Source organism: Schistocerca serialis, chromosome 12 (assembly GCF_023864345.2).
Source record: "Schistocerca serialis cubense isolate TAMUIC-IGC-003099 chromosome 12, iqSchSeri2.2, whole genome shotgun sequence".
NCBI lineage: Eukaryota > Metazoa > Arthropoda > Insecta > Orthoptera > Acrididae > Schistocerca > Schistocerca serialis.
The window spans coordinates 165286789-165575146 of record NC_064649.1 but is presented as its reverse complement, the minus strand read 5'-3'; the positions used below and the strand labels follow the sequence as shown (position 1 = coordinate 165575146).

At 43.0% G+C, this 288358-nt stretch overlaps 3 protein-coding genes and 1 long non-coding RNA gene across 10 annotated transcripts in view; 2 read left to right on the top strand and 2 right to left on the bottom strand.

The window, feature by feature from the left end:
- The window catches only part of LOC126428021 (uncharacterized), a 121018-nt gene extending 24445 nt beyond the window's left edge, over positions 1 to 96573 (top strand). Inside the window, exons 3-5 of the mRNA XM_050089901.1 lie at positions 51364 to 51663; positions 80143 to 81227; positions 96531 to 96573. Coding sequence (XP_049945858.1) covers positions 51364 to 51663; positions 80143 to 81227; positions 96531 to 96573 — 1428 coding nt within the window. The remainder of the gene's footprint in view (positions 1 to 51363; positions 51664 to 80142; positions 81228 to 96530) is intronic.
- A 545-nt stretch (positions 96574 to 97118) lies between these two features.
- Positions 97119 to 97748, bottom strand: LOC126428020 (uncharacterized). Its single transcript, XM_050089900.1, has one exon. It carries the CDS (start codon positions 97746 to 97748, stop codon positions 97119 to 97121), a length of 630 nt encoding a protein of 209 aa, XP_049945857.1.
- Positions 97749 to 145711: 47963 nt separating this feature from the next.
- LOC126428065 (uncharacterized) lies at positions 145712 to 164773 on the bottom strand. 2 transcript variants are annotated; one of them, XR_007576764.1, is made up of 3 exons: positions 164618 to 164773; positions 157767 to 158060; positions 145712 to 146665 (listed from the first exon to the last, which is right to left on the bottom strand). It is a non-coding gene; the product is annotated as an uncharacterized LOC126428065 (long non-coding RNA). The 2 variants fall into 2 exon arrangements; XR_007576765.1 differs by lacking the exon at positions 164618 to 164773 and adding an exon at positions 158141 to 159713.
- Positions 164355 to 286533, top strand: LOC126428063 (F-box/LRR-repeat protein fbxl-1-like). 6 transcript variants are annotated; one of them, XM_050089941.1, is made up of 8 exons: positions 164355 to 164492; positions 179001 to 179391; positions 211597 to 211822; positions 241228 to 241535; positions 254523 to 254708; positions 273677 to 273856; positions 281401 to 281631; positions 286193 to 286533. In XM_050089941.1, exons 2-8 carry the CDS (start codon positions 179207 to 179209, stop codon positions 286365 to 286367), a joined length of 1491 nt encoding a protein of 496 aa, XP_049945898.1. In that variant the 5' UTR covers positions 164355 to 164492; positions 179001 to 179206; the 3' UTR covers positions 286368 to 286533. The 6 variants fall into 6 exon arrangements, with proteins under 6 accessions (XP_049945898.1, XP_049945897.1, XP_049945899.1 ...); XM_050089940.1 differs by having other exon boundaries at positions 178998 to 179391; XM_050089942.1 differs by lacking the exon at positions 164355 to 164492 and adding an exon at positions 164686 to 164819 and having other exon boundaries at positions 178998 to 179391.
- The last annotated feature ends 1825 nt before the right edge of the window (positions 286534 to 288358 follow it).

Below are 288358 nucleotides of genomic sequence, written 5' to 3'. Positions count from 1 at the left end.
GGTCTGTTAGATTATATATGCACACAGTCTGCGACCGTTTGCTGACGATGCTGTTGAAAATCTGGAAGAATCGTTTAGTGACTGCGGAAGGACATGGGATGACTTTCCTGCAAGTTCCATTTGATGTGATGCATGGCGGTTTGTTCTAAATGTGTGTTACTGCAAATGAGCAGAAAAAAATTGTGGTAATACTCGGATACATTATTAGTGGTATGCTGCTCGAATTTGCACATCAGTGAAGAATAGCAGCAATTAGGAAGCAGGGGTAGATTACTGTGTTGTGCGTACTGTAAGACTTTCGGTACACACACCATCAGATTATTTCACTTGTCGCTCTAACGAAGTAGGCGAGTGTCAGTAATATGTCTCGTGGTCTTATCGTGGCGTGTTTATCTTCTGCCGTTAGGTCAGACGACAGAAATGCCACTTGCACGCTTAGAGTAGCAGATTGACGGTGACGGTGACTAATTTTCAGACACATTTATGAAAGTTGATCAAGTTCTGTTCAAAGTAATAAAAAGCATAGACATTACTTAACTTGATTCTGGATGCTATCTACAATTGACAATCTGAAGTTCCTTTGGTCTTGGTACCTTAATCTTATTCTCACATATCTCTGATACTTGACAAAGTGTCTATTCATTTATCTTCATGGCTATGTACAGGAATAGGATAGTCTATACCAGTCTATAGTCAAGTTTGTCTGCGCCTAATAAGATTAGTCAGTCTGCATTAATCGGAGGTCTGTACACTCGCGCATTCAGGTATCACTGCGAGGAGAAAAGGTTCTACGTCAGCAGCAATCTCATTGGCTGTGTTACACATTAATACGCGGATCGGCGGAAGCAGAATTTGGTCCGTCTCTAAGGAAGCGCCATCTCGTAGTGCGGAGACGGACGAGTGCTGCGCCTGCGCTGCTGTGCTTAGCGGGGCGCGCTCTAGTGGGAAAGTTGTGTACGCGCTGACTACGCGGAACTATGTACACAATTACAAAGCCTTTTCTGAAGATTTGACAGGAGTAAGATTAGAATAAACTTTTTAGTTTACAAGAAAAGATACGTAGAGTTGGCTCCAGTTGTTTGTGTCTACGGGTCTAATTCCTGAAGCTGAAATTCTCGCATGCCAGATTCTCACGGTTCAACTGATCTAAATAACAAGTTTGTTTGTGTGGCCATCCTCTACAGCAAGCATATAAATACTTGTTTTGCAAATCGAACTGCCTTTTCCTGCTGCTATTTATTTTATTGAATCCATATGCGTTTCGTCTCTTACTGTTTTAAGCCATCATCAGTGGGATGATTTGATGATTTGATGATCTGCGTTTCCTCACATCTGGTCTGGAGGTCGCACTACCGCTTTTAACGCTGTTCTATATTCACTGTGTTTTCGCCATCCACACACTGTTCGGCATGTTTCTCACTCTTTTTTTGAGGTGGACTATCGTCCTTTTGTCACTCGATACAACTATTTCGTCGTACACTTCTTTTCACGGCGTAAATATTGCGACTCCATCCCGTGTTTCATTGTCTTAGGTAAACATACCAATCTAAATAATTTTGCAGATTAGCGGTGACGTTTCCGCATACCACACGTGAGGCCCGGGTTCTATTCCCGGCAGGGGACTGGGTGTTGTGCGTCCACCGTCACGCCGATGTGGCGGGCGTCACCTAAGGTGGACTCGCAATGCGGCGGCCCAACTCCACCGAATGTGGCCTGCAGGCCAACACTGCCATACGATCATTTCCATTTCCATTTGAAGATTAGCGTAAAAACAAATTCTGCAGTGACAATTTATTTTGTCACATTTTATACATCACAAATTCTTCTGCATTTTCGCATTAATAACGCCGAAATTACATTGTTCTCCCAAAATACAAAACTACTTCCGATCACATCAGAGCCATGCTTACTAATCCTTCACTCTGCGGTAATAGCAATTGTACACCCTTTCCAATATTGTTATTATTAAGGGTGTCAAATACTTCGTTGTTTTAAATGTGTAAAAAAAAGTGTTTCAACTGTACTTATACAATCTCATTGTAATACTACTGTCTTCAAATTTCAAAGCTATTGACTTACCTTCTTTCTCTAAAGTAATTCCTTTTCATAAATTTTAGCTTGAAATTATATTGGGAGTAGACTTTTTGAATGAATTCAAAGCAATCTTAAACTTTCACGATGCTGTTGAGGGGAAAGTAATGTCACGTCAAACAAATGTTGGAACACGTGAGGCAATACTGACCATACGATTTATCTTAGAAGAAAGATAAAGGAATGGTAAGTCTACGTTTCTAGCATTTGTAGACTTAGAGAAAGCTTTTGACAATGTTGACTGGAATACTCTCTTTCAAATTCTGAATGTGGCAGGGGTAAAATACAGGGAGCGAAAGGCTATTTACAATTTGTTCAAGAACCAGATGGCAGTTATAAGAATCTAGAGGCATGAAAGGGAAGCAGAGGTTGGGAAGGGAGTGAGACAGGGTTGTAGCCTATCCCCGATGTTATTCAATCTGTATATTGAGCAAGCAATAAAGGAAACAAAGGAAAAATTTGGAGTAGGAATTAAAATCCACGGAGAAGAAATAAAAACTTCGAGGTTTGCCGATGACATTGTAATTGTGTCAAGCAGTAAAGGACCTGGAAGAGCAGCTGAACGGAATGGACAGTGTCTTGGAAGGAGGATATAAGATGATCAACAAAAGCAAAACGACGATAACGGAATGCAGTCGAATAAAATCAGGTGATGCTAAGGGAATTAGATTAGGAAATGAAACTAAGTAGTAGATGAGTTCCGGTATTTGGGGAGCAAAATAACTGATGATTGTCGAAGTAGAGAGGATATAAAATGTAGACTAGCAATGGCAAGAAAAACGTGTCTGAAGAAGAAAAATTTGTTGACATCGAGTATAGATTTACGTGTCAGGAAGTGTTTTCTAAAAGTATTTGTATGGAGTGTACAGTGTAGCCATGTATGGATGTGAAACAAGAAGAGAATAAAAGGTTTCGAAATGTGATGCTACAGAAGGATACTGAAGATTAGATGGGTAGATCACGTAACTAAATCAGGTACTGAATAGAATCCAGGAGAAGAATTTGTGGCACAACTTGACTAGAAGGAGGGATCGGTTAGGACACGTTTTGCGGCATCAGGGGATCACCTATTTAGTATTGGAGGGAAGCGTGGAGGGTAAAAATCAGAGGGAGACCAAGAGATGGATAGACTAAGCAGATTCAGGAGGATGTAGATTGCAGTAGGTACTCTCAGCTGAAGCTTGCACAGGATAGAATAGCATGGAGAGCTGCATCAAGCCAGTGTCTGAACCGAAGACCACAACAACACAACCCCTTGGGACCCTACATCCTATTCCAATCACATCTCCAGTCTTCCGAAAAGGGTATATATGTAATTATTAATGTAAACAAATTTAAAATGTAGTTTTGACATTATTTACAAGGTGTCCCATCAGTAAAAGGAATGAAGGAAACTTGTTGGATTGAAGAAACTAATGTTCCATCGTAATTTACACACAATACAATCTTCAGGCATGTGGTAGGAATGATTTCCTTATTGTGATCACGGAGTAATTTACGACAAAGTTCCGATATTTCGAACTCAGCGACAGCTATTTTTGTTTTGAAGCCAGAAATTGTTTGAATCCATAATAAAAGTATGACACGACTTTTCAGTTTGAATCAGACTCATGTTTTAATTGTTAATAGTAGTTAGACCTGTAATTACGGCCAAATTTTACTCTTACAAAAATTAGTTATTTGCATCTATGCCTTTCATTCGATAGAACTTATCACCCTTTACACCTGAAAATGTTAGCATGATTTTTCTTTGAATCTATTTACTATATGCAAATTAACGAAATATATTGTTGCAATGACAAAACAGTTTATAGTCTTTGTACGGAATTATTGATTTATTCTTTGTAAATTTCTATGTAACCTGGCAAGGTGTACGTAAAAACTAACTTTTCTTACGTAACATTAAGTATGTAACAGTGATTGTATTTGTTTGAAGCCATATAAATAAAGGCAGTTTGTACGCCGCCATACTTCAGTCTCAGGCAGAATTTTGTATCAATAGTATGTAGTCAGACTTGTCACGGTGTGGACTGTTTTGTAACTGGAACATGTAAATTCTACGAATTAAAACACGCTCGCCGTCGAACAATTAGCGTGCGAAATAAAAACCTTTGTAAACGAGAAAACATTTTACTAAAACTTATTTCGAGCATTTCATAATACCCATGTGGCGATGCAGTAACATCAAAATGAACCTACGGCATCAAGAAGCCGCACCCCGGATTACAGATGCACGCAATTGCTTGCAAAACATACCAGGTTAACTGAACTTTAATTTTCGATGTTTTGCACCTAAATCGGTAAAAAACCAATGCAACTCGTGGTAATGGTAATTAAAACGTGGTATGAAATAATTAGATAGCGACGGAACATTGTTTCTCGTGTGTTGATCTACGACACACATCACAAACATTAGTAAATACGATTCCTCAGGAAACTTTAAAGGCGATTTTCTCCGGAAACTTGTGAAAAACGTTAAGGACGGCTTGTTTTTGCCACTTTTCGACGGTGCTGCACTCGCCTGTTTGGCTACCGATCTGGAAGCGGCGTGAAGAGCTCAACAGTACACAGACTGCTATCGTACATTTTTGAAATAAAAACTACGTCGCTGAAATACGGTTAAGAAAAACCCTGAAGCCTGTCATTCATTAGAATACCTTCAAGTTTCATTTACTGTAACATAGTAATAATACGTAAACAGTGTAAGTACACACAATACCTAAGCACGGCCCACAATACCTAAGCACGGCCCACAATACCTAAGCACGGCCCACAACCAGTGTACATGTTCTACAGCCAAGGACGCAGCCAGGATTTTGTCAAAGGGGAGGTCCGATTTGTTAAAAACGACATCGAAAAGGCTCATGTTTTTCACTTACTCTGAAAATGCATTTGGCTATTTTGTGTGCACGATTTGTTTTTGAGTGACAGCATTTGGTATACAAGAAGGAAATTCTCAAACGCACAAATATTTCTTTATTTGGCATTATGATAACTTCACTGTCAATGAATTAAAATTCTAATATAATGTAGTGCCTCTTTGCACAACACAGCGTCTTCTGGAAGTAGGTTCAGTATCGCACAGCAGAAAATTTTAACGTTGGGATGAGTAACTTCAATGGACACCTCTTTTGAAAATAGCTGTCTTTCTCCTACTACAATCTTGCATTTAAATTTATTATCTGAAACCAAGTCAATTTCTTCAGCACATCTGAGCCAACTAAGTTCCTCAGTTCTGTCTCGGATTTTACTAGAGTATCTTCCATTTCGTTAAAATTCTCAAGTTTCCTTAAGTGATCAAGAACTTTCTAAATGACTATTTCAACAGTCAGCTTGAAACTGTGGAAATCAAATTTGTTTGTAAAGGAAAAGGAGACCCACGACCAGGACCTGGAGAACACGCGATAGTCGACAAGTCGCCGTGTCATCCCCAGTCCCACCGAGGAAAAATCTCTGGCAGCACCAGAAATCTAACCTGGGTCCTCCACATGAGTGTCGCACTGACCAATCGCCTACGGCGGCGGACGATGTACTTTATAAAGCGAAAGTGGGTACACAGTACAACGAGCTACAGTTTTGGAATCTTAGCACCGATTCAAGCCTTGACTGCAACTAGACTTCTGTGCGACCTCCAATGGATTAGTGTTTATCCAGAGTAATACGAGGTTTGTTCCAAAAATTCCTGAACACGCCTGCGTTTAATGCGAAAACTGCCGGGAGTTTCATTGTTTTATGTTATTGATCATTGCTTTAGTCAGGACAACGTTGTGTTACGTGTGTTCGCGAATTTCGAGATGCCATAGTTAGAGGAGCAACGCGTCTGCATTAAGTTTCGCGTGAAACTCGAGAAAACCTTTACAGACCCCAAACGATGCAGGAACCCTACGGTGGCGAGTGCTTAAGCCGTACTTTGTGTTACGAATGGTTCACACGGTTTAAAAATGTCGGGACGAAAGCTAAAGACGACCCTCGTTCAGGACGGCCTTCCACGTCCACCGACGACGCTCGTTAGAGTAACGTCAACGAAACTGTGCCTGCCGGTTTAAGAGTAACTGTCAGAGATTACAGACGTCTAACATTTCTGTTTGGTCATGTCATGAAATCCTCTCACATCTTGGAATTATGGCTTTGGCCTCACGATATCTGCATCCACACTCCGCAATCCACCATACGGTGCATGGCGGAGTGCACCTCGTACCACAACTAGCATCTTCTCTCCCTGTTCCACTTCCAAACAGAACGAGGGAAAAACGACTGCCTATATCCCTCTGTACGAGCCCCAATCTCTTTGTGGTCTTTCCGCGAAATGTAAGTTGGCGGCAGTAAAATTGTACTGCAGTCAGCCTCAAATGCTGGTTCTCTAGATTTCCTCAGTATCGATTCACGAAAAGAACGCCTCCTTTCCTCTAGAGACTCCCACCCGCGTTCCTGAAGCATTTCCGTAACACTCGCGTTATGATCAAACCTACCAGTAACGAATCTAGCAGCCCGCCTCTGAATTGCTTACATGACCTCCCTCAATCCGACCTGATACGGATCCCAAAAGCCCGAGCAGTACTCGTGAATAGGTCGTATTAGTGATTTATAAGCGGGCTCCTTTACAGATGAACCACATCTTCCCAAAATTCTACCAATGAACCGAAGACGACTATCCGCCTTGACCACAACTGCCATTACATGCTTGTCCCACTTCATATCGCTCTGCAAGTTACGCCCAAATATTTAATGGACGTGGCTGTGTCAAGCGCTACGCTACTAATGGAGTATTCAAACATTACGGGATTCTTTTTCCTATTCATCTGCATTAATTTACATTTATCTGCCATTCTATACAGCAATCGCAAATCCTGTCCAAGTCATCTTGTATCCTCCTCCAGTCACTCAACGACGACACCTTCCCATACACCACAACATCATCAGCAAACAGCGGCACATTGTTATCCACCCTATCCAAAAGATCTTTTATGTAGATAGAAAACATAACGCACCCGCACATTTATGCCTGTTGGTGCGTGGCTACTGCACGAACAATAGCGCACTGCTGCCTCCTCCGTACTCTCCAGACGTGGCCCCTGCGAACTTATTTCCAAAATTGAAATCCCTTTGCAACGCTGAAGATTTGGAACGACAGGCGAGTTTAATTCGCAGCCGGCGCTTCGCGCGAGCCTGCAAGATGTCTACCGAGACGGCGTCCGTAAGCGAGAACGGTGTATCAATTGTGGAGGAGAGTATTACGAAGGAGACCGTGCACAATAAGTCACAGCTAAGCGTAGAGAGGTTTTGTGGAAAAGTTCGAGTTTTTGAACAGATCTCGTGCAGTCTTTGATAAACGACGTTGTAGAGACCACAGTACAACCGTACAGTAGAAATATCTCTGGAATAAGGGACTGTTGTAAAATGGAATCTCTTGAAAGAATGTGGGACCCAGAAAAGCCTATAACTGCACTATTTGTAGCGAATTAAGATTTAAAATACCTCCACAGGTCTAAATAAAAAAATAACATTTGACTAGTTTGATCCAAACGCCCGTTCTTTACGTTCGTAAACAGCCACACTATCCACTGTCGCTGAAACAGAGGTGAAACGCTCACGGAATGTAATTATACCGGCGTGGAGTTCTTACATATAAACCGTTTCTACGTGCTCTAATAATGATTTTCAAAGGAAATGTGCGATATGTTAGCCTGCAATGAATCACCTCGTGTACTGTATATTATATTGCTTGAGGAATGAAGGGAAAAGTCACTTTCAGGACAAAAATATCAAACTGGAAAAAGTGGACACATGGGACAACATTCTCGTAGAATGAAAAAAGTGGTGGCCCAAAGGAAACTCCTGTTGAAAAAAACACAAAGCTTGTACATCGTACCCTCTATGTCTTATTTTAAACTTAAAATACCAAAACTGCTGGACAACTTTGAAATTTGAAGTACGTTCACATTTTCCACAGTTCATGCAAATTCCTCGAAATACGAGGGTGGCCCGTAAGTGCCCGGCCTGACCGGGAGATGGCAGTTTTGTTGAGAAGTACCTCTGGATTAGAAAGTATAAGATCTATGATGCACATGTTTCAAGTTTCAAGACGCCACATTGTTTAGTATTTGTTTGGTAGCCATCAATAGAGAACGTTGTGATTCAATTTGTGAAAATGGAGAAAATTGGTCATCGTTATGTGATAATTTTTTTTAAGGCCTCAGCGCAACCAATATCGAAGCCGAGCTATATTCTAATTTGGGAGAGTCTGCGCCTTCCTTGACAACAGTAAGAGTTTAAAAAAAGCCGTACGAGCTGCCAAGACAAGGATCACAGTAGTCGACCAAATGAGGTGACGACTCCAGAAATGGCGAAAACATCCACAAAGCGGTACTGGATGATCGTCGACGAAGTGCGAGAGCTGGCAGACATAGGACGCATTTCAAGAACTGCGGTACGCCGCATATTACCTGAAAACTTGGACATGAGATAACTGTGTGCAAGATTTGTGCCGCGTTTGCTCACACTCGAGCAGAAACAACGTCGTGAAGATGTTTCAATTGAGTGTTTAGTAAAGTTTCGCAGCAACAAAGGTTTTTGCGCCGTTTCGTAACCGTTGATGAAACAGTGGTCCACCTCTTCACTCCCGAGACGAAAAAAAATCAAAACGATGGTCACAAATTGGAGAACGGACTCAAAGAAGGCGGAGACCGTTTCACCTGCAGACAAGGTCATGGCGTCAGTTTTTTGGGATGCGCGTGGAATCATTTTCATTGACTACCTTGTAAAAGGAAAAACTATCAACGGCGAGTATTGAGCGATCTTATTGCACCGTTTGGGCGAAGAAATCGAGCAGGAACGGCCGCATTTGGCCAAGAACAAAATGTTGTTCCTTCAGGACAATGCACCAGCTCCCAAGTCCATTATTACAATACCGAAAATGAATTAAAGTTTGAATTGCTACCTCATGCACCCTATTCGCCACATTTAGCCACCTCGGATTAGTTCCAGTTCCCAAACTTGAAAAAATGGCTCGGTGGTCGAAGATTTTCAACAAATGAACACGTGATGTCGGCAGTTAATGGCTATTAAGAGGTTGTGATATTCGCTATTTTTGGCTTCATTAAAACTGCAAATAGTTAATACTTTCAGCCAGAAGGCAAATACTTGTTTATAAAGAATGATTAATGTATAATGAGGCGTCGCGTAGCGACGGTGGAATTTCCTAATTAATGTAATGCGTCGTCTTTGGGCGGCAATATAAACAGAAAAATACGGAGAGATATGCGATCCTTCACGATTTTGTTCGCTGGAGAACAAATGAAGCCTTGAGCGCTAAAAAAAAAGACTTACTGTTTTCGTAAGACGGACGGAGATTTGTGGCGGCCTGATCTAATTTTTTACTAAATAAATTAAAACGTGTGCCGTCTGAGTGAAGTGTAAAAAAGAACTGTTATAACATCTTGACTACGCACGAGCGACTCAAGAGGACAATGGCTATCTATATAAAAGAGCGCTCAATGGACATGAAACGGACATAAAAATCTACCGTCATTGTAGTACTAAGCTTAAGGTACGATATGTTTTAGTTATAATAAATATTAGTTCTGGGAATACTGAACCATTTAGCAGTGCTCATTCCTATAATCTCAGTATTATTTTCATTTTAATTATGCATTTTGCTAAGATTACAGACACCAAGATCAGCAGTCCAATGTGCGTGTTACATTGATAAAAATAAAACTGTTTGATCGTCTTCTTGCATAAGGCTTAAATATTGAATTTCCCTTTTGTGTGATGTTACAGTTGCTTTTGCGCCCTGAAGAACTTTCTGGTCCCTTAGGAAATTGTTTTGTCATAACAATAACTTCACAACCGGGTATGATCGTATCTACGATCATGAAGTAATTAGAATGACGATAACGCAATTTCTTAATAGCACGCTAGTTGTGACTGCTTCAAGCCACGCGAAACTGCAATTAAAGACTATTCACATTTCATAATGCAATATTTTATGACAATGGTCAATCCACGATTCTTACGCCAATTGTGATTGATAAAACAGTAAGCGAAATCTCAAATTCCAACTTTTCCATTGAATAACATCTCACTTATTTTGTTACATCACAAGGTGTTACAGTTCTCATTATAAAATAAAGTATCAATCTTATTGAACATCGCTGGGAAAAGTGTATACAGCTGAAAAGAGATTATATTGGAAACTACATTTCCCCTAAAATTTGTGTGTTTTCTTTGTTGGGTCGGGTACATATGGGACCAGCCTCGTATGATAATCGCTCACGACAGGAAACCTCAACAGTGAGACAGGCAGTGACATGGGGTCTCAGTGAGCCACCTCGCGGTCTGAGCTAACTGAACAAGCGACCAGTGACGTCACGTTAGCACAACTTTAAGGCTAATCTAAAGAGTTTTACTGAGCGCTGTCGTGCCAGCCTCCAGCTCCAGACGCAAGTGTGTGTCGCCACTGCGCGCTGGATTAAATGCTGTTCTAATAGAATGACGGGGCAGAGTTTCTGGAGATGTTTGTGGGGCACGTCGCGCGAGAAGTATAGCGATACTGACAAGAAATGAGGCACTTTTTCATTTTCTTAACAAATGCATAATGGTTTCGTGAGGCACACAGAAAAACTCCGCCGATCCTCAGTATTTCCTTTGTGTGTTTTATTTCCGATACTTATCGTAAATGAAATCTAAAAACCGAAACCAGAACCATGCTTGCTTCATTGTTTAAGCTTCAGAAAGTCCAGCCTATAAGCATGGCCTGTGGTACAAGTAGCAAATTGTGGGACTTTCTTTTTACATTCAGACAATTTTTAAACGCAACTTTTCTGATTCATGTGTGCCACCTCCACATTTTTTCCTCCTTCGAATTTGAAATGAGTTTAACAGATCTATGCTACATGCATAAATAAATTACTTACGTTCACATGAATGTTTTATTCACTTTCCTCAGTCAGCTATAAATCACATTGCCGGTTTCAGGATACGAGTTAACAATCGTGGCGAATTTGAGGTCCTCTCAACCTCTGCCAGTGACTACGGATCGTCATGTGGTTAAACAGCTTCCCTCCCAGCTTACAGCCTGTCTCTCGTGACTATCCTTTTTGTTAAGAACTGACATGCTCCGAAATCCAGGATTCATCCAGTCTTTGATAATTAAGAAAATCAAACTCCCCAGCTTCTTAAGAATGGACGCAGGTGCAGATAAAATTCTTACAATACCGTCTTTGTACATACTCAAAAGTCTCCTTTATACAAGTACACACTTTAATAGTTTACGTATGAATTCGGACTCATAACTGCAATACAAGTGTAAGTAATAATCTGCATGGAGAAAGACGTAGAAAAAAGTCAAACATTTGAACCATTAAGCAATAAAGCTGTATAATGCTCCGCTAATTTGCATCAAAGGAAATGGAGATGAGAAAATTTACGCCAAAATTTGAAAAATTACCCGTTAAATGTTTCTATAAAATTCTGAATGCATGTACCTCTAAACTTATATTCTTCATTGTCATTCGAACATGCTGATATAAAATCACACCCAGCTACAGTACGATGTCCGTTCGCAACACTTCGGAAATACACACAGCACTGAACACTCACTGTAAACACTGCACTAAAATGTTGGCACAAAGAGGACACACCGTAGCCTACCTCAGATGTGGGGGTGGACCTGGACAGATGAGGGGGAAAACAAGGAAGGAGGGAGAGGACTCATAAGGGGGGGGAGGGGCAGGACAGATGCAAGAGGGAATGGGAAAAGGCAGAGGAGGCAAATGCAAAAGGACTTAGGGGAGAGAAGGGAGCAGAGAGAGGGTAGGTGGGGAAAAAAAGAGGATGGAAGGGGGGGAGAGGGAGCCCGGGAGAAGGACAGAGGAAAAGAGGGGGAGTGAGGATAAGAGTTGATAGGAGGGATAAATGGAGGGAGAGAGGGCATCACCCAGGAGGGGGAGTTGATGGAAGCCACCGTGGGAAAGGAGATGAAGGGTGTAGAGAGGGAGGGTAGGGGGGACACAACAGTGAAGGCGTGGCAGGCGGAGGGGATGCGAGAGGAGAGGAGAGGAGCAACCAGGGGGGGAGGGGAATCAAGGCGGCGGGAGGTGCAGAGTGTGCGGATATGTTCGAGGAAGAGGAGCAGGTGGGGGAAAGGGATCAGGTCGTAGAGGATCCGCGTGGGGGACGCAAGGCGGATACGGAAGGTGAGGCAAAGTGCATGACGCTCGAGGGTCTGCAGATGAGGGATCCAGGTGAGGTGACGGTCAATGGTGAGGGACAGTCGGTCTCCTGTATTTCTGTTTTTAGGTTTTATTTCCGATACTAATCGAAATGAAATCTAAAAACCGAAATATCGACATTCCAGGGACAATAATTCATAAAATCTACTTCCTTCGTTGCTGTAAGTGTTAAAAAGTCCAGGCTATATCCAAGCTCTCTGCTATGAAGAGCAAAGTGTTTTTTTCTTTTTTTCTTTTTGTTGCCTTTCTTCTTCGAATATGAAATGAGTCTCTTAAATTTACCGGGCACCTTTTATGCTACTGCCATAAATAAATTAATAATATTACCACCATTCATAAATTAATAACATTGTCACGAATGCCTTTTGTTTTATTTATTTTGAACTTTCAGTATTGCAGCCCGCCAGAAATCGTAAGTATCGAAATAGTTATGAAAACTCCGCCTCGATTGCACAAACTACCTGGTGTTTACCTAGGTTTCAGCGTGGGTAACCACGCCTTCTTCAGAACAAATATAAAACAGCTTCCCCTAATGGGCATAGTCAAAGGCTAAAATCAACCCCTACAGCGGCAAGACCCCTTTAATTTTTTCTTTTTTTTTACAAATACAAAAAAAAAATTGTTCAAATGGCTCTGAGCACTATGGCACTTAACATCTTAGGTCATCAGTCCCCTAGAACTTAGAACTACTTAAACCTAAGTAACCTAAGGACATCACACACATCCATGCCCGAGGCAGGATTTGAACCTGCGACTGTAGCAGTCACGCGGTTCTAGACTGAAGCGCCTAGAACCGCTCGGCCACGGCGGCAGGCTTAATTTCTGCAAGTGGCTGGAAATCGCAACTGACAGCGTCTGCCATGACTGCATTATTTTTCTCTTAGAATGGTTTGATGACTGTCAGCAGCTCCGAAATGCACGGTTCACCCATTGTGAAGTAATTACGAAAATCATCGGCTCCCACCTGCTTACGTAACAGAATGTGGGCGAATTTCTTTCCTTAGATTAGCCACTTCTTTGCCCACAGTTTTCTCTCGGACTTGCTTGGCCTGGTTACCTCCAAAACAGCCAAGGCGGACCCCCGTTTTTGTATCTGTGTAAGATCAAGTGGAATCTCGTAGAACATAATTCAATGAACTTACGAGAAACAAATCAAAACAACGGGGCGGCTCTGTAATCGCTGAGTGCGGTCGGTCGGGACATGCACAGGCTGACACGAAATCGGTCGGTCGGCCGATAAATTGTGCGTGTCCAGAGAGGGGCCTTAGACGTCGTTTTCCGAATACCGCGGATTTATTATACGTACGTCACCGTTGGTACTATTTCTCATGATTAAATGTGTGCGCGTGGGTGTGATTTCCGAAGGAAGAAACTGCTCAGGTGGTCGGTCCATATGTGATTAAATGTTAATGACTGATAACGCACTGGAGATAAAAGCCTTCCGGACGCTGGGGTGAATAATAATAATGCTGCAGACTACATGTAATTAACCATGGATCATGGTTCGCGTGCTGCTGGAAGCCACTATATCTTTTTTTCTTCATCTTTGCCTTTGTAATAGATTCTCGGACCACCAAAGACATTTGCTTTCGTCCTTGTGCAAAACTAACATGCCGTATATGGTTGTTTTCGTACTTATACCTGAGTTTTACGAAAATACGCAGTTTTAGTGATACACAGCGTTAAACATTTCTTCAAAATCGTGTCATTTTTTACATCGCCTTGTTCTGCAAGTGCCGGGAAATGTACGTAAACGTGAAACGTGCGAAAGTGAATGTTAACACTGAATTGAAGTTCCAGGTTGGCGTTGCACGTACGTTTGTTTGTAGGTTGACAGTTTTTGCTGGCTTCTCGTTACAACTGAGGACGAAACCTGAAAGCAGTGCAATAATCAACAGCGACCAACGTAACGCGGAGGTGGACCCTGGTTAGCAGCAGTGGGAAACATTTACATCAGCGACCGTTTCCCATTTCAGTAGGTGACACGTCTGAACTGTGGCCTCAGTGTAAAGATCTAGACATCCTAATTCGAATATCTTTACGCCACTTTCGAGAAGTTTCAATTTAGATAATGATGTAGCAACTTCAGAGCTGATATACGTGTTTTTTAACGGATTAAAGTGTCTGGGATTTTTAAAGTCAACTTCACTGTCTCCTACTTTAACGACGAGTTCACGTGTCAGACGACAGTCTCCAATTGTTTTGCGCTTACACGTACCTTTTTTTTCTAATTAACATATTCTGGGCTTTCCACTCTGCATTTGCTTATTTAATTTGTTAAATGTTGGAAAAATCGAGAAATAGTAAGTACATATGGTTCATTTCCGGAGCTCAGTTGTCTGCGCATGTGTGACAAAGTTTCAAGGTCTTGTACCGTTACGCAACGCGAGCAAGCTCTCCAGCGGGACGCAGACATCCACACGTCGTCAACTGTTGCCAGGCCGCTGACACGGCGCCTCACGTACCGGTGTGTGCTTCAAGTCGGCAGCGAAACAGGTGCACAAGTGAAGAACGACAGGGCGTGGGGCGCGAACCGATCCCAGCGCTACTATCCGCCCCTGGTAACTGAGTGCTCAGCGCGACGGAACGTCGTACCTAAAGGCGCGGGTTCGATTCCCGGTTGGGTCGGAGATTTTCTCCGCTCAGGGACTGGTGTTGTCCTTATCACCATCATCATCATCATCTCATCCGCATCGACACGCAAGTCGCTGAAGTGACGTCAACTCGAAAGACTTGCACCAGGCGACGGGAGGCTCTCGGCATTTACACTTATAACTAAATCTGAGGGGGGTGCGATGGGGAGGTTCCCTTGTAAGTCGGCACAGTGGATAGGCCTTGAAAAACTGAACGCAGACCAATCGAGAAAACAGGAAGAAGTTGTGTGGAACTGTGAAAAAAATAAGCAAAATATACAAACTGAGTAGTCCATGCGCAACATAGGCAACATCAAGGATAGTGTAAGATCAGGAGCGCCGTAGTCCCGCGGTTAGCGTGAGCAGCTGCGGAACAGTAGGTCCTTGGTTCAAGTCTTCTCTCGAGTGAAAAGTTCAATTTTTTATATAATCAACTTCGCTCTCCAAAATTCCAGGACATGCTCAAATTTGCTTGGGCATGTGCAGGATTTGACGGTCTACACACGGAAAAATTTGAAAACGTTAAAAACTTATGTTTTGACAGACCACAGGGAAAACTGTGCGACTGTGAAACTGTTGCATTCATTTGTTGCAGTTTATGTGACAAACTTTTATGTTTTCATCAGTTTTTTGGGAGTGATTATCACATCCACAAGAAAACCTAAATCGGGCAAGGTAGAAGAATCCTTTTACCCATTCGCCAAGTGTACAAGTTAGGTGGTGAGTCGACAACATATTCCTGTCATGTGACGCACATGCCGTCACCAGTGTCGTATAGAATATATCAGACGTGTTTTCCTGTGGAGGAATCGGTTGACCTATGACCTTGCGATCAAATGTTTTCGGTTCCCATTGGAGAGGCACGTCCTTTCGTCTACTAATCGCACGGTTTTGCGGTGCAGTTGCAAAACACAGACACTAAACTTATTACAGTGAACAGAGACGTCAATGAACGAACGGACAGATCATAACTGTGCGAAAATAAAGAATGTAAACTTTTCACTTGAGGGAAGACTTGAACCGAGGACTTCTCGTTCCGCAGCTGCTCACGCTAACCACGAGACCACGGCGCTCCTTGGTTCACATTATCCTTGGTGTTGCCTATCTTGCACATGGACTTCTCAGTTTGTATATTTTTTCATAGTTCCACACAACTTCTTGCCGTTTTCTCGATTGATCTGTGTTTAGTTTTTCAAGGCCTATCCACTGTGTCAACTTAAAACTAAATCGGAGGGGGGTGCGATGGGGAGGTGCCCTTGTTAGCGCGCTGGTCATGACGTCAAAACACGTGCGCTGCGGCTTCGTTTGCTGTGAACATAAACAACGTGCGCTGCGTGTGTCGTGCTGCGCTGTGTATTGTGACGCTGTAGTGCAGAAAATTCTGATACTCAAAAACAAAACTTGGTTTCCTTTGCTTGAAGACTTGCCGGTAGTGAGCGAGGGAGGCACCGAAGTTACTGCAGAGAACTGTGGAGCCCTACGAGCAGGAGAAAGACCAGCCGAGTACTGAGTGACAGCCAGCAGTTCCTGCCGATAAGGCTGTGGGACGAACGCCAAGAGGCCTCGGAATCAGTGCAGGAAGAGTGGTAAGCGAGTGAGTGCTACTGCAAAAGCTGGAAGGTGTAGACCTGAGCCCCAACAATTCGGAGCCGTCTGGACCAGCTACTGTATTTTCAGCGGCTCTCCGAAAGAAGGAAAAGGAGCCTCACCCGGTCACCGACTCGGATTCTCTCGAGGCTGGGCCAACTCGCAGGCGTATTTATCCTGTCTACAGCAGCAAAAGAGTATTCTACGACGAAGAGTACGGAGCGCTAGATGAACGCAAAGTATTGTTAGAAACGGTGCATTTTTTGCGGCTCGTGATTTGAGTTTGTGATGACAATCGTGAAGTTGGTTTTCGTGCTTGATTCCGGCTACAGTAACCGTGGAAGATGGATGGAATTGCGCCATTGTCGCCGTGAAGTGGTGAGTGGAAAGCTATGAATATCGGTTATTTATTGCATTATCTTCGTTACAAGTCGTAGAGCGAGAAGTTAAAATTTCGGTTATTACTTATTTTGTAAACTGTGTACCGTATTGTTTGCAAGACATCGGCCTTCATCAAATGCTTATTTTCTGTATCTTTTTTTTTTTTCTGTTCCGTTGTCTGAAGCGTGTGCTTCCTTATGCTTGCATACAGGGTGATTCACAAAGGTATGCAAATAGTTTAGTATGTTATTCTACAAGTAAATCTAAAGAAAAACATATAAACATAGGTTCGCAAATGTTTAGTTATGGAGTTACGGCTAACAAAAGATTATGAACCCATCGCAGAACTACAAGAATTTAAAGTAAAGCACGATATCCATTTATTTTGTTGTTATTGACCTGGAGAATCTAATAAAACATGTCCCAGACATATACCTGCAGTAGTTTTCCAGAGAAACAAAGTAATTTCGTAAAATTTTTAATTTATTAACTACTTGGCCCACTTCCTTTTTTTTTTTTTTAATTCCAGACAATTACATAAAGTTTCCAACAGAAGTTGTAGAGATATTAATTTTGGCAAAAAGGACGGTAATAACGTTAACTGAAACAGTATGAATGTGTCAGATAATCCGCTTTTATTAGTACCGTAGCACACGTGAATTCACGTAAAACCAGAAAAAAACAAAGCTCAGTGTTAAGGAAGTTGTACAGTGTACATACAATTTCACAATGCATTCACAATAAATGTTCAAAATTGTCTCCACCGAGTTCAGTGCATGTAGATGCATGTGTACGAACAGATTTTGTTGCTCGTTTCAGTTTAACAAGGTTGTTCTAATAATCTTTGCTTCTCTGGACGTTCTGGAAAACTACTCCATATACACGTCTGGGACGTGTTTTATTAGATTCACAGACCAATAACAACAATATAAATCGATATCGTTCTTTACTTTAACCTCGTACAGTTTTGCGATGTATTCATATAAGCGAAGTTGCTAAATTTCAGGCTAAATCTTTTACTAGGCGTAGCTCCGTAACTAAACGTTTGCGGATATACATATTAACTTTTTTTCTTTTGTTTTACATGTAGAACAACACATTAAAATATTTGCATGTCTTCGTGATCACCTTGTGTACATTACCATGCGGTTGTTTATTTGCCGTTACTGTGGTGGCAAGCCGGAAACGAATGCTTGCACGTACTGTTATTGCCCACTAGCTTACATTTACGAGATGGAACAGAAAACGCTGCCGTGTGCTATGTGGGCAGGCGCTGCTGTAGCCAGCTTAACTTGGCCCAATGCGAGCTGTCAAGTGCCATCTACATCTACATCCATACTCCGCATGCCACCTGACGGTGTGTGGCGGAGGGTACCTTGAGCACCTATCGGTTCTCCCTTCTATTCCAGGCTCGTATTGATCGTGGAAAGGATGATTGTCGGTATGGCTGTGTGGGCTCTAATCTCTCTGATTTTACCCTCACGGTCTCTTCGCCAGATATACGTAGGAGGGAGCAATATACTGCTTGACTCTTCGGTGAAGGTATGTTCTCGAAACTTCAACAAAAGCCCGTACCGAGCTACTGAGCGTCTCTCCTGCAGAGTCTTCCACTCGAGTTTATCATCTATCACCGTAACGCTTTCGCGATTACTAAATGATCCTGTAACGAAGCGCGCTGCTCTTCCTTGGATCTTCTCTATCTCTTCTATAAACCCTATCTGGTACGGATCCCACACTGCTGAGCAGTATTCAAGCAGTTGGCGAACAAGCGTACTGTAACCTACTTCCTTAGGATTCTTCCAATGAATCTCAGTCTGGCATCTGCTTTACCGACGATCAACTTTATATGATCATTCCATTTCAAATCACCCCTAATGCGTACTCCCAGATAATTTATGGAATTAACTGCTTCCAGTTGCTGACCTGCTATTTTGTAGCTAAATGATAGGGGATCTTTCTTTCCATCATCATGTTGCGCCGGCGCGGCTGCAAGTAAATGTGTACAGCCCGCAGTCGCACACTCGTTACGTATATCCCTGCACAGGGGAGGCATTTTCATTGTAAGGCACTCGCCCGGTGTTGGTGAGTGAATACTATATTGCAGCGCCTGTGTTGTTCAGAATTACGGTGTATGTGTGCATGCGCTTCCAAAGGAACACTGCATCGCAATTTTGAGCAACACAGTAAGTAGAATATCGTACAACATACTTCGCATATTCGGGCATTTAATTCTCGATTAATTTTCTTCCTTATTTCAGTAGAATGTTGCCATCTTTTTTCAAACAAACTTGTAAATTTATCACCTGCTATTATGATGGTTCTTATGCGAAGACTGGAATGCTGTTTTGCGACCCACTTAGTAAATTACTAGTCTTCCATAAACAAATGGAATATTGTACTCGGTCCAGTGTGGTAATTTTTTCGGAGGTCAGCATTTTCGCTTTTGCCTGTTACCTTTATTTAAAAGTCATACTTAGCGATTGTTGTTTTGTTGTTTTGTTGTTCTTGTTGTCGTCTTCAGTCCATAGACTAGTTTGATGCAACTCTCCATGCTACTCTATCCTGTGCAAGCTTCTTCATCTCCCAGTACCTACTGCAGCCTACATCCGTCTGAATCTGCTTGGTGTATTCATCTCTTGGTCTCCCTCTACGATTTTTACCCTCCACACTGCCCTTGATGCCTCAGAACATGTCCTACCATACGATCCCTTCTTCCTGTCAAGTTGTGCCACAAACTTCTCTTCTCCCCAATCCTATTCAATACCTCCTCATTAGTTATGTGATCTACCCATCTAATCTTCAGGATTCTTCTGTAGCACCACATTTCGAAAGCTTCTATTCTCTTCTTGTCCCAACTATTTATCGTCCACGTTTCACTTCCATACATGGCTAAACTCCATACAAATACTTTCAGAAACGACTTCCTCACACTTAAATCTATACTCGATGTTAACAAATTTCTCTTCTTCAGAAACGCTTTCCTTGCCATTGCCAGTCTCCACTTTATATCCTCTCTACTTCGACCATCATCAGTTATTTTGCTCCTCAAATAGCAAAACTTCTTTACTACTTTAAATGTCTCATTTCCTCATCTAATTCCCTCAGCATCACCCGACTTAATTCGACTACATTCCATTATCCTCGTTTTGCTTTTGTTGATGTTCATCTTATATCCTCCTTTCAAGGCACTGTCCATTCCGTTCACCTGCTCTTCCAAGTGCTTTGCTGTCTCTGACAGAATTACAATGTCATCAGCGAACCTCAAACTTTTTATTTCTTCTCCATGGATTTTAATACCTACTACGAATTTTTCTTTTGTTTCCTTTACTGCTTGCTCAATATACAGATTGAATAACATCGGGGAGAGACTACAACCCTGTCTCACTCCCTTCCCAACTACTGCTTCCCTTTCATGTCCCTCGACTCTTATAACTGCCATTTGCTTTCTGTAGAAATTGTAAATAGCCTTTCGCTCCCTGTATTTTACCCCTGCCACCTTCACAATTTGAATGACTATATCAGTCAACATTGACAAAAGCTTTCTCTAAGTCTACAAATGCTAGAAACGTAGGTTTGCCTTTCCTTAGAAGAAAGATTAAGATAAGTCGTAGGGTCAGTATTGCCTCACGTGTTCCAATTTTTCTACGAAATCCAAACTGATCTTCCCCGAGGTCGGCTTCTAGTAGTTTTTCCATTCATCTGTAAAGAATTCGCGTTAGTATTTTGCAGCCGTGACTTATTAAACTGATTGTTCGGTAATTTTCATATCTGTCAACACATACTTTCTTTGGGATTGGAATTATTACATTCTTCTTGAAGTCTGAGGGTATTTCGCCTGTCTCGTACATCTTGCTCACCAGATGGTAGAGTTTTGTCAGGACTGGCTCTCCCAGGGCTGTCAGCACTTCTAATGGGATGTTGTCTACTCCCGGGGCCTTGTTTCGACTTAGGTCTTTCAGCGCTCTGTCAAACTCTTGACGCAGTATAGTATCTCCCATTTCATCTTCATCTACATCCTCTTCCATCTCCATAATACTGTCATTAAGTACATCGCCCTTGTAGAGACCCTCTATATACTCCTTCCACCTTTCTGATTTCCCTTCTTTGCTTAGAACTGGGTTTCCATCTGAGCTCTTGATATTCATACAAGAGGCTCTCTTTTCTCCAAAGGTCTCTTTAATTTTCCTGTAGGCAGGTACGAATGTTTATTTCGTGTGACATAATTACGAATTAACAATTTCGGATTTTCCCCTTTTGTAGTGTTCTGAGACCTTGCATCTTGGCGAATTTCATGATAATAGGCCAGCGAGAAGTACACTGTAGATTTTGATAACTGAAACTTTCTGGCAGCTTAAAACTGTGTGGCAGAGCGAGACTCGAACTCTGGACCTTTGTCTTTCGTGGGCAAGGGCTGTCCATCTGGACTACTCACAGCTTCACTCCGACCTTCCACTTCACTCCGACCTTCCACTTCACAGAAGCTCTCCTGCAAAGCTCGTAGAACCGGCACACCTGCAAGAAAGGACATTGCTCAGACATGGGTTAGCCATTGCCTGGGGGATGTTTCCGGAATGAAATTTTCACTCTGCAGCGGCGTGTGCGCTGATATGAACTTCCTGGCGGATTAAAAGCGTGTGCCGGACCGAGGCTCGAACTCGTGACCTATGCCTTTCTCTGACATGTTCCCTACCATTTTTTTTCGGGTCTCCTTCACTCCCCCCCCCCCCTCTCCCCTTCAACCCGTCCTTTATGCTCCCCAGTTTTTGCCTTCGCGGCCCGTCTTTTGCGGCTTTAAAGAGAGAATGTAACCTGATGCAACAACGCTTCTTCTGAATGGGAAACTAACAATGCCCCTTCTGTTGCCTTTTGTTTGCAACGTGGCTTGAATAAAAAAATATATATAAGTTTTAGTTGAGAAGGCATTTACATAATTTTTATGTAAATGTAACTGCATCTAAAAATTTCTTTCTCAGTGCGTGACAAAACAGAAGTAAGAAAACTCATTATTGTTAAGAGGTAAAATTTTCTTCTTCGGTAAGGTGATAAAGTAGAACAGGCTTCTGCTGGTGATTTTCAACATAAAATATGTCTTCTCGTGAAAAGAAATAAAGGAATAACTGAATAAAAGTTGTTTGCCAGTTCGGTCACTGTGTTGTATGCTTTCGTCAAAACAAAACAATACACACATATGGGCTCAAGTGGTCTAAACTGATAATAATCTCTGTTTACTTGCAGTTTCAAAAGGACCTCCTGTTGCGTGAAGTAGAGACTTTAACCAAAAACCATTCGTCTAGTCTACGACATCTTTGAATGTGTAATGTAAATTATTATCTTCTATTGTTTACATTATCTATTAGTTAAAAAATTTGCATAATTTTGTCTGTATTTTTAGTACGCATCGGCGTGTGGTGTCCAGTTGTAATATGTAGCCAGAAGTCCTCCCTATTGCTCGATTCTTTAGTTAGGATGTAGTGCACAGTTTGGCCTTTCAACCAGTTAATTGCGAGTCGTTTTGTTTTGGGGTAAGGAATACCGCCAGGGTTTAAAAATCCAGCTGCCGTAATGGCGTTGGGTGTGATTCTGCTGATGCTGGCTATCTTGTGTCTTATGTAGAGCCATGTCACACAACTTTGTTCTTCGGTATCTGGTATGTTACATAATGTACACACAGGTGACTCTTCCAATCGAATAGAGTGAAGTTTAGAGTTCGGCGTAATTTTCCTGCTGCCATCAAAGTTGCTGTTGGATATAATCGCTGATGTGAGGCAAATTCGGTGTTTTTCGGACACTTGCAAAAGTACTAGCGTACTGTCAAGTCGTTTTGCAAGACTATTACTGCAAATATGTACGTCAGGCTGTGTAATACTATAAAGTGTCGTACCATACCGAAAACTACCAAAACTCGACTGCATCTGAACTGTGACACCTATCGCAAAGAAGCAGAATGCAGTATCACTTGCCCTTAAAAGTTACGTAGCTGGTCTATTCCCGGTATCAAATCGATACTGTTAAAATGTCTGCGCGACATACATAAATAATCCACGACACGTACGAAAAGAATCCGTCTGTACTGGGGATGTAGTGACATTCGAAATATACAGGGCGCTATATGGACAAACACACGACGTCCCGACAACACGTGATCGGGCCGGCAATGTATGTTGACAACACAAAATCTGTTCTGCGCGTGTGAATGCTCACTCCAGAGATATTTACTCTATGAGAGTACCACTTGGTTCTTTCCATTGTTTGTACGTGGTTGAAAGGTATAAGATTTGCGCTTTTTTGCTGACGTCAATCTGCTATTCACAACGAAGTGTCTGGCAGAGGCTTCAACGAACCACCTTCTAGTATGATAAAAGAAAAACGCAAATAAAATATATTTCAATTCTTTCAATTATAATCTGAGATATATATATATATAGTGTTTCATACTAGAATGCCGTGTTCCCAGTCTGGCACAGCTTTGCCACAGGAAACACGAAAGCGGTCCAAGACGTCCGCCTTCTGCTCGGCTCCTGATCGTTGTCAGAAGGAGGCTAGTTTTTGATTACGCACAGACTTCTGTTATTTGGAAAAGAACAACCCGGATTTCTTTACGTAATCAGTATGAATTTTATAATTACCTAAGGGACCTTTAACAACGAATAGTAAAAACATACTGCATTTGCAAATGAAATCATTAATAAATGGGGCAGCTGTGAGCTGTATAGAAGACACGGAGCGGCTTTGTGTCTACGACCATGATGCCGCAGTATTCTCTGCTGTAGTAAGGGCTGTTTGACATTTACTAAAATAATATGACATGGAGGTAAAAAAAATAAAGGAAAAGAATAGAATAGGAAATCCGGTAAACACTAAATATATTCAAACAATTCTCACTAGCAAATTATGGTTTATTTATAAAACAGTATAACTTATATAAGTAATTTTCTAACTGTATAGTGCGCTCAGATTTCAGACTGTTCTCTACTAGCTTCTTGGTTCACGTTTTTGTCACAGATTAGTCATTACTTTTCTCCTTCCTTCAAGACAATTCTTGCAGCCTTCAACACCTTCATAACAATAACTTGCCGGTTTACAGTATCGAACATAAATTACTGGAATTTTATTAATTAATAATGTTGTCTGCTCGCTGGCAAGACCGCTCACTTTTATGGCTTAAAGACGACCTTCTTTACGCTTTCACATTACAAGCAGAAGTACGATAAAATCTGAAGATCTACAAAAGTTTTGACTTTCATCTTTTATTTAGATCGAAGCGGAACGTTCAGTTCAGCTCCTGTTACAATGTTTCTTTGACTGCGCAATTGATGTATTAGTGTCCGTGCTAGAAGCGCATCTTCACAGTTACGTAAATTATGTAAAACAAATGTCTTTCAAAGACTAGGCCTCACCTCACAAGTTGATCCTTTAATATACAGGTAGGTGAATGCCTTTCCAAGGGTACTCGCAGCTTTCATACGACGGAAATCCCAATAATATTACAACCTTCCAACTGTCTCTCTACCGTTTCACTCTCGAACGGTGCGCGACACAAACGAGCACTTAAATTTTTCTGTGCGAGCCCTGATTTCTCATATTTTATCGTGATGATCATTTCTCCCTATGTAGGTGGGTGCCAACAGAATGTTTTCGCAATCGGAGGAGAAAACTGGTGGCTGAAATTTCATAAGAAAATAACGTCGCAACGAAAAAGGCCTTTGTTTTAATTACTGCCACTCCAATTCACGAACCATGTCTGCGATACTATCTCACCTATTTCGTGATAATACAAAACGAGCTGCTCTTCTCTGCACTTTTCCGATGTCATCCGTCAGTCCCACCTGATGCGGATCCCACGCCGCACCGCAGTACTCCAGAATAGGGCGGACAAGCGTGGCGTAAGCACTCTCTTTAGTAGGCCTGTTGCACCTTCTAAGTGTTCTGCCAATGAATCGCAGTCTTTGGTTTTCTCTACCCACAACACTATCTATGCGATCGTTCCAATTTAGGTTATTTGTAATTCTAATCTCTGAGTATTTAGTTGAATTTACAGCCTTCAGATTTGTGTGACTTGTCGCGTAATCGAAATTTAGCGGATTTCTTTTACTACTAATGAGAATAACTTCATACTTTTATTTATTCAGGGTCAATTGCCACTTTTCGCATCATACACATATCTTACGTAAAGCATTTCGCTATTCGTTTCGGTCAGCTGATGACTTTACAAGACGGTAAATGACAGCATCATCTGCAAAAAATGTAAGAGGGCTGGTCAGATTGTCTCCTATATCGTTAATAAATAGCAGGAACAATAGAGGGCCTATAACACTTCCTTGGGGAACGCCGGATATTACTTCTGTTTTACGCGATGACTTTCCGTCTATTACTACAAACTGTGGCCTTTCTGACGGGAAATCACGAATCCAGCCGCACAACTGAGGCGATACTCTGTAGGCACGCAGTTTGGTTAGAAGACGCTTGTTTGGAACAGTGTCGGCCTTCAGTAAATCTAAAAATATGGAGTCAATTTGAGATCCCCTGTCGATAGCACAGAATACTTTATGAATATAAAGAGCTAGTTTATCACAAGAACGATATTTTCTGAAACCGTGCTGACTGTGTGTCAATAAATCGTTTTCTTTGAGGTAATTCATAATGTTCGAACACAGTATATGTTCTCAAACCCTACTGCAAATCGATATCAGTGATGTTGTTGTGGTGGTCTTCAGTCCTGAGACTGGTTTGATGCAGCTCTCCATGCTACTCTATCCTGTGCAAGCTTCTTCATCTCCCAGTACCTACTGCAACCTACATCCGTCTGAATCTGCTTGGTGTATTCATCTCTTGGTCTCCCTCTACGACTTTTACCCTCCACGCTGCCCTCCAATACCAGATTGGTGATCCCTTGATGCCTCAGAACATGTCCTACCAACCGATCTCTTCTTCAAGTTTTGCCACAAACTTCTCTTCTCCCCAATCCTATTCAGTACCTCATTAGTTATGTGATCTACCCATCTAATCTTCAGCATTCTTCTGTAGCACCACATTTCGAAAGCTTCTATTCTGTTCTTGTCTAAGCTATTTATCGTCCATGTTTCACATCCATACATGGCTACACTCCATACATATACTTTCAGAAACGACTTCCTGACACTTAAATCTATACTCGATGTTAACAAATTTCCCTTCTTCACAAACGCTTTCCTTGCCATTGCCAGTCTACATTTTATATCCTCCTTACTTCGACCATCATCAATTATTTTGCTCCCCAAATAGCAAAACTCCTTTACTACTTTAAGTGTCTCATTTCTTAATCTAATTCCCTCAGCATCACCCGAATTAATTCGACTACATTCCATTATCCTCGTTTTGCTTTTGTTGATGTTCATCTTATACCCTCCTTTCAAGACACTGTCCATTCCGTTCAGCTGCTCTTCCAAGTCCTTTGCTGTCTCTGACAGAATTACAATGTCATCAGCGAACCTCAAAGTTTTTATATCTTCTCCATGGATTTTAATACCTACTGTGAACTTTTCTTTTGTTTCCTTTACTGCTTGCTCAATATACAGATTGAATAACATCGGGGAGAGGCTACAACCCTGTCTCACTCCCTTCCCAACCACTGCTTCCCTTTCAAGCCCCTCGACTCTTATAACTGCCATCTGGTTCCTGTACAAATTGTAAATAGCCTTTCGCTCCCTGTATTTTACCCCTGCCACCTTCAGAATTTGAAAGAGAGTATTCCAGTCAACATTGTCAAAAGCTTTCTCTAAGTCTACAAATGCTAGACACGTAGGTTTGCCTTTCGTTAATCTAGCTTCTAAGATAAGTCGTAGGGTCAGTATTGCCTCACGTGTTCCAACATTTCTACGGAATCCAAACTGATCTTCCCCTAGGTCGGGTTCTAATAGTTTTTCCATTGTCCTCAACAACATCGGCCTTGTATAGATCCTCTATATACTCCTTCTACCTTACTGCTTTCCCCTCTTTGCTTAGAATTGGGTTTCCATCTGAGCTCGTGATATTGATACAAGTGGTTCTCTTTTCTCGAAACGTCTCTTTAATTTTCCTGTAGGCAGTATCTATCTTACCGCTAGTGAGATAAGCCTCTACATCCTTACATTTGACAGGAAGTGCAAAATGGCTAAGCAGGGATGGCTAGAGGACAATCTCATTTTTGAGACGTTTGTATTCCTTTTTGTTTGCTTCATTTACTGCATTTTTATATTTTCTCCTTTCATCAATATTTCTTGTTACCCAAGGATTTTTACTAGCCCTCGTCTATTTACCTACTTGATCCTCTGCTGCCTTCACTACTTCATCCCTCAAAGCTACCCATTCTTCTTCTACTGTATTTCTTTCCACCATTCCTGTCAATTGTGCCCCTACGCTCTCCCTGAAACTCTGTACAACCTCTGGTTCTTTCAGTTTATCCAGGTCCCATCTCCTTAAATTCGCACCTTTTTGCAGTTTCTTCGGTTTTAATCTACAGTTCATAACCAATAGATTGTGGTCAGAGTCCACATCTGCCCCTGGAAATGTCTTACAATTTAAAACTCGGTTTCTAAATCTCTGTCTTACCATTATATAATGTATCTGAAACCTGTCAGTATCTCCCGGCTTCTTCAATGTATACAACCTTCTTTCATGATTCTTGAACCAAGTGATAGCTATGATTAAGTTATGCTCTGTGCAAAATTCTACCAGGCGGCTTCCTGTTTCATTTCTTACCCCCAATCCATATTCACCTACTACGTTTCCTTCTCTCCTTTTTCCTACTACCGATTTCCAGTCACCCATGACTACTAAGTGACTTTAACAATTTTCCAGTATTTAGGAAGGAATCTCTCTGTGAGTGACCCGTTGTATATAATTGCTAAATGTGGAGCTATTGTATCAGGGTAGTCTGAAAGGGACCTGACTGGTATACAATCTGCACCGGACGCCTTGCCTTTAGTAAGTGATTTAAGCCCTATGCCGAGACATTTCACGCTTACAAGCTCGCGTAACAGACCTTGTGTTTGCGTACCAAGTCCACGACCGATGTTGAAAATACCCGACTTTGTTGTATTAAGTTTTGCGCCACACGCCTATTCATATTGTGTTACTGTTTGAAGTGCGCTCTCCACTTCAGTACCATTCACGACTAGAAAACCAACATCATCAGCGATCTTTTCTCTCTTTATTTGTAGTCCTTGTAGAAGTTCCATAAGGGGCGCAAGCAGGAGTTCGGTGGCGATGGCGAAGAATGCCATTGACACTGGACACCCTCGCCTAATGGTGTGATGACTTCAGTCGGGCGGCTAATGTGTCCATTCATGACAAATCTGGCTGAGTTGTTCGTTAATGTATTGCGTACTACTGCAATGAATCTGCGTGGGAAGCTCACTGCGCCCGTGGTCCGGAGTAGGAAAAGACGATTAGCCCTGTCGAAGGCTTTATCAGTGTCTAGAGAGATGAGTGCAGATTTTATTTTGCAGACGTCGGCCGTTGAAATTAGCTCCCTGTAATGACAGAGGGTCTGCAGAATTTTCCTGCCTTTGCCCACACTCGTCTGGTAAAAAGCGCAGGTGATGCCTGTATATAAGAAGGGCAGAAGGACGTATCCTCAAAATTACATACCAATATCCTTAACATCGGTTTGTTGCAGTATTCTCGGGCATACTCTCGGTTCGAATGTAATGAATGTCCTTGAGACAGAGAAGTTGCTGTCCACGCATCAGCACGGTTGTAGAAAGCATCGCTCCTGCGAAACGCAACTCGCCCTTTTTTCAGTTGATATCTTGCGAACCGTGGATGAAGGGTATCAGACGGATGCCATATTCCTTGACTTCCAGAAAGCGTTTGACTCGGTGCTCCACTGCAGACTCCTAACTAAGGTACGAGCATATGGGATTGGTTCCCAAGTATGTGAGTGGCTCGAAGACTTCTTAAGTAATAGAACCCAGTAAGTTGACCTCGATGGTGAGTGTTCATCGGAGGTGAGGGTATCATCTGGAGTGCCCCAGGGAAGTGTGGTAGGTCCGCTGTTGTTTTCTATCTACATAACTGATCTTTTGGATACGGTGGATAGCAATGCTGTGGTGTATGGGAAGGTGTCGTCGTTGAGTGACTGGAGGAGGATACAAGATGACTTGGACAGGATTTGCGATTGCTGTATAGAATGGCAGATAAATGTAAATTAATGCAGATGAATAGGAAAAAGAACCCCATAATGTTTGAATACTCCATTAGTAGTGTAGCGCTTGACAGTCACGTCGACTAAATATTTGGGCGTAACATTGCAGAACGATATGAAGTGGGACAAGCATGTAGTGGCAGTTGTGGGGAAGGCGGATAGTCGTCTTCGGTTCGTTGGTAGAATTTTGGGAATATGTGGTTCATCTGTAGAGGAGACCGCTTATAAAATGCTAATACGACCTATTCTCGAGTACTGCTCGAGCGTTTGGGATCCGTATCAGGTCGGATTGAGAGAGGACATGGAAGCAATTCAGAGGCAGGCTGCTAGATTTGTTACTGGTAGGTTTGATCACGCGAGTGTTACGAAAATGCTTCAGGAACTCGGGTGGGAGTCTCCAGAGCAAAGGAGGCGTTCTTTCGTGAATCGCTACTGAGGAAATTTAGAGAACCAGCATTTGAGGCTGACTGCAGTACAATTTTACTGCCGCCAACTTACATTTCGCGGAAAGACCACAAAGATAAGAGAGATTAGGGCTCGTACAGAGGCATATAGGCAGTCATTTTTCCCCCGTTCTGTTTGGGAGTGGAACAGGGAGAGAAGATGCTCGTTGTGGTACCAGGTACTCTCCGCCACACACCGTACGGTGGATTGCGGAGTATGTATGTAGATGAAATTTGTCAACTGTCCAAGATACATTGCCATTTATCAACAGCTTCTCCTTATTATCTCTAGTTCTTCACGTTTATTCCCAAAACATAGTTCACATCGTATATAACAGACTGTGGTGCAAAATTCTGGCTCAGTTAAGTGTAATTTTAACGCGTGACGTAAAAAGTCACCGTGTGCACCATATTCTCCCCTTTCGTATTTGCAGCTCTTAACAAGTGAATTTTATATTTTCATCGTTCGCAGTTAAAACTAAGCTGCTTTTCCAGCGTCTCGCCTGCTCTACATACGCCGACGAGCCAAACCGCTGACGCGACCGGTTTAATAGCGTATCGATCACGTTTAAAGTGCGCGTCATTTATGATGGCGGCCGAGTTTGTGTTTTGCGGCGTCAGATGCGCAGAACGAACCTAGTCAGCCAATGAACAGAGAACGACGTTGCCAGAGCTCGACAGCAGTGCAGAGCACGGACGAGTGTCTTCAGTTTTAGAAACGTTCAGTCATAAATAAAGTAATTGCTTTTGTTCAATGTCTTGAATGCTTTTTCTACACTTTCTATAAAAGAAAGTCTGCTTTCTTTATACTAATTGGTTCAATTAATTAATAGAATATGAAGCAAACAAGCAATAAGCCTCCGGAAACGTGTTTGTATCATTTTCACTAACCGCATTTTCGCAATAAAGAACAGCGGTAGTTGTTTATTTCCTATTGTACTTCGACGAAACGTGAGTAATTTGTAGTCATACCAACAGTGTTTGTCGGTATTTTGCGCGACAGTTTAAAGTCCTCCGGGAGAATAATTGAGCGACGAGCTGTATTAGCAGCCATACACTTTGAACTCAGAACCTTTCACTCAGCGTAATGGTTAATCCTTAGTCGGTGGTTAATACTTTATTTAAATAGAATATCGCATTGTCTTACATTCAAACGAATCAAATTAATGAAATAATTTTTTGAAATTTCTAGTGGCAACTAAAATCGACCATACGGAAAGTATACGCTGTGGACTTTTACCGCTGCGAAATCTTCAAAATTTCGTGCAACGGTTTACTACATCAAATGCTGCACAATAACTGCGTTAAACATCTAAACAAAGTTAAGTCATTTATGGTGGGACGTTTCAGTCAAGAAGATGTGTAAAAATCAAATTTTTGGGCCAAAAAGGTTTTGTGAAATCGAATGATAAGTGTGTCAAAGTAGTCGAAACACCGTGTGTCTGCACAGGCGAGCAATACAGTGATGACAAAATCGCGCACATCGCGGAATTCGGGGAGCACGTGTCTGTAGCAGCGAAACGGTTAATGCGGCCGTGGTGGATTTACTTCATAAACTGCGCGCTCCCCCCTAAACGTAAGTCTGCGAACTATACTATACTATGGCGCTGCTTCTCTTTGCTGCGTTGCCAGTTGTACGCGCCATCTCCCGCGTGTGGGCGGGCATGCGCGAGCCGCCAAGATAAAAGAATTGAACTATAGGAACGCCGTACAGCGGCTGTTTCGTGTGACGTGGGTCTGACAAGTACGCGGAGTCGCAGCAGCACGTGGGAAGCCGCCATCGGCTCGAGATCCAGTCTCTGTTAGCCCGTGTCCACGGAGCAACTCGGCGGGCTAAGCGGGACCTGCTGGAAGCGAGGAGCGCCGCGTTGTGAGCTCCAGCTGTTCCCACGACGCCAGCACGCCAGCAGCCGCCTCGCTCGGCAGTTGGCGCGAAACCCGGTCCCGGTCCCAGGCGCTGGGCCCCGACAGCCTACCGCTGCTCCCAGTGGATGTACAGAATGTCGGCACGTGCCGCTAGTGTAATGGCTCCCCATTCGCCTCTCTAAGCTCGACATTTCCACAGAACAGCAATTCACACAGCATTCTATCCAAAACAAATCGGCCTGATGCAGAAGCCACGCCTAAATATACTGTTGTCCCGTACGTACGCGAACTTTTGTACCACACTGAAAACTTCATAAAAATATTTTTATAAAGCTTCTCTACTAATAAATTGCAGCAATAAGGCTCGTTTCACACTGGGACACACGTGACGGACACTGACAGAGATACATTCGTTTGAATTGGAGCATTCACACCGGGACACTGCACCGAGTCATTATTTGTATGTTTACTAAAAACCCTGTTCCAAACCGGGGACATTGTTTCATTGCCCTCGGTCCTTGTTTCCCAATATAAATTCTGTATCCTTGTGATTCGAATGGTTCCTCTGTGGTGTTTCTCATTTCTTGGATCCCTGTTATTAAAATTTTTTGTTTACTTCAGACCGGAAAACTTAAGGATCTCACAGATAGTGAGTTTATGTTGTGTGTTGCTATATAATTTATTTGCTCATGTTTAATCTTTTTGTGTTTTAGTGTGCATTTGGATGGCTGCAAACGCTCCGATTCGTTGCTGTCTTCTAGTTGACTACCCACCGAATCCGATGTAGCCTTTTCCTGCCTTTTTGAGCAGGACGGTGGAATTTTTTCCTAAAAGACCTTTCCATTTTTGACTGTCGAAGGTTGTCAACCTTAGTTGGAGCAAGCTCCGATTTACAACTCCGGTTGTTAACCGCAGAGGGTGTGTCTGCTCTGCGAGAGCTATTTTATTTCACTCAAGTCCGCCGGTAAACCGGTGAGGACTTCCCTATCCGCCACCTGGGACGCGCCACGTAGGACTATCACCTCTCCTCCTACTATGACAGCATTTATTAAAATTATAGTTGCCGGGTGTCTCAGTTGGTTATCTATGTCTACAAAATTATGCAGGTTACACACAAGCATACACACGCACGCACACGTAGTTTTGCTCCAAATGCTTTATTTTTTTTTTACAGGTACTTGGGGGCCGGATCATCCATGATGGACTTACATTTTCAGTGCAGAATTGGAGTATCAACTATCTCGTATATTATACGAGACGTTTGCTCTGCCATATCGCGTAAAATGAAGTCAAAATGTTTTCCCGATCTCTCGAAAGATCCATGGCTTGCCTCAGCTGAAGGATTCCATAAGAGGGCGAACTTTCCTCATTGTGTGGGTGCAGTGGACGGGAAGCACATCATAATTATAGTAGAGTGAACCACTGGAAGTGAGTTATACAAATCCAAGAACTATTTTTCCATTCTGTTGTTAACTGTTTGTGATTCAACGTACAAATTCTTATTTGTAGACGTTGGAGCATATGGGAAATCGTCCGACTCAACTGTGTTTCGTAATACAGTGTTAAATAATAAACTACAAGATGGTACGCCAGATTTACCTGCACCAAAACAACTGTCATTGTCGTTTGAAAGACGTATGCCATTCATGTTAGTAGGAGATGAAGGTTTCCGATTGCCGAAATTTATTTTGCGCCCTTATGGTGGAAAGTATGTAGACATTGAAAAAACGTGTGTTCAACTATAGACTGCAAGAATTCCAAAAGTACACTCGATGTACCTTCTAGCTCTGCACAAACAAGTGGCGCATTTTCTATCGACCACTGGATGTTAAATTGGATTTGGCAGAGTATTGTGAAGACATGTTGCCTCCTCCATACCTTTGTGCGTGATCGTGATGGAATACGATACTACGTTGAGGATACGTTAACTATTCAGGGATTGCAGGACATGTCACCTTCCTTGGTCCGTGGAGGAAATATTGCGAACGGTATCAGAGAAGATTTCGCAAATTACTTCATCAGCCCTGAAGGCGAAGTGCCATGGCAGCTGCAAAAAATCTAAGTGCTAGAAATGTTATGTGAACATTAATGTCGTTAGGCCTTAATGTTCATTGGAGTTGCACATTTCAAATACAGTGTTCAATTATTACCATGTTAACTGAAACAAACCATACTGTTGCGCTCACTGAACTGATTAAAACTTGCAATTACAATTATAATGCAGTTTCTAGCGTTAAAAGGTTTTAGTCTTTTCACATTTAACCAAATATAACATTGATGATGATAATTCATGGCAATGTTTGCCGACAAGATAAAGAATGCAACTTTTTAACACTAGATTGCGTACTCACGGCAGTTCTCCTTGGCCGTTTTTTGGTACGACTTGGAAAGAGAAAAATTAATGAATGATCGCTGATGCGTCGGTTCTCGATTGTGTTCAGGAGACGTACAGATTGATTGCGCGAAAATAGTTTCTCAAATGACCTCTTAACCCGGATTGTTTTCACGCAATCAGATTCTTCAATGAATTTACCTTAGGGACCTATTTTAATAACGAAAAAATGCAAAACAGTGAAATTTTGTAAAAAGTTGTCAGATCGGAAACTAAACACATTAATGGTCTTCCAAATACAATCGAGACACCGCGATAAAGAGCGGACCTGTAACAAAGTTCATTTAAACAAACATTATTTGTGGTTAATTTAAAGAAAAGAATAAGCATAGATTTTGTGTACAGTGAAGCATCAATATTTTCTCAAAGAACAAAGGCGTTAAACTATAAACATTAACAAATTTACAATGAATACAAAACTTACACTCTCATGTTCTTCTCATACGTGGAACAGTCCAACAATCGCTGCTTTTGCATGTGTGATATTTTGTAAAAATTAAATGTCCTCGGCGTGCGCGTAAGTATTTTTTATCGTCACAAAGTTTACAAAAGCGTTTTGTTTTTCTTGGTGATAACGTGGTTTTTCACACTAAAATAAATATAACTTGTAGCGGTGCTACACAACAAGTCGGCGACCAAACATCAAAGGTAATGAAGTACTTGTTAACATATCGGCGACCAGAAGTACAACTAACTATAAAGACTCTAGAATTTTCCTAACAAATGATAAATTGTTCTTTCTTCTGTTTCGCAGCTTCTTACTATCCAGCGCTGCGGCAATGATTTTAAATATCTGCGCCCAGCGAGTCAGTGTACCTTTTAAACGCTGGCCGCGCGTCTTGGTATGGGCGCACGTTATAAACAGATTTCATTTCTTTACTCTCGCGTTGTCATGCTTAGTATCATTACAAACTACAGCTCGGTGGCTATCCTCTCATATGCAAAATGTCTGAAATCCAATAATATCACAAGTTGACTGTATTACAGTTCTGTGTACCTAATTGAACAGAACCCAAGCACGAGCGCTGTTCTCATTCGGGTGTCAAAAACTTGTAAGTCAATAGTATTATGGTAAATAAATAAAATTCATGATTATAGTAACAACTTATGCTTAAAATATTATTCAGAACAATAATAATTTAACTGTATTTTTCGGACCATAAGGCGGAGCGCCTTATTAGACTACGAAAAGACGTACCCTTAGTTTTATTTCAACATTTTCATAACAAAATTATTTATTTTACTTTCATTCGCCCTGTAGGGGTGAGTACATAGTTTCTGCGCGCATCCATTTTGTCCATTCTTCTCGCATTGAGACTGCGTAACAGTACACTTACTATTGGTAATGCAAAAGAAAAGGGGTGAGGGATAGCATTCTCCTTGTAGGATATTAGCCTCATACAGGGGTAGAAAATATATTTCGCTATTCTTGTGGTCCGAAAAATACGGTATTAAAGTGAAAAAAGAATATAGAACTTGCCAATTTTGTTTCTTTCATCTATGCTCTCTTCATCGAAATCAGGCACAAACTAAGTAATAACTTGCTGCCACGCTTTCATTCTCATGACTTTGTTACAGTAGTCACCGCTTTTCATATCCCAAATAACGGGGCGACTTTCCACTTGACTTATAAAATCTTCTGTGTTGATGAACTCTGAACTCAGGGCTGCACTGTGTGGAGAACCACTGGGCTCAGCGACGGCTGCCTGCCTGTTGGCAGCCCTGCCCTGCTCTGCACTGCTGTGCTGCGCCTGCGCCTGTGGTCGGTGTCCCGGCGTGAACACCCCAGTACCAGAGCTGATGCGTGTCCGGCGGTGACCGCAGCCAACACACTGCACTGAGTCACATGTGACGGACACCGACAGTGTCCCGGTGTGAACGCTCCAATTCAAACGAATGTATCTCTATCAGTGTCCGTCACTTGTGTCCCAGTGTGAAACGAGCCTAAGGGATCCACGATGTAAATCTTTCCGAGACCCCCTACATCACATCAGGAATGTACGAGCTCTGATTCGAGATTACTCGCAAAGTTGTGCCTTTCTGACGGATGTAGGGATTTTCGCCACGAAACACCACCACCATGCCTCAAGGCTTGCAAACGTGAACAAGTCTAAATTTGCAGCCCACATTGCAGAAGAAGATCATTAGGTCAGTAACATTGAGTGTAACATCACCATATTACGTTCGGCAGAAAGAGGGCCAATTATGAATCGGTCTGCTGATTAAGGATAACATCAGGGTCTCACCGACTTGCCTGACACTCTTTTCTGTTAGTCGTTTAGGAAAGTACTTCGAGGTGTCAGGTCAGAGGGGTTCCCTGAACACAATTTCTACACAAGGCAGCTCAATAGGCTGTGGAGTGCAGGGGTAGGCTAGCAATACAAATTACAGAGTAAAGGAAAAGAATATTAAGTCACTCAACTGATTGCTATTTGCCTGTTTAAATGTTTAACAGAAAGCCTTTTAAGAAAGCAAGACTAGAAAATGTGACTGATGACTTAAAATAATGTTTAAATAGGCTCTGACCGAGCACATATTTTAAAACGAAATACTTCCTTTAAGGAACCAGCGATCAAAATTACACAATCCTCAACAACCATATTACATTCAAGACGTTTAAGATTAAACAGTAATATATATCAGAGAGCTGCAGTCCCAAGTTTTAAGCAGCACGTTTCAGATTCAGTGCACTGCAACAGTACAATACAAGTCCCTCAGAGGATCTCCCCACACAGGAAGTTATTGCCGCAATCGACAAAATATCATTCCATGTACAGACCTAAACCAAACTAAAAGCTCTCTTAAGTTTGGTACAGTTAATTCCCTTTCAACATATATCACAAGTCTATCCCTAGCACCGACACCCCGCAATGTAGCACGCGAAAAACTACAGCGATGCACCCATCACGTATCCTTACAAAATCCAAGAACAGAGAGCCGGCTCCCCAATAGCGGAACATTTAACCACGTGCAGCGTGCGGGATGCTGATCTCGCCCTTAACCTCAACACCAGTTCAAATACTCGTCAGCCTACAATCTTGAACCACCATACACATTCCTTCAGTTACTGCATAGAAAGCCAATGTGATAGGCAAACGGACGAGCATATGATAGAAGCTTAAGCGATTTGCTTACTAGACAACCCTTATGAATAGTAGCCGTAATTTTTTTTTAAACGTGAGCACAGCCACAATCGAAAGACAAACAACGCCAATCATAAGGACAGTAGCACATAAGCAAGTAGTAATGGTAACTTCTCCTTAGACTGGCTACAAATCAGCGCGTGATTTAACACACCAGACAACAGTCTTTACAACATAACCATCAATACAATAGCAAATTACTCACACGTGTACTCCCCCACGATTTCGATTCGCAAAGCCATAGACGAAACGTGGAGAACGTATCACTTAGACCAACATGATGGTGCTTAGTTGCACAGCAGAGAACCAGACCTAATGAAACAGCCACAATTTTCGCCTCTAAATTGCCACAGTGCAACTGAGACTCAATCACAAATGTAATTTCACATCACCAGTTCCCGTATAGCCAATACAAGCGCCTGATTTTCACCCGTTTATAACGGCAGGCAGCAACACCGTACGAAAAAGAGCGTAGACACGAGCTCTTACCAATTCTCTTCTCCGTAAGCAGCCAACGGAACTCTCGGGAACCACTGGGACATCCAGTGCAAAAATCGTTACTCCTTCACACACATTACAGGACGCCCACTTCCCACCGCTTGCTTGCTACGGTGCCTTCCGTTCAGAGCCAAGTCGTAGACCTCCGTGCGATAGGTCCGGTCCCACACTCGCTGCGTCAACCCGACAGCCGTCTTCCACCACGTCCCGAAGTGGCTGAGTAACTCTCAGTGCTGCCTCCCCTTAGTTTGTCTGCGAGGAGGACAAGTGGAGCACGTCACAGCGCGACGAAGCCAAGTGTTTCCCCGGCAGTGGGGGCAGCACTGACTGCCTGTCTACTCAGAATGGCGTCCGTTTTTTTTTGTGGTTTTAGGGCACACAACTTCAACGGTCATTAGCGCCCAGACTACGTTAGCAATGCACCGCGATGCACAAGTTTAAAACAGCAACTAAAAGGGAAAACACGATAAAAGACACTGACAGGCATAGGATTAAAAAAACAGCATCATCAAATGTCCTTAGAGAGGTTTGTCAAGTTGATAAAACGAAGAACGCGAGCAGCTGCTCGTGGGTCATCCGCTAAAACGGCATCGAGAGTACATGGCAGGCCAAGATCAAGACGCAGTGTGTTAAAACCCGGACAGGACGTTAAAATGTGGCGGACCGTCAGCAATTGCCCACATGGGCAGAACGGCGCCGGCGCAGCCGTCAGCAGATGGCGATGGCTGAACCGGCAGTGTCCAATTCGTAACCTGGCCAAAACGACCGCCTCCCGCCGATGGTTGGTTTGGTTTGAGGTTAAAGGGACCAAACAGCAAGGTCATCAGTCCCTTGTTTCAAATAGACTCCATTCTGCTAACGGGACATCTCAGTATAGTCAGAAAAATAAAACGGAAAAAGGGGAAACGTAAAAGGGCAGTCACGTTGTCATTAGTAAAAACAAATGAGGGAAGTTGGCAAGAGAACGGACCCAACACTATGCTGAAGCAGCATAGGCAAGACCACCCGTGACTTAAAAGGTACAACTGCTATAATGCAGAAAGTACGGATGGGAATAGAAAAACTAACCAAGCCTTAAAAAGAAGGGGTAAAAACAGAGTAAAAGGGAAAGAAAAGAGGATTCCGGTCAGGGAGGTGAATCGGGAATCTCTGAACACTGCCTACAGTGGGAGACACCCAAACACTCACCGCCCTGCCCCAACACCAGAGGGAGATTAAAAACTTTAAAACTGAGAATAAAAACCACTCTGCCGGAGGAAACCTAGAACCAGAGAGACCATCCGGGAATCGTCAGCCAACATCAAAGGTAAAGTGTGGGGGAGTCTGTACTTAGCACGCAGAGCCAAAAGAAGGGGGCATTCAACCAAAATGTGGGCCACTGACTGGAAGGCTCCACAACCACATAGCGGGGGTGGCTCATCACGCAAAAGGAAACCATGGGTCAGCCTGGTATGGCCAATGCGGAGACGACACAGTGTGGTCGAGTCCTTGCGGGAGAGGCTAAAGGAAGAACGCCATGGTCCTGGATTCACCTTAATGGCACGAAGTTTATTAGACAGTGGAGTAGCCTCCCAAGAATTGGCCCATGACTGTGCAAAGTGGGATTTGATGTGAAGCCGTAAATCCGCTGCAGGAGGGGTTACAGAAAACGGGGGGTAAGTAACTGCTCCCCCAGCCAAACGATCAGCGAGCTCATTACCCGGGATACCCACATGGCCCGGGACCCATAGGAAATCAATGGAACAAGCAGCACGGTGAAGATCAGCGAGATGGTCATGGATGGCAGAGACCAAGGGATGGCGCGAAAAACACCGGTCAATAGCAAGAAGGCCACTCAATGAGTCCGTACATAACAAAACGCGGTTGTGTTGAGATTGTTTAATAAAGGTAAGGGCCCGGGAAATTGCCATCAATTCCGCAGTAAACACCCCACATGAGGGAGGCAGTAGATGATTTTCCGTTCCAACAAAGGACGTGAAGGCATACCCAACATGATCAGCAGATTTAGAGCCATCAGTGTAAAAAACAACAGCATCCCGAAACTCCCATAAAATTTGGCGGAAAAAGGAACGGAACACCACCGGGGGGATGGAATCTTTCGGACCGCGGCGGAGATCCATCCGAATTCGAGGCCGAGGAACTAACCAAGGAGGGGTAGAGGGGAGGGAGCGAGGAAGACAGGACAAAGAAGGAAGCCGAAAATCACGGTTAAGAGACGCAAGGCGCAGCCCAACCAGTAAACCCGCCCGAGGGCGGGAGTCAGGTGGGCGACGTCCATGGTCTGGGAATAGGATAGAATAGGAAGGATGAGCGGGAGAAGAACGGATAGTAAGGGCATAAGACACCAGAAGCTGGGACCGCCGAACAGAAAGGGGGGGGATCCCAGCTTCAACCAGGAGACTATCAACAGGGCTAGTAGGGAATGCACCGGTGGCCAAACGGATACCACGATGGTGGACTGGATCCAGAACGTGCAGCGTGGAAGGAGCAGCTGAACCATAAACTTGACAACCATAGTCCAAACGTGACAGAACTAGAGCACGATAAAGACGGAGGAGGAGGGAACGGTCCGCACCCCAAGAGGAGTGGGCAAGGAAGCGAAGGACATTGAGTTTACGGAAACATCCTACCTTCAGGAGTCTGATATGGGGCAGCCAAGTGAGCTTGTTGTCGAAAAGAAGACCTAGGAAACGAAACTGTGGAACCACAGGCAATCTTTGTGCAGCGAGATAGAGCTCTGGATCAGGGTGGACCGTAGTACGGCGACAGAAGTGGACCACCCGCGATTTTAAAGGAGAGATTTGAAACCCGTGTGAGAGGGTCCATGCAGAGGCACGCCGTATAGCCACCTGGAGCTGCCGTTCTGCAGATGGCATCGAGGAGGAAGTAACCCAAATGCAGAAATCATCCACATACAGGGCAGGGGCGACCAAGGGACCGACAGAGGCCACAAGTCCATCGATAGCAATGAGGAAAAGGACACTCAAGACAGAACCCTGTGGGATGCCCGTCTCCTGGGTCCGTGGAGAACTAAAAGCAGTACCAACTCGAACTCTGAATGACCGATGGATCAGGAACTGGCGGATAAAAATCGGGAGTGGGCCCCGAAGACCCCACTGATGAAGGGTTAGTAAGATGTGATGGCGCCAGGCTGTGTCATAGGCCTTGCGAAGGTCAAAAAACACTGCAACCAAATGGCGGCGCTGGGAAAAAGCCTGCCGAACTGCGGATTCCAAGCGAAGCAAATGATCGATTGGAGATCGTCCCTCTCGAAAGCCACACTGGTAAGGGGACAATAGATCCCGAGATTCGAGGACCCAAGTGAGCCGACGGGCTACCAGCCGTTCAAGTAACTTACAACCAACATTGGTCAAACTAATTGGCCGATAGCTGTCAACAGATAGGGGGTTCTGACCAGGCTTAAGGACAGGAACCACAATGCTATCCCTCCACTGAGAAGGGAAGTCACCCTGGAGCCAGATACGGTTAAACACCCAAAGAAGATGGTGCCGTTGTGGAGCACTGAGATGTTGAAGCAGCTGGTTATGAATGGAATCTGGGCCAGGGGCCGTATCATGAGAAGAAGATAGAGCAGAAAGAAATTCCCATTCAGTGAAAGGTTCGTTGTAAGATTCTGACTCACAAGTGGTGAAACATAAGGTGACAGCTTCAGCCTGCTGTTTTTGATGAAGGAAAGCAGCTGGATAGGAGGCCGACGCTGATGCCACTGCAAAATGGGTCGCAAGATGTTCTGCGAGAACTAATGGGTCCGTACAAATGCCATCTGGGAGGTGAAGGCCTGGGAGGGTGGACTGCCGATGGCAACCTTGGAGAGAGCGAAGCATAGCCCATACCCGTGACAGAGGGACAGTGGAACCAAGGGAAGAAACGAATCGTTCCCAACATATCCGCTTACCCTGTTTGATTAAATAACGGGCTTTAGCACAGAGGCGTTTAAAGGTAGTAAGGCTGGCTACGGATGGGTGCCTCTTAAAGTGTTGCAAAGCTCGACGGCGGTCACGGATGGCAATGGCAATGGCCGTACTCCACCACGGGACTTGCCGACGACGAAATTGTCCAGATGAGCGCGGGACAGCAAGGTTAGCAGCGCGAACAATCGCGGTAGACACGTCACGTAGGACGTCATCAATACAACCCGACAAAGAGGGAGAAAACTCGACCTGTGCAGTATATAGAGGCCAATCGGCGCGGTGGAAAGACCAACGAGGTAACCTGTCCATCAGGGAGCGTGAAGGGAGCGTGATAATCAACGGGAAATGGTCACTATCACAAAGGTCGTCGTGTGGCGACCAGTGTAATGAAGGGAGGAGAGAGGGAGAAGAAAGAGAAAGATCAATGGCAGAAAAGGTACCATGACCAGCACTGAAATGAGTAGGGGAGCCATCATTAAGAAGGCACAGGTCGTGGTCTGCAATAAATTGGTCTATAAGAAGACCTCGTCTAGATGGAAAGGCACTGCCCCACAAAGGATGATGAGCATTAAAATCCCCAAGGAGGAGGAAGGGAGGAGGAAGTTGCTGAAGAAGGGTGGTTAAGGCAGCAGGTGTAAGAGTCCTGTCAGGAGGGAGATAAAGATTGCATACTGTGACTGCAGAGTCTAAGTGGACCCTAACAGCAACCGCTTCCAATGTAGTGTGGAGAGGAATCCACGTGCTAGCAATGTCTGTACGGACCAATGTACAAACGCCACCAGAAGCCCGCAAGGGTCCGACCCGATTTCGACAGAAAACACGGAACCCACGGAGGGTCGGTGAGTGAGCATCAGTAAAATGAGATTCCTGGAGAATCACACAAGCTGCTGAGTAGGACGAAAGAAGGGATTTCAATTCCGGAAGGTGACGATAGTAGCCATTACAGTTCCATTGGAGAACCACAGAACGATGGTTTAAATGAGGGCTGAACACGCTAAATCCAGTCATACCGCCGGGTCCCCACCCGTCACCGACAAGGAGGGGGCGACATCCATAAACGACAGGTCAGAATCCGGTTGTGAAGCCGGGGAAGGGACCTCCGGTGACACCAGAGGCTCTTTGTCCCGGGACTTATGTTTCTTCTTCTTTTCAGGCTGAGATCGAGGAGGGCTGTGTGGCATAATGGAGACAGCTGCAGCAAGATCAGGAACAGAAAGAGACCGGGGGGCCGATAGACCGCGGCTCTCGCGGTCGCCGCGCTGCAGCAGACCTTTGACCTGGAAGGTGCCGGGAAGGTGCATCCCGGGAGAGGCGCCCTTGACCGGCAGACGCCGAAGAAGTGGGACACTTCTCCGGCTGGTGAGGGGGAGCAGCGCCCAGAGGAGAAGGTGTGGGAGCCGCAGGGGAGGGGGGAAGGAGAGGGGTCCGGGATGAGGGTAAGGAAGGGGGAGGAAGGGATGAAGATGTAACCAAGGCGTAACTAGATGTCATGGACACAGGGTGCAATCGTGGGTATTTCTTACGGGCCTCTGTGTAGCTTAAACGATCAAGAGACTTATACTCCTGTATCTTTTTTCTTTCTTATAGACTGGGCAATCTGCTGAACGAGGAGAATGACTACCATGACAATTTACACATACAGGAGGGGGAACACAGGGACTCCCCTCATGGAGTGGACGTCCACAGTCACCACAGAGAGGGTCCTGGGTACAGCGAGAAGACATGTGGCCAAAACGCAAGCACTTAAAACACCGCATAGGAGGTGGGATGTACGGCTTCACATCACAGCGATAGACCATAATCTTAACTTTCTCAGGAAGGGTATCCCCTTCAAAGGCCAGGATAAAGGCACCAGTATCAATACGATTATCTTTAGGACCCTTCTGAACACGCCGAACAAAGTGAACACCCCGCCGTCCGAGATTGTCCCGAAGTTCCTCATCAGTTTGAAGGAGGAGGTCTCTGTGAAAAATCACTCCTTGTACCATATTTAGAGACTGGTGAGGGGTAATGGACACGGGAATTGTGCCAAGATGGGTACAGGCACGAAGGGCCGCAGATTGGGCAGCCGAAGCAGTTTTTATCAGTAACGAACCCGACCGCATCTTGCTCAGGGAGTCCACTTCGCCGAACTTGTCTTCAATGTGTTCCACAAAGAATAAAGGTTTGACACTGGTGAAAGTATCTCCATCAGTCCTGGTGCAAACTAGATAACGGGGGAAAGGTTTTGCCCCTAGACGACGCGCCTGACCCTCCTCCCAGGGGGTAGCCACGGAAGGGAAGGCCGAAGGGGCAAGAGAAGCAGCACTTGAGGAATCAGTACCACGCAGAGAGACGGCCGCAGAAGAGCGGCCAGAGTTTTGAACCCGTATGCGTTTCATCTGCATAGCGTCTGCCCTGATACCACCCACTCCGATCAGGGGCTCTCCTCACGGGCGCCACCCAGCCACAGCAAGGGCCGTCTGGCACGGCGGCCATTGCCGGGAGTTCCGATGCTCCAGGATGACGAGCAACCACTCCAAGGCATGCATGAGGAGGTCACAGCTCAGGTATCAGAAGTGTGATCCCTGTGTGTTCAGGGGGCTCAACCAAAAGGGTACATAGCGACCCCACCACACGGGCTGGCTACCGTGCTGGCTATGCACCCTAGCATCAGACAACGACGTAAAAGAAAAGGTGGTTTGGAATGGAGGTCAAACCCCAGAGGGGGACCAAGGAATGCCAAAAGGAGGAAATGATTACGCAACAAAGCCGGAGTGTAAAACCAACAGAACCAGGAGGATAGCGGGGGCCAACATAAGCAAGGACACCAATAGAGAGAGAGGAGAGGGCGAGGGGAAAGGGGTATGGAGGGGAAAGGAGGGGAAGGGAAAGGAAATGCAGCCCGGGAGAGAAAGAAGGCTGCAATGGCTCGGGGCCCCGTGCTCGCCACGCACGTATCCACGAAAGAGTTGTGGACCCCCTGGGGGGGCCTCCCGCCGAGAAGGATGTGAAGAGGTCGTCCGAGCCATGGGGAGAGGTTTCGAGGCCCGAAGCTTGTTGTCCGTAAGTGGAGCCCAATCGGCATGCCACAGCGATAAAATGTGCCGACAAATGACCCTGCTACAATCAGATGAAGGCACACAACAAGAAGCTGTCCGAGGCTGGAGGACCGCAGCCTTGGCCGTGGCATCTGCAGCTTCGATCCCAAGGATACCGACACGGCCAGGAACCCACATAAAAGTAACTTTTTTTTTGTGGTTTTAGGGCGCACAACTTCAATGGTCATTAGCGCCCTGACTACTCTAAGAATACACCGCGAGGCACAAGTTGACCACAACAACTAAAAGGGAAAACACGCTAAAAGACAGACTGACAGGCATAGGATTAAAAAACAGCATCATCAAATGTCCTTAGCTAGGTTTGTCAAATTGATAAAACGAAGAACACGAGCAGCTGCTCGTGGGTCATCCGCTAAAATGGCATCGAAAGTATTTGGCAGGTTAAGATCGAGGCGCAGTGTGTTAAGATCTGGACAGGACATTAAAATGTGTCTAACCGTCAGCAAGTGCCCACATTGGCAGAACGGCGCCGGCGCAGCCGTCAGCAGATGGCGATGGCTGAACCGGCAGTGTCCAATTCTTAACCGGGCTAAAACGACCTCCTCCCGCCGAGAAGGGCGTGAGGAGGACGTCCAAGCCACGGGAAGAGGTTTTAAGGCCCGAAGCTTGTTGTCGGTAAGTGCAGCCCAATCGGCATGCCACAGAGATAAGATGCGCCGACAAATCACCCTGCTAAAATCGGACGAAGGGACGCAACAAAAAGCTGTCCGAGGCTGGAGGACCGCAGCCTTGGCCACGGCATCTGCAGCTTCGTTCCCAGGGATACCGACATGGCCAGGAACCCGCATAAAAGTAACTGGAGAACTGGAGAACCGTCGTCCGCCAGCAGCTGAAGAGAGCGTTGGATCCGGTGCACGAAAGGGTGAACCGGATATGGATCACTGAGGCTCTGGATGGCGCTCAGGGAATCGGAGCAGATGACGTAAGCAGAATGTCGGTCGTGGCAGATTTAAAGAACAGCCTGGTAGAGGGCAAAGAGCTCAGCTGTGAAGACCGAACAATGGCCACGGAGCCGGTATTTGAAACTTTGTGCCCCGACAATAAAAGAACACCTGACGCCGTCATTGGTCTTAGAACCATCTGTATAAATGAAGGTCATATTAATCAACTTCGAACGAAGTTCGACAAAACGGGAGTGGTATACCGAACGGGGGGTAATCTCCTTTGGGAGCGAGCTGAGGTCAAGGTGAACGCGAACCTGAGCCTGGAGCCAAGGTGGCGTGTGGCTCTCGCCCACTCGAAAGGTTGCAGGGAGTGAAAAATTAAGGTGTTGAAGGAGGCGACGAAAGCGAACTCCAGGGGGTAGCAGGGCAGAGACATACAACTCGTATTGACGGTCGAGAGAGTCGTCAAAAAGGGAACGATAAGACGGGTGGTCGGGCATTGACAGTAGCCGACAGGCATACCGACACAGCAGTATATCGCACCGGTAGGTGAGTGGCAATTCACCGGCTTCAGCAGGAAGACTCTCGACGGGACTAGTATAAAATGCTCCGGTCGCAAGACGTAAACCCCGATGTTGTATGGAGTTCAGGCGGCGTAAGATGGACGGCCGTGCAGAGGAGTATACAAAGCTCCCATAATCCAGCTTTGAGCGGACGATCGACCAATATAGGCGAAGTAGGATGGTTCGATCCGCTCCCCACGACGTACCCGTTCTCTAAATGTCCTCCGTGTTCTCAGTGGCACAACGGGCAGCCAAATATGACATGTGGAGACCAGCTAAGTTTCCTGTCAAATGTAAGACCTAAAAATTTTGTTGTCTCCACGAATGGGAGAGCAAAGGGACCGAGTCGTAAGGACGGTGGGAGAAACTCTTTGTAGCGCCAGAAGTTAATACAGACCGTCTTCTCGGCAGAAAAACGGAAGCCATAGGTGACACTCCAGGAGTAAAGACGGTCAAGAGAACGCTGAAGACAGCACTCCAGGAAACACGTACGCTGCGCGCTGCAATAGATGGTAAAATCGTCCACGAAAAGGGAGCCTGATACATCAGCTGGGAGGCAATCCATTATTGGATTGATCGCGATGGCGAAGAGAGCGACGCTCAAGACTGAGCCCTGTGGCACCCCATTCTCCTGGCGAAAGGTGTCGGACAGGACAGAACCCACACGTACCCTGAACTGTCGATCCATTAAAAAGGAACGAATAAAAAGAGGAAGGCGACCGCGAAGGCCCCATGTATGCATGGTGCGGAGAATGCCCGCCCTCCAACAGGTGTCGTAAGCCTTCTCCAAATCAAAGAACAAAGCCGCGGTCGGGCGCTTCCGCAAGAAGTTATTCATAATGAAGGTCGACAAGGTAACCAGATGGCCAACAGAGGGGCGGCTACGAAATCTACATTGTACATTGGTAAGTAGGCGTCGAGATACGAGCAGCCAAACCAAACGAGAGTTAACCATCACCCTACAGACACAGCTGGTAAGCGAGATGGGTCAATAACTGGAAGGCAAGTGCTTGTCCTTCCCCGGCTTAGGAATCGGTACAACAATAGACTCGCGCCAGCATGCGGGAACATGTCCCTCAATCCAGAAGCGATTATAAGTACGAAGAAGGAAACCTTTACCCGCAGGAGAAAGGTTCTTCAGCATCTGAATATGAATAGAATCAGGCCGTGGAGCGGAGGACCGTGACCAGGCAAGTGCATTTTCGAGTTCCCGCATGGTGAATGGGGCATTATAACTTTCACGATTCGAGGAGCGGAAGTTAGGTGGCCTAGCCTCCTCTGCCTGTTTGCGGGGGAGGAAGACAGGGTGGTAATGAGCGGAGCTCGAAACCTCGGCGAAAAAGCGGCCGAAGGCATTGGAGACATCCTCAGGGGCCACAAGGACGTCATTCGCGACCGTCAAGCCAGAAACTGGTGAGTGGACCTTAGTACCAGATAGCTGGCGCAGGATACCCCAGACAACAGAAGGAGTAAAACTGTTGAAGGTGCTTGTGAAAGCAGCCCAGCTGGCTTTCTTGCTTTCTTTAATAATACGATGACACTGCGCACGTAATCGTTTATAATTGATACAATTTGCCACTGTAGGGTGGCGTTTAAAGGTGCGTAAAGCACGTCGACGAGCACGCGAAGCGTCTCTACATGCTGCAGTCCACCAGGGGACCGGTACGCGACGTGGAGAAGAAGTAGGGTGAGGGATGGAATATTCAGCAGCAGTGAGAATGACTTCCGTGAGGTGTGCGACCTGACGATCGCAGCTTGTATAGGTTTGATCCTGAAAGGTCGCCCTGGAAGAGAAGAGCCCCCAGTCTGCTTTGGAGATGGTCCAACTAGATGAGCACGGAGAGGGGGTATGCTGCAGGAGATGGATAACACACGGGAAGTGGTCGCTCGAATATGTATCAGAAAGTGCATACCACTCAAACCGGCTTGCAAGTTGGGTAGTACATATAGAGAGGTCTAAATGGGAATAGGTGTGAGATGTGTCCGAAAGAAAAGTAGGGGCGCCAGTATTGAGGCAGAGAAGATCGAGCTGGTTGAAAAGGTCTGCTAACAAGGAGCCCCTCGGGCAGGATGCTGGAGAGCCCCAAAGGGGATGGTGGGCATTGAAGTCTCCAGTTAACAAAAGTGGTGCAGGTAGCTGAGCAACAAGTTGCATCATGTCTGCCCTGGTAACGGCAGACGATGGAGTGTAAACGGTACAAATGAAAAATATAAAAGTGGGGAGAGTAATTCGAATGGCAACTGCCTACAGGCCGGTGTGCAATGTGATGGGATCATAGTAAATATCATTCCGGACCAGCAACATAACCCCTCCATGAGCCGGAATACCTGCCACAGGGGGTAGGTCAAAACGCACAGAGGTGTAGTGTGCCGAGGCAATTTGATCGCATGGGCATAGCTTCGTTTCCTGGAGGGCTACGACGAACGGAGCAGCAACTTCAAGTCCTCTCGGTTGGAGCGAATGCTGCGAATATCCCAGTGAATAAGTTCCATCGTAAGAAGAAAACTAAGATGAAAGAAGGGGTCACCTCTAAGGCCGCTGAGGGCCTGGCTTCGAGCGAGCACTGCCGCCGCTATCAGTAGGCGGACAGTCATCGTCCATTGCTTCTATAGGTGCATCGGCCATCTTGGTAAGATGGCCGGGAGGGGGAGCTTCCTCCGCCGGTGAACGGCCACATGGTCGGCTACCAGCGGTGCGGCCAGGCGAAACGGATGACGGCCTGGGGCGGCAACCGCTGGGTGGCGCAGGAGAAGAAATGCGCCGTGGCGGGGAAGGAGAACTGTGCTTCCTATGAGCCTTCTTGGAAGGTCGTTTGGTGGAAGTACTGGTAGACGGCTGGGAGTTCGAGGTACGTAGGAAGTCTGCACGGGACGGTTCCTTCTTGAAGGCCTGACTTCTGGGTCTTCGTCTTGGCAGAAGCTGATGAAGGTGCTTGTGTCTGAGGGGTGATGGGAGGAAGAGGAGACGTCGACCGCGCGATCTTAGCACTGGCCGAACGGACGACCGTGGTGCTGAAGGTCAGATCGCATGTCTGGGTTGCCACCTCCCTGGTAGTCCGAGGAGAGGCGAGGACACTACTGTATTTCCTCGCTGGGAGCAGCGTGGGCTTCCTACTAGCCAATAGCTTGCGAGCAGCCGAGGTGGACACTTTCTCTTTGACCCGAATTCCCTGTATACAGCGTTCTTCCTTGTAGATGGGGCAGTCGCGGGAGGACGCTGCATGGTCACCCTGACAGTTCACACAACGAGGAGACGGAGGTGGACAGTCACCCTCATGGGCATCCCTGCCACGAGTGACACATTTAGACGCATTGGAACAAGACTGGCGAGTGTGATTAAAACAATGACACTGGTAGCAGCGCATCGGTGTCGGGACATAGGGGTGAACAGAAATAACCTCTTAGCCCGTTTTGATGCGCGACGGGGACTGTATACTATCAAAGGTCAAGAAAAGTGTCCGGGTCAGTACAAGGTCATTGGTGACCTTTTTCATGACCCTATGGACAGCCGTCGCGCCCTGCTCAGCGAGAAAAGACTGAATCTCCTCGTCAGTCAATCCGTCGAGTGATCTAGTGTATACCACACCACGAGACGAATTCAAAGTGCGGTGAGCCTCCACCCGGACAGGGAACGTGTACAGGAGTGTGGCCCGAAGCAGTTTTTGTGCCTGAAAGGCGCTCTCAGTTTCTATTAACAAGGTACCATTACGCAACCTGGTACAAGACTTGACAAATCCGGGTATGGCATCTACGCCCTTCTGGATAACGAAAGGGTTGACAGAGGAAAAATCCTTTCTGTCCTCAGATCGAGAAACTGTGAGGAACGGTGGGGCAGGCGGTAGTACTTTTGTCACTGGTGGCTGGTCAAGTTTCCGTTTGTGGGCGGACGTCGAGAGAGGAGAAGAAATCCACTGCGGAGGAATCCCCCACGATTGCCAGCGTCTCCGATAGCGCGCTCCTTCCTTGTGGGGACCCTATCAGAGGGCGCTCCCGCCTTAGGTGAATGTTTACACCTCAGGTCACACCTCCCGAGAAACAGACGGAGGGACCAATCGGCATGGTCAGAAGGTATCAGCTCAGGCAATCACCCCTCCCTGGGCCTGGCCTTTACCAGGGGGTACGTGCGTGCCTTACATGTCTACCCAGGGCGGGGAATTACGTGTTACCCCGTCACCGGCTACACATGGAAGTGCGTGGGTCGGCCTTCAGGTAAGCACAGGGAGGAAGGAAGAAGAGGAAAAAGAAGAGAGAGAGGGAGAGAGAGAGAGGACAGACTGTCTCAAACGCCGAGGCGGAGACCAGAGAAGGCAAGGAGGAGGCAAGGAGAAGGAGGCAAGTAAGACAGTGAGATGGAGAAGAACAAAGAAAGGAACCAACCAAAGGAAGGAAGAAACCAGAAGTGAAAAACCAAATTGTCCGCAAATATAGGTCATGGAACCGTCCGTCTCCGGACGCAGGCGCTAACTACCCCTTGAGGGGGAGGGACTCCTTTTAGTCGCCTCTAACGACAGGCAGGAATACCTCGGGCCTATTCTAACCCCCGGACCCGCAGGGGGGGGATAGAGCGGCAAGTCAAATAATCTGATGGGGTCTGTACCGAAGGTCTTACAGTACGCACACCACATCCATACAATTGGCGTCGTCAATGTGTTGCATAATTATATTTTGCTTTTATGTATTCAAGTATTTATGTGAAGGGACCGGTTGGTAGGACATGTTCTGAGGCATCAAGGGATCACCAATTTAGTATTGGAGGGCAGCGTGGAGGGTAAAAATCGTACAGGGAGACCAAGAAATGAATACACTAAGCAGATTCAGAAGGATGTAGGCTGCAGTAAGTACTGGGAGATGAAGCTTGCACAGGATAGAGTAGCGTGCAGAGCTGCATCAAACCAGTGTCAAGACTGAAGACAACAACAACAACATAATGGTAATAAAATAATAATTACAGTGATAATACTCAGGATTTCGTAGTTTTGTACATGCACTGAATGCCGCTTATGAAATACCGAGTAGAAGGACTGTAACAAACGTGATGTTGCCAGCAGCACATGCATCTTTTTTTGTACTTTCTCATTTGCTTCTGCAAGGCATAAAGACAATCTGTCTCATTAGAAGCTGACATCCAGAAATCTGTCAAGTCACAGCCGAGTAACTTTAACAACACTTCATAAATGAACAATTCAGATTATAGTCTGAGCTGGTATCGGCACCACTGAAATGACTGCATTCCAGCAGTACAAATTTGTACACAGCTTTAAAATTACAAATTTAATCAGTCTTGGTGACAAAATTTTAATGGTGGTCACAGCATTTTTCATATTTGGTGCATTGTCTGTTTGCACCATTCTCAAATGGAAACATTTTGGTTGTTATGCTCGTACTCTTAATTTAGTTGTGCAGGATGCACTTACAAATGTTCAGAAAGTCACAACAGTTTTTTTTTTTTTAAAGGAGGAGCAGCAGTGCAACAGCATGGCTCTTAACATGCCGACAGAACAGTGGCAAAGTAAACATCAAGAAACTGATCCAGGACTTGCCCACAAGGTGGAATTCAACCCTGTTATGTTGGAACGTATTGTTGAATTGTCAGAGGCAGTGAAAAATACAGTTGCCCTTAGTGACGGAAGTTCTGTGGGCCTGTTACAGTCAAATGATGAGTGGGAAATCTGCTCCGCACTCTGTTCGATTTTGAAACCGTTTGAGCAGGTTTCGAGGCAGCTCAGTGCAGAGGAGTACCCAACTGGCAGCTTGGTAAGTGAATAATTTACTTTATTTGGCTCCTGTACGTTCAATGTCATTTTATTGTGTACTTTTCTTATGTGTTGTGTAGTTAGCATATTTGTCTAAATTTTCAGGTTATAGTCCTGACACGTGGCCTTCTGGCAGTGTGTGACGAAATAGCCGAAATGCAGTTGCATGAAGTTTCAATGAAAGATGTTGATGCACTGAAAGAGGGGCTTACAAACCGGTTTTCGAATCTTGAGCAGAGCAAATCCATTACCCTTGCTACCCTGGTTCTGAAATGCCAGCAATTTGAAACGTGGATCCAGCAGACAACACGAAGAAACAGTTAATATTGTTGCCCAGAAACTGGAAAAATGTAGGCCAGTAGGTATTCAGCGTTCACAATCTGTTGAGCCAAATAATTTGGCAACTGAGTCCTTCTCTGTGTGGGGCATATTTGATAAGTTAGTGAAACATGCACAGTCATGTGCTATTGTAGAGGTTCAAAGGCATGTTGACAGCTCAGTTATCAGTAGAAATGAAGATCCTTGAGCATATTTACTGATTTTGTTACCACCACGCCAAACCATTGCAAAAGTAGTCCAAGAGAGATTTAATGTTGTAGCAACTTCAGTTTTTGCGAAGACCCTCTCACAAGGCACAGGACATTTAATAAAAGACAGAAGAACCCACCTCAAGCCATCGAATACAGAAAAACTAATATTTCTGAATGCCAATGGTACCTGTGATTAGACACTGTTGCTGGTAAGTGATACATCATTAGAACGCAGTACATTGTTAAACTGCTCATAATCAGAATAGTTGTACATGAACAAGAATAATTATCCTCTTCAATATGTTTCTTACATGCGTACACTCTGTTGCAGAAAATTCTGGACCTGTGTGAGGTTTGGTTGTGTTGAAAGTTTTTTTTTTTTGTTTGTGGTTTTAGGGCGCAAAACTTCTATGGTCATTAGCGCCCAGCCCGTGACGTAGAAAACAGGAAAAAAACGAAATTTAAAATCAGCAGCAATGGAAACAAAGTCAGAAAATTTGAGAAACTAAAGGCAGAAGGAATGCTTAAAAGTCCACTATAGAAAGGGGTTGGTTGTCCCCCCAAAAAAAAGCTTCAAATGACTGACGTCATTTCACTGTCTCTAATAAACTGTAGAACGCGGTCAGCTGAGCGCGTGTCATCTGCTAAAATCGACGATAGATCAGGCGATAGCTGTAGACGGGAGCGTAACGGATTAAAATAGGGGCATTCAATTAAAAGGTGTCTGACCGTCCACAGCTGAGAGCAGTGGGGACAGAGTGGGGGAGGATCACCGCTTAAAAGATGTCGATGACTAAAAAGACAGTGCCCTATCCGGAGTCGGGCTAAAATTACCTCCTCCCGACGACGCGTTCGGGAGGAAGAGGTCCAAGCGCAAGGAACGGCTTTCACTTCCCGCAATTTATTGTGGGGAAGTGTTGACCAATGCGCATGCCATAAATGAGTAACTTGGCGACATAAACCGCTCCGTAGATCGGTAAACGGAAGAGACTGAAGAGCTGGCCGAGGAAGAGAGACTGCAGCCTTGGCTGCTATATCGGCCGCCTCATTTCCACAGATACCAGCGTGTCCCGGGAGCCAGAGGAACGCCACTGAGACGCCCCCCAGGTGGAGCAAGCGCAGACAGTCCTGAATCCGGTGGACCAGAGGGTGCACAGGGTAAAGAGCTTGGAGACTGAGGAGAGAGCTGAGAGAATCTGAGCAGATTACGTACTGTATCCGCTGATGGCGGCGGGTGTAGTGGACAGCCTGGAGAACAGCGTAAAGCTCCGCAGTATAAACCGAACACTGGTCGGGAAGCCGAAAGTGATTTGGGGTGTCGCCAACAATATAGGCACTCCCTACACCTAACGATGTTTTCGAGCCATCGGTGTAAATAAATGTGGCTTCCGTCATTTGTGCACATAGAGCAGCAAATGCCCGACGGTAAACAAGTGTAGGGGTACCATCCTTGGGAAATTGACATAGGTCTCTGAGCAAGTCGATCCGGGGACGGTGCCAAGGCGGTGCTGTACCCCAAGTTGTCAAGAAGGTTTTAGGAAAGCGGAAGGAAAGAGAATGGAGCAGTTGACGGAAGCGGACTCCCGGGGGTAGTAGGGAGGAGGAGCGGCCTGCATACCCGACATCAAAGGACTCGTCGAAAAAAAGGTTATACGCTGGATTAGCAGGCATGGAAGACAGATGGCTAGCATAACGACTCAGAAGGACTGCCCGCCGATTGGACAGCGGAGGTTCAGCAGTCTCAGCATAAAGGCTTTCCACAGGGCTGGTGTAAAAAGCTCCAGACACTAAACGTAATCCACGGTGGTGGATAGAGTCGAGACGCCGAAGAATAGACGGCCGAGCAGAGGAGTAGACTATGCTTCCATAATCCAATTTCGAGCGCACTAAGGCGCGATAGAGGCGGAGAAGGACCACCCGGTCCGCTCCCCAAGAGGTACCATTCAGGACACGAAGGGTGTTAAGGGAACGCAGACAGCGAGCCGAAAGATAGGAAACGTGGGAGGACCAGCACAGTTTTCTGTCAAACATAAGACCCAAGAATTTAGCGACGTCGGAAAACGGAAGGTTGACAGGACCTAGATGTAAGGAGGGCGGAAGAAACTCCTTACGTCGCCAAAAATTAACACAAACGGTCTTACTGGGTGAGAAACGGAAGCCGGTTTCGATGCTCCACGAGTGGAGGCGATCGAGACATCCTTGAAGACGTCTTTCAAGAAGGCTGGTCCGTTGAGAGCTGTAGTAGATCGCAAAATCGTCCACAAAGAGGGAGCCCGAGACATCAGGAAGGAGACAATCCATAATTGGATTAATGGCGATGGCAAACAGTACAACACTCAGCACGGAGCCCTGGGGTACCCAGTTTTCTTGGGAGAAAGTACGGGAGAGAGTAGTGTTCACCCGCACCCTAAATGTGCGCTCTGCCATAAATTCGCGAAGAAAAAGGGGCAGCCGGCCTCTAAAGCCCCAAGAGAACAGTGTGCGGAGGATGCCTGTCCTCCAACAGGTATCGTACGCTCTCTCCAGATCAAAAAATATTGCTACCGTTTGGCGTTTCCGGAGAAAATTGTTCATGATATAAGTGGAGAGAGCAACAAGATGGTCAACAGCAGAACGATGCTTTCGGAATCCGCATTGGGCTGGTGTTAAAAGACTGCGGGACTCCAGCCACCAAGCTAAACGGTAATTCACCATACGCTCCAAAACCTTACAGACACTACTCGTGAGAGAAATGGGGCGATAGCTAGAGGGGAGATGTTTGTCCTTTCCAGGTTTCGGAACGGGAACGACAATAGCTTCCCGCCATCGCCTGGGAAAGGTACTGTCGGTCCAAATTCGATTATAAAGGCGAAGGAGGTAACACAGGCTATGGGTTGATAAATGCAGCAACATTTGGACATGGATACCATCCGGTCCTGGGGCGGAGGAGCGAGAAGAAGAGAGTGCATGTTGGAGTTCGCGCATGGAGAAAACAGTATTGTAGCTTTCGCGATTTTGAGAGGAGAAAGCAAGATGTCGCACTTCCGCTGCACGTTTCTTCGGGAGAAACGCTGGCGGGTAATTTGAAGAGCTCGAAATCTCAGCAAAGTGCTGACCCAATGAGTTAGAAATTGCGACGGGGTCCACTAAGGTATCATGCGCGACAGTGAGCCCAGAGACCGGGGAGAAACTAGGCGCGCCTGAGAACCGTCGAAGCCGACTCCAAACTTCCGAGGAGGGAGTGAAGTTGTTAAATGAGCTAGTAAAGAATTTCCAGCTTGCCTTCTTGCTATCGCGGATGACGCGACGGCATCGCGCACGGAGCTGCTTATATCGGATACAGTTGGACAAAGTTGGATGGTGACGGAAAATGCGAAGAGCACGTCGCCGCTCACGTATTGCGTCACGGCATGCCTCGTTCCACCAAGGAACTGGAGGGCGCCGGGGCAATTCGGAGGTGCGTGGTATTGAACGTTCCGCAGCTGTGAGAATAACGTCGGTAAAATGTGTGACCTCATCGTCGACGCTGGGAAAGCGACGGTCATCGAATGTCGCTAGAGACGAAAAAAGTGTCCAATCGGCTTGGGCAAACTTCCAGCGTCGTGAGCGCATATATGGCAGTTGAGGCTGCAGTCGAAGAACACATGGAAAGTGGTCACTCGAGTGTGTATCATCAAGGGCGAACCATTCGAAGCGCCGAGCTAGCGGAACAGTACCGACCGCAAGGTCCAAATGGGATAAATTTGCCGTGGAGGCAGACAAAAATGTGGTTACCCCAGTGTTGAGGCAGACTAGATCCGCTTGGTGGAAGACGTCTAGCAATAGTGAGCCACGTGGACAAGGATGTGGAGATCCCCAAAGCGGGTGGTGGGCATTGAAGTCCCCAACCAGCAAATAGGGGGGTGGAAGCTGATCAAGAAGATGAAGGAGATCAGCTCGTGCCATTGGTGTAGACGATGGAATGTATACCGTACAATGAGAGAACGTGTATCCAGAAAGGGAAAGACGGACGGCGACAGCTTGGAAAGGAATGTTTAAGGGGATTGGGTGATAATGGAGAGTATCATGGAGCAGAATCATGAGTCCTCCATGGGCTGGAGTGCCTTCAACAGAGGGGAGGTCATATCGGACGGACTGAAAATGAGGGAGAACAAAGCGGTCATGGGGACGCAGCTTTGTTTCCTGAAGACAGAAGATGACCGGCGAGTAGGATCGTAAGAGGATCGACAATTCCTCAGGATTGGCGCGAATGCCGCGGATATTCCAGTGGATAATGGACATAGGGTGAACAGAAATGGAGGAACGTCACCAAGGGTGCTGTCAACTCAACGACTGCTCAGAGCTTGCGACCGACAGGATGGAATGGCATTCAGTCGAAGGCAGAAGATCCTGATCCATAGGTTGGTCAGGAGCAGCTCCTGCCACCAACGATCGGCCAGTTGACCGGCCACCAACAGTGCGCCTCGGCGACACAGAAGATGGCCGAGGGCGATTTCCGCCAGGTGGTGCTGTAGATGGGGCACGCCTTGGCGGAGAAGGAGAGGAACTGTGTTTCTTCGTAGCCTTCTTGGAGGTATGTTTAGATGAAGGAGGAACCGATGGTTGTGAAGTTGCAGTACGTAAAAACTCTTCACGAGAATGCTCTTTTTTGGAAGACTTGGCGTCTGACTTTTGGGCTCGAGATTTAGCAGAACCCGACGAAGGGTGAGCCATAGAGTGGGCAGGCGAAAGAGGTGAGGTTGAACGGGCGATCTTTGCGCTGGCCGATCTGACGACCGTGGTACTAAATGTGAGATCGCAAGTCTGCGTGGCCGCCTCCTTTGTTGGCCGAGGAGAAGCAAGGACAGCGCTGTATTTTCCTTTCTGAGGCACGGTGGGCTGTCGACTGGCGAGTAACTTTCAAGCAGCAAAGGTCGACACCTTTTCCTTCACTCTTATTTCCTGGATCAGCTTTTCGTCCTTAAAAACAGGGCAATCTCGAGAGGAAGCAGCGTGGTCACCCATACAGTTGATGCAGCGAGGGGATGGAGGTGGACAAGCACCCTCATGGGCATCCCTGCCACACGTAACACATTTGGCCGGATTGGAACAGGACTGGCTGGTGTGATTGAACCGCTGACATCGATAGCAACGCGTAGGGTTCGGGACATAAGGGCGAACGGAAATTATCTCATAGCCTGCTTTGATTTTTGATGGGAGTTGAACTTTGTCAAATGTCAAGAAGACAGTGCGGGTTGGAATGATGTTCGAGTCAACCCTTTTCATAACCCGATGAACAGCGGTGACGCCCTGGTCGGACAGGTAGTGCTGAATTTCTTCGTCAGACAATCCATCGAGGGAGCGTGTATAAACGACTCCACGCGAGGAATTTAAGGTACGGTGCGGTTCCACCCGGACAGGGAAGGTGTGGAGCAGAGAAGTACGCAGCAATTTTTGAGCCTGGAGGGCACTGTGTGTTTCCAACAACAGGGTGCCATTCCGTAATCTGGAACAAGACTGTACAGGACCCGCAATTGCGTCGACACCTTTCTGAATAATGAAAGGGTTGACCGTGGAAAAGTTGTGACCTTCGTCAGACCGAGAAACAACAAGGAACTGTGGCAACGATGGAAGAACCGTCTGTGGCTGAGACTCAGTGAACTTACGTTTGTGAGCAGACATAGTGGAAGGTGAGGAAACCATTGCGGAAGAATCCCCCATGATTACCGGCGTCTCCGATGGCGCGCTCCTCCCTTGTGGGGGCCCTCACCGAGGGCACACCCGCCTTAGGTGATTGTTCACACCTCAGGTCACACCTCCCGACAAACGGACGGCGGGACCAATCGGCACTTTCGGAAGGTATCAGCTCGGGTAATCACCCCTCCCTGGGCCTGGCCTTTACCAGGGGGTACGTACGTGTCCTACCTGTCTACCCGGGGCGGGGAATTACGCGTTACCCCGTCACCGGCTACGCATGGAAGTGCGTGGGTCGGCCTTCAGACACGCACAGGGAGGAAGAAAGAGAAAGGGAAAGGAAAGAAGAGGGGGTCTCAAACGCCGCAGCGGAGAAAAGGGTAAAGAGAAGAGGTAAGGAAAGGAGAAGGACAAAGGAAGGAAGAAGACATACAAGCAAGGAAGAAGAAGAATGCGGTACATTTACAAGCGTCCGTCTCCGGATGTAGGCGCAACCATACTCCCAGAGGGGGAGAAAGTGAAGGAAACAGCCAGAGGTGAGGGGGGGGGGGGGGGGGGGGGGGGTGAAGACAGGGGATGGTGAAGGATGCGGAAAGGGAAGGTATGCAGCCCGGAAAGGAAGGAAGGCCACATTAGCTCGGGGCCCCGTGCTCGCTACGCACGTATCCACAAAAGAGTTGTGGATCCCCTGGGGGGTGTGTTGAAAGTGCCTAGTTACCTCTATGAAAGCAAACAAGACCACGTAACTTTATGATGATTATGAAACACCAAAATGCTCACATATTTTACATTTTGCTAAATTCATGCTAAGAATAATTTTGCCAGAATAAGTTATTTAGGACGTATGGGATATGACTAGGAACATGAATCGGAGCCCAAACATTTTATTTCATTCACTTTGTAACTGTGCAAAGTTAAGTGTTATAGTATATGTTGATCTGTCAAAACAATATTGAAGAATGATATGTTAGTGCAATACATTATAACAGAGCATAATCCTTACTAAAATTTACTTTTTTTGTGAGCCTTTATAGTGTAAGCCCACAGTGTATGACAAACAAGTCATTTATCTTTTGTTGCAGATACTTTTCACTTACTGCAAGTATTTCACTGTGTTTTCTTTGTCAATCTTTTGATGCTAGAGATGTAACTCACATTTATGCCAGTCTTGGAAGTGATATCAATGGTCTTTGTTATCATGTTAGTTTCTGTTTGTTGGAAACACAGATTTAGTTTTGTTGATACATGCACAGTAATTAACAATTTAATGCTTCAGAGACCACATTTTTAACCAGAATTTCATCATCACCCACTACTACATTTAAATCTTATAGATCGTCAACTATTTGTTCATTCATTTGTCTACAGAAAGGTGACAGAGGAACAGGTCATACTGGTAGCAATATGTCTGTGACTTGGATGGAGCACAGTTACTGATTTGATACCATTAAGGCACAAAGCTTTGTAATGATTAAAATGGTGTGTGAATGTAAGTTATTTCTGAAACATAGCATTTCTTTATACTAAAACCTACTTTAAATACTGGAAGTATTATCTTTATCACCTCGACTTGGATTATCATTGACTGACTGTCCTCACTTGAAAAATAACAGGCATACTATCTAGAATATTACATGAGCTTAGGCTGAAGGAAAAAAAATTCTATGTATGTAATAACAGTTGATTATGTGTGATGATGTAGACATACTATAATCTGTTGTGTGATATCTTTTACATAATAAACTTTGTGAAAACATGTTGATCAAAACTGGAATGAGCAAAGAATACCAACCAAATTTAAGACCAAAAAACCAGAAAGAGCCATGACCAGCGGTGGAACCCATGCAAGTTTGGTAGTTTGAAAAATTTGTTCCAAATGCAGTGATTATTTTCGTTTTTTGTTGTTGATTGTAGATATATGTACATGTACGTTCCTGTCTCCTGCTAAAAATGAACCATCCCAACTAGCAAATTTTGCTCTGTTATTTAGAACTTTTAATTAATGCAATTAAAAGAGCCACCTGCACTTTGAGAGGACTAAAACTGTTGAGATTTTATTACTCATCCAATAGTATGTGGGGCATGTGAAATGTTGTACAAGTATGAGCAAAACAAACATGTACAAATGTTTCATGTAACCTGACGAGGCGAACCCAAGATTCAAGGAGGAGGGGAAGGATCCCTCAAGACTGCAACATAAAATATTTAACATGTAGCAAAACAACTGCACACAGTTTTGAGGAGCTGGTTTTCGTTCAGACCGTGGGCCAATGCCAGAACGCAAGAGAAGTTTCCAGCTCAGCAAATGCTCATTTTTATGAATTTGTCAGTAAAATATTGTAGATAAATACCAAAAGGAAAATGCTTCCTATAACACAGATCTTTTATTAAAAATGTGTCGTAATAATGCAAGTTGTAACTTTTTTAAATATTTGCAGTCTGTGTAACTTTAAACACTGAATTAAGTATGTGGAAGAAACAGCTTGTCTACATAACAATGTAACTGTATTTACACCAACATTATATGATTTAATATTTACTGGCAATGCCACATGTAAAACCATAGATAAATCTATTTGAATTTCAACAGAATACAGTAGCTTCCACCACATATTTGCACACTTATAATTTACTGAATTCAGAAGGATGTAGGCTTTAGTAGGTACTGGGAGATGAAGCAGCTTGCACAGGATAGAGTAGCATGGAGAGCTGCATCAAACCAGTCTCAGGACTGAAGACCACAACAACAATTTCCTGAACAGCTTCAGGAAATGCCATCTGACTGTGACCATGAGCACACATCCCCTGCAATAGCCGCTCACTGCTCACTGTACGCACTAGCATTTCCCGAGACCACTTGCTAATGCACTGCTAAGGCTCTTACAAAGCTAAAACTGAAGAATTTAATGAAGTTTGTTCCTGCAGTTGCAGGTAAGTTCACAGGGTGAGAATGTACCTTTCCAACACCCAGTGTCTTTCTTTGAACCAAATTAAGAGCAAGGGCTGCAGACAAGTTTATTAGAAAGATTAAATTTGGAGATGAAGTTTAACATTTCAACTTGGGTAAAGACTCCTATTTCAATGTGAAAAAATTTAATATCTGTTTTATGCATATGTTATTCCCTAAATGTAGCTGTATTTTGAAGGAGGTGGTGACACAAAACCGCTGTGAATTGTTCAACTTGCTTGCTCCAATCCAGTCACTTGTTACATAGGGCCTATACATTTTAAACTTAGTTGCAATTCCTTTTCCAGTGCCTGAGACTTCATACTGGCCTCACGATCTAGGTGTTCGCCCTTAAACTTTATCTCGGCAGGATTACTGAAGTATTAGTTGGTCTTTATGTTAACTACACTATATTTAAAACCAACTCCAATAACCTCACACTCAAAGTTATTAGCAACTTACTTTACGTATTAAAAAATAAATCTGCCTGAGTGGTTTTAACACTTGTAATATGCCTCAGCTTCGGACTTTTTTTTGGTGGTTTTAGGGCGCAAAACTATGGTCATTAGCGCCCAGCCCGTGCCTTAGGAAACAGGAAAAAACCGAAATTTAAAACCTGCAGCAATGGGAACAGTCATAAAATTTGAGAAACTAAAAGCAGAAGGAATGCTTAAAAATCCACTACAGAAAGGGGTTGGTTGTCCCCAAAAAAAAGCTTCAAATGACTGACGTCATTTCACTGTCACTAATAAACTGGAGAACGCGGTCGGCTGAGCGCGTGTCATCTGCTAAAATCGACGATGGATCAGGCGATAGCTGTAGACGGGAGCGTAACGGATTAAAATAGGGGCATTCAATTAAAAGGTGTCTGACCGTCCACAGCTGAGAGCAGTGGGCTCAGAGTGGGGTAGGATCGCCGCTTAAAAGATGTCGATGGCTAAAAAGACAGTGCCCTATCCGGAGTCTAGCTAAAATTACCTCCTCCCGACGACGCGTTCGGGAGGAAGAGGTCCAAGCGCAAGGAAGGGCTTTCACTTCCCGCACTTTATTATGGGGAAGTGTTGACCAATGCGCATGCCATAAATGAGCAACTTGGCGACATAAACCGCTCCGTAGGTCGGTGAAGGGAAGCGACTGAGTAGCTGGCCGAGGAAGAGAGACTGCAGCCTTGGCCGCTATATCGGCCGCCTCATTCCCACAGATACCAGCGTGTCCCGGGAGCCAGAGGAACGCCACCGAACCGCGCGACCACTACGGATGCAGGTTCGACTCCTGCCTCGGGCATGGATGTGTGTGATGTCTTTAGGTTAGAACTAGTTAAATCTAAGTTCTAGGGGACTGATGACCTCAGAAGTTAAGTACCATAGTGCTCAGAGACCTTTGAACCATTTTTGAACTTAATGCTTTATTAAGATGGACTACCGTCGTGATGTTTCTGTAGTAAGCTGAATTTAATTTGTATTGGAAAATGCAAATAAAATATTCACTTTACTATTAGTTTAATTTCTCTTTGACGATTACTGTTGCGTTTAGTAATCAGCAGCTGAATTTTCTTTCACGATATCTACAACAATCTGACAATGCAACAGTTGTTCACAAATTCTACGCCAGTAGAAACCTACTTGTTTTAACGATGTCATTAAACCATAGTAGTTGCAAGGAATTGTCGTCTAGAAATGAATTGCCTTGACGGTTGATCGATCAAGAGCGGGAAAGGTAATATTTTACGAATGTATGACGAGAGTGACAAGTGCTTGAGAGAGGACTTCCGTATCAATACAAGTGTCTGATAGCAAAGTAGTCTCTCGATCTCCTGGATAGTTTTGTTTCTCAAGTCAACAGAATGAGTTATCATGCAGTAGCACAGGTGATGTAGTTTTGTTGCTCGACTTTCTTACACTGCGACCAAAAGGTGTCTCAGTTGTTGACAAATTCCAGCTGTGTTGCGCACACCCCTTGGGGCAGAATTCGTAGTCCATAACACTTATGGAGCTCTGAAATGTAAAATATTATGTTCACAATACTCTTTGCTCTAGTCTACGTCTTTTGGTGGGGCTCAGCCTTTCATTTCTTCGTAGGAAGTCAGCGATAAAGGCATCATAACGCGTCACCAGTAACAGTACTGCGTAGGAATGCTCAATGAGCGACCTGATGACGTTCAATAATAGGCACTACGTTGATTTTTGTTGTTTCGAATTAGAGCATGCAGTACTCCTACACCAGACTTCTGAACTTTGCCTGTTGAATGCAAATGTCGCATGATGGTAAATTGGTAATCTGTCACATACATCAGTAGTCGAGACTTCCTTAATGTGGAAAATCATTCATGCCAGAACGATCTTTGGGAAAAATACGCCAGAAAAAGATATTCTTGTTTCAACAAAGGCACTCGCTCCACGCACAGTTCACATCTTTCTAGCTGCCTCCTCTACATTCACCCCTCTGTTACACCAAAAGTAAGCATTGTAAAATTGAGTTGCAAGTGGAAAAAGGAGTAACATCTGCAACACAACGTTTAACTGTAGTTCATGATTTTCAGGTATGCAAAATCCTATGCTTAACTGCAAGATGATAACTAGAACTTCAAATTCGAAAATGACAGTTGATATATACACTGAGAGCGTGGCGCCGCGTTCACCTGGGCGGCGCCGAATTTCGGGCGGCGGGTGGCGTCTGGCCGGTGGCCGCTGCAGCGCCAGGAAACGCCCGAGCGTAAGCTGTTGTGATCGCGACGCAGCCACGAGCTGTACTGCGGAATTGTTTCTGGAATACTTGTTACTGCGGGTGGTAGAATCTTAAGCGAATTGTCTTCGATGTTCAATCACTCATAACTTTAGACCGAAATGTGATTAAAAAAAATCAGTTGGACGCGAACATGCGACCCTGAAGTTTACAATGCACGACGGTTAGCGCAAGACCACGGGCTTACTCCAGCCGTATCGACTCGGAAGTAGACAACACTTCCTCCCAACTCTTCCCCATCTTACAGTGTTGCCAGATTGTGCAGATGGCCGGACTTGGTTGTCAGCGGCGGTCAGTTTTATTGGCCACCTTAACTGAACGACTCGGACTTAGTCTCTGTGGCGGGCGGCTGGCGGTCAGTTTTTATGTCAGACTGTACATAGAACTTAATGAATCCATTTCCTAATACCAGTTGGAAGAACGCAGTAGCGCGCGAATACCAGAAGACTGTATTCCGTGCAGAGCGAAGAAGACTTCGTTCAATGCTGGAAGGTTTGTGTTATCAGCAAAGATCGAGGCATCCCACTCTTATCATAGCCAGGACTCTCACGGACACTGAATTCAATCCCGTCGATTAATAGGAACACTGTTGGCAACGAAACTGTCCTCCACAATACTTGAAACTTCCCTACACCCAGAGCAAATCCCGTGGATATGGTCACCCTCAGGCAATTTGGATTACCCTCTGTTGTGGCTTACCAACAGAAGTACAAGGATAGCGTACCAATAGCGACAAGAAAGGAGGATTCTTATTTCTGTTTTTGGCGCCCTTCATGCCTCCATTTATTGCACCATTACACACGCACATCATGATATATGAGACATTATAATTGCCATATTGAAATTGTTATGACAATATGTATCACAAAGGGCACACACAATGGAGTTTAAGAAATTACAATGGCACATCAACTCCGCTATGACAAACGGTGTGCACAATGAAGGCCGCATAATGCTACCAATGTAAGAAATTAATATACTAGCATAAAATTAACTAAAAAGCCTAGAAGGAAATGTTTATGAGAAGAACACAATGGGGCCGCAAGGGAGGAGGCAACACAATACTTAACTCAGGTGCACCAAAACAAACAACGGACACCAGGCCGCGCCAGCAACGGACACGTAACGCACGCAACTACTCTCTCCGGTGCGGTTCCGCGTGTTCCACCCAAGTAACAGCTACCTGAAACATTTTAATACTTTGAACACTACACCAGTGACCGGCAAATTAAAAAACAATAACATGACAAAAATACAGTAATTTAAGAAAATCACATATGACAACGAGCTTAAGGTCTTTCGGTAATTAACAGACTACGAAACAGGTAAAGGGGAATGTGCTACTATTAAATCTTCCGTAATTACACTACTAAATTTGTCAGTACCCAAGTTGCAATTAACGCAACAAGAATTAAATCATTTAAGTGATAATGGTACTTCAAAATAATAAAATCATTGCATGATACAGAGGACCTAGAATGGCCCGATTAGTGCTCCCCAGTGAAGCAGTTCACACAAACGGTGCTCCACGGCTCCGAGCACGCAGCCCCTTACAGAATGCAACACAACCACAGCGACCCGGAGTACTACCAGAACCACCAGGCAGTAAACCAAAATCGTACTAAGCCAAAACAAGGACAGACTTTTAAAATAACGAGACCTAGCCCGGGCCGGACAACAGACCAAATGCCGGGAAATCGATAAGAAACCTCAGCCAACTTAATACCAAAAGAACAATTTATGAACAATATGCAAAACACGAGACCTCTCAGTCCAAAGGCTTCCCTTTAGTCGCGAAGGTGGCTCCGACCCGCCTGCTGAGGTGCCAAGCGTCGTACGGAGTGCCGAAACGAGCTTAACCTTCGTTAACGGAAAGCGGAAGCACCGCAAGACAAAATAAACCCCAATGTAACTGAACAAGGCAAACTAAGGAGTGCCACTTTAAGAGTATGCATTTGAAGATCAAACATTAAGCACCCAGACTAACGTGCCACTGAACGACGCACTTCCATCACCGGCGTCTCGTAGAGTACGGAGAGCAGCGTAGCCCATCGATATACATCCGTGGGACGGTCAACGAGGATAGCAATCCCAGCGACGGAGAGAGAGGAGGACGAAATGACATCCCGCCGCACATAGAAGGTATTTCAAACTCAGGCTCGACAAAGTACAACAGGCGAGATTTTGCTCCCCTTGCGAATCAAGTTAAACGGCTCACCACGCTGCTGTCCACACTGTTAACCGCAAAATCACGGTCCGGCCTTCCCACTCTGCGTCCAGACGCAAACAACCCCAGCCGAGCCGAACTGTCTCCACGCCAAGGCAGCCACCTCTTCCCTCCTCACACGCCTCCAGCTAAGATCCGACCACAAAACACACCCAGGGAGATGTGTCCAGAAACGTATATATATATATGTATGTATATATATATATATATGGGATATCACCCTCAACAGCATCGCAACAGGCCGAGGAAGAAGTGGTGTCTGCTCAAGTGGGGCAAATCTGTGACTGGTGCGGAAACACAGACAGGCATATGTGGCACCTGTTGATACGACGTGTGCAAGTATCAGCGTCCCTTCGAAACACAACAGTTACCAAATACACTCTGGAGAGATGACGTAGATGGCAATACATATACGAAGGTTACAAAACTACTACACATCTACACACGTAAGTGCCTGGCAGAGGGGTCATCGAAGCACCTCCACAATAATTCGTGTTTTCGGTGCTCTGTTCGAGATTGCAGTAGTAAAGAACACCTATATCTTGCCGTGCGAGCTCTGATTTCCCTTATTTCATTCTAACGACCTTTTTCTCGCAATGCTGACGTAGTGGCTGCGAGGTTAGAGGCGCCATGACACGAATCGCGTGGCCCTTTCCGCCGGAGGTTCGGGTGTTTGTTGTCCATACTGATCCGAGCACGGGGTTCACAACCCGAACCACACGCCACTGTTAAGCACTAATGAAGGACTGGGTCCCTTACTTCGACTGCACGTAATTCATTAAGGTCAATCCAACACATTTATGTCAAACAACATAAATGAAGTTACATCTGAATCTGTCTTTTTTTAATCTGTTTGATATCAATTTCAATATCAGCTGATTTAGTGCGTGAAGCGCGAGTTAAGCCAGTAACCAGATAAACTAAACAATTCTCCATAATTCAAAAGAAACAAACAAAATGAATCAATACACCCCACTGACAAATATCCAAAAAACCTTACAATACTACTAAAAAGAATATACACTGAAGTGGGGAGCAGTCTTCACCTGACAGAACTCTTCAAAATGAGTTCAATAACATGCGTGCCCCAGAAAACAGCGAGACATTAAATAAACTTCATTTCATGAATAACAAATACTCATTAACATTACGCCACTCCTGTTTGAACTGCAGTGTCCCAAAGAAACAGGTGCTAATTCTGAAAGAATATATAAAAAAGAAATTGTTTAAATTACAGCATTAAGGAATTCCAAAAGATGTCCAATCGAACACAGCCCCCTTTACAGTTGAGCTACAAATCTTCCCCCTTTCTAGGCTGAGCCAGAAACACAGACTGCCACAGAAATCTTACAGGACACCCGGAAGCAGTAACAGACAAGGGGGTCGGCACCCACAAATAACACAGGCTGAGAGTCAGGCTGGGAGCACATCCTACGAGAACTCGTCCACACTACGCTCACCACAAACTGCAGACATTCCGGCCGAACATCCGCTCGCGGTGGCTGCCAGAAGGAAGAAGCAACCTACCTTACGCCCGAGCCACTACTCCGCCAGTCTCACCGGCCGCCCCAAACCGACTGCCTCTCGCCGACTGCCTCTCGCCGTCCCGCGCGCCCCAGCCGAAAAACCAAAGATGCTCATGCCCGGGGACGCGCCAAAGATAAGCCGATCGCTGATCGACCAGCCATCAGGCTCACGTACACAAAATTACGCTAACTAGTGTGTAAGACTAGCGACCCATGACCTCAGCAGTTTGTGTGTGAATTCCTAAGGGACGACATTGATCAATATAGGGATGTTCAACAGTCAACACAACATCCCAGTGGAACTCTGAAATTGACACTAACACATTTTCAATCAGCAGATGACTACATTTGGTTACAGAGTATTATCCAACTCGTTCTCCCCCCAGACATTCGCCTTACTGGTGTGACACTTCCTATTACAACAGATAAAAGTATTTGTGCATTATGTGTTTGTATCATGACTGTCATCCAATTTCACTGACATCCCTCAGTTATGAAATTATACGATGCACTCTGCCATAGGTCTTGAGCTGGACCGACTACATCATTGTATGCATACTCTATGCTAGGCAACCAACGATTCAAACTCCCTGCGTGTGCACTGTGTACTCATTGACGATTTAAAGCAACACCTTTGTTGGCACATGGCCGCTAAACCTAACGAGAACTAGATCAAGATGAAATGCTTGTGTGAAAAACCAGCGTACTGTGAGTCGCCTATTGGCTTGAGGGAGATACGCACTGAATTTGTTGCATGTCAAAAAGCTTTATTTGGTAAATACTGTACACGTAATTAGAAGAAGGGAATCCTTTTGCTTATTCAGGGGGAGGGATATCACATACACGACATTCAGTGAAAGCGGTAGCACCGTCTTCATATTTGACGATGTTACCGTGGAAAACAAAGACCAGATTCGAAAATATTTCTGTTTCGGTCGTCATATGGGTGCTGATTTATTTTCTCTAAGTCATATTCCAGAATCACCAAACAGCTTTTTAGGGATAACACAAACCTCATTATAGCCTTCAAATAAGACAACTTCAATTTAAAACACATTTACCTAGCACATGTCGGAACGAACGTGTCGTTCAATGACTTTGTAAAGATATGCTCAGATTACTGGAACCATTTACAGTATGGGTGTCTCACTGATAAAACAAGAAAACCTGAGTGACAGTAGAACAGGTGAAACTTTCAAAAGAACAGGGAATCAGCGATCATAAATCGGTTACTGCATCGATGATTTCAGCCGTAAATAGAAATATTAAGAAAGGTAGGAAGATTTTTCCGTTTAGCAAAATTGACAAAAAGCAGATTTCAGAGTACGTGATGTCTCAACACAAAAGTTTTGTCTCAAGTACAGATAGTGTTGAGGATCTGTGGACAAAGTTCAAAACCATCGTACAATATGCATTAGATGAGTATGTACCAAGCAAGATCGTAATAGATGGAAAAGAGCCACCGTGGTACAATAACCGAGTTAGAAAACTGGAACTTCACACCAAACAAACATAGCCAAAGCCTTGCAGACAAACGAAAATTACGCGAAACGAAATTTAGTGTGAGCAGGGCTATGCGAGAGGCGTTCAATGAATTCGAAAGTTCTATGTGCTGACTTGGCAGAAAATCCTAAGAAATTTTGGTCTTCTATCAAAGCGGTAGGTGGATCAAAACAAAATGTCCAGACACCGTGACCAAAATGCTACTGAATCAGAGGATGACAGACTAAAGGCCGAAATACTAAATGTCTTTTTCCAAAGCTGTTTCACAGAGGAAGATTGCACTGTAGTTCCTTCTCTAGATTGTCGCACACATGACAAAATGGTAGATATCGAAATACACGACAGAGGGATAGAGAAACAAACTCGCTCAAAACAGGAAAGGCCGCTGGACCTGATGGGATACCAGTTCGATTTTACACAGAGTACGCGAAGCAACTTGCCCCCCTTCTTGCAGCGGTGTACCGTGGGTCTCTAGAAGAGCGTAGCGTTCCAGAGGATTGGAAAAGGGCATAGGTCATCCCCGTTTTCAAGAAGGGACGTCGAACAGATGTGCAGAACTGTAGACCTATATCTCTAACGTCGATCTGTTGTAGAATTTTGGAACACGTATTATGTTCGAGTATAATGACTTTTCTGGAGATTAGAAATCTACTCTGTAGGAATCAGCATGGGTTTCGAAAAAGACGATCGTGTGAAACCCAGCTCGCACTATTCGTCCACGAGACTCAGAGGGCCATATAAACAGGTTCACAGGTAGATGCCGTTTTTCTTGACTTCCGCAAGGTGTTCGATAGTTCCCCACAGTCGTTTAATGAACAAAATAAGAGCTTATGGGCTATTAGACCAATACTGTGATTGGAGTGAAGAGTTCCTAGACAACAGAACGCAGCATGTCATTCTTACTTCGGAAGATTTCTCTCAATTGAGAGTGATTTTAGGTGTGCCACAGGGGAGTGTCGTAGGACCGTTGCTATTCACAATATACATAAATGACCTTGTGGATAACATCGGAAGTTCACTGAGGCTTTTGCGGATGATACTGTAATATATTGAGAGGCTGTAACAATGGAAAATTGTACTGAAATGCAGGAGGATCTGCAGCGAATTGACGCACGGTGCAGGGAATGGCAATTGAATCTCAATGTAAACAAGTGTAATGTGCTGCAAATAGATAGAAAGATAGATCCCTTATCATTTAGCTACGAAATAGTAGACCAGCAACTGGAAGCAGTTAATTCCATAAATTATCTGGGCGTAGGCATTAGGAGTGCTTTAAAATGCAATGACCATATAAAATTAATCGATGGTAAAGACGAAAACAAAGGAAGTGGGTTACAGTACACTTGTTCGCCCTCTACTTGAATACTGTTCAGCAGTGTGGGATCCGTACCAGATAGGGTTGATAGAGGGGGGGAGGGAGAGAGGGAGAGGGAGGGAGGGAGGGGGAGGGAGGGGGAGAGAGAGAGAGAGAGAGAGAGAGAGAGAGAGAGAGAGAGAGAGAGAGAGAGAGAGAGAGAGAGAGAGAGAGATCCAACAGAGAGCAGCGCGCATCGTTACAGGATCATTTGGTAATCGCGAAAGTGTTACGGAGATGATGGATAAACTCCAGTGGAAGACTCTGCAGGAGAGACGCTTAGTTGCTCGGTACGGGCTTCTGTTGACTCTTCAGTGAAGGTATGTTCTCGAAACTTTAAGCAGTATATTGTTCCCCCCTACGTAGGTCTCGTGAAGAGACCGTGAGGATAAAATCCAGGGATTAGAGCCCACACAGAGGCATACCAACAATCTTTCCTTCCACAAACAATAGGAGACTGGAATAGAAGGGAGGACCGATAGAGGTACTCAAGGTACCCTCCCCCACACACCGTCAGGTGGCTTGCAGAGTATGGATGCAGATAACCGTTGCCCGACTCCAGATGTCCAGGGTGACTTGCCTCCCCACGTATGCCAGGGAATAGATGCATCAGCAGAGTGATCCCTGTGTGGTCAGCGGACCACAACTAAGAGGGTACTTGTGGCCCCACCACAACGGACTGGCTACCTTGCTCGATATCAGGTGCAAGCAAGCAAACAGGTCGATTATCAGAATAGAAAGTGATACCGCACAGGTGATGGAAATGTACACACCCAGGAGGGTGACTGCAAAACAGTTGGAGAACGAGCAGAAGTGCAGATCCACATTGACAAAGCTCATGATTGGTCTCAGTGCATGATGGACACAATGCACCTTGAAAGGTCCCCTTCCCCAGTTGGCTCGCTCTTCAGGAAAAATGTTGAAAAATGGAGGTGAGACCATCACACAGACCATCACACAGACCATCACACAGACCATCACACAGACCATCACACAGACCATCACACAGACCATCACACAGACCATCACACAGACCATCACACAGACCATCACACAGACCATCACACAGACCATCACACAGACCATCACACAGACCATCACACAGACCATCACACAGACCATCACACAGACCATCACACAGACCATCACACAGACCATCACACAGACCATCACACAGACCATCACACAGACCATCACACAGACCATCACACAGACCATCACACAGACCATCACACAGACCATCACACAGACCATCACACAGACCATCACACAGACCATCACACAGACCATCACACAGACCATCACACAGACCATCACACAGACCATCACACAGACCATCACACAGACCATCACACAGACCATCACACAGACCATCACACAGACCATCACACAGACCATCACACAGACCATCACACAGACCATCACACAGACCATCACACAGACCATCACACAGACCATCACACAGACCATCACACAGACCATCACACAGACCATCACACAGACCATCACACAGACCATCACACAGACCATCACACAGACCATCACACAGACCATCACACAGACCATCACACAGACCATCACACAGACCATCACACAGACCATCACACAGACCATCACACAGACCATCACACAGACCATCACACAGACCATCACACAGACCATCACACAGACCATCACACAGACCATCACACAGACCATCACACAGACCATCACACAGACCATCACACAGACCATCACACAGACCATCACACAGACCATCACACAGACCATCACACAGACCATCACACAGACCATCACACAGACCATCACACAGACCATCACACAGACCATCACACAGACCATCACACAGACCATCACACAGACCATCACACAGACCATCACACAGACCATCACACAGACCATCACACAGACCATCACACAGACCATCACACAGACCATCACACAGACCATCACACAGACCATCACACAGACCATCACACAGACCATCACACAGACCATCACACAGACCATCACACAGACCATCACACAGACCATCACACAGACCATCACACAGACCATCACACAGACCATCACACAGACCATCACACAGACCATCACACAGACCATCACACAGACCATCACACAGACCATCACACAGACCATCACACAGACCATCACACAGACCATCACACAGACCATCACACAGACCATCACACAGACCATCACACAGACCATCACACAGACCATCACACAGACCATCACACAGACCATCACACAGACCATCACACAGACCATCACACAGACCATCACACAGACCATCACACAGACCATCACACAGACCATCACACAGACCATCACACAGACCATCACACAGACCATCACACAGACCATCACACAGACCATCACACAGACCATCACACAGACCATCACACAGACCATCACACAGACCATCACACAGACCATCACACAGACCAAAATGGGTGAGGCTCCTTTCAGTCGCATCTTAAGACAGGCAGGTATAGCTCAGGCCTATTTTAATCCCTGGACCCACAGGGGGTGCAGTCCATGTTAAACAGCAAGGGGTAGCCATGTGCCAGGATGGAGGAAGGCTGTGGGTATTCCCAGTGTGACAGTCACCAAGAACTGCAGGGACACACCAAGTACTTTGTCACTGTAAGCTCTGTGTCTGGCTCTTGCACTGGGGTACGAGAAAGTTTCTTATCTATTTTAGTGGGCTCTGTGACTTTATTCTTGTAGTGAAAGGGGCCACATTATTACACTAAGTAATGAAATGTGTTTAAATCGACTCTGTTTACAGAATTTAGAGAATGTTAGAGGTGTATTGCGATTTCAGAAATAACTTTCTTAATACAATTGTTTAAACAATGCCGGCCGGGTGTGGCCGAGCGGTTCTAGGCGCTACAGTCTGGAGCCGCGTGACCGCTACGGTCGCAAGTTCGAATCCTGCGTCGGGCATGGATGTGTGTGATGTCCTTAGAACTACTTAAACCTAACTAACCTAAGTTCTAGGGGACTGATGACCACAGATGTTAAGTCCCATAGTGCTCAGAGCCATTTGAACTATTTTTTGTTTAAACAATGTGTGACATACGCTATATTAGCCTACCATTGTGAGACACTCCCACTCCATCAGCTCGACAGACTGAGCGAATTTCGCACCAATTTCAAGATTCGGGAAGGCAGGGGCTGGATGAGGTCGTGGTGGTGTGAACTAGGTTAGTTCGTCTCTGGATCTCAACGTGAGCACGCGAAATCCGATATTTCCACCAATAAATTTGAATTTTCCTCAGTTTTCACGGTTGGGGGACGGTTGGAGTTAAATCTATTGAGCTAACGCTGTTAACCTATTTTCCCACCATGACGTCGGTGTCACATTGCCACTTCTATGGCCTCAATCTTGAATAAATTTGGCAACAACGCAGAAAGGGTGAAGCTGGCATCACAATGTCTGCCACGTTGTCAATTTATTATAAACTTTGTTTCGTTTTTTCGAAAAATGACTTTGTGAAACACAAGAATAATTGTTTTTAAAAGTAATCAAATAGGGTTTTGTATTATTTATAGTATCCATTAATCTCACCAGTACTCTAATTATGAATAGTAATTTCTCTGCTTTTGTATCCAGAATACCTTGGAAGAATACTCAATTGAAAACTCGGGATATATCTGAACTTGGTGGCAGATAAACCTGTGCAAGTACCCTAGTCTGTCACTAAGCCATGTGTCCACAACATCCCTTTTTTTTGGGATTTGCGATGTAACAAAATAAAAATGATGTTATTCAATGCAAAAGTTGGAATTTGAGATTTCGCTTACTGTTTCATCAATCACAATGGTCAATCTATGATTCCTATGACAATTGGCGTAAGATATTGGATTATGAAATTTGAATAGTCTTTACTTGCAGTTTCGCGTGGCTTGAAGCAGTCACAGCTAGCGTGCTGTTGATTAGCAAATTGCATTATCGTCTTTTTAATTACTTCATGATCGTAGACACGATCATACCCGGTCGTGAAGTTATTGCTATGACAAAAAATTTCCTAAGGGATCAGAAAGTTCTTGAGGGCGCAAAAACAACTAACATGACAAAAAAGGGAAATTCAATATTAAAGCTGATGCAAGAAGACGATAAAACAGTTTTTTTTTTCAATCTAACACGCACGTTGGACTGCTGATCTTGGTGTCTGTAATCTTAGTATTATTTACATTTTAATTATGCGTTTTGCTGAGGAGATAATAGGAATAAGCACTGCTAACTGATTCAATATTTCCAGAACATTTATTATAACTAAAACGTATCGTACATTGTGTTTTGACATAAAAATCTACCGTCATTGTAGTACAGTTTCATGTCCATTGAGCGCTCTTATGTAGCCATTGTCCTCTTGAGTCACCCGTGAGTCGTCACGATAAGTTGTAACAGTTATTTTTACACTTCACTCAGACGGAACACGTTTTTATACATTTAGTAAAAAATTAGATCAGACCGCCATAAATCTGCGTCCGTCTTACGTAAGAGAAACAGTACAAGTGTTTAGCGCTCAAGGCTTCATTTGTTCCCCAGCCAACAAGGTGCTAATGAGAAATGAGAGACATAGCGTGATGAAATAGGTTTAATAATGAATAAAAAAATAGGAGTGCGGGTTGGCCACAATAATGCGTTCACTATGCTGTTTGTAGTAGCTAAGATAGGCACAAAGCCCATGCCTACTACAGTAGTATAAGTTTATATGGCAACTAGCTCTGCAGATGAAGAAATTGATTAAATGTATGACGAGATAAAGGAAATTATTCAGGTAGTGAAGGGAGACGAAACTTTAATAGTCATGGGTGACGAATTCGTCAGTAGGAAAAGGAAGAGAAGGAAACGTAGTAGGTGAATATGGATTGGCGGAAAGAAATGAAAGAGGAAGCCATCTGGTACAATTTTGCACAGAGCATAACTTAATCATAGCTAACACTTGGTTCAGGAATCATAAAAGAAGGTTGTATACATGGAAGAATCCTGGAGATACTAAAAGGTGTCAGATAGATTATACAATGGTAAGACAGATTTAGGAACCAGGTTTTAAATCTTAAGACATTTCCAGGGGCAGATGTGGATTCTGACCACAATATATTGGTTATGAACTGCAGATTGAAACTGAAGAAACTGCAAAAAGGCGGGAATTTAAGGAGATGGGACCTGGATAAACTGAAAGAACCAGAGGTTGTACAGAGTTTCAGGGAAAGCATAAGGGAACAATTGACAGGAATGGGGGAAAGAAATACAGTAGAAGAAGAATGGGTAGCTCTGAGGGATGAAGTAGTGAAGGCAGCAGACGATCAAGTAGGTAAAAAGGCGAGGGCTAATAGAAATCCTTGGCTAACAGAAATATTGAATTTAATTGATGAAAGAAAATATAAAAATGCAGTAAATGAAGCAGGCAAAAATGAATACAAACGTCTCAAAAATGACATCGACAGGAAGTGCAAAATGGCTAAGCAGGGATGGCTAGAGGACAAATGTAAGGATGTAGAGGCTTGTCTCACTAGGGGTAAGATAGATACTGCCTACAGGAAAATTAAAGAGATCTTTGGAGAGAAGAGAACCACTTGTATGAATATCAAGAGCTCAGATGGCAACCCAGTTCTAAGTAAAGAAGGGAAGGCAGAAAGGTGGAAGGAGTATATAGAGGGTTTATACAAGGGCGATGTACTTGATGACATTATTATGGAAATGGAAGAGGATTTAGATGAAGATGAAATGGGAGATATTATAATGCGTGAAGAGTTTGACAGCACTGAAAGACCTGAGTCGAAACAAGGCCCCGGGAGTAGACAACATTCCATTAGAACTACTGATGGCCTTGGGAGAGCCAGTCATGACAAAACTACCATCTGGTGAGCAAAATGTACGAGACAGGCGAAATACCCACAGACTTCAAGAAGAATATAATAATTCCAATCCCAAAGAAAGCAGGAGTTGACAGATGTGAAAATTACCGAACTATCAGTTTAATAAGTCACAGCTGCAAAATACTAACGCGAATTCTTTACAGACGAATGGAAAAACTGGTAGAAGCGGACATCGGGGAAGATCAGTTTGCATTCCGTAGAAATGTTGGAACACGTGAGGCAATACTAACTTTACGACTTATCTCAGAAGAAAGATTAAGTCTACAAATGCTAGAAACGTAGGTCTGCCTTTTCTTAGTCTTCCAGTTAACGTTGTCAAAAGCTTTCTCTCTCTTTCAAATTTTGAAGATGGCAGGGGTAAAATACAGGGAGCGAAAGGCTATTTACAATTTGTACAGAAACCAGATGGCAGTTGTAAGAGTCGAGGGCCATGAAAGGGAATCAGTGGTTGGGAAAGGAGTGAGACAGGGTTGTAGCCTCTCCCCGATGTTATTCAATCTGTATATTGAGCAAGCAGTAAAGGAAACAAAAGAAAAATTCGGAGTAGGTATTAAAATTCATGGAGAATAAATAAAAACCTCGAGGTTCGCCGATGACATTGTAATTCTGTCAGAGACAGCGAAGGACTTGGAAGAGCAGTTGAACTGAATGGATAGTGTCTTGAAAGGAGGGTATTAGATGAACATCAACAAAAGCAAAACGAGGATAATGGAATGTAGTCGAATTAAGTCAGGTGATGCTGAGGGACTTAGATTAGGAAATGAGACACTTAAAGTAGTAATGCAGTTTTGCTATTTAGGGAGCAAAATAACTGATGACGGTCGCAGTAGAGAGGATAGAAAGTCTAAACTGGCAATGGCAAGGAAAGCGTTTCTGAAGCACAGAAATTTGTTAACATCGAGTATAGATTTAAGTGTCAGGAAGTCTTTTCTGAAAGTATTTGTATGGAGTGTAGCCATGTATGGAAGTGAAACATGGACGATAACCAGTTTGGACAAGAAGAGAATAGAAGCTTTCGTAATGTGGTGCTACAGAAGAATGCTGAAGATAAGGTGGGTAGATCACGTAACTAATGAGGTATTGAATAGGATTGGGGAGAAGAGAAGTTTGTGGCACAACTTGACTAGAAGAAGGGATCAGTTGGTAGGACATGTTTTGAGGCATCTAGGGATCACAAATTTAGCATTGGAGGGCAGCGTGGAGGGTAAAAATCTTAGAGGGAGACCAAGAGATGAATACACTAAGCAGATTCAGAAGGATGTAGGCTGCAGTAGGTACTGGGAGATGAAGCTTGCACAGGATAGAGTAGCATGGAGAGCTGCATCAAACCAGTCTCAGGACTGAAGACCACAACAACAGCATGATGAGCTATGTTTATGCAACCTGTCGATAACAAACATTACCGAAGCTATCCCAGTGAAATGAGGGTAATTCCATTTATGCGAAAAATAGACACATGTTACCCCATTTTTTTTTATACAGAGAACGATTGCAGAGTACATGAAGCGAAGAGGGAGACCTATTCTTATCCAGTCCGCCCTCAAATATAAAAATTTTGGCAGGCACCAACGAGAGGCACCAACGAGAGGCACCAACGAGAGGCACCAACGAGAGGCACCAACGAGAGGCACCAACGAGAGGCACCAACGAGAGGCACCAACGACAGGCACCAACGAGAGGCACCAACGAGAGGCACCAACGACAGGCACCAACGACAGGCACCAACGACAGGCACCAACGACAGGCACCAACGACAGGCACCAACGACAGGCACCAACGACAGGCACCAACGACAGGCACCAACGACAGGCACCAACGACAGGCACCAACGACAGGCACCAACGACAGGCACCAACGACAGGCACCAACGACAGGCACCAACGACAGGCACCAACGACAGGCACCAACGACAGGCACCAACGACAGGCACCAACGACAGGCACCAACGACAGGCACCAACGACAGGCACCAACGACAGGCACCAACGACAGGCACCAACGACAGGCACCAACGACAGGCACCAACGACAGGCACCAACGACAGGCACCAACGACAGGCACCAACGACAGGCACCAACGACAGGCACCAACGACAGGCACCAACGACAGGCACCAACGACAGGCACCAACGACAGGCACCAACGAAAAGATTCAGCATTACCTGCGTACTCGTTAAGTAGTAGGATATGCTACGTGGTAGCAGAAAATGATCATGCAGTAAGCAATGAATGCAACGAGTGCTGCGAAATCTGTAGTTTTCCTAATGAGGAGAAAGTTTGAAAGAATATGTATCTTTATTTTTAGGTTCACTAGTGAAAGTAGAGTCAATTCATAAAGCAGTTGAGTCCCATAAGATTTCACACACATTTTTGCACACTACTGCTAAGGTCATCAGTCCCTAAGCTTACACACTCTTCTCTTCAGTAGCTCTACAGCCCTTGGTGAGCCTTGGCTTCTTCAACAATCTTCCTCCACACTTCTCGGTTATTTGCTGCTCTTTTCCACCCCCGGACTCCCATATTGCTGATATCCATTATTACCTCATCGATCCATCTTCTTCTAGGTCTCCCTTTTCGCCTAACTGAATGGATCATACCTTTCATCATTTTCTTTGGCATTCTATCCTCTGCCATTCTCTCCAAGTGTCCTAGCCATCGTATTCGCTGTGATTTAACAAATTTTACTATGTCCCTGCCTTGTAATAAATCCTGTAATTCAGCATTGTAGCGTATTCTCCAGCCTTCTTCCTCCCTTATTGGCCCATAGATTTTGCGTAGTATTTTCCGCTCAGCGCTTCTTAGAGCATTTTTATCGTGTTCTGTCAATGTCCATACCTCTGAGCCGTATGTGATAACTGGGCGGACTAGGGAATTATATATTAGCAATTTAGTTTTTCTTGTAACAAGGCTACTTTTGAAAAGCTGCATATTTGCAAAGTAAGCTCTGTTTCCTGCTTGTATTCTTTCCCTTATAGCCTTTCCAATACTGTTATCATTTGTTATTAGGGCTCCCAAATAGTTGAAAGAGGACACTCCATTGAAGCATTTCCCATTGATGTTTAGGTTTTTAGGGGTTCTTCTGGCCTCAGATTGTGACATTACCATATATTTTGTTTTGTTTACATTTACTATGAGGCCAATTTTTAAGGCTTCTGTTTCCATTGCCCGGTATGTTTCTAGGAGTATTGGTATTTCTTCCTACTATAGCAATGTCATCAGCGTATGCACATATCTGGCTAGTTTTCATAAATATGGTGCCTCTTTTGTTGATTTTATTTACTGCACTATGCAGGGCAATGTTGAATAGGACAGTGGAGAGGCTATCCCCTTGCTTCACACCTTTATTAAAGTCAAAGCTCTCACTTGTTCTGCTAAGGACCTTTACTTTTGCTCTTGTCTCTGTCATTGTCATTCTGATTAGTCTTATTAATTTAGCACATATACCAACTTCTTTCAGTACTCTGTATAGTTCTTGCCGAATTATGCTGTCAAAGGCTTGTTTGAAATCGATGAATAAGAAATGCAGATCTATATCATATTCATAGAACTTTTCCATCATTTGCCTTATCACAAATATTTGATCAGTTGTTCCTCTGCCCGGTCGAAAGCCACACTGATATTCCCCTAGTATGCCTTCTGCACACTTCCGTATCCTTTCGTTTAATATACTTGTGAAGATCTTATAAGCTGTACTTAGGAGTGTTACACCTCTATAGTTTTCACATGCTGTTCTGTCCCCTTTCTTATAAATGGGGATTATTATTCCAATTTTCCAATTATCTGGCATAGTTTCTGTTTCCCATATATCTGATATTAATGTGTGCAGTTCCTTTATTACAGCCTCACCACCAGTTTTTATTAATTCAGCAATTATGCTGTCTTCCCCAGGGGCTCGATTGTTTTTTGACTTGTGCACAGCCTGGGAGACCTCTTGTAGTGTTGGTTTTCTTGCCTCATTGGTTTCATTGTCTACTTCCAGCTCCACTCTTCCCTCCTGTGCAGCTGTCTCTTCATCTTCTAGGCTGGTGCTTAGTGTATCTTTGAAATATTCTGCCCATCTTCCCACTATCTGTTCTTCCTCCCTTATCATTATCACCAACGAGAGGCACCAACGAGAGGCACCAACGAGAGGCACCAACGAGAGGCACCAACGAGAGGCACCAACGAGAGGCACCAACGAGAGGCACCAACGAGAGGCACCAACGAGAGGCACCAACGAGAGGCACCAACGAGAGGCACCAACGAGAGGCACCAACGAGAGGCACCAACGAGAGGCACCAACGAGAGGCACCAACGAGAGGCACCAACGAGAGGCACCAACGAGAGGCACCAACGAGAGGCACCAACGAGAGGCACCAACGAGAGGCACCAACGAGAGGCACCAACGAGAGGCACCAACGAGAGGCACCAACGAGAGGCACCAACGAGAGGCACCAACGAGAGGCACCAACGAGAGGCACCAACGAGAGGCACCAACGAGAGGCACCAACGAGAGGCACCAACGAGAGGCACCAACGAGAGGCACCAACGAGAGGCACCAACGAGAGGCACCAACGAGAGGCACCAACGAGAGGCACCAACGAGAGGCACCAACGAGAGGCACCAACGAGAGGCACCAACGAGAGGCACCAACGAGAGGCACCAACGAGAGGCACCAACGAGAGGCACCAACGAGAGGCACCAACGAGAGGCACCAACGAGAGGCACCAACGAGAGGCACCAACGAGAGGCACCAACGAGAGGCACCAACGAGAGGCACCAACGAGAGGCACCAACGAGAGGCACCAACGAGAGGCACCAACGAGAGGCACCAACGAGAGGCACCAACGAGAGGCACCAACGAGAGGCACCAACGAGAGGCACCAACGAGAGGCACCAACGAGAGGCACCAACGAGAGGCACCAACGAGAGGCACCAACGAGAGGCACCAACGAGAGGCACCAACGAGAGGCACCAACGAGAGGCACCAACGAGAGGCACCAACGAGAGGCACCAACGAGAGGCACCAACGAGAGGCACCAACGAGAGGCACCAACGAGAGGCACCAACGAGAGGCACCAACGAGAGGCACCAACGAGAGGCACCAACGAGAGGCACCAACGAGAGGCACCAACGAGAGGCACCAACGAGAGGCACCAACGAGAGGCACCAACGAGAGGCACCAACGAAAAGATTCAGCATTACCTGCGTACTCGTTTAGTAGGATATGCTACGTGGTAGCAGAAAATGATCATGCAGTAAGCAATGAATGCAACGAGTGCTGCGAAATCTGTAGTTTTCCTAATGAGGAGAAAGTTTGAAAGAATATGTATCTTTATTTTTAGGTTCACTAGTGAAAGTAGAGTCAATTCATAAAGCAGTTGAGTCCCATAAGATTTCACACACATTTTTGCACACTACTGCTAAGGTCATCAGTCCCTAAGCTTACACACTACCTAACCTAAATTATCCTAAGGACGAACACACACACACACACCCATGCCCGAGGGAGGACTCTACTGCAGTTATGGACTGTGCGGCTGGTCCCGGCGGAGGTTAAAGCAGTTCACTGGACTTGACCAAAGGAGTGACCATTAATTGTAAATATTAGCTCGTAAGTGATCAACTATTTACAAAAGAATACAAAACAGTCAAATTTGCAGGTTTCCTGCAGAAAGACTTGTAAATGAACGCTATCAACGAAGGAACTGAGCACGAATGCTGTGTGAAGATGCACACTAAAGTGCGACGTGCATTATAAGAATATCACTAATACACACTGAACAGTTAGTGTTACACTGCACGTGTAAAAACACGTCAAGGCTACGACAATAGGTGCAACGCAAAGTTCAGTGTTGTTCTAAATGCAGCGACAGCTAAAACATTCGTCGTCACTTACCTGTGAGCCTCACGGGAGGCAGTTGACAGGGAAGTATGGAGGCAGCTCCAGGGGCCGGCTCCTCCGTTGGAAAACGCGTGCGAGGCGTGTGTACCGGTGCACTCGCGTGATACGAAGTTCACAAGGGAAAAACAAAAAAAAAAAAAAGAAACCGAGCGAGGTGGCGCAGTGGTTAGACACTGGACTCTCATTCGGGAGGACGACGGTTCAATCCCGCGTCCGGCCATCCCGATTTAGGGTTTCCGTGATTTCCCTAAATCACTCTGGGCAAATGCCGGGATGGTTCCCTTCAAAGGGCACGGCCGACTTCCTTCCCCGTCCTTCCCTAATCCGATGAGACCGATGACCTCGCTGTCTGGTCTCCTTTCCGAAACAAACCAACCAACCGGAAAAAAAGGGGGCAATGTACGACCGGCAGCTCTGTTACAGGCTGAGCGCGGACGGATACTGAGTACTGGAGCTCACGCAACACTGTCCAGCCGCTGCGAGTGGCTGACGCGTGGGTGACGAAACAGTCCTAACTTTAAACTGCTAACCGCCATGACTTCCATCGTACATACTGGAGGAAAGACATTTGCACACTTGTGTGACTACATTTTCATACGTAAATTAAGCAAATTTCTTGAGTCGAAGTTAAGATGAGTGAGAAATAGATTGTCAGATTACTCAGACCTTAAATCCATTAATACCGGCACTCGTGAACACTGCTAAAATTAATTATAATCCTGTCTCTCGATGGACAAAGAAAATGGAGTTGTCTTCCATAGTGCACATTCAGACAAGTTCTGATCCTTAATCAATGTATCCAATAGGTTGTAAGTTATACTAATAATTTCCCACTTCTGTTTCAATTGTAAATAAAAACCCGGGAAGGCACTTTAATCCCTGGCACCACAGTGGAAAGGACGATGTACTGCTTGATGAACGCCGCAGACAGCTAACACAGAAAGTGAAAGCATCACGAAGTGTAGTGCTACGTTATTAAACTGTAATTGAACCACAATGAGTCAACAGAGGCTCTAACATTGTCCGCTTCAGTTAAGTTAAAATAAACACTCACTGTACTCATGTATTAGTTGTTAGAATTTACATTCTCTTGAGTATGAGTTCTATCCCCCGTAGTGAGAAATGAACGTTCTCTTATTGTTATAAGCAAATATGTACCAAACTTAACTATGCACATAAATGTGAATCTTGCTATTAAGAAATGAAGTAACTGATGAACAAAGAGTGAAAAACTATTTTGAAAAATGATATCACATATATGTTTATGTAATTTCAATTTATGTACTTCGTACGCCAGTAACATTGTGTCATGTCATGATCCTCATACCAAAAATCGCGAATAGATCGAGTTAATCCTTCGACATTCCCTCTCTCCTCATGGAAGGCGGTGTGATCGCTATTTTTGACTTCATTAATACAACAAATAGATAACACTTTCAGCCAGAAGGCAGATACTTGTTTATAAAAAATGATTAATGTATAGTAGGATGTCGCATAACGACGGTGGAATATCCTAAATAATGGTATTCGTTGTCTTTGGGCGGCAATATAAACAGAAGAATACGGATCGATATGCGATCCTTCACTATTTTTGAAATGGGTTTTCGCGGTTTGTTAATACCACCCAAGGGTGAATGACGGAAGGTGTGGACCAAAGGGATTTGAGGCATTTCATTCACTGTTTCCTTTTAAAAGTATTATCAATGTTATTAATAAAGGAGTGTTGTAAAAAAAAAATAACTACAGGCCTTGTAAATCGCCTAACTGCATAAGTGAACTACTAAAAATAATCGTTAATATGTTTATTGTGTTCCTAAACTTCAACTCACAAATAGCATTCAGTTATTTACTAATTAATTAAATGTCTGTTCAAAGCAATTTCCCCACATAATCAACAAAACTTGAAACCAGAACTCAGTACAGTTCCTTGCTATTAAATGTCTGCGTAAGTTAATGGCCATACATAGTAACGTCTGAACAACAATTCAATTGTCCCTAAAAAAAACAACCATCTATGCATTTCTTTCCCATAATTCTGTAAACATGTTTATACACCTATAGCAAATGGCAATTACGGAAGCGTCCGATCCCGCCCATCTGCTTTGATCCATGACGTCACAAATATGGTGGAAACGACCATAAACCACGATTCCAATATGGCGCATATAAAGTCGTTACGTACACATTATGAGGACGAAAATACATCGAAAAACACACACACTTTCCACAAAGCGCCTAATGACACTAACGGGACAAGCGCGGGAAATAGGGTGTTTTTGGGTGGGGCAAACTAAATATAAAATTTAGACATCCACCCCCATACAAAACCACACAAAACGACGAAAAAAGCGACATCACAAAACTCCCCAAATACCACTAAACACAATATTATCCGGAATCGGACACTTCCCTTGACCTATATGGGATCGGGAGCTGCTGTTGAGCTATAAATTACGATCAAACACTTCCCTTGGCCTATATAGCTCAAAAACATCTCCCGATACCAATACCAACATACACAGCCACACTTTGGGATCGAACACTTCCCTTGACCTGCGCACTGTTTGTTCAGGAATGGATATGACGGATAAAATTAACAAACAACAACCGATTAATTTTACTAAAATTACCAAACGATGTACAGCGAACACTAAATTAACCTTCACACAAAATCGTTAAAACTCACTGAAGCGAATTCCACTACAAACACGGCCGACACTAACAATTCTGGATAACGAGCAAAAGCAAACTGAGCCCATTACACCACACAAATGAAGACCCTGAACATACCACCAGAGAGCACAACAAGTCACAACACGACGACATCTACAAACACGCCACACTCGCATACCAAACTCCGCGCCGTCATGACGCCACACGACAACACCCTTACGTCACGGATCAAAGCCGACGCCTGGGATCGGACGCTTCTGTCGACCCAGCAAATGAACCACTTTCGGCCTGAGCCACCAACAACATAAGTCGTTCTCATTACCCACAGAGCCACTCCGAGGTACTGGAAGGAAAACGTAAGCCTTCCACGTGTAAACCAAAGGCACGGTTTCCCAGACTGCAAGCCGTAAGAAACCAGTCAACACGCTCCCGCCTCCAAACACAGGAAGGCGGGCTAGTAAACAACGCCCGCTACGGTGGGCAAGCGCGACTACGTAACTGCTTGCCACAGTGGGTCGGTTCCTCCCGCAGCCTCTGCCAAGACCGGTGGCGAAATTAATGAAATTAGCACCACCTGTGGCACAAAGGGCAAGCAACTCAACAACGTAATAAGGACATAAATTATCTGCATATACAACGTGTCCAAAACAGCTGTCTACCCACTACTTTCAGCACCTCAGAGGACACCACTTAGCACACTGCGCGGTATGTTTAGATGACACTGAATTCAATCTGCGCAAAACCACAAACTACCTGTGCATGAGCACACTACGCTTAAACTAAAGAGTATTAACTTAACACAATGTACAACTTGTAAATCTCCTGGTGACCGGCCTGGACTCGTGAAATGGATCTACCAACACATCACGGCCAATAAACCACCTCCGCTCTCCACTTGCGAGGCACAAATAGGATATGTCATGCAACACACTTATTAAAATATCTAAAACAGTGTTCGTTACAAGATTAACACTCAATGTCACAGGGAAAGAATTAGGAACATATCGGTTCGTTACAATAAACGCACAAATTACGTGGCTGAAAAACACAACCAAGTCAGTGGCACACAAGAAGGGTAGTAATAGTTAGGCCCTTTATCATTTTCCCATTCAGAGGGGCGTAAAACAATAACACTGACTTGCTCAAATGCATTCATACTTCTCTGCTTAAGTGACTGACAACTACTAAGTTTTTAAATGCAGAACAAGTCCTCACAGGATAAACGCGGCCTTACGCAATGGACTCCTAATAGCAATGTCAAGCGTCCAAAGCACATTGCTTGCCGTTGTGGTGTATTTATTGAGCACACTCAGTAAACGCCAGAATGATGGACACTGATGTGATGCCATTGCGAGCACAGTTGGTTTGGATATAAGCAGCATTTTGTTCTGTCACAGAGCCATAGAGACGAGAATGTAGTCACAAGAAGCAAACGGTAAATCGATCAAAAGAAGGAAGCAGCATGCTCCAGACAGCATCGGCGCCTCTACCCACCTAGTCCGCCGCAAGCGCCCAAACACAATCAGGTAGCGTGGCGAACTTTGCTCTCGCCGCCACCCACGGCTTCACGCTCCGCGCACTAACGCCCATCCCACTGCTTCTGCTCGCCCTCCAAAATCCAACTACTCGACTCTCCCAGGTGCCTCGCCGACTTCCCCCGCGAGGGGGCGCCACTTCTCCCTTTCCTCCGCGATACGGCGATAATATTACACGCGGTACGTTCGATAGATCAAACCCGAGCCGTCACGGCTCAATTTGTTCGCTGGAGAAGAAAAACAGTACAAGTGTTTAGCGCTTAGGGCTTCATTTGTTAACTAAGACCAGATTTATGGCGGTCTGATCTAATTCTTTACTAAAAAATAAAAACGTGTTATGTCTAAGTTTGAGTGAAGTGTAAAAAGAAGAAGAACTGTTATAACTTATCGTGACGAGTCACGGGTGACTCGAGAGGACAATGGCTATCTATATAAAAGAGCGCTCAATGGACATGAAACGGACATAAAAATCTACCGTCATTGTAGTACTAAGCATAAGGTACGATATATGTTTTAGTTATAATAAATGTTCTGGAAATATAGGAATGAGCACCGCTAACTGATTCAATATCTCCTCAGGAAAAAGCATAAGTAAAGTGAAAATAATACTAAGATAACAGACTCCAAGATCAGCAGTCCAATGTGCGTGTTACATTGACAAAAAAAAAAAAACTGTTTTATCGCCTTCTTGCATCAGCTTTAATACTGAATTTCCCTTTTGTGTGATGTTACAGTTGTTTTTGCGCCCTTAAAACAATTTCCTAAGGGACCAGAAAGTTCTTGTCGTAACAAGAACTTCAAGATCGTAGATACGATCACACCCGGTCGTGAAGTAATTAGCTAGCGTGCTATTTATTAACAAATTGCATTATCGTCTTTCTGTGACTACTTCAAGCCACGCGAAACTGCAAGTAAAGACTATTCACATTTCGTAATGCAATATTTTAGGATAATGGTCAACCCATGATTCTTACGCCAATTGTGACTGATGTTCAATGGAAAAGTTGTAACAAAATAAGAGTGATAAAACATTAAGTGAAATCTCAAATTCCATCAGAGTGCTGCTTTCGCAAGGTGTGATGGACAATAATGGAAGTTGGGAGATGAAGTACTGGCGGACGTAAACCTCTGAAGGTGGCCCGTGAGTCGTGATGGGATGGCTCAATGGCTGGAGCATTTGCCCACGTAGGGCAAAAGTCCCAGTCTGGCATACAGTGCGCCAATTTAAAACTTGCTGTCAGATTAGAACACTTTGCTACAGAGCGAAAATGCATTCTGGAAACTTAACGAATCGTTTATGGGTGCAATTTCATTTTTGTTTTATTATACATTAGTGGTAGTTGTTGTGGTCTTGAGTCCTGAGACTGGTTTGATGCAGCTCTCCATGCTACTCTATCCTGTGCAAGCTTATTCATCTCCCAGTACCTACTGCGGCCTACATCCTTCTGAATCTGCTCAGTGTATTCATCTCTTGGTCTCCCTCTACAATTTTTACCCTCCACGGTGCCCTCCAGTACTAAATTTGTGATCCGTTGATGCCTCAGAACATGTCCTACCAACCGATCCCTTCTTCTAGCCAAGTTGTGCCACAAACTCCTCCCCAATTCTATTCAATACCTCCTCATTAGTTATGTGACCTACCCAGATATAAATAAAGACATTTGAATATTGTCAATGCAGCTAACACCTGATCGGTGGAAATTTTAGCATAGTTTGGAAATCTAATGATCCCAAAAATTTGCATTTATTCGTACACTCTTAGCAGCGTATTTTCTCGTGTTCTGCAGTAGGAAGTCCTACAATGAGTGAAGCTGAGTTAGTGAAGAGCTCAAACTAACTGACATGAAGTGTTCTGGCACCTGCTTTCAAATTTACAAAGGGTGTAGTAACAATGATAAACAATCGGTCTGTGGAAAACGTTGTCGTTCTGACGTCAGAGTATATACAGAGCAGACCGCTATGACCTAGGCCTTCTTCCAATCTATAAAAAGGGTAGAAAAATCGGACACACATAATTACCAGCATATTTCACTGACATCGATTGGCTGTAGAATCATGGAACATATTTTGGGTTCAGACATTGTGACCTTTCTAGACTCTGCTGTTTCCTGAAACAAACCATGCTGGTTTCTGTAGATGAGCTTCTCAGTCATGCGAGACACAGCTGGCCCTGTTTGTGCATGATATACAACAGGCTCTAGATATTAGTTCCCAGGTTGGTGGCATATTCCTCCACTTTTTGGAGCAAGCGACAGTGCGGAATTGAGTCAAACGCCTTTCAAAAGTGCGCGCTTACAGTGTATCCGATGACATACGTTGTTGGATAGAAAGTTTTTTAACAGACAGAGAGCAGTATGTCGTTCTGAATGGGGTGACTCAAAACAAGCAATCAGGTGAGCCCCAGGGCAGCGTAATAGTTCCGGTGCTTGTTACGATTTACATAAACAATCTGGTTGGTGGTATTGACAGCGGCGTTAGACTGTTTGCCGTTGATGTTTTAGTCTACAGGAAAGTAGTATCACACGAAAGTTGTGAACAAATCAATGAGGATTTGCAGAAAATAAGTGTGTGGTGTAATCACTGGCAGTTGTCTCTCGATAAGCGTAACCTACTGCGTATAACAAGGCGAAAACCCACATTGATGTAAGAGTACAAAATAAATGCCCAGTCTTAGGAAGCGGTAACATCTGTCAAGTACCTGGCTGTGACTGTTCGAAATGATCTCAAATGGAATGATCAGATTACACAGGTAATGGGCACAAAGCAGCGCGGAGCAGACGGCACACCACAAGAGAAGCGGTACTTATAAAATTGTCTTAAGAGTATTGTACCTTTATAGTGTAAAGTGTTGACATAGTTAAGATGCCCCAAACTAATGAAGTTGCGTCATCCTCCGCTAATGGTAAGACGTCAGTGAAGGAAGCCTTACGTATTGTTTCAAAAATGTTCGAAGGGAATAAAAAGGATTTAAGGGAATCTACTAGTTCAAATGCCGCATGTACATTTTCGATAAAGCCAGAGGAACACGAAACGTTACTGAAGTTCGTTAAAGCAAAGATAACCGGTGAGGCCAGGTCGAGACTGCAAGTGCACGAGCGTACCGGGACGTGGCAAGAGGTGAAACGCGTTCTAGAACAAAACTGTGCGAGTAAGCGTACCATAGACTACTTCGCATGTAAGACTTTCCAAGCAAGACAGGGACAGGGGGAACCAATTGCATTTCGTCTATTCGGCTTGCCCAGATTCCAGAGAGATTTTCGAGAAGCAGTAAACAGAGTTACGGCTAGAGAAAACTTGAAGGGTGCGATAGAACTGGTTGATTCCTTAGGAAGAGCCTGCTTTATACAGGGATTAAGCAATGATAGAATACAGACAATAGTGAGAAGCAGAGGCGACGAAATTACGTTGGCAGCAGCAGTGGAGCTGGCACTGCAGGAAGAGAGTGCGATATTGTCCGTGAAAGAGCTGGGACTAGCCCCGAGGGTAACGAACACTCGAAATGAGGAAGCGGTAAAAAACGATAACGGAACAAGTATTACAATTAGCGGCAGTGTTTGGCCAAATCGAAGAGGAATACGAGCAGATGATAAACGTCATTGTAAATGCTCAAAAGGGAATACTGCAGCCTCACATAATTAATCCAGTCCAGATTGTGAAATATCTAAGTTTAATACGAGACGAACTAAAAGACGTGAAGTTTCCTGTTCCTCTCGCCGAGTCGCCTCTTGTTAAGAATAATTGATTTAGATGTTTTCATTTCCGGTAGCATACTAGGGTACCTAATTAAAATTATTATTATCTATTACAGGAATGTTAATCTCCCATTACCAAAAGAGATCCCAGATTTGAAAGGAAGGTACGTATACATACAGCCAGAGAAAGAATTTCTACTGATAGTACGCGAAACTTTCTACGGATGACCTAAAATGTAACGAACTGCCTTTTGGATTCATCTGAGTAAGAATAGGCGACTGTGCAGACAGTCATTCGCATTGCTATCGACATTCGACCATGAGGAATGCGAAGCCAAATTGTTACAACCGGTAAGAGAAATTCCAGAAGATTGATTCAGTGCGACTATTTTTCGCACACAGAGCCTTTGGATCCATCTAAACAGTAACGAATGGCTATATGTAGCTCCGAAGGGAGAAGGACTAACACAAACAGTATTATGTGGAAAGGAACCTCCAAAGGACTTATTTTTCCTACCCCTTTCATTAATAAGTTTTTATAGTAAATGTAAAGGGCATGGAACGAGAGTGTTCATACAAACAGATAGAGAAATTCATAGCAACGTAACAAAGAAAGATATAATACCTCAAATTAATTTAGAATTTGACTGTTGTGTTGTAAACGAAGAAAATTCTAATGTTAGCATTGAGACATTTTTCTTACCATTGGATCAGGTAGTAACACAATTAGACGATTTGAAAATCGCTGGGAAAAGACTGGATGATGTCCAGCGAATGGCAGAAAGGCAGGAGGAAGAACTAAAATATTCCAGATATTTTACACATTACTCAATAACTACATATGTTATTATAATAAAAATGACTATCGCTTAGCTACATGTTTCTGTAAAAACTGTAGATGCTGTAAAGAATGCTTGAAAAGCTTATGGAAGTACTTTGACGATAGTAACTGTTGTGGTAAAGTATGTATAAGAAACACCATAGTAAATCAGTACCCAGAGAATAGCTTAAGTAGAAGACAAGCTAATAAAGAAACTGAAGGTGCAGTAATATATGAAAGATGTGCGAAAAACCAAGAAGAGTCAGTTCTGTTCAGAAACAGGCGTTAAGTAAAATCAAAAGATAAAATATATTAAAAGTGTCTTATGGAAAAAACACTAAAATTGATTTCACCTTTTTATGTGTTATGAAACTGTACCTACTATGTAACTGTAATGACCAACGTTGAATGAAAATTGTATTTTGTATCAATGCTTTAACAATGTACGTTGATAAACGTATGTTTGTTAATTGTAATCGTATCAATGATTTGTAAAAAAAGGTACCTTGATAAATGTATGTATAAAATAATTGTGTCTAACAAAGAACTTAATGGAATTAAGTGTACCGAATGTGTATGAAAGAAAAAAAAAAACATGTGGAGTGTTGATGTAAGCAAATAACCCAAATAAAATGAGAGAATCACAATTGACGCTACTCTGAGGAGTAACGCCAATTTCCCTGGCGGGGGAGGTGTTGTAATTAGACTTGGCTTGTTCCTGCGGTTACAATCGTTTCAGGCAGTACGCTGAGAATAGTACGTAGGAAGGAGTTAAAATTGTAGCGCTGGACGCCTGGCGTGGCCGAAGGGTCGGCCGAGGCGGAACTCAAACTGTTTGTTGGGCAGCGGCGCTTCATGAGTCAGCAAACAGCCAGCAGATACAAACGAAGGTCTGTGCTTATCACGAGTCCCTACAATCAGTTAAGGAGTATAAACAGAAAGCATTTCTGGCTAGAGAGAGGTCTGGGAGTGGAGAGAGGAAAAAAAAGAGGGCCCTTGGTGGCGACGGCGCTACGTCGTGAGGAGCCAATGAAGGGCTCAGGACGCAGTGCGTGACGTGACCATATAGGGAGAGGCGCCTCTATCCCTCCACCCAGCCTCTGAAGAACAGTAGCAACAACAATACTTTAAGGATACCAAATACGGACAAGTTGCCTTCGACGCCTCGTCATGCGAAGCGCTGGCGGGGTCGAAGGGGGAACGCTAACAAAACTCGAGAGCACGCAGCTCTGCGGCCGTCTTGTCGGGAGATTGTCGAGTAGTCGGCGTGACAGCAGCAGCCGACTTGGGCTGGGGAACGGGCTGTAGGCAGGCAGCCGGAGATAGTCGCTGGAGCGCGTCAGGGCGTAGCTGCGGGACTCTAACGTAGGGCGCTGGGAAATATTGCTGAGCTTCTAGTGGGCAGTCGGAACGGTGGAGTCAGTCACCGTCTCTGTGTCAGACTTGGCCTTCCTGTGAATACAGCTCACCCTGACTGCGTGGTGGTTGCAATCATTCAGAATAAACTGCAATGTATTAAAGTTAGCAAGACTTTAATTCTACCCGCTTCCTGTCTCCCTCTCACTAAGGTCAACCGGCTAAATCCCTTTCACGAACCGTGCCGCTCAATCCCTCGCAATACCCACGCTTGGGAAGCGACAGTGGGCTCATGAACTAACAGCTCGAAATAATTTTCAGAGAATGCGTTTAGCACAATTTTGGAAGATATTTTATGCGTACCTCCGGAATTGAACATTAATTTATCCTCGATATGTTGGCGAAAATACGTCACCAACTATTATTGTACGTGTTTGAAATTAAAGATTTCTTTGAACCTTTCAGCAACTGTATCATTTGCACTGGGAGGTCGGTAAAAGGATCCAATTATTAATTTATTCCGGTTGCCAACAATGGCCCATACTAACTAACAGGAAGTATCTAACTCGACGCTAAATTGAAGTAAACTACTTCTGACAGGCTAAACATGGTTGGCGGTGACGTGTTTGTTGCTATCTTTTCGGAACACCTTTAGGTTCTTCGCAAAAATTTCGGCTGGGCTTATATCCGGCTTTAGCCAGCTTAGAAAGCACTGATGCTCAAAACGTTATATTAGCGCTTGGAGCTCTGGTACTTTCCCAACACAGCTACGACAATTTACGACTGTTATACCGATGGTTCCTGTATCTACGTTCTTCCTGTGTTCAGCCTGCACTCCTTGTGACTGAAGCACTTCTTGTGTTTTCCCTAGTTCTCTAACCTAAACAACCGCCCAGTCCATGCCACACAGACTCTGCTACCCGTGTAACTGCCTCCTGCGTATAGTAGACACCTGACATATTCAGCAGAACCCGAAACCCAACCACCCTTTGGCACAAGTCGGGGAATCTGCAGCCTACACGGTCGCAGAACCGTCTGAGCCTACGATTCAGACCCTCCACTTGGCTCTGTACCAGAGGTCCGCAATCGGTCCTGTCGACTATGCTGCAAATGGTCAGCTCTACTTCCATCTTACAAGCGAGACAGGCAGCCTTTACCACTTCTGTTAGCCGCACGAAACCAGAGAGAATGTCTTCTGATCCTAAGTGACAGATTAGAGATTAGATTAGATTAGATTAATACTAGTTCGATGGATCATGAATACGATATTTCGTAATGATGTGGAACGAGTCAAATTTTCCAATACATGTCATAATTAAGTTATATTAACTTAATTATGTTGTTAAATTAACAACTTTTTTGTTTTTTTAATTTTTTTATAATTTTTTGTTTTTTTTTCTTTTTTTCTTAATTTATATCTAAAAATTCCTCTATGGAGTAAAAGGAGTTGTCATTCAGAAATTCTTTTAATTTCTTCTTAAATACTTGCTGGTTATCTGTCAGACTTTTGATACTATTTGGTAAGTGACCAAAGGCTTTAGTGGCAGTATAATTCACCCCTTTCTGTGCCAAAGTTAGATTTAATCTTGAATAGTGAGGATCATCCTTTCTCCTAGTATTGTAGTTATGCACACTGCTATTACTTTTGAATTGGGTTTGGTTGTTAATAACAAATTTCATAAGAGAGTATATATACTGAGAAGCTACTGTGAATATCACTAGATCATTAAATAAATGTCTGCAGGATGATGTTGGGTGGACAACTATTATTCTGATTACACGCTTTTGTGCAATAAATACTTTATTCCTCAGTGATGAATTGCTTGCATATGGCATCATATTTTGGGGTAATGAGAGTAAATTAGCTTACTACGCCTATTTTCAAACATGCAATAGGGTCATTGCAAATTTTGGTGATAAACATAAGTAGCTGAACTCAAATGTTTCAGCAGATCATCAATGTGTTTCTTCCAATTTAGTCTCTCATCAATGGACACACCTAAAAATTGTGAATATTCTACCTTAGCTATATGCTTCTGATTGAGGTCTATATTTATGAATGGTTTTGTGGCGACGTCATTTATCCACTGCGCCAAAAACAGCAGGTGAAAGCTGCAGTTGATAGATATTTATCTTTGCCGTAGTCAGCTTGGTTACGAGTTGTTTATTCTTGTTAGTTTTTGATCTGTGCTTGGAAAATAAAATGTTTTCTCATATTATGAAAAAAGCTGTTACTTCATAAAATATAAAGGCTCCCAAAGTTTCACTGAATTTTGATAAGTCACAGTACATACAGTTCTGTACAGTAAATGGTATGAGAGTCCGTTTACAAGGAACCACTTAGTAATTTTCTGAAAGACATTATTGACAATTTCATCAGTTAATTCTTGTTTGTCAGGTGTGATTACTATACTTGTATCATCAGCAAAGAGAACTAACTTTGTTGTTGTTAATATATAGTAATGACTTGCCGTTCTATATTCATGAAGAGGCAAAGGACCCAAGACCAACCCTTGTGGAACCCCATTCCTGACAGTTCCCCAGTTTGAGGAATGTGCTGATCTTTGCATATTATGAGAACTGCTCATTTCAACTTTTTGCACTCTTCCAGTTTGCGACAGTGCACAAATGGTTTAATTCGTACCTCTCATGCCACAATACTCGAGCTTGTCTAGCAGAATTTCACGATTTACACAATCAAAAGCCTTTGGGATTTTTTGTGATCTCTCAATGGGTAGTGTTCGGTTATTCAGATCATTCAAAATTTGATTGGTGAAAGCGTATATGGCATTTTCTGATGAAAAACCTCTCTGGAAACCAAACTGTAAAAATGAAGTACTAACAAAATGTCAGATATGTGAAGCTACTCTTGAATACATTACTTTCTCAAAAATATTGGATAAAGCTGTTATAAGGGAGATTGGACGGTAATTGTTGGCATCAGATCTACCCCATTTTTTATGCATAGATATAACAATAGCATATTTCAGTGTATCAGGGAAAATGCCCTGTTCCAGAGAGCTATTACACATCATTAGTACCGATGTGACCAACCACCTGCAGTTGGCTGCACCCTGTGCTCTTCATGGCATCTGGGAGGACCCTTTCCACATCTGGAATGACTCCAGTGCTAGCAGTAACTGGGTTTGCCACCGGTGAGGAATGATTGGAGGACTCTGACATGCTGAACTTGCATCAGATCCCCACGGCTGGCCCACAACAGTGGCGCCAATCCACTGCAGCCTCAAGCTGTGAAACCGAAGCCATCACAACCTGAAGCTGAGAGCGAAGTGTCACCAACTCGCCTCGCATCAGCACACAACACTCGCAGTCCCTGACCGTGGAAAACTAAACTATTCAGATAAACGGACTATCGGTACGTCCTGCGCAACTCTACTGTAGACCCTGACTAAAACGCACGAACTGTGTCTAGTAATAGGCAGATATTCAAAAACCTAATTACCGAAGCACTCAAGTGAAACTAATAGATATAAAATTTACACGCAGAAACTCATGAAACAAAACTAATACCCACAGTTCTCGCGTCTTCGTTTGCGTCAGAAAGTAAAACGATAATGTGACATATTACCAGTTCCTTATCAGGGGCAAATTATTTAAAGCACACAGATGGTACAATAAAATTCGCTCCTGGTTAGGAACTCTTAAATGACACAAAAGTGGTTTACTTACCTTTTGCTGCGTCTGTCTCGATCAGCTACCGCTGCCTGACACACTGGTTGTAGCGTTAACTCCGAAGAATGGTATGATGTATCATGCAGTGTAACTTGCTGTGACAGTGCGAGAGAGAAAGAGAGAGAGAGAGAGACAAAGATATTGTTTATTACTCTGTGGCGGTCAGTGCTCACATAATTATTCTTAGGAGATAGAACTTTTGTTCTTCTTAAGAGTAAAAATTTTAGGAGAGGAGAGCCATTCTTGTGATGTAAAAATCGACACCATTGCGAGTTTTTTATTCACATTGTAAAATATACGTGTATATGGAAGGAAATCAGCTAATAGAACAAATAAAATATTGTTCATTTCAAGAAGGTACGTGTTATTATACACCCAGCGATATACTGCTATTGTGATTTACTAATAAACACCAGCTTGAGAACAGTTCCGACGGGAGCGTTCAGTTCTAGTGAAATAGTTCGATGTTTTCTTCGGAAAAGAAGTCACTTCATGGATCATTCAAATCCACAATAGATTGTTACATAGCAATCAGTACCTGGACATTTCTCAGAACTGAAAGCAGAGCCCCGAAGAATATTTCTCCGTACTTTGGTTACCACTTTCAGCTCGACACGGTATCTACAGCATCTGGAGCAGATTTCTACAACAGCGGAAGCGTGTAATCGCTATCAGTTTCACACACCGCCCTGTATGTATTTACCCACAACAGTGAACATACAGTTACTCACACACATAGAAAGACAATACAAGGTGGTGTGGGGAAACACCTGTAGAGCTAAACAGTAGTTAGCCTAGTAGTAGTAGTGGCAAACAAAAAAATTTTTCTTTTTTTCAGAGGCGTCTTTATAATGGCTAGTAGAGAGAAGCATTCTGTATGATCTCACGAATGTGTTAGATGATGTTCCTGGCAACCCCTACTCATGTCACTAGCTGCTTAACACAAACTAACAAGTGTTGCAATTAGACGAGAAGCTTTTTATAGCTTATTTCGTAATTATTTTACTTACTCAGAAGAGTTGTGTAAGATGAGTAACAACTGGCTGTAACCTTAACTGTTAGGATTAGGACTTGAAATTACGGCAACGACACGTGTTTAACGAACAACTTTGTTCTCTGTCTGTGTGTGTTCCTTGTTCAGTGTGCGGTCCTTTTATGAATAAACACTGGTAGGACAACTGTGTACATAACATCATCTGTGGACACCAACGATATTATTTGGTGGTAAAATGTGAGTCTCCACACGCCCCCTCAATTTATACGCACCGGTATAAATCGATGAACTCGAGTCCTTAAGTTTGTGGTTCTAGGTTCGCAGTCAGGGTCCAACAATACACATCTCATGCTTCGGCGCAGGAAGGGCCTTCGTCAGCACGTCTGCTACCACGTTTTCTGTTGACCGATATTCCAGTTTCAGTGGATAAACTTACAGAGCCTGGCGAATGAAGTCGTACTTTATGTGAATGTGTTTCGTCTTTGAGTGGGAAACTGTACTGTTCAATGACAACCAGTCAGCTGGAAAATTGGCAAATAATCCAATGCGTGGCAGCTCCGCTAAAGCCAACTCCTTCACGAAGGTTGATAGGTGAACTGCCTCCTTTGCTGCTTTAGAGGTACTCATATGCTCAGCCTCACTTGATGAGAGAGCGACTATCCTCTGCTTGTGCGAACACCATGAGATTGCTGACTTGCTGACAGGAAGTCGTATACTGGTTACAACTTCATCTTGTGCATCAGAATTTCCCCAGTCAGCATCTGCAAAACCGAATATTCCCTCTTTATCCTTGATGTAGGTTAGATACCTCAAGGGAACAATTGGCAAGAAACTAAGGATTCGTTTTGCTGCCTGCCAGTGAACAAGATTATGGCTGTTGTTGTATTGGCTTAGCTTGTTGACCGCATGGCATATATCAGGGCGAGTGCCAATGGCGATGTACATGAGTATCCGTTCAGGGAACTGCTCGGAGCGTTGAGTCCTATCTGATGTACTTGCAGCTGCAACATCCAGTTTGATCCTGGTCGCCAACGGGGTTCTTACGGGCTTGCAGTCATCCATTCGGAATCGGTGTAAAACTTCTCTGATGTAGCCACTTTGACACAGCGTGAGTTTGTCAACAGACTGATTTACGTCAATGCCCAGGTAGCATTTCACAGGACCAAGATCCTTGACGTCGAATCTGGCAGATAACTTGTCCTGGCTCTGCCTTGTCCTTTCCGGGTCTGATGACGAAATTATGATGTCGTCAATATAAGTGAGCAGGAAGACTTGAGAATTTCCCACACTGTCCACATATACACAAGGATCTGCACTACTGCAATCCGATTGACATCAATGTGGCGTTTAATTTGGCATGACACTGTCTGCCAGCTTGGCACAACCTGTAGATGGTTTTTGTAAGCTTGCACACTTTGTCACCAGATTATAACTTCTGGAGCATATCATGTCCCTTTCTGGCTATGTGATGGTCCTCCTCTACATCTCTCATCTTCTGTAAGAACTTGGCTAATGAGTCCGGCTGTTCCATGAAGATTTCAGTATCAATTTCACCGTTGAGGAATGCAGTGGTGATATCCAGCTGTGAGACATGCAAGTTAAACCTCACTGCCAGAGCCATGAGGAGTCTGAATGATTCGATTCTTGCAACTGGAGAGAATGTTTCCACAAAGTCAACTCCAGGTCTCTGGTTAAATCCTCGTGCAACTATTCTGACCTTTCATCGTAGCAAGGATCCATCACTGCCGTATTTGTTTCTTAAGACAGAAAAATAATTGACTGCAGAACTGTTTGCTGGTCTGTCCACGAGTCCCAGGTTTCATTCTTGACTAGCGACATCGTATATAGCGCAAAACCATTCTTGACTATCTGTACCGTTCAATGCATCCTCAACATTGCTGCTAATGCAACAGAAATCAGTATTGATGTCATGACTTGAAACTTCTGGTGCAAGCTGTGGAGCAGATCTGACACTTGAGGAATTGCTGTCCTCGTCACATGATAAGTTATCATCTGAAATGATATCGTGTGGTAGCGAGGTGACTTCTTCTTCAAAACCGTAAAGTGGCTCTTCATCAGAGAATGATTCTGACTCGCAGCTTCTGTTGTCACTCAGGTCACCTGGTGAAAACTCCGTGCAGATGCTTCTTCTTTGGCAGTAATGTTGTTCATCTACGGAGAGGTCTACATAGGTTTGCTTGGGTTCAAAACTGTTATGATCAAGGAACCTGACATCTTGTGATGTGTGTATCTTGTGGTCTTTTGGCACCCACACAAGATAGGTACTTGAACAATCTGATCCGAGAGGCAAGCAAGGAATCTTCGTAGGCTACTCAAACTTCCCCTTGTTTGGCGATTTGTCCAGGATGACGACACTTTCACCGAATATACGAATGTGTGACAGGTCTGGTTTCTTCTTCATCCACTTTTCATATGGACTTCCCCCTGAAAGTCCTTTGGTTAGCCAGCGACTTCGGATGTGGGCCGAAGCTACTAACACAGCCAACCAAAGTGATGTTGGCTGTCCAGACTCCAGCATCATGCAGAGAGCCACTTCAACCACGGATCGGTTCCTTCGTTCAGCAACACCATTCTGTTGTCGTGTATAAGGAACTGTTCGACGTCGCTGTATTCCTGCCGCTCGGAAGATGGAGTCCATTATTCCTTGCCGTTACCTGACTGCTGAAAATCAGACTGGAATTCAAAAACTTTGGATGTAGAATCAAATCTTTCAACAAATCTGTCCATAACTTCCCCCTTGCGTCGAAGAAAGTTGACGTGACACCATCTGCTGTGCTCATATATGAAGGTTACAAAATATCTTGAACCACCTAGAGATTTCTCTCTCATTGGCCCACAGACATCTGAATGTACAAACTACAGAAGGTCACTTTTTTCATCCCGCCTGGTGAAGGGGGTGGATGCGATCTTTCCTTCAAGACATATGGTGCACTTGGTGAAATCTGAATTTTAAGCGTGTCACATACTCAGCCTTGAGCATTCTAATCATATCTCCAGTGATGCAGAGTTCAGGTGTCCTAATCGAGCATGCCAGATTTGAGTGTCACTTTTCGTAATTTTTGTCTCGCCAACTGTACAGGCCTTTGGGCTGTTTTCATGCAAGTGAAACAGGTTACCAACTCTGAGAAAAATCGTGCAGTTATAAGGGACATTAACCTTTGTTTGCAACCACCTTAACTTTATCGTTACAGTGTATGCTGTCCACAACCTTTGTGATTGCGACTGAGATTAGACTGGTTCCGATTTTTGTCACAAAGTGTTTTTCAGCGTAATGAAGTTGGTATCACTGGCTGAGGTTTTGATGCGTACGTCACCTTCAGTTGTCACTTGCGTAGCACTGTTGTCTGCAAGCGTTAAACTTTCTTGTGCTTTGGTTACGCTTGTGAACACTTCAGGGTCGTTACACATGCGTGATGTGCAACCACTGTCTATACACGACAAAACGTTTGGTTCACGAGACTTCGGAGTACGTTCGTTAATGGAAAAATAGCAATGAGCTTCATCAACTTTGTTTCTTCAAAAGCAAGCTAATTTCGCAAGCTGCAAATACTCTTCTGCTTTGTGGCCTTTCTTGTTGCGAAAACTGCACCTCAATGATGATTTTCCCGCCCTTGTTCCAAATCGGAACAAAAATGAAAACAGAAGCAGTCACTTAATGCACCTTTTGATTTGTTTACGAAATGTTTAGGCCTGACCGGTCTGACAAACGTCGCAGCACTCGCATTTTCACTATCTTTCTGAACTCTCGCGTTGTTTTCTTCCAAGATTTTCACTTTTAGTGTCTCGACATCGGGTAGGTTATCACGAGATTCGACTGCACACCTAAAATTACCGTAACTGTCTGGCAAACTTTAGAGCAACATTATCGACAATAAATCACCGTTTATATCGACGTCCATTGCTTGTAATTTGTCCGCTGCATCGAAGAATTGATTAAGATGCCGTGTTACATCGTCACTAGGCTGCGCCCTGTGGAGAGTAAGACGTTAGGGTAGCGCTGCTCTGCGAGCACGTCCTTTGGATGCGGAAAGTGAGTCAAGTTTGAGCCCTGCCTGGCGCGTCGTGCTGCAGTTCTTCACTCGCTTCAGTTCCGTGGCGCTGATGGACAGAGTGAGGACTGCCTTCGCCCTCCTGTCTGCAGCGCCTTCACCAGTCACTGCAGGTTGCGGCATGTCTCCAGATACATTTATTTATTTTGTTTATTTATTTATTTATTTCGTGTTCCATAGATCCATATGGGAACATATCCCTGAATATAGAACGAGTCAAGGTTTTTACAGATTATTGTTTTGTGCACAGATACATTGATCTTATCATTAGATTAAAGATTGGTAGATGGATAGAATCATATCTGCAAAACAGAAAACAGAAGGTGATAATTAATGGTGCCAATGACAGTCCCATTTCTTCTGATTGGGGCACATTAAAGTGTGGTGTGCCTCAGGGGTCCATCCTAGGACCTTTGTGCAAAGTGGGAGATCATTGATGAAGATAAGGAAAAGCAGACACCGAGTGTAAATTTACTCTTTTTGCCGATGACACCACTATTCTGCTTGAAAGTCGAACTAACAGTGACCTAGAAAATAAATGTAATGCTGTACTCGTTGACATCCTACACTGGTTTAAGTGCAACGGACTAACTCTAAACATTCAGAAAACTCAGTATATGCAATTTCACACATCTCAACAAGAAAATGAAGTATGCCACTTAAACTGTGGTAACCAAAATATACTACACTGTGAATCATCTAAGTTCTTGGGCATTCTAATTGATGGCAAGCTGAACTGGTCTGAGCATATCTTAGACCTACATAGAAGGCTCAGTGTGGCAACTTATGCTCTGCGTGTAATCACCCCCATTGGTGATGAGGACGCTACTAAAGCTGCCTACTTTGGTTATTTTCATTCTATCATGTCGTATGGCATAATATTTTGGGGCAACAAGCCTTTAGCCAAAAAAATATTTACTGCACAGAAGAGAGCTGTTAGAATCATGAGTGGTGTTCATCCAAGATATTCTTGCAGAAGTCTGTTTCATAAGTTACAAATATTAACACTTACCTCTCAATTCATATTTTCTTTGATGATTTTTGTTTCTAACAACCTATCTCTTTTTAAAACTAATAGTGAATGTCATGATCATAATACTAGGTCTAAAAATGATCTACACAGGGATCTGAAACATTTAAGTCTTGTTCAGAAAGGTGTTCATTATTCAGCCACAAAAATTTTCAACTCCCTTCCATCAGGTATTAAAGATCACATTAATGTCTTACCTACTTTTAAATGTAAATTGAGAGAATACCTAATGGTAAATTCCTTCTATTCTCTTGATGAGTATCTACAGATAAAGCAATGATTTTTTATACTGATAAAAATTTGTTTGCTATAGATCACATTAACTGTTTAATTTGGAAAATGTACTATATTTCCTTTTTAGGTATTGTTTTATATTACTTGAGCTATACCTTTGATTTGATTTTAACCTACAAACTTATTCATAATCTTATGGTACATTTTTGTCATTTTATATATGTGTATTATTTGTTTAATTTGGTAAATGTACTATATTTCCTTTTTAGGTATTGTTTTATATTACTTGAGCTATACCTTTGATTTGATTTTAACCTACAAACTTATTCATAATCTTATGGTACATTTTTGTCATTTTATATATGTGTATTATATCTGTTGTATGTAATCATGACTCATTCCACATCCTTGTGATTTATCACAATACGGATTAATTGAATACGAAATAAATAAAAATAAAAAATAAAAAATAATAAAGAAAGTGTGAAGTTTAGCATATACCCTTACATATTAGTTAAGAACAATACCCAAATTTATATATGACTGTATATTCTGTCAGATGTCCTGTATCTTAATACAATACCCAAATTAATGTATGTCTGTATATGACACCTGTATAACTTAAGTTACACTGTACTTACTGTGTGACCTCTACAATTGATTAATCATACTCTGTAAGGTTTAAGCACAAACAAGAGATTCTATGCATTTTTGGTTAGAAATTCATCAATACTGTAACATGATTCATCTGAAAGGAACTGCTTCAGATTTTCTTTAAAGAACTGGTTGGAAACATGCCAAAGTTTAATGTGCAATGGGAGGGCATTAACAATCTTGGTGCCACTGTACAAAACCCCCTTCTGGACCATGCTTCTCGCTTTTAGCTCATAATGGATATCCAGTTTCCTTTGGGTGGTGTAACTGTGGTATGAGCTATTGATTTTGAATAAGTTGCTATTTTTTGAAACAAAGCACATCAGGGAAAAAATATATTGGGCAGGTGTTGTAAGGATTTGTAGAGCTCTAAACAGATCCCTGCACGAGTGCCTAGGATGTACTCCACACATAATTCTTATTGCTCACTTCTGTGCATGGTACACATTTTTTTCTATTGGTTGATTTCCCCAAGATATTATACCATAGGCCATAAGTTGGTGAAAATAGCCAACATATGCAGTTTTTACTGTCCTCATTTCCCTAGTGTCAGCAATCTTTGCCTTAAGAATAATTTCAGAGCTTTGCCTCTCTTGAATATGGTGGTGTCACTTCAAATTCTTGGGTCTGCATATAAATAGCAAAATGGAGGACTCAACCTTCAAAATTTCGTGCTCACCCATTTTTAGGTTCATTTCATTAGTAACATTTGTGTTAGGTTGACTGTAAGGCCAATTACATTCATTTCTCTTCTTTTGCAGACTTGACAAACTGGTTTGAAACGAATTGTCTTTCTTAGCTTTATTTGCAACCTCATTTGACACATTCCCTGAGAGATTATTAACTGATAATATGGTGTCATCAGGAAACATGAGTATTTTCCCATATTCTGTACATAGTGCTAAGTTATTTATAAATATTAGAACGAGCAGTGGGCCCAATACTGAGCCTTGGGGTACTCCTGCAGTAATGGGGTCTCGTTCTGAAGATACCTGGCCACCATGCAGTCCTTCCACGATTACTTTCTGCTTTCTACCACACAGATAGGATTCAAGCCTCGTGCCTAAAGTTCCACCCATTCCTAGGGTGAATATGGTGACTTGCACTGTCAAAAGCTTTTGACAGGTCACAAAATATTCCAACCGTCATCATATTATTATTTATGGCTTCCATAACATTGTCAACAAAGGCATGTATTGCATCCACGGTTGCTACCCCTTTCCGAAAGTAAATATAACATCCTCAGCGGTAGCCAGTTTGGCTAAGATGCTCAACCATTCCGCTATGCATCAATTTCTCTATTACCTTGGAGAAAACAGAGAGTAATGAAATTGGTCGATAGTCTGTAGCCTCAGTCTTTTCTCCCTTTTTATAAATTGGTCGTATAAGCCCATATTTTAGCCTATCGGGAAAAACACCTTCTTCCAATGATGTAAAGAAATAAGTACAGTCCTCTGCCATATTAGTAATACAATAGTATTTCAGTAACTTACTGGAAATGTTGTCATCTCCTGCAGAATTTTTACATTTTAAAGACAGAACTAGAAAAAAATAATTATATCACTGTAGTTTTTCGAAGATGCATCTCATCTATTTTGTTAGTGAAGGTGTTATGCAAGTATTCTGTAGCTTTCTTTACAGAACGCTGGCATCCCATTTGGTTGGTGACTTTTAGGAAATGATTGTTAAAGATATTAGCCACCATTTCGGGACCATCCACCGAAAGGCTCCCAGTTCTTATGCTAATCGCTTCTTTGGCAGACAGGCTTTTCCCTGTCTCGCTTTTAACATATTTCCATATGGTTTTCATTTTGTTATTTGATTTGTCAATTTCCTTTTTTAGATACATACTTAAGATATTAAGGAAGGTGGTCCAGAAATCTACTGCAGTGATGGGGCAATATAAAGTGTACTCTTTATTGTTAGACTGTCTGGCTGAGGCATACAACTCTCTTTTTGTTTTACATGAAATTTTGATGACCTGGGTAATCCATGGTTTAAATGCAGAGATACATTGATTTTCTCTCTTTTCTTTGGAAACACCTCCTCAAAAAGATTTGATGTTAAATTAATAAATACATTAAATTTTGTGTTGACATCTACTGAACTGAATACTTTAGAAAGTCAACTAACTGTAGCTTCTGCCCGTATGTCGCCATTGTTTCTTTATTTATTGGTCTCACATTTTTCCAGGTAGCTTTTGGTTTTCTGTTAAGAATTAAATGGGGGATTGTCAGAAGTATAGCATCATGGTCTGACAGCTCATTTAGGACTTGACTGATAATGTGTTTGTTGATAAGTCTAGGCACAGTAGGTTGACAGTCAATTAGATTACTGCAGTGGTCAGTTACCCTAGTGGGAAATTCAACTACTTGCATTGGAATGGAGCTGGAGCAACTAATGAGCTCTTACAATGTGTCATAACTTTCATTCAGGAAATTTACATTAAAGTCGCCTAGTATTATGACTGAAATGTTTTTTCTGTACAATTTTGATAACATTGCTTCAATCTGTTTGAGAAAGATTCCAAGATTCCCTGCAGGTGCTCTATAAATTGAAGTGTGTGATATACAACTGGCAACAAATAGTGTATCAGTAGTTATATTATCAAAGTGCTGCTCAACGCAAAATTTGCTTACATCAAGAGTACTAAATACTACATTATTTCTAACATAAATCAATGTTCCGCCCTTCTCCATGTTGGATCTGCAATATTGAGATGCTAAACTGAATCTGTCTAAGCGCATCTGATTACCACAAGTGACATGATTTTCGGTGAAGCATAGTATATCTGGTTGCTTTACTAATAAACATAAATGATATTGAAAGAGAAGCTGGCCTAAGAGAACTTACAATTTTCTATCAGAACATTGGTCTGGTGAATTTTTTGAGTGGTATAGTCTTTCTCAAATCTGCACCATTTTTACGATTAGGCTTACTTCGTATCAGGGTATTTTCACTGTGGACATGTAGGCCTACTGTTGGTTTGAGCATCGGAACTACTGCTATATCCTCTTCCTCTGCATTGAAGGCTAGCAAAAACCAAGTACTCCCACGTGTTGGTCTTGATGAGTACTGCTTCGACTTGAATTCTCCACGTGTCGCAGTTATCGCGTGATAGCGTTTCCACTCCAGCTGCGTGTGCAGCAGCCACGTGCTCTATATTGGTCGCGTTAACGGACTCAGTTTATTCCCGCACTTCAGCTTACGAATTTCCGTTTTTGTATAAACTAAGAGTATCGCTTTTACCGATCGCGTGATCTGGGCCCATAACCTGTTAGGATTAGGACTTGAAATTACGGCAATGACACGTGTTTAACGAACAACTTTATTCATAAAAGGGTAATTTCCAAGAATGATTGCCTATCGAAGTCGCTGTGTCCAAACGGTACATACCGAACGTACGATCGGAAATCGATCATGCGACTCCGGTGGCGGGCGCTATGAGTATGTTTATGTTAGTCACTACAGCAACGTCATGTACCGTTTGAACCGAGCGACTTCGGTAGGCAATCATTCTTGGAAATTACCCAAAAAAGGACCGCACACTATCTGTGTGCGTTCCTTGTTCAGAGAACACACACTGCTAGGACAACTGTGTACATAACATTTGTGGACACCAACGATATTATGTGGCGGTAAAATTTGAATCTCAACATTAACTACGAAGAATGAGTAGTAGACAGAAGCATTCTTTATGCTCTCACATAAATTTGTTAATTAGTGTTAAGATGCTTTTGTTGATGTTCATCTTATAGCCTCCTTTCAAGACACTGTCCATTTCGTTCAGCTGCTCTTCCAGGTCCTTTGCTGGTGTGTGTATGGTGCCATTGCACATTGGCAGCTATATTGGAACATCAAGCCTCACAGAGAAAAATAATTATTTGAATATTATATTTATTTTTCTTTACTGTTACGCGATAAGCAAATTAATTTTTTTTTTACCCATTGTGAGTGAGACTGACATCTTCACGTTCGAATACGTATGATGTGTTTGGCAATAGCGCCCTGAGAAATGAAATTTAGCCATGGCTCTTAATGAACGTAAAAGAGATTTTCTTTAACCAAGCACTCTTTTTGAAAGAGAGAAAAAATGTTCCATTTATTTGAAATGAAAGTAAGTTATGCGATAATATATGTGAGGGAAACAATTTGTGTAATGGTCTAAAAGCCCTGTTGCCATAGTTAAAATTGGCTGGACTGTGACCTTTACTTTTGAATATTTATTAGAGTATCGTGTAAAAATCTAAATTTGTCAAGAATTTTTCAATATTTTTGAAAAATATTCGTCCCTATTACATCTTATGTGTATATTATAATATATATTAAAACTGTACAGAATATGTGTCTTTTAGTTCCAATTTTTACATGATACTCAATGATTCAAGAGCTTTTTGAGACACTGGCTAAAAATATTTTCTCTCCATATAATTCTATATATGTACTTATACAGGGTGTTACAAAAAGGTACGGCCAAACTTTCAGGAAACATTCCTCACACACAAAGAAAGAAAATATGTTATGTGGACATGTGTCCGGAAACGCTTACTTTCCATGTTAGAGCTCATTTTATTACTTCTCTTCAAATCACATTAATCATGGAATGGAAACACACAGCGACACAACGTACCAGCGTGACTTCAAACACTTTGTTACAGGAAATGTTCAAAATGTTACATGCATCCACCCTCCGTCGCATGGAATCGCTGATGCAGCCCTGGAGAATGGCATATTGTATCACAGCCGTCTACAATGCGAGCACGAAGAGTCTCTACATTTGGTACCGGGGTTGCGTAGACAAGAGCTTTCATTTATGGGGGCATTTGAAAGTCAAGAGGGTTGAGGTCAGGAGAGCGTGAAGGCCACGGAGCTCGTACGCTTCTCAACAACAGATTCGGTGACCGATGGATTGGTAGAGGCGGACCAACACTTCGACTGAAATGTTGTGCCTTTACAAGTACGACACATGTTCTAGCAGCACAGGTGGAGTATCCCGTATGAAATCATGATAACGTGCTCCATTGAGCGTAGGTGGAAGAACATGGGGCCCAATCGAGACATCACCAACAATGCCTGCCCAAACGTTCACAGAAAATCTGTGTTGATGACGTGATTGCACAATTGCGTGCGGATTCTCGTCAGCCCACACACGTTGATTGTGAAAATTTACAATTTGATCACGTTGGAATGAAGCCTCATCCGTAAAGAGAACATTTGCACTGAAATCAGGATTGATACATTGTCGGATGAACCATTCGCAGAAGTGTACCCGTGGAGGCCAATCAGCTGCTGATAGTGCCTGCACACGCTGTACACGGTACGGAAACAACTGGTTCTCCCGTAGCACTCTCCATACAGTGACGTGGTCAACATTACCTTGTACAGCAGCAACTTCTCTGACGCTGACATTAGGGTTATCGTCAACTGCACGAAGAATTGCCTCGTCCATTGCAGGTGTCCTCGTCGTTCTAGGTCTTCCCCAGTCGCGAGTCATAGGCTGGAATATTCCGTGCTCCCTAAGACGCCGATCAATAGATTTTCAGAACGAAGGTGTCCCGACAGGAAGACGTTCGAAGCAGTCTCGATACAAACGTACCGCGCCACGGCTATTGCCCCGTGATAATCCATAAATCAAATGGGTATCTGCCAACTCCGCGTTTGTAAACATTGCACTGACTGCAAAACCACGTTCGTGATGAACACTAACTTGTACATGCTACGTACTGATTGCTCTACAGTACTAGCATCAAGCACATGAGTCGCATGTCAACACAAGCACCGATGTCAACATTACCTTCCTTCAATTGGGCCAACTGGCGGTGAATCGAGGAAGTACAGTACATACTGACGAAACTAAAATGAGCTCTAACATGGAAATTAAGCGTTTTCGGACACATGTCCACATAACATCTTTTCTTTATTTGAGTGTGAGGAAGGTTTCCTGAAAGTTTGGCCGTACCTTTTTGTAACACCCTGTATACCATATACACTCCTGGAAATTGAAATAAGAACACCGTGAATTCATTGTCCCAGGAAGGGGAAACTTTATTGACACATTCCTGGGGTCAGATACATCACATGATCACACTGACAGAACCACAGGCACATAGACACAGGCAACAGAGCATGCACAATGTCGTCACTAGTACAGTGTATATCCACCTTTCGCAGCAATGCAGGCTGCTATTCTCCCATGGAGACGATCGTAGAGATGCTGGATGTAGTCCTGTGGAACGGCTTGCCATGCCATTTCCACCTGGCGCCTCAGTTGGACCAGCGTTCGTGCTGGACGTGCAGACCGCGTGAGACGACGCTTCATCCAGTCCCAAACATGCTCAATGGGGGACAGATCCGGAGATCTTGCTGGCCAGGGTAGTTGACTTACACCTTCTAGAGCACGTTGGGTGGCACGGGATACATGCGGACGTGCATTGTCCTGTTGGAACAGCAAGTTCCCTTGCCGGTCTAGGAATGGTAGAACGATGGGTTCGATGACGGTTTGGATGTACCGTGCACTATTCAGTGTCCCCTCGACGATCACCAGTGGTGTACGGCCAGTGTAGGAGATCGCTCCCCACACCATGATGCCGGATGTTGGCCCTGTGTGCCTCGGTCGTATGCAGTCCTGATTGTGGCGCTCACCTGCACGGCGCCACACACGCATACGACCATCATTGGCACCAAGGCAGAAGCGACTCTCATCGCTGAAGACGACACGCCTCCATTCGTCCCTCCATTCACGCCTGTCGCGACATCACTGGAGGCGGGCTGCACGATGTTGGGGCGTGAGGGGAAGACGGCCTAACGGTGTGCAGGACCGTAGCCCAGCTTCATGGAGACGGTTGCGAATGGTCCTCGCCGATACCCCAGGAGCAACAGTGTCCCTAATTTGCTGGGAAGTGGCGGTGCGGTCCCCTATGGCACTGCGTAGGATCCTACGGTCTTGGCGTGCATCCGTGCGTCGCTGCGGTCCGGTCCCAGGTCGACGGGCACGTGCACCTTCCGCCGACCACTGGCGACAACATCGATGTACTGTGGAGACCTCACGCCCCACGTGTTGAGCAATTCGGCGGCACGTCCACCCGGCCTCCCGCATGCCCACAATACGCCCTCGCTCAAAGTCCGTCAACTGCACGTACGGTTCACGTCCACGCTGTCGCGGCATGCTACCAGTGTTAAAGACTGCGATGGAGCTCCGTATGCCACGGCAAACTGGCTGACACTGACGGCGGCGGTGCACAAATGCTGCGCAGCTAGCGCCATTCGACGGCCAACACCGCGGTTCCTGGTGTGTCCGCTGTGCCGTGCGTGTGATCATTGCTTGTACAGCCCTCTCGCAGTGTCCGGAGCAAGTATGGTGGGTCTGACACACCGGTGTCAATGTGTTCTTTTTTCCATTTCCAGGAGTGTATATTAAAAAATTGTAGCCTATGTTCGTCAAGAAAGTTTCAAAATTTTTGGTGACAGATTCACTTCAAATTTGTAAATGATAGTTTAATAAATGTTCAGACAATGTTCCCCTTTTGTATACGATCCATAGCTGACATTCATCTGCATGTTTATTAGAGTATCGTGTACGAATTTGAAGTAAATCTTTCAAGTACTTTTGCAGATTTTTGCTAACAACATGTGTATTTACACTGAAGTATGAAAGAAACTGGTACGGGCATGCGTATTCAAATACAGGGATATGTAAACAGGCAGAATACGGCGCTGCGGTTGGCAATGTCTATATAAGACAACAAGTGTCTGTGTCAGTTGTTAGATCTGTTACTGCTGCTACAATGGCAGGTTATCAAGATTTTAGTGAGTTTGAACGTGGTGTTACAGTCGCATACGAGCGATAGGACGCAGCATCTACAAGACAGCAATGAAGTGAGGATTTTTCTGTACAACCATTTCACATATGTACTGTGAATAGCAGGAATCTGGTGAAACATCAAATCTCTGACATCGCTGCGGCCGGAAAAAGATCCTGCTAGAAAGGCACCAACGACGACTGAAGAGAATCTTTCAACGTGACAGAAGCGCAAACCTGAATTTATGCAGATTTCAATGCTGGGCCATCGACAGGTGTCAGCTTGTGAACCATTCAATGGGACATCATCAATAAGAGCTTTCAGAGCCAAAGGATCACTGGTGTACCCACGATGACTGCACAACAAAAAGCTTTATGCCTCACCTGGACCCATCAACACCGACGCTGGACTGTTGACGAGTGAAAAAATGTTGCCTGGTTGGACGAGTCTTGTTTCAGATTGTATCAAGTGGATGGACGTGTGCAGGTATAGAGACAACCTCATGAATCCATGGACCCTGCATGTCAGCAGGGGACTGTTCAAACTGGTGGAGGCTCAGTTGTAAGTAGGCTGTTTAGGTTTTCTTATTGGTAAAAATGGAAATGTCGTGTGGCTAGGGCCTCCCGTCGGGTAGACCGTTCGCCTGGTGCAGGTCTTTCGATTTGACGCCACTTCGGCGACCTGCGCGTCGATGAGGATGAAATGATGATGATTAGGACAACACAACACCCAGTCCCTGGGCGGAGAAAATTTCCGACCCAGCCGGGAATCGAACCCGGACCCTTAGGATTGACAGTCTGTCACGCTGACCACTCAGCTACCGGGGCGGACTTCTTATTGGTAACGCCACATAGCGCTCTGCGTGAGAATCACTGGCTGTGCTGTGTGCAGTCTGTGGCTACTTTGCATTGTTGTCTGCCATTGTAGTGTTGGGCAGCGGCAGCTGGATGTGAACAGCGCCTAGCGTTGCGCAGTTGGAGATGAGCCGCCAGCAGTGGTGGATGTGGGGAGAGAGATGGCGGAGTTTTATAATTTGTCATGAACTGCTATATATATCATGATTATTAAGGAAAATACATTGTTTGTTCTCTATTAAAATCTTTCATTTGCTAACTATGCCTATCAGTAGTTAGTGCCTTCAGTAGTTTGAATCTTTTATTTACCTGGAAGTAGTGGCGCTCGCTGTATTGCAGTAGCTTGAGTAGCGAAGATTTTTGTGAGGTAAGTGATTTGTGAAAGGCATAGTTTAATGTTAGTCAGGGCCATTCTTTTGTAGGGATTATTGAAACTCAGATTGCGTTGCGCTAACAAAATATTGTGTGTCAGTTTAAGCACAGTCATGTATAAATTGTTCTAAGGGGACGTTTCATATGTCGACCGTTAGCCGAGGATACCTCACTGGAATCTTCTGATTTTTTCTTGTAGTTTGTGTAATTAGTGTAGCTTTTGTTTATTGCTAGCGCGTAATTGTAGAGAGAATCTCCTTTGTAGTTGCAGTCTTTCATTGTGGTTCAGTAAAACAGTTGTAGTATGCATGCAGTTTTACACCAACTATTTCTCAGCAGCGCGTGCAATTAACTAGATATTTTTTCAGTGCTATGTTAATGTGTTCTCTTATTTTTGCTCTTCAAATTGTGCTTTTCTGTGTTATCGTGTGAAATATTGTGACAATAATGGCGTGTGAAAAACGTAACACTAGGCTCCAAAGTAAACTGAGAAATGACAGTGAAGACGAAAGCAGTGTGTTAGCGCCACCGTGTAATGAATTAACTAATGTTCAAAGTAGTAATTTGGTAATTGTGCATAGGGAAATGGAGCGGGCGGCAAACAATGGCGTAGGCAGTGAAACAATTAGTGAACAGGGAAGCATTATCGATCTACATCTACATCTACATCTGTACTCCGCGAGCCACCTTACGGTGTGTGGCGGAGGGTACTTATTGTACCACTATCTGATCCCCCCTTCCCTGTTCCATTCACGAATTGTGCGTGGGAAGAACGACTGCTTGTAAGTCTCCGTATTTGCTCTAATTTCTCGGATCTTTTCGTTGTGATCATTACGCGAGATATATGTGGGCGGTAGTAATATGTTGCCCATCTCTTCCCGGAATGTGCTCTCTCGTAATTTCGATAATAAACCTCTCCGTATTGCGTAACGCCTTTCTTGAAGTGTCCGCCACTGGAGCTTGTTCAGCATCTCCGTAACGCTCTCGCGCTGACTAAATGTCCCCATGACGAATCGCGCTGCTTTTCGCTGGATCATGTCTATCTCTTCTATTAATCCAACCTGGTAAGGGTCCCATACTGATGAGCAATACTCAAGAATCGGACGAACAAGCGTTTTGTAAGCTACTTCTTTCGTCGATGAGTCACATTTTCTTAGAATTCTTCCTATGAATCTCAACCTGGCGCCTGCTTTTCCCACTATTTGTTTTATGTGATCATTCCACTTCAGATCGCTCCGGATAGTAACACCTAAGTATTTTACGGTCGTTACCGCTTCCAATGATTTACCACCTATGGCATAATCGTACTGGAATGGATTTCTGCCCCTATGTATGCGCATTATATTACATTTATCTACGTTTAGGGAAAGCTGCCAGCTGTCGCACCATGCATTAATCCTCTGCAGGTCCTCCTGGAGTACGTACGAGTCTTCTGATGTTGCTACTTTCTTGTAGACAACCGTGTCATCTGCAAATAGCCTCACGGAGCTACCGATGTTGTCAACTAAGTCATTTATGTATATTGTAAACAATAAAGGTCCTATCACGCTTCCCTGCGGTACTCCCGAAATTACCTCTACATCTGCAGATTTTGAACCGTTAAGAATGACATGTTGTGTTCTTTCTTCTAGGAAATCCTGAATCCAATCACAAACCTGGTCCGATATTCCGTAAGCTCGTATTTTTTTCACTAAACGTAAGTGCGGAACCGTATCAAATGCCTTCCTGAAGTCCAGGAATACGGCATCAATCTGCTCGCCAGTGTCTACGGCACTGTGAATTTCTTGGGCAAATAGGGCGAGCTGAGTTTCACATGATCTCTGTTTGCGGAATCCATGTTGGTTATGATGAAGGAGATTTGTATTATCTAAGAACGTCATAATACGAGAACACAAAACATGTTCCATTATTCTACAACAGATTGACGTAAGCGAAATAGGCCTATAATTATTCGCATCTGATTTATGACCCTTCTTGAAAATGGGAACGACCTGCGCTTTCTTCCAGTCGCTAGGTACTTTACGTTCTTCCAGCGATCTACGATAAATTGCTGATAGAAAGGGGGCAAGTTCTTTAGCATAATCACTGTAGAATCTTAAGAGTATCTCGTCTGGTCCGGATGCTTTTCCGCTACTAAGTGATAGCAGTTGTTTTTCAATTCCGATATCGTTTATTTCAATATTTTCCATTTTGGCGTCCGTGCGCCGGCTGAAGTCAGGGACCGTGTTACGATTTTCCGCAGTGAAACAGTTTCGGAACACTGAATTCAGTATTTCTGCCTTTCTTCGGTCGTCCTCTGTTTCGGTGCCATCGTGGTCAACGAGTGACTGAATAGGGGATTCGATAGATCGTTCGGCAACAGCTCGCCTCAGGAATCCGAAATGACAGGATACAATTTTGCACAACACAAGGCGATGACGATGCCGGTCATAAACTAAACTAGACTCGCCTCACGCCTGCACGGTTACTGTCTGCGCCTGTGTACACACTTTCACCACCTGTTGTTGCCACCTGCGGTTCTTGAAATTTGTGTAACATATCCAGTGTTTCACCATAGCTGATGAACCACATGGAACGTCTCTCACCATAATTGTTCAGTTTCAGCCACAAGAGACCGAACACCTGCTGCACAACATTCGGCAACTGATGTCGCTAATCTCTCGCCGGTCAGCACTGCCGCAAATTGCTGTGCCTGAATTGCGCCCAGAACGTAGTGAGCAAGGGAATGGTCAGAATATCGGGCACAATATGAGGCGTTTTTGCTGCAAATACCTTCATTTCTGCACTGTAGAAATCTTCCGCGGCAATATGCAGGCAGATGAACAAACTATTCGTTTAGTTATGAGTGGAACAACACACAATTAGACTAAAACTGGATACTGGTGCTTCCATTTCCCTAATTAAAGACACATGTGGCAGCATTTGTAGCCCACTGCACAACAGCCCACTTCTATTACGTCTGCCTATGATGGACAAGCAATTCCAGTCAACGGCAAGTGCAGTTTGCGAGCAGTTTTCGGTGGAGTTGAGGCGTAGCGCCGTATACCGATCCTGCCTTGGAGGTGGTTAAGTGGGAAATGTGTATCAGAACTGGATAGTGACAGATGGTGACGCGAGACTGGACGCGCACGTAGTTCATGTATCAGCCGATAGAGGACAATATTGGATAGGGGACTGATTTAGTTTCAATTGTACCCACTAGAGTGCACTAAAGTAATAGAATGTTTTTCATAAACTGTTCTAGTATTTTCATAAAGTGTTATTATGTCTTTTTGTGTGTGTAAAATGTTATAAATGTGTTTTAGCAGTATGAATGATGCGTGAGTGTGGTTTAAGGTTAATATGAAGATAATTGTTTAACGAGTTACGTAGTAGGATTTAGTGTGGGAACATTTCGAAGAAGTATGGATATTGATGGACAAAGGGGATTTTTATAGAATAGATTTGTAAAGTAAGTTTATGGTAAAGGGAAAGTTAATTCAGGTATTTACTATTGTTATTTATAACTTTAATATGCTGAAGTTTTGCTTATGTATAGATAATAACGACTACACTTTTTACCGACGTAATGTTTACTATTTTGCGATTGGTTATTGATGAAAAGCGCAGATTGACGCGGGAGAATGTTGTTTTGTTATTGGCTGTTGAGTAAAGTGACCAATGGTAAAGCGATATTCTTCGCGCGCCTTTCTCTGCTGGTAGAGAAGACTTAGAGTATTCTAGAGAAGAGTCGGAGCCTAGCCCTGAAACAGTTCGGACGTGTGTAGTAGTTCCGATGGAAACGATAAGTTGCCGATCTAGCAGTTTCATACATCGAAAGTGTGGTAAAGTGACGGCAAAATTATTCCGATTTGCCTGTAGAAGTTTCGGAATTTTTAAGTGAATTTTGTGACGAGAAAAGACATATATTCCGCGTGGCGTATTGAGCAAGTCGGTGGCTAAAAACTGTAACTGCATTAGGTACCGACAGACTTAATATTTGGCGAGCATTCTCAATCAAAAACAATCAGTATTTTTGTAGCTATTACGTTTTCGGGAAATGCAACACCATAATTTAGCTAACGTGAGTGAAAGGGATTGTGAGTGACAGGTGAACAAGTATCACTGCTAAGCCAGTGACTGTGTTAAGACTAAGTTCCAGAATATATTAATTGAGGACAAAATTTCCAACCTTTCATTTCGTGTGAAAACTTTCTCCCGAAACGTAGATTAGTGACTTTAATTGCAGCCTGGTTCACGTCGAAGTACAGTAGGTTTCGCTCGGCTTTCCTACTGATGATCTGCTGAGACAATGTTTACAGGTAGGTGCAGGTCCGTCGCAAATAGACGGAAAGAACGGCGCCGCCGCAGAGTGACAAAGTGTGTTTTGTTTCGTGTACTCAATTCTAGAAACAGTGCTAACATATTTGGGTCAGATTTACAAGGGGCATTCAAAAAGCAATGCAACACATTTATTTTCTGAAAGCAGGTCAGTTTTATTCAGAATTCCATATTATTCCCCATTCATTTGGCTACAAAACCCTATTTTTCAGCATAATCTCCACACACTGTGATGATGTCACCTTACCGAAAAGGCCCGTACGCCCGTGTGGAGTGACTGTTTTAGTGGCCCCTGGAGCCGACGCCTCGCCCCGTCAGTAACCTCCCCGACATCCACTCCTGTGGAGTGCATCCTTCATTGGGCCAAACTGATAGAAGTCGGAAGGTGCGAGGACTGGCCTTTAGGTCAGGTGAGGAAGAACAGTCCGGTGAAAATTTGCGAGCTGCTCTCGGCGGCGCAGAATTGACAGGCTTTGTGTCGTTATGGAGAAGAAGTTGTTTGCATCTGTATTGACAAACTACACCGAAATCATTTCTTTAGTCTCCTGAGCATAGCAGAGCTGACTGCAGCCAGTCGGCTGCTAGTTGGCTCAGTTTGACGTCGTTGCAGTGACGACAGATGCTTCGTCCGGTGGCTCGGTACGGTTTTGCTCACTGCCAGGTCTTCGTATACATTCTGCAAATGCCTATGAATATCTGTGTTGCTCTCGTTTTCTGCCAAAAGCAAACCAATTACAGCTCTCTGTTTGGAACCCACCTCCTTATGTACACCATTTTGAATGCTACGTATAGTGCTACCACGTATTGGAACTTCATGAAACTATAGGGGCTGAAGCAGGTCCACAACGTCCCACAACAAATTTCACATTTTTGCAACCAAAATTTGTTGAGAAAAAAAATTTGTTCCATTACTTACCGAACAGCCCTCGCATTTGATTTGTCCGACCTCTATGTTTTCCATATCAGTGTTTCGATGCCTCACACTAGTATTACTGACTTTTGCGGTAAGTATGAAAAACTGAACCGGGCTTAGTGTAATGTGTGCTTCAATCATAGTCCTTAGCTCTTCCTGAGGGACACGCAGCCACGATTTTCTCGTGCACAGCTTGTCCCCCGTGCAGTACTTGAGTAAGTTGCTCAGTAACTGCAAAGATGGAAACACAGAAACCGTTTCTGCAAGTTAATGGGCATCACCATTCATCACTCTAAAGAAGCCATCGGGTGGTTTATATCTGTGTAAAGCAACAGTAAATCCACAAACTGTCACGGATTCTTTTCCTCTTTCTCATATGGAGGAAGTGATAGACAGGGACAGAGCAGATACTCATTTACCGCTGGACGAGCAGTCCAGGCAATACTATGGAACTGGAACAAAGCTAAGTGAGTGTTCATATATATATATATATATAAAACAAAGATGCTGTAACTTACCAAACGAGGAAGTGCTGGTATGTTGAATAAAATGTTCTCGGGTTTCCAACCGCGTCAATTGGTTAAAACTACCCGAGCTTTCGGCCAAGCACTCCTTGGCCATCGTCAAGTGTTATGACTGCCAGTGGGCTGTTGGTGCGCCCTTATATACGTTAGATGCCGGCTGTGACGTCACTGGTGCCCGTGACATTGCCATATATGGGCATGTTTTGAGTCGGCTTTCGATGTGCCCTCTTCAACCGCGCGATCGCTGGATCCTACGCAGTGCTGAGATGCAAGTCACCGTCTCTATTCAGGGTGTTTGTGGTAATTTTTATTTCAATAGCTTCCTGTATTAAACTGTCCCAGAAGCCGTTAGTGCGAGCCACGACAGAGGTATCGTCAAATTTTATGTGGTGACTGTTTTCTAACGCATGCTCAGCTAACGCAGATTCCTCTGCATAGCATAGGCGATAATACCTCTCATGTTCTTTCCTGCGTTGTTCCTCAGTGCGCACTGTTTGTCCGATGTACTTCTGGCCACACTCACAAGGTATTTCGTAAACTGCAGGTGTTCTGAGACCTACAGCGTCTTTAACTGGTCTCAGTAATTCACGCATTTTCGTTGGAGGCCTGAAGATCGATTTGATCTTGTGTCTTTTCAACAGGCGGCTTATCTTGGCCGACACAGAGCCACAGAATGGCAGCAAAGGAAGTTTCTTTTCCTGCTCTTCGTCGCTGGTCTTATTCTGATATTTCCCAGAAATCACTTCTTTGACTTGACGGGCGCTGTAGCCGTTATTCCTGAAAACCTTGCGTAGGTGGCTCAGTTGGTGGGGCAGGTTGTCGTCGTCTGATATTACTCTTGCACGGTGCACCAATGTTTGCAATACTGTGCGCTTCTGTGCTGGATGATGATGGCTGCTAGCATGCAGGTAAAGGTCTGTGTGGGTGGGTTTTCTGTAGACGCTGTGGCCAAGGCACCCATTTCGTTTACGGTGGACAAGGACGTCGAGGAAGTTCAATGCATTATCTTTTTCCGCCTCCATGGTGAACTGGATATTACTGTTGATGCCATTGAGGTGTTCCAAAAACTCGTCTAATTTCTCGCGTCCGTGTAGCCCAATGACGAACGTGTCGTCAACGTATCGAAAGAAACACTTAGGCTTGAATGGCGCAGTATCTATGGCAATATCCTCACAATTCTCCATGAAGAGGTTTGCAACAGCTGCAGTCAACGGGCTGCCCATTGCTACGCCGTCTGTCTGATCGTAATACTGGCCGTTGTACACGAAGTAGGAGGACGTAAGAGTGTGCCTAAATAGCTCGACCACGTCACTTACAAAGTACTGGGAAATTAGATAGAGAATCTTTGATAGGCACATTCGAAAACAGCGCCACTACATCAAAACTGACCATAATATCGTCCTCACTAAGGCGTAGACGGTTGATTCTGCTGATAAATTCTGCTGAGTTGGAGCGAGGAGCTTGGCCAAGTACTTTGGCAGCTTGTATGTTGGAGAACCTATTGTGGACACAATAAGGCGAAATGGCGTCCCGTCCATAAGCAGTAGATGGTCTAGGCGCCTGTGGGAGAAGATTCTTAACCACACTGTCTTCCACTGAAGATCGCTTAAGAAGTTCTGATGTTTTTCTTACTATTCTGGATGTCGGGTCGCGTGGGAGCTTCTGATAAGTATCTTCGTTCAGTAGCGCACAGACCAAAGATACACAAGGACGGGAGGCCATTTCGCCTTATTGTGTCCACAATAGGTTCTCCAACATACAAGCTGCCAAAGTACTTGGCCAAGCTCCTCGCTCCACATGTGGGACACTGCGAACATCATATAAAAAACTCAGCAGAATTTATCAGCAGAATCAACCGTCTACGCCTTAGTGAGGACGATATTATGGTCAGTTTTGATGTAGTGGCGCTGTTTTCGAATGTGCCTATCAAAGATTCTCTATCTAATTTCCCAGTACTTTGTAAGTGACGTGGTCGAGCTATTTAGGCACACTCTTACGTCCTCCTACTTCGTGTACAACGGCCAGTATTACGGTCAGACAGACGGCGTAGCAATGGGCAGCCCGTTGACTGCAGCTGTTGCAAACCTCTTCATGGAGAATTGTGAGGATATTGCCATAGATACTGCGCCATTGAAGCCCAAGTGTTTCTTTCGATACGTTGATGACACGTTCGTCATTTGGCCACACGGACGCGAGAAATTAGACGAGTTTTTGGAACACCTCAATGGCATCAACAGTAATATCCAGTTCACCATGGAGGCGGAAAAAGATAATGCATTGAACTTCCTCGACGTCCTTGTCCACCGTAAACGAAATGGGTGCCTTGGATACAGCGTCTACAGAAAACCCACCCACACAGACCTTTACCTGCATGCTAGCAGCCATCATCATCCAGCACAGAAGCGCACAGTATTGCAAACATTGGTGCACCGTGCAAAAGTAATATCAGAAGATGACAACCTGTCCCACCAACTAAGCCACCTACACAAGGTTTTCAGGAATAACGGCTACAGCGCCCGTCAAGTCAAAGAAGTGATTTCTGGGAAATATCAGAATAAGACCAGCGACGAAGAGCAGGAAAAGAAACTTCCTTTGCTGCCATTCTGTGGCTCTGTGTCGGCCAAGATAAGCCGCCTGTTGAAAAGACACAAGATCAAATCGATCTTCAGGCCTCCAACGAAAATCCGTCAATTACTGAGACCAGTTAAAGACGCTGTAGGTCTCAGAACACCTGGAGTTTACGAAATACCTTGTGAGTGTGGCCAGAAGTACATCGGACAAACAGTGCGCACTGAGGAACAACGCAGGAAAGAACATGAGAGGTATTATCGCCTACGCTATCCAGAGGAATCTGCGTTAGCTGAGCATGTGTTAGAAAACGGTCACCACATAAAATTTGACGATACCTCTGTCGTGGCTCGCACTAACGGCTTCTGGGACAGTTTAATACAGGAAGCTATTGAAATAAAAATTACCACAAACACCCTGAATAGAGACGGTGACTTGCATCTCAGCACTGCGTAGGATCCAGCGATCGCGCGGTTGAAGAGGGTACATCGAACGCCGACTCAAAACATGCCCATATATGGCAATGTCACGGGCACCAGTGACGTCACAGCCGGCAGCTAGCGTATATAAGGGCGCACCAACAGCCCACTGGCAGTCATAACACTTGACGATGGCCAAGGAGTGCTTGGCCGAAAGCTCGTGTAGTTTTAACCAATTGATGCGGTTGGAAACCTGAGAACATTTTATTCAATGTTATCGCCGCGAGACTCTGTATGTGTTTTATTTTGTCTATCAACATACCAGCAATGTATGAATGCACACACACAAACACACACACACACACACACACACACACACACACACACACACACACACACACACACACATATTCAAGCTTTTGCAACCCAAGGTTGCTTCATCAGGAAAGAGGGGAGGAGAGGGAAAGAGGAAAGGATGTGGGTTTTAAGGGAGAGGCAGGCAGACATATGTAAATGCATATGTTCCCCTTAAGGTAAGTCTTTCTGCGCCCGGGATTGGAATGACTCCTTACGCTCTCACTTAAAACCCACATCCTTTCGTCTTTCCCTCTCCTTCCCTCTTTCCTGATGAAGCAACCTTGGGTTGCGAAAGCTTGAATATTTGTGTGTGTGTTTTTTATTGTGTCTATCAACATACCAGCACTTTGTCATTTGGAAAGTTGCAGCATCTTTGTTTTGTATAAATATTTTTCCCACATTGAATGTTTCCCTCTATTATTTATACATATTGTTACTGCTAACATTGTCCGTGGCTCGTGGTCTTGCAGTAGCATTCTCGCTTCCCATGCACGGGGTCCCGGGTCCGATTCCCGGGCGGGTCAGGGGTTTTCTCTGCCTCGGGATGACTGAGGATGAAATGATGATGAGAGACACAACACCCATTCACTCGCAAGTCGCCGTAGTGGCGTTAAAGAATTTGCGCAGCGGCGGCCGAACCACCCCGTGAGGGGTCTTTCAGCCACCAATGCCATACGCTCATTATTATTATTGGTAACACTGAAAATTGCTGCACCACACAATGGTAGGCTGGAAAAATGTTCTTCTGTGTGCTGCAAAGAATGCCAGATGGATTTTCAGCAATTAAAGGATGCATCGTTAAGTTGTCAATGTTTGATTCATTTTGATCCAGCAAAGTCCATTGTGTTAGCTGTTGATGCATCTTCTTACGGACTGGAGTTCTGCTCTCCCGTAAAATTGGTTCTTCTGGTAGACCTATTGATTTTGCCTCGAAAACTGTTAACAGATTGCAGTGTAACTACAGTCGGCTAGAAAAAGAGGCACTTGCCATTATCTACGGTGTTATAAAATACCACCGATATTTGTACAATCAGAAGTTCTATTTGCTGACAGATCGTCATTGTTCGATGGCCTCGTTCGACAATGCCACGCTCGTCCCACCCCGGACAGCGCAGAAACTGCTGAGTTGGGCTCTGAGATTGTGTAATTATCAGTATGAGTTGTTGTACAGGCCAACTGTTCGATAAATGAGACAAGAAGTCAGCATTTGAGTGTCGGTCAGCTCTTCAGGTTGTTTCGCAATATGTGCACAATTTGTGGCCATGTAGCTTGAAAGAAATTCCCCACCCAGTGGCGTATCCTACTTTTCAAGTCGTCACATGCTATTCGTGCTACTGGATGTTGTGCTGTCGCCTACAGAGAATGACAAAGTGTGTGCGACGCTCCCTTCGGCAGGAAATTTTGTCTGTATAGCATCGAGGTCATTGGGGTGTAGTTCACAGAAAGAAACTATCCAGACTCAGCAGAGAACAGGTGAAAAAGTTGCGCAAATGACAGCTCGTTGCGAGTCTTATGCAGAGCATCAGTCAGCTCCACCACGACACCTTTCAGGCAGTGCATTTGTATTGATCTCGTGGGCCTGTTCTGGAGCAAGCAATGGATATTAGTGGTAGATACTTAGAGTAAGTTTCCTTTTGTTATCATATTACATCCACCACTACTGAAAGCATTGTATCGGTTTTGTCTTCCAGTTTTTGTCTTAAAGGTCTTCCAGAGGTCATTACCTTGGAAAAGGACCACAATTCACATCAGCTGATTTCTGAAAATTTTGTGCTGCCAATACGACTACTACTACTACTACTACTACTACTACGTGATCAGGCCCAGTGGACCACATGCATCTACAAGTTTCCTCCTCCACTGTATTCTGTCCATTGCGGCTATTCGCAATCCGTTCACATCTATTGAAACTTGGTTTAAATCTTCATGGAGGCCATCCCTCCAGCGCTTCTCGGGTCTCCCTGGCGGTCTCTTTCCTGTAGGTGTGAAATCCAGGAGCTTCCGAGGCCATCTGTGATCCTCCATCTGGGACACATGGCCGGCCCACTGCATTCGTTTGGCTTTGACAGTTCCTGCTATGTTGGGCTGCCGGTATAGTTCCTCGAGCTCTCGGTTGCATGTGATCCTCCATTCCACTGTATCTGCATCCAGAACCGGACTGAAGATCTTCCGAAGCACTTTTCTCTCAAAAACGAGGAGCTTATGGAAGTCCTGTTTTCGGATAGTCCATATCTCACAGCCATATAGAACAACAGGCTGGATCAGGATTTTGTACAGTCGAATCTTGAACTATCTGGAGAGATATTTGGACCGAAGCAGTTGTGCTAGGCTGTGGTATGATCGGTTTCCTGCTTGTATTCTGGCATTGATCTCTGCTTCCCATGACGAGTTCTCAGTGAAACGTGCGACTAGGTATTTGAATTCTTGCACTCTCTTGTAGGAGTGGTCCCCAACCTGCAGTGATTGTAGATGATGAGCAGTCTGACAATGACCACGCGTCATAACGAGGTACTCTGTCTTGGCTTCCTTTATGTTTAGCCCAAATTTGCTGGCAGCCTCCTTTAGTGCTTTGGCCATTTGCTCCAATTCCTCTTCCGACCTAGAGAGTAAACAGATGTCATCTGCAGAGGCTAAGTATGCCAGTCTCTTTCCTTTGATTTCAATCCCTTCGTTCTCTTGGAAAGTCCCGAGTACAATCTCCTCGAGGGCAAAGTTGAACAGGATAGGTGACATATGCTATGTGACAACTGCACCTTTTAACCCTCAGTCTAACAGTGAGCAGAGCGGTTTGTTTAGACATTTAAAAGCTACACAAAGAAGCTGCATTCCTCTCGCACATGGGAGCAAGCTTCACGGGTTTTTTTGTCTTCCTAGCATTCCTTTCCACAAGATGGGACTTCACTGACAGAATTGTTATACGGTCATAGACCACTATTGCATCTAGCGTGGCGAATTTGTTTCACCAACAACAACAACAATTTCTTCCACCAAGCAAGACAAAGTTTCAGCCACAAGATGAACTCTTCTACAGAGTTTCTGTAAGGAAACAGCTCCGGGAGCATGGAGCCATTACAAAAGCTGTCGACATTTTTCTTAAATCGTCCGAGGTTCTGACGGCCTGCTGCAGCAAAGCCAACAAAATAAGCTGTGTTGTGCATACGAGTGAGTCAGTGATTCTGCTGCAGAATGCTTGAAGGTATCTCGGGCATGCAGCCGGGTTGACTGGTCGTTGTAGAACAAATTTTCGACGGCGTAACGTGCCATCATCATCAGGTTACTCCTGTTGACAAACGTCCTAGGCCGGTGGGTGGTGTGGTATACAGGGTGTTACAAAAAGGTGTGGCCAGACTTTCAGGGAACATTCCTCACACAGAAATAAAGAAAAGATATTATGTGGACATGTGTCCGGAAACGCTTAATTTCCATGTAAGAGCTCATTTTAGTTTCGTCATTATGTACTCCAACGTGATCAAATAGTAAATTTTCACAATCAACATGTGTAGGCTGACGAGAATCCGCACGCAGTTGTGCAATCACCTCATCAACACATATTTTCTGTGAACGTTTGGGCAGGCATTGTTGGTGATGTCTTGATTAGGCCCCATGTTCTTCCACCTACGCTCAATGGAGCACGTTATCACGATTTCATACGGGATACTCTACCTGTGCTGCTAGAACATGTGGCTTCACAAGTACGACACAACATGTGGTTCATGCACGATGGAGCTCCTGCACATTACAGTCGAAGTGTTCGTACGCTGCTCAACAACAGATTCAGTGACCGATGGATTGGTAGAGGCGGACCAATTCCGTGGCCTCCACACTCTCCTGACCTCAACCCTCTTGACTTTCATTTATGGGGGCATTTGAAAGCTCTTGTCTATGCAACCCCGGTAACAAATGTAGAGACTCTTCGTGCTCGTATTGTGGACGGCTGTGATACAATACGCCACTCTCCAGGGCTGCGTCAGCGCATCAGGGATTCCATGCGACGGAGGGTGGATGCATGTATCGTCGCTAACGGAGGACATTTTGAACATTTCCTGCAACAAAGTGTTTGAAGTCACGCTGGTACGCTCTGTTGCTGTGTGTTTCCATTCCATGATTAATGTGATTTGAAGAGAAGTAATAAAATGAGCTCTAACATGGAAAGTAAGCGTTTCCGGACACATGTCCACATAACATTTTTTTTTTTCTTTGTGTGTGAGGAATGTTTCCTGAAAGTTTGGCCGTACCCTTTTGTAACACCCTGTATATACCAGTCGTCTCTCCCCTCCACTGACTCCTCGTACGGACCGAGTGATGTGCAGGCCGTGGTGGTGGGGGTAGCTCGCATTGACGAGATGAGTGATGGGCGCCAGTACGCATGCCGCCTTCGGCGGGTGTGGTGCCCCGTTTCCGCTGCTCCTGCAGAACTTTTATTGCTGGATTCCACGCTTGGCTGAGTTGAAACCTGTTGTCCTTGTTAATAAGGTTCTCGTGCAGCCGGATTTCAATTGCTTTCTTCTATACACAGTCCCAAAAGCGGGATGTGTTGTACTTTTGTGTTCTCGTATTTCGTACAATGATTTGTCTCGGCGCAATGTTCTGCGATTCCAGATTTTGTAGGCTGTCGGAGATCGGTGTGCCGTTTGTGTTCAGTACACCTTTCCTCGATGGTTTGCTCCACATATGCTTTCCCACACTCGCATGGTATGAAGTAAACTCCAGATTTCTGTAGTCCTAAATCGTCCTTCACTGTCCCTACAAGGGACTCGATCTTTGGCGGTGGGCGGTAGACGCTTTTGATGTTATGACTTCCTAGAATCCTGCCTATTTTTCCAGATACGTTGCCCGCGTACACTATGTAGGCTGTCGCTTTCAGTGGATCATCATCAGGTGTCGGCTGTGGTGTGGTCTTCTGCTTGAAGGCGCGTCGAATTTGGCAGTCACTGTAGCCGTTCTTGTGGAACACATCCTCGAGGTGGTCTAGTTCCGGTTTTAAGCTTTCTTCGTCGGAGATCACACGAGCTCTGTGAATCAATGTGTTTAGTACTCCTTCCCTTTGTGACGGGTGATGACAGGTGGAGGTGTAAAGGTACAGATCCGTTTGGGTTGTCTTCCGGTAGATGCTGTATCCCAGTGTTCCATCGGGCTTTTTCAGTATCAGAACATCTGAGAACGGTAGCTGCCCGTTTTTGTCCACCTCCGCGGTGTACTGAATTTGGGGGTGGATAGAGTTCAGATGTTGTAAGAACAGCTGGAGCTTCTCTTCCCCGTGAGGCCAAATGACGAATGCTCAACCCATTCCCAAGTGACGGGAGAAGCAGGGGCGCCAATCCTAGATGTAGGGTAAAAAATTGCGCCCTATGGAGTCGAGCTGGCGGCGTGTGTGTCTGATACGTTCACGCACTAGGGCCAGGCTAGCTCTTCTGGTAATTCGGTTCGCTGCAGGTGTTTGGATATGACGTACGACTGTTCGTTCACTGACGCAGCGTACTGCTTCAGTCCACACAGCTGTCTCTCTCTGCCCATTGCAGCCAACGCCACACACTGTGGTACACACGGAGGTCGACGCCCCACCACTGCCGCCATCACCACCTCCGATGTCATCTCTGTCGGCGCCTTTCCGGTATCCCGAACCGATGTCCGTAGATGTCCTGCACCCGGAAGGTCGTCACACCACTCCAGAAGATCACTTTGCCGCTCAACTGACCACAGTGTTTTCAGCTCCGGACGCAGTTGTGCACGGTGTGACTGTGGGTGACTGCGAACACTGGCCGAAAAACCAAAGTGGATACGGGGGTGCAGGCAGGGATCTGTCATCGGCCGCCGTTCCACTCCCCGTCTCCACATTCGGTCCTCGCGAGCCCTCACCTGCCCCCCAGTTGTCACGTCCCACCGCCCTACATGGCGACGGTGTGGATGTTTGGGGGGGGGGGGGGGGGGGGGAAGGAATGTGATCTCACCTGAAGCACGGGGTGTCGGAACGCGTTTGGCACCTCACTACGAAACCACAGAAAACGACAGTCACTGCGTGCCAGACTAACGAACAGGACGCGCCGGTGCAGCCACGTGTTGCACAGCTCCGCTACGCCACTGCCTTCACTGGTCTACTTCTGTCCGAGCAGAGAAACACTCGGCTGTGTCCGCAGTCACCACTCAGAAGGAGAGTATTATCTGAGTTAGGATGCCAGTGTATGAAATGTCTTACAAGGGGAGGTCACGACGTTTGACACGCGGATTTGCCGCAAACTTCGTACACTCGTAGGACAACAAAATGTGTAAGCAGTACCGCGTACTTCTGAAGCGTTATTGAGAAAATCGCAACATAATTTCGGTCGTCGAATAATATATTATATGTGTGCATGGCCATTTTATTCATGAAGAGGCTGCAGCCAAGTGGTGGCGGCACGGTAGCTCAGCGTGTTCGGTCACAGCGTGAGCTCCCTCTGTAATAAAAAAACTCAGTTAATCGATCAACGACCAACTTAAACGGATGTCTTACGACGTCCGCCCCGAGCAGATGCAACGAACCAAATCGAACAAAATGAGTACGAAAAAAAAAAGAAAAAAAATTGTGTTCGGTCAGAGCGTTAGCTACCCTTTATAATAAAAAAAAAAACTGAGCGAACGGATCATCGACAAACTGAATAGGTGACATCGGACGTCCGCCCTGAACAAATTCAACGAACAAATTGTATAAAAAAGAAAGTGTTTGGCTTTCAAGCCGCTGGATCGAGTTCCGTTCGTCAGTTTTTTTTAATTTTTAACACAGTAATTTTCTTTATTATTTATATTACAATTGATATAATGGGGAAAATACGTGTAATCGGATGAACTTTTATTAAATTTACAATGTTACTTGACAGTCTACTAATTTTTATTATCACAAATAATGTAATATTCATGACTATCGACTAGTAGACGACCAAACGCATAAAGTGATACTAACAATGTACGCTTGTCCGTGATTTGAGAAATCCCTTATACCTAGAAGGAGCCGGAAACGACTTTGTTACCTCTGAGTTTTGACCGGCACAGACGGCTTTCGAAAGATGTACAGCTAATCGTCGCTTTCGACATTACGAGCACAAGTTGCAGGATGGTATTTTTCGTAAAAACATGGAAAACATAAAGTTAAACTGCACCAGCTCCATTGAATAAATGCTATGTTTCCGCATACGCAAGGTCTTTTAACGTTTTCCGTGGAAAAACAAACCTCGTCAGCATTTTCAAAAACCTCTCTTTCAGACGATAGTTTGGAAGTAAACCATGCATAACGCAGTATTTCCTTAAAAATCGGCGCTGATAATCGGTTATGCAGTATCGAGTGTATTTTAATAGCGTCTTCCGAGAAGCAATTTCTCGCTCTCTTTCGATTAAATACGAACAGTTTTGAAGACACGGACAAGCATACATTTTCAGTATCACTTTATGCGTTTGGTCGTTTACTAGTCGATAGCTATGAATATTATATTATTTGTGATAATAAAAATTAGTAGACTGCCAAATAACATTGTAAATTTAATAAAAGTTCATCCGATTACACGTATTTTTCCGATGAACGGAACTCGATCCAGCGGTTTGAACGCCAACCACTCTTCTTTTTTTTTATATATATATATATATATATATAAATACAGTTTGTTCTATATTGTTCGCTGAATTAGTTCAGGGTGGACGTCCGATGATACCCGTTCAGTTTGTTAATTCGCCCGTTCGCTCAGTTTTTTTTATTATAAAGGGAAGCTCAGGCTCTGACCGAACACGCTGAGCTACCGTGCCGTCACCACTCGGCTGGAGCCTCTTCATGGATAAAATGGCCACGCACAGATATATATATTCGACGACCGAAATTATGCTTCGATTTTATGAGCAACGCTTGAGAAGTGCGCGCTACTGCTTACACATGTTGTTGTCCTCGTGGAGTACTACTACCAGTGTAGGAAGTCTGCAGTAAATCCGCGTTCCAAACGTCGTGGCCTCCCCTTGTTAGTTCGAGTGAAGTCTCGTTACAGTGAATATTTAAGTATCACTCGATACAGGCAGAGACAGTTGTAAATACTCACAACATTCCTCTCCAAATGGACTGTACACAGCTAAGTAAATCTTCATATCCGTATTGTAATACAGTGAACTAATGTTTTACGTGTTATAGCGTCACTCGATATCCTTCCGGAGAAAACCACAGAACCGACCGTTGCACGTGCATTTTCACCAAGCACACACAACAGCAACTCTGATACTTAATTACACACTGATTCTACAGTTGTGTTATGGTCACAAAGAATACTGTAATCTAGTTTGTAATTACGTTTCATACTATCTGTTTTAGTATCATAGTTAAATATTACTACTGCATTCATTTTATGGTGGCAATATTATTATAATCTTGACACTGACTGCGTCTGGCTAGGGAATGACATAAAACTGGTAATAAATGAATTGGTAATAATAAATGGAAAGTTTCCGAGCATGCTCTAAATTCTGCAGCATGGCACGAGGGACACGAGTGCCTGCTACCTTTACACCTACAGGCTGCTTCAATTCTCCCACCCAATACCGATTTCTGCGCCCTCCAGAGACGAGAACTTGTCATCCTACACTTCCTCACAGCCTGATCCGCTCTGGGATGTGTCTCCAGTAACACATCTCCAACGTATCTTCCCCTCTCTTTCTTCAACAAAGTTTTTATTTGGCAGAGCGCTTATTAATGTTCCACCACTAATGGTTCTGATCCTTTCCTCCTTCACCTCTGTCTCCCCTCACAGTCACTACGGATAGGTCTCTCTCGTCCCGGGGGTCGGAGTAACCTACCCTTCCCTTTGGACCTACCCCCTAACTATTCCTCTTCCCTCCCAGACGAAGGACCTGAAAGCTAGGTGATGTGTCCCATTTAGTTCGATACCTGTCTATTGGCAGAACCACACATTCGGCCTCCTGAAGTTAAGCACTGCCCAGCAATGGTGTGTCTGTTATTTTCTGCTTGCTCGTGTCCACAGTCTTGTAATATTTTATGAACGACCACAATTTCCGCTAAGATGTTCATAAATTTTATTCACCACAATCACAATTTCATCTTACTGTACCACCTCAAATGGACAGCTCACTATAAAACGCTTGATAGCATTGCTCCTTTTAAGAGAATACTGTCCTTGGGTCAAATATGTTTACATATACTGCCTGTACAGTAAGACCAGAATTTTTATAATTTATGTGGAAGAATTTAGCTGCCAAGTGTCACATCTCAAGGATGTAGGGTAATATGTTACCCCAGCCAAAATGCAACCCCACTGTGAATGCTATTCTTGGACATGGGACAAGTCGGTTGGCATTAGTGAGGAGTTGGAAATACCACTCACTACTGTCAAATGATTGGCAGCTGCAGCAAGTCGGTGTGCCGGGAGACCTCCCGAGAGTCGTGTACCTGTGACACCGGTACCAGAGGTACATCTAGTACCATCCTGTCTCTCCTGCACAAAGTACAGGATCTGCCGCTACTCGTCCACTTGTGAGTGGTGTGTCAGTGGTAGATCTCGGTGCCACGCACGGAGTGGACTCGAGGCGTCGTACAGATCCCCCTGACCGACAAGTTCGAGGTGTTGCCTTTCACTGAAACTGAGCCAGTGGGAGTCACTAGATTTGTCGTGGGGAAACCTCATTTGTCCAGTGTCAGGAGTTTAATGTACGGCGGATGGTGGTACCCCTTACGGAAATGGCAGCAAGGGACAGGACGGGACACCAGGTGCTCTCAGTGTGAATGACTGGGGACCTCATTCGGCACATTGAAGAGGCTGTTCTGGCAGCCACTGAGGGAACAGGGTGCAATCAACTGCAGAGGGGTGTGGCACACATTGGAACAAATGACGCCCGACGTCTCACCTCCGAGGCCATACTTGTGTCACTCCAGCAACTGGCAGAGCAGCTCGAGAAGACTAGCCTTGCGCATGGAGTTTCAGTGAAACCCAGAATTAGCAGCATTGGTTCAGTCCTTCCACTTGAATTCTGGGGACAGAGACTTGTGAAAGTTCTGTGATATGCTAGGCTGTAACTTCCTGGACTTGTGTAATAGGAATGAGAACTGTAGGACTCCACTAAATTGGTCATGTGTGCACTACACAACAGAGACTGCTACTCAGGTAGCTGACTGTGTGTGGGATGCACACAAGGTTTTTTTTTTTTTTTTTTTTTTTTTTAGGTGACTCTTCATCCAGTCCAGATAACAATAGCTGTAGGAAACCCAGAAGTATCAGTGCAAGATCGAAACAAATTCCTCCCACACGCAAGGGTATTAAAATCCTAATGGTAAAATTTCATAGCATTCGCAGCTGATTCCCAGTTTCCCAACTGGAACTGCTCGTGAAAAGCAGCGAAGCTCACACAATATTAGGTACATAAAGCTGGTTGAAACCTGAAATCTATAGCAGTGAGATTTTTGAGGAAAATTTAGTGTACCAGGTGATCAAAAAGTCAGTATAAATTTGAAAACTTAATAAACCACGGAATAATGTAGATAGAGAGTTAAAAATTGACACACATGCTTGCAATAACATGGAGTTTTATTAGAACCAAAAAAAATACAAAAGTTCAAAAAATGTCCGACAGATGGCGCTGGATAGCAAAACGTCAGTGACTGCGCATGACAATCGTGCATAAAAGGAGCTGTAATGAGAGAGAGAATCAGATGCGCCAGCAGTCGCAGCATGTTGACGTTACCTGAAAAGGCGCTTTTAGTGAAGCTGTATTATCAGAATGGAGAATGTGCTAGTTCAGCGTTACGATCTTATCAACATAGGAAGGGGATTCGAACGGGTAAAGGTCCGTTGACAAATGCAGCTGTGGCGAGAATGATTTCGAAGTTCGAAGCCACGGATTGTTTAGACGATAGATCCCGTATTGGCCGACCGAGCACAAGGCGTAATGCTGCTGAGACAGTTCAGTCTATGCACGGGGAAGTCAGCGCTCGTGCAGTCGCACGTCGCACCGGCATTCCATACACTACTGTTTGGTTGGCACTTAGGCGTACCCTCCGATGCTATCCGTACAAAATCCATCGGCATTATGAACTGTTACCTGGCGATTTAGTGAAACGGAGGGCATTTGCGGTGTGGGCGTTTCAAAAGATGGCGGAAGATGACGATTGGTTGAGTAACGTGTTGTGGACCGACGAAGCTCATTGCACGCTCCGAGGGTCTGTCAACGCCCACAACTGCAGAATTTGGGCTACCGAAAATTCTAGAACTGTCGTGGAAACGCCATTGCACGACGAGAAAGTCACGGTATGGGTTGGATTTACCACATCTGCCGTTATCGGGCCGTTTTTCTTCGAGGAAATGCGTGACTCTGGTTTTGTAACTGCTACCGTGACGGGTGGGAGGTACGCCTATGTGTTACAGAATCGCATCATCCCCAGCCCGGCTGATAAACACCTGCTGGAACGTACGATGTTTATGCAGGGTGACGCTCAACCCCATATTGCTAGACGCATGAAAGATCTCTTGCGCGCGTCGTTTTGTGGTGATCCTGTGCTCAGCCGCCACTTTCGTCATACTTGGCCTCCCAGGTCCCCAAACCTCAGTCCGTGCGATTATTTGCTTTGGGGTTACCTGAAGTCGCAAGTGTATAGTGATCGACCGACATCTCTAGGGATGCTGAAAGACAACATCCAATGCCAAAGCCTCACCATAACTCCGGACATGCTTTACAGTGCTGTTCACAACATCATTCCTCAACAATAACTGTAGTCGAGGAATAATGGTGGACATATTGAGCATTTCCTGTAAAGATCATCTTTGCTTTGTCTTACTGTGTTATGCTAATTATTGCTATTCTGATCAGATGAAGCGCCATATGTCGGGCATTTTTCGAACTTTTGTATTTTTTTGGTTCTAATAAAACCTCATGTCATTCCAAGCATGTGTGTCAATTTGTACCTCTCTATCTAAATTTGAAACTGAATAAATCACGGAATAATGTATACCGAGTTTTTCATCAGCCAGTATATCGAAAGGATAGGCAAATAGCAAATGGAGGTGGTGTATTTGTTGCAGTAGACAAGAAACTCAAATCCACCAAGACAGAAGTCGAAGCTGCATGTGAGACTATTCTGGCGAGACTCGGTATCAGGGGTGGGCGTAAAAAGATAACTGTATCCTTCTATCGCCCACCACACTCATCTCTTGACGTAACCAAAAATTTTAGAGAAAACCTCAGTTCACTTGTATGTAAGCTCCCAAATCTTACTAAAATCGTCAGCGGAGACTTTAATTGTCTGACAGATAATTGGAAAAATTACAGTTTTCTTAGTGGTGGGCATGATAACACATCCTCTGAAACATTACTACATGCCTTCTCTGAATATGGCCTAGAACAGATATTTAGGAACGCCATTGATTATGGAAATATATTTGATCTAATGGCAACAAATAGACCTGACCTCTTTGAGGATGCCCATATTGAAACTGGTATCAGTGACTATGACATGCCTGTGGCAACAATGATTACCAAAGTACAACTACAACTACAGCCTCAGTGAGGAACTTGAAACTTTCAGCACAGGTCACGAGCGTGTAGAGGAACTATGGCTCAATTTAAAAGAATAATTGACCATGCACTGGATAGATATGTTCTCAGTAGAACAGTTCATAATGGGAGGAAACTTCAATGGTATACAGTCATTGTGAAGGAAATGGAGATCACTGCACTACAGGTGTAAAACAAATTATAGGGCTACAGATAAAGAGAGAGCTGCTGAGAGAGCAATGACTACCGCAGCAGAATATAGTCAAGGGATCTTTCACAGAATCCAAAGAAATTCTCGTCATATGTAAAGACTGGACACTAACTTTGGTGCCACTAACAGTCACTAGCGAAGGAGACAGGACCTGAAATCGAGGGTAGCAATGCAAAAGTTGAAAAGCTTAACTCCATTTTCAAATGTTCCTTTACAAAGGAAAACTTGAGAGCATTGCCCCAGTATAATCCTTGTACCACTGGAAATTCAGCATTAGTGTCAGTAGGGTTGACCAACAGCTGAAGTCATTAAAACTGAACAAAGCTGCGGGGCCCAATAGTGTCTCCGTCAGATTCTATATTGAATTTGAGGCTAAGTCAGTCCCTCTTCTAACTATAATCTATCGTAGATCCCTCAAACACAAAACTGTGTGCAGTTCTTGGGAAAAAGCACAGGTTACACCCGTCTACCAAAAGGGTAATCCAATAGCCTCGAAAACAGTTTGTTGTAGAATTGTAGAACATATTCCGATCTCGAACATAATGAGGTATCTCGAATAGAATGACCACCGCAATACCAACAGGCACAATTCCAGAAACATTGATCATGTGAAACCCAACTCGTACTTTTCTCTTGTGACATACTGAAAGCTTTGGATCAAGCCAAGCAGCTAGATGCAGTATGTCTTGATTTCTGAAAAAACATTTAACTCACTACCAATCTTGCACTTATTCACAAAAGTATGATCATATGGTGTATCAAGTGAAATCTTTGACTGGATTGAAGACATTTTGGTAGGGAAGACACAGCATCTTATCGTGGTGGAGAACCGTCGACTGATGTAGAAGTAACTGCCAGTGTACCGCAGGGACGTATGTTGGGACCTGTGCTGTTTGTGTTGTATATTAATGGCCTTGCAGATAATATTAATAGTGAAATCAGGCTTCTTGTATATGATGCAGTAGTCTATACCATCTGAGAGAAGCTGCATAAATATTCAGTCACATCTTGAAAAGATTTTAAAGTGGTGTAAATATTGGCAACTTGCTTTAAATGTTCAGAAATGTAAAACTGTACATTCACAAAACAAAAACATGTATCCTATGACTATAATATCAATGAGTCATTGTTGGAATCCGCCAACTCTTACAAATACCTGGGTGTAACGCTTTTTAGGGATATGAAATGGAATGATCATACGGGTTCAGTCTTGGGTAAAGCAGGTGGTAGCTTTTGGTTTATTGGTAGAACACTGGAGAAATGCAATCTATCTACAAAGAGGATCGCTTACAAATCACTCGTGTGACTGGTTCTAGAATATTTCACAAGTGTGTGGGAACTGAACCAAATAGGACTAATAGGGTATGTGAAGGTATACAGAGAAGGGCAGCAAAAATGGTTAGAGCTTTTTTTGGTCGATGGGAGAGTGTCACAGAGATACTGAAGAAAATGAACTGGCTCTTGAAGACAGTAGTAAACAATCCTGAGGAAGTCTGCTGACACAGTTTCAAGAACCAGATTCAGATGGTGATTCTAGGAACATAATGAGACACCCTACGTATCATTCACATGGAGATCAGGAGTCTAAGATAGAATAGTTACTGCACACACAGAGGCATTCAAGCAGTCATTCTTCCTGTGCTCCAGACATGAACAGAATGGGAAGAAACCACAGTAACTGGTGCAGTGGGACATACCCTCTGTCACGCACCTGACGGTGGTTTGCCGAGTACACGTGTAGATGTAGAATTAAGATAACAAATCCACTACAATTATGGACAATCTGTAGTAGTCGGCGGTTCTGCTTCTATAACAAAACCTTTTTTACAAACCACAGGAAATTATCTATGAGCATTGTGGTTTGCCAATGACAGCCAACTCACGATTTGTCGTATTCATTTCCCATCGTTCAACGTGTGAGTTGTTACTGATATCGACACGTAACACGACAGCCACTGACGTCATACGTGTACTTTTTCCAAGTGTCACATTTGGACTCATTACTGTCAATATGCAAATGGTCGACGTACGCCTAATGTTGTTTGTCACAAATAAACTCGTGACTACAAGTTGTAAATAGTTAGGTAATTTGTTTGATAATGGAGTTACAATTTCTGTCATTAAAAAGAGTGCACTACTTTTAGGACACCCTATATAAACACGGTTTACACGAGGACAATATCCTCTCAAAAGAAACAATGCAGTTACTCAGGGTGGGGTGTTACCACATACAGCAGCAGTACAGGTCTGACAATGGCGGGGCACATTGTGAATGATGTCACGAATCTCTTGCTGAGGGAATAACTGCCATTTTTCCCATGCTTCCTGCAGAGCTGCTAGCAAGTCTTCGAGAGTGGTTGGTGGATGCTGACTCGATGCGAGTCGCCTTTCTAGTGCAGCCCAGACATGCTCTATGGGATTCAAATTAGAAGAGTGTGCAGGCCACACCATCTGTGCAGTATCTTCTGTCCCAAGAAAACTTCAAGCACCTGTGCTCTATGAGATTGAGCATTATCATCCGTCAGCACAAAGTCTTGCCCCGCAATACCTAGCAGCAACTGCACGTGAAGTCCCGAGATCTTGTCACAATAACTGACAGCTGTTAAACCTTGCCAATTCACCAGTACAAATTCAAGAAGAAATATTTGAGTGGTCAACATAATGCCTGCCAAAACAATTAGGAATCCTCTTCAACACTGATTTCTTTCCACAATGTTTGGATCCCGCTATCGTGTTCCACGTTCCCTCCAGATGATAATCTGTCGAAAGTAACTCTCCAGACGAAATCGGGTCTTGTCTGCGAAAATAACATTGGACCACTGTTCCACCATCCGAGTGGCACATTAAGGACTCCACTCTAACGCGTCTTCATGGAAGGAGACATTTAGAGTTACACATATACACAATAAAGGCCCTTCTGCCGAAGCCTTCTGTACACCGTTTGCCACAATACCACACGTCCAGTGAATGTTACGAGGTCAGATGCCAGTAGTCGTGCAGTACTAAGGGCGTACTGTCGTGTCCTTACAGCCAAATAACGGAACCGTCTTTCTGACGCCACATGTGGTTGGCCCTGCACTGCTCTTTGGGATACAGTTTCGGTCTCTCTGAACTGTTGCCACACCTGAGAAACAACAGAATGATTCACATAAGCCAGCAAGCCACATTAGTTTGTGAATGTCCCGCTTTCATTCTTCCTAGGTCCTCGTCGAATGCAGAGAGTCGTGTGGGCGTCTTCTCCGTGCCACGCTGCACCATCTGTGGCTGTGTATACAGCGACTGTGGATTTGGGACTACCCGGTGAATGCTACTCCATTTGATAGGTCCTCTAATGTCATCACTGGAATGGTTGTCCATTCCCCCATAATGCCATGTTCCATGCAGAACATGATTGTACAGATGTCTTTGACAGTTTGTATGAGTCTATCACGAATGAGGACAGGGAAATTAAATCTTGTTGCTTTAATTTTGGATACCAGTGTATTAATGTATACATGTATCCTCCTCTGTTTTTCTTCTTACTTACATTTGATAATAATAGTAATAACTAAAGACTTCACCTAAATTTAAAGAAAAGAATTTTACGCCACTCGTAAGGTGATGTGAAATAAACTATTTACCTTGTATTCCAATTAAAGTAAGAGGGAGCACTTGAAAGAACATTAGGCAGGTGGACGACTGAACATTATGTACAGAAGGTAGCGAGTTGCATAGAGCAGGAAAACAGAAACTTTCTCGATTATTCTAGGAGGACATTCAAGTAGGTAGACATTTCTGCCAGCTTAAAAATGCACAGAACAGCTCTGCCAGAGGGGAATCCCTGTACTGCTCTGCTATGCGACAGATCGAGATATCGCACAAAGACATAAAATAGTCCCAGGAGCTATTAACCCTCGAGGTTAAGAACTATTTATTTTAACTGTTATCAGAAGAAGGTAATTTGGGAGATACGTAATGGATGACAATCCTCTCTTTCAGTTCAAATGTTTTCACTCGTTTTTAAAAGTGAATACATCTACTGTGTGTGGTATCGATAGCTACGATGCCGTGGTGTAGGTTGGCACTACGACACCAACACCGACGACAGCGCCCTCTAGCAGGTGCTGTGCAGATCTACGAGTTCCGCTCCAGATTCTCCCCATTTGATCAGGAGCAGACGGCCGGGACACTTCGCACTTCATTGCAAAGTTATGTATTCTTCTTGCTAGAGTAAAGGTGCTTTAACTGTATTTGCAGTACTGACGTGTTTTATCTTTTCCTGCTCCTACTCACTTCCTACATTTGGCCAATCTTTCAGTTTCCAGGAGCAGACCCACGCGCCGTCTTCCAGGCAGGATACAAAACTGTGAATGACGAGTGCGTTCAGTGGAGCAGGGCACCAGCTAATCCACTGGCACAATCAGGAGATGAAGTCACTAGTGGGCTGCCAGAGAGGCATGTCACACAGATGAATGGTTGGGAAAAATTTTCATTTTCTGATGTAATATGTTACTTTTTGGTACTATTGCTTATTGGAGACTGCTCCGAGTGTCTGAAACGGCATCTGAATAGTAACAGATTATTCTGCAAAAAGTATATGCAGTAATATGCAGGAGAAGGAAGTAGCTTTGAATGTGTCTACAAGTATCATTTCCAACTATGATGATTATTACAACAATGGTAGGATCACACTCTCAAGTCATTGTCCTGTTTCAACATTACAAGTAAAAGATTTTAGCGCACAGTTCAGTGTTTGCGAGATTTCTGATGGTCGTGAATTTAACCACACGTATGGCCAGTTGGTTGTGTTATGGAAGTATTAAACAATCACTCTTTTATTCTCTTTATTATGTGCAAATGTGCAAGAATATAGTTTAGAATCATTATTGAAAGGTCTGCATGACTGTGTAAAGCTGATTAATGCAAATGAAAGTTCCTTTACATATTATTTTTCCATGTTGTAACTGTGTAAGTACAGAGAGCGTGACATAAATTTATGAGGTCCTAGAAATGACTAATGTGAGACAAATTCTCTCTGTAGCGAGTTCTCGCCGACCACTGTGGCCGAGCGGTTCTAGGCGCATCAGTCCAGAACTGCGATGCTGCTACGGTCGCAGGTTCGAATCCTGCCTCGGGCACGGATGTGTGTGATGTCCTTAGGTTAGTTGGGTTTACGTAGTTATGTAGTTCTAAGTCTAGGGGACTGATGACCTCAGATGTTAAGTCCCATAGTGCTTACAGCCATTCAAACCATTTTGTAGCTCAAAAATGGCTCTGAGCACTATGGGACACAACATCTTAGATCATAAGTCCCCTAGAACTTAGAACTACTTAAACCTAACTAATCTAAGGACATCACACACACCCATGCCAGAGGCAGGATTCGAACCTGCGACTGTAGCAGTCCCGCGGTTCCGGACTGCAGCGCCAGAACCGCACGGCCACCGCGGCCAACCCATTTTGTAGCGAGTTCTCGATTAGCAAGAAGAATCGTGTTCAACACTACTGATGGAAGTATTGTATAAGGCACGTAAAAGAAGATGTTTGCCCGATACTGCTGTCTCTCGTGTGCTCTCGTCTTGAACGACAGTTACAATAGCGAGGGATCGATAATTACAGTCGAGTTTGGCGACTGTCGTTTATTAGAGGACAAAGTGCTTCTCAATTACATTTGAATGTTGTTGCAGTTCTGTTACTTTTATTTGTGGCTAACCAACCTTACTTCCCAGGCTACCTCACATAAGTGCAATTTGGGTAATGACAGTGCGTATCTACGAGAGTCGGATTAGCACGGATCTCTTACTGGCGAGACGGTGAAATATCGGGGTTCGTGGCGCTCGCACCATTTCAGAAAAAGTGAGATGGCTCTCGTCATGCTGCCCACCATGGTAAATGAAGTGGATGACATGTGTGCACTCGACTAAGTTTTGACTGACATCCAACCGATATGTTTATGTTCTACCAGTTACCGAGATAGGAGGCACAATGGAGGATTATAAAATATATTATTCATTCCCCCCTGACTAAGTTCCAACTGGGATGAGAAATATCCCTTCCCCCATCTGGGACTGAACCCAGGACTTTCAGGGCTGGAGCCATGTGCTCTGCCAGCCAGATCAGCATGGCAACTAGACTGTGACGTATCTCAGTAAATGATGCAACAGTCTACAGGTGAGGGAGAAGTGGTGTCTCTGCTGCCACTGAAGCAGAGAGAATTACACTGAAGAGGTCATGCGTGCTAATGTCAAAACAAATTACGGTTTAATTACAAAGATCTCAGTGCTAGAAATCAATCCCTTTCAGAGATGAAAGGGAAAGCTGGAAAGCTGAAGGCACTGTCATCTAACTTCAGGTGTGTCTCAGGGAAGGGTGATATTCATGTTGAATATTCAATGGTTTGGCCGACAGCATTCATAGTAACCTCAGACCTTTTGCAGATGACGCATTTATCTATTATGAAGCACTGCCTCAACAAAGCTGCTCAGAGTCACATATTTGTACAATTTTGATTTCTAAGTGGCACAGAGACTGGCAACTTGCTTTAAATGTACAGAAATGTGAAATACTGCACTTCACAAAACAAAATAAAGTACTAGTCCTATGACCACAATACCAATAACTCACAATTAGAATCAAATCACTTCGCACAGATACCTGGGTGTAACAATATGCAGGGTCATAAAATAGAATGATCACAAAGGCTCGGTCATCTAAAGTGGCTGGCAGGCTTTGGTTCGTCAGAAGAATGGTATGGAAATGTAATCTCATACCAAATAGGACTAACAGGGGATACTGAATGTATGCAAAGAAAAAAAAAGAGTACAGTGAAAAGTCACAAGTTTGTTTGACCCACAGGATAGCATCACAGAAATACTAAAAAGACAGAAGTGGCAGACACCTGTAGATAACGGAAGCTATCCCGAGAGAGCCTACTAGCATTAAGTGAGGGGAGTAGAAATATACTACAAACCTCCTATACATCATTCTTATAGGAATTTGCACAAGATAAAACTTATAAAACTGTGTACAGGAACCGTACTTTCTGCACTCCACATTTGAATGGAATAGGAAAAGTGGTACAGTGGGTCTGTGGTAAGTACCCTGTGTCATGCAGTTCATTGTGGTTTGTGGAGTAAGGATGTAAGTGTACGCTCATTGTTTTGGATAGTTAGACAGACGATAAAATGCAGACGATAAAATGCTGAAGTATAAAATATATGATTGCCTGGACAAACACAATGTCCTCAACTCTTTAACTACAAAAATTTAGATGCTCTATGATACTTGTGTGTTGAGATTACAAAAGAAAAATGGAAATTAAAGTCGTTTAGAATAAAGAAAGGTGCACAACAGGCAAGTTCCCTTTCCCACTTACTCTTCACCACAGTCAGGTTCTGTACTGAAGGAAGAAATCTAAATGCTTTCATATTTGCAGGTGTGTCGCCATTTGGGGTTAAGCCAACACAGAGGTACAAGGAAACTGAATGTGTCAAATACTAAATTCGAGAAGTTGGGCTAACTTGTAAATGGAAACAGAAACGAGACAGTGGCAATTCAGTAGTCTGCCGTGACAAGAGTGCCATTTCCATGTTCTGAACAGGCTACGCAAGGACTCCAATCCTTCAGTAATGTAAAAAGACTTACTTCCTCTAAGATCTAAACCTACTGTGTTCACGACTTTCCTTCTGCCCTTTGTATCCTACAGTTTTGAGAGCCGTGTCCTAATCGAAAGCTATAAAAATTAATCACAAGTTTATGAAATGAAATACCATAGACCTGCTCCACAAAAGGCAAGGACACAGATCAGCAATGGGTGCAATATGCAGGACCTGCAGGTCAGAGCACCCACAGAAGATAGGCCGAGTGCAGCGAGACTGAAATGTCGGTGTCGTGTGAATGGGATGCGGGCTAACCCGACTGTCAGTTATTACACAGAAAGGGATGTGCCAGGATGAAGAGTACGAACTGTATTTGTTTAATCACAACTGCTGTGAAAGATTGTGCCTAGAGCTTCAAAAACATAAATGCCTGACTTCAATTACGAATCTTCCTGGCTTTGTGTGCTAGACTGGGACTCAAACCTGGAGCGAGTGCCTTTCACTGGCAAGTTCTCTACTGACTGAGCAATAGAATGACAAGATATGCAGAACAACTACTGTGAAGTTTGGGAGGTAGTGGCAGAAGTAAAGCTACAAGGGAAGGTTATGAGTTGTGTTCAGACAACTCAGTTAGCAGGGCACTGCTGTGAAAGGCAAGGTGTATGTGCTGGTCAGGCACACAGAGTTTTAGTCTGCCAGAAACTTTCAAACTAGCACACACACTGCTTCTGATTGATCCGGGTGCAAACGCAGAATGAACTTTCAAATAGTTTGAGAGACAGAGAGGGAGGGAGGGACTGGGGGAAAGAGGGAGGGAGGGAGAGAGAGAGGGGGGTTGGAGGGAGAGGGAGAGGGAGAGGGAGGGAGAGAGAGAGAGAGAGAGAGAGAGAGAGAGAGAGAGAGAGAGAGAGAGAGAGAGAGAGAGAGAGTGGGGTGGGTGGGGGAGGGTGGGAGGAGACAGGAATAATAACTAACCAACAAGCTCACAGTGAGCTTCAGTACCATTTCACCTTAGTGTGCCCTGACATAGCATTACAAAAGGGTCACCACGTGGGTGTCAACTAGGTACTGCAGGACAACAGTGGCTAATATAATAATTTTACATGGCTCAACAGTTTGGTGCAACTCTTTCAATTGGATACCACTTTAGCGACATGCGAGTCCCTAATCTACTCCAGTTGTCCAATCGGGGAAAAGGAACCTACAATTTAACGTGGAATCTGAACCGTGTCTCACGCCTTCTCGTCAGGGTGAGGTTAGGGCTGGGGTAAAGGCAGACTGAAATACCTCTGTGTTTCAACCAGGATTTGATACCGAGAGCTCTCAGTTTCTGAGCACGTGCTTTAGCATTATACGAGGACTATTCAAAATGTATCCAATCTTATTTTTTATGTCGAAACCAATAGTGGCTTTGGGACACACATCCCCTCTATGTTGGTAAGCGTACATAGTGCAAACGTGTGATTTTTTTTCACAATAGCAGAAACAACCAGTCACTGCCTAGTTGTTGCCAGGTGAATACTTATAAGAGATAGTTATCGGATTTGGTCGTGAGGGCAAAATGACAGAAAAAGTGGGACAACATTATTGCATCAAATTTGTTTTAAGCTAGGCAATTTTCAGGTCGATAGAATCGACAAGATTTGAGAAGTGTTTGGGGACGAAGTGACGGGTACCACATATATAAAGGAGTGGCACGACCACTTCAAAGATGGCCACGCATCAGTGAAGAGTGAAGCACATTCAGGTAGGTCTTCACCATCCAGAGAGCTGATAACATAAGGACACTGGTGATGCAGGGTAGATTAAACACGAGCAGAGAACTTGCACACAAGGTTAAAATCAGTGTTGAACCCATTCATGCCATCTCAGGAGAATTTATGCCAAAGTTTCTAACAACTGAGCATAAGCAACTTCATTTGGAGATCAGACAGGACGTGCTGGATACTGTCCGTAGTAATCTGAACTTTTGTAACGCAGTAATCACTGGTGATGAGTCCTGAGTTTACATGTACAACGGAGAAACAAAGTTCCTCTCATTGCAATGGAAGTATCTGTCATCCCTGAGACCCAAAAGAGTGAGGCAGGTCCGCATCAATGTGTAAGTCATGCTGACCATCTTTCCTGACTCCAATGGTGCAGTCTGTCACGAGTACGCCCCAGAAGGTACTAATGTCAACGAGGAGTACGACCGAAAGGTTACCTGCGTGAATCGGTGAGATACAAACAGCTGGACTCACAGGCAGTGGGCACCCTTCACTGTGACAATGTGCGTCCTCTCAACGTTCTCCATTAATTCGGAGTTTTTTTTTGGAAAACAAAAAAAGACTGTGGTTTGTCAGCTTCCTGTTCCCCTGACCTAGCACTGAGTGACTTCTGGCTTTTCCGTACACAGGAAAAGGCTCTGAAAGGGATCAGATTTCGCAACAGGGAAGACAACGTGCAGAATTTGACGGAGCAGTTGAACGCCCTACCGAAAGAGGCTTTCTGGTGATGCTTCCAGCAGTGGCAGCAGTGTTGGGAGAGGTGTGTAGAAGCTGATGGGCACTGCTTTGAAGCTGAAACTATTGTATCTGAATAAAGATTGATTTTGTAGCTAAAAGTCAGATACTTTTTGAATGGACCAAGCCTGAAAATGAGGACTACACATTTTAGAATATCTGTATAGTAGATATCTGTGTAGTAGACAAAACACTACGCTTGTTCCAAGTGTGCCAGGTGTTTACTTTGGAAGATAAAAGTACTAGATTAGTTACATCAGGAGTTATACCAAAAATGGAGCCTTTTGTGATTTGATTAATTACTGCAACTGTGAAACGCACAGTTAAATATGACTATTGAAAGACATTCTTTGTTTATTTACATGGTACTTGTATAATGTATGTAACCTTGATGAAAAATTATTTATAAGACACTGTATACAATTACTGTATGCACTTGATAAATATTTGTCCTCCTTTGGTACAGATGGTCTGAGCACCACCAGAGTGTGACCAAAGAGGGTGCACGATGACCACCCCTGCCCCCTCCACTCCCGTATGATGGATTAACTACGAGGGCAGTTCAATAAGTAATGCAACACATTTTTTTTCTCGGCAAATTTTGGTTGAAAAAACCGGAAATTTCTTGTGGAATATTTTCAAACATTCCTGCTTCGTCTCGTATAGTTTCATTGACTTCCAACAGGTGGCAGCGCTGTACGGAGCTGTTAAAATGGCGTCTGTAACGGATGTGCGTTACAAACAACGGGCAGTGATCGAGTTTCTTTTGGCGGAAAACCAGAGCATCTCAGATATTCATAGGCGCTTGCAGAATGCCTACGGTGATCTGGCAGTGGACAAAAGCACGGTGAGTCGTTGGGCAAAGCGTGTGTCATCATCGCCGCAAGGTCAAGCAAGACTGTCTGATCTCCCGCGTGCGGGCCGGTCGTGCACAGCTGTGACTCCTGCAATGGCGGAGCATGCAAACACACTCGTTCGAGATGATTGACAGATCACCATCAAACAACTCAGTGCTCAACTTGACATCTCTATTGGTAGTGCTGTCACAATTGTTCACCAGTTGGGATATTCAAAGGTCTGTTCCCGCTGGGTCCCTCATTGCCTAACCGAACACCATAAAGAGCAAAGGAGAACCATCTGTGCGGAATTGCTTGCTCGTCATGTGGCTGAGGGTGACAACTTCTTGTCAAAGATTGTTACAGGCGATGAAACATGGGTTCATCACTTCGAACCTGAAACAAAACGGCAATCAATGGAGTGGCGCCACACCCACTCCCCTACCAAGAAAAAGTTTAAAGCCATACCCTCAGCCGGTAAAGTCATGGTTACAGTCTTCTGGGACGCTGAAGAGGTTATTCTGTTCGATGTCCTTCCCCATGGTCAAACGATCAACTCTGAAGTGTATTGTGCTACTCTTCAGAAATTGAAGAAACGACTTCAGCGTGTTCGTAGGCACAAAAATCTGAACGAACTTCTCCTTCTTCATGACAACGCAAGACCTCACACAAGTCTTCGCACCCGAGAGGAGCTCACAAAACTTCAGCGGACTGTTCTTCCTCATGCACCCTACAGCCCCGATCTCGCACCGTCGGATTTCCATATGTTTGGCCCAATGAAGGACGCAATCCGTGGGAGGCACTATGTGGATGATGAAGAAGTTATTGATGCAGTACGACGTTGGCTCCGACATCGACCAGTGGAATGGTACCGTGCAGTCATACAGGCCCTCATTTCAAGGTGGCGTAAGGCCGTAGCATTGAATGGAGATTACGTTGAAAAATAGTGTTGTGTAGCTAAAAGATTGGGGAATAACCTGGTGTATTTCAATGCTGAATAAAACAACCCCTGTTTCAGAAAAAAAATGTGTTGCATTACTTATTGAACTGCCCTCGTACTGTGCTGGATCTCAGGTGCAGACGTAAATCCACTCTAATAGTAGGTGCAGGAGATCATAGCACATGGTGGATAGGTTACACAACATGTAAGGTGTCCTTACCCAGAAAACCCATACTTCTTTGAAATTTAGAAAAGTGTACAACAAACCCTAAGAAGATCCAAGTATAATTAAGCAAAAAGGTTGATAGAAAGGTCGTCTCAATAACAGTTGATTCACCAACGTAAAACCTTCGCTAGGTATAAAACACCTTTTATTTGCCTTTTACAACAGAAAATGAGTTACTGCAGATTTATTCTAGCCCCCAACATCATAGGCATTCTGGCAGATGACTAAGTTAAATTTCAAAATAACTGAAAAAGTTATTTCTAGCCAGCTCTGAACCCAATGTGTATTGCTCCTAGGACTTGCCTGTGTCATGGGCATATTCCGTAAGATACACTACAAGCTTACAACAACATTTCGTTGCCAATAACCTTCAATTATTACTAGTCACACAGTTTACACAGTCATTTGACATTCTTATTTAAAGATTTCTTATACAATTGGTTAAATATACATATAATGCATAATATAAACAAACACAGGCACAAAAATTTTATAACTGAGTAAGTCTCTTAACCAGTCCATAGGTCTTGATATTACCAAATGCAGTTCACTGAGATCACCAGGAAAGTTTATAATAAATGTTCTTCGATCATATGTTGACAAGTCACTTTCACACAGTACGTGGACTACACCACAGGATTAACAAATTAGAATTATTGCATCTATTAAAGTTTGTACTGCTCAAAATGGAGATACCTTTAAATTTTCATATCTTCACGGCTGCTGGTATGTCGGACACTTCCATTTTATGTAACTCACATTTTATTAGTGCTAAATGCCTAGCTGTAGTAAATGACAGTTCTGGGGTCAGATGAGGAACTCGAGTAACCAATGAAGTGGTCCACACTCCCGAGAATGGCATGTACTGTTCATAGAACTGTTCCTCTAATGATGGAAGTCTGCAGGCACCTACAGCGTACAGTCAGCCTCTACATTAACAAATCCCCGCGACACTTGCCTGAGTAAGCGCACACCGTGAGGGGCCTGCGATCGCAGTGCCGCCGACAGTGGCTCGTCGGACAAGTCGGTCAGACTCGGACTGTAGAGCTGAGAGCTTTCTCGTGTAGCTTCTGAAAATAAAAACATTTAGTTTAGAAAGTGTACAGGGCCTTCAAACATGCAATTTGGTATAGTAGGAAAGGGAAGAGAAGGAAAAATAGTAGAAAAACATGGACAGGGAAAGGTATGAAAAAGAAATGTGCCTGATAAACCAGATGTTAGCAGTGATTTTATGTCCTGTGCAAAATTTTAAGATTTACTAAGAGGGTATCAGTTCTTTCGGACGTGTCCGAAAGAACAGATACCATCGGTGACCGTGCACCTCATTAGAATGAAATTACAATGAAATGAACACCCTTAGCTGCTTACAGGCGTTGACATACATCAACGGGAACAGATGAAAATGTGTGCCCCGATGAATGTAGTGCGGGACAATACGTTGAGAATGTGGGTTTCGCGGGAGGCGTGCCAGAGATAAATCCCTGCAGTCGCGCTATCCTCTGTGTCCTCGGTGACTCAGATGGATAGAGCGTCTGCCATGTAAGCAGGAGATCCCGGGTTCAGGTCCCGGTCGGGGCACACATTTTCATCTGTCCCCGTTGACGTATGTCAATGCCTGTAAGCAGCTAAGGGTGTTCATTTCATTGTAATCTGGTTTAAGAATCGTCTAAGAAGGTTGTATATGTGCAAGAGACCTGGAGACAATGGCAAGTTTCAGATTGATTGCACAGGGTGATCCGTCTAAGACGTCATAAGAGTATTGCATTATATTTATTAAGTTAGTGAATAAATCTCCAAGCGATTTTCTGCAAAGTACATGAAAATGGGGCGAGTTAACAATGAATGACCATGCTTTGTGAGGCAAGCTGTCAGCACCTAGTTCACAGTGCAAACAGCAGATGTCAGAAGCACATTGTATAACCTACAGAGGTGACAACAGTCAACACACGCTGAGTGTGCTACCTTGTAAGTGAAAATGGTTGTTACACCGCAACAACGAAGTCAATGTGGCATGTGGCCTCAAAAATTTTCGAGTGTTGTAGAGACCAAGGGAGTTTTCAGGTGTCGGTGCAGTGTTATCAGCCCATTCTTTCTTGTGGAGGAGACTGTTTGTGCTCTCAATTACCTGGAAATAATTGACCAGTATGTCATTTATCAATTACAGAAAGATGGGATACTGGACATCGATGTCTATCAACAGGATGGTGCTCCAGCACACTTGGATCTCATTGTGTGAGGACAATTAAACCAGATATTCAGATATTCAACGATCGCCAGTGCGGGTTTGGTAGACCCCTCCCACGGCCTTTAATATTCCGGCCTAACATCAACATTATTTCCATAAAAACCGCAGAATCTGACTGACCTACAGAGTCATGTTACAGTAGCCTTTTATCAAATGACTCCAGGAATGCTGCACACCCCCGAGGCACAATATGTGCCCCATTTGCAGTGACCGACATGTTGAGAGCTAATGTGCTGTGTGACAAATTTCAGACACAAAGTCCAGCCTCCCCTCCACATGTATGTGCTGCTAATAAGCAACAAGTTTGCACACTTTCTTGTATATAGTGCTTTACTTTTCCAACATCTCAAATGTGTCACCTAACATAATGGTAAGACACGAGATTTTGGAACCACATTTATACTGTAAGACATTTCCAGGGACAGATGTGGGCTCTGACCACAATTTATTTTTTATGAACTGTAGATTAAAACTCAATAAATCACAAAATGATAGGAAATTATGGAGATGGAACCTGGATAAGTTGAAAGAACCGAATATTACTGAGAGTTTCAAAGGGAGAATTAGGCAACCTTTGACTGAAACAGCAGAAAATGAATGGGTAGCTTTGACAGATGAAACAGTCAAGGCAGCAGGGGATCAAATAGGCAAACAACGAAGGGCTAATAAGATCCTTGGATAACACAACAGACACTGAATTTAAATGATGAAAGGAGAAAACATAAAATGCAGCAAATGAACTCGGTGCAATGGAATACAGATGTCTAAAGAATGAGATTGACAGAAAGTGCTAAATGACTAAGCAGGAATGGCTAGAGGACAATGCAAGCCGTTATAAGCCTGCATAACTGAGGGAAAGATAGATGCCACTTACAGGAAAATTAAAGAGACCTTTGGCAAAAAGAGAAGCAGCTCTCTGAATATCGAGAGCTCAGAAGGAAAAGCAGTACTAAACAAAGAAAGGAAAGCGGAAAGGTGGAGCCAATATATAGATGAGCTCTACAAAGGAAATGAACTTGAATACAGTATTGTACAAAGGGAAGGGGATGCTGATGAAGATGGGGTGGGAGACATTATACTGCGGGAAGACTGACAGAGCACTGAAAGAACTAAGGCGAAACACGGCCCCTGGAGTAGACAACATTCTGTCAGAACCGCTGATAGCTTTGGCAGACCCAGCCACAACAAAACTATTCCATCTGGCATGCATGGTGTGTGAGACAGGCTAAATACCCTCAGACTTCATGAAGAATGTAATAATTCCAATTGCGAATAAAGCAGGTGCTGACAGGTGTGGATGTTACCAAACTATCAGGCTACTAAGTCATAGTTGCAAAATACTAACAAAAATTATTTACAGAAGAATGGAAAACTGGTAGATGCCTACCTTGGCGAAAATCAATTTGATTTCCAGAAAAATGTAGGGACAGGCAAGGCAATACTGACCCTGTGACTTATCTTACAAGACTGCATAAGGAAAGGCAAACTTACACTTATATGATTTGTAAACCTACAGAAAGTTTTTGACATTGCTGACTGGAATACACTCTTTTAAATTCTGAAAGAAGCAAGGGTAAAATACAGGAAGTGAAATGCTATTCAGAATTTCTACAGGAACCAAATTGCAGTTATAAGAGTCATGTAGCACAAAAGGGAACCACTGGTTGGGAAGGGAGTGAGACAGGGTTGTGGCCTATACCCTACCATTTGGACTGTATGATGAACATGCAGTACAGGAAACCAAAGAAAAAATTTTCTGAACAAATTAAAGTTTCGGGAAAAGAAATAAAAATTTTGAGGTTTGGTGATAAGAACTTAAAAAAATAAAAATAAAATAAGGTGATTTACTGTTTAATTGTGTTCTAGAAAAAACTGTAAGGATCTGAAATTCGGAGCTAAACAAATCACAAAATTAAACCAATGAATCTGGGAAGGAAAACAAATGGAATTAAGGTAAACTGCTTGGCTTTTGTGGATGATTTTGCAATACTTTCAGAAAACCTGACAAAAGCTGTTCTTCAGATAAACCTTCTGGAATAAATAGCAAACAGAACTGGTTTCAAAATTTCAGTTGGAAAAAAACAAAATTCATGACAAGTATAAAAAATGTGCCAAAATTCACAGCAAAACAAATAGGTAAAATAGAGCGAGTAAATAAATATACATATCTTGGAGAGACTATTCAACAGAATGGACTACAAAAATCTGCAACAGATGTAAGGATTAACAAAATGGAAAGAGCATAGGGTTTGACCAAAAATATTTACAACAAAAAATGTATATCTAGAAAAACAAAACTAAAACCCCACACCACACTGGTTCGACCAGAATGTTTATATGGATCTTAATGCCTAAAAATGAACTATAAGATGGACAGATTAGAGGTACTCAAAAGAAGGATAATTAGAAAAATAACAACTGCAGTAAAAACTGCAGATGGTTGGAATATAAGAAGTAATGAGGAGATCTACAAAAATATAAAGAAAATATATGAAGTAATGGCCACACAAAGATTAACCTTTTTTGGGCACCTCTACCGAATGGATGAAAATAAACTAACAAAGCAAATACTGCTATATTTCTGAAAGAAGAAATCGACAATAGCATGGATTACAGTAGTAAGGAAAGATCTAGAAAGAAACAACATTAAAGAACCAGAAATAGCAGAAAGAAACTCTTTTAAAAATAAGATACTAAATTTGGGAGGCATTCAAAGCAGAAGAAATAAAATATGGGGAACAACATGGACAGAAGAAATGAAGAGACTTCATGGAGAGAAAATGAGGGAATACTGGAAAAATAGAAAATAACAAAGGAAGATGAGGAACTGAAGTTGTTAACATGATCCTAGTTGGTCAATACGATTAAAAAAAGTTTCAGGGGTCAAAATAGCTATGGTCATAAGCGCCCATTTGTGACTTAGTGAAGGATAAAACAAGAATTGAAATCAGCATCAATGAGAGAGAAACTTAATGAGGAGGAAAACTAAAAAAACAGAAGGAAATCTTAGAAAAGTGCTATTGAAGAGGGGGTTGTTTTCCCCAAAAAGAGTTTCAAATGACCAATGTCATCTCACTCACACTTATAAACTCAAGGACACGATCAGCAGAGCACGAGTCATCTGCTAAAATGGAAGATATATCGGAAAACAGCTGTAAACGGGCACAAAGCGGATTAAAATAGGGGCACTGAAGTAACAGGTGTCTCACCATTCACGACTGAGAGCAGTGGGGACAAAGCAGAGGAGGAGCGCCACTTAAAAGATCTCAATGGCTAAAAAGACAATGCCCAATCCAGAGTCAAGTTAAAGTTACCTCCTCCCAACAACAGGGCCAGACGGAAGAGGTCTAAGCACAGGGAAGAGGTTTTATGACCCACAATTTATTATCCTGAAGTGCAGACCAATGAGTGTGCCATAAAAGAGTAACACGACGACATAAAATGCTCTGTAGACCGGCAAACGGAACCGTGCAAATGGCGGGCTGAGGAATACAGAGAGCAACATTCGCCACTATACGGGCTGCCTCTTTCCGCATATACCAACATGCCCTCGGATCCAGAGGAATGCCACAGAGATGCCCCCCAAGTGGAGCATATGGAGGCAGGCCTGAATCTGGTGGACCAGAGGGTGGACAGGATAAAGAGCTTGGAGATTCAGAAGAGAGCTCAGTGAATACTAGCATATAGTATACTGTATCCGCTGATGGCAACAGATGTATTGGACAGCATGGAGAACAGCATAGAGCTCTGCAGTAAAAACTGAACACTGGTCAGGAAACTGAAATTTAATAGGGGTGTTGTCAATAATATAGGCTTTCCCGACACCAAAGGTGGTCTTGGAGCCGTCAGTGTAAATAAATGTGGCATCCTCCATTTGTGTGCATAGAGCAGCTAATGCCCAACGATAAACTAGGGGGAGGGGTACTATCCTTGGGAAGCTGACAAAGGTCACAGAGAAGGCATGTCCAGGGGTGGGGCCAAGGTGGCAGCGTACTCCTATTTGTCAGGAAAGTTTTAGGAAACTGGAAGGAAAGTGAATGTAGCAGTTGACAGAAGTGGACTCCTGGTGGCAGCAGAGAGGAAGGGCTGCCTGCATACCCTAAATTCAAGGAGGCATCGAAAAAAAAAAACACGGGTCAGATTAGCAGGCATGGAAGACAGATGACTAGCAAAACGACTCAGACAGCTCACTGATTGGACAGCGGAGGTTCAGCAGTTTCAGCGTAAAGGCTCTCCGTGGGGCTGGTGTAAAAAGCTCCAGATGCTAAACGCAATCCACGGTGGTGGACAGAGTTGAGACACTGAAGAACAGACAGCTGTGCAGAGGAGAAAACTATGCTTCCATGGTCCAATTTTGAGCACAGTAAGGCGCAGCATAGTCGGAGGAGGATCACTCTGTCCGTTGCCCAGAAGGTACTACTCAGAACACAGAGGGTGTTGAGGGATCGCAGACAGCGAGCCGAAAGATATGAAATGTGGGAAGACCAGCACAGTTTTCTGTCAAACACAAGTCCCAAAAAATTGGCGACATCTGTGAATGGAAGGTCAACAGGGCCTAGATGTAAGGATGGCAGATAAAACTCCATACCACGCCAAAAATTTACACAGACAGTCTTACTGGGAGAAAATTGGAAGCTGGTTTTGATGCTCCACGAATGGAGGCAATCGAGTCATCCTTGATGACGTCATTCGAGAAGGCTGGTCTGTTGAGAGTTGTAGTAGACTGCAAAGTCATCGAGAAAGAGGGAGCCCGAGACATCGGAAAGTAGACAATCCGTAATTGGATTTGTGGTGATGGCAAACAGTACAACACTTAGCATGGAGCCCTGGGGCACCCCTTTTCTTGAGAGAAAGTACGGGATAGAGTAGTGTTCACCTGCACCTTAAATGTGTGCTCTGTCATAAATTCACGGACGAAACGGAGTAGCCGACCTTGAAAGCCCCAAGAGAACAGCGTGCAGAGGATGCCTGTCCTCCAACAGGTGTCGTATGCCCTCTCCGTATCACAAAATATAGCTATCGTTTGGTGTTTGCTGAGAAAATTGTTCATGATATAAGTGGACAGAGCAACAAGATGGTCAACTGTCGAACGTGCTTTCAGAAACCGCATCGGGCTGTTGTTAAAAAGTTTTGGGACCACAGCCACCAGCCTAAACGGCTATTTACCATACGCTCCAAAACCTTACAAACACTACTCGTGAAAGAGATTGGGCGATAGCTGGAGGGGAGATGTTTGTCCTTTCCAGGTTTCGGAACAGGTATGACAATAGCTTCCCGCTATTTTCTGGGAAAGGTACTGTCAACACAAAAGTTGATTATGAAGGCGAAGGAGGTTGCACAGACAAGGGTATAGTAGATGCAGCAACATGTGGACGTGGATACCATCTGCTCCCAGAGCAGAAGAGCGAGAGGAGGAGAGTGCATGTCTGAGTTCCCGCATAGAAAGAACGGTATTATACCTTTCACGATTTTGAGAGGAAAAAGCAAGAGGTCGCTGGTCGCTCTTCCGCAACCCATTTCTTCAGGAGAAAGGCTGGTGGGTAATTCAAAGAGCTCAAAATTTCAGCAAAGTGTTGACCCAATGACTTAGGGATTGCGACTGGGTACACTAAGGTATCCTGCATGACAGTTAGCCCAGAGGTTGGGGGAAAACTGGAAGTGATGGATATCTGTCGGATTGACTGCAACCAATTGATGAGGGAGTGAAGGTATTAAATGAGCTGCTAAAGAAATTCCAGCTTGCCTTCTTGCAGTCGTATATGATGCGACGGCATCGCGCACGTAACTGCTTATAGCAGATACAGTTGGCCAACGTAGGATGATGGCGGCAAACACGAAGAGCACGTCTCCACTTGCGTATCGCGTCATGGCACACCTTGTTCCACCGAGGAACTGGGGGGCATTGGGGCAAAGGGGAACTATGAGGTATCGAACATTCTGTGGCTGTAAGAATAACTTCTGTAACACAAGTGACCTGATAATCGATGCTAGGAAATTGACGGTCATCAAATGTTGCTAGATAAGAGAAAAGCGTCCAATCGGCTTAAGAAAACTTCCAGTGTCTTGGGCGCTTAGATGGCAGTTGTGGCTGTAATCGAAGGACACATGGAAAATGGTCACTCGAGTATTTATTGGCAAGAGGGAACCATTCAAAGTGCCGAGCTAGCTGAACAGTACTGACCGAAAGATCCAAATGAGTAGGTTGACATGGAGGCACACAAAAATGTAGGTTCCCCAGCGTTGAGGCCAACAACATCCACTTGGTGGAAGAGGTCAATCAACAGGGAGACCCTCGGACAAGGACGCAGAGGTCCACAAAGTAGGTGGTGGAGTTTGAAGTCCCCAACCAGCAAATAGGGGGCGGAAGCTGACGAAGAAGATGAGGGAGATCAGCTCTTGCCATTGGTGTGGACGATGGAATGTATACAGCACAAAGAGAGAAGGTGTATCCAGAAAGGGAAAGATGGACAGCAACAGCTTGGAAGGAACATGGAGAAGAGTCACGAGTCCTCCATATGCTGGAGTGCCATCAACAGAGGGGAGATCAAATCAGATTCACTTAAAATGAGGAAAAAGAATGTGATCGCAGGGACGCAGCTTTGTTTCCTGAAGACAGATGACCGGCGAGTAGGATCGTAAGAGGATCGACAATTCATCCCAACTGGCTCGAATGCCACGGATATTCCAATGGATAATGGACATCGGGTGGACAGAAAAGGGAAGAATGTGACCAAGGTTGCCGTCAACTCAACGACTGCTCAGAGCCAGTGGCCGACAGCGTGGAACAGCATTCAGCCGAAGGCAGAAGATCCCGATCCATAGATTGTTCGGCAGCAGCTGCTGCCACCAGCAATCAGCCGGTCGATCGGCCGCCAGCAGTGCGCCTGGGCCACACAGAAGACGGCCAATGGCGGTGGCCGCCAGGTGGTGCTGTAGATGAGACACGCCGTGGCGGAGAAGGAGAGGAACTGGGTTTCTAATTAGCCTTCTTGGAAACAGGACGTTGAGATGAGGGAGGGATCGATGGTTGTGAAGTCGGGGTACGTAAAAAATCTTCACGAGTAGGCTCTTTTTTGGAAGTCTGGGTGTCTGATTTTGGGGCTCGTGATTTAGCAGAGCCCGATGAAGGGTGAGCCATAGAGTGGAGAGGTTGAACGGGCGATCTTTGCACTGGCCGATCTGACAACCGTGGCACTAAAGGTGAGACCACAACTCTGCATGGCTGCCTCCTTTGTAGGCCGAGGAGAGGCAAGGACAGTGCTGTATTTACCTGTGTGAGGCACAGTGGGCTTTCGACTGGCGAATAACTTTCGAGCAGCAAAGATCGACACCTTTTCCTTCACTCTGATTTCCTGAATGAACCGTTCGTCTTTGAAAATGGGGCAATCTCTAGAGGAAGCAGCGTGGTCACCCATACAGTTGATGCAACAAGGGGATGGAGGTGGACAAGCACCCTCATGGGCATCCCCGCCACAGTTTACATGTTTGGCCATATTGGAACATGACTGGCTGGTACGATTAAACCTCTGACACCGATAGCAATGCATAGGGTCGGGGATGGTAAACATGAACTGAAAATATCCTGCTTTAATGTTCAATGGAAGTTGAACTCTGTCAAACATCAAAAAGAGAGTGCGGATCGGCACCAATTCCTTCTCAACCCTTTTCGTGACTCATTGTACAGCCATTACTCCCTGATCAGACAGGTAATTTTTAATGTTCTCATTTGATAATCCGTTGTGTGATCTTGTATAAACCACACCACGTTATGAGGTTAAAGTACGGTGCGCTCCCACCTGGATAGGGGAGGTGTGTAGCAGCGTAGTTTGAAGCAATTTATGTGCCTGGAGGGCACTATCTGCTTCTAGCAACAAAGTGCCATTTCGTAACCAGGAACATGACTTTACAGGACCTGCAACTGCATTGACACCTTTCTGAATAATGAAAGGGTCGACTGTCGAGAAGTCTCGACCTTCGTCAGACTGAGAAATGACTAGGAACTTTGGCACTGACAGAAGAATTGTCCGTGGCTGAGACTCGTCTAGCTTTCTCTTGTGGGCAGAAGTTTTAGAATTAGAAGAAACCATTGCAAAAGTATCCACCACGATTACTGGCGTCTCTGATGGCGTGCTCCTTCCTAGTGGGAGCCCTCTCTGAGGGCACTCCCGCCTTAGGTGATTGTGTACACCTCAGGTCACACCTCCCGAGAAACGGACGGAAGGACCGATCGGCACGTTCGGAAAGTACCAACTCGGGTAACCGCCCCTCCTCGGGCCTGGCCTTTACCAGGGGGTACGTACGTGTCCTACTTGTCTACCTGGGGTGGGGAATTACCCGTTACCCCGTCACCGGCTACGCGTGGGTTGGTCTTCAGACAGGCACAGGGAGGAAAGAAAGAAAAGGAAAGTAGAGAAGAATTCTCAAACGCTGCAGCTGAGAAGAAGGGAAAGAGAAGAATCGAGAAAAGAGAAGGGCAAAGTAAGGACAGATATGTTACATTTTAGAGATAAAAGAAGAGAAATCACTTCATTCGTTCACAAGTGTCCATCTCTGGATGTAGGCGCAAAACAGACTCCCAAAGAGAAGGAGAAGAGGAAGGGGAAGGGGAAGGGGAAGGGGAAGGGGAAGGGGAAGGGGAAGGGAAAGGGAAAGGGAAAGGGAAAGGGAAAGAGAAAGGGAAAGGGAAAGGGAAAGGGAAAGGGGAAGGGAAAGGGAAAGGGAAAGGGGAAGGGAAAGGGAAAGGGGGGGAGGGGGGGGAGGAGGAGGATCGGGGACAGGAAGGGATGTGGAAAGGGAAGGCACGCAGCCCAGAAAGGAAAGAGAGTTGCACGAGCTCGGGGTCACGTGCCCACCACGCACAAAAGATTTGTGGACCCCCTGTGGACAACAAGAAATTTCTGGCACAGTGTAACGAAAGGAAGGGATCAGTTGATAGGACACATCCAGAGGCATTGTGGCAAATACAATTTGTTAATGGAGGGAAGTGGGGGAGGGGGGGGGGAGTAAAAATTGTACAGGTAGTGCATGTCACGAACACAGTAAGCAGGTTCAAATTGATGTAGCTGCAGTATTTATACATAGATTAAGAGGTCTGCACATGATTGGCTAGTATCAAACCAGCTACATCAAACCATCCTTTGGACTGAAGGCCACAAAGTATGCCTACATTTAAAATACAACATAATAAAGAGTCACAAAGAAAGAAATGAATGTAAGTCTCACAAAAGGGCACCAGGTAACAGATTTTTCATTACAGATTCAAGTGCATACAGTGGTTAAATAGCAAAAGAGGCAACCTACAACTTCAATGTTCTGCATCGTTTGGTAAAAGCAACCACCCAATTCTGAAGTTTTCCTCTGGCAAATGAAGAATGTAAATTTTAAGTGTGCATTGTATCTGACTTCTTTTACTCTTGGTCTTTAGAAGTGTGTTGCCTTGACAACACATTTATGTACAATTCTCCAATACTGTTATTTTCGCAGTTAAGAATGTCAACGGAGAGTGCGTGGAATAAAAATTAACATTCACTGGTAGCAAATATATCTCCCTTATAATGCAACAGGACTTTAATGTTAAAGGTTCCAGCAACTAACTGTGGCTCCTCGTTTGTGCATTTCAAACAAAACCGATAAGATAAAAACACAAATTACTTTTTGATACTGAGTAGCACATTAGCCATCTATTAAGAAACTACACCTCAATCTAAATAGCTACACAATGTGGACAATCTGTATACAGTAGGCCTACATAGTTCTTTAATGTGTTGTTAGCACAGTTAAGTGCTCCTTAACAGCTCCATTGCTAAACAGAGATATACAATCTGCCAACAGCAGCATGCAATTCAAGAGCCTGAAGTATACTGTAAGTGCACTTTAGGCCAACAGTTCAAATGTAGGTAGCATTACACATTATATGAACTACTCACCATTATCCTCAATTTATGACTTCAACTTCAGTCACTGCACAAGCATCCATTTTCATTTTCACTGTTTTCCAACTTAACCTTTTTTTGCGGCAACTTTCATCTGACATCTGTGGTCCTGCCTCTTCAGCCTTTATTTCTTTCTGTTATTTGAAGATGTCTCCATTTTCCACAATTTTGTCTTGGAATCCACCAGTTTCTTACATTTCAGGAGAGGTAATGCTGACAGGCTCGGGTTTCTTTTCCGTCCTCTCAAAAGGTTCTTCTGCCATTCTGTTTACAGCTGTCGCTAAATGCCTTATCGTGCAAAAATACGAACAACAGTAACACCAAAAATTCTGAAAACCAGTTTACTTACATACACATCTCAACACTACCTTTGATGATGAAGCCCTTCACTATCTGTGTCAGTTCCAAACACTAACATTTAGTCCAGTCAATGAAGGAAAATTAGAGGAAAAGTCATGTAGTCACAAAGTTTTACACAGTTCTAGGAGATATTGTCATAAACATTGTACTAAAAACCCGGACCTGTGGAGTGTGAGCATTGGTGTGGGGGTAGGTTTAAAGGTCATTTTTTATTTTTGTTCTTGAATGACTCAAAAACAACGGATCCTGGGGAAATTCTTCCCCAATACAAAATTAACCTGCATTCACTTCCCTGCCAAAAAAGGTTCTAGTCACTTTTTCTCTGGGACTAATAGTTTGCAGAGGATGAAAAAAATTGCAAATTACAGCACTAAAAATATTGTTCCAATGGTAAAAAATTAATGTACTTCCCTCCTTCCTAGGTAAGCAAACTGAAGGTTAAGCAGGCGATCCCCCTCGCTACATCACAAGAAGCATCTACAGGGTACATCACAAAGTTCTCCGTCCACAATACGCCACACGAATCACTGGTGACACAGCGCGCAGATGTCCGCGGGGAGGGTTTATTTTGCACAAAATGAGTTAACACTACACAGAATGCAGATACAAGTTACTAACAACACTAATGCAGGGAATGTACATGAACTGGACGTATGTAAATCTCTGCACAATGTTCTACACTGCAAGAGGAGAAACTGATTGTTAGTGATCCGTTACGGGAAAGGCAGCTTCCCCCACCACAGGTGCTGCTCCCCAGCATTTCCTGTCCATTTGTATTGTGCAAATGGACAGAATAACTTCACTGAGCTCATGTTTACACAGTGGAGTTATTTTCAGTTTACTGGGTACTTATTTGCAGTTGTTGAGTGAGCTACTCATATCATGTAAAAAAGTTCAACAGCTGGAACTGTCAATTGTCTACCACGCTGAAGAGACTCTTCCAAATAGGACACACTGTCAATATGTACAGGACATTGTAGATTTCATTGTCTCCATTGTCACAAGCTGGAATACTTTTCACAGCACGAGGGTTATCAAATGCATCACCCTGCCTCAGTTCTCCAAAAATACGATGAGGCTCAGAGGATTAATCCACTGCAACAAAAGTAGGTCACCAAGACTATAACAGTTGTTCAGATATTTCAACATAAGTCAAGCAATGCGTTACAGCAGATAACTGTTATAGACTTCAATATTAACAGTCACATTCCATCAGACATAGCCACACCTATCTCGGAAGATGTACTGTGGATGTGCGTTAAGTGGTTCCACTCGGTGCAGCCCGCTCTGCAAATGCAGCAATTCATGAATTACGAATGGAAAATATTTATGCAGTCTACCTGTAACACAATGAATGGGAGAGAAGTGCAGTAACATTTTTAGTCATCCATTAATTCACCACCAAGTGCCTAAAACACAATTACACGGTTTTACAATACACAGCAGCAGGGTGCCACTTTTTACAGTCCAGTCCCTTTCCCACCAACACCACATAAGTAACTGACAACATAATAGCTCACTTAACACCTTCAAATAAATAGGCCTACTCCCTTTCCAAATAGGAAATAACTTCACTATATAAACACAAGTTCTGGTTATCACTGTTAGCATTCAACCGCGATTCTTATACATATATTTTAACAATGCGTTTCAAGAGACAATGCTCTCATCATCATATCTTGAAACGCGTTGTTAAAATATATGTATAAGAATCGCGGTTGAATGCTAACAGTGATAACCAGTATAACGACAACTGCTACCTCGACTCCATAATGGATTATATTAAACACAAGTTCATCAAAGCTATTTTGTCTATCAGCAAAAGATAACTGGACACGAAACACAGGGCAGTTACAGCCTGTCTGTAAACAGAGAAGTGAGCAGTACTCACAATGGTGGAAGTGATCTTTCTTAGAAGAACACTACGTCTTCTGAACAGAACCGTAAAGAACCAATTTCTCCTGTAGCAGTGTAGCACAGTATGGAGAGATTAAAGTAGATTCCGTTCATATTCATTACCTGTATTAGTGTTATTAGTACCTTATATTCGCATTCCATCTAGTGTTAATGCACGTTGTGCAAACTAAACCCTCCTCGAGCACGTCTGTGCACTGTATCGACAGTGATTCGTATAGTGCACTGCAGAGGGGCCATATAAGTTTGTGAGATACTCTGTAGTTGCTTCTTGTGACATAGTGGACGAGATAGAGTGGAGAATCACCAGCTCCACCTTCAGATTTGCAGACCTATGGAGGTGGGAAGTGCAGTGAGCTACCTTCACTCACACTCTACTCCACACACCTCCCACAGCCCAGCCTGTTTCACCCCTGGAACACAATTTATCCATTAGTATGCCTCTACTGCACTTAGATATGGTACACAATTTAATAGTTGTTTTTAACCCATTCCAAATTATTGGTCCAAGAGGAAGAAAAGTACAGACCCTTTTTGTAGGAAATTGAATGTAGTGTAATTTTGCACTGGGGAACAATTTCGCCAGAAGCCGAGGTTTTCGATTCGTTGGAGAAAAAATAACACACAGGTAATGAATATGAAGGAAGGTGATCCGGAAATCTAAAAGTACACTCCTGGAAATGGAAAAAAGAACACATTGACACCGGTGTGTCAGACCCACCATACTTGCTCCGGACACTGCGAGAGGGCTGTACAAGCAATGATCACACGCACGGCACAGCGGACACACCAGGAACCGCGGTGTTGGCCGTCGAATGGCGCTAGCTGCGCAGCATTTGTGCACCGCCGCCGTCAGTGTCAGCCAGTTTGCCGTGGCATACGGATCTCCATCGCAGTCTTTAACACTGGTAGCATGCCGCGACAGCGTGGACGTGAACCGTATGTGCAGTTGACGGACTTTGAGCGAGGGCGTATAGTGGGCATGCGGGAGGCCGGGTGGACGTACCGCCGAATTGCTCAACACGTGGGGCGTGAGGTCTCCACAGTACATCGATGTTGTCGCCAGTGGTCGGCGGAAGGTGCACGTGCCCGTCGACCTGGGACCGGACCGCAGCGACGCACGGATGCACGCCAAGACCGTAGGATCCTACGCAGTGCCGTAGGGTACCGCACCGCCACTTCCCAGCAAATTAGGGACACTGTTGCTCCTGGGGTATCGGCGAGGACCATTCGCAACCGTCTCCATGAAGCTGGGCTACGGTCCCGCACACCGTTAGGCCGTCTTCCGCTCACGCCCCAACATCGTGCAGCCCGCCTCCAGTGGTGTCGCGACAGGCGTGAATGGAGGGACGAATGGAGACGTGTCGTCTTCAGCGATGAGAGTCGCTTCTGCCTTGGTGCCAATGATGGTCGTATGCGTGTTTGGCGCCGTGCAGGTGAGCGCCACAATCAGGACTGCATACGACCGAGGCACACAGGGCCAACACCCGGCATCATGGTGTGGGGAGCGATCTCCTACACTGGCCATACACCACTGGTGATCGTCGAGGGGACACTGAATAGTGCACGGTACATCCAAACCGTCATCGAATCCATCGTTCTACCATTCCTAGACCGGCAAGGGAACTTGCTGTTCCAACAGGACAATGCACGTCCGCATGTATCCCGTGCCACCCAACGTGCTCTAGAAGGTGTAAGTCAACTACCCTGGCCAGCAAGATCTCCGGATCTGTCCCCCATTGAGCATGTTTGGGACTGGATGAAGCGTCGTCTCACGCGGTCTGCACGTCCAGCACGAACGCTGGTCCAACTGAGGCGCCAGGTGGAAATGGCATGGCAAGCCGTTCCACAGGACTACATCCAGCATCTCTACGATCGTCTCCATGGGAGAATAGCAGCCTGCATTGCTGCGAAAGGTGGATATACACTGTACTAGTGACGACATTGTGCATGCTCTGTTGCCTGTGTCTATGTGCCTGTGGTTCTGTCAGTGTGATCATGTGATGTATCTGACCCCAGGAATGTGTCAATAAAGTTTCCCCTTCCTGGGACAATGAATTCACGGTGTTCTTATTTCAATTTCCAGGAGTGTATGTATCTAAAAAAAGGAAAATGACAAATCAAATAACAAAATGAAAACCATATGGAAATATGTTAAAAGCGAGACAGGGAAAAGCCTGTCTGCCAAAGAAGTGATTAGCTTAAGAACTGGGAGCCTTTCGGTGGATGCTCCCGAAATGGTGGCTAATATCTTTAACAATCATTTCCTAACAGTCACCAACCAAATGGGATGCCAGGGTTCTGTAAAGAATGCTACAGAATACTTGCATAACACCTTAACTAACAAAATAGATGAGAAGCATCTTCGAAAAACTACAGTGATAGAATTAGAAAAAATAATTATGTCTTTAAAATGTAAAAATTCTGCTGGAATTGACAACACTTCCAGCAAGTTACTGAAATACTGTTGTAAAGAAATAAGTACAGTCCTCTGCCATATTAGTAATACGTCATTGGAAGAAGGTGTTTTTCCCGACAGGCTAAAATATGGGCTTATAAGACCAATTTATAAAAAGGGAGAAAAGATTGAGGCTACAAACTATCAACCAATTTCATTACTCTCAGTTTTCTCCAAGGTGCTAGAGAAATTGATGCATAGCAGAATGGTTGAGCATCTTAGTAAATATAACATCCTCAGCAGTAGCCAGTTTGGCTTTTGGAAAGGGGTATCAACTGTGGATGCAATACATGCCTCTGTTGACAATGTTATGGAAGCCATAAATAATAATATGATGACGGTTGGAATATTTTGTGACCTGTCAAAAGCTTTTGACAGTGTAAGTCACCATATTCTCTTGAGTAAAGCCAAGGCCCTGGGAATGGGTGGAACCGTAGGCACGTGGCTTGAATCCTATCTGTGTGGTAGAAAGCAGAAAGTAATCATGGAAGGACTGCATGGTGGCCAGGTATCTTCAGAATGGGGCTCCATTACTGCAGGAGTACCTCAAGGCTCAGTATTGGGCCCACTGCTCGTTCTAATATTTATAAATAACTTAGCACTATGTACAGAATATGGGAAAATACTCATGTTTGCTGACGACACCATGTTATCAGTTAATAATCTCTCAGGGAATATGTCAAATGAGGCTGCAAATAAAGCTTTAGCAGATTTGACAAACTGGTTTGAAACCAATGGCCTTACAGTCAACCTAAAAATGACAAATTACATTCACTTCTCTTCTAACACAAATGTTACTAATGAAATGAACCTAAAAATGGGTGAGCACGAGATTTTGAAGGTTGAGTCCTCCAAATTCTTGGATCTGCATATAGATAGCAAAGTGGCACCACCATATTCAAGAACTGTGCAAAAGGCTAAGCTCAGCAACATTTGCCGTAAAAATAATTTCAGACACTAGGGAAATGAGCACAATAAAAACTGCATATTTTGCCTATTTTCACCAACTTATGGCCTATGGTATAATATTTTGGGAAAATCAACCAATAGCAAAAAAATGTTCCATGCACAGAAGCGAGCAATAAGAATTGTGTGTGGAGTACATCCTAGGCACTCATACAGGGATCTGTTTAGAGCTCTACAAATCCTTACAACACCTGCCCAATATATTTTTTCCCTGATGTGCTTTGTTTCAAAAAATAGCAACTTATTCAAATCATACCACAGTTATAACACCCAAAGAAAACTGGATATCCATTATGAGCTAAAAACGAAAAGCATGGTCCAGAAGGGGGTTTTATACAGTGGCACCAAGATTTTTAATGCCCTCCCACTGATCATTAAAGAACTGGTTCGAAACATGCCAACGTTTAAAGAAAATCTGAAGCAGTTCCTTTTAGATGAGTCTTGTTACAGTATTGATGAATTTCTTAGCAAAATCTCTTGTTTGTGCTTAAAACTTACTGTGTGACCTTTACAACTGATTAATCATACTCCGTAAGTACAGTGTAACTTAATACAATACCCAAATTTATGTATGACTGTATATTCTTTCAGATGTCTTGTATCTTAACTAATATTAAGGGTATATGGTAAACTTCACAGTTTCTTTAATCTAATGATAAGATCAATGTATATGTGCACAAAACAATAATCTGTAAAAACCTTGACTCGTTCTATATCCAGGGATATGTTCCCATATGGATCTATGGAACACGAAATAAATAAATAAATCCACATCCACCCCAACGCTCACACCGCACCGGCCACGATTTTTTGTGTTCAACACACTCCCTCCTAGCACTATATGCGAATGCAAGATTTTTTGCCTTCACTTTGCTTGTGGATGGCTTAACGACGGGCGACAGTTAACGGAACGCGATGTCATCACTAGCCCTGTGCAGGAGGGGGAATAACTGCCAGTAAGCGGAAATAAAAATGAGTAGACTGGTTGATTCACTCTACAGTACATGATTGAAGCTTTTCAGGTGAGAATACTTCCGAACATATTACTTCTTGTTACGCATGGTTAAGGTCAATATATGGTCTGTAACTAAATTTAAGAATTACTAATATATTTCATATAAAGGGTATGTAACATGATAATGCTCACAATGGCAGTTATCCGCTGATATCGGATGTTACAAACTTCAGTGAAAAGGCCTCATTTGTAATAATCGGCAGTCCGAAACTACCTTCTGCTAAAGTGAAAATTGATAAATTTCAAATGCTTTCAGCGTTATTGTCCTCACAACGGAGTGTGAGAAAACATTTGAATACTAGCATTGCCAACACAATAAATGAACACACATGATGTATGTACTATATGATAGTTCTATATAAATTGCGTAACTACTCATGTTTGAATACAGATTAATTGAATTATTGTGTGCGTAGTTGACATGCTTTACAGAACTTTTTTCAAAAAGAAAGGTTTGCAAAGCGGTGTTTCACTTTCTAACTCTCGCTCTGTTTCTCCGATAATATTGTATATACTATTCGTTACTGTCAAGCTGTGTTTACTAAGGCAACTCACAGTTGCGGGATGTGGTGTGCATTACAAATTATCTTGTACGTTATTTGTTGAACTTCGCTATTTCTGCAACTATAACAAATATAGTACTCGCTCAAATTGCGGTGCTGCTGATGTACTGAAAATGGTCAACAACATGTTCCTGTAACATGCATAACTTTGTAACTGTAATAACGAAAACGATTCTCGTAGCAGGAGATTATTTCTTCCTTACAAACAAAAATGTTTGGGAAGTTTTAAATTTTTGAGTTTTTAAAGCGTGTTGCCAATCCTTGCACCACTTCGAAATCTTATTGTGACAGAACATGGGATTATTTTTCAGATAGTAGACCTATTTCATAATTATTTATTCACCCATGGATTATTTAGTACAATAGTATAGAACCTGTCAAAAATATAACAGAAATAATATACTCTACATAAGGCATTAAAAAAATACGATACTGCATAAAGTCGGCCAGGACCTGATCAAAGGAAGTATCCCAGCATTCACGTTAGCAACGAGGGGAAAGATGAAAACACAAGTCAGTATGGCCCGATGAGAAATAAATCCCAATGTTTTGAATGTCAGTCCGGTACAATAAGGGTAATCATAAAATACATCGCGTATATTGTGACAGCAACAGCTACAAAAAGTGAATCAATGAACACGAAATGTTGAAAATAAAAACACCGTCGAAGAATTGAAAATAAATGACCAAATTATATGAAAGAATGACGTATTGTGTATTTTGCATTTTTCTGCTTGGACAGCAGAAATGGTGGATACCATAATAAATTTGGAATTTTACATTAAAATATAAGACACATGTTAGATATAAAAGATGTGCTGCTCCTACCAGTACAGTAAAGATATTTCTACAGATGTGCTATGCATAACGAACACCATGTGGAACTCGCAGAGCATGAACAGAGGTCTCTAAATTGATAGTTTAGTTTGTTATCAACCTTTGCAGAACTTACATGATAAAGGAATTACCATAATACAATATATTGTATATGCACAGCCCAATTTTACAAACTAATATAATAAATATAAAATTAACATTTTACAATCCATTAAAAAATGTGATACAGTGAACTAATGCATTGGTCTTCTAGATGCTTTCTGAATAAGTAAATAATGCTTCCAGAATGAAATTTTCACTCTGCAGCAGAGTGTGCGCTGATATGAAACTTCCTCCCAGATGTGTGTGCCAGACCGAGACTCGAACTCGGGACCTTTGCCTTTCCGAGGCAAGTGCTCTACCCAATGATCTACCCAAGCTTGTGGGTAGAACACTTGCCTGGGAAAGGCAAAGGTCCCGAGTTTGAGTCTTGGTCTGGCACACAGTTTTAATCTGGGAGGAAGTTTCAAGTAAATAATGGTTTGAAATGCATACAGTACACTTTGAGAAACACATTTATCACACCATTTGAAATTAAAAGAGTATAAAAACAAAGTATAAAATTTACAATGGGAACAGAATGATTCATATGACAATGAAGAAGATACAAGTATTTGCCAGTAATTTAGGGTTAAACACATTTATTTAAAAGGCAATTTTTGAATTCACTTTTAAATTTTCTGTCATCTTCCATTCCCTTGATGCAAACTGGAGGAGCATTGTCAGCTTTATTCTGCAGTGGCTCGTGTTTTTGAGGATTTGTTTTTGTTGCTCTTTCTACAAGCAGATTCTTACTGATATGTGTATTGTAATTATGAAAATCAGAATTTGTATGTAAACTACTCATATGTGTTCTTGTAAACAGTACACTTTTGAATATGTAAAAACATGGTATTGTAGGTATTTTTAACTACTGGTTTCTCAATTTGGACCAGCAGTGTTTGTGGAGAGCTGTGTGTAGTAATTCAAATGGCTCTTTTCTGTAATTTAAAAATGTTTTACAGATGAGATTTTGTTACACCCCAGAACATTATTCCACAAGATACAATAGAATGGAAATGAGCAAAATATACCGATCTTACACACTCCGTGCTACAGACTGCACAAATTATTCACAATTCAAAACTTCCAGAATGGAATTTTTGAGGTGTGTATATGACATGGTCTTTCCAGCTCAAGTAATTATCAATGCACATGCCCAAAAATTTTGTAGACATTACTTTCTCTGTCTCTTGGTCGCTCAATAATAAACAGAGGTCATCCTTCTCTTTTATTTTACTGTACTGAATGCAGATTGTTTTATTTAAATGAAGTGTTAACTTGTTAGCATGAAACCACTGCTGCACACACTTCAGAACATTTTCAGCTGTAGTGGATAAGGATTGCCTATCATTACTTATAATTATGCTTGTATCATTATCAAATAGTATAATTTTGGTCAAAGTGTTGGGGCTTTTAATGTTATTTATATAGATCGAGAATAATAGGGGGCCAAGTGAACTGTTGGGGCTTTCAATGTCATCTGTATGGATCAAGAATGATAGGAGGCCAAGAACGCTACCCTGGACTCCTGCTTCCACTTTCTTAGCATGTGAGGTGCACTTTATTTTGTGCCTGTTTTGAGATGAGAGGAGTTCCACAACCTGACTTCTGCCTGGAGATGGGATTAAATCAATTTCCTCCCAGTTCATCTGATGTGTATTGTCTCCAGTTTGTCAAGGATAATTTGGTGGTTTACTTTATCAAAGGCTTTGGAAAGATGTAGGGTAATTCCTACCACCCTTTTGTTATTGCCCAAATTTCTAACAAGTTAGTATCACGTTACTGTGGGTGTAATATGAGGAAAGGAGGAATGGCCATATACACGAAAAGTGGAATATACTCCCAGGCCAGTGAACTCACTAAGTACTGCACTGAACAGCTGTTTGAAAGTTGTGCTTAACCTTGGAAACATACAAGATACCAGTTCTGGCTGTATATGTAGTGGCTCCCCAACAGCAAATGTTTTAAACTTCATTAAACAATTAGAGGGGCTACTAAAGATAGTATTAATAACAGGGAAATGATTGTATGTGGGGACTTCAATATCAGTTTCATCACATATATTTTGTACTGAGGACACACAGAATTAATGATGTCCAGCTTTGCTTTGACACCCTCAGTAATATTCCCAACAAGAACAGACGGACATAGTGTGATAGCATTGATAATTTATTTCTTAAGGCAACTGTATTTCGTGAAATATATATAAGCCTCATTATTTACTTATTCCCCCGTCAACCACTTAGTGCAATAGTATCAGACATGTCAGAAACATTACAGAAATAATATACAGGGTGATTCTTATTAACATTTGAAAACTTCTGAAGCGACGTAGATGACACTGAGACAATTAATTTTATATAAGACGCACAGAGTTGCAAATGTTGGGAGACACCCCAAAAGTGGATGGCAGCCATGTGATGTGTCCAGGTAACATAACTAACCACTTGTGCAGTCATTGGGCTTGTTGGTTCTACACTTGTTGGTCCAAGGGCTCTGTTACACACTACTCCGCTAGTGTACTCTGTATCATTCTCACATTACCAATGTGACACAGTAGTACTTGCAGTAGTGGTAATCCAATATGATAATTAATCATTTTACATTTACAAAAACAGAGTAGTATGGCGGAGTGATGTATAGCAATGCCCCCTATGGGCGAGGGTGTGTCGTCTGGTGATGTCACATGTTCAACATTTGCCATTCCAATTTTGGAGTATTTCTCAACATTTGTGAGGACACATGTGCTGTATCAAATTACTTGTCTCTGTGTCATCTACGTCACTTTGAGGGTTTTAAACTGTTAATAATAATCACCCTGTATACAGATAAAATATTAACAAAATAGGATAATATAAGATGAGAATAGGGCAGGAAGTGGTTTATCTGGTAACCTTAATCAAATAGCAGCAATAAAGTATTAGTCCAGTTAGAATAAAAAGGGGAAAGTAAAATTTCATAGATATATATGTAAATGTCAACTCACAGTACTAATAGAGAATTCGTGTGATGAGAAATGGGGAGAAGTTTACTATGAACACACATTATATGAGAAATTTGTTTTCTAAAAATATGCCGACATCTTTATGAATCCAATAATCGTTTACACTGAGTCGGGGAAACATACGTTTGAAGCCCAGAGAAAGGCGGGCCTACATTTGGGATCAAAATATCCTCCAGTATGAAGATATAGCTTTATTTAATGCAAAGGACTAGCTCTAATAAAGACTTTAAAATGTATTACAAGAAGTATTGAAAAATTCTTCACTTTATCATGTTGTTGTTGTTGTAGTGTTGGCAGAAGCGCCAACACTGTTTTTCTAGAGGAGGCCGAAATGCATGCGTTTAATTACACGCTGACTGGCGTGAGGTCTGGAACAGGACAATATCTTGAGAATTGCAAATAAAATAAGTAGTTGATATAATACTTAACTTTAATCCACAATTGTAGAACATCTCTCGTTACGGTACATGCTTCATAATATTAATTATCAACTGCTATGGCGCCTTGCTAGGGCATAGCAAATGACGTAGCTGAAGGCTATGCTAACTATCGTCTCGGCAAATGAGAGCGTATAGGTCAGTGTAGCTTCGCTAGCAAAGTCGGCTGTACAACTGGGGCGAGTGCCAGGACGTCTCTCTAGACCTGCCGTGTGGTAGCGCTCGGTCTGCAATCCTGACAGTGGCGACACACGGGTCCGACGTATACTAATGGACCGCTAGCAAGTGTGGTGTCTGGTGGTGACACCACAGTTGTTGTTGTGGTCTTCAGTCCTAAGACTGGTTTCATACAGCTCTCCATGCTACTCTATCCTGTGCAAGCTTGTTCATCTCCCAGTACCTACTGCAGCCTACATCCTTCTGAATCTGCTTAGTGTATTCATCTCTTGGTCTCCCTCTATGATTTTTACCCTCCACTCTGCCCTCCAATGCTAAATTTGTGATCCCTTGATGCCTCAGAACATGTCCTACCAACCGGTCCCATCTTCTTGTCAAGTTGTGCCACAAACTCCTCTTCTCCCCAATTCTATTCAATACCTCCTCATTAGTTATGTGATCTACCCATCTAATCTTCAGCATTCTTCTGTAGCACCACATTTCAAAAGCTTCTATTCTCTTCCTGTGCAACCTATTTATCGTCCATGTTTCACTTCCATACATGACTACACTCCATACAAATACTTTCAGAAACGACTTCCTGACACTTAAATCTATACTCGATGTTAACAAATTTCACTTCTTCAGAAACCATTTCTTGCCATTGCCAGTCTACATTTTATATCCTCTCTACTTCGACCATCATCAGTTATTTTGCTCCCCAAATAGCAAAACTCCTTTACTACTTTAAGTGTCTCATTTCCTAATCTAATTCCCTCAGCATCACCTGACTTCATTTCACTACATTCCATTATCCTCGTTTTGCTTTTGTTGATGTTCATCTTATACCCTCCTTTCAAGACACTGTCCATTCCGTTCAACTGTTCTAAGTCCTTTGCTGTCTCTGACAGAATTACAATGTATTCGGCAAACCTCCAAGTTTTTATTTCTTCTCCATGGATTTTAATATCTACTCCGAACTTCCCTTTTGTTTCCTTTATTGCTTGCTCAACATACAGATTGAATAACATCGGAGATAGGCTACAACCCTGTCTCACTCCCTTCCCAACCACTGCTTCCCTTTCATACCCCTCGACTCTTATAACTGCCATCTGCTTTCTGTACAAATTGTAAATAGCCTTTCGCTCCCTGTATTTTACCCCTGCCACCCTCAGAATTTGAGAGAGAGTATTCCAATCAACATTGTCAAAAGCTTTCTCTAAATCTACAAATGCTAGAAACATAGGTTTGCCTTTCCTTAATCTTTCTTCTGAGATAAGTCATAGGGTCACTCACATGTTCCAACATTTCTACAGAATCCAAACTGATCTTCCCCAAGGTTGGCTTCTATCAGTTTTTCCATTCGTCTGTAAAGAATTTGCATTAGTATTTTGCAGCTGTGACTTATTAAACTGATAGTTCATTAATTTTCACATCTGTCAACACCTGCTTTCTGTGGGATTGGAATTATTATATTCTTCTTGAAGTCTGAGGGTATTTTGCCTGTCTCACACATCTTGCTCACCAGATGGTAGAATTTTGTCAGGACTGGCTCTCCCAAGGCTCTAATGGAATGTTGTCTACTCCGGGGGCCTTGCTTCGGTTTATGTCTTTCAGTGCTCTGTCAATCTCTTCACTCAGTGGCATATCTCCCATTTCATCTTCATCTACATCCTCTTCCATTTCCATAATATTGTCATCAAGTACATTGCCCCTGTACAGACCCTCAATATACTACTTCCACCCTTCTGCTTTCCCTTCTTTGCTTTCCATCAAAGCTCTTGATATTCCTGCAAATGGTTCTCCTTTCTTCAAAGGTTTCTTTAATTTTCCTGTGGGCTGTATCTATCTTACCCCTAGTGAGATAAGTCTCTACATCCTTACATTTGTCCCCTAGCCATTCCTGCTTAGCCATTTTGCACTTCCTGTCGATATCATTTTTGAGATGTTTGTATTCCTTTTTGCCTGCTTCATTCACTGCATTTTCATATTTTCTCCTTTCATCAATTAAATTCAATATTTCTTCTGTTACCCAAGGGTTTCTACTGGTCCTCGTCTTTTTACCTGTTTGATCCTCTGCTGCCTTCACTATTTCGTCCCTCAAAGCTACCCATTCCTCTTCTACTTTATTTCTTTCCCCCATTCCTGTCGATTGTTCCCACTTTATCATAAAAAATGCAAAACCCACATACTGTGCAGAAAAAAGAAGTTTAAAATTGTAGAAACAGGGTAAGGCCAAGCAAATGATATAAAACTTAAATCATTGGCTACTGAATTCAGTGAATTCTTCCTAACAGCAGCTGAAAACACAAGAGTGAGAAAATGATCCCTCAATTGCACACCCTCAGATTTACTTAGCCAGGCATTTGCAAATCACCTGTTAGAAGGACCACAGAAATCATTAAGTTACTAAAAGTAGTAACTCTTCTGGCTATTTCAATTGCTCAGGAAAATTATTAAAAACTTGGCAGTGCCGTCCTTGATTTACCTTTGTAACCAGTCAATGATTCAAAATGAATCACCTGAAATCCCTGGAGTATTCAGTAGTAATACCCATTTACAATCATGAAGATAAGTATCTAACCTTTAATTGTTGATCCCTCTTCCTCATTTCTGTGTTCTTACAATTTTTTTGAGAAAATGGCTAACAAGAGAATGTTTAACCTTCTTTCTAAGATTAACCTCTTAATAACAGCTGAGTTTGGCTTTCATAATGGGTTGTCTACTGAGAAAGCATTATATGATACCCAAAACTCAATTCTGGTCTAAGTAAACAACAAAAATTACACTTTTGACATTTTCTGTGATCTTGTGGCAATTTTTGCTTGTGTTTTATCAGAAAACTCTACTAGGAAAACTAAAATGGTATGGTGTTAAAGGCCTTCCTGTTGCATACATGGAGTCTTACCCTAACAATAGAAAACAGAAGGTTACATTTCCAAATGATACAACAAGAATAAGGAATCATGGAATGAATAATTCAGGGAAACATTAAATATGGTGTGCCACAAGGATCAGTGCTCGAACCCTTTCTATTCTCGATCCACGCAAATGATTTATGCGGGATACTGTAGGACTCTTCAAAAACTTTAGTGTCTCGTGATGACACAAGCATATTGATAAAGTACCAGACACAGCAAAGAGAATAACTGTTTCACAGCCAACAGTACAAAAACTGATATTACACTGTTCCATTATAAAACTGACTTACAGGGACTGTGAGTATAGATCAGTGACTGTACACTGGTTGAAGGTGGAAGTGTGAGGTGTGAAATTCCAAGGAATCGAGATGGATAACAACAGAGGTGGATTTGCTAACTGAAAAGCCCACTGCTACCTGGATTATTCTGAGAATGACTTACATATCTACATCTATAATCTGCAAATCACCATGAGGTGCATAGCAGGGGTACGTCCCATTCTACCAGTTATTAGGGTTTCTTCCTGTTCCATTCACGTACGGAGCACGGGAAGAGTGCCTCTGTGTGTGTGTGCAGTAATTGTTCTTATCATACCCTCAGGCTACCTCTGTGAGCAATACATAGGGTGTTGTAGTATATTCCTATAATAATTATCTAAAGCTAGCTCTCGAAACATTGTTAATAGACTTTCTCGGGATAGTTTACATCTATCTTAAAGAGTCTTCTGGTTCAGTTACTTCAGTATCTCTGTGATACTCTCCCCCGGATTAAACACACCTGTGATTGTTCATGCTGCCCTTCTCTGTATATGATCAATATCCCCTGTTACTCCTATTTGATATGAGTCCCGCGCACTTGTGCAATATTCTAGAAGTGGTCGCACGAGCAATTTGTAAGGTACCTCCTTCAGAGACTGATGGCGCTTCCCCAGTATTCTAGCAATCAACCATCTGCTTTACCCTCTGCTATACCCACAGCTGAACCTATGTGATCATTCCCAGGTATTTGTATGAGTTGTCTGATTCCAACAGTGACTCATTGATGTTATAGTCATAGGATACTATACCTTTTTGTTTAGTGAAGTGCACAATTTTACATTTCTGAACATTTAGAACAAGTTCCCAATCTGTGCACCACATTGAAATCTTATCAAGATCTGACTCAGTATTTATGCAACTTTTCTCAGATAGTGCTTTGTTATAGATAACTGCATCAACTGTGAAAAGACTGATTTTACTGTTAATATTATCTGCAAGGTCACTAATATACACCGTGAACAGCAAGTGTCCCAACACACTTCCCTGGATCACACCCAAAGTTGAAGTTACTTCTACATCTGACAATGACTCTCCATCCAAGATAACATGCTGCATTCTCCCTACCAAAATGCCCTCGGTCCAGATAAAAATTTCACTCGATATCCTATTTGACCGTACTTTTGACAATAAGCCTGGGTGTGGTACTGATCAAATGTTTTTGAGAAATCAAGAATAATGCATCTACCTGATTGCTTGATACAAAGCTTTTACTGCATCATGTGAGAAAAGTGTGAGTTTGGTTTCACATGATTGATGTTTTCATGCTTTTTAGCATTGAGGAGGTCATAATGTTTGAGCTCAGAATATGTTGTACGTTTCTACAACAAATCGATGTCATGGATATCGGACAGTAGTTTCGTGGATCACTTCTACTACCCTTATTGTTACATGGGTGTGACCTATGCCTTTTTCCAAGAACTGGGCATGGTTTTTTGGTCAAGGGATCTACAATAGATTGCAGTTAGAAGAGGGGCTAACTCAGCTGCAAATTCAGTATAGAATCTACATTGGGCCCTGGAGCTGTATTCAGTTTTAACAATTTCAGCTGTGTGTCAACACCACTGTCACTAATACTTATTTCATTGACTCTTCTCAATGGCTTGAGGATTAAATTGGAGCAATTCTCCTTGGTTTTCCTTTGTAAAGGAACGTTTGGAAATGGAGTTAGTCTTTTCAACTTTTGCTTTGCTACCCTCAATTTCAGTCCCTGTCTCATTTGCATAACACCGGAATTTCTTTGGGTTGTGTAAAAGATCATTTGAAAGTATTCTGCTACAGGAGTCATTGAAGGCGTCACACATTGCTGTCTCGAGAGCCAAATGCGTTTCATTTGGCATCTCTCTAGCTATAGCGCTATGCTTCACTTTACATCTGTTTTGCAGTGGTCTTGTACTTTCAATATGGTTTTATGATATGATCTTCTGGGACAAGGCACCTAATGTCTAATGTGAAAAAGTACTTATTCTGCAAAAGCATGCATTGATAAACATTGTTTGCACAGGAAGTAAGTCAGCCGTCAGCCACAATTCAGTCTGTACATTCTTGCAGATCTAGACTTCAGCTGCAGTGTAGCTTTCATCAGTGTATATGATATGAGTCAAGTAGACAAACTTTGAAATTTTGTTATTGTAGTTTGAGTGCACTCTCTATGAAAATATATTTGCAGTCTATGTTTTCTCTGTTTTCCATTAGTATTGCTTTCTTTATACACAGTCTACTGACGTTAATCTGACCACTACCCACATTCGACATTGACACGCAATAAGCACTCGAGGACGGCACGTTGTGGTGTGCGTACTGTACACCATCAGATTATTTGGCTTGTCGCTCTAACGAAGTAGGCGAGTGTCAACAATATGTCTCGTGGTCTTATCGTGGCGTGTTTATCTTCTGCCGTTAGGTCAGACGATAAAAATGCCACTTGCACGCTTAGAGTAGCAGATTGACGGTGACCAACTTTAAACAGAACTTGATTAATTTTCACACACATTTATTAAAATAAGAACAAACATAAACATTATGTAGCTTGATTCTGGATGCTATTTACAATTGACAATCTGAAGTTCTTTTGGTCTGAGTACGTTAATCTTATTCTCACATATCTCTGATACTTGACAAAGTGTCCATACATTTATATTCATGGCTATGTACAGGCGCAGACTGAAACTTGACTATAGACTGGTACAGACTAATGTAGACTGGTACAGACAGGTGCAGATAAATGCAGACTGACTAATCGGAGGTCTGTACACTCGTTATAATACCTCACGCGTTCAGGTAATCACTGTGCGAGTGTGATCCGCGAGGAGAAAAGGTTCTACGTTCGCAGCAATCTCATTGGCTGCGTTACATATTAATATGCGGATTGGCGGAAGCAGAATTTGGTCCGTCTCTAAGGCAGCGCCATCTAGTAGTGCGGAGACGGACGAGCGCTGCGCCTGCGCTGTTGTGCTCAGCAGGGCGCGCTCTAGTGGGAAAGTTGTGTACGCGCTGATTACGCGGAACTGTGTACACACATATAAAATGTTGGGGTGATACGAAAAATTGTGTATTCAATGTCGTAATGCAGAAATGGAGTGATCTATCTGGCTTCCAGAAGTGCACGATCATAGGCTTTTGAGCCGAGGGTGGAAGCATTTTTGAAACAGATAAGTGTGTAAACTGTTTGTATGCTACCACGATTAAGGTATACCATGTGTGGCAAAATGGCACCAACCAGAAGGGCGCCAAGGCAACTGTGTTGCACCACAGGTTGCCGTAGGTGACAGGGGTGAAAAATAGCTGCAGAGATGTGTACGGGTGAATAAACGTGCAAGTGTCGAGCAAATGACCACCCGGATGAACCCACGGGCTACCACCGGTGTCTCCTCAACTATCATTCAGCAAAAGTTGGTGTGTACGGGGCTCCACAGCAGGTGCCTGGTTCGTGCATCTATGCTGACTGCTGTTCATTGGATGAAGGCTGGAATTTGCACACCAATACCGCAACTGGATGTTCACCGGGTGACGTCAGGTGGCCTTCGTGTGCAGTTTTATAAGTGTGAAAGCAAACAAGGAGAAAGCGTTACGGTCTTGTGGAATGTTTTTGCGTCATTCCCAGGGCGGTATTGTCGTGGAAGCCACAGTGAATCGACAGAATTGTGCACCTATCCTCGGGCCCGTGTTTAACCGTATATACAGCTCATTTACTCTGGGAGATATGATACTGCATGAAGAGTTTGACAGAGCACTGAAGGACCTGAGTCGAAACAAGGCCACCGAAGTAGACAACATTCCATTAGAACTACTGACGGCCTTGGGAGAGCCAGTCCTGACAAAACTCAACCATCTGGTGAGCAAGATGTATGAGACAGGCAAAATACCCTCAGACTTCAAGCAGAATATAATAATTCCAATCACAAAGAAAGCAGGTGTTGACAGATGTGAAAATTACCGAACTATCAGTTTAATAAGCCAGAGCTGCAAAATACTAACATGAACTCTTTACAGACGAATGGAAAAACTGGCAGAAGCCGACCTCGGGGAAATGTTGGAACATGTGAGGCAATGCTGACCCTACGACTTGTCTTAGAAGCTAGATTAAGGAAAGGCAAACCTACGTTTCTAGCATTTGTAGACTTAGAGAAAGCTTTTGACAATGTTGATTGGAATACTCTGTTTCAAATTCTAAAGGTGGCAGGGGTAAAATACAGGGAGCGAAAGGCTATTTACAATTTGTACAGAAACCAGATGGCAATTATAACAGTCGAGGGGCATGAGAGGGAAGCAGCGGTTGGGAAGGGAGGGAGACAGGGTTGTAGCCTCTCCCCGATGTTATTCAATCTGCATATTGAGCAAGCAGTGAAGGAAACAAAAGAAAAATTTGGAGTAGGAATTAAAATCCATGGAGAAGAAATAAAAACTTTGAGGTTTGCCATGACATTGTAATTCTGTCAGACAGCAAAGGACCTGGAAGAGCAGCTGAACGGAATGGACAGTGTCTTGAAAGGAGGATATAAGATGAACATCAACAAAAGTAAAACAAGGATAATGGAATGTAGTCGAATTAAGTCAGGTGATGCTGAGGGAATTAGATTAGGAAATGAGACACTTAAAGTAGTAAAGCAGTTTTGCTATTTGGGGAGCAAAATAACTGATGATGGTCGAAGTAGAGACGATATAAAATGTAGACTGGCAACGGCGAGGAAAGCGTTTATGAAGAAGAGGAATTTGTTAACATCGAGAATAGATTTAAGTGTCAGGAAGTTGTTTCTGAAGGTATTTGTAGGGAGTGTAGTCATGTATGGAAGTGAAACATGGACGATAAATAGTTTAGACAAGAAGAGAATAGAAGCTTTCGAAATGTGGTGCTACAGAAGAATGCTGAAGATTAGATGCATAGATCACATAACTAATGAGGAGGTATTGAATAGGATTGGGGAGAAGAGAAGTTTGTGGCACAACTTGACTAGAAGAAGGGATTGGTTGGTAGGACATGTTCTGAGGCATCAAGGGATCACCAATTTAGTATTGGAGGGCAGTGTGGAGGGTAAAAATCGCAGAGGGAGACCAAGAGATGAATACACTAAGCAGATTCAGAAGGATGTAGGTTGCAGTGGGTACTGGGAGATGAAGAAGCTTGCACAGGATAGAGAAGCATGGAGAGCTGCATCAAACCAGTCTCAGGACTGAAGACCACAACAACAATATTCTGGGCACAATGACATCTACCGGCAGGACAATGCGACATCTCATTGTGGTTCGAAGAGCCCCAGGATGAATTTGCCGTACTCGGTTGACCGCTGTACTACCCGAATTTAAACCGGTTCGAGAATCTGTGGGACCACGTCAGTCGGGTTATTCCTGCTGAGAAACCTAGCGTAGTTGACCACAGCACGTGAATCGGCACAGTTCCACACCCCCATCGGTACCGTCAGAAACCTTACTGACTCCCTTTCTGCACATCTCACAGTGATTTCTGTCATAAAAGATGGTTACTCAGGTGTCAGACAGGTGGTCACATTAATGTATCTCTAACATAGTGTATAATAATTTCCTGTGTTTGACCATACAGTTTCTGCACAACTGGATAGTGCTGCTGCTCTGAAAATGTGGACTGAATTGACAAGTAACTGCTCCAGTTGCTAAAAAGTACTTACGTTTACTTCATGGACCAACTTTGGCTCTTAGCCACACGGGATTAGCCGAGCGGTCTAGGGTGCTGCAGTCATGGACAGTGCGGCTGGTATCGGCGGAGGTTCGAGTCCTCCCTCGTGTGTGTGTGTGTGTGTGTGTGTGTGTGTGTGTGTGTGTGTGTGTGTTTGTCCTTAGGATAATTTAGGTTAAGTAGTGTGTAAGCTTAGGGACTGATGACCTTAGCAGTTAAGTCCCATAAGATTTCACACACATTTGAACATTTTTTTTTGGCTCTTACGTTGAAACAATTTTCTAGCAGAATCTGAAAGCTGTATTGTGGTGAAGTAAAATCAAGTTTGAAAATTGCGCTACATTGAAGCAAACTCAAAGTCATATGACTTCCCTTCAACGTAGCACAATTTTCTGGTTCCATTACAAAATGAGTTCAGTATAAACCCAAAACCAGTCCTCGAGTAAAATGTAGAACCTTTTATCAACTGGAGTGATTACTCATCAGTCAGAAATAATTGCTGCTAATGAGAAATTTGTGATCAGGCAGAGTAGAAAATTTTTGTTTCAGCAGCCGGAAGCAGTCGCCGCTGACAGGTGGCGACACACCACTGCGGCTGCAGAGACGGAGCAGAGGTTCGCACCGGCCACGCGGCACGGCGAGGCTGCAGACCGACCGCATTACCGGAGGCTGCCGCGGCGAGTCGGAGAGAGACTGCCGGTCCGATACGCGCCGCTGTGCCGGAGCTCACCTTCGACAGTAGTAGGACAGCTCTGAGAATGGTTGCAGGAGATGGTCAGGGGAAGAATATTGATGAGCTCCCAGATGAAATAATACTAGATGTATTTTCATTCTTCAGTTTTAATGAGCTTATAGACATCTTGCAAAATGTGTGTGTGCGATGGAAGAGATTGGCACACGACCCGGTGCTCTGGCGTGACAAAGAGTATATCGTCAGAGGAAGGTAAGCAGTTATTGTTAATGTTCTGTTGTTGTTGATAGAGTCATCAGTCCAAAGAGTGGCTTCAGGTAGCTCGGTTGCTAACCTATCCTGTGCTTAACTCCGTTTTCAAATGTTCCTTTACAAAGGAAAACAGAGGAGGATTGCCACAGTTTAATCCTCATACCGCTGAAAATGTGAATGAAATATTATTGGTGTCAGTGATGTTGATAAACAGCTGCAATTGCCAAAATTAAACAAAGCTCCAGGGTCCGATGAAATCGCTGTCAGATTCTATACTGATTTAGCAGCTGAGTTAGCCCCTCTTTTAACTGTAATCTATCGTAGATCCCTCGAAAGTGAGGTATCTTGAACGGAATGACATCCTCAGTGCCAGCTAGCACAGATTTCAACACATTGATCGTGAGAAACGCAACTCGCACTTTTCTCACGTGACATACTGAAAACTTTGGATCGAGGCAACCAGGTAGGTGCAGTATTTCTCAGTTTCCACAATGCATTTGACTCGTACCACACCTACACTTATTGCCAAAAGGATGATCGTATGGGGTATCGAGTGAAATTTGTGAATGGATTGAGGACTTTTTGGTAGGTAGCACACAACATGTTATTTTAGACAGAGAGGTTTCATCAGATGTAGAAGTAACTTCGGGTCTGCCCAGGGAAGTGTGTTGGGACCCTTGCTCTTGATGCTCTACATTAATGACCTTGCAGATAATATTAATAGTAAAAATCAGGCTTTTTGAAGATGATGCAGTTATCTGTAATGAAGTACTATCCGATAAAAGGTACATAAATATTCAATCAGATCTCGATAAGATTTCAGTGTGGTGCAGAGACTGGGAACTTGCTCTAAATATTCAGATATGTAAAATTGTGCACTTCACAAAACGAAAAATGTAGTATGCTATGACTATAATTTCAGTGAGTCACTGTCGGAATTGGCCAACTCGTAAAAATACCTGAGTGTAACACTTTGTAGGGATACGAAATGGAATGCTGACATAGCTTCAGTGATGGGTAAAGCAGTTGATAGAATTGTGGTTTATTAGTTTCATAACATACATAACCATTTGATCCAGGTACAGGAGACACATCAAAAGTTGGGTAAAATTTACTGTAAACATAGAAAGCTGATCTTTACATACAGAATCATAATAATAATACAATTTTGTTTTATATACACAAAAGGCAGAGATAATAATGACAACAACAGTAATAAAAATAGTATCTAAAAATGTAACACTAAATTGCCCAAACTCGAATTATCATGTCATCCTCTAAAAATTCTTCTATCGAGTCACAGTAGCATTTCTCCCCCAGAATCTGATGTAGCATTATTTTTAGGATCTCTGGCTTAACATTAAATATATTTTTGCCCATTAATTTATTAATATTGTCATCCTCATATACTGTGGAGCACGTTCATATTATTTCAATTTGTGTTTAGGGAGCATAAAATTATTTTTATTTGTTGTGTTGTATGTGTGGTTAAAATGATTTTCCTCAAATAATTTTTGCCTGCTGTGTAGAAAGATAATAATTTCATAAATGTATATGGAGGGTAGAGTTAAGATTCGCAGTTGTCGAAATAATGGGTGACAAGATTCTGTTTTCTGTGTGGTACACATGTATCTGATATTCTTTTTCTGAAGTTTCAGTATATGAGAAATATTAAAAATAAATTATACCATACCTAATGACAGATTCAAAATAACTACTGTATGCTATTTTTCGTGTAGACGTGTCAGTAGAATTTGCAAATATCTGCACTGCAAATGCAAAACTGCTTAGTTTATTTGATAAGGAGTCAATATGTGTGTTCCAGTTCAAGTTCTTGTCCACATTTAGTCCTTGGAATTTGACAGTGTCAACTTCTTCCATAAGTTGATTATTGTGTGTTATTTTAAGCTCTGTGCATTTAAAGTGTTTGGTTTGGAAATGTACCATATGGGTTTTTGCAATGTTCAGTTTCAACCCATTTAACTGGAACCAGTTTTCTAGAGTATCCAGTGTGCTCACAATGAGGCTTGGAATTTTTTCTGCATCGCCATCTTCGATTAAAACAGAAGTATTGTCTGCAAACAGAAGTGATGGGGAATTGATATTTGTGGAGAAGTCATTTACATAGAATAGGAACAAGGTTGGCCCCAAAATGGAGCCTTGAGGCACACCTTGTGATACAGTATTCCACTTCGAAAAATAACTCACCACATTTGAAGTGACAGTTACCCTTTGTTTTCTGTTCTGCAGGTACAATGTAAGCCATTTGAGAATATTGCCCTTAATTCCATATTTATCTAATTTATAGATGTGCAACGGATGTTTTACAGAGTCGAAAGTTTTAGTAAGATCACAGAAAATACCAGCAACTTTACTCCTCTGGTCCAGTGCTTTGCATATCTTTTCCGTAAAGTTATTTATTGCATCCAGGGTGTTTTTTCCTGGTTGGAATCCAAATTGATTATTTATAATAATATCATTTTTTACAATAAAATTTTGCATCTGATTTGCAACTACTTTCTCAAACACTTTCAATAAGATTGGAAGAATAGAAATAGGACAATAGTTTCCCATTTCTTCCCTGACCCTTTCTCGAACAGAGGTGTGACTTCAGCATACTTCAACACATCAGGAAAGCATCCCTGTTCAAAATATTGCTTAATTATTTTAGTTAGTGGAGATGCTATTATGTGATACACTGCTTTTATCACTTTAGTCGGTATCCCATCCCACCCAACTGAATATTTTTAATGATAGTATAATATTTTCCACATGCTTTATTGAGACTTTTTTAAAATCTGTGAGATACTCAGCTCTTTGCTGGAGTCCAAAGGGGTTTACTTTACTCTGATACTCTACTGTATCAACATCTGACTTTGCATACTTATGAAGAATTCATTTGAACACTCCGATATTTGAGCTGGGTTTACAATAAGGCTATCATTTACTTTAATCCTAGATATTCCATTTCTATTAATTCTAACACGTAACTCTGATTTGACAACAGGCTACACTACCTTTGTTTCAATTTAATGTTGTGAAATGAACTTATTGTTTGCCATTTGTTTGGCTGCTTTCACAACTTTTTCGAACGTAGCTTTATAATGTCATACATATTCAGTAAAATACCTGTTTTTATTATATCTCATTTCATTGCCTCTTCCTAACACTAGAAATTTTTATACCCAGAGTTATCCATTTAACTTTACCAGTGATTTTGTTACATGTGGTTCTAAGTGCGAACTATGGATGAAGGGTATCAGACGGATGCCATATTCCTTGACTTCCGGAAAGCGTTTGACTCGCTGCCCCACTGCAGACTCCTAACTAAAGGGCGAGCATATTGGATTGGTTCCCAAATATGTGAGTGGCTCGAAGACTTCTTAAGTAATAGAACCCAGTACGTTGTCCTCGATGGTGAGTGTTCATCGGAGGTGAGGGTATCATCTGGAGTGCCCCAGGGAAGTGTGGTAGGTCCGCTGTTGTTTTCTATCTACATAAATGATCTTTTGGATATGGTGCATAGCAATGCTGTGGTGTACGGGAAGGTGTCTTCGTTGAGTGACTGTAGGAGGATACAAGATGACTTGGACAGGATTTGTGATTGGTGTAAAGAATGGCAGCTAACTCTAAATATAGATACATGTAAATTAATGAAGATGAATAGGAAAAAGAATTCTGTAATGTTTGAATACTCCATTCGTAGTGTAGTGCTTGACACAGTCACATCGATTAAATATTTGGGCGTAACGTTGCAGAGCGATATGAAGTGGGACAAGCATGTAATGGCAGTTGTGGGGAAGGCGGATAGTCGTCTTCGGTTCATTGGTAGAATTTTTTGAAGATGTGGTTCATCTGTAAAGGAGACCGCTTATAAAACACTAATACGACCTATTCTTGAGTACTGCTCAAGCGTTTTGGATCCCTATCAGGTCAGATTGAAGGAGGACATAGAAGCAATTTAGAGGCGGGCTGCTAGATTTGTTACTGGTAGGTTTCATCATCATGCGAGTGTTACGAAAATGCTTCAGGAACTCGGGTGGGAGTCTCTGGAGGAAAGGAGGCGTTCTTTTCGTGAATCGCTACTGAGGGAATTTAGAGAACCAGCATTTGAGGCTGATTGCAGTACAATTTTACTGCCGCCAACTTACATTTCGTGGAAAGACCACAAAGTTAAGATAAGAGAGATTAGGGCTCGTACAGAGGCATATCGACAGTCATTTTTCCCTCGTTTTGTTTGGGACTGGAACAGTGAGAGAAGATGATAGTTGTGGTGCGAGGTACCCTCCACCACGCACCATATGGTGCATTGCAGAGTATGTATGTAGATGTAGATGTGGAAAAGTTTCATTAAACACCCCAAGAAAACTGCTTAAATATTTGTCAAAGTTACTACTACTTGAAATACAGTTGTCATAAAGCCATTCAACTTCTCTTAACTTATTTCTAAATACAATTAATTTTTTTCATTGGAGTTACTTTCCATAGAGCTTCTGTTGCATGGAATTTCTTTGTTAATTTTTGGTAATTCAATGAATAATGCAGAGTGGTCAGAGTTCCTTAGATCTAAGCAAAATTTATGGACATCTTCAAATACACATTTGGTTAGGATATTATCAATACAAATGGCTGACTGTGCATTTACTCTAGTGGCTTGCTTAAAGTTTACTTTGAAGCCAAAAGTTTTTACTGTCAATGAATTTGGACACATCATTGCTTTCACCTAGGGTATTATTGTTGAAGTCAGCAGCTGTTACAACCTTTTTCCTTTTTATTTTTTTAGATTTTCAAGAGGCACTGAAATTTGGACAGAAAAGTTTCAATTGCAGCTTTCTCTGATACTCTGTAAATAGAAACTACTATGATATTTAGGTCCCTTAACTCGATACAGCAGCTCTCAAATATACTGTCTTCATTCAAATGATTAAAATTATTTCTTATTGCATATTTTATTTCAGAATGTGTAAGTATGCAAGAGCTTCCACATGATTTCTCACATCTACAAAAGCTGTTTGCTACTTCGAAATTTTCGATTTTGTTAAGAATTTTGATATTGTCACATGTGAGCCAATGTTCATTGAGGCAAATAACTTTGATATTTTTATACTGCAAAAGAATAATTTGTAATTCGTCCATTTAATTACTTTTGTTTTGAAAGTCAGCACTTAGACCATTTATATTCCAGTGCATTATGTAGGAACATTCTCTCTTATTTATGGTTTCAAGCAGTATTTTCTTTCTTGGGTATCATTTCAGTTTTGTCATTTTTGTTACCAAACACTGTTTCTCATCCCCATCATTCCTTATAAGTTTCCCCCATTATTCAGAATTTTACAAGTATCAGTGAACAATTTACTATGAATTTTTGATCCTAATCTGTTAAAATGAAGACCATCTTTACCCAAGCATTTATTGCTTAATAACTTATTAGGATTTACATACACGGCTCCCATATCATTACAGCTTTCATTTATATCACTATTTATTCTCGCTATTTAACTATCACTCACAGATCTTCTGTAGACAATACCACTCACTACCATTCTAAACGTCTTGTAGACGTATCTGTCAGTTCAAATTAAATTTTTTGTTTTGTTTACAATTTCCTCTTCAGTGTTGCTTGTAAGGGAATTTGTACCTACGTGGATGAATATCCCCTTGTAATTCTTCCGAGATGCCTCTGCTGAACCATCCTTTGAGTTATATATGTTGTTAAAACGTTTCTTCAGTTGATGGGTCTTGAAACCTGGGCGAATGTCTATTGTGGAATTTGGCACTGCCACATTTTTGAGCAGAGAATTGCCCATAACAAGGAAATCACTGTTTTCGTTCTGTTTTACATTACTGAGGTGCTTTGAGTTCTTTTTTCTGCATGTTACACTTGCCCATTTACATTAAATTGGAGTTTTTGTGATTTCTGTGCTAGTTTCTTCTGTAGGTGTTGCAGGTGCATTGTTTTGAACAGAAGTAATAGTCCGCGTGTTTTTGATGTTATTTTCGTCAATTGCCACAGCTATTTCACAAAAACATTTTCTTCCCCTTTCAGGTCCCAGTTTTTTTGCTTCTGCACTGATAGTTCTGCTTTTAAAGTGTGAATGTTGCTCCGTAAGATTTTGATAATTTCTTCCTGTGAGCTCATGGGTTATTGGTAGAATAGTGGGGGAAGTGCAATCAGTCTACAAAGGAGATCGCTTACAAGTCACTTGTGTGACTGATTCTAGAATATTCCTCAAGGGTGTGGGACCCATACCAAATAGGACTAACAGAGGATATTGAATGAATAGAGAGAAGAACAGCATGACTGGTCACAGGTTTGTTTGGTCAGTGGCAGAGTGTCACAGAGGTACTGAAAAAACTTAACGGACTCTCTAAGACAGGCGTAAATTATCCTGAGAAAGTCTACTAACAAAGTTCAAGAACTGGCTTTAAATGATTACTCTAGCAAGAGACTACAACCCCTTACGTATCGCTCACATAGGGATGGTGAAGATAAAATTAGACTAATTACTGCATGCACAGAGGCCCTCAAACAATCATTCTTCCCGCATTCCATATGTGAATGGAACAGGAAGAAACCCTAATAACTGGTACACTGGAATGTACCCTCTGCCATGAACCTCACGGTGTTTTGCGGAGTGTAGATGTAGAGGTAGAAGTCTCTTCACATTTATATAAACACAAAAACCTACATACGAGGGTAATTCCAAAAGTAAGGTCTCCTATTTTTTTTATAAGTACATAGACCTGTTTATTTCTACAATGGTTTACATCAGTTTACAGCTTGAACATTTAGCTATTTTTCAACATAATCACCATTTCTGTTGATGCATTTTTGTAGATGCTGTGGCAGTTTTTGTATGCCCACATCATACCAGCTCACTGCCATGCTTTTCAGAAAATTATGAACCTCTTCTTACACCTCACCATTGGAGCTGAATCACTTTTTGGCCAAATGTTCTTTTAACCTAGGGAACAGTTGATAGTCACTGGCCGCCAAGTCAGGACCACAGGGTGGGTGGGTGATTATGTTCCACTGAAACTGTTCCAGGAGAGCAAAGGTTTGCCGCGCAACGTGTGGGCGAGCATTGTCACGGAGAATGTGTACGCCCTTGCTTGACATTCCTCTTCTCCGGTTCTGAATTGCCCATTCAAGTTTTTTCAGAGTCTCACAGTACCTGTCAGTGCTAATTGTGGTCCCAGCTCTGACCACGAGGTGAAAGGAGAGGTTCATAACTTTCTGAACAGCACGGTGGCGAGCTGGTATGATGTGGGCATACAAAAACTGCCACAGCGTCTACAAAAATGCATTGACAGAAATGGTGATTATGTCGAAAAATAGCTAAATGTTCAAGCTGTAAACTGATGTAAACGATTGTAGAAATAAACAGGTCTATGTACTTACAAAAAAAAAATAGGAGACCTTACTTTTGGGATTACCCTTGTACATTTGAATTTGCTCATTGTATTCAAGTTTGGTCTTCTGTATGACTTTTACCCATTCACCACACTTTCCTCCATTCCTTGATGCCTCAGAATGTCTTAACAACCTGTCCCTTCTTTTTGTCAGTTTGTCCCAATTAAATACAGTTAACTACTCTGACAAGGCTTTGACTTCCCTAAATTGTGCCCTGAAATGGGGTTCATTCTGTCTGACATTTTGCCTGCCACCCTCCCAATCTCTGCAATATCCTTTCAGACCTCATTCTCCTTCTGCACCTCTCTCCCTATGCTTCTCCTACCCCTGTGGTTGTCTTCACTGTAAGACTTGCACCCTCCTACCACCACCTGTACTAGCCCTGTAACTGGCAGAACATGTACAGTCAAAGAGAGAGCCACCTGTGAAATGACACACATCATGCACCAGCTGTTATTTAAACACTGTTCGGCCTTTTACATTGGCACAACTACCACCAAGTTATCAGTTAAGGTGAATACGCACAGGCAGAGGGTGTATACCGGCAACACGCACTACCCTGTTCCAGAGAGTGCTCTACAGCATGGAAGTGGTCACCTCGGTGTGATTATCAGAGTGTATTTTTTTGTTATATTTTCAAAAACTGATTATTTTTGTTTATTAGTTTAAGTGGATTATCTGATGTACCCATTCCATTTTCATCATTCACCTGTAGAACCAGATTTCAAAAACTATTATCTTTGCCTCATCTATACTATTTATTATCCATGGAAGACTACTCTCCAAACGAATGCATAACAAAGTGCTAGCTAACACATATACTTAGATTAGATGATAACATACTCACTTTTTCAGAGACACATTTCCTTCTTTTGGCAGTACTAATTTTATACCCTCTTTACTTCTGATGACTTAAATTACTTTCCAGTCCAGATAGTAAATGTATCTACAACTTATAGAAACTAATTTTTTTAATCCAATTCCCTCCAGCATCACTTGACTTGATCAGATTGCACTTCATTACCTTTGTTTTATGTTGTAAGGATCAGTCCATATGAAAAGATCTAATGAGAGTTGCTTGACCATTTTTAAATATTTTGTTGTGATTACCCTTAATTTAAAAGTTCAAAACAGTTTTTTAAAAAGATTTACCTTGCACCCTTACTGAATGGCACCCATTTTTCAATTCGGAGACACTAGCATTAATTTTAATATCTCTGCACTAGACTAAGTTACAACATTGCAACTGACATGACTGTTTTTAGAAAAATGTCCTCTGCAACATCGTTTATTACCCAAAACACCCTAAATTAAAAAATAACCAGTCAAAATTACTTCCAAAGTTTGGTATTGAAAACTCAGAAAATCCACTTTTTAGACCCAAAAATAACAACCAAGGAGTGATTATCAGAGTGTATTTTTTTCTATAGTTAGATATCATAAACTCCTAGCCTTAAATAGAGCAAGAACACTGACAAAGGTTTCCTTAAATTTTTATAAATTTTTGAAATTTGAAAATCATTATTTTTTTTGTAAGGTTTGGAGCTATTTATCTCTGGTGAGACTGAATATAAAAATTTGTTTTGTTCACTTACTGTACACTTATGCGATAGCAAAGTACTGTAAAAATTTCAACATTGATATTTGACTGTGAACAAAGATACGAATTTTTGAATACGATGAAATAGTTGATATTGTGCCCGTTTAAATGGTTTATTGTTCCATTGTAATAAAATTTAGTTGCCACAGTGGTACACTGGTTCCCATCAGATCACCGAAGTTAAGTGCTGTCGGACCGAGCTAGCACTCGGACGAGTGACCTTTCGGTCTGCCGACAGCATTCGGCAGACCGAAAGGTCACTCGTCCGAGTGCTGTCGGCAAGTGGGGTGCACTCGGCCCTCGCGAGGCAAACTGAGGAGCTACTCAATTGAGAAGTAGTGGCTCCGGTCTCGGAAACTGACATTCGGCCGGGAGAGCGGTGTGCCGACCGCGTGCCCCTCCGTATCCGCATGTGATGAGGGTGCCTGTGAGCTGAGGATGACACGGCGCGTGGTCAGTACCCTCGGGCCCCCGTGGCCTGTTAGGGCTGGAGTTTAGTTTAATATATTAAGTTAACACCATCATCCTATATTTAGTTATTATTATTTATTTTAATAACAAAATATTCAACAATAGGAGCTTTTGCTTTGGTTCTATGTTAAAAAAAAATTGCCCATTTACACCTATGTTTATTCTCAAAAAAAGTAGCACATTATTACAAGTTCAAAATGATAAAAATAAAATAATAAACGTGAAAAATTTCCCTATTGTTGGTAAGTCTACTATTTTGTGCATGACAAATGTGTACAGGGGTTTTGTGGCCAGAGTTACACAAGTCTGCACTGCAGCCCAGTAGTCGGTGACATAAACTGTGTTCCCCCACTACATTTGCTGGGTATGGTATTGTTTTAGCCGGTCTGTCCAGAAACCTCTGTTAGTATGGATCTACGTACTTCATTGAGAGCATAGAATATTTTATGTACTTTTGTTTTTAGTGTAATTTTAAATCAACTAAAATAATTTTAAAATTTAATAATAAATAAATTTGAAAGCCTAATTGGAATGCAATAAAATGGATGAACAGTGCTCTATTGGACATATAGTAAGTTAAGTGTGTCACAAAACAGTGTATGGTTCAGTTTCAAAAAATGTAAAATATGTTAGTGACTTTGACAAAGATAGACAAACTTTGTCTAAAATAACAAGTAAGGTCTTCTGTATCACCAGTTTCTGAGTATCTTAAGGGAAAATATGTTCTGACATATCACATTTCTGGAAAAAAAAAAAAATGCTCTGATGCATTCAAAGTTTATAAAAAGCCAGTTACTAAAGGTTCGAGGGAAATAAAACTTGAACATTTGTCCTTGCTAAGTGAGAGTAAAACAGCTACCCAAATGAAACTTAATGTAAATCCTGGAAATTCCCCATGCCCAAATTGTTATTCAAAAATATTTGTGATGAATCCAGGACCAAAATTGTGTAATCTTGTAAATGACATTTTGGTTCCTAATGAAAAAGCTATTAGCAAATTGGATTTTGCTTTTCCTGATGTAGAAATATCTTGTGCCTCAAAAATAAGAAAACTGAGTTGCAGAAAAATAAAAGCAGCTATTGAAAGCAAGGCACAATGAATTTCAGACAATATCAGAAAAGACTTAGAGCCATGCTTATGTCATCAAAACGTCAGACTGGTGATTATGAGTGCAAAACCCAATGATGTTAACTACAAACAGTTACTAGATTTAACAGGCTGTGACACTAACAATGATGACTGTATGATAAATGCTGCAATAATGAAACTGCTCTTTAATTGTTTAGCGAATCTGAAGAGGAAATGCCCGACAGTGCTACCTTGAGACAGTGGGTCACAACTGCAGTGCTGAAATGCTTAAATGGTTAAATCTCAGGAAGAGTACTTTGAATCTTTAATTGATAACTTAGAGAATCGCAAAGTCACCACTATGTTTCTAAATACCAAACTAAGTTTTTACTTTACGTTTGTGGTTCATGATGCAATACAAGGGTACCACTGGGTCAATGACCATGTGACAGTGCATCCATTTGTTCTGTACTTTAAAAATGAGAAGGACGAAATTTGCAGTTCATCAATTTGCATTCTAAGCAACTGCTTGGAGCACAGCACTTTGGTTGTCCATGTGTATGTAACAAATTACATAAAAGAAAAGTTGTCCAAGGTTGAGAAGCTCATACACTTTTGAGGTAGAAGTGGTAGTCAATACAAGAACAAAAAGAATTTTCAAATCTTTGCAACCGCAAAGTAGATTTTGGGTTGAAGACCGAACATTGAAGTAGGAGGTACAACAAAATGTGAAGTGAGTAAATCCAGCATACAAAGAAAGACCACAGACAAATTTCTTACAGAAGAGGATATGTATGCCTTTTGCAAGCATAATATTAAAGATATCACCTATTTTCCCATCAAGAAAGAAGAGATAGTGCTTCATATAGAAACAACACTTCAAATCAGAACTGAAAACTGTATAGCAATTAAAGGAAGAATGCAATTCCACTTTCACTAATGAAATATTAAATGGCTGGGTAACTGGAAGTCACCCGTTAGGATTTTTTGTGACCTATCAAAGGCTTTTGATTGTGTAAATCACGGAATACTTCTAGATAAGCTCAAGTACTGTGGTATGAATGGGACAGTGCTCAAATGGTTTAAATCATACCTAACTGGAAGAGTGCAGAAAGTTGTAATAAACAGTCCACATAATATGCAAAAAACTGGCGATTCCTCAAACTGGGGAACAATCAAGAATGGGGTGCCGCAAGGTTCGGTCTTGGGTCCTCTGCTGTTCCTAATATATATTAATGACTTGCCATTCTATTTTCATGAAGATGCAAAGCTGGTACGTTTTGCCGGTGATACAAGTATAGCTATCACACCCAACAGACAAGAATTAACTGGTGAAATTGTAAATGATGTTTTTTAGAAAATCATTAAGTGGTTCTCTGCAAATGGGCTCTCATTAAACTTTGACAAAACACAGTATATACAGTTCCACACAGTAAATGGAATGACACCATTAATAAATATAGACTTCGATCAAAAATCGGTAGCTAAGGTAGAATATTCAAAATTTCTAGGTATATGCATTGATGAGGGGTTGAACTGGAAAAAACACACTGAGGATCTGCTGAAACGTTTGAGTTCAGCTACTTATGCTATTAGGGTCATTGCAAATTTTGGTGATATACATCTCAGTAAATTAGCTTACCGCGCCTGTTTTCATTCTCTGCTTTTGTATGACATCATATTCTGGGGTAACTCATCATTGAGTAAAAGAGCGTTCATTGCACAAAAGCGTGTAATCAGAATAATTGCTGGAGCTGATCCAAGATCATCCTGCAGACACTTATTTAAAGAGCTAGGGATCTTCACTATAGCCTCACAATACATATATTCACTTATGAAATTTGTTATTAATAATCCGAATGAATTCAAAAGTAATAGCAGTGTACATGGCTACAACACTAGGAGGAAGGATGATCTTCACTACTCAAGGTTAAATCTAACTTTGGCTCAGAAGGGGGCAAATTATGCTGCCACAAAAGTCTTTGGTCACTTACCTAATAGCATCAAAAGTCTGACAGATAGCCATATAGCATTTGAAAGGAAATTAAAAGAATTTCTTAATGGCAACTCCTTCTACTCATTAGATGAATTTTTGGATATAGTAAGTGGGTCATTCTCCCCCCGCCCCCCCCCCCCCTTCCAAAAAAAAAAAAAAAAAAAATTAAAAATATTGAGTGTCATAATATTTTATGTAATGTCATATCTATGACACATTCCACATCATTACGAAGTGTTGTATTCACGATCTATGGAACAAGTACTAATCTAATCTAGATTCCTTGGAATTGCAGAATACTAAGTTCGATGTTACATAACATCAGATACCGAAATTTACCAGGATCATTGTGTCAGTAAAAGTACTTCTCTGTCTTTAACACTGAATGACACAGGAGCATGTGTGTGTGATAGACAATGGTGGCATGCATAGGTTGAAAGTCATAAGTTTGGAAAATAATTATGTTTCTGTGCATTTTTACCACCCTGCTGGCCCAATAACACCATTCAAGAAATCGAATAGTGACAAAGTTTTTAAGGACTTCAGGAAGGCAGGAAGGCTGTGAGGGACACACGTGTATTCAGGGGATTCCTTGATGACACTGATCATTATTAAATCTGCAGCGAAATTGGTATTGTGAGACCGAAAGTGCAGGAGGTCAGGTCCATATGTAGGAGGATAAGAGTAGAGAAACTTCAGGATAAGGAAATCAGGCACAAGTACATAACAATGATCTCAGAAAGGTACCAGTTAGTTGAATGTAGTCAATTACAGTCATTGGAAAAGGAATGGACAAGGTACAGGGACACAGTACTAGAAGTGGCTAAAGAATGTCTTGGAACAGTAGTGTGTAAAGGTAGGATGAAGCAAGCAGCTTGGTGGAATGACACAGTCAAGGCAGCCTGTAAAAGGAAAAAGAAGGCGTATCAAAAATGGCTACATACTAGAACTCAGGTAGACAGAGAAGGTTATGTTGAAGAAAGAAACAAAGCCAAACAGATAATTGCAGCATCCAAGAAGAAATCTTGGGAAGACTTTGGAAACAGGTTGGAGACTTTGGGTCAAGCTGCTGGAAAACCATTCTGGAGTGTAATTAGCAGTCTTCGAAAGGGAGGTAAGAAGGAAATGACAAGTATTTTGGACAGGTCAGGAAAACTGCTTGTGAATCCTGTGGATTCCTTGGGCAGATGGAGGAAATATTTTGAAGAGTTGCTCAATGTAGGTGAAAATACGATCAGTAATGTTTCAGATTTCGATGTACAATGGGATAGGAATGACGATGGAAATAGGATCACATATGAGGAAGTGGTGAAAATGGTCAATTGCAGTGCAATAAAGCAGCTGGGGTGGATGAAATTAAGTCGGAACTCGTCAAATACAGTGGAATGTCAGGTCTTAAATGGCTACACAGGATAATTGAAATGGCCTGGGAGTCGGGACAGGTTCCATCAGACTGGACAGAAGCAGTAATCACACCAATCTTTAAACATGGAAACAGAAAAGATTGTAACAATTACAGAGGTATCTCTTTAATCAGCGTTGTGGGTAAAATCTTCTCAGGTATTGTTGAAAGGAAAGTGAGAGTATTAGTTGAGGACCAATTGGATGAAAATCAGGGTGAGTTTAGGCCTCTTAGAGGTTGTCAGGACCAGATCTTTAGCTAATGGCAAATAATGGAGAAGTGTTATGAATGGAACAGGGAATTGTATCTATGCTTTATAGATCTAGAAAAGGCATATGACCGGGTTCCTAGGAGGAAGTTATTGTCTGTTCTACAAGATTATGGAATAGGAGGCAAACTTTTGCAAGCAATTAAAGGTCTTTACATGGATAATCAGGCAGCAGTTAGAGTTGACGGTAAATTGAGTTCATGGTTCAGAGTAGTTTCAGGGGTAAGACAAGGCTGCAACCTGTCTCCACTGTTGTTCATATTATTTATGGATCATATGTTGAAAACAATTGGCTGGGTGAGATTAAGATATGTGAACACAAAATAAGCAGTCTTGCATATGCGGATGACTTAGTTTTGATGGCAGATTCGATTGAAAGTTTGCAAAGTAATATTTCAGAGCTAGATCAGAAATGTAAGGACTATGGTATGAAGATTAGCATCTCCAAAACGAAAGTAATGCCAGTGGGAAAGAGATATAAACGGATTGAGTGCCAAATAGGAGGAACAAAGTTAGAACAGGTGGACAGTTTCAAGTACTTAGGATACATATTCTCACAGGACGGCAACATAGTGAAAGAACTGGAAGCGAGGTGTAGCAAAGCTAATGCAGTGAGCACTCAGCTACGATCTACTCTCTTCTGCAAGAAGGAAGTCAGTACCGAGACTAAGTTACTTGTGCACCGTTCAATCTTTCGACCAACTTTGTTGTATGGGAGCGAAAGGTGGGTGGATTCAGGTTACCTTATCAACAAGGTTGAGGTAACGGATATGAAAGTAGCTAGGATGATTGCAGGTACTAGTAGATGGGAACAATGGCAGGAGGGTGTCCACAATGAGGAAATCAAAGAAAAACTGGGAGTGAACTCTACAGATGTAGCAGTCAGGGCGAACAGGCTTAGATGGTGGGGTCATGTTACACGCATGGGAGAAGCAAGGTTACCCAAGAGACTCATGGGTTCAGCAATAGAGGGTAGGAGGAGTCGGGGCAGACCAAGGAGAAGGTACCTGGATTCGGTTAAGAATGATTTTGAAGTAATAGGCTTAACATCAGAAGAGGCACCAATGTTAGCACGGAATAGGGGATCATGGAGGAATTTTATAAAGGGGACTATGCTCCAGACTGAACGCTGAAAGGCATAATCAGTCTTAAATGATGATGATGATGATCATGATGATTTCAGTTCTTGAACTTGCCACAACAACTGGGAGGTCTTATTCTATATCCCTCAAGCTGTCTGAAGAAATAAGTGGTCTTAACAGAAACTACTAGGATTCAGAAGCACCACATCTTGAAAAATTACTGAACTCAACATTTGTATTATGTTGAAAAATTTTAAATAAATATTTTCAGTTAACATACTTTAGAGTTTATGCATATAATTCAGTACCTTAACTTCAATTTGATTACGTCTAGCCAATATCACACATGAATTAGGCAACAGCCATAAGATCAATTGTAATGTGATGGGAATTATTTCCTCATTTTCAAAAATTCGTATCTATGTTCACAGTCAAATGTCAATGTTGAATTTTTTACAGTACTTTGCTATCATATAGGTGCACAAAATGTGCAAAAATCAATCAGTCCCACCAAGGATAACTAGTCCCACACTTTACAAAAAATTAAGATTTTCAAATTTCAAATATTTATAAAAATTAAGGAAACATTTGTCAGTGTTCTTGTTCTGTATAAGGCTCTATATAAGGCTAGTAGTTTATGATGATTCTTGGTTGTCATTTATGGGCCTAAAAAGTGGTTTTTCTAAATTTTCAATACCAAACTTTGGAGGTCATTTTGACTGGTTATTTTTGAATTTAGGATATTTTGGGTAATAAACAATGTTGTAGAGGAGACTTTTCTAAAAACAATCATGTCAGTTGCAGTGTTGTAACTTAACACAGTGCAGTGATATTAAAATTAACCTAATGTCTCCAAATTGAAAAACCACCATGTGCTTACAAACAAAAATGGCTGCCATTCGGTAACGGTGCAAGGTAAAATTTGTTTTAAAAACTATTTTGAACTTTTCAATTACAGGGTAATCACCCATAAAAAATCAAAATATTTAAAAATGGTCAAGCAACTGACTTAATTTTTATTGGATCACTTCATTAGGACTGGCCCTAAAGTAAGCTGCCAATTTGTGCACCAGTTTGAAATCGTATATAGGTATCTGACTGGATATGTTTTTGGATAGCACTCAATTCGACGACTGTGTAATCTGCAAAAAGTCTGAGATTCTTGATGTAGCTGTTACTTCCTGGTCTCCAAATTGAAAAACCACCATGTGATTACAAATAAAAATGGCCACCATTCAGTATCAGTGCAAGGTAAAATTTTTTTTAAAACTATTATGAACTTCTCAATTACACCTGCATAGCATTAGTTCGTCCTTGTACTTCCCATGTTAATCTCCCAGACTTCATCACTGATATTGTAATAATTACTTTAATTGTAAAATGTGATGTAGAACAGATAACATTTTTTAAATTTTAAACTTTTCACACAATTTGCAACTGAAGATGCGATATATATTCCTATACTTTATGTACATTGATAACTTGTACTATTCAAATGTTTTTATTGTTGCTCATAAAAGATTAATATCAAATTCAGAAATGCATCTACCTTCCAGTTCACCATTTTTATTGTCGATACAACAGTTCTTGAGAACATTGCACATCTACAGGGCAGGATGGCGACCCACGAAATGCTTACTGCCGTGTCCGAGCAGCTGTTTCCTCTCACTAAGTTGCTGCAACTGCAGTCCCATGCCGAAGATGCATGTCATCTCTCAGTATCCACTACACAATTTGCACCACACAAGGAAACAGCTACTAAGGTAGCAGAGTAATTCTGGAGTGCACATGGGATTTTTTTGGCTAGGCAGTAGTTTGAGGTGCTCTGACGGACACTCACCATTCACTAAGCATCGAGGGGAGTCAAACGGCGTTCAGAATAAAGACATTTTGCCTGTCAATTTTATGAGTAAACTTTCGAAGTCTTCGTAATAAAGTACCTGAATGTACTGCCCTCCAGGAAAGTTCTCACACTCAAATTATTCTTGGGCTGAGAGGTAGCTGAAACGCGAAGAGTAAAGTTAAGAGATATTTAACTAGCTGTGGAATGTATATTGGAAAGACAGATTAGAGGCCATAGGAGGGGAAGTATTCGTTGCAGTTGACAAAAATATTGTCTCTGTTTGAGGTCGAAGTGGGTGTGACAAAGAAGTCACATATAACAGGTGTAGGTGAAACCAAGTTAATTGTTGGATGTTTTTACTGTCCACCCAATTCTGCTGTGACACTTCTAAGAGTCATTAGAAGAAAATGTACCTTCATGCATAAATACTCAGATCGTGTAGTACTAACTCAAGGTGATTTTAACCTACCGAGAATAGACTGAGATGTCTGTCGATTCATTGTGGGAATATACAGACATCCAGTCATGCAAAATACTTGTGAACATGTTTTCTGAAAATTGTCTCGAGCAGCTAGCTCGGCAGCCCGCATGCAGTGGAAATATCTTAGACCTTGTAGCAATAAACAGTCTTAACCTTATTGACAGAGACAGTACAGAAACAAGGATTAGCGATTGTGATGTCATTGTAGCAATTATGAGTACAAAAGTTATTAATTCAGTCGAGAAGGCTAGAAGAGAGTTTCTGCTGGATAGAGCATATGGACAGTTATTAACATCTCAGACTGTTTATTGGCATCATTTACTTCCAGTACCATGGATGTTGAGGAATTATGGCCAAAGTATAAGCCTATTGTAAATCGTGGTCTGGAGAGTTACATGCCTAGTAAGCAGATAAACAATGGAAAAGACCCACCACGGTTTAATAACAAAATTCGTCGGATGCTGTGGAAGTAGAGGCTGTTGCACTCTCGGTTCAAAAGCGAGCGCATAATTGACGACAAGTGAAAGTCGGTAGAGATTCGTGTGTCTGTGAGATCTACACGCAAAGCATACAACAACTACCGATGTGATACTTTAGCAAGAGATCTGGCAGAGAACAGAGTAGAAAGATCGAACCCGTAATGTTCGGATACAGTATTACTAGTGTCCCGGTCGACACAGTCGAGTCATTTAAATATCTGGGTGTAACATCGCAAACCGATGCGAGCTGGAATGAGCGTGTGAGAACTGTGGTAAGGAAAGTGAACCGTTAACTTTGATTCATTGGGAGAATTTTAGGAAAGAGTGGTTCGAACGTAAAGGAGACTGCATATAAGACGCCGGTGCGACCTCATCTCGAGTACTGCTCTAGTTCCGTACCGGATCGGACCGAAGGAAGACGTCGGAGCAATTCAGAGGTGGGCCGCTAGATTTGTTGCCGGTAGGTTCAGACAATGTGCGAGTGTTACGGAGATGCTTTGGGAACTCAAATGGGAATTCCTGGAGGAAAGCCAATGTCATTTTTGAGAAACACTATTGAGGAAATTTAGAGAACCTGCATTTGAAGCTGACTGCCAAACGATTGTACTGCCGCCAACATACACTGTGCGTGAGGGCCACCGAGATAAGATGAGGTACCAGAAAGTAGAGCTCACGATGAGGGCATCGACAGTTGTTTTTCCCTCGCCCTATTTGTGAGTGGAGCAGGAAAGGAAATGACAAGTAGTGGTACACGGTGCCCTCCGCCACATACTGTACAGTGGCTTGTGGAATATCTGTGTAGACGTAGATGTAGATATGGCCCACCAAATGTGCAATAAAAATAAAACCGGCACACAATATGTGCCTGTTTATGTTAGACTTACACTGAGGTGACAAAACTCACGGAATAGCAATGTGCACGTATACAGGTGGGGTATAAAAGGGCAGTGCATCGGTGAGCTGTCATTAATACTCAGCCGATTCCTGCCGAAAGGTTTCCGACGTGATTACGGCCGTATGACAGAAGTTAACGGACTTTTAATGTGGAACAGTAGTCGGAGCTAGACGCGTCGGACATTCCGTTTCAGAAATCGTTAGGGAATTCAAAATTCTGAGATCGGTAGTGTCTACCGGATTTAGGGCATTAACTCTCACTGTGGACAACACAGTGGCCGATAGCCTTCACTTAATGACTGAGAGCAGTGGCATTTGCTCAGAGTTGTCATTGCTTACTCACGAGCGACACTTCGTGAAATAACTGGAGAAACGAATCGGGGACATACGACAGACGTGTCCGTTAGGGAAATTTGGCGTTAAGGGGCCACGGCAGCAGACGACCGATGCGGGTGCGTTTGCTAACAGTACGAGACTGTCTGCAGTGCCTCTCCTGGGCTCGTGAGCGTATCGGTCGAATGTTAGATTATTTGAAAACTGTGGCCCGGCCAGACGAGTCCCGATTTAAGTCGGTAAGAGCTGACGGTAGGGTCTGAGTGTGGCACGTAGCCCACGTAGTCATGGACCCGAGTTGTCAACAGTGTGTTGTGCGAGCTGATGGTGGCTCCACAATGGTGTGGGCTGTCGTCACACGGAACGAAACTGGTCCATTGGAGCAGTTCTGTTTGGCTACTAAGAGACAATTTACAGCCATTAATTGACTTCTTTTTTGCAAACAGTGATGGAATTTTTATGGATGGCAATGTACCATATCACTGGACCGCGTTCCGGACAACTCGAGTGAACAATTCGGCCACCCGGAATGCCTGAAATGCAAATCTCATCGAACATTTGTGGGACGTAATCGAGAGGTCGGGCTGTGCGCAGTATCCTGCTGTGGTAACGCTTTTGTAACTATAAACAGCTACAGAGGCAGCACGGCTCAGTACTTCCGCAGAGGAAATATACATAAATGACCTTGTGGATGACATTGGAAGTTCACTGAGGCTTTTTGCGGATGATGTTGTGGTGTATTGAGAGGTTGTAACAATGAAAAATTGTACTGAAATGCAGGAGGATCTGCAGCAAATTGACGCATGGTGCAGGGAATGGCAATTGAATCTCAATGTAGACAAGTGTAATGTGCTGCGAATACATAGAAAGAAAGATCCCTTCTCGTTTAGCTACAATATAGCAGGTCAGTAACTGGAAGCAGTTAATTCCATAAATTATCTGGGAGTACGCATTAGGAGTGATTTAAAATGGAATGATCATATAAAGTTGATCGTCGGTAAAGCAGATGCCAGACTGAGATTCATTGGAAGAATCCTAAGGAAATGCAATCCGAAAACAAAGGAAGTAGGTTACAGTACGCTTGTTCGCCCACTGCTTGAATACTGCTCAGCGGTGTGGGATCCGTACCACGTAGGGTTGATAGAAGAGATAGAGAAGATCCAACGGAGAGCAGCGCGCTTCGTTATGGGATCATTTAGTAATCGCGAAAGCATTACGGAGATGATAGATAAACGCCAGTGGAAAACTCTGCAGGTGAGACGCTCAGTAGCTCGGTACGGGCTGTTGTTGAAGTTTCGAGTACATACGTAACCTGAGGAGTCAAGCAGTATATTGCTCCCTCCCACGTTTATCTCGCGAAGAGACCGTGAGGATAAAATCGGAGAGATTAGGGCCCACACAGAAGCATACCGACAATCCTTCTTTGCACGAACAATACGAGACTGGAATAGAAGGGAGAACCGATAGAGGTACTCAAGGTACCCCACCACACACCGTCAGGTGGATTGCGGAGTATGGATGTAGATGTAGATGTAGATGTAGATGTAGATGTAGATGTAGATGTAGATGTAGATGACTCCAGTGACTTGTCTAGTGCATGTCAACTGGCTGCACTGTGCCGGGTAAAAGGAGGTCCGTCAGCAATTTAGAGGGTATCCTATGACTTTCGTGGCCTCAGTGTATTATTGTATGTTCTGTTATTATAAATTACTTTTATTTAGAGTATCATTTGTTGGTAAGAAGACGTAGGGATATATCTCACTTCTGTGTAGTGGTAAGTCCATTACAGGCCACTGTTACTATTGTGTGCCAGTTCATTAACGCACTTCCCTCGGGCACACGTGAATTTACTTCTACACCTGCCGACGGCACTCTGTCTGAGATAAAATGCTGCACTCTCCTCACTGAGAAGTCCCCAAACTGGTCACAAATTGTAGTTGCCCAGCAATCGAGCCTGCACTAAAGTTTGGGCCACAATTCTGATAGTATACAGTTATGAACTTCTAAATGTACAGCTTTTATACTTTGCACGCTTTGGTTGTTTCTCTCTCACACTGCCTAATGCCCGAGTGCAAAATACTGTATAGCGAAGTAAGTAAGAAGTTCGTCTTTGTGATGCTTCTGAACTGACAAGTGACAGTCGTGTCAAGATGTACAGTTTTTAATCAGTAGCTGGTGCCAGAGCTCTCTTTGTTTTGCTTTGCTTTGCTGTGAGCAGTTTTCTGTTGTGATTCACAATTACTGTGTAAATTAATGAAATGAGTGTGTCATTAAGTAGACAGCATAGCACTACTTAATTATCAACATAACTTGTTTGGATTATTTTCTTTTAATTGGAAAGCTTACTGTTAAAGTGAAACAGTTGAATTATTCTTCAACATGGTTGGCACAATTAAATTGTAAACTGAAAATCGTTTACTCCATTTCATAAAAATTCACTTGCTTAGGTTTTTCATTTTTTTTTTTTAAGCATAGTATTGAACATACACTGTGACCAAAAGTCAAAAGTATACAGACACCCGTAGAAACGTATGTCTTTCATATTAGGTGCAGTAGGTGCCACAGTACGATTTCAGTTGTCTGAGACTGAAGATGTGAGTGCAAGTTGCATTTGTGTGTGTGTGTGTGTGTGTGTGTGTGTGTGTGTGTGTGTGTGTGTGTGTTGCTGACAAAGGCCTTAATGGCCAAAGGCTATAATGGTGTGAATCTTTTTGTTGTGCCTATCGTGACTCAGCAACTCCACTATATGGTGAGTGGCAACTTCCCTTCTCTGATATTGTTAACTCTCAAAGAATACACTGGTTAGGATTTGTGGGGAAGATGGCAGATGACAAGATGCCCAAATGAATAATGAAAGACAGGTTGTGTTCCACCAGAGGGAAGGGCCTGCCAAGAGCTAGATGACGGGATACTGTATCCACTGACCTTACTGAGATAGAGATCTGATGGAGGAGAAAAACAGAGAACAGATACGTATGGAGAAAGAGTATTGAGGAGCCCGAGGTCCACCGAGACCTGTAGTGCCAAAAACAAGAGGAAATTGTTTCATTTTAAGAGCCTCAGCCATTCTTCTCACTGCGCACAATACACTCCCTTGCACAAGAGCCTGATTTGACTGTGTTTACATCACAGAAGCAGTATCTGTCCTCCTTGCCTCTCAACTCCAGCGTATTTGTCAGATATTTTTATGAAAAATTTCAACACCAGTATTTATGAGTGGTAGAATGTCATATTCATCTTTTTGAGATATTTTGATTGCCATTAAAAAAAAAGTGGTTTTGATTGCCATTAAAATGTATGCTGTTCCATTAAAACAAATTATGGTTGGGACAAGGGTTAACTCTGTTCACTCCATAACAAAATTAGATGCCCCTGTGCTTACTACCAATTGCTGAAAACCTCATGTCAGTATCTTGAAGCTGAAGGGGGTGTGCCTTTCATGACTCAAGCTGTATACAGTTTTCTAGCGAAGTTTTGATAGAATTTAAACTCTTTTAGATTAAAGGAGACTACTCACTGAAAGAGTGCATGTATGTGTGTGTGTGTGTGTGTGTGTGTCAATATCACAATTTTATTGCTCATGACATACATAATTGATTTAAAGTAGGGGGTGCTTGTAACTGTAAATAATGTACCAGAGGTACATACAATGTAGAAAGAAACCTAATTTATAAAAATCATTACAAATTTGTTTCTTTATTCTACAAAAGGAATATTCTTCATCATTCAAAAATTTCATGCATGAAGAATAACATTTTTGCACTAGGATGGTGCATAATTTTATCTTCAGTAAACCTAGTGCCATACTGAGAAAGTTTTCATTTTTAATTTATCATAAAATTTTATAGCTGTTTATCTTTGTTTCTTGTGTCACATATATATATATATATATATATGTGACACAAGAAACAAAGATAATTTTCTGTTGCTATCTCATAGGCTAAAACTCTACTCACAGGTTCCTCGATAAACAGCTATAAAATTTTATGATAAATTAAAAATGAAAACTTTCTCAGTATGGCACTAGGTTTACCATTTTCTATATATATATATATATATATATATATATATATATATATATATATATATATAGAAAATGGTTTCCCATAAATAATTCTGGATTGATATAGGCATAGACAAACAGTTCATAAATGTAAATACATGAAATAGTTAAAATTTTTAGACCTCTGAATAAAGGTCGGCATGACACTCTAGGATCAATATTTCACATATTTCTACTAATACTTTTTCAAAGTAATGATATTCTATTTACGCTACTTCTTTTCCCCCCAAAAGATTATACTATATCTTATAATAGATTCAAAATAGTTGTGGTAAACAACATTCCTAGTGAAACTTCCTAACAGATTAAAACTGTGTGCCAGACCGAGACTCAAACTTCACAGAAGCTTTTCTGTGAAGTTTAGAAGGGAGGAGACGAGGTATTGGCAGAATTGAAGTTGTGGGGATGGGTCACGAGTCGTGCTCGGGTAGCTCAGTTGGTAGAGCACTTGCCCGCAAAAGGCAAAGGTCCCGAATTCGAGTCTCAGTTCGGCACACAGTTCTAATCTGCCAGGAAGTTTCATATTAGCGCACACTCCTCTGCATAGTGAAAATGTCATTCTGGGAACTTTCCTAGTGTCCGTGTCACTTGCATAGAACAGTATTGTCATTGCAATAGACTTATATGAGAAGACCGGGATAATTTCTTTTCCTAAAAATACCCCAAGGAATTTGACAGATTCTGCTCCTCCAAGTTCCTCGTTTTTATGGATAATTTGGAAGTCCATTGATTTTGGTTTTTTAAACTGTACTATTTAGTTGTTTTCCTATTCAGTTTTAATCCACTTGCATCAAACCAGTATTATAAACTATTTAGGGTGACATTCACACAGTACCAAATAATACAATTAAGTAACTTGAGTTCACATCTTATTTTTGAGGTAAGAAAAAACCTTCAATGTTGTACTGACCAAAAGCAAGTAAAAAGTGTGCAATATTCTAGCAATATCATATATCCACATCTGCATCTACAGGGTGTCCCAGGATTTGGGGACGTGACAGAAACGATAATTGAAAACAAAAAAAGTCACGTAAGCATGGGCTCTAAAGTACATACCATAAGAGTTATGAATACACGCTATATATTGTGTAACAAATCCCTTGTACTGCAAGCCCTCTGCTTTCCACATTTTGAGAGGTGGTTGTATGGATCAAAACAAGGAAAAAATTTCTAGTAAGCAGGGGCTCTAAAGTGCCTACCTTAAGAGCTACAAAAAGTTATTCAGTAGAAGAGATGTTTTCAAAATAGCAAAGATGAACCAGTGGTCATAGCTTTTAAGGCATGACCGCAGGCACATTTTAGAGCCCATTCCTACAAAATTTTTTGCTTTGATCGATCATTCCTGTCGTGTCACCAAATATTGACCATTCCTGCTGGGATACGCTGTACAAAGGAAGGGTGAATATACTGGTGGACTTCCGGGAGGTCGACTTCTGGGAATGTACACGCTCGTAATTTTAAAAGTAAGCTATTCCGTGGTACACGACACTCCTCTCGCAGTGTCTACCATTTGAGTCGACTGGACATCTCGATGCTTTCACACTTACTAAATGAACCTGTGACAAAATGTGCTGCTCTACTTTTGGGTATTGTCTGTTTCTTCTATCAATCCTATTTGTTGCAGATCCCAGACTCACGAGCAATATTCAAATAGAGTGGAACCTCACACAGTGAGCAAAATTCATTCCGGAATCTTACTCGTAGTGCAAAACACTCTTTAAGTGAAATAATTTATCCCATATAAATTGATGTAAAATACGATAATGCGTTCCTTGCAGAAAAAGTACTAAAAGTTTTATCTTCTTCGTGCCATTTGTTCAAAGAAAATTATGCATACAGTATTACGTATGTGATAGGGACAGGGAATGTGATGTAGGTGGTGACCTGGTAAAGATAGCTACCCAAACATGACACTATGTCCATTTCGTGCAGCGTTTCAGCATCACGATTGACCTCATCTTAATGCGGCTGTTAGGCACGTTAACGTGGTGCTGGAGAAGGCACTGGTGGCAGAGGGGATGGGTCACATTGCAATTGTGCCAGTACAGTCTTATCAGTAGATCAGATTTCACTAGGCATGGCCTGCACCTCAAAAGATATAGGGAGGGGAGGCTGGCAAGGCTTATAGGTGTCAGTGTAGTGGGAGGGGGTGGTGGGATCATTCGTGGAAAAATTCCTGTAGTATTTGGTGTTAGAGCTGCACCGTTTTTTAGATTGAAGTCAGCTGATAGGTATACTTGCTTAAAGGAAGCCCCTCTAACTGAGGAATCACCTTCAGAGGACGTCATGTCTCCGAGTAGAGAAGGAATTAGCGTATTTCATCAAAATATAAGAGGTATCAGAGATAAAGTTAGCGAACTGCTTATAGATGTTGACTCTGAAATTATTGGTATATCAGAGCACCACATAAATAATTTGACAATTCAGAGGCTTCTTTTACCAGGATACAGTTTAGCTGGCTGTTTTTCAAGCAGTTCCTTGCGGGATGGGGGAGTGGCTATGTACGTAAAAAACAGTATTCCATTCGAGTCCATAGACATATCACGGCACTGCACTGAACAGATTTTTGAATGTTGTGCAGGGGCAGTTGAATTTAGTAAAACTAAACTTATATTTTTTCTTGCTTATAGGTCCCCCAACTCCGACTTCAGAGCATTTCTGCTAAAGCTAGTGAGGGTTCTCGATTCACTTTATAAGAAGTACCAGAAATTAGTTATACGTGGTGGCTTCAGTGTTAATTTTGTATATGATTGTGCAAGAAAAATGGTGTTGGTAGATCTCCTAAATTCGTGTGATCTGATACAGACTGTGTTTTTTCCAGCTAGGGTGCAGGGGAACAGTAGCACAGCCATAGACAATATTTTAATCATTCTTTATTACCAGATGGGCATTCTGTTAGTAAAAGGGTGAATGTCCTTTCAGACCATGATGCACAAATTTTAGCACTAAAAGGCTTTTGTACTCAAACAAATGTCACATATAATTACAAACTGTGTAGGAAACTTAATCCAAGGGAAATAGAGAGTTTTTTAAAACTCGTCAAGAAACAAGAGTGTCAGGATGTTTATTGTGCCGATAACATAGATGATGAATATAACGCTTTCCTTAACACATTGCTCGTGCTCTTTGAGAGCTGCTTTCCATTAGAACGTTCTACATGGGGTACTAGCAGTAAAAGGCAGCCTGAGTGGCTGACTACTGGGATAAGGATATCATGTAGAACAAAGTGGGAATTATATCAAAATGTTAGAAGTAGTCACAAACAAGCTACAGTTGTCCATTACAAGCTGTGATGTATGGTGCTTAAAAATATTACTAGGAAGGCAAAGAGTATGTGGTGCACAAATAGAATAGCTAATTCACAGGATAAAATTAAAACCGTATGGTCAGTTGTGAAGGAAGTGTCTGAAGGTTGACAATATAAAGTCAGTTCGTAGTAAAAATATTTCTGTTACTGATAAATCAGATATATGTACAGTATTTAACAATCATTTTCTGAGCATTGCTGGTGAATTAAATAAAAATTTAGTTTCTACAGGGAATCATATAACTCTCTTTGAAAATGCCTTTCCAAGACTAATGTCTAAAATACTCCTCTGTGATACAGACAAGGGGGAGATTTAGTCAATAATTAAATCACTGAAGACTAAGGATTCTCATGGATATGATGGAGTGCCTCGCAGAATATTAAAGTACTGTGCTGCACATATTAGCCCTGTACTTAGCCATATTTGTAATTTTTCTTTAGGTATGTTCAGTTTCCTGAACTATTAAAATACACAGAAGTAAAGCTGCTTTATAGAAAGGGATAATGTAGACTATAGCTCCATAAGTTGGTCCATTACAGAATAGGGAGAGTAGCTCAATTGGTTCATCTCTCACTTTAGAAACAGATAGCAGAAGGTCATTACTCACAATGTTGAGAATGTCTGTGATGTGGGATCTGAGTGAGGTACTGTCAAGTGGGAGGTGCCCCAGGGATCAGTGTTGGGGCCGCTCCTGTTACTTATTTATGTAAATGATATGCCCTCTAGTGTTATGGGTAACTCTAAAATATTTCTGTTTGCTGACGACACTAGCTTGGTAGTAAGGTATGTTGTGTGCAACAATGGCTTGGTTTCAAATAGTGCAGTTCATGACCCAAGTTCATGGCTTCTGGGAAATAAACTAACACTAAATCACAGTAAGACTCATTTTTAGAGTTTCTACACGTAATTCAACAAAACCTGACATTTTAATTTCACAGAATGGGCATATGATTAGTGAAACTGAACAGTTCAAATTTCTTGGTGTTCAGATAGATAGTAAACTGATGTGGAAAAGCCCACATTGAGGATCTCATTCAAAGACTTAATGCTGCCATTTGTACTATTCGAATGGTATCTGAAGTAACTGATGGTTCGACATGAAAATTAGTCTATTTTGCTTATTTCAATTCACTTATGTCATATGGTATTATATTTTGGGGTAACTCTTCTCATTCTAAAAGGATATTTTTGGCTCAGAAATGGGTGGTTTGGGCAATAAGTGGTGTGAGTTCGCGAACCTCTTGTCTGCCCCTGTTCACTAGTCTGGGTATTTTGACATTGGCCTCTCAATATATATATTCTTTACTGCCGTTTCTTGTTAGCAATATCAGATTATTCGCAATATCAGCTTATTAATAAGAATAAGCAGCTTTCACTCAGTTAATCCTCGGCATAAATCCATCCTGCCTTTGTATCGTACTTCCTTGACTCGTAGGCAGAGAGGTGTGCAGTATACTGCTGCATCCATTTTCAATAAGCTACCACAAGAATTCAAAAATCTTAGCAGTAATCCACGCACTTTCAAATCGAAACTGAAGAGTTTCCTCATGGGTCACTTCTTTTATTCTGTTGTGGAGTTCCTTGAAAAATTAAGGTGATTCTTATGTTGTATTGTTGACTGCGTTTACTTGAACTTATGGACTGACTTTATTTGGGGTGACGATTTTCAGTGGACGATGCAACCAATTCCCACACTTTCAGCATTTCTCGTATTGGACCAGAAGATTGCTACTTTGCTGTTACTGCCGCCTCCTCTTTCTCCTCCTTTGAAGAACTCCTCTCCACAACTTCCTGCCGTGAAACACACTGCAACTCTATAAGCTCTTCGGTGCTCATTTCTTGGCTGTAATCTTCCACAAGCTGATAGTGATATCACTGTTGTCCACTTTTAGTCCCGTGCTCTTAACAAAGACACAGTCTCATTGACTACAGGCTCCACAGGTACCGACTCTATTGCCTCCGAGTCACATTCGACAGTGCACTCTGGCCAAAGTTTCTTCTGAGTAGAAGTGAGAGTTCTCTCGGTAATCCCATCCCACACCTTTTTGGTGATCTCGACACAGGTAATCGTGTGTAAGTGATATTTCCAAAACTCTCCGAGAGTGAGATTGGTAACTTCAGTCGACTCAAAGAAATACCTGAAGAGTGCCTTAGTGTAGGGCTTCTTAAAATTAGAAATAATTTACTGGTCCATAGGCTGAAGTAACGGGTTTTGATGAATTGAAATTCTTCAAGGAAGTGGTCTTGTAGGCCTGGAGGATTGGAGAATATGCAGGAGCGTTGTCCATAATGAGCAAGATACGGAGTGGTAGATTAATTTCGGGAGAATATTTTTTCATCGAAGGACCAAACACTTCGTCGATCTGATCACAAAAAAGATCGTGTGTCACCCGAGCCTTGTTGTCAGATCTCCGCATCACATTTAACCTGCTCTTGTGCCCTTTACACTTTTTGAAGGCGTGAAGAGTTTCTGAATGGTAAACAGGGAGAGGTTTAATTTTCAAATAATGTCTCGCATTGGCACAGAATAGCAGTGTGAGATCGGCTTTGGTTGTCTCACACCTGGGTAATGCATTCTCCTCTGCTCTTACAAAGGTATGCTTCAGTATCTTTTTCCAGAACAGACCTGTCTCATCACAATTAAAAACCTGCTGTGGCAGATAACACTCAGAATCTACGAGCATTTTGAAGTTTCTGATGAAAGCTCTCTGCTGCCTCTGTGTCCGCCGTGCAGTGGACGCTAGTTCTTCTCTTAAACTTCTCGGACCACCCACCACTTCCCTTAAACACTTCTATGCCCGCTGATGATACTGGTGTCTTCTTAAAGAGATCAGTGAATCGTTCTCACCTTTTCACAAATTATGTTCTCATTAATAGTGTTTTGCAATCGCTTTTCATTTATCCATTTTATCCGTATAAGGAACAACCTGTCAGTATTGTCCAGAGTACGAAACCATTGTTTGGATGTTCATGTCACTCGCTCTGCAGCATCTATCTCCTCAATCTTGTCCCGGTTCTTGAGGATAGTGCAAATAGGTGATGCTAAATCAGCAATGCTCACCACGTCTGCATTTTTCAATGATTTTACATTTCATTTCTAAGGTCATTTTCTTACTCTCATGGTCATATTCTTGCAGCTTTAGCTTCTGGGACGTTTTTAAGAAGCTTATTAAAATTTGTGCATAAAAAACACTGTGGGAACACTATTTTAGAAAAAATGTGTAATTGCAAGCTGCAGTAAGGTGGTAGCAGAAAGAGCACTAAACCCGGACTGTGGTATGTACTAAAGATATTATTGATATGCTGCTGCTGACAATGAAAGTTCCTCATATTGGCGACTGTTTCCCCCACCGCGTGCATACGGCTGGTGATGCTGCACTAAATCGTCGTGACTTGTGCTTGTTAAGTGTGTCTGTTTTTAATAATTTGTTTAGCTCATTATGTGAATTGCACATTGTGGGAGCTGCTTATTAAGTGAGGTTCCACTGTATTGGCTGAACGAGGACTTTTGGACTAGCTCCTTTGTGGGTGGTCAGCTAATCAAAGTGTGGCATCAACCTTTTCCTACACTTAGTTTTACAAGGATATTCTATTTTAAAATGCTCTGTGCACATATTCCAACATAATAAATATGGCTGCTTCCAGGGATTGTTTGGCAATTGTGTAATTGTCCAGTAATGGGTCTTTCTGTTTATTTATGCACAATATGTTAATTTGTTTACTTTGAGGGTCAACTAACAGTCACTGCACCAAGTGTCAGTCCTCGGCAGTCATCATTTGCAAACTGACTGACGGGCCTCTTGATGTTCTCCACAAGGTCATTTATACACTCTGTGGATAGTTACGGTCCTACAGCACTCCTTTGGGGTATCAACTTCCTTTGTTATAATGCTATTGCAATTTTGGCTTACATGCCTTTGTCACACTTAAGATTCAGTGCCGTATTGTTGTTATTGCTCTGCTTTTCATTCCAAAGATTCGTGTGATGCACTTCCCCCTGCCACTTTTTCCTGTGCAAGCCCCTACATCTCCAAATAGCTGCTGCAACCAATGTGATGTGCATTCCAGCCCAAGATGCTGGATTGGTGGTCATGTGTGCATGGTGTGTGTGTGTGTGTGTGTGTGTGTGTGTGTGTGTGTGTGTGTGTGTGTGTGTGTGTGTTACTGACACAGGCTGTGGCCAAAAGCTATATGTGTGAGTGCCTTTTAATCTCATCTGACCGCAACCTGATGTGTCTTCTTTATGGTAACTATCAGTCCGTCTCTTCCTACATTGTTGGTGTTCGTACCTTGAGTTTCGATTGTTTGATTGTTGTTGTTGTGGTCTTCAGTCCTGAGACTGGTTTGATGCAGCTCTCCATGCTACTCTATCCTGTGCAAGCTTCTTCATCTCCCAGTACCTACTGTTTGATATACGAAAAATAACAAGTCTTCGCTTCAGCTTACGACCTTAGTGCACATCGACAGCAGGAGTTAGTACCCTGCCACAACTAAATTTTTCTGTACCTTAACTATGTGTCTGAACAATTTCTTTTATTTCATCATCTGTGGAGCTAGTTGGTATATAAACCTGTACTACTGTGGTGAATGTTGGCTTCATATCCGTTTTTGGCCTGCATGGACTCCTATTTTGTATGCATTATTAAACCTACTCTTGCACTACCCTATTTGATTTGTATTTATGGTCCTGTACTCACCTGACTGAAACTCCTTTTCCACTTGCCACAGAACTTCACTAATTCCCACAATATTCAACTTCAAATCATCCAGTTCCCTTTTTAAATTTTCTAACCTACCTGCCCAATTAAGGGATCTAGCAGTCTATGACCTCACCTGTAGATTGTATGTTTGGTTTTTCACGATGACGACATCCTCCTTATCGGACCCACGTAGAGACCCGAATGGGGAACTATTTTACCTCCAGAATATTTTACCCAAGAGAATGCCATCATCGTTTAACTACACAGTAGAGGCATCACGCCCTCAGGAAAACTAACAGCTGTATTTTCCTGCCGCATTTAACTGTTCGCAGTACTGGCACAGTGAGGTCGTGTCGGTTCTTGTTACGAGACAGTGGCTTATAATCCAAAATTGCAATAGCACATAAAAACAGTTACAGCTAAAAGTGAAAATGACATCTTTTAAGAACTCTCTTGGGATATTTCAGAGGTTACTAATATGCCTGAAGGTTTCTCTTTACTAAGAATGGCATACTATGTTCCATTTGTTAGGAGCTCTTCTGTTCAGTCACAAAACTGGTCCAATATTCCGTACGCTCATCTTTTGTTTATTAGGCTACAGTGTGGAACCCTGTCAGACATCTTCCAAAAGTCGAGGAACATCAACCTGGGCACCAGTATTTGCTGCCTTCAGGATCTTGTGGATTAATTCACTACAAATTGACTACACAGTTAACGAGAGTAGTTTTAGGCACGAAACTTACGTCAAAGTATAAGAATTCGATCATTATGTGTTTCTCATTGTGCGCCTCTCACACTGCAGGGCACAGAACGGGAGGAGCTGCTGTGGTGTCACCTGCTCCGAGTGCGCCCACTGCAGGTGTGAGAAGACGGACAGAGAGGTCTTACAGACAGCCGGTACGATGCCACAACTGCGGACACTTACGATGATGCGCGGTACCAGAGCTCGTATCTTACGTAAGATCTGCAGGAACTGTCCGAATCTCACAACTTTGCAGCTTCACGGCTGTCAGAAGATGAACTACTCGGTAAGTTGAACCTTCAGCTATAGTGTGAGATATAAATGAGGGCACACTTGTGCGAGTACTGTTTTTAACCAGACGGACGATTCCTGTTTTCTGTACTTTATAGTGAGGGATTGGACAGGTTAAAAGATACGTGTGCTTCTGAGGAGCAGAAAGTGCACGTGATTCAAAATTTAGCAATGTGGGACCTCTCAACTTGCTTTGAGATCACTCCTAGAGTTCATACATGGTATGTTTCTTTTTTTTCATTTTTTAACTTATTTTTGGACTACAGTTACCTGTTAAAATTATATTGTAGGTTACATTTCTCGTACTATCGTTAACTAGCCTTTTCCCTGTGGCTTCGGTCACATACACTTTTGACACATATGTTACACACACGTCCTCCTCTCGCTCGCTGTGTCCACTTCTTCCTCTCCCTGTCTCCCTCATCCTCCCACCTCTTCCCTACTCCCACCTCTTCCCTACTCTCTCTCTCTGCCCATCTCTTCCTCCCCTTCTCTCTCTCAGCTTCCTCCTCCTCCTCCTCCCTTTCTCACCGTCAGTCTCTCCTGCGCCCCCACCCCACCTTGCTCAGCTGTGCCACTGCAAGTCGTGCAGATACTACTCACATGACATGCCAGTCATGCAGGGCAGCCTACATGTCAGTGGTAGGAAACCCTTTTGTGCCCATATAACCACTCCTGTGGAAGCTAGGAAGTTCTAACTGCCATAGTGCTGAATGTGATACAGCAAGCAGCATGTCTTCCAAATTTGGGTGAAATTGATTAAGATGCAATTGACAGTTTGCTTATTTCTGTAGTGTGAGAATTTTTGATGCAATGACCAAACTCGACAATCACGGTTAATAGAATAATAAAAAGTAGCAACCGGGATCACACATTTGTTTTATGTGTGGTGTCGGTAAATGGTTTCAGTCATTAAACCGACTTGAGACTGAGACCCCAGATGATTGAGGAGCCAGTGCCTAGCTCTGTTGCTGTCTGGGACAGATAGTACTTGATACTGGCTTCTCTCCTCATGTTCTCAACAGTAATTTTTTATCATTACGGTAGAGTGTAATTAGTCTTGTCAAGGAAGCAGCTTCTCGTACAGCTTAGCTGCAGCATGCTACCTTGGGTGACAGCGAGGGAAGCCAGACACGGATCAGCTCTGTGCAGCAGATTAATGACCAGGTCTTCTGTTTTTGTTTTAGGGTGCAGGGTCGTACGCACCCGTGTCAGAAATGTAGAATGTCGGTGCCAATGACGAAGGCACCCCTGACATCACGGTCAGTTCGAGAGCTGTCAGTATTCGCAAAGGTACTATTGTGAATTTCTGTGTGAAGGTCGTGAAACTGAAGGCGATAGAGCGAGGCTGGGAGTAGTGTCCTTAGGAAGCGAATGAAGGCTGAGGCGAACACGGGCCGCTGCGTGAAGTCGAGCTGGTGAAGGGTTCACACGCGTCAGGAAAGTGGCAGGTATTGTGAAGTTAAGCTGTCGGAGGAAGAGCCGAAAGTGAACTCCGGGAGGAAACAGAGAAGAGGGACGTGCCCCATGCTGGCGATCAAAGGAGTCATTGAAGAAGGAGGCATAGTGTGGGTGGCCAAGCACGGCAGACAAACGGTGTGCTGACCTGCTGAGGAGAAAGTAGGATAGCGGTAGTTTGGCAGCTTCAGCATACAGACTCTCAGCCAGTCCAGTGAATAGGTGCCAGTGACCAAACAGATGCCACAATGGTGAATAGTATTGAAACAGGATAAGAGGGACAGATGTGCAGATGCAAAAACGAAACACCCCTAGTCTAGTTTTGAATGGAAAAGGGGCCGGTACAAACAGTGGAGGGTGGTTCGATCTGCTCCCCGGGAAGTACCACTGAGGACACGTACAACATTGAGGGACTGCATACAGTGGGCTGTTAGGTAAGACACGTGGTAGGACCAGAAAGTTTCCTATCGAGCGTGAGACCCAGGAATTTCATAGTTTCAACAAATTGAAGAGGTACAGGCCTGAGGTGCAAAGATGGCGGAAGAAACCCATTGCACCACAAGAAATATGTACAAACAGTTTTGTCAACAGAAGAACGAAAGCCACTGTCCATGCTCTACAAGTAGAGACGATCGAGACATCGCTGAAGACGCTGCTCGATGAGCCGAGTCAGTGGAGAACTGGAATAGATGCAAAATCGTCAACAAAAAGGGAGCCAAAGAAGTCCGGTGGGAGTCAGGCCATTATGGGACTAATGGCGATAGCGAAGAGGACGACACTCGGGATGGAACCTCGAGGCACACTGTTTTCCCGGATAAAGGTGTCCGACAAGGCAGAACCCACACGTACTTTGAAAACTCGGTCTTTTAAAAATTCCTGAAGGAAACGGGATATGCGGCTACCGAAGCCCCACCTGTAGAGAGGACAGAGGATACCGGTCCTCCAGCAGTTGTCGTAGGCTTTCTCCACATCGAAAAACGCGGCCACAATCTGGGAGTTCCGCAGCAAATCGTTCGTGACACGGGTGGACGAAGTGATGAGATGGCTGACTGCAACTAAATCCAAATTATGCAGTGCTTAGTAAATTGCGAGAATCGTACGTTCCGTCACCTTGCAAACACAGCTGGTGAGAGAAATGGGGCAGTAGCTAGAAGGGAGGTGTTTGTCCTTACTGGACTTAGATATGGGTATGACAGTGGCTTCGTGCCAGAATCTGGGATGTGATGTCATCAGTCATACGACCACACCACCGCCTGAGACACCGATCCGCCGGATGTGATTCTCTCGATAAATGGAACAGAAGAATGGCTGTGTTAGCCAAAGAGTACACAGCCAGTTGCAGTAGTTACGCTTGCCACGAGGCACCGCTGGGCCACTTCGTGTGCAGCAGGAGAGTAATGCAGTTGTGCCAGTCTACAGTTCGTAGCCACGCTCAGTGGTCAGCCAGCGCCGATGTTAGTCGTCATCTGCAGCTCAGTATTGCTGCCATCGAGTCTTTGTAGCTCCGTTCCAAGTTAGTCTTTAAATTCACCGGATTCGACATTTGAGATTACGAGACATTAATTCATCACTGCACAATTTGTGACTTGTATATTATGTCATTCTACAGATGCTTAGTCTAGTCGCGCCTTCTATAATTGACGACCAACTGATCGTGGACTGCAGCAAAGCTAAGTAATAAATTCTTTCTTATTTTGTACTCCTGCTAATTAATTGTGTTTTCCTGTTGTAGCTGCCGAGCAGTCTTGGCATAGTTGAACCCACGTTTCCACCTCCTCGGCTACCTCATCTTCGCCACCTCGTGTTGACGGACTCGATTATGGTGGAAGATCGAGAGCCGTTGTGGGAAATGTGCCCTCTGCCCAGATGCGGTCCTACGTGTTAAGCAGAAAGTGCTTGCCCTGCCCGAGCCTCCTCCACTCATTTCCGACAGATGAGAAGGCAGGAAAATGGCAGCCCGAGGTGTCGGAGATAGCAGTAGGGTCCACTGTGACATTGTCTGCTACTGTCAGGCCCGCAAATCCCAGAGATCTGTCGGAGATCGGCCCACATGGTGGGCGAGGGAGTGGAATGTTAAAAGAGCTAGTGAATGAAACCGAACTAGATTGTTTGCTGTCCTGAAGAAGGTGATGACACTGTGCACACAACTGTTTATAATGAATGCAGTTTGCCATTGTAGGATTACGGTTAAAAATGCAGAGAGCACGTGTCCGCACGCAAATTGCGTCGCGGCACGCCTCGGTCCACCGAGGGACCGGGGTGCGGCATGGTGAAGAGAAAGTGCGAGGAATGGAATGTCGTGTCACAGTAATGATAACATCCGTAAGATACACTTGAAAAAAGAGACAGCATTGGTCGTATATTTTTTACTATTGCAAAATCGATTTTCTGTCACTGAGTGACCATCTTCAGTGCTATATTGTATAACTTAAATTGGGATGCACTGTTGTCACTAAGCTTACAGCAATCACATAGACTATGTGATTGCCATAAGCTTAGTGACAACAGTGCATCCCAATTTAAGTTATACAATATAGCACTGAAGATGGTCACTCAGTGACAGAAAATCGATTTTGCAATAGTAAAAAATATACGACCAATGCTGTCTCTTTTTTCAAGTATACCTGTTATCTGGTCGTAGTGCACAAGACAACATGGAGTCGCCAATCAATCTGTAAGGTACTCTACCTGGTCAGCACAATGTTTGTCGAAGGGCACCAGCGGGGAGTAAAGCCTCCAGTCAGACTTAGTAAGCTGCCATTTGGGTGTGCACGTAGATGGGATAGGAGTCAGCAAACGGATAGCACATGGGAAACGGTCACTCGATTATGTGTCAGAGAACAGACACCTCAGACAGTGGGTGAGCTGGGCAGTGCAATAGGATAGCTCCAAATGGAAATAGGTGTGCGTGAAGTCTGAAAGGAATGTGGGTGCTCCTATGTTGAGGCAGAGGAGGTTAATTTGATTGAGAAGGTCAGCCGAGAGGGCACCTCTCCGACACATTCTGGTAGAACCCCAAAGGGGCCAATGCACATTAAAGTCACTGAGCAGCAGAATGGGGTGAGGTAGCTGCCCAATAAACTCGAGAAAGTCTGCCCCGGCGATATCAAATGACGGAGGGACATAAATGGTACAGAAGGAAAAGCTCAAGTGAGGAAGGAAAAGGCAAACTGCAACAGCTCGGAGATGGGTAATCGGAGAGGTGGATCGACTGTAAACGTCATCCCGTACGAGCTACGAGGCTCCTCCACGAGGGGGAGGAGGTCAAAACAGACTGGGAAGAAATGCGAGAGCTCAAAGTGGTCGTGAGGATGCAATTTTGTTTTCCCGGAGGCAGAGGACGAGTGGATACTGTGATTCTAAGAGCACCCGTAAATTGTCGTCGCCGGATCGAAGAACGCAAACGTTCCACCGGAGGAGAGTCACGACGAGGAAAAAACGGAGGGGTGTCACCTCGGCGGCTGCCGAGTGCTGGCCTACATATACCTGTCGCTACAGGACACGGAAGCGAGAACATCCCACTCCGTGAAGTTTACAGGAGTGTCGGCATTCTCGGTCTGTTGGCCTGCGTATTCCAGGGCAGAAAAACAGCCGAGAGTGCACACCGGCGACACAGAGTTCTGCCAGGTGAGGGTATCACGTGGGGACAGCGTCACAGGGGAGACCGGCCGCCTCCGTTCCACTTCTCGGAGCCTTTCCGGTTGGCAGAGGAAGACTCTGATGTCGGCTGGCTGGAGGGATGTACAAAGTCTTTGTAGGAGTGTTCCTTCTGTCTTTTATGCCTGCCTGTTGTGTAGCAGGTGGCTCAACCCTGGGAGGCGAAAGTTTGTCGCACAGCTGGAGGAGGAGACGGGGACGCTACCGGGACACCGAGCAATTTCACAATCGCGGTGCTAAATATTAGGTCGGACGTCTGCACGGCCGGGTCCTCCGTAGAGCGAGAACGATACTGTAGGTGCCAGTCGGTAGAACGCGGGGTTTACGAGTAGCCGACAACTTACGAGCAGCCGGGTAATGCAGTTTTTCCTTCACTCGTATCTCCCGGACAGCCGACTCGTCGAGATACGCGGGATAATCGCGGGAGGATTCGGCACGGTCGTCACCGCTGTCGCTGCAGCGGGGAGAAGGAGGTGGGCACTCGCCCTCGTGAGCGTCCCTACCGCAGGTTACACATTTGGCCGGGAGTCGACAGGACTCTCAGGTGTGGTCGTAACGGTGACACCGGTAGCAGTGCATCGGGTTTGGAATATACAGTCTGACTGTGATAACTTCATAACCTGCTTTGGTCTTTGACGGAAGAACGACTCTGTCAAAAGTGAGAAACAGAGTGCGTGCGGGCACTGAGGAGGCATCTACCTTTTTTATCACACGATAGACTGCGATGGCACTCCGATCGGAGAGATACATTCGAATTTCTGCCTCAGTCAGACCGTCGAGCGGCGTAGTGTAAATAACACCGCAGGAAGAATTCTGCATTCGGCGGGCCTCGACACCGACTGGATAGCTGCGGAGGAGCAGAGCTGCGAGCAGTGTTGCACCTGAGAGTCAGAAGTAGCCTCCGAAAGTAAAGTGACATTGTGTAAATGAGAGCAGGAGTTCACAAGGCCAGCAGTCGCATCGACACCTTTCCGGATAATATATGGATTTAGCATAGTGACTGACCGTCTTCAATATGTGAAACCACGTGGAACCGTGGTGCAGCTGGAAGGGTCTTTTGAATCGTCGGCCTCATTCCGTTTATGTTTTGTAGACGTTGAAGGTGAAGACGATTGGCTCATTGCGAGAAAATCCCCCATGATTTTTGGCATCTCCGGCGGCGTGCTCCTTACTACTGGGGGGCACCCGTCAGAAGGGGACACACTTGCCTCAGACGATTGTTCGCGCTTCAGATTGCACCTCACGAACACCTAACAGACGTACCAATTGGCAATTTGAGAAGGTAGCAGTTCAGGCAATCATCTCTCCTCGGGCCCGGGCTCTACATGCGAACTCTACCTGTCGACTCGGGGCTGGGTTTTACACGTTACCCGTTCGCGTGTTTTGTGTCAGAGGCATAGGCGGTGCACGGGGAGGAAGAAGGAAAAAGGAGGACCTCGAATGCCGAAACGGAGGAAGGATAGGAGAAGGGTAACAAGAAAAGAAAAAAGAAATGAAAAACAGTGCAGAGACTGTTCTGATATTGGCCACTGAAAATGCAAAACTCCTTTCCAGAAATATTCCGGACATGTTCGCCGAGGGAGAAGAAATAGAACAGTGTGAGGATATACGTGCAGCACCGAAGGGAAACTGTGCTGCAAAGGCAGAGGCCTCACGGTAGCCGAGCACGGACCCGACGAAGAGTGGCGGTTAGGAACCGGTGGTCTGGTACTTTGGTCAGCCTGAGTGTGGCTTTTAGGTGGTTTCCTGCACTTGTGTAGGGAGATGCTGGGCTGGTCCCCAATCTCCACTCGGTACAAATATTTGTAATATACGGTTACACAAAGGACAAAGTTTACACGATCCATAGTCGTGTGGCAGCCACAGCTCTCCTCCCTGACGTTAACTGGTGACTGTGGCACCAGGAAGGGTATCTGGCCTCAAATTTAAAATAAAAACTGTGGTGTCAGACACCACACTTGCTAGGTGGTAGCCTTTAAATCGGCCGCGGTCCGTTAGTATACGTCGGACCCGCGTGTCGCCACTGTCAGGATTGCAGACCGAGCGCCACCACACGGCAGGTCTAGAGAGACGTACTGGCACTCGCCCCAGTTGTACAGCCGACTTTGCTAGCGAAGCTACACTGACCGATACGCTCTCATTTGCCGAGACGATAGTTAGCATAGCCTTCAGCTACGTCAATTGCTACGACCTAGCAAGGCGCCATAATCCTTTGCTATATATATTGTGGTTATAACATGTACCGTCAAGAGAGATGTTCTACAATTGTGGATTAAAGTTAAGTATTACATCATCTACGTACTTTATTTGCAATTCTCAAGATATTGTCCTGTTCCAGACCTCACGCCAGTCTGCGTGTAATTAAACGCGTGCATTTCGGCCTCCTCAAGAAACACCGTGTTGGTCTTCTGCCAACACTACAAAAACAAAATCTGCCAAATCGTGTTAAATAGTAGTGCCTTATGATGGGGTAAATGCTAGGAAAGACAGTGTTTGTGACGAAATTTTATTTTGCAGAACAACCTGATTTTTCATATTTCATAGTACCGTGCAGTCAGTAGATTTCAGCATCAATAATAATACTTTCTGGGACAATGACCTGTACTGCTCTACAGTACTAAGTTCCTTAATTTAAAGAATTCTTTAATTTTTATCTAATTTTCAATAATTTAGAATGTACTTGTATTTAATTATTTCATTTTGCATGTAAACATGTAATCAGGAGTATACTGCATAAATTACACATAAAAATAGGACATGTTTAATCAATTTACAAATGTATGTGAATTACTGAGAGACATAAGGAAATTTGTGTTAATTATATTGTACTGCTTGATAAAATTATACAACCATAAATTATATGAGCCACTGAGAACCATAAGAGGCCAAAGCGTATCATCATTGATTGAGACTGTAGCATTTATTTATGCTTCTGACATCCATCAATCTTAGGCTGCGTCACGTTTGTCTGTGCTCTAGATCCACATTGTATGTATGAACCGTCACGAAAAGCTATCTCACTGGCTTCTCTGATATTCGGTTTGATGATGGTTTGCTTGAGGCCCTTGTGGTTCTTAGTGTGTGTGTGTGTGTGTGTGTGTGTGTGTGTGTCGGTTGTACAGAAAGTGCAAAACTGCTAAGCAGGAATGGCTAATGGATGAATGCAAAGCTACAGGAGCACACATTACTGTGGGGAAAGATAGATGACATGTAGAGGAGCATTAAAATGACTTTCAGAGAAAAGAGAAACAGCTGTACGTATATAAAGAGCGCAGATGGCTTGCCAGTACTACGAAAAGAATAGAAAGCTGAATGGTGGAAGGAGTGTGTAGAAGGACTTTACAATGGAAATCAACTTGAAAGCAACGGGAAGATGATGTAAATGAAAATGAGACGGGGGATCTTATTGCGCGAGAAGCATTTGTTGGAGCATTGAAGGTTGAAATAAGGCCCCTGGAGGAAATGACATTCCCTCAGAATTATTGAGATCCTTGGGTGAGTCAGCCATGACAGAACTATTCCATTGTGTGTGTGTACAAGGTCTGTTCAAAATATTCCAGAACATTTGTAATTTAGAGTGAAATGTGGTTCGCATCCGCGTATACTTGTGTTTAATGTGTAATCGGCAGAAGTTTCATTGTTGTATTTCTGTTAGTTATTGTTCAGTGCTGCATTTAGTGGAATGTTGTGTTGCACAGTTTGTGAATTTCGAGATGGAAGAGCTAGAGGAGCAATGCATCTGCATTAAATTGTGCACGAAACTCAAGAAAATCTGCAGAGACACTCCAAACGATGCAGGAAGCCTACGGTGATGAGTGATTAAGTCGTACTCTGTGTTACAAATGGCTGACACAGTTTAAAAATGGCTGGACAGAAGTTAGAGATGACCCTCATTCGGGACACCCTCTGACGTCTACCACCGACATTCGTGTCGGTAACATTGACAAAATTGTGCGATCCAGTCACAGACTGACTGTCCGAGAGATTTCGGAAGAATGTAACATTTCAATTGGACCGTGTCATGAAATCTTGACACAGCATATTGGAGTGCAATGTGTTGCCAGCAAATTCGTCCCACAGCTCGTGAGTCGAGACCAGAAAGATCTTCGCCGTGCAACCTGTGAAGGGCTCTCGCATCGCACAAATGAGAATGAGATGGTCCTTAAGGGTATCGTAACGGGTGATGAGATGTGGGTCTACAGTTATGATGTTGAGACTCAGGTTCAATCTTCACAATGGATCGGGAAGGATTCTCCGACGCCAAAACTAGCTCATCAGGTCAGATCAAATGTCAAGCGACGCGGACAGTTTTCTTTGACTTTGAATGATTTGTTCATCTTCATCACGAATTTGTCCCACAGGGACAAACTGTTAACTGATGGTAGGATTGGGACGTGTTACGAAGCCCAATAAAATGTGAGAAGGAAACAGCCTGAAAAGTGGCGAGATAGTTCACGGCTCTCGCATCACGATAACGCGTCCACACATTTCTCCTTGTTGCTGCACGACTGTAGCACAAAAAATGAAATCACTGTGCTTCCTGATGCTTCGTACTCTACAGACCTGGCCTCTGTGGACTTTTTTTATTTTTGAAGTTGAAATCCCTTTTGAAAGGACGAGGATCTGCAATGATAGACGATGTAAAAGAAGATTTTCAGACAGCGTTTTGCGTAATCCGTCTAGAGGCGTACCAGGACTGCTTCCGGATGTAGAAATGACGTTGCGAGCGGTGTTATCAATTGTGGTGGAGAGTATTTCCAAAGAGAGCGTGTAGAAATAGTAGAAGGTAAGCGTAGACAAATTTTTTGGACAAAGTTCTAGAATTATTTGAACAGACCTCATAAGATGTATGAAACAGGCAAAATACTCTCCGAGTTCAAGGAGGGTGTCATGATTCCAATTCCAGAGAAGGCAGTTGCTGTGCTTACAGTTGTGTATTCTACTGGACCAACGGTTTACTAAACCACTGTTGCAAAATACTGACACTGTGAGGACAAGTCAACGAATAAGTCACAAATATCGGTTTACCTTATACTGTGTTTAAATCGTGCATACATACTTTGCCAGCAGATAGTGGCACGTGTACACATTTAGAGGCTGCAGGGAAGTGTACACGAGTAGAATAGTGTGTGGTCGTGCATTTCTTGTGGGTGGAAGGGCTGTTCACAGGAGAAGTGTATCGTGAAGTGGGTCCCGTGTATGTTGACAACTGTTTATCACAGAAATCTGCGTTCACTCGGATCAGGAGTTCATAAAGGGAAGGCAAAGCATCAGAGATTGGGAGCATGCTTGCTGTCCTGCAGTGGTTGCAACTGAAACTGAGGAGCAGTGTGTGGAGCAGATAATTCGTAACGAGTGGTATGTGGCGATCAGTGGCGTAGCACGTGCTGTAGGCTGTTCGTGTCAAACAGCTTACACTATAATGGGTGAGCATAAAGTTTGTGCACAGTGGTTGCCTAGCATGGTGACTGAGGAGCACAAAATGAATATAATGGGTTTTTCTCAACAGCACCTCATTCGATACTCTGGGGAAGGAAGGAAGGAAGGAAGGAGAGGATTTAGTGGCACAAATTGTTGCAGGGGTCAAGTTTTGGGTTCACCACTTTCAACCAGAGACCAAACGACCATCCACGGAACGGAAGCATTCTACCTCTTCGACAATAAAAACACTGAAGGCCATTCTGTCAGCCTGCAAGATTCTGCTCACCACGTTTTGGGACACATGAGGGCTGTACTGGTTAAATTCCGGCCTCACGGTGAGACACCGAATGCCATGTCATACTGCACCAGTGTGTGGGAACTCTTGACACACCATTCACCACAAATGTATTGATTCCTCTAGATGACAGTGCCTGCCCTCGTACAGAAAGACAAATACGGGACCTGTTACCGATATTTAATTGGGAATGCTTTGAACAGTTGCCCTACGGTCCCAACTTACCCTCGGAAGACTTCTTTGCTGCCAGTTATTGAGGGCTTGTAAAAAGGTGGGATAAGTGTCTGAATGTACAGTGTGAATATGTAGCAAAGTGAAACAAATTTCAGGAAGTTACTTCGATTTTTATTGCCTCTAGCCTGTTTTGCAACTTATTTATTGACACGCCATCACGCTTACAGAGGTACGGGAAAACTAGTAGAAGCTGACCTCGAGGAAGGTCAGTTTGGGTTCCAGAGAAATGTAGAAACACACAGGGCAATACTGCCCCTGAAGTTAGCTGGCATAAAATACGGGGAGTGAAAGGATATTTATGGCACGTACAGAAAGTAGACTGCAGATGTAAGAGTTTAAGGGCACGAAAGTTGCAGTGCCGTACAGTATCGATACCGTGCCAGGCAGAACGCATCCGCTGCCGTCTTGAAGCCACATCTCTGGTCGTACACGTATGTAGCACCACTGCTGAACTGGATAAGAAGACACTGCAATGAGCCAACTAGTAGTCTACGAGTGAAGGTTATAGTGGCGTTTCTGTATTTTGATCATTTATAATGATTAGGCTCTGTCTAATGGAATCTCTTGGACATGCTGTACGAATTTACGTAAACAGCAGTGCCACTGTGATTATGCGTACTTCTAATCGTATCTGCTCTCTGTCTAACCACCCGCTATTCCATGACACCCGCCACGTGCGGATCCGACGAAAGGGAAGCAGTGCTGCAAAGCGAGGAAGATGGGGTTGTAGCCTAAACCAGGTGTCGTTCAGTCTGTTCACTGAGTGAGCAGTAAAGGAAACTGGGAATAAATTTGAAAATGGAATTAAAGTTCAGGAAGAAGAAATTAAAAGCTTGAGGTTTCCTGATGACTCTGTAATTTCTGTTAGTGTCGGGAGAGGGCTCGCAGAGTAGGTGAACAGAAAGGATAATGTCTCGAAAAGAGGATATTAGACGAATGTCGACAAAAGCGAGACAGGGTAGCAGAATATACTCGAATTAAAATGGGCTGTGGCGAGAGATTTAGATTGGAAAATTGGACACTAAAAGTAGTGGAGGAGTTATGTTATCTGAGTAGCAAAATAACATAATTGCTGAATTAGAGGGGATGTAAAATGCAGATTATCAATAACAAGAAAAGCATTTCTGAAAAAGAGGACTCTGTTAACATCAAATTCAAACTTAAGTGTCAGAAAGTCCACCTCTGTAACCAAACGATTAATTTTGCTGCCTTCAGTGTGGAGGTCGCAGGTTCAATTCCTGGTACCTCTTCAGATATCTTTTGAGATAGGGAGATATGGTACGGTATTCACTCAGCCCTTGTGAGGTCAAATTAAGAAGCAACAGCATCATCAGGATTCATCTGGTGGCTACAACGGCTGGAGCATTTGCCAGCATGCTGATCACACATTCCACCGTTGTAGACCGCTCCTCGTAGTGCCTTTTAGGCAGCAGTTGGCCAGCCAGAACAGGCCTGAGGCCTAATCCGTGAGCGGTGTTTACGTTTATGTTAGGAGACCTTTCCTGAAGGTACTTGTGTGGAGTCTACACTTGTATGTAATTGGGACGTGATTGATAAGCAATTCAGACAACAGTAAAACAGATCCTTTTGAAATATGGTGCTACAGAAGAAAGCTGAAGGTTAGATGAGTAACTGACAAAGAGGTACTCTGTGAAATAGAGGTAACATAGATTTAGGATTGTCTGACAACAATGCTCTCACCATTGAAATCCCTTTAAGGTCAAACGACGATAAAGGTGTAAATAATATTTACAAAAGAAACTTCTCTGTGGACAGCTGTCATCAGTTCATAAGTATCTTAGAAAATAAAAATTGGTTAGATGTTATGAAACAAACAAGTACAGATGAGGCATATAGTATATTTTCATCGAATTATCTGATGAACTTTGATATGTGTTTCCCAAAGAAACTGACCAGAATCAAGTCTAATGGACACATAAAGTCAGGTTCTTGGATGACTCTTGGCATTAATAAATTGTGTGAAAAAATGAAAAAACTCAATTCAGAGTTGAGGGAATGTGCAGATACTGATTTTATAGAATATGTAAAAACGTATAGGAAAATATACTGCAGAGTAATTGCAAATGCAAAGTTAATAAGTAATGACATGGAAATAAAACAGTCCAGAAATAAAACTAAAATAGCATGGGAAATTGTGAGAAAAGAAACTGGGGTACCTATCAAAGATAAGGAAATTATTCTAAAAGATGAGGAGAATAAAATGTTAGATAAATATGCCATGCCCAGTTATATAAATAATTACTTTTTAAATATACCCCAGACATTAAGCAGGAATTTTGGGGAGCAGATGAAGAGAGCAGCACCCAAGGCACCCAGCAGTATGATGGCAGTCCCAACAAACGAAAAGGAAGTTTTAAAAGTGATTAAAAGTCCCAAGTCCAAGATGTCAGCTGGAGTAGTTGAGGTGCCAATAATACTAGCAAAGAAAACAGCTAATCAAATAGCGAAACCATTGGTGCACGTAGCAAACGTGTCAATGGCTGAGGGAGTGTTTCCACAGAAACTGAAAATTTCTAAAGTCGTTCCCCTGTTGAAAAAGAGAATTAAGCTTAAAATAGAAAACTACAGACCTGTCTCACTTCTCCCAACTTTCTCAATGTGTGACTCTATATTTCATTTGTATCTGTAAAACCTTAATCTTAATATCCACAATCTGGTAAACAGTAATCAGCACAGTTTTCAAGCTGGGAGAAGTACCGAAACAGCTGTACTGGAATACACAAAAGAAATAATCAGTAAATTGGGAGAGGGAAAAAGTGTAGTTGGATTAAATCTAGATCTGTCAAAAACCTTTGACACTGTTGACCACAGCATACTTTTGGAAAAACGTGAAGCTATAGGTATTAGTGGACCGGTAAAAAAGTGGTTTGAGTTGTATCTGGAAAGGAGGATGCAGGTAGTTGAAATTACAGCACCAAATATTAGCCAAAAAATTAAACTAAGGTCAGGTCCAAGGGAGGTCACTGTAGGAGTACCCCAAGGAAGTGTATTAGGCCCTTTGCTGTTCCTCATTTACATTAGTGATATCCGGGTGTCAGAGAGAAAAGCTAGAATCATGTTATTTGCTGATGATACTAGTTTAATAGTTAGTGATATGAAGCAGTCATTGCACAGTACTGTGGACCATGTCCTACAAGATATACAAAAATGGTTTAGTGCAAACAAGCTAACAGTGAATGCAAAAAAAACTAATTATGTGCAATATGGAAAAATAAGTGAACATGATGACCTAAATGCCACCATGGAGGACAAACAACTTGAAAGAGTACAGTGTGCAAAATTCCTGGGTATGCACAGTGATGAGAAGATAAACTGGAAGGACCATTTGGTGAGCTTAGCACTAAAACTAAATTCAGCATGTTTTGTACTTAGAATAATTTCAAGAGTTTGTAGTAATGACTGTACCAGATTAGTATATTTTGGCTATTTTCAGTCCATTGTGTCCTATGGGATAGTATTCTGGGAAAAAATAAATTGTCGTCTAAATGAGATTTTCAAATTGCAAAAATGCGCTATTTGGATAATGAGCCAGAGCCCACCTCAAACACATTGTAGGCCCCTTTTTAAAGCACTGAAAATTTTAACAATTCCATCATTATACATTCTGAAATGTCTGTTGATGATCAAAAGAAATCAGGACAAAATTAAAACCAATACAGACTATCATAATTACGATACACGGCAATGTAAAGATTTCCCCTTACAAGCTGTAACAAGGACCCGAAGTCAGAAACATGTTTGTAATCAAGGCATCAAACTTTTTTAATGCACTACCAAAACATATCAAAGAGCTGGAAAATGAGGATAAATTTAAAACTGTTATAAAGAGTCACATGCTTGACAAATGTTGATACAGTGTAAGTGAATTTCTAGGCTCAACTGTATTATTATATAAAGAACCACATGCTTGACAAATGTCACTACAGGATAAGTGAATAGCTCTGCTCAACTGTATAAGAATATATGATATCATAAATGTGACAAATGAAATCACAACATGGAGGAATAGGTCTGTTAAGCACATAAGAAATTACATTATAAAAACACTTATTAGTTGTATATTGTATTAAACATAAGATAGATTCATATGAATTCAGCATAGAAAAAATTTTTGTTAAGATATTATATAGTTGTTGAAATGTATCCTGACAAATCCTATATCACAAGTGTGATGATAATGGGATGATAATAAATAAATAAATAAATAAATTGGGGGGAAAATAACTCCCTGGCACAATGTGGCTAAAGGAAGGAGTAGCTCGATACAGAACAATCTGCGGCATTGAGGAGTAATTAATTTGGTGGTGAAGGGAAGTATATTTGATTATAGTGCTTTACTTGGACTGAAGTTCAAAATACTTTTCAGTTACTGGTGCCTGCTATATGAAGCGGACTTTGGAGGAATATGAGGAAACTCTGTACACCATAATAAATCTCCATTTCATCGCAATAATATAAGAATAGTTTTGTTGTAATACTTTCTTCTTTTGTTTACCCACCTCAGTGTAGAAAACTATTAGTAGATCAGTTTTCTTGGATTTAGTAAAATAATTTGTTCCTATTTTTAAGTCAAAGACAACTACCACTCATTGCTGTAATAAAAGGCTTATTACATTCTCTGAGTTTCTAATTCCAATCTTCCATTTGGGCTAAATGGATCTTTAATGCTTCATTTCCATATAACTTCCCAAACTCTGTGCAAAATAAATAAAAATACCCAGTTGCAATTTTTTTTAAATTGTGAATAATTCCTCTCACTACAGATAATACGATATTGTGAATTGTGATAATTCCTCTCACTACTCACTATAAATCTACATTATACATTCACAAATCATTTCCTATGATGAACAGGTGGAAAATAATTCTACTGGCAATAGGCAATAACTGAACATTTTCTTAATATAAATTACACGGTACAGTTACAGAGCCATCACCTTTTTTTTATTGACTATACAGCTGCCGTCTTCTCACCTTTGCTGACTGTCGGCTAATAAATCGTGGTGCCTGGTGTTGCATCAGATGAGATAGATGATACCACACTGTCAGTATTGTAAACTCCACACGAAATGGAGAATGAAAAAACATTTGAGTAAATGTATCGAAAAGAAACTAAACTAAACTACGCCCGAACAGGCCGTGAAGGCACAACGGTACCAACCGGCTGCTGTGCCGTCCTCAGCCCACAGGTGTCACCGGATACAGAGGGGGATGTGGTCAGCACACTGCTCTCCCGGCCGTACGTACGTTTAAGAGACCGGAGCCGCTACTTCTCGATCGAGTAGCTCCTCAGTTTGCCTCGCGAGGGCCGAGTGCACCCCGTTTGCCGACAGCGGTCGGCAGATCGGATGGTGACCTGTCCGAGTGCTAGCCCGGCCCGACAGTGCTTAGCTTCGGTAATCTGGTGGGAACAGATGTTACCACTATGGCAGGGCCACTGCCAAATGTATTGAGATGAAGCTAACGTAAATGCTGTGAAGTACAAAATTATGAATGTTTGCCTGGTGTCAGTTGGGCAGGGAATGTTAGTAAGACTACATATTTTAGAGGCAGACCAGAACTTAATTACAGGAAAGAAGGAAAGATGTTCAAACAAGTGTAGGCTGAGTGGTTATTCAGAGATAAAGAGGCAGCTGCATCAAACTAGGCAACTCATACAAATCTCTGGATGTAAGAATTTGTAGGGAAATTGAACTGAACTGTTTTGTAGCCTCTGCCATAGATAAACGGGTGGCAGACTTTGGTTCATTGGTAGAACACTAAGAAAATAGAATGAGTGCATAAAAGAGATTGCTTGCAAAACACTTCTGCAATCCATTCTAGCATATTGCTCAGGTGTGTGAGACCCATACCAGACAAGACTGATAGTGGATATTCAGAGGATAGAAAGAAAGGCAGCCCGAATGATCACAGGCTTGTCTGACCCGTGAGAGAGTGTCACAGAGATACTGCGGATACTGAATTGACAGACTCATCTACATCTACATCTGCATCTATATTCTGCAAACCACGGTGAGCTACACGGCGGAGAGTACGTCCCGTTTTACCAGTTACTGGGGTTTCTTCCTGTGACATTCGTGTATGGAGTATGGGAAGAATGATTGTTTAAATGCCTCTGTGTGCGCAGTAATTATTCTAATCGTACCGTCGCGCCACCTCTGTGAGCAATACGTAGGGAGTTGTAGTACATTCCTAGAGTAATTATCTAAAGCCAGCTCTTGAGGGATCATTAACAGAGTTTGTTGGGATAGTTTACATTTATCTCCAAGAGTCTTCTGGTTCAGTTCCTTCAGTATCTTTGTGACAATCTCCCACAGATTAAACAAACCTGTGACCATTAGTGTTCCCCTTCTCTGTATACATTAGTATCCCCTGTTAGTCCTACCTGGTACGGCTCCTACCCACTGAAGCAGTATTTTAGGATAGGTCACACGAGTGATTTGTAAACAATCTCTGCTGTAAACTGATTGCACTTCCCCAGTATTCTACCAATAAACTGAAGTCTACTACGTGCTTTATCCGTGACTGAACCTATGTGATTATTCCATTTCGTGTCCCTACAAAGCATATACAAGCACCTGGGTGTAGAGATGGCTGATTCCAGCAGTGACTCAGTGGTATTATGTCATAGGATACTACATTTTTTCATTTTGTGAAGTGCAAAATTTTACATTTCTGAACATTTAGAGCAAGTTGCCAAACTCTGCATCATGTTGAAATCTTATCAAGATCTGACTGAATATTTAAGTAGTTTCTCTCAAATAGTACTTCATTATAGATAACTGAATCATCTGCAAAAAGACTGGTTTTACTATTCATATTGTCTACAAGTCATTAATATACAACATGAACAGCAATGGTCCCTGGTGCACACCCGAAGTTACTTGTACATCTGATGATGGCTCTCCATCCGAGATAATAGGCTGCATTCTCCCTACCAAAAAGTCCTCAACCCAGTCACAAATTTCATTTGATACCCCATATGATCATACTTTTGACATTGCAGTACTAAGACAAATGCTTTTTGGAAATCGAGAAACACTGCATCTACCTGGTTGCCTTGATCCAAAGCTTTCAGTATGACATGTGAGAAAAGTGCGAATTGGGTTTCACATGATCAATCTTTTCAAAAACCGTGCATCACTTCTACAATGCTTCTTGTAGATGAGTGTGACCTGTGCCATTTTTTCAAAAATTGGGCACGGTTTTTTGTTCGAGGATCTACGATAGATTGTAGTGAGGAGAGGGGTTAACTTGGCTGCAAATTCAGCAGAGAATCTGACAGGGACTCCATTGGGCCCTGGAGCTTTGTTTAGTTTTAACAATTTCAGCTGTTTCTCAGCACCATTGACACTAACACTTATTTAATTCATCTTTTCAATGGTTTGAGGATTAAATTGGAGCAATTCTCCTGGGTTTTCCTTTGTAAAGGAAGATTTGAAAATGGAGTTAAGCATTTCACCCTTTCATCTACATCTACATCATACTCCGCAAGCCACCTAATGATGTGTGGTGGAGGGTACTTTCACTACCACTTTTTGACCCTCCAACCCTGTTCCACTCCTGAATAGTGTGTGGGAAGATTGATTGTCGGTAAGCCTCTGTATTGGCTCTAATTTCTTGAATTTTCTCCTCGTGGTTAATACACGGGATGTATGTCGGGGCGAAGTAATATGTTGTCGGACTCCTCCTGAAAAGTGCTGTCCTGAAATTTCAAAAGGAAATCTCTCCGTGATGCACAATGCCTCTCTTGTAACATCTACCAGTGGAGTTTGTATAGCATCTCTGTAATGCTCTCTCACCAGCTAAAAGATCCTGTGATGAAATGTGCTGCTCTTTGTTGGATCTTCTTTATCTTCTCTACCAGTTCTACCTGATAGGGATCCCAGATAGATGAACAATACTCAAGAATCAGATGAACAAGTGCCTTATAAGCCACTTCTTTTGTGAATGAGTTATATTTCCTTAAGATTCTTCTGATGAATCCGAGTCTTGTGTCTGCTTTGCCCACTATCTGTTTTGTATGGTCATTCCACTTAATGTCACTCTGGATAGTTACACTTAGATATTTTACGGCAGACACTGTCTCAAGGTGTTTGTCATTAGTGCAGCTCTACAGTAGTGGATTTCTTTTTCTATGTATGCGCAATATGTTACATTTATTTATGTTCAAGGTCAACTGCCAGAGTCTGTTCCAGTCATCAATTCTCTGCAGGTTGTTCTGCAAATTCTTACTATCTTCTGATGTTGCTACTTTGGTATAGACAACTTTGTCATCTGCAAATAGCCTTAAAGAGGATCCGATGCTTTCTTCTAAATCCTTTATGTATATTGTTAACAGCAACGGTCCTATCACACTTCCCTTTGGTACTCCGAATATTACCTTTACACCTGTCGATTTAGTTCCATTAAGAGCTACATGTTGAGTTCTGTCTGCAAGAATGTCTTGAATCCAATTGCAGGTCTGCTCTGATACTCCGTAAGCTCATATTTTTTTCATTAAATGGCAATGAGGGATGGTGTCAAATGCCTCACTGAACTCAAATAACACGGCATCAACCTGAGCGCCATTGTACACTGTGCTGTGGATCTCATGGAATAATAGAGTGGGCTGAGTTTCACAGGATTCCTATTTGTGGAATCCATGTTGATTTTTATAAAGGAGATGTTCATTTTCCAAAAACATCATAATTCTTGAGCATAAAACATGTTCCATAATTCTACAACAGATTGACATCAATGATATACGTCTGTAACTGTGTGGATCTGTCTTACGGCCTTTCTTAAAAACGGGAATGACCTGCCTTTTTTCCAGTCGTTTGGTATTTTTCATTGCTCAAGTGATCTGCAATAAATTACTGCTAGAAGGGGAGCAAGTTCTTTTGCATAATCTTTATAGAATCTTATAGGTATCTCATCTGGTCCTCAGACCGTTCCACTACTAAGCGATTGTAACTACTTTTCAGTTACGTGGTCAATTATCTCAGTATCTGCCACTTCGATGTTCATACGACGGTTGAAAGGATGGACAGTGTTACGATCTTCCACGGTGAAGCAACTTCAGAAGACCGAATTCAGTATTTTGACCTTCTCTCTGTTATCTTCCATTTTGGTGCCAGTGTGGTCACTGAGAGAAAGAATTAATGATTTTGACCCACTTAGTAATTTTACATACAACCAAAATCTCTTAGTCTTTGTTGATCCATTATGGATGCTGGCATGAACTTCTTGATCCAATAATTTACCAACAGCCGTATGTATTGTAGAAATTTATTTTATTTTATGAACTTCTATGTGCTACCAGTTTCGGCATTACATTGATGCCATCTTCAGGCCCCACATGTCATAGTCATAAAATCGCTATTCACGGAGGGACCCATATAACTGGATCCGTGAATCAAATCGTTATGCAACAGCTCTTGGTGGCCACGCAACACAGACTCTCTTAGGGTTTTTACTCGGATTTGTTGACAATGTCTTACTTTCAAAATCATTGAAAGCTTCTCTCATTGCTCTCCTTACATTCATTTTCGCTTTGTTCAGCTTTTGTTTGTCACCTAGGTTTTTACTTCTCTTGAATCTGAGTTGAAGTGCTCTTTGTTTATGTAGCACTTTTCTAACACGACTATTACACCGTGGTGGATCTTTTCCGTCTCTTAAAACATTACTTGGAACATACTTGTCTAGTGCATATTGAACGATGCCTTTGAATTTTTTTCCATTTGTTCTCGACATCTTTGTCCTCATCACCTAATATTTGATACTAACTGCTGAGATATTCTGAAATTTGTATCCTGTCACCTTTGCTGAGCAAATACATCTTCCTACCTTTCTTAACATTTCTTGTAGGATCCGTCATCATAGATTCTGTCACAGCCTTACGATTACCGATACCTTTCTCTGCATTAACTGATTTTATAAGTTCAGGTCTGTTTGTTGCCAGGAGGTCTAAGACGTTGTCCTCTCGAGTTGGTTCTCTAACTATCTGCTCAAAGTAATTTTTGGACAAGACATCCAGAACAGTGCCTCATGATTCTCTGTCTCTGGCACCACTTTTGATGGCATAACACTTCCAGTCTATACCTGGCAAGTTGAAGTCACCCCCTATTACAGCGGCACAATCAGGAAAATTACTAATGATATTCTGCAAGTTCTGCCCGAAGCATTCTACACTCACAATCGGAGTCCGTGGTAACCTCACTAGATATTATCGAATTTTTTACAGCAATATGCACGCTGCTATCATTGGCAACTAACCTATCCCTAAGATAAACATTCCAGTCTGAACTTAGGATTTCGTTGTCACTGATGTCTGGTGCAATGCCACCTTCAGTAAGTGATACTAATTCGTGGACATTTTCTGGGATGCTCCTGCAGTTTATTAAAATCATATTAATCTTTTCTGTCTCTGATCTGCAAGGACCAAGATTCTCTGTGGTTGCTGTGTCTGATTTGACAGGAGTTCTCTGACCTAAAACAGCTCCGTGTGCACACCACACGTACTCCACTACCCTAGTAGCCGCGACCTGCATTTAAAGCACGCCTGACCTATTAAGGAGAACCTTAAAATTCTGCACCCAATAGCGGAGGTTGAGAAATTTGCATCTGATACTGCCACAGAATACTAAATACTGCAAAATACTAACGCGAATTCTTTACAGATGAATGGAAAAACTAGTAGAAGTCAACCTCGGGGAAGATCAGTTTGGATTCCGTAGAAATGTTGGAACACTTGAGACAATACTGACCTTACGACTTATCTTAGAAGAAATATCAAGGAAAGGCAAACCTACGTTTCTAGCATTGGTAGACTTAGAGAAAGCTTTTGACAATGTTGACTGGAATATTCTCTTTCAAATTCTAAAGGTGGCACGGGTAAAATACAGGGAGCGAAAGGCTCTTTACAATTTGTACAGAAACCAGATGGCAGTTATAAGGGTCGAGGGGCATGAAAGGGAAGCAGTGGTTGGGAAGGGAGTGAGACAGGGCTGTAGCCTCTCTCCGATGTTATTCAATCTGTATATTGAGCAAGCAGTAAAGGAAACAAAAGAAAAATTTGGAGTAGGTATTAAAATCCATGGAGAAGAAATAAAAACTTTGAGGTTCGCCGATGACATTGTAATTCTGTCAGAGACAGCAAAGGACTTGGAAGAGCAGTTGAACGGAATGGACAGTATCTTGAAACGAGGATATAAGATGAACATCAACAAAAGCAAAATGAGGATAATTGAATGTAGTCGAATTAAGTAGGGTGATGCTGAGGGAATTAGATTAGGAAATGAAACACTTAAAGTAGTAAAGGAGTTTTGCTATTTGGGGAGCAAAATAACTGATGATGGTCGAAGTAGAGAGGATATAAAATGTAGACTGACAATGGGAAGGAAAGAATTTCTGAAGAAGAGAAATTTGTTAACATTGAGTATAGATTTAAGTGTCAGGAAGTCGTTTCTCCAAGTATTTGTACGGAGTGTAGCCTTGTATGGAAGTGAAACGTGGACGATAAATAGTTTAGACAAGAAGAGAATAGAAGCTTTCGAAATGTGGTGCTGCAGAAGAATGCTGAAGATTAGATGGGTAGATCACATAACTAATGAGGAGGTACTGAATACAATTGGGGAGAAGAGGAGTTTGTGGCACAATTTGACAAGAAGAAGGGACCGGTTGGTAGGACTTGTTCTGAGGCATCAAGGGATCTCCAATTTAGTACTGGAGGGCAGCATGTAGGGTAAAAGCCCTAGAGGGAGATCAAGAGATGAATACACTAAGCAGATTCATAAGGATGTAGGCTGCAGTAGGTACTGGGAGATGATGAAGCCTGCACAGGATAGAGTAGCATGGAGAGCTGCATCAAACCAGTCTCAGGACTGAAGACAACAACAACAACAACAACAACAACAACAACAACATATACACGCTACCACGATTGGCGACTAACCTATCCCTAAGATAAATATTCCAGTCTGAACTTAGGATTTCTTTGTCACTGATGTCTGGTTTCAACCAGCTTTCTGTTCCCAATACTATCTGTGCAATGCCACCTTCAGTAAGCGATACTAATTCTTGGACCTTTCCTGGGATGCTCCTGCAGTTTACTAAAATCATATTAATATTTCTATCTTTGATCTGTGAGGACCAAGATTCTCCGTGGTTGCTGTGGCTGATTTGACAGACAAATCATCATTGCTCCCAAGGGAGAAGTTCTCTAACCCAAAACAGCTCCACGTGCACACCACACGTACTCCACTACCTTAGTAGCCGCGACCTGCATTTAGTGCACGCCTGACCTACTAAGGGGAACCTTAAAATTGTGCACCCGATAGCGGAGCTCGAGAAATTTGCATCCGATACTGCCACAGAGTCGTCTGAGTGTCCAGTTTAGACCTTCCACTCTGCTCCAAACCGGAGGACCACGATCGACCCTGGGTACGGTGCTACAAATAGACAGCTCAGCCCTCAACCCACGTGCATTGCTAGTCGCCTTCACCAAATTGGCCAGCTGCCGAAAGGAGCCGAGGGTGGCCTCATAACCCGAGCGGCAGGCGTCATTCGTGTCGACACGTACCACTACGTGCACCTGGTCGCACCCAGTGCGCTCGATAGTTGCCGGCAGGGTTGCCTCTGCATCCTGGATGAGACCTCCTGGCAAACATACCAAAGGCACACTGGAACTCTTTCCTGCCTTGCCTGCTATCTCCCCGAGGGGCTCCATCACCCGCCTAACATTGGAGCTCCTAACGACTAGCGTACCCACCCTCCGTATTTGTCCAGCCGGGCAGGAAACTCGACTGCTGGCCCGACTGGAAAGGCATCCCGTGCCGGCTCAGAGTTACCGTCCACGCCGGGTAGCACCTCGTACCTGTCGCTAAGACACAGGGAGCCAGCTGCACAGCCTGCTCACTCTCTCGCCTTCCACCCAGTGACACGCAAACCCACCAGTGTCTGCCACCCACTCTGGAGTGAGGATGGACCGGTCAGATGCTTCGCTTTGCTACCCTCAATTTCAGTTGCCGTCTCATTCTCTAGGGACTGGACACTAACTTTTGTGCCACTGACAGCCTTTATATATGACCAGAATTTCTTTGGATTTTGTTGTCATTCGACAATGTTCTGCTACAGTATTCATTGAAGGCATCACGCATTGCTCTTTTGACAGCCAAATGCATTTCATTCTACATCACTTTATCTGTAGCCCTACTTTGTTTTACATCTATTATGCAGTTTTTCTACTTGACCATGGTCAAAGTAGAGAGGATATAAAATGCAGACTGGCTATGGCAAGGAAAGTGTTTCTTTAGAAGTTTCTTTACAGTAACTGTATATCATGGATGTTTCCTCCCATTATGAACTGTTCTACTGGGTACATATCTGTCTAGTGTGTGATTATCTATTCTTTTAAACTTGAGCCGGAATTCCTTTGGATGCTCCTGACCTGTGCTGAAAATTTCAAGTTCCTCATTGAGATATGACACTACTAATTTTTTATCTAGTTTACTGAACACTTATATCATTCTGCTTGTTTCAGTAGTGCTTTGTACTTTGGTAATCATTGTTGCCACAACCGCTTCTTATTCGCCGATACCAGTTTCGATGTGGACATCCTCAAATAAGTCAGGTCTTTTTGTTGCCATTAGATCCAATATATTTCCATCATGAGAAGGGTTCCTAACTATCTGTTGTAGGTGATTTTCATTTAGTAAAGTTTCACAGGATGTCTTATCACTCTCACCACTAACAAAACTCTAATTTTCCTAATTAATTGTTGGATGATCAAAGTTTCCATTGATGATTACAATGATTGGGGAACCTTAAAGTGAACTGTTTTCTCTCAAGTCTTCCGAGTCTTGCTCAAACAATTTCACATGCAGCTTCAATTTCCATCTCAGTGGATTTGAGTTTTTTGTCTACTGCGACAAATACACCACCTTCATTTCCCACTTGCCTAGCCTTTTGACATACACTTAAACTTTCCCCAAAAATCTCACAGGTATCAATTTCAAGTTTCAACCACCTTTCTGTACCTAGTACTGTGTGGGCTTCACGGCTGTTCAAGAGCGCTTCAAACTCTGGCACTTTGGTGTGAATGCTTTCACACAGGACCATGTTGTTGTTGTTGTTGTTGTTGTTGTTGTTGTCCTCAGTCCAGAGACTGGTTTGTCACAGCTCTCCATGCTACTCTATCCTGTGCAAGCCTCTTCATCTCCAAATAACTACTGCAACCTACATCCTTCTGAATCTGCTTAGTGTATTCATCTCTTGCTCTCCCTCTATGAGTTTTACCCTCCACACTGCCCTCCAATACTAGATGAGTGATCCCCTGATGCCTCAGAACATGTCCTACCAACCAATCCCTTCTTCTAGTCAAATTGTGCCACAAACTCCTCTTCTCCCCAATTCTATTCAGTAACTCCTCATTAGTTATGTGATCTACCCATCTAATCTTCAGCATCCTTCTGCAGCACCACATTTCGAAAGCTTCTATTCTCTTCTTGTCCAAACTGTTTATCGTCCATGTTTCACTTCCATACAAGGCTACACTCCGTACAAATACTTTGAGAAACGACTTCCTGACACTTAAATCTATACTCAATGTTAACAAATTTCTCTTCTTCAGAAACACTTTCCTTGCCATTGCCAGTTTACATTTTATACCCTCTCTACTTTGACCATGGTCAGTTATTTTGCTCCTCAAACAGAAAAACTCATTTACTACTTTAAGTGTCCCATTTGCTTATGTGATTCCCTCAGCATCACCTGATTTTATTTGACTACATTCCATCATCCTCATTTTGCTTTTGTCGATGTTGAAACACCCCATTATATCCTTTTTTGGATTTTGTGCAATTTACCAAAGCCGCCAGACAGTTAATTACTACGATTATATGACTGTGTGCTTACTGGATGGAAGGCCATCGGTTTTTCTGCTGTGGTTTCAGAGGTATTTCAACAGAGTGCGGCTGTTCTGAGATGAAATAGTTCATGACTTGACAGTTTTTCTATTATTAAAGACCACAAAGGTTGTGATATACAAACTGATATGTATTTTCTATTAACACACAAATTCTGAGACAGTTGCTACCTTCACCTTACACGCTTAATTACGGTTATATCTGTTATTGATTGCTGATTTTAAGTACTTCGTCACACGCAATGATGATGGATAACATTCACAACAATCCTCGCTGCAATCCACAGTCGTTGCTGGCTGACGCGGTTGACACGAAACACAAAATTCGGCACTTGTCACTTTTGGTTTTATATCACTCACGAATTGGTATTAATGAGGGTCAACCTCACAACGATAATGGGGTCGCGCTCATTTGTTACACTCCCGTGAATTTGCAGTTTACTCCTCATTTGGCACATCCGCCATTGACACCGTACTCAGCTCGACCACCCTTCTTGCCCATCTTCTCAGTACTGCCGCTCACTCGACGCTCTTCTCACTGCCTCCTGCAGCGCTCGACAATCGACGCCTCTGCTATCGACCTGGGCGTCGGATACTAATATCTGTGTTCATGGGATCACAGATCCCTTACAACATTAATCTCATATCCTTCTTTCAAAACATTGTCCATTCTGTTCAGCTGCTCTTCCAGGTCCTTTTGCTGTCTTTGAGAGAATTACAATGTCATCGGCGAACCTCAACATTTTTATTTCTTCTCCATGGATTTTAATGCCTACTCCGAATTTTTCTTTTGTTTCCTTTTCTGCTTGCTCAATATACAGATTGAATAACATCAGGGATAGGCTCTAACTCTGTCTCCCTCCCTTCTCAACTGCTGCTTCCCTTTCATGCCCTTTGACTCTTATAATTGCTATCTGGTTTCTGTACAAGTTGTAAATAGCTTTTTGCTCCCTGTAAATAACACCTGCCACCTTCAGAATTTGAAAGAGAGTATTCCAGTCAAGATTGTCAAAATCTGTAGGTTTGCCTTTCCTTAACCCATCTTCCAAGTTGTAGGGCCAGTATTGCCTCACTTTTTCCAACATTTCTACAGAATCCAAATTGATCTTCACTGTCTCAGCTTCTACCAGTTCTTCCATTCATCTGTAAAAAATTCGTGTTAGTATTTTGCAACTGTAACATATTAAACTGATAGTTTGGTAATTTTGACATCTGTCAACACCTGCTTTCTTTGGGATTGGAATTATTGTATTCTTCTTGAAGTCTAAGGGTATTTCACCTGTCTCATAGATCTTTCTCACCAGATGGAAGAGTTTTGCCATGGTAGGCTCTCACAGAGCTATCAGTAGTTCTAACAAAGTGTTGTCTACTTCCCGGGCCTTGTTTTGAATTAGGTCTTTCAATGCTCTGTCAAATTCTTCAGCAGTATCATATCTCCCATTTCATTTTCATCTACGTCATCTTCCATTTCCGTAATATTACCCTCAAGTACATTGCCCTTGTATAGACCCTCAATATACTCCTTCCACCTTTCTGCTTTTCCTTCTTTGCTTAGGGCTAGTTTTCCATCTGAGCTCATCTTTACAGTTGACCTCTAGCCATCCCTGCATAAGCATTTTGCCCTCTCTGTCGATCTCATTTTTGAGATGTTTGTATTTCTTTTTGCCTGCTTCATTTACGGCATTTTTATATTTTCTTCTTTCATCAGTTAAATTCAATAACTGCTGTGTTACCCAAGGATTTCTGCTAGCCCTCGTATTTTTACCTACTTGATCCTCTGCTGCCTTCACTATTTCATCTCTCAAAGCTGCCCATTCTTCTTCTATTGTATAGTTAACCATTAGGATTTCAATACTCTCACCTGTGGGAGACATTTCTTTCGATCTTACACTGATACTTCTGGGTTTCCTACATCTATTGTTATCTGGACTGGATGGAGAGTTGCCTAATCTGAGAAATCCTTGTGTGCATCCCACACACAGTGAGTTACCTCTGATGCGTAGTGCATGCCTGACCTACTTAGGGAGTCCCTACAATTCTCAACCGCATGGTGCAAGTCCAGGAAGTTGTAGCCTAGCTTGTCACACAACTTTTGAATTCTCTGGTTCAGTCCTTCCACTCTACTCATAACCAAAGGTCCACTGTCATTTCTGGGGACAATGCTGCAAATTGAGAGCCTTATTGAAACTCCATGCACAAGGCTAGTCCTCTCAACCTTCTCTTCTCTGCCAGTTGTTGGAGTGACACAAGAATGATTTTGGAGCCTGGACGACAGACATGATTTGTTCCAATTTGTGCCACAGTCTGCAGTTGGCTGCAGCTTATTCCTTCAGTGGCTCCTGGAATAGCCCCTTCAACATGTTGAATGAGGCCCCCCCCCCCCCCCCCCCCCCGCCCCCAGGCACTGAGTGCACCTGATGTTCTTTCCCGTCCCTTGCTGCCATTTCCCTAAGGTGTACCACCATTCACCTTACACTCTTCTAAGTGCCGACAAGTAATAGACCCCTACCTTTTGTGTTTGCCTCCTCTTGACACTGGACTGAACAGGTTTCCCCACAACAGGTGTAGTGGGTCCCACTGGCTCAGTTTCAGTGAAAGACAGCACCTCGAACTTGTCGGTTAGGGGATCAGTACGACAGTCTGAGTCCTCCTCGCTCACCGTCTGCCCTGTACAGGACACGTGGATCTACCATTGACAAGCCACTCAAAGTCAGTTGCACAGGTAATGACAGATCCTGTATTTTCTGCAGAGGAGGCAGGATCCACAGGAGAAGATGGTACTCGAGGTACCTCTGGTACAGGTATCACAGCTACACGACTCTCGGGAGTTCTTCTGACACACCGATTCGCGGTAGCTGTCAATCACTCGACAGTAGTCGTGGTGATTTCCGGCTGCTTACAAACGTCAACCAACTTGTATAGTTTACATATATCTCAAGAAAGCCTGCTAAAAGCTTCAAGAACATGCTTGTAATGATAATTGTATGAATATACTTCATCCCCTTATATATATATTGCTCACATAAGGCTTGTGAGGACAAGAGTAGGTTATTTACAGCATGCAGAGGGGCATTCAAACACTCATTCTTCCTGTGCTCCATACGTGAATGGAATGGAAAGAAGCCGTAACCCTAATAGATGACACAATGGGACATACCCTCTGCCACGCACTTCACTGCGGCTTGCTGAGTGTGGAATAGATGGTGTCTTTAGACTCATTTTCACAGTAATGAGAATGCAGCTGTATAAATTCATAGAGAATATTAATAGCAATACTGATATCGAGAAGGTTAGTTTCGGTGTATAAAATATGACAATAGTAAATGAATAGTTACATCCCATAATGAGATGTAATCTATGGAAAATACTGATGTACTAACAAATACACTGCAATTTGTTCTCCCTGCAGCTCCTGAAGTACATATTTGAGAAGTGTCCGAAGATAGAGAAGCTGATAATTGCCAACAACTTACTGGCCGACCGACAGTACGCGGAATTGGTGTCGCGCCTGGAACACTTGAAGAGCCTGGAAGTGTTCGAGAATCGGAGAGGTGCGGGGCCTGTGCTGCTGCGCTTCCTGGCAGACGCCTGCCCGAAGTTGCGGGAGATAAACCTCAGCTGTGACTACCACCCGCTGGAGGATGTCGAGTACTTCGTGAAGGCCAAGAGGGACACGCTCACTTCTGCCACCGTGCGCTGGACCATGGCGGGGAAGAGGTGAGTGTGTCGGCATCTTTCTCCGCGTTCTGGTACCTCACCTACATTCGCACAGACGTAAAATACTCCGCGAGTCAGTGTATGGTGTGTGGCGGAGGATACCTTTTACCACCTCTAGTCACTATCTTTCCTGCTACACTTGTAAATGGAGCAAGCTGAAAAGTGGCTATCTGTTCTCCTTTGTACCAGTGCCGATTTCTCTTATCTTACTTTTGTGGTCATTATGTGATACCTATGTCGCTTGCTGTAGAATCATTCTGCAGTCTGTCACAAATGCCAGTTCTCTAAATATTCTCAATAGTGCTTCACAATATTTTCTTCCCTGCAGGCATTCTGATTTCAGCTCACAGAGTATTTCTGCAATACGTGTTGATCAAATCTGTGAGTAACAGATTTCAAATCTGAAATAATTGCATGTATTCCTTTAATCCAATCTGGTGTGGATTCCAAACACTTGAGCAGTATTTGAAACACAAGTATACCATTTGCAGATTTCTTTATAGCTAAGCTACATTTCCATAAAATTCTCCCAAAAAACTAAAGTCAACCACTTGTCTTCTCTTTACACACTCGTTCCATTTCGTGTCACTTTGCTACATTATGCCTAGATGTTCTGTCAAGCCACACACCACTAATACTGTATTCAGACATTACACAATTGTTTTTCCTAGTCATTTTTATTAACTTACATTTCCGCACATTTAGAGCAAGCTCTCATCCATCTCATCAAATAGAAACTCTGTCTAAGACATCCTGAATCTTCCTACAATCACTCAAAGGTGACACTTTCCATAAACTACAGCATAAGAAAATTTTCAATGTCAATGAACTTATTGTATGAAACTTCCTGGCAGATTAAAACTGTGTGCCAGACCGAGACATGAACTCAGGCAAGTGCTCTACCGTCTGAGCCACCCGAGGACGACTCGTGACCCGTCCTCACAGCCTCAATTCTGCCATTACCTCGTCCCATACCTTCCAAACTTCACAGAAGCTCTTCTGTGAACCGTGCAGAACTTATTGTACAGGTCTTGAAGATGGCAACATGAACACGAACTGCCAAAACTGGTTGCTTTCAGAATAAAATAAAATATCTTAAAGTGTACATCTGTCGGTAAGGTTTATTGACATTGAAAAGTACGTACTAGCCGATGTCCCCTAATTGCAACGGATTGACTGAGATTGTCATAAAATTGTCGCTGTTCACCCTACCTGTCTGGTCATTTGTGTATATAGATGTACAGAGGACAAGAGTGGTCGTAGCACACTTCCCTGGGGCAATCCTGATGGTTACTTTCTCTGTGAGGAACATTCACTGTCCTCATTGATGAGGATTTAAATTGGAAAAAGCAAATTTTGGAATTCCTAAAACAACTTAGTTCAACCACATTTGCGCTTAGAATCATCGAAAATTCCATGGAGAGACAAAACAGTAAGCTGACATTTTATATATTTTAATCCTATAACGTCATATGAAATAATTTTCTGGGATAACTCATCTTTAAAAAAGAAAGTCTTCATAGCTCGAAAATGGCTGTAAGAATAATATGTGTTGCTCACCCGTGATCATCTTGTAGACATCTGTTTAAGGAGTTCTGACTACTGCTTCCCAGTGTATTTATTCCCTCATGAAGTTTGTTGTAAATAATCCGCTACAGTTCAAACGGAGCAATGATGTAGAAAATTACAATAGGAGAAGTAGAAATGACATTCATCACTCCACATTAAGGTTGTCTTTTGCACAAAAAGGGGTGCGCAATGCTGCAACTAACATTTTTGATCACTTACACAAGGACATAAAATGTCTGACAGGCAGCCAAGTAAAATTTGAAAACAAATTAAAAAACTGTCTACTTGACAACTCCTGTTCTGTACAAGAATTTCCATTATTGTAACATGTAAAATGCTGTGGGTAAGAATTACTAACTCACATCTGTATATTTAATACATAATAAAAAAACTTATAAGTGTTCAGCATATAGCCATATTTACAAATTAATTTGCAATGCAAACATCAAATAAGACTCGTTTGATGATTACGATTTATCGTGCAAAATGATCCATGGAACAGAAATGAACTAACTAACTTTTCTATTACATAAACACTCTTAGAGACACTTACTTATCTGAGAACCTATTCTATATGTGCGGACCTTGATTAACAGTCTGCAGTGTGGCACCGTGTCAAATGATTCCTGCAGATCTAGGAATTTGCAGTCTGCCCGTTGCCCTCCATCTACAGTTTGCGAGACATCGTGTGAGAAGAGGACAAGGTGAGTTTCACCGGAATGACGATATCTAGATTCCTGTCGATTTTTGAGTACGAGCTTTTCTCTCTCGAGAAGATTTGTTATAATGGAAACTCCGGGTAGGAATATCGACAATGTAGGAATAGACAGATTGCTACTTACCGTAAAGAAGACATATTAAGTTACAGACGTGCACAATTTAAAGCACTTACATAAAGCTTTCAGCCACAGCCTTGATCAGTAAAAGACAGACACGTGCCATTCGTACGTACGAGAAAGCACACCTCACGCAGACACGACCACCGAATCCAGCTTCTCGGGCCGGAATGCGACTGCAACGTGGGATACGAGTGACAATCTGGAGGGCCAGGGAAGGGGAGGGGGCAGTAGTGTACGAGTGTGGAGAGAGACAAACACTGCCTAGCGGAGTGAGCGGGGACTCGAATTCTGACGAGTGCAGTGTTAGGAGGTAGGAGGTCGTGGGGCGGGTAGGTAGGGAAAAAAAGGAGCAATCGAGGAGAGGAGTGAGGAAATGTGGACAGGTGTGGTGGCAGAGAATAGCAAACAGAGAGGGTGGGAGATGGGAACAGAGAGGAGATAAGAGAACATAGGGGAGTGGAAACTGTCGGATAGAGAGTGCAGGAACAGTATGTTGAGTTTGGGATGGTTACAGGAGCACAGTTCGGAAGGGCCGGTAGTGAATGGGAGGACCCAGATGCCTCGGGTAACGACGCAGGCGTCGAAATCGAGCAAATTACGTTCAGCTGCACGCCGTGCCCCATGGCGGTCCACTTTGCTCTCGGCCACAGTTTGGCAGTGGCCAATCGTCTCAGTAGACAGCTGGCCAGTAGTCGTACCGATATAAAAAGCTGTGCAGTGATTGCAGCAGAGCTGGTAAACGGCGTGGCTGCTTTCGCAGGAGGCCTGGCTCCTGGTAGGCTGACACCGACTGGAATAGGCAGTGTCGGCTGACTGGCTGAGCCAGTGTTTCACCTCCGTCTTCCTCAGAAATATCTCATCAGCGTGCTAATGGGAGGATCAGTAGTGTGTCACACGATTATGAGGCTAAGTACGCAACATCGTTAAGCTTCAGAATCACCACTCTACCATTCCAGCATACCTCCATACTGAGGTATTTGGACTAAAACTGGTTGGACTGCATTGATTTTTACTGTTTGTAGGTGGGGTCCTGCCTTCTATTTCGCGATTCCTCCCACGTCGACTTACGAGGGTTGCCCAGAAAGTAATGCATCAATTTTTTTTTTCTTTGACAACTCTTTATAGAACATAATGAGAATTACACACACAAAATAGTGGTGTTTCATCTACACACCCTATTTTCTCGTGTAATCTCCACCCCGTTCTACAGCCTTCCTCCGGCACGAAATGAGGGCGTGTGTACCCTGTCGGTACCTGTCCTTGTTCTGGGGGCAGAGCTAGTGCTTCACCGTGTGAATCGCCTCCTCGTTCCCTCAAAATGTCTTCCACGAATTGCATCCTTTAATGGCCCAGACGAGTGGAAGTGCGAGGGGGCTAGGTCAGTTGCGACAGCTGTCGACGGTCTCCCCGACCGATGGAAATCGTGGAGCTCCGCCGATCTGCCTTCTGGTCACTTCACCCTCAGTGCCCGGCAACTAACTGTACTTCTGTCAACGGCAGGTGCTCCTTAAACTTTGGACAAGTGTTTTTGAGTATTCCCCACAGTTTCTTTTACTGCAGTGAGTCATTCGATGACGGCACGTCACTCGTAACGTCTGTCACCTACAGACGCCGTTCTGAAACTGTCCCGAAGCTACGCTATCCGTCGGAAGTGGCTGAAACTTGGCACACTCACTTGGGAGACTTCAAATAATACGTGTGTAATGTTTTGCATTCGCAGCATTGTTTCTGGCTGAAAAAATAAAATGCTTTACATTACTTTCTGGGCAATCCTCGTATTAATGAGAGCATGTAGTTGCCTCAGAGATGAGGGACCAGAGCTTACCTCATCAGCAGTGTCGTATATACTAAGAAAGGTAAAGCTGTGCCAATAGACTTTTTTGCTGGATCTGAGCTTTGCAGGTTCGTGTAGTCTGTACTTGAAGCAGCCCATTAGTTAGCTGCCTGGCACATACATTCCAGTGTTGACTACAAGCTCAACGAGAGGTGCTCGATAAGCTATCGATGGTGTTGCATAAAGTGTGAAATCTTTTGTCTCTTCTATATCTGTCCCTCTCCTCTCTGTCGCAGCGTGGAAGCTAACTTCATCTATGCAATCTAGCCATCGTCCAGGTTCGAGTCAGGGTAAGGCAGTCTTGCAGTGGTTTGTGCACACACTCAACTGTTTTGAATTTAAATTCTCGGTTCAGAGGCAGTCAGAATCCAGTTAGTGCCCAGCACTTTTAGCATCACTAACCTACATCTACATCTACATCTAATCAAGACTTCACTAACCACGGTGAGGTGCATGGCAGAGGAGTACCTCCCACTGTACCAGTTATTAGGGTTTCTTCCTGTTCTGCTCTTGTACAGAGCACAGGAAGAATGATTGTTGATGCCTCTGTGCGTGCTGCAATTATTCTGATCTTGAAACTTCCTGTCAGATTAAAACAGTGTGCTGGATTGAGACTCGAACTCAGGACCTTTGCCTTTCGCCGGCAAGTACTCTACCGACTGAGCTACCCAAGCACGACTCACGCCCTGTCCTCACTGCTTTACTTCTGCCAATACCTCGTCTCCTACCTTCCATACTTTACAGAAGCTCTACGCTGCAGAGTGAAAATCTCATTCTGGAAACATCCTCCATGCTGTGGCTAAGCCATGTCTCCACAATATCCTTTCTTTCAGGAGTGCTAGTTCTGCGTGGTTTGCAGGAGAGCTTCTGTAAAGTTTGGAAGGTAGGAGACGAGGTACTGGCAGAAGTAAAGCTGTGAGGATGGGGCGTGAGTCGTGCACAGATAGCTCAGCTGGTAGAGCACTTGTCCACGAAAGGCAAAGGTCCCGAGTTTGAGTCTCGGTCTGGCACACCGTTTCAATCTGCCAGGAAGATTCATATCAGCGCACACTCCGCTGCAGAGTGAAAATCTCATTCTGGATTCTGATCTTATCCTCACAATCCCCGTGTGAACGATATTTAAGGGATTGTAGTATATTCCTAGAGCCAGCGTTTAAAGCCTGTTCTTAGAACTTCAGTAGACTTTCATGGTATGTTTTATGTCTACCTTCAAGAGCCTGCCAGTTCACTTCTTTCAACATCTCTGTGACACTCTCTAGCTATGGGTCAAACAAACCTGTGACCATTCGTTCTGCCCTTTTCTGTATACATTCAGCGTCTTCTGTTAATCCTATGTAGTACAGGTCCCACACACTTGAGCAATATTCTAGAATAGGTCGCACGAATGATTTGTAAGCAATCTTTATTGACTGATTGCACTTCCCTAGTAATCTACCAATAAACTGAACTCTACTGCCTGTTTTCTTTACCCATTACTGAGCCTATGTGATCATTCAATTTCGTATCCCTTTAAAGTGTTACACCCAGGCATTTGTATGATTTGGCCGATTCCATCAGTGACTCATTGATATTTTAGTCATAGGATACTATATTTTTTCGATTTTTTGAAGTGCACTATTTTACATTTCAGAACATTTAGAGCAAGTTGCCAATCTTTGTACCACTTTGAAATCTTGTCAAGAGCTTACTGATAATTTTTGCAGCTTCTTTCAGATAGTATTTCATTATAGATAACTGCATCACTTGCAAAAAGTCTGAGTTTACAGTTAATATTGTCTTCAAGGTCATTAATATACAACACGAACAGAAGTGTCCGAACACACTTCTGTGGGGCACACCCTGAGTTACTGCAACACCTGACAATGACTCTCCATCAAGATAGCACACTGTGTGCCCCCTGCCAAGAATTCCTCAGTCTGCTGACAACTTTCACTTCATAGCCCACACAATGATCCTTTCAGTAATAAGGATAGCTACAGTACTGAGTCAGACACTTTTCGGAAATTGAGAAATGTTGCATCTCCGTGACTGCCTCGATCTGTGGCTTTTAAGATTTCCTGTGAGAAAAGTACGAGTTGGGATCCACACGATCAATGATTTCAAAATCCGTGCTGGTTGGGATGGAGGAGGTCATTCTGTTCGACATACATCATTACATTTGTACTCAGAATATATTCTAAGATTCTACAGCAGATGGATGCTAAATATATTGGATGGTAGTTTTGTAGATCACTTCTGCCATCCTTCTTGTGGAAGTGTGTGTCCTGTGCTTTCTCCCAACTACAGGGCACAGGTTTTTGTTTGAGTGATCTGCGATAGCTTATTGTAAATTAGCCACAGGTCCGATATGGAATTAGATGGAGATTCCATCAGGCCCTGTAGATTTGTTCAGTTCTAGTGATTTCACTTATTTTTCAACACCACTGACACTAAAATCTATATTGCTTATCTTTGCAGTGGTGCAAGAATTAAATTGAATCAGCACCCGTAGATTTTCCTTTGTAAAAGAACATTTGAAAATCAAGTTAAGCATTTCTGCTTTTGCTTTTCTACCCTCAGTCTCAGTCCCTGTCGTGCCCACGAGCGTCTGGGGACACTTCGGTACCAGCAACAGCCTTTACTCGCGATCTGAATTTCTTTTGGTTTCTCGACAGGCCTTCGATAAATTTCTGCGGCGGTAGTCGTTACTCTCTTGACAGCCAAATTTGTAGCACCTCCCTGTGTGTAGCCCAATGTTTTAAGAAAATGAACTGCTCTACTAGGTACATATCTGTCAAATTTATGGGCAATTATTTTTTTAAACCTAAGCCACAGTTTGTCTGCAGGATTCTCACTAGAGCTCAATGTTTTGAGTTCCTTACTGAGATATTGCACTACATCATCTCTATCTAGTTTACTGAATTTGTGAATGATTCTACTCATTTTGGTGCTTTTTGTATTTTCCTAATCATTGTTACTACAGCTGCCTCACAGTCACTGATACCGGCCTATGCGTAAATCCTCAAAGAGCTCAGGTTTATTTATTATTGTTATATCCAATATATTTCTATCGTGACTGGTCTTCCAGACAGTATGACCTAGGTGGTTTAATAATGTTTTGCAGGATACCCTGCCATGCCCACCACTTACAAAACTGTATTCTTCTCATCTACTGTGAGAAATACACCACATCCATTTACCATTAGCCTCCTCTTTCAATACACATTTAAAGTTTTCACAAAAATCTCACTGCCATCAGTTTCCGGTTTTAACCGGATTTCTGCACCTAGCATTATGTGAGTCACTCTCATCTGAATCCTGCTGCAATTAATCAGTAGGATTTTAAGACTCTCACCTGTACGAGGCATTTCTTTGAATCTTATACGGACACTTCTGCGTCCCCTACATCTGTCATTGTCTGGAGTGAATATTGGGTTACCTAATCTAAAAAGCCCTTGGGTGCACTCAATACACATTCAGCTACCTGGGTAGCAGCCTCTGATATGTAGTGCATTTCTTACCCATTTAGGGGAACCCGTACAGTTCTCGACGTTATGTTGCTATTCCAGAAAGTTTCAGAACCTTTGAAGCCTGTCATTCAACCCTTCCACTCCATTCAGAACTGTGGTGCCACAGTGAGTTCTGGGGTCAGTGCTATAAACCGTGACCTTTGAACAAGGATGGTCTCCTCAGCCTTTCCTGCCATCTGCTTGGGATAATTTGAGTATGGCCTCGGACCCTGGATGACAGGCATCATTTGTTCCAACACCCACCACAACCGGTTCTCGGTTGTACCTCATTTTGTCAACGGCTGCCGGACTAGCCTCTTCGGTATGCTGAATGAGACCCCCTGGGCAGTTGAATCTTATCTTCCTTTACATCCCTATCTGCCATTTCCCTAAGAGGTACCATTATTTGCCATATATTTGAACTACAAATGATCGCATTACCCTTCTCTTGACCTGAGACAGAACAGGTTTCTGACAGTGAAAGTGAGTCTCACTGGCTGAGTGTAGTTTCAGGGGAAGGCAGCATTTTGAACTTGTCTGTTATTGAGATGGGTCTAACACACAGAGTTCTCCCTGGTTCCTGTCTCCCCCGGAAATGTTGCCTAGCCCTCCCACTGACATGTCACCCACAGCCGAGTGGATGAATAGTCTTCTGTAGAGGAGACAGGAGAGGATACTGCTTGAGGTAACTTTGTTGCCTGTGGTACACAACTCCGGGGAGCTCTCCCAACACACACATTCAAAGCGGTTTCCAATTGTTTGACAATAGTCAGGGCAATTTCCATCTATCTCATCCCATGTTTGAGAACAGCCTTCACAGTGAGGCTCCATTGTGGCGGGTGCAATGTTTTACTAAACAGCAAACAAATAACTTTAAAATAAGTCTGCTGATTCTCTTTTAATTTCTGGATTTGTTAAGCTAAAAGTATTACTAATTCCCTTCAAGAACTGAAGCAATAAGCATACAAAACAATATTTCCGTAAAGCAACCTGGGACAAAAATTACTGATTTCATGAAACTTACTTTCAGAGTTATAGTGGTTAAAATTTACGATAAATGTGGACAGTGGAAATGTCGAGACATTACTGGCCGTCACCTTCGATCCAAGAAGTCACAAATATAGCATACTTAGCCATATTACCTCTGTCCGCCACATTGACAAACTCAGTAAATTAACAAAACAAAAACAAATACAAAATGTGATTAGAGTAATTTAAAGAATAACATGAAAGTAACAGGAAACACGTGGGAATTAGGGGATTTTGGGTGGTGATAAACAAAACAAATGACTTTCTGTGTTAACTCACGTACCCAAGCAAAATAATACACAGGAATCAATAACATCTACATTGCATAAAGGCCACAAAAACCCACACAATTTGGTATTGTCATTTTCTATTAACCTGTTTAGGTAAACCGAGCTTTATAATACCAATTAATGAGTAAATCTGTAAGAAAATGTATCAAAAAAGTCTAACCAAAAATCCAAACCTCACTACAAATTCTCGTATTGGAAACTTCAATTGACCACATAGCTAGAAAGAAGTCCACGATACTAAGAAAGCAAAACTTGCTACAAAAATTGGCACTGAAACCTCCACTTGACCTATAGAACTAGAATTCTGTCCTCAGTACCAAGAAAGCAAAACATGCTGCAAAAACTGTTACTGAAAACATCACTTGATGTACATGCATAACTGACACATTGCCAACCCATGAGCATCAGACACACAGCATTCACTGGCCCTGACACTCATATATTTAGGTATACAACTGAATCACATTCTGCTATATCAAATAAATTCACGACATTCTTCTGAAAATGCAAAAAATTAAAAATGTACTTACCAAGCAAAATCCCCCTTCACACGCGCACACGCACACACGCACACACACACACACACACACACACACACACACACACACACACACACACACACACACACAAACTTCATTAGCAGGGAAAGATGTGTGTGTGTGTGTGTGTGTGTGTGTGTGAGAGAGAGAGAGAGAGAGAGAGAGAGAGAGAGAGTGTGGGGGGCAGTGCGATAAAACTTATGAATATATCTGAATCCAATTAAAAGAGATTGTCATATATCAGAATCAGATTTTAGGCACTGACATGTAGGTAAGAAGTACATTGAACAATGGAAAATCCAGGAAGCTGCAAGAGACTGTGGACACATGCGTGCGTGCGTGCGTGCGTGTGTGTCTGTCTATTTTTACAAAGGCCTTATTTTGTGACAGTCTTTTTGTTGTGCCTATCTGCGACTCAGCATCTCTGCTATATTGTAAGAAGTACGTCATTTTATATAAATCACCAAAATTGCTAAGCAGTGTACTGAAAAGTATCTTTTAAGAGAAATAGATCAAATATGGGAACCAGTGAGACAAAAGCATATGATAAATGTAATCATGGTGAGTAACTGAAAATACAGGGCGGTATAATGAAATATAGGTGTGCAGAATGCTGACATATGAAATTTAATGCTGTGTAATATTTAAGCTGTTCTTTTAGGCTCCTGCGAAATCACGACCTTGGAAAGTGGAGCATTCCAAAACAAAACAAAAACCACACTACATTTTTGAGACGATCATTTAAACTCCCACATTCAGGTGTGACTTAGACTTTGGGCTACACTACAGATCAGTCTGCCGCGGCAGCCAGTTTTCTTCCATTCACATTTGATGGCTTCCCCAGCTGACAATTAATTAAACATTCCACATTAACATAGACTTCAGGCTATGCTACATATGAATTTTCTTTGATTCACATTTGTTGGCTTCACCATCTTGCAACCAAACTGTGACATTCCAAAGTAGCCTAGGCTTATAGCTACACTACACATCCTTGTGTACTGTAATCATTTTCTTCCATTCACATTCATTGGCTTCACCAGTGCACAACCACACTAACATTTCAACTGTACATTGATCATTCCATAATGCTTTGCTCAAGAATGTGTTTATTTTAGGAATGTCTTTTAATTTTGTTTCTCCCTGCCCAAAACTCTATAATTCTCAAGCGTCATGTTAGTTTCATGTTCTGAAGTGAAATAAAATGGTCTCCGGTTGTCGGTAGTAACCGAGTCCTCGTTTATAGTTCTGTCTGTCATTCACCTTTGTCTCACTTGAGCCCGACGCTCGCCTCCTCGTAGCTCTCTCGACGCTGTGGAAATGCTGCACAGTGCCACTACTTCTGGCCGTGTGGCTTCAACTTCTCCTGCAGAAGGTCCAGGTTGTAATACCTCTTTATATTCGATCAATTATTCTCATACAATTCTACCCTCGAATGACGTTTACTAACTTTCTATCTTCATACTTGCAGAATCCATGCGCAAAGTAGTTTCATACAATAGCTATGCCATGAGCACATAATTATTCTTTGTAGTACTCTCTCTGGTGGTTGTCAGAAAAAGCTTCCGAGATTGTCTTCATGCTGATTAGCCTGAGCTTTGTTTGAAGAATTGTAATCTGAATATTGAAATTTATGACAAAAGATAACTGATACGAAATTGTACGATTAAAAGGGAAATATATATATATTGCTCCTTTATACAAAAGGTGTGTATTTGACATTTGAGAATTAATGATATCCATCAATATATTGCATAGTTGTTAATCAGAAGGGACCTTCCGAAAGACTGGATACGAACCTGCATTTAATAATCCGAGAGCTCCATTACTTCTTCAGAAGTTTAAACTTCATCAGAGCCAAATATTGGCACAATCTGAGGTTTCCCGACTGATTATACAAGGCTGCCAAAATTACGAGGCATTTTATTTGTACAGATTAGCAGACTGCCACAAAGCACGAGCCTGCAGAGAAGAAGAATCATCGCCTGATTTCATTCTAACAAGTAAAATTTCTGAATCATTTTGAGTGACTGAGATATGATTGTGTTTCCTATTATGAATGATTGATTGCTCGAACGAATTGAGAACTACATAACTACATAATTAATATAATAGAAGGAAACATTCCACGTGGGAAAAAATTATATATAAAAACAAAGATGAGGTGACTTACCGAACAAAAGTGCTGGCAGGTCGATAGACACACAAACAAACACAAACATACACACAAAATTCAAGCTTTCGCAACAAACTGTTGCCTCATCAGGAAAGAGGGAAGGAGAGGGGAAGACGAAAGGAAGTGGGTTTTAAGGGAGAGGGTAAGGAGTCATTCCAATCCCGGGAGCGGAAAGACTTACCTTAGGGGGAAAAAAGGACAGGTATACACTAGCACACACGCACATATCCATCCACACATACAGACACAAGCAGACATATGGAAAGACTTACCTTAGGGGGAAAAAAGGACAGGTATACACTAGCACACACGCACATATCCATCCACACATACAGACACAAGCAGACAATATGTCTGCTTGTGTCTGTATGTGTGGATGGATATGTGCGTGTGTGCTAGTGTATACCTGTCCTTTTTTCCCCCTAAGGTAAGTCTTTCCGCTCCCGGGATTGGAATGACTCCTTACCCTCTCCCTTAAAACCCACTTCCTTTCGTCTTCCCCTCTCCTTCCCTCTTTCCTGATGAGGCAACAGTTTGTTGCGAAAGCTTGAATTTTGTGTGTATGTTTGTGTTTGTTTGTGTGTCTATCGAGCTGCCAGCGCTTTTGTTCGGTAAGTCACCTCATCTTTGTTTTTATATATAACTACATAATTACATAGATAGGAGGAAAAATTACTCGGTCTGTAAGAGATTGCAGATGTACGTCAACTATTTACGCAAAGATGTAAACAGTGTATCGTTAAATCTCCTGTATTATATGTGCACTACTTCTCTGTGTACAACTTCAGTGACACTCTGGGTGAACAGATCTCAGGAAGTCTCAACATATGCAAGTCTTGCTTTGATATTAGCCAATGACTGAGTGACAGTTCTAACAACTTTCATCATTTGATTTCTCTGTCGACTTTCTTGCACACTTCTTTTCACTCCTCGTCCTTCGAGCCACCACTGAGCTGCGGCGTCCCAAAGAAAAAGCGCTCTGCCAAGGCAGGTGGAGTGTTTTATTCACCGTCGTGCCTTGCCGATGTCTGGAGCTGACATTATTTACAGTTCATCTGCACAGACGTAAAATTAGGGCACACACAGTGTAAGGTTGTCCACTTAATAAATACCTAAAATATGTTTTCCACTCTAATACAGCCGGTATTGGAAATTTTGGTATTTCTGTACATCCCGTATAATAAAGATTTTTAAAAAGCTTAAAGTGTGTCACTTGCTGACAGGTGTGTGGTTCCCGTGCTGAAAGAGGCCGCCAGCTCTCTCGAGAAACTGCAGCTGCACCTCTTTGACGTGGCACCCGAGGAGGAGGCCGCGACGTTCGCAGATCTCGGAGAGCTGCACAACCTGCGTGAACTGCACTGCAACCAGCTCTGCCCGCACCGGCCTCGCCTCATCTCTCTCGCCTTCCGGTAAGTTATTCCTCACTATTTATAGGTACGAGGCTGAGTTGATATAAATCAGATTTTATTTTTTAAAAATTCATTTATTGAAAAAAAGGCAGTTACAATTTATTTTTCCACATAAGTCCCTGCTTTAGAAGTACAATTTTCCCAGGGAGAAGGAAGGTTTCTTTATTGCAGCATTATAGAATGCAGCTGGTCACGTCAGAAGCCAACTGCGCACGGATTCCTCCACACCCCCGTCATCTTCAAACTGGTGCTCTCCTAAAGCTTTTTTCAAGCTGTCCAAACAAATTGAAATCACATTGTGATAGGTGCGGGCTGTAAGGAGGACGACTAAGTTAAGTCCAGTGCATTTTCTGTAATTTGGAGATCACCAGAGCTGCAGTGTCAGGTCTAGCACTGTCACGGAGGACGACGACCTGTCAAAGCGGTCGACCTCGTCTTTTGAGGCGATACGCAGCCCTCACCTTCTTCGGCAGCTCACAGTAGCGTGCAGCACCGATTGTGCATTGCTCGTGTAAAAATGCAGTGAGCAAAATGGCTTACCGGTAAAAATGAAAAATGGTGGAAAGAACCACGCCAGCTGACAGCCGAGCCCTGTCTTTCCCTGAGGCTTCCTCCCCCTTCCTCCAACACTCCTTACTGGCCCGTCTGGATGTGCGAGTGCAGTGGTGGACTGACACACAGGTCACAGGTGACGATCCGACTCAAAAGTGCATCACTTTATTTCTCAAACCTTGCTGTAAGACTTTGACAGACCTCCGAATGTGTCAGCTTCTGATTTTTGATCAAAAGGCGAGGTACCCACGTGGAACAAACTTTCCGGAACTGTAGGTAATTTGTGACGATCGCTCGAAAGCTCCCGTAACTTATTTCTGATACTCTCACCTATCGGTCGCCTTCGAGAATGTATCGAACTGCACAAATGTCTCAGTTTGTAATACTGGTCCGAGGATGATGATCGTATTGCTGATTTTCCACACGTTCCTGTTCTTCCTCGAATCTTTATGCCAGCAAACACACGCATCCTTGACAGTATTTGATCACCGAACTGTGCAATCAGTCTCTGGAAGATTTCTATCACTCTAACTCTTTCACGAGCAAGAATTTTTGTAATAATTATGCATCGCGCAGTGGAGAGGTACACCTGTCACTCAGATATCTTGCGCATTACGGACGGAGCTGTCGGAGGTATGCGATAGCCGGCTCTCCCTGCTCCTCACGGAACCACCCGACAGTACTAGCAGCACAGGTCCGGTCCTACCAACTGTTGGTGCTCAGGAACAAAAATCCCATTTGTATTTGATTCACCCTCGTACCAACTCTGTTAAGTGTCAGGATCAGAAGTTCCAGGTACAGGAGAAAGAGTGGAGAGGTCAGGATGGTTTGAAGAAGACTGTAAAAAGAAAATGACAGAGGGAAATGAGGCAAGAAAGAAAATGATAAACAGGGCAACAAAATCTAATACAGAAGATTTCACAAAGGAAAGGGAGGAAGTAAACAGAATCAACAGAAGAAAGAAATGAAAATCAGAGAAGACATGAATTATGGATCTAGAATAAAAATGTAACGACCAAGAAGTAAGAAAATTCTATGAAAGGGTTCGTGAACTAAATAAAGGCTTTTATTCGTGTACTGTATTCTGCAGTGCTAAAGAAGGAAATTTTATAGGAGGAGAAGAACAGATTCTGGAGTGGTGGGCTGAATATTTTAGTAAACTGCTGATCAGAGATATACGGAAACCTCTTTATAACTTTCCCTCAGATAATGTTTCCCCCGTGTTCTGTCTTTCTTTTCCAGTCCCGACGAAAAGCCCGTTGCCCACTGCTAAAGTTTCCTTTTTAGTATGTGTACTCTGTACAACACTTTGCTCCATGTAACATTCATATTTTTGGAACCCTAACCAATTATTTCTCCCCTCATAGCATTTAAGCCTTTGGTGGAGGTGCTTCATTTCCCGTCCTGTGTATTTGCACGAGCTCTGAAAGGTAACACTTGGCGTGAGTCACACGTCAGCATCAGTGCCCGCGTGATGTGAGATGTGACACACATTGTGCTCGTCGTTTGTCTCGTCGGCACTGTTTTTTTGTTTTTCGTGTGAGCAAATGCTGAACAGCTGTACGGTGTGTTTAACACTCCACCTCGATTACACTATACACCTGAGGTGCACTGCAGGCATACGTGTTTGGAACTGCAGATTGGTTCACGTCAACCAATTACACAGTACACACAGGGTATCCCTGGCACGAATCTGCGTGTTTACACTAGATGGAATAAAATGTGAAAATGGAAGGAGAATTAGTGATTTTTCGTAACGTAATTCATTTGAATTAAAAATTTCTGACAGGTGAGACCTTGAGGTTCCTATTTTTTAAAGTAATTGTTGTTCTGTTACGTAGCTAGCACAAAATTATTTTATTACTGTTCTGAATTATGACCCAACTGTTTTGTATTATAATGGTTGTTTGCTCAAGGACACTTTATCTAAATTTATAACAATAATGGAAATTCCAGGATGGAGCAATACGTGAAATAAGGGAAAGGCAATTACCTACGGTCTAACAGATTGGTATGTGGAACATAGAAACACTTAAAAGCAACAACATTCATCCTAGCTTTTGAGCATTTACTCTTCTTCCAGCAGTAGTACACACAACCACACAGGCCATAAATTTACATTTATACAGCATTTTGCACACGGTAGACGTAGCTGTTTTTCGAATATTTTCCTGGCAGTATCTGTAACCATTAGGATGAGGGCAGGATGATGATGTCAATGACTGTGATGAAAAGACAAATGTTTTTGGGTTCGCCCTGGATGGGAAGAAGGAATCTGGGGCCTGAAGATCCATTTATACAAAGGTGACTGAAGGATTTGAAACATTCAAAACATTCAGAAGATTTATGATGACCCCTCGGGTACAACAATAGCACAACTTTCTCATTTGGAGCAAGAAATGGTTCTGATACAGCCCAGAGGAAATAGGAAGCAAACATGTTTGCTTGACTACTTCAAAGAACCCTGGGTACAGGATGTTCAATTTGTGTCAGTTCATAGATTTTTGCGAAAGTCTGACTGAAGTTGTATTTTACAAGTTCATTATTAAAGTAATTATTTGTAGATAATTCTTTTTTAATTTTTACTATTTACTGTCTTCTTATGTAGTATAACCTCAGTAAAATTTGACTCAACTTTTATAATCATCAATTAGAAGTCTTCACCTTTACAGTGTTTACCTCGATGCAGTGTTGAGAATTCGTGGTCCCTCGGAAAAAAAATATCATAGAGAGGTTTCACTGTAGTAATACTGGAAGAAAATGAAACAGGGAGCAGTCGGCCATGCACAGTGGTAGCTAGGATGAAATATTTGCACCCACAACAATAGTAGAGAAAATTAGGTTGCCAGTTAAAAGCCTGAAGAATAACGGGGTCTCGGAGAACAATAACATTTCAGCAGAGATGGCTGAAGGTGGTGGTGAACATCTGACACACCCTGTCCACCAGCTGATCATTGAAATATGAGAAAAAGAAGTGGTGTCAGACCAGTGGAACTTGGCCATTATTTGCCCAATTTATAAGAAGAAGGAGAAAGCAGATTGTGAAAATTACTGTGGTATCACCTTATTTGATGTTGTGTACCAAGTCTTAGGCAAAGTCATTCCTGTGAGACTCATTCCATTTGCAGAAGAGATACTTGGAGACCACCAGTGTGATTTCTGACAGGGCAGATCAGTGACTGACTGTATATTTACTATAAGGCAAATAATGGAGAAGCACTATGAACATAATGTGGATGTACATCAGCTCATTGTAGGTTTCAAAAAGGCTTACAATAGCTTTAAAAGGAAGAAGCTATATTGTAATGGATATGAAATTTCATTATAAACTAATGCGATTGGTACAATTGGTCCTCACCAGCATGAAATGCAAAGTGCAAATAGAAAGAAATTCTTCTAAAAATTTGAAGTTAACCAAGAGTTACGACAGGGGGATCTACTATCTGCACTACCTTTCAACATAGTGTTGGAGAAAGTGATGAGAAGGGGAAAGATCAATAACCCATGTGCTACTCTGTTTAACCATGTGAACCAAAACCGAGCATATCCCTATGATGATTGCATGTTGTCCAGAAAATTGAAAGAACTGGAACAAGTATTTGGCAGACTAGAAAAGAAAGCAAAAGAGTTGAGCATTTGAGTAGAAGACATCAAAACTCAGTACTTCTTTGCTTCCAGGCGAAATGCTGCTGTTAAAGAGAAATACATCGAGTTGAACGGGACCAACTGTGAGAGATGAGAGAAAGTCTAGTGCTCAGAAGTGCCGATAATTGATAATAACAGCATAAGCGAAGAAATAAAAGGTGTGGATTGCCGTGTGAGATAGAGCTTACTGGTCCCCGATTAAGATTGTTTAGTCACATAGACCGAGCAGAAAATTGAGGTGACTTTCTGTCAAGCAGTTATGAGGCAGGTTGTAAGATAGACTATGTGATCAAATGTATCTGGACACCTGACTAAAAATGACTTACAAGTTCGTGGCACCCTCCATCGGTAATTCTGGCATTCAATTTGTTGTTGGCCCACCCTTAGTCTTGATGACACCATCCACTCTTGCAGGCATACGTCCAATCAGGTGCTGGAAGGTTTCTTGGGGAATGACAGCCCATTCTTCACCACAGAGCACTGCACTGAGAAGAGGTATCGATGTCAGTAGTAAGGCCTGGCACAAAGTCAGTGCTCCAAAACATCCCACAGGTGTTCTATAGGATTCAGGTCAGGACTCTGTGCAGGCCAGTCCATTACAGGGATGTTATTGTCATGTAACCACTCCGCCATAGGCCATGAATTATGAACAGGTGCTCGATCATGTCGAAAGATACAATCGCCATCCTTGAATTGCTCTTCAACAGTGGGAAGCAAGAAGGTGCTTAAAACGTCAATGTAGGCCTGTACTGTGGTAGTGCCACTCAAAACAACAAGGGGTGCAAGTCCATTCCATGAAAAACACATCCACACTATAACACCACGAGCTATAAATTTTACTGTTGCCACTACACACGCTGGTAGATGACGTTCACTGGGCATTCGCCATTCCCTCACCCTGCCATCGGATCGCCACATTGCATACCGTGATTTGTCACTCCACACAATGTTTTTCCACTGTTCAATCGTCCATTGTATGTTTATGCTCCTTACACCGAGCAAGGCGTTGTTTGCCATTTACCGGTGTGATGTGCGGCTTATCACCATGAATTCCAAGTTTTCTCACCTCCTGCCTAACTGTCATAGTACTTGCAGTGGATCATAATGCAGTTGGGAATTCCTGTGTGATGGTTCGGATAGATATCTGCCTATTACACATTACGACCCTCTTCAACTGTCAGCAGTCTTTGTCAGTCAACAGACGAGGTCAGCCTGTACGCTTTTGTGCTGTATGTGTCCCTTCACTTTTCCACTTTACTGTTGTTGTTGTGCTCTTCAGTCCAGAGACTGGTTTGATGCAGCTCTCCATGCTACTCTATCCTGTGCAACCTTCTTCATCTCCCAGTACTTACTGCAACCTACATCCTTCTGAATCTCCTTAGTATATTCATCTCTTGGTCTCCCTCTACAATTTTTACCCTCCACGCTACCCTCCAGTACTAAATTGGTGATCCCTTGATGTCTCAGAATATGCCCTACCAACCGATCCCTTCTTCTAGTCAAGTTGTGCCACAAACTCCTCTTATCTCCAATTCTATTCAACACCTCCTCATTAGTTATGCGATCTACCCATCTAATCTTCAGCATACTTCTGTAGCACCACATTTCGAAAGCTTCTATTCTCTTCTTGTCGAAACTATTTATCGTCCACATTTCACTTCCATACAAGGCTACACTCCGTACAAATACTTGCAGAAACTACTTCCTGACGCTTAAATCTATACTCGATGTTAACAAATTCCTCTTCTTCAGAAACGCTTTCCTTGCCATTGCCAGTCTACATTTTATATCCTCTCTACTTCAACCATCATCAGTTATTTTGCTCTCCAAATAGCATCACCCGATTTAATTCGACTACATTCCATTATCCTCGTTTTGCTTTTGTTGGTGTTCATCTTATATCCTGCTTTCAAGACACTGTCCATTCCGTTCAACTGCTCTTCCAGGTCCTTTGCTGTCTCTGACAGAATTACAGTGTTATTGGCGAACCTCAAAGTTTTTATTTCTTCTCCATGGATTTTAATACCTACTCCGAATTTTTCTTTTGTTTCCTTCACTGCTTGCTCAATATACAGATTGAATAACATTGGGGAGAGGCTACAATCCTGTCTCACTCCCTTCCCAACCACTGCTTCCATTTCATGCCCCTCAACTCTTATAACTGCCATTTGGTTTCTATACAAATTTCGCTCCCTATATTTTACTCCTGCCACCTTCAGAACTTGAAAGAGAGTATTCCAGTCAACGTTGTCAAAAGCTCTGTCTTAGTCTACAAATGCTAGAAACTTAGGTTTGCCTTTCGTTAATCTGTTTTCTAAGATAAGTCACAGGGTCAGTATTGCCTCACGTGCTCCAACATTTCTACAGAATCCAAACTGATCTTCCCCAAGGTCGGCTTCTACCAGTTTTTCCATTCGTCTGTAAAGAATTCGTGTTAGTATTTTGCAGCCGGGACTTATTAAGCTTATAGTTCGGTAATTTTCACATCTGTCAACACCTGCTTTCTATGGGATTGGAATTATTATATTCTTCTTGAAGTCTGAGCGTATTTCGCCTGTCTCATAGATCTTGCTCACTAGATGGTAGAGTTTTATGTGGCCTGGCTCTCCCAAGGCTGTCAGTATTTCTAATGGAATGTTGTCTATTCCCGGGACCTTATTTCGACTGAGGTCTTTCAGCGCTCTGTCAAACTCTTCACGCATTATCGTATCTCCTATTTCATCTTCATCTACATTCTCTTCCATTTCTATAATATAGTCCTCAAGAACATTGCCCTTGTATATACCCTCTATATAATCTTTCCACCTTTATGCTTTCCCTTCTTTGCTTAGAACTGCGTTTCCATCTGAGCTCTTGATATTCATGCAAGTGCTTCCCTTTTCTCGAAAGGTGTCTTTAATTTTCGTGTAGACAGTATCTATCTTACCGCTAGTGGTATGCACCTCTACATCCTTACATTTGTCCACTAGCCATCCCTGCTTAGCCATTTTGCACTTCCTGTCGATCTCATTTTTGAGACGTTTGTATTCCTTTTTGCCTGCATCATTTACTGCATATTTATATTTTCTCCTTTCATCAATTAAATGCAATATCTCTTCTGTTACCCAGGTATTTCTACTAGCCCTCGTCTTTTTACCTACTTGATCCTCTGCTACCTTCACTATTTCATCTCTCAAACCTACCCATTCTTATTCTACTGTATTTATTTCCCTCATTCTTGTCAATTGTTCCCTTATACTTTCCCTGAGGCTCTCTACAACCTCTGGTTCTTTCAGTTTATCCAGGGAAATAGAGGGTCTTTCAAAAAAAAAGTAAAGAATGTTTTGATCTGAGAGCTGTACAATTCTACCCCCAATCCCGCCACTGTGTCTTACACCTTCATTGTCTTCGGTGCCAGTATGACACAAACAGCGCGTGTCATTTACTGTTTATTTGTATGATTTTTAAATGTGTGACAAAATTAATGATCCCACCAAGTGAGAGTGTAGAGTGTTTTTCTGTATGGCTGTGAAAGCTGGGAATTGAAGGCGAGAGAGACAGAATATAATAAATTTAAGAAGAATATAATTAACTTTCTTGAGAATGAGAAGCTTATGTACACGAATCAGCACGGTTTCGCTTGTGTGAGTCAGCTTGCCCTTTTCCCACGTGACATACTGAGAATTATGGATGGTGGGCAACATGCAGATTTCCAGAAAGAATTTGACACGCTACCCCCTTGCAGGCTGTTAACAAAAGTACGAGCATATGGAATGAGTTCACAGATATGTGAGTGGCTCGAAGACTTCTTAAATAATAGAACCTAGTATGTTGTCCTCGACGGTGAGTGTTTGTCAGAGACAAGTGTTTCTCCAGGAGTGCCCCAGTGAAGTGTGACAGTAGCGCTGTTGTTCTCTGTATACGTAAATGATTTCGTGGACAGGGTGGGTGGCAATCTGCAGTTGTTTGCAGGTGTCAAAGTTCAGTGACTGTATGAAGATGCAAGATGACTTAGACAAAATTTAGTTGGTGTGATGAGTAGCAGCTAGCCCAAAATGTGGAAAAATGTAAGTTAATGTGGACGAGTAGGAAGATCAAACCTGTAATGTTCGGATGCAGTATTACTAGTGTCGTGTTTGACACAGTCAAGTGATTTAAATATCTGGGATTAAGGTTGCAAAGTGATACGAGGAGGAACGAGTGTGTGATCACTGTGGCAGGGAAGCTGAATGGTCGACTTCAGTTTATTGGGAGAATTTTAGGAAAGAGTGGTGCACCTGTAAAGGAGACTGCATATAGGAAGCTAGTACTACTCGAGTGTTTGGGATCTGTATCAGGCCGGATTGAAGGAAGACGTCGAAGCAGTTCAGAGGTGGGCTGCTAGGTTCGTTACCAGTAGGTTCGAACTGTATGTGAATGTTATGGAGATGTTTCAGGAACTCAAAGGGGAATCTCTGGAGGAAAGGTGAAGTTATTTTCGAGAGACGCTATTGAGAAGATGTAGAGAACCCACATTTGAAGCTGGGTGCCAAACGATTCTACTGTCAGTAATATACTCTGCGTGAAGGGCCGTGAAGATAAGATACGAGAAATTAGGGCTCATATGGAGGCACGTAGATAATCATTTTTCCCTTGCTCTATTTGCGAATAGAGCAGAAACAGTAATGACAAGTATTGGTACAGAATACCCCCTGCCACACACCATATGACGACTTGCAGAATATCTATGTGGATGTAGATCTAGATGTAGAGAGAGAGAGAGAGAGAGAGAGAGTGTGTGTGTGTGTGTGTGTGTGTGTGTGTGTGTGTGTGTGAGGGAGATTTAAAGAATTTGAGATGTGAGGTTGAAAGAAGAATGGAGAAAACAACATGAGTGGGCAAAGTGAGGAATAATGGGGTAGTGAAAAGCATAAAGAAGCAAAGAAATCTCCTAAACTTCATTAAGAAAAGGGGAACAGATTTAGCGGAACACATAAAATGAGTAAAAGGATTTCTGACAACAGCTCTTGAAGGTTCAGTGAGAGCACAGAAGAAAGTGGGAAGGAGTAGAATAAAAATGTAGGATGAAGTCAAAAGAGGAAGATTCCAGCGCAGGAAGCAGTTGACCTATGGAAAATGGTGTCAGCAAGTAGGCAATAGTCACAGCACCTTGTAATGATCATGAAGTGTGAGGTTCTTAGCATAATGTGGTTTCTAAATGCCAAAAAGTCTGCTGTATTGAAATTTAGAAACACATAACAAAACATTATGGAAGTGTGTTGAATGAAGTGTTAGTTCAAAAATTGTGCATCACATTTAGTGGCAGACAAAGGAAAATTTATGATGAAGAACGATCAGGCAGACTGGCAGTTGCTACTGACAAACCCAGCAAAAAAATTCGATGCCATAAACGTTCCACTTTTGATGGACTGAACTTGTACTTTCCTGAAATTTCATGATCAGTTTTTTCGAATTGATTCTGGTGATTTGGGTTATAGAAAGTGTGTACCACATGGATTTTATCAAACTGATTCTGGTGATTTCGGCTATAGAAAGTGTGTACCAGGTCGTATTCTTGACATTTGGCAGATAGACACAAAATGACAATGAATGGGAGCTGCAGCAACATTTCTCACACAGCACAACAAGTATGGTGGGGGTTTTTGTAACCGCATTGTCACTGGTCGCAAGACGTGGGTTCCATGTAAAAGTACAGAAACAAAGTGCGTGTCATTCAGATGGCACCATTCGTGATTTCCATCAAAACAAAAACAAAATCAACAAATTCTGACCACCAGAAAGACTACAGCCACAGTGTTTAGGGATCGAATGGGCATCCTGCTCAGTGGCTGTAGGGTTAAAGGAGAGACCAAAAATGCTGCAGCCTGCTGTCAGACCCTTCGGAGACTGCGCCACGCCAATCGAAACTGATGCGTGGGTTGTTTTCCGGCAGCACTGTGGTTCTTCACGATAATGTTCAGCCGCACTCTGCTGGCAGTTTACGTGGAAAGCTTTGAACAGCGACGTCATAGCCCAGATCTGGTCATGAAATGATTATGATCTTTTTCACAAAATGAAGAACTTTTTGAGCTGAGAGCACAATGGTAATGACAACAAACTGACAGAGGTCAGTAGTGACTGGCTCAACAACTTGATGGCAAATGAGTCTGCAAAAGGCATAGGAAGCTTGTAGAGCTCTGTGACAGGTATTTAAATTTTAGTGGCAGCTACATAGAAAAGTAGCTCAGCTACCAAAATATGTTGTAAAATAAGTTTTCTTCAATTATCTTCAATGAAAAGTGCTGGAGAACCAAAAACCAAATATTTTTTTCCTCGACTCTCGTATTTGGTACTATTCGAGAGTGTACTTGTTTAAATGTCTTATTAGAACACAGCTGGTGACGTGTTTGACAACCGCCAATATTTCGACAGGCACACACCCCACCGTTTGAGAGCCACATATGCAATGAGAGATGAGAGTGTGCTGTGCAAGGAACTTTAAAACCTCGGTATGCTGGTCAAAAAGGACACACACACACACACACACACACACACACACACACACACACAGAGAGAGAGAGAGAGAGAGAGAGAGAGAGAGAGAGAGAGAGAGTAAATACTAGCTCCACTGCACAACCAAAGATGATGAAGACCGGAAGTTATTGATTGTGAATATTAATTATCAGCAGGAGAGGAAGCAACATTAACTCTGTCTCTCTGTTGTTTCACGAAGGAGAGAGAGAGAGAGCTGGATTTTAAATGGAATTTAAGCAAAAACTTCCATTTCTAGAGACGTCACCATTTAGTATTTGCTATTGATAACTTTTGACATCTATCATCACAGTGTTTGTCTGAATGTGACCTGCATATCGAGGTTTTAAACTTCCTCACACAATGCTGCCCTATTGCATTTGTGCTCCGAAAATGAAGGGCTGTTCACCTGGCTACGTGTCATTGGTTGCCTAAAGCATCTCCTGACTGTACTCCCTCAAGTTGTTTGAATATCTTATACAACAGCAGAAATTCAAGTTTCACAAGTTGGCTTTGATACGACCTAAGTGAACATTTGTGTGTGCCAGCAGAGAGTGCCATTCTAAGTGCACCATACACAAAGTTACTCACCCCATAAAGACATCACATTAACACCTTCACAGTGGCTGAGAGTCCAGACGCTGCTTCAGGTATGCCAAACCCAGCCGGAGCCACTCGTCAATGCTCAGATCATCTAGAGCTACGCCGGCATGGTAGCTCAGCGTATTCGGCCAGAGGGTTAGCTGCCCTCTGTAACAGAAAAACTGAGTTAATCGATCAACAACGAACTTCAATGGACGTCTTACGACGTCCGCCCCGAGCAAATGCAACGAACAAAAGCGAACAAAATGAGATTTAAAAAAAAAAAAAAAAAAAAAAAAAAAAAAAAAAAAAAAAGCTACAAAAAATGTGGGGATATCGATTGCGACTTCCCACCACTATTTGAGATAGTCCTACATACTTTTCAGTTAAAACTTCCGGGCTGAGAGGCCGTGGTCGATGTATAAAATTTCCACCTGACGTTTCGTCTCCATCTGCGGGAGACATCTTCTGAGGTCGACCGGCTACTGCCACTGAGGCACCATGTACTCTCGCGTTTATAGAGCGCATAGAGGGCACCACCATTCGTCACGTGATGCCGACGGTATGCCTATCTTTGGGAGGCGTCATCATTCTCGATTAAGAGTAATTGATTGTCATTCTGCTGGCGCAACGTCGACATCCATATTTTGTCCAACTTTAAAACTTCCTCTTTTCTATTAAAGTTGTGATGGTGTTTGTGAATTTCTATTGCTTCTCTACACATGCGAGTATGATAATGGGATGTTCGTGCTAGAACGCTTGTCTCATTAAATTTAATTTCGTGATTCCCATCTCGAAAAACATGCTCAGCTACGCCCGATTTTTCGATGTGTCCTAAGCGACAGTTACTTCTATGTTCGGCTAAGCGGGTGTTTACGCTTCTTTTCGTTGTTCCAATATATACTTGTCCACAACTGCATGGAATTTTTTATACCCCAGGTGTTGCTAGGGGATGTCGGGCGTCTTTTGCAGTTCTTAAATATTCCTTAATCTTCTTGGTGGGTCACGGACCGTATCGAGAAAGTTCTGGCCAAGTATGGGTTCGAAACAATCTTCAGACCCACCAAGAAGATTAAGGAATATTTAAGAACTGCAAAAGACGCCCGACATCCCCTAGCAACATTTGGGGTATAAAAAATTCCATGCAGTTGTGGACAAGTACGTATATATTGGAACAACGAAAAGAAGCGTAAACACCCGCTTAGCCGAACATAGAAGTAACTGTCGCTTAGGACACATCGAAAAATCGGGCGTAGCTGAGCATGTTTTTCGAGATGGGAATCACGAAATTAAATTTAATGAGATTAAACACCTCATCGGGTCACCAGTACACTCGATGCCTCGTGTCGTACAAAAATGAGCAGTATCACGACCCACTGGACCAAACCGTACAACTCCAACTGGGTACTGTCCAGTCCGTGTCATTTGGCTCGTGGAATGTGTGCAGCTCGTGGTTGCTCCACCTCTTCCTCACGGTCAGATGGAAGGTGTCAGTGTAAAACTATTGCTTAGGTGGTTGGGCTGCAGAGAATTTTCCACTGTGTTCGTGCCGGTTTCACGAGTGTGCAGAGTCGGAGCGAGCCAAGCTAGCACAGAATGTCACCAGGGTGCGATAGCGGTCAGGTGTCGCCACCTGTAGTGTAGGCGTCACTCGTGCTTTGCGTCGTGGCTCGGCTGTGTCTCAGAAGGCAGAGAATGAGACGGGCCACCCAGAATGACGACGTCCAGACGGACGGTTGAAAGGAGCTGAAGAAAGGTGTCATTCTCTTCTGATCTGTTCCGAGATTCCTTTAGGATATGTTTTTCTGATTAACAAGAGATCCACTTCTAAGCTCCCGTCTCCTTGGAGATTATATGGCTTAATTAATGATTATTATGTTACATTCCTCTTGTTTTAGTTGACAGTGTATATCGAGATTTCGTTCATTGTTACATGCAGTGGTGTGGTACTAACTGATGGAGACGCATTAAGAACTGTTTAAATTTAATTTTTTTTCCCTTATCACACTGCACAAGCATAAACACACTATTAATCAAAGTGTGTGCCACTACTATTAAACACAGAGATAAATCCTCCGCTACGCAACCGCCTTCGGCTCACGCAGCCTACACCGTCCACAGCCTCTCGACAACTGCCTCTGCTTGCGACTCTCTGCACCACTGGGCATTGTCGCCCACCAAAGAACAACCACTTACAGATACTACACACCACTACCCTCACACTATGTTGTAATTGTTAGAAAGAACAACCGAAAACATAATGGTTCTTCAAAGAGTTGTTACATCATTTAGTAGTGTAAATATTACAAAGCTCTCTTCTCGCCCTCGGTATTTTGTAGACGGAGAAGAAGTCAGACTGCAATATTTGGCATTGTGTAGCAGGTCCTGTGCACCGAGAAAATTTGAGAAAGGTAACTGTATGAGAAGACAATCGAGGTAAAAGTCATCGAGAATAATACTCGGATGACGGACCGCTCGTGGAGTTGTCGACTCAATTACAGTGCGTAACTCGAGCTGCAACTTTGAGCTTTACGTGCAGCTCTGAATGACGACCTTCTGTGAGGCACCAAACACCGTACGTTCGTTACGTGCAGTTCTCTTTACAATGTTCATCTCGAAAATGCAGCAATTCCTGTCAGGTAGGAAATTATCGTCGAAAAGGCACGACACTCGTCTCCCTGTCAGTTAGAATCTCGTTAGGACCTCTGTTCTATTATGCTGTGAGTTGTGCAGTAGCCCCTGTAGGCACAGCAGACACTCTGTGTCGATACCCCAATAAATGCGGCAACTTCACTGACGGTGTGGCCACGGGCACCTGCAGACGAGACACCACCTCTGCGCCACTCTGCCACGTCTCCTGCTCAGCACACCTTACTGCACCGCCTCGTGACCGCTCACTACCAGTTCCACACGTGTGCAGCGCTCCAGAGCCATCTGTGTACCGTTGTTGTTGTTGTTCTTGTTGTGGTCTTCAGTCCTGAGACTGGTTTGATGCAGCTCTCCATGCTACCCTATCCTGTGCAAGCTTCTTCATCTCCCAGTAACTACTGCAACCTACAGCCTTCTGAATCTGCTTAGTGTATTCTTCTCTTGGTCTCCCTCTACAATTTTCACCCTCCACGCTGCCCTCCGCTGCTAAACTGGTGATCCCTCGATGCCTCAGAACATGTCCTACCAACCGGTCCCTTCTTCTAGTCAAGTTGTGCCACAAACTCCTCTTCGGCCGAATTCTATTTAATACCTCCTCATTAGTTATTTGATCTACCCATCTAATCTTCAGCATTCTTCTGTAGAACCACATTCTTCTTGTCCAAACTATTTATCGTCCATGTTTCACTTCCATACATGGCTACACTCCATACAAATACTTTCATAAACGACATCCTGACACTTAAATCTGTACTCGATGTTAACAAACTTGTCTTCTTCAGAAACGCTTTCCTTGCCATTGCCAGCCTACATTTTATATCCTCTCTACTTCTACCATCATCAGTTATTTTGCTCCCCAAATAGCAAAACTCCTTTACTGCTTTAAGTGTCTCATTTCCTAATCTAATTCCCTCAGCATCACCCGACTTAATTCGACTACATTCCATTATCCTCGTTTTCCTTTTGTTGATGTTCATCTTATATCCTCCTTTCAAGACACTGCCCATTCCATTCAACTGCTCTTCCAAGTCCTTTGCTGTCTCTGACAGAATTACAATGTCATCGGCGAACCTCAAAGTTTTTATTTCTTCTCCATGGATTTTAATACCTACTCCGAATTTTTCTTTTGTTTCCTTCACTGCTTGCTCAATATACAGATTGAATAACATCGGGGAGAGGCTACAACCCTGTCTCACTCTCTTCCCAACCACTGCTTCCCTTTCGCTTCCCTCGACTCTTATAACTGCCATCTGGTTTCTGTACAAATTGTCAATAGCCATTCGCTCCCTGTATTTTACCCCTGCCACCTTCAGAATACGAAAGAGAGTATTCCAGTCAACGTTGTCAAAAGCTTTCTCTAAGTCTACAAATGCTAGAAACGTAGATTTGCCTTTCCTTAATCTAGCTTCTAAGATAAGTCGTAGGGTCAGAAAATTGCCTCACATGTTCCAATATTTCTACGGAATCCAAACTGATCTTCCCCGAGGTCGGCTTCTACTAGTTTTTCCATTCGTCTGTAAAGAATTCGTGTTAGTATTTTGCAGCCGTGACTTATTAAACTGATTGTTCGGTAATTTTCACATCTGTCAATACCTGCTTTCTATGGGATTGGAATTATTATATTCTTCTTGAAGTCTGAGGGTATTTCGCCTGTCTCATATATCTTGCTCACCAGATGGTAGAGTTTTGTCAGCACTGGCTTCCCAAGGCTGTCAGTAATTTTAATGGAATGTTGTCCACTCCCGGGGCCTTGTTTCGACACAGGTCTTTCTGTGCTCTGTCAAACTCTTCACGCAGTATCATATCTCCTATTTCATCTTCTTCTACACTCTCTTCCATTTCTATAATACTGTCATCCAATACATCGCCCTTGTATAGACCCTCTGTATACTCTTTCCACCTTTCTGCTTTCCCTTCTTTGCTGAGAACTGGGTTTCCATCTGAGCTCTTGATATTCATACAAGTGGCTCTCTTTTCTCCAAGGTCTCTTTAATTTTCCTGTAGGCGGTATCTATCTTACCCCTGGTGATATAAGCCTCTACATCCTTACATTTGTCCTCTAGCCATCCCTGTGTACCGTATTTACTCGAATCTAAGCCGCACTTTTTTTCCGGTTTTTGTAATCCAAAAAACCGCCTGCGGCTTAGAATCGAGTGTAAAGTAAGCGGAAGTTCTGAAAAATGTTCGTAGGTGCCGCCACAACTAACTTCTGCCGTCGAATATATGTAGCGCTACACAGGCTTGCTTTGCAGGCACAAAGATAAATACTGGTGCCAAAACCTCTGCGTCAGTAAATAAATTAAAAACAAAAAAGATGGAAGACGAGCTTTTTCCTCTGCCCTGAGTTTCGACCACTGCATTTTCATACATTATCCAACGAAGTAAATGCAAATACCGTATTGTTCATCTCCGAATGTACTACGAAAATCCGACTGGCAAGACTGTTTGGGGTTTTTGTCAATATGGCCAACTCTACATTCTGAATTTTTACCTACCTGTGAGAAGAGATGGTTGCTAATAGAAAATTTTATGAATTGTGAATCACATGCGGTATTCTCTTCACCACAATATAATAATACGAATATAAACATTTTGCCATGTATTCTTTCGTGTTTGCTGCTATCTCATTTAAATCCTGTCTGCGTAATAAACTACGAAACTAGAGTGAGATAACAGCAAACGCGGAAGAATGTACATATCATGTCATGTTTATATTCGTATTTAATGGTTCAAATGGCTCTGAGCACTATGGGACTTAACATCTGTGGTCATCAATCCCCTAGAACTTAGAACTACTTAAACCTAACTAACCTAAGGACATCACACACATCCATGCCCGAGGCATGGTTCCGCGCGGTTCCGGACTGAGCGCTTAGAACCGCTAGACCTATTCGTATTATTCTTATGCCTAATAGTGATACAGTCAGAAATGAAGCACGGCAATTGACTAGATTTTTAAATCTAAGATGACTCTAATTTCTGTGCAGAATGTAATGTACTAAAGAGGCGTCTGCAAAGATTTTCAAACGGAGAAAAATTTTCGCTAAACTCTCGTTCAGAACATCTTCCCCCGCCCCCCCCCCCCCCCCCCCCCCATCCACCAGCTGCCATTGTAAGCGGCGGTAGCGCGCACATAAGCAAGCCATGCCGCGAGCGGCGACAGGTCGTAAACACTCACTATCATAGTGCGACAAACAATGCGTGACACAGTACAGTAATGCATTTTCCGCTCAGAGTGACGTGAACACCTATAACAAAGAGAACGGCACTTACGAGATCAAAGAAATATAAGCAATCAATTCAAACCAGACGAAGCACGTGAAAAAGGAAGGGTACCCGTATTAATACCGACGGAGCGCCTGACGCATAGCAATGGCTACCTGGTAAAGCTTAATTGCTAAGCTTACGACTCGAACCAAACTACTGTAGCTGCATCGTCATTCATTCGACCTAAATTGTGTCTCGTATTAAAATGAACCAACTTTGTTTCGATTTGGAGGTGCGGCCTAAAACTTTTCTCTCCCCTCGAATTTCGAGTCTCAAATTTCAGGTGCGGCTTAGATTCGGGAAAAATTTTTTTCCTTGCTTTCGAGTATCATTTTTCAGGTGCGGCTTCGATTCAAGTGCGGCTTACAAGGGGAAGGCCTCAGACACGGCCAACCGATTCGGCTCAAATTTGGCAGGTCGCTTGTGTACAACCTAAAACGAAGGATTCTAAGTTATTTTGGGTCAACACCCTCGCGTTTTTGAGAAAATCGCCCCTAAAGGTTGTGAAGAGCAATCGACTCGAAATTGGAGGGATCGATAGATAATTGTAAATAGAACATTTTTCATCATCGGGTATGGGGTCCGCAAACGCAAACTTTCCCAGAAATCGAGGAAAGAAACTTTTATAACTGCCGCTTCTGTACCCACACGGTAAACGCTATTCGGCGACAGCTCTGATAGCGCACCGGCCAAGGTAACTGGCTGGGTCTCGAAGAACCCGGGTTCGAATCTCGAAAAAATATGACACAACAAACAATAACTAGTTACTACAGCATAAACAGACGAGCTAATTACCACAAACTACAGACAATACTCGTCATATGTTACTTACGGAAGGACTGTATTCATTCACAAATCGTATTTCATTCGGCGCATTAACGATGGAAAAATCACTACATGTATCGGCGAGGTTCGCGGCAGCCTATGACGGAAAACAACTCTTTCCGATTGACTTCTATAAGGCTCGTGCTGGACACCTTCACTCTTCCAGGTTCTCAACTACGATATGACGAAGAGGCAACCGGGACAACAAAACTCTCCGCGCGTACATTCTGTCCCGTGCCTCGCTGTAAACAAGCGTCGCGCGGTTGGCTGTCTGTGATCCCTCGTGAGGAATTCGCAGCACTCTTGCTCGGAGTTGTTTTCACGTGACGAGGCTTAAAAGTTTAATACTTTACTAACTCACGGCCTTTGGGAAATTAGTTTGCCTAGCTAATTATTATCATTCCTTATTGATTTATTTACCTTATTAACCCTCCTATACTTATCAATTGAGATATGGAAAAATACAAATGAAAATAATAACATCCGTTAGGTTTCTTCGAGATTCGAACCCGGGTTCTCCCATTCCGAGCCAGTTACCTTTGTGCTATTGGCGCTGCCGGCGGAAAGCGTTTTGCATGTCGGTACAGAAGCGGCAGTTGTAAAAGTTTCTTACCCCCATTTCTGGAAAAGTATGCGTTTTCGGACCTCATACCTGATGATGAAAAATGTAATTACAATTATCTATCGATCCCGCCAATTTTGAGTTGATTGCTCGCCATAACCTTTAGAGGTGATTTTCTCAAAAACGAGGGGGTGTTGACCCAAAACATCTTAGATTCCTTCCTTTTAGGTTGTACACAAGCGACCTGCCAAATTTGAGCCGAATCGGTTGGCCGTGTCTGAGGCCTTCCCCTTGTTAGATTCGAGTAAATACGGTACTCTTTTGAGGGGCTGACTAATATTTCACCTGTGCGGCTTGGATTTACATTTACAACAGGTGTTGTTTTGAACAACTGCAGGCCCGGCTGCCTACCACTGCTGCAGAGGTTGGACCTGCCGCACGCCACCGACCTCCCGAACGACGCGGTGGTCACCATTTCTCGGGGGTGCCCGTCACTGCGCGAGCTGAGGCTCATTTTTGCGACGAGCCTCACAGACGGAGCACTTGCCGAGATCCACCGTCTTAAACATTTACAGATGTAAGTACCTGACGTCGCTGTTGTACAGTTTTTGAACATGTTTTATGCTCACGTACAAAGGACATTCAAATATTAATTGGAATTTTTTGTTTATAAGTTCACTTCAGAAAAGTTCACTTCAGAAAAACTCATACACACAAGTTATTTAATCTGTGTATAGTCTTCTGAATGGGAAATACATTTTTCCCAGGGGATAGGTAGTTTTCTCAACCCCGTTTTCACAAAATGAATGTGGCTGTAACAGCAGGGTTCACATAAACACTTTGACAGCGCAATTGTTGTTAGATCTGTGTCGTCCGACTGCTTCTTTTAGTGGTCCAAACAAATGAAAATGACAGGACAATAAGTGCGGAGTGTAGGGAGGATGTCCTAGTGTGGCACACGACAGCTCCCGAACTTTTTGTCGAGTCTGGGCTGCCGTGTGGGGCCGAGCACTGTCACGCGGCCCAGTCACGCCCCAGATTTGGTATTTTCTGACGATATTCGCTTTCCGATCTATGCAAAAAATGGCAGTAGTATACGGCGCTCACAGTACAGCATTCTTGGAGAAAACTGATGAGAACTTCCTTAATATAAAAAAAGACTGTCGCAATAACCTTCCCCACACAGAGACAATTTTAGGCACTCCGTGGGTGTAGAGTCGTCAGTGGGTGTAGATTGGTCTTTTTTGTGCCACTTTGGGCTGCTTTTTTCTATTCCCGTGCGTAACAGTGTACCCACGTTTCATCATAGATCAAAATCCGGTGCACAAAATGTTCCCCTTCTGTTTGGTAGCGTGCCAGTAGCTGTTTGTACGGCTCAAGATGATGAAATTTGTCGTCTGTGGTGAGAAGATGGGGTACCCACTTTGTGGACTCTGTTTGAAATCCGACGTTGTCACTAATTATCACCGGAGCACTACCGTATGTAATGTCTCTTGCGGCGGTCTCTCCGCGATATTTTCAGAAATATTTTATAAATTATATAACTCAGTACATATCTCGAAATATCTCTTCTTATCTTACCGATTCCTAAACTTTAATATACGATGATTTTCAATGCAAAGTAGTTTCAAGCCCTATTATTCCTTGGAGCGTGCATTTACTTCATGGAATAGTTTCCCTGCTATCTCTTATGAAAAGAATGAAGGAGATCTTGCCGATTAGCCGTGAAAGAACGAAGATGTATATGTATGTATTGTTGAGCTAGTCGCCATGTTGATGAGATTCTGTATGAGAAGGAATTTAATACATGAACTAAACTAAAGTAAGTGTGTTCGCGTATTATTTAACTGATTATTATTGACAGTGTCTGCTTGCTACGCTACGCGGGATCAGTGGGGAAATGTCTGATTTACACTGGACGAAGCTGCCGTTGTGTACGCTCAAGATATCCAGTTCATTACTTCCAATAAATGGGCTAACGCGGTCTTACCAGCAGATCTCCGGTCTTCCCCGTGTGATCACCGAAAGTTAATAATTATTACAAATGTTTTCAGGAGATCGACTGACAATTTTCGTCGCACCGAGACTTCGAAATTGCTTCACTGCCTTATGGAATTTAAGTTAAGCTCAGTTTAATCAGGATAGAACAGTATTGAACTGTGTGACTGTGATAAGCCTGCTTTGTGATTTAAGATTCCCGTAATATACGCATGTTTTTTACTATCCTGATCAGTGACGCTAAATCAGGCCGGTGTGAGAGAGGTTTTTCAATTTCAGATCACACAAAAAATATTAAACGTAGTTATGCCAAACTCTGTAACATTTTCAGCAACTTGTGGCAGGCATCCCACAGAATCACGTGGGTAGCAGCACGTCAGTGTTTACCCGTGAGAGGAGATTTAACGGCCGGGCCAACCTGTGACGGCGGTGGAGCACCCAGCGAAGCAAAATCCAGTATGAGCTAGACCTCCACGCCTCGTGGACAGTTACGCCTATTTCCGATTCTGTCAGCCACGGACCACGCGGATCGAGTACAATGCGTGGCGCCCCACTGACACCTTGACGGATTTGAACGAGTGCCGACTGTTTGCTTCGTCCTGTCGTCTCCACGAATCAAACGGTGCCAGTGAGATGAGACGTAGTTTGCACATTCGGCGGGACGCGACGGCAGTCCGACACAGTTCCGGACTCGTCGTCGTGCACTTGACGTCTGCGTAGCCACCCGGAACAGCTCCACTGTATACCAGAAGCATCCCTGATGTGTCACGGCATCACCCGGACGGACGCACTTTGGCTCATATTTGTCGCCTGTGAGTAATCCGAAGGATGAGATCGGTATTCCACCTGTACACCTCGCCTGTGCTCACTCGCTCGCCATTCCCAGTGAATTAGTGGAGCAGGTACTACCGTGACACGGTGCCTCGGTGCCCGACACCGGCAGAACATCTGCGCAGTCGTACAGCCGACCTCCGACTGCACGCGCCGACACGGCACAGTACCGGTGGGTATTTGCTCGAGCCGATTTACAGTGTCGCACATTATACAGGGTGAAAAGTATTTAAACCGACAATCTCTGGGAGGTTGTAGGGGAGATCAAAACAAATATTTTCCCTAATGTCATTTTTTCCTATGAGGAGTATTTAAACCGGTAGAGGAAGATTTCTCTGGCGGCAAATTAATTAAACCAAGAAACACTTTTCCATTTTTTTATGACCAAGAGACAACACATTAACACAACCCAATTTCAATTACAGTAGATTTTCAGAAATGCCTCCATTGACATGTAAACAAAGGTTACACCGTCGGATCATGTTATGTCTGACACGGGCAAAAACCGCAGGAGTATCCTGAATTGTTCCTGCTGCTGCAACTATCCGGGCAACCAGATCCTCTTCTGGTGCAATAGGAGTTGTGTAAACAAGGTTGCGCATCTGTCCCTACACAAAAAAGTCCAGAGGGGACATATCTGGGGATCGAGCAGGCCACGGTACAGGACCATCTTTGCCAATCCACGTGTCTGGGAACCGTCGGTCCAGGAATCGACGCACACGACGACTGAAATGTGCCGGCGCCCCGTCATGTTGGAACCACGTGCGTTGTCTTGTAGGGAGCGGAACGTCTTCCAGCAATTCTGGCAATGCTCTGGCGAGAAAATTGTAACAGTGCCTGCCATTTAATGGCCTAGGTAGCAGATACGGCCCAATTAAACACTCCCCAACAACACCGACCCACACATTAACAAAGAACCGCACTTGATGAGCGCTAGTAACTGTGGCATGTGGGTTATCCTCACTCCACACATGCGAATTGCGCATGTTGAAGACTCCATCACGCCCGAACGTTGCTTCATCGGTAAACAAGAAAGAGGATGGAAATGTAGGATGCATTTCACACTGTTCCAGGTACCACTGCGAAAACTGTGCTCTGGGAGGATAATCAACTGGTTCCAGGTTGTGGACACGCTGTAAGTGAAATGGACGTAACAACTGCTCTCGAAGGACTGTTCTTACATTCGTCTGATTCGTCCCCGTGTTACGTGCAATTACAAGAGTGCTGATTGAAGGATCCCGCTCCACATGCTGCGAGACAGCTTCCTCAAATTGCAGCGTTCTTACCGTGCGACGGCGTCCCTGTCCAGGTAATGTGCTAAATGACCCGATCTCACGCAGAAGTTGGTACACAGCATCAAAGGCCGTATGATGCGGGATACGGCGATTAGGATATTGCTGTTGATAAACCCGCTGTGCAGCTCGTCCGCTGTGGTGCGCTACGTAGTACGCACCAGCCATATCAGTGTACTCACTCCAGGTGTATCGCTCCATTAGTAAACAGAGACAATGCACTACTACACTGGTGGACAGCAGTTGCCTACAACTGAAGAGCGTAATACGGCCTCTAACATCTCAAGATCGCAATACGGCGTCTAACAACTGACGAGCATAATACAGCCTACACCAGTTTAAATAATCCTCATAGGTAAAAATGACATTAGGGAAAATATTTGTTTTGACGTCCCCTACAACCTCCCATAGTTTGTCGCATTAAATACTTTTCACCCGGTATTGTGCGTAGACGTGGCACGGCCACCACTTACGCTGCCATAGTCACGAGTGCACCGCACGATCACTGTGACGAGCACATTTTGCAGATCAAATGTAATGGCGAGCCGACTAAAGTCTCCGTGGACAGAATTGAGACAGCTTTCATCTCAACTACTCCGATTCTCGTTCAGTTCTTCGAACCAGTGGAGGACTTGAATGCGATTTTCACTCTGCAGCGGAGTGTGCGCTGATATGAAACTTCCTAGCAGATTGAAACTGTGTGCCGCACCGAGATTCGAACTCGGCACCTTTGCCTTTCGGGGGCAAGTGCTCTACCCCTGAGCTACCCAAGCACGACTCACGCCCCGTCCTCACAGCTTTACTTCTGCCAGTATCTCGTCTCCTACCTTCCAAACTTTACAGATGCTCTCCTGCGAAACTTGCAGAACTAGCACTCCTGAAAGAAAGGATATTGCGGAGACATGGCTTAGCCACAGCCTGGAGGATGTTCCCAGAATGAGATTTTCACTCTGCAGTGGAGTGTGCGCTGATATGAAGCAGTTCGAGTCTCGGTCCGGCACACAGTTTTAATCTGCTAGGAAGTTTCAGTGGAGGACTTGTCCACGGACGACCTGTTAGGCAGAGCCCACTCCCCTGGGCGTCAGCGGTGCACGCGTACCGCCAGCTGCCACTGCGCAGCCACACCCACCTCGTCCCGTCCCCGACCTGGCCGGGCAGCCCCCGAGACCGTGCTCCAAACGGGCACTCCGGCAGCCGGCAGACTGCGTCACGCGAGCTGGCCGCCGCGTCCATTTCGAATGCCCGTGCCGCACCGTAATGACGTCACACCACACGACACGGCCAGCTTGCACCCTGCCTGCCATCTGCTATTAACACACTGTCCCCGGCAGGCCACTTCACTGGCTGTGATCTCGTCTCCAGTTCTCCAGACGTCTCCTCCCGTCTCGTCGGCCGACTGCCCGTCGCAGCTCCCGGGCCCACTGTCGTCGCATCGGGCACTGGGGCCACTGTCGCTATGCGTGTCACGTTCCCGCCGAACTCCAGATACTACCCCGACCGCGACCGGGCTCGTCCGTCGCAGTTCCCGGACCCGTGTTCCGGTCCCGACGACACAGCGAGCCTGTGCTCTCCGTAGTCATGTAGTGATGTAATATTATGATGTAAAATGTGCCCGTATAAATCAATAAATATATGAAAATGCACCACTCATTAATGAAGACCCTGTTCTTTTTCCCCTTAGCTGCAAAGTCCCAGAAGATTGTGCCACGGGACAGAGCTGAGTGAAAGTCTGTTCCCGTGCATGTATTTGCAACAGCTGCTGCACTTAGTGTGCACAGGAAATTACTCACCTGTAAATGCCGCTCTAAGTCAAGAAAACGTCACACCACGAAGGAATTGTCCAAAGGGATGGAAACTGGCAGATGTGATGTACGTGCACAGACAAACAAATTATTAAAATTTCAGAAAAGTTGGATGATTTATTCGAGACAAAGAGCTTCACAAATTGAGCAAATCGACTACACATCGGTCTACCTCTGGCCTGTATACGAGCAGTTATTCGGCTCGGCTTCGATCGACAGAGTTGTCGGATGTCGTCCTGACGGATATTGGGTGCCCAATTCTGTCATCGAAATCCTGACATCATTAAAGCCCTGCCCGTAATGCTCCAAATGTTCTCAGTTGGGGAGTGATCGGGCAACCTCGCTGGCCGAGGTAGAGTTTGGCGAGCGTGAAGACGAGCAGTAGCAACTCTCGCCGTGTTCGGGCGGGCATTATCTTGCTGAAATGTAAGAGCAGGAAGGGCAACCAAAAGGGGCGTAGAATATCGTTGACGTATCGCTGTGCTGTAAGGGTGCTGTGGATGGCAACCAAATAGTGTCGACTTGCTGCTATGCCACAAGTTTTCCGAGGATAACAACCGAAAGTGACCTGCCACGAAAACAAGTGGCACTCCAGACTATCAGTTCCGGTTGTTTTGCTGTCGGTTGGTACCCCACTACATTCCGGGGTGTCCCCAGGCAGGTCTTTGCTGGTCACTGTGGCTCAATTTCGAGCAGAGCTCATCACTGAAGACAATTTTATTCCGAACTGAAGACACGTCTGGAGGTACCCCAGATAGCAGAGGGATAGCAACCTGTCTGTCACCCGCCATACGGTGCGACAACCAGAAGTGACTTTTTGAGGTGCCATTTGTTTTCAGCACTCCTTTGGTTGTCATCCTCGGAACACTTGCGGCACGACAGTTAGTCGATGCTACTCTATGCCCCGTTTTGTCGCCGTTCGTGGCGAGCTGTCCTTGGCTTATGTTTCGGCAAGATAATGCCTGCCTCCACAGGGCGAGAGTTTCTACTGCTTTTCTTGGTTCTTGCCAAACCCTACCTCGGTCACTAAGTTTGCCGGATGTCTCCCCAATTGAGAGCATTAGGAGTGTTATGGGCAGGGTGCTCCAACAGTCTCAGAATTATGACAATCTAATGGATCGATAGGACAGAATTTGGTCGGATATTCCTCAGGAGGACACTCGACACCTCCGTCATCAGTGCCAACCTTGCACAGGTGCCAGAGATGGACCAATACACTATTGATTTGCTCAATTTGTGGAGCTCTCTCTCCTGAATGAATCATCCAGTTTTTTCTGAAATTGTAATGTGGTGTGCGTACTGTAAGACCTTCGGTAGACACACCATCAGATTATTTGACTTGTTGCTCTAACGAAGTAGGCGAGTGTCAGCAATATGTCTCGTGGTCTGATCGTGGTGTGTTTATCTTCTGCCGTTAGGTCGGACAATAGAAATGCCACTTGCACGCTTAGAGTAGCAGATTGACGGTGACCAACTTTAAACAGAACTTGATTAATTTTCACGCACATTTACTAAAATAATAAAAAGCATAGACATTACGTACCTTGATTTGGATGCTGTTTACAATTGACAATCTGAAGTTCCTTTGGTCTTGGTATGTTAATCTTATTCTGACATATCTCTGATACTTGACAAAGTGTCTATACATTTATCTTCATGGCTATGTACAGGAATATGATAATCTTATTAGGCGCAGACTGAAACTTGACTACAGACTGGTACAGACTAATGCAGACTGGTGCAGACTAATGCAGACTGACTAATCGGAGGTCTGTACACTCGTTATAATACCTCGCGCGTTAAGATATCACAGCGCGAGTGTGATCTGCGAGGAGAAAAGGTTGTACGTTAGCAGCAATCTCATTGGCTGTGTTACATATTAATACGCGGATCGGCGGAAGCAGAATTTGGTCCGTCTCTAAGGCAGCGCCATCTCGTAGTGCGGAGACGGACGAGCGCTGCGCCTGCGCTGTTGTGCTTAGCGGGGCGAGCTATACTGGGAAATTTGTGTACGCGCTGACTACACGGAACTATGTACACAACATGTAACCATTTGTTTGTCTGTACATGTACTGATTTCTGTCCCATTTGGATAATTCATTGCCTTTCTTTTTTGTCATAGTGTGTATTACACAGCAAATTTCATGTTGTCACCAACATCTTAAAGTGTTATATTATTTTTCTGTTTGTTCTTCTAGACTGGATCTTTCCGGATGCAGTGGGCTGGGCGGATCTGCCGTGGCGCACGTGGCGCAGCTGCCATCCCTCCGCACGCTGCTCCTCCAGTACATTGACGACCTGACAGATCTGCAGCCGAGCCTACGGCACGTCCTGGACTTGAAGCAACTGCGCTGCCTCGATATCCTGTACAGCGGCCACATCAGAGCTGTGCCATTTGAAGAATTTTCTGTGAGGCTCGTGAACCTCAGGTAGGTTGCTCCTGTTGCTTCTGTTCACCGTCCGAGCCCGGTTCTGATGAATCTTTCGTTTCTACCGCGTGGCCTCGATGACTTCCACGAGACTGGGAACGGAGTGCTAGTATTAGAGAGAGTGTAAGGCAGGGATATGAACTTTCAATCCCAACTTTCCAGTTTATATATCAAAGAAGCAGTGATAGAAATAAAAGAAAGACGGAAGAGTGGATTAAAATTCAGGGAGAATGGATATTAATAATATCATTCACTGATGATACTCCTATTGGCTAGTGAAAGGGAGGAAGAATTTCAGAACCTGTTGAATGGAAAGAACAGTCTAATGAGAACACACTACAGATTGAGAAAGAAACAAGGAAAGATGAAATTAATGAGCATTAGCTATATGAGATTAGTTATGGATTTAACATCAAAACTGGTGTCCATGAAGAAGTGATGCAGTTCTGATACATTGGAAATAAAGTAACACACGATGCATGAAGCAATGATGACATACCAAATGGCTGTAATTAAAGTGCAGATACTCACAGAGGTCCAGTGTGGGCTGTAATTATCATACGGAAGCGAAACTCAATTTATATTCTAATGCGTTAACACAGAACAGTTTTACGCTGGAGAAAAATTAGTTTCAATTTCGGCGACCAGGTGCGAATCTGGTGCTGCGAATGGAAATAGTTCCCACTTATTTGTTTTCTCTGTAAGTTCAGTGGTAATCCGTGTTCCCACTTCTAACTTATGCTACCATCTCTGTTAGAGTGTGCTAACTATGTGTAGATTGTCAACAGTTAGGCTAAAGCTGTTGTTTTTCTACCTTGTGAGTCAATCAATGCAGAAGCGCAGTTCCCGCGTGAAAATGAGCCACTGTTTCGACTGCTACAGCGTTTTTTGGATAGTGTGCTTTCCTTTTGCTTGTGAAGTGACTTGTGTTGTATTTATCTACTTTTATATTTATGAGGGAGATAGTATTTGTGTATATTTGCTGCATTTGACTGAAAATTACATAAGTTAGTGGAAGCAGAAGTGAAGTATTCTGCCCATTGGCTGTGGCAGAGTATAATAAAATAATGGGAGGAATTGATAGATTTGATCAGCTGCGTCAACGGTATGCTGTAGGCCGTCGTTCGTGGAAGTGGTGGCACAAACTGTTTTCCTTTCTTGTGCATTTGGCAGTTGTCAGTTCCTACGTTATGTGGAAGCTACAGAAGACAAAAGCAGACCAGCTAACATTTAGATTGCACTTGGCAATGCAGCTTATCTCTGGCTTCTCAAGTAAGAGAAGAGGAACGTCAAACACCAAAAAGAGGTGTGTCTGGAGTACCAGATGAAGTTTGTCTGGAGAAAGTTGGAACTCATTTCCCTACAAAAGGTACAACAAACAGAAGATGCCGCCAATGTAGCACCAAGAACAAAGAAAAGCGAACAAAAGTAATGAGTAGCAACTGTCATGTACCTTTGTATGTAGCACCATGCTTCTCTAAGTTCCATAGTACAGCACCTTAGTGAATTCAAAGGACAGAATGAACTAATACAAATATAAATGTAATGTTTAACATGTTTTTGTACTAAAAAATAAAGGAAATACATTTTTTTTAAATTAGCAAGTGAAGTTACTCCACAGTTCCAATAGTTCCCACTAATTTTTTTACACTCATAGGCTAAACTCTGTTTTCAAGATTTAAACTATGATTTTATGAACAGTTTCTTAGCCCAATAAAGTGTTCATAAAAAGTCTACAACTTCCGGAAATAATTTGGTCACTAAAGGGTTAATTCATTCTGTACGAGCACTGGAGATGTCGATGAGATGCTACTTTTGTAAAACGATGTGATCAACACTTGCTCACAGTAGTTCCGATGGAATTTAAGCGATGTGTTCCTGCGTGCTGACCTTCAGATCAGGTAGAGACCTAATGTGCCTCTGGTAAAGGTATTCTTTTAGGTATTCCCAGAGTCGAGAGTCACATGGATTCAGATCAGGTCATCTTGCAGGCAGTGCATCTGAAAGCCTCTGGAGATAACATGTTTTAAGGAAGGTTGCACTAAGCAGATCTTCCACTGGGTGAGTGACGTGCAGTGTTGGCCCATCTTACATGAAAAGAATGGTTTCCACACAGTTGTGCTCTTCCAAAGCAGGAATCACGTGCTGTACAAGGAGGTCTCCATAACGTAAAGGCATCACAGAGGCCCCGCCCCCTCCCCCCGACAGGCCCTACAGATGTATCCTCTTCAGAGAACGGACCAAGAATAAAGATGCTTGTGACTCCACACCAAACAATCATATACAGCAACTGCAGTGGTTCTTGGTGCACAACATGCAGTTTAACAGTACCCTTAAATTTGGCAGTTCTGTGTATTTTCTGTACCCTGTAGTGTAGAATGTGCCTCTTCACTCCATAAAAAATTGCCTGGTCGCATGTCATCGACTTCTATCTGTCCGAAAACTGAAGAGCTAATTCAGTACGTTGCTGCAGATATGATGATTTGGTTGCTGCACCGTCCCGATCTTGTAGGGGCACCAGTCTAAATGCACGCGTTTTAGCTCACGCAGGCTGGGCTGGCGTGAGGAGGGAAGGACTATACTGACGTGAGGTCTGGAACATGACAGGGAATGAGAATTCAGAAAGCGGACGTAATTACTTTCGTACTTAACTTTAATCCATTGATGATGAACGTCGCTCTTGACGGTACATGATTCACAATATTATTTGTTCAGAATACAGTCTTGAAGTAATTAGTTACAGTAACTGAATATGGCGCCTTGCTAGGTCGTAGCAAATGACGTAGCTGAAGGCTATGCTAAACTGTCGTCTCTGCAGATGAGAGTGTCTTTAGTCAGTGAATCATTGCTAGCAGAGTCGGCTGTACAACTGGGGCGAGTGCTAGGGAGTCTCTCTAGACTAGACCTGCCGTGTGGCGGCGCTCGGTCTGCAATCACTGATAGTGGCGACACGCGGGTCCGGCGTATACTAACGGACCGCGGCCGATTTAAAGGCTACCACCTAGCAAGTGCGGTGTCTGGCGGTGACACCACACAAAAACTGTCCACACCATTGACCACAGGATGGAAAATTCTCGTGGAAGGGCACAAACACTAGCATTAGCCGGGACACGTGCTGCATAGTGAGTTGCAGCAACAATAACTGTGTCAATAACTTCCACTGTGATAGGATGCATTCCTCTTCCAGGTGCCACACCAAGCCCACCCACGTTTTTGAATTTCATCGTCATTTTCTTTAAAGCATTTAATGACATCTGGCCCCTCTGTCAGTGCAGCACTGGAATTGCTGCCGTTCACATGAATCTGTTTCACTAACAGCACACAGTCTTTCTCCTCAATTATCACTACTGTTCACTCGCGTTACAGCTTGTCGAACGATAGTGTGGATGTCGTACAAATGGTGTACTGTGCCAGATTTGCTCGTAGTAGCCGTAGTTGGAAGTAATTGTTTTTCCAGCATAAATTGGTCCTTCATTAACACATTAGCATACCTACCAAGATTCACTGCCATATGATAATTCAGCCCACACTGGACCTGTGTAAGTGGCTGAACTTTAATTATAACCAAACAATACGAATAAAGCAAATTAGCACAGGCATAGAGGGCATTTCTGGCCAGGAGAAGTCTGCTGGTATCAAACATCAACCTTAATTAGAAGAAGAAATTTCTGAGAATGTACGTTTGGAGTACAGCATTGTATGAAAGCGAGGCACAGACTATGAGAAAACTGGAAGAGAAGACAAGAAAATTGATAGAAGAGTGTTGAAAGTTAGGTGGGCTGTTATAAGAAATGAGAGGTGGGTTATGTGCAGAATCAGTGTGGAGAACACTGACAAGAAGAGGGATAGGATGATAGGAGAGAAACAGGACTATAGGATATGTGTTAGGACATTGAGCAATGACTTCCGTGGTACTGGGAGGAGTTGTGAGGAGTAAAAAGTGTAGAAGGAGATTGTAATACATCCAACAAATAATTGAGGACACAAGATGCAACTGAAGTCAAGAGATTGGCTCACGGGAGGACTTTGTGGTGGGTTGTATTGAACCAGTCAGAAGACTGACTGGAAAAAAGGAAAAATTTTGAAAATATCTTGTAGGATGGTCCTCAGGCATTTATGGCACAGAGGAAAAAAACACTTTCTTTAAAATCATCAATCGCAAAATAGTGCATTATTCCAAATTTCATTGGATTTGATGTATTCGAGAAATAATTAGAATGAAAAACACAATAGAAATCATTTAGTACTTACCTCAGCTGCATGTTGAGATCAGTTTTCACTGTTTTTGTAGGTTCTTCATTTCTCCAAGTCCTTTATTGAGATATCAGTCAAAACACCATATGCTACCCACATATTTCCACAGTTAAAACCTGTTTAATATGAAGATAGGTATTAACTAGAATTTGTATCTCCTAAGTTTAAAAATTCTGATAAATTTCCTTTGCACTTCATTTATGACACAGTTCATCAATGTTTATGGTTTGTAGTATTACAAGAAATAGGGTGTAATAAAATACAGAAATACAAATGTTGCAGTTACTTTTTCTCTTTCTTCTTCCAGAGAACTACATGTGACGTATGAGGAAGAGGATGAGGTTTTCTACAAAAATGTTTTTGCTGAAATGCAGAGTCAAATGCCTCGGCTCAGGATAATTAATACTTTCCGATGGACAGAGAATGACTTCCTAACAGATTACGAAACGGATGATGATGATGACACCGACATAGGGTACTGAGAAATAATTTTGGTTTTCAGACTGCAGAATGTAACATTGGAGCCCCTGGATGAGTGAACTGTTTGAAAAGGAAGTAAAAGACAAAATATTGATTTATGAAATTATTGTATAAGAGCCAAGAAAGCGTTGGCTGAAATAAAAAATGCAATTTTTCGTGTTTTAAAAATTTTTATTTCACAAAAGAATTCATTATGTCAGCCACTGAAACTGATTTTATTTCCCTCCATATTGAAGCTCATTGTCACAATTATCATTACACAAATGGGAATTTTTGGCACCATAGTGAATGTCATATTCATTTCTTTTATTGCCATATCCTTGTGTTGATGAAATTGTCCTTTAAATCTGAATGGCCAAGCAATCCTACCTCCATGTGTCCTGAATGTCTTTCAGATGCCTGTTTCACACTTTTCAGTTATTTCATATGTGTACTATTTTGATGTCACCTGCAGATAGTAATACACTAACGAAAGGACACAACGATTTTTATTTGGGACGAAATGGAAATAAATTAATAAAGTGTCAAACAATGGAAAATACGGGACGGACTCGGCATTTCCGCTATATGTTGAGTAGCAACTTTCCTTCTCATAATGTTGTTAATAAAGTGTCAGTCATACATACATTACATGCTTTCCATGTTGCCCTGATCCAGAGCTCAACTGTCAGATCTGACCAGTTTTCATATTGTAGAGGTTCTGAAACACATTGCTGCACAGTCAGTGTCACCAGAAGTCACACTTCACTGCCATTCCGTTGTTCAGTATTTCTCATCTATATTTCACGATTTACATATAATTAGAAGTTATAAAAACATAAACATTAACAACATCACAATTGGAGGGCTCATTAGGAAAACAATTTTTGTCATTTTCTTTCATTTGTCGTGGTTTCAGCACACATTGTGGATTGGCACAAGTGTGGGTTTGGTGATCCACTCCATGAATGATCTGTCACCCTGCTGATGTGTGTGCCAACTTACACATTATAAATATCTTGTGGTCACCATTCTCGATTTTGCTTGCTGACAGACCTGCAAAGCTGTGAGTCTAAAGCATAAGCGACCCTCCACAGCGGGTGGAAACACGCACTCACTGTCGCGCCTTCTCGTCATTCTTATTTGTCTCGTAATACACAATTTGTGGGAGACGTGTCAGGATTTAAAATAAGAAACATTTTTAAAGAGAAATGCAATAGTTTACATTACTACTGAGATACTGCTACACAAATGCATACTGCAGTTTCCAGTATACAAAAATAAAATGCATAATTACCATCTTAAAACTCTGAAACTGTCCCCATTGAATTCGTCAATAGACTAATAACACTTTTCCACTAGAATGGTAAAAACTAATCTTTTAAATTAACCAAACTCCGTGTTAAATATATTACTGCCTTTTATTTTATTGTAAATTTTAAGTCCCTTCTACCCTGGTGTTTAGGTAAAAAGTTTTCAGTAGTGTTTCAGGAGTTTAAAATTCTCTCTGTGGTGAGTATTTTAGTTGTGGACGAAACAGAGTTTACTGTATGCTGACTTTTATATAAGAATAACATCACCTCATATATGTAAAGGGAGGGTATAGATAGTGTATTGAAATCTTTTAACAATAGTTGACAGGACACCTGTTGTTTGGTAACACTTATGTTCCTAAGTATTTTCTTCTGTAATACTAGGAGTCTCATTTGTTGAATTTCCCCATAAGATTATGCCATAATGAATAACTGACTCAAAGTAGAAGTTATAGACTACCTTTCTAGTCTGTGTTTCTCGCACCTGCCAAAATACAAATTGAAAATACTAAGCTGTTAAGTAGTCAATGTGTGCCTTCCAGTTTAGATATTTTTGGAGATTTAAGGTGTAAAAACGTCATACGTTTTGCTTCTATGACATCCTAATCATCGTATGTTACCTTTTAACGATTTAGCTTCAAATTGCGTCATTTCGGTTTCTCCATTCCCGTCAACCTACAGTCCCCACACCCTCCGTCCGG

Bases quoted from the DNA above. Each gene is read 5' to 3' on its own strand.
- LOC126428020 (XM_050089900.1), bottom strand. From the start codon at position 97,748: ATGGATGACTGCAAGCCCGTAAGAACCCCGTTGGCGACCAGGATCAAA.
- LOC126428063 (XM_050089941.1), top strand. From the start codon at position 179,207: ATGGTTGCAGGAGATGGTCAGGGGAAGAATATTGATGAGCTCCCAGAT. The intron at 179,392-211,596 runs GTAAGCAGTTAT...CTCACACTGCAG, and splicing joins GAGTATATCGTCAGAGGAAG to GGCACAGAACGGGAGGAGCT. The intron at 254,709-273,676 runs GTAAGTTATTCC...GAACAACTGCAG, and splicing joins CTCATCTCTCTCGCCTTCCG to GCCCGGCTGCCTACCACTGC.